This window comes from Manis pentadactyla, chromosome 9, assembly GCF_030020395.1.
Source record: "Manis pentadactyla isolate mManPen7 chromosome 9, mManPen7.hap1, whole genome shotgun sequence".
In the NCBI taxonomy this organism is placed as follows: domain Eukaryota; kingdom Metazoa; phylum Chordata; class Mammalia; order Pholidota; family Manidae; genus Manis; species Manis pentadactyla.
This window is the reverse complement of record NC_080027.1, coordinates 88,418,836-88,707,193: the sequence shown is the minus strand read 5'-3', so window position 1 is coordinate 88,707,193 and position 288,358 is coordinate 88,418,836. Positions and strand designations below refer to the sequence as shown.

The 288,358-nt window shown below is 41.7% G+C and overlaps 2 protein-coding genes and 1 pseudogene across 2 annotated transcripts; all 3 read right to left on the bottom strand.

The window, feature by feature from the left end:
- Positions 1–2,217: 2,217 nt before the first annotated feature.
- Positions 2,218–3,151, bottom strand: LOC118927994 (olfactory receptor 4X2-like; annotated as a pseudogene).
- A 12,474-nt stretch (positions 3,152–15,625) lies between these two features.
- On the bottom strand, positions 15,626–16,558 carry LOC118927992 (olfactory receptor 4B1-like). The gene has a single exon (XM_036916743.2). The coding sequence runs from the start codon at positions 16,553–16,555 to the stop codon at positions 15,626–15,628; it is 930 nt and encodes a 309-aa protein (XP_036772638.2). The 5' UTR covers positions 16,556–16,558.
- A 31,533-nt stretch (positions 16,559–48,091) lies between these two features.
- On the bottom strand, positions 48,092–271,300 carry PTPRJ (protein tyrosine phosphatase receptor type J). Its single transcript, XM_036923938.2, has 25 exons — positions 270,869–271,300; positions 129,834–129,852; positions 127,891–128,115; positions 114,092–114,343; positions 112,754–112,972; positions 111,240–111,503; positions 107,697–107,948; positions 97,136–97,393; positions 96,186–96,464; positions 87,557–87,850; positions 84,192–84,323; positions 82,554–82,764; positions 82,315–82,439; positions 81,010–81,097; positions 77,937–77,978; positions 77,207–77,294; positions 75,368–75,458; positions 73,665–73,738; positions 73,426–73,560; positions 70,973–71,092; positions 67,963–68,123; positions 66,302–66,437; positions 49,793–58,235; positions 49,450–49,524; positions 48,092–49,314 (listed from the first exon to the last, which is right to left on the bottom strand). The coding sequence occupies exons 1-23, from the start codon at positions 271,118–271,120 to the stop codon at positions 58,077–58,079; spliced, it is 3,876 nt and encodes a 1,291-aa protein (XP_036779833.2). The 5' UTR covers positions 271,121–271,300; the 3' UTR covers positions 48,092–49,314; positions 49,450–49,524; positions 49,793–58,076.
- Positions 271,301–288,358: the final 17,058 nt, after the last annotated feature.

Below are 288,358 nucleotides of genomic sequence, written 5' to 3'. Positions count from 1 at the left end.
GTTCTACCAAAAATGGTACGTAGATGTTAACTAACCTTATCATGTTAATTATTTTGCAATATATTCTTGTATCATATCATCATGTTATACACCTGAGAGTGACATAATGTTATATGTCAATTATATCTCAATAAAGCTGGAAGATAAAATAAATTTTTAAAGATACATTTTAAATTTAAAACTCTACTGAAGAACATAAAAGAGTATGTCAGCAAAAGGAAAGACATACCAGGGTTTTGGATGAGAAGATTTACATCATTATGATGTTGATTCTTATAAACACATTTGTATGACATTAATCAAAATAATAGGTTATTTGGGGGCTATATGGAGCAGGAAGAGAAAACTAAATCTAAAGCTCATATGGAAAAACAATACCCTGAAGAATTTTGAAAAAGAAGAGCAATATGAAGAGACTAGCTAGCAAGATATTAAAATATTACTTAAAGCTTTCAAAATGAGAAACAGTGTGGCCCCAGGTATTCTAAAAGCATAAAGGAAAATAATTATAATTAACTATATAAAAACAAAGTCCTTGGTTTTTCTTAATTTCCATTTCCTGCCATTTATGACACCATGAATAGACTTTGAGGACATTATACTAAATGAAATAGTCAAACAAAGAAAGACAAATACTATATGATCTCACTTACATGTGAAATCTAAAAAACAAAAACAAAATTGAAACTCCTAGAAAAAAGATATCAGATTTGTGTTACCAGACTGTGGTAATAGGATTAAGTTGGTTAAAATGTACAAACTTACATTTATAAGAAAAGAAGTACTAAGATGTCATGTACAACATGATGACATAGTTAACACTGCTCTATTATATAGCTGAAAGTTGTGAAGAGGGTAAATATTAAGTTCTCATACAAGGAAAAATCATTTGTTTTTCTATTTTCCATTTTTTATATCTTTATGAGGTGATGAATACTAACTTTTGGCAATTACTTCAAAATATGCAAGTAAAATGATAATGCTGTCCACCTTATACAGTGATGAATGTTGATTGTATCTCAATAAAAGTATAGAAAAAATGTAAAGCTTTTGAACTTTGAAGACTTTGTAGACTGAAAGCTAACTGAACATTAAACCAGCCCTCCTTGCAAAAATAATTAATTAAAAATAAGATGTCTTATTTGTAAAATATTTTAACTTTAAATTTTAAAATAATTTGACTTCCAAAAACATAGCAGTAATAAAAGAATTCTTGTACACCCTTAATTCCCTAATATAATATTTTGACATTTTCTTTAGCATTTATTCTATCAATAGATGAGTGTATAAGCAGAACTTTTCTGAAATATTGAATTTTGCCTATATGATGCCCCTTTAACTCTAGATACAAAAGCAATTCCTAAATACAAGGACATTCTCTGACAGCAAAATTATCAAATATAAGAATTAACTTTGATAAAATTTTATTATCTCATCTACAAAGACTTTGTCCCACTAATAATCTTCATCTTACATAGGATTCAAACAAGGATTACAGGTTGAATTTAGTTGTCATCTACCTATAATCTGGAAAAGATAATCATTCTTTATCTTTTAAAGAATTCAGCAGTATGTTCTTCACTTGTGTTTTGCCTGATGTTTTGTGATGATTAGACTCAGGTTATACGTTTTTGGTAGGAATACAATAGTAATGATATTGTGTACCTCTACAGTCTCCATATTGATAACTCTGAGTAATTATTTAAGGGAGTGTCTTCCAATTTCTCAATTATACAGTTATAATTTTCCATATGTGTTAATAAATTTGCTGTGGAGAGATAATCTGAGACTATATAAAAATCTTACTTTCCATCAAGAAAAATTTTAATGACAGTGTTTGATTCTATGAAGAGCAAATACACAAGGAAAATAAATTGTTACAACCTTTTTGACTTAACCAATCAATTAACAAATGTATTAAAACTTTTAACACAGTAAATTTACTATGGCAGGTAGGTCTAACAGAAAATTATAAGTATAAACATTTTTATCAAGAATACCTTCCACAGTTTTTTGTAACATTAGAAATGATGAAGTAGTTAACATTAGAAATGATGAAAACATCTAACAGAAAATGGGATATATTTTACAAGGGATTAAAATGAAGGTTTTGAAGATGAAAATCAGAATAACTATTGAACTAACAAATCCTATGAACTTTCCTTTATCCCATTCTGCCCCTTCAGTTTGAACTCAGCATCATTCTAAAGCCAAGCATCAGTACCAAGACCCCAGCCTCCATTTCTCATCTAGCTTCATTGTCCTGACCCACAGCCTCTTCATGGCCTTCTTCACTTTGGCATTTCTCAGGTAGCAGATGGTAGGGTTGAGAAGTGGAGTGATTGCTGCATAGAACATGGCCACCGTCTTGTCCACAGACACGGTAGTAGAAGGCCTCAGGCAGATGAAGGTGCAGGGCCCAAAGAACAAGGTAACCACGGCGACATGGGACCCATGGGAAGAGTGGGCCTTTCTCCATCCATCAGAGCTTCGCGTCCTCAGATGGAGCAGGATGACCACATAGAAGGCCAGGAGGACAACGAAGCTGATCACAGACATGGTTCCTCCATTAGCAACAATCAGCAACCAGCGAGGAAGGTATCAGAGCAGGAAAAGAAGGTCCCAGAAGCAGTGGTCCATCACACTGGGGCCACAGAAAGGCGAGTGGAGGATTGAAAGGATCTGGCCAGAAGGATGCACAAAGCCCCCACCCATGCCATTCCACCGTGAGAGCACACACGTACTGGTTCATGAAGCTCGTGCAGTGCAGGGGCTCGCAGATGGCCACGCAGTGGTCATAGGCCATCTCTGTGAGCAGGAACATCTCAGTGCCACCAAAGAAGTGGATAAGAAAAGCTATGTTATGCAGCCCCACAGAGAAATGGCTTTCCTTTCAGCCAGCAAATCTGAGATGAGTTTGGAGGTTGTAGTAGAGGAGTAACAAGATCTCCACAAAGGGCAGGCAGCTGAGGAAGAAGTACATGGAGGAACCAAGGCTTCTACTGGTCGTGACAGTGGGCACAGTGAGGAAATTCCCCAGCACTATTGCTGTGTACAAGAGCAGAAATAGCACAAAGCATGCTTTCTGCACCTCCTGATTGAGAGATAGTCCCAGAAAAGTGAATTCAGTCACATTATATATGTTAGCCATGCCACAGGAGGCACCAATTTGGGCAAGTGGTCTGAAATGATACAAAACAAAAGACTCCCCTATTGAGTGGGTGTATTACACAATCATCCCTTGCACATCTGAGAAGCTTGTGAGTTGGATATTGAAGGATTAGTAGGATAATGTTATATACAGAAGGGAGAGCATTCTAAGAAAGCAGAAGAGCAACGCAAAACTACGAATATTCATCCATGCGTGGTTGGAAAATTGGGGAGAACAAAGGTAAACCTGGAGTAGAGTCTAGTACCAGTCCATGAAGAACTGTTGTGAACTTGGGGGTTTATCTTGCAGACAATGGGGGATCATCAGGAATATTAGGCAACTGAAAAGTCAAATGGCTTTGCATGTAGAGGCTGGACTTGTATGAACAGACCAGAGGAGGCGAGACCTATTAGAGACAAATGCCTCTTTGGTGGATGGTGGCAGCAAGGACAGTGTTGCTGTTAAATGTCCCTCTGTTGCCTTTGAATGCTTTCAATTGTCATTTGCCTGCAGCTTTTCTTCATCCTACTTCCTTTATCTCCCTTTCCTTCCCTGACTTACAAAGCAGGACTCTCATCTCTCCACATCCCCTTCAGACTCTTCAGAAGAGATGTCCCTTGACACTCAGCACTCCCTCATATTTCTGCTTTCTCCTAATTTTCTCCTTCTACACTTGGTTGCTTAGTGACCTTGTCCCTTTCCAAGGGTCCATCCAGCTCAATCCATGTACAATTCTTCTCTTCACTGATACCTCCAATTTTCTCCAATCATATGTCCCCCACAATGGCTACAGATACCTTTCCACTCAGAGTACCCTCTCATACTAAGACATACATTGTACAGTCCAGCCTCCTAACACCAGTGTGTCTGCAAGAAGTGCACTGACTGGTGTGCAGACAGTCCTCATCCATGCTGGGCCTTCTTCAGGGCAGCTGAGGTCCAAGGACAGAGGTCACACCTTCTCCATCCTTGAATCCCAGTACCTCCCATTTTGCTTGCCTCAGACAAAGACCAGACCTATGTGAGAGCACCTATAAAATGCCATGTGCTTCATAGCAACATTCCCTTTGCTTTCAAAGTAGAATTGTAATCATCACACAAAAGAAGCACATGCTAGCAAAACATACTCAGCCCCGTGTTTCTGTGGCTTTGTCCTTCTCACCAGTTGCTTTTTCAGTTCTACTACAGAGATGCAAACAGTGCGCTGAGAACAGCCCTCAGCTCATGCAGTTGTCCCAGCCAGCCAGGTGGAAAGCGGTAAGGCCAACCTACCAACCAGAGCTCATGCCTCACAGGAGTCACCAGAGGAGGATCAGCGCCCCCTGCAGCCTCAGGCTGGGAAATGATGAGACTAAGCCCCTGGGTCTCAGTTCCCACTGATTTAAAACAAGAGCAAAGTAGACCTGCCTCCCAGGTGTTCCACAGAGAATAAGAATTCTGGCAGCTCAGCCTTGGGTTTACACTGCTTGAGATACACCGGGGAAAGTCGTCATGATCAAGTGAGAAAAGACTGGTCTCCAAAGAGCTATACTTTCCCTGTCCTAATCAGGCAGACTACCTCATGGGAAGCAGGACCCAGATACTGAGATCTCAAACTTCCTGGTAGGTAACATAACTTCAGAAGTCAACATGAAGTGTGAAAATTTAAAAATTCACACAATATTCACAGGCCCCTATCTCTATTTGGGCTGTATGCTTTCCGAGTCCAGTTAGATATAGCTTCCGCTTATCATGAATTCAATCATGTGGCTTTATATGAAATGCCACCACTCAAAAGGGCAGGCCCAAGAAGTGGGGGCCACAAGTGTCAGCAAATTCAAGTAGCACATCTCCTTTCCTTTTGTCTGGATGGGGGTAGAGATTAGTGGTTCTCAACTGGGGGCAAATTTGTCCCCAACAGGTCATTTTCACAACCTGGATGGGAAAGAGGTACTACCTGAGTCTAGTGGGTAGAGGCCTGGGATGTTACACAGCACCCTACAACACACAGGACAGCCCCTCACAGTGATGAAATATGTGATCCAAAGTGTTAATAGTGCTACGTGGAGATACTCTGGTAAGATGAGCAAAATTTGTCCTTAATTGATTTTTTTCAAAGTTGAGTGTTGGATACATGTGATTTCATTACTGTGATTTGATAACTCCTACATATGTATTAAATTTTCTATATAAAAGGTTCTTAAATGCCATAAGACCACTTGGTAAAATGAAATGTACTTTATTCCAATGCTACTGACAAATAGCATTAATTCAGCTTTCCTTAAAATTAGAATTGAAACAAGATGTCACAAGTTTCAATTAATGATGAATAAGAAATTTTTATGAAACATTTTAACATTGAGATTTTATGTAATTGCTTTTGAGACAACAAACACTGAATTAACTAGTATCCATTATATAGAAATACAATAAAGATTAGCAAATAATTACATGAAATCACCAAATATTTAAGTATTTTCTGTAACGTCATCATGAAACTTTTCTTTGAAAGTCTGTCAGCCTAATTATATTCTATATTGAAATATTCAGTTTGCTAAATCTAAGGGAAATAATTGTTTAAATGTGAATTTCTGAATTCATGAATTCATAGTCTGTTATAATATTTATGGTATAAAACTGTGTTTGTTCACCTAACATTATAAAATGTTTGTCATTAGAGGTTGATTTTATTTGCTAACCACTCCTTGATTAAGCCTCACTTCCCCAGTTTTAGTCAAACCTCACCATTGTGAATGATGTACAGATTCTTTTAGAATCAGGAGTGTATCTCTACACATTCCTCCTTGTGAAAAGGTATTTTACAAGAAAAATAAATAAAGTTATCTCTACCCCCATCCAGACAAAAGGAAAGGAGATGTGCTACTTGAATTTGCTGACACTTGTGGCCCCCACTTCTTGGGCCTGCCCTTTTGAGTGGTGGCATTTCATATAAAGCCACATGATTGAATTCATGATAAGTGGAAGCTATATCTAACTGGACTCGGAAAGCATACAGCCCCAACAGAGATAGGGGCCTGTGAACATTGTGTGAACTTTTAAATTTTCACACTTCGTGTTGACTTCTGAAGTTATGTTACCTACCAGGAAGTTTGAGATCTCAGTATCTGGGTCCTGCTTCCCATGAGGTAGTCTTGCCTGATTTATACTTTTAAAAACAAAATGGGGATTAAAGATGGTGGCGTGAGAGGAGAGACAGAGGCTTCCTCCTAAAACTGGATACAATTAGAAGATTTAATTGGCGCAACTAATCCTGAGAGAGCAACAGGAAAAAGGACGGCATCAGACTGCACACACCTGGAGAAAAGAGCAGACCTCACCTAAAGGGGTAATGTACCAGAGCTGTGGCTCTGTGGGACCCGAGCCCCTCCCCCACCCCAGCACACTGGCGGGAGGAAGAGGGACGGAGCAGGGAGGGAGTGGAAAGCTTGGGACTGCTGAATACCTAGCTCCGCTGGAAGCACAAACCTACATTTCATGGTGCTTTCATGAGACTCACATGACTACTGGGTTGGAAAGTTAATACAGGCAGAGTTCCTGGGGAGACTGGGATTCCGGCTGCTTGTGGAAAGCAGGGATCCATATCTGGCTGCTCTGGGACAGAAACTTACACCTGTGCGACCGGCCCACTGGCTCAGGTGGTGGAGACAGGCACAGGAGCCAGGAGGCAGGGAACAGCTCTTTCCTACCCCCAGGCACCAGTACCACTCCCCTGCGACCCCCGACATTGCTTCAGGGGCTCAGCAGCTCCAGAATAGAGCTTCTGGACACTAGAGGGCGCCATATACAAACATGAAACGCCAAAGGAACCTCGTCCAGAGTGAAATTGTTAATACAACTCCCTAGAAAGATTTAAATGATATGGACCTCGTGACTCTTCCTGAAAGGGAGTTCAAAATAAAAATCATCAACATCCTAATGGAGGTATGGAAATACATCCAAGAACTCAGGAATGAATTCAGGTCAGGGATACAATCATTAAAGAACACGATGGAGGGTATTAAAAGCAGGTTGGATATGGTGGAGGAGACAATAAATGAAATAGAAACTAGAGAAGAGGAATACAAAGAAGCTGAGGCACAGAGAGAAAAAAGGATCTCTAAAAATGAAAGAATATTGAGAGAACTGTGTGACTAATCCAAGCAGAACAATATTCTCATTATAGGGATACCAGAAGAAGAAGAGAGAGAGAAAGGGATAGAAAGTGTCTTTGAGGAGGGAGTTGCTGAAAACTTCCCCAATCTGGGGAAGAACATAGTCTGTCAGGCCATGGAGATCCACATAACCCCCAACACAAGGGACCCAAGGAAGACAACACCAAGACACATAGTAATTAAAATGGGAAAGATCAAGGATAAGGACAGACTGTTAAAAGCAGCCAGAGGCAGAAATAAGATCATATACAAAGGAAAGCCCATCAGACTAACATCAGACTTCTCAGCAGAAACCTTACAGAAGGGAATGGCATGATGTATTAAATGCCATGAAGCAGAAGGGCCTGGAACCAAGATTACTTTATCCAGCAAGATTATCATTTAAATTTGAAGGAGGGATTAAACAATTTTCAGATAAGCAAAAGCTGAGAGAGTTTACCTCCCACAAGCCATCTCTGCAGTCTATTTTGGAGGGACTGCTATAGAAGGAAGTGTTCCTAGGGTTGGATAGCTGTCACCAGAGGTAGTAAAATCACGGTAGGGAGGGTGGAGCAGCTGATTGCGAGGCAAATGCAAAATTAAATTGACTATCCCCAAAGTCAATCAAGGGACAGAGAAAAAGTACACAATTTGATACCTAATATATAAAGAATGAAGGAGGAAGAAAAAGGAGGAGAAATAGAAAAGAACCTTTAGATTGTGTTTGTAACAGCATACTAGGTGAGTTAAATTAGACTCTTAGATAGTAAGGAAAGTAATCTGGAACCTTTGGTAACCACAAATCTAAAGCCTGAAATGGCAATAAGTACATACTTACCGATAATCACCCTAAATGTAAATGGGCTGAATGCACCTATCAAAAGACATAGAGTCACTGAATGGATTAAAAAAAAAACAAGACCAATCTATATGCAGCTTACAAGAGGCTCACCTCAAACCTAAAGACATGCACAGACTAAAAGTCACGGGATGGAAAAACATATTTCATGCAAACAATAGGGAGAAAAAAGCAGGTGTTGCAATACTAGTATCAGACAAAATAGACTTCAAAACAAAGAAAGTAACAAGAGATAAAGATGGACATTACATAAAGATAAAGGGCTCAGTCCAACAAGAGAATATAACCATTATAAATATATATGCACCCAACAGAGGAGCACCAGCATATGTGAAACAAATACTAACAGAATTAAAGGAGGAAATAGACTGCAATTCATTCATTTTAGGAGACTTCAACACACCACTCACTCCAAAGGACAGATCCACCAGAAAGAAAATAAGTAAGGACACAGAGGCACTGAACAACACAATAGAACAGATGGACCTAAAAGACACCTATAGAACTCTACACCCAAAAGCAACAGGATACTCATTCATCTCAAGTACACATGGAACATTCTCCAGAATAGAGCACATACTATGCCACAAAAAGAGCCTCAGTAAATTAAAAAAGATTGAAATCCTACCAACCAACTTTTCAGACCACAAAGGTATAAAACTAGAAATAAATTGTACCAAGAAAGCAAGAAGGCACACAAACACATGGAGGCTTAACAACATACTTCTAAATAGTCAATGGATCAACGACCATATTAAAATGGAGATCCAGCAATATATAAAAATAAATGACAACAACAACACAAAGCCCCAACTTCTGTGGGACGCAGCGAAAGCAGTCTTAAGAAGAAAGTATATAGCAATCCAGGCATATTTAAAGAAGGAAGAACAAACCCAAATGAAAAATCTAATATCACAATTATGAAAATTGGATAAAGAAGAACAAATGAGGCCTAGTCAGCAGAAGGAGGGACATAATAAAGATCAGAGAAGAAATACATAAAATTGAGAAGAATAAAACAAGAGAAAAAAATCAATGAAACCAAGAGCTGGTTCTTTGAGAAAATAAACAAAATAGATAAGCCCTCTAGCCAAATTTATTAAGAGAAAAAGAGAATCAACACACATCAACAGAAGCAGAAATGAGAAAGGAAACATCACGACAGACCCAACAGAAATACAAAGAATTATTAGAGACTACTATGAAAACCTATATGCTAAGAAGCTGGAAAACCTAGAAGAAATGGACAACTTCCTAGAAAAATACAACGTTCCAAAACTAACCAAGGAAGAAGCACAAAATCTAAACAAACCAATTACCAGCAAAGAAACTGAAGCGGTAATCAAAAACTATCCAAGAAAAAAACACCCAGGCCAGATGGATTTACCTCGGAATTTTATCAGACATACAGAGAAGACATAATACCCATTCTCCTTAAAGTTTTGCAAAAAATAGAAGAGGAGGGAATACTCCCAAACTCATTCTATGAAGCCAACATCACCCTAATACCAAAACCAGGCAAAGACCCCACTAAAAGAGAAAATTATAGACCAATATCCCTGATGAACATAGATGCAAAAATACTCAATAAAATATTAGCAAACCAAATTCAAAAATATATCAAAAAGATTGTACACCACGACCAAGTGGGATTTATCCCACAGATGTAAGGATGTTACAACATTCAAAAATCCATCAACATCATCCACCACATAAACAAAAAGAAAGACAAAAACCACATGATCAACTCCATAGATGCTGAAAAAGCATTTGACAAAATTCAACATCCGTTCATGATAAAAACTCTCAGCAAAATGGTTATAGAGGGCAAGTACCTCAACATAATAAAGGCCATATATGATAAACCCACAGCCAACATCATACTGAACAGCAAGAAGCTGAAAGCTTTTCCTCTGAGATTGGGAACAAGACAGGGATGCCCACTCTCCCCAATGTTATTTAACATAGTACTGGAGGTCCTAGCCATGGCAATTAGACAAAACGAAGAAATACAAGGAATCCAGATTGGTAAAGAAGAAGTTAAACTGTCACTATTTGCAGATGACATGATATTGTACATAAAAAAAGCCTAAAGACTCCACTCCAAAACTACTAGAACTGATATTGGAATACAGCAAAGTTGCAGGATACAAAATTAACACACAGAAATCTGTGGCTTTCCTATACACTAACAATAAACTAATAGAAAGAGAAATCAGGAAGGCAATTCCATTCACAATAGCATCAAAAAGAATAAAATACCTAGGAATAAACCTAACCAAAGAAGTGAAAGACCTATTCCCTGAAAACTATAAGACACTCTTAAGAGAAATTAAAGAGGTCACTAACAAATGGAAACTCATCGATGCTCTTGGCTAGGAAGAATTAATATTGTCAAAATGGCCATCCTGCCCAAAGCAATATACAGATTTGATGCAATCCCTATCAAATTACCAACAACATTCTTCAACGAACTGTAACAAACAGTTCAAAAATTCATATGGAAACACCAAAGACCCCGAATAGCCAAAGCAATCTGGAGAAAGAAGAATAAAGTGGAGGGGATCTCACTCCCCAACTTCAAGCTCTACTACAAAGCCACAGTAATCAAGAAAATTTGGTACTGGCACAAGAACAGAGCCCCAGACCAGTGGAACATATTAGAGACTCCAGACATTAACCCAAACATATATGGTCAATTAATATTTGATAAAGGAGCCATGGACATACAATGGGGAAATGACAGTCTCTTCAACAGATGGTGCTGGCAAAACTGGACAGCTACATGTAAGAGAATGTAACTGGATCACTGTCTAACCCCATACACAAAAGTAAATTCGAAATGGATCTGACCTGAATGTAAGTCATGAAACCATAAAACTCTTAGAAAAAAACATAGGCAAAAATCTCTTGGACATCAACATGAGCAACTTCTTCATGAACATATCTTCCTGGGCAAGGGAAACAAAAGCAAAAATAAACAAGTGGGACTACATCAAGCTGAAAAACTTCTGTACAGCAAAGGACACCATCAATAGAACAAAAAGGTACCCTACAGTATGGGAGAATATATTTATAAATGACAGATCCAATAAAGGGTTGACATCCAAAATATATAAAGAGCTCATGTACCTCAACAAACAAAAAGCAAATAATCCAACTAAAAAATGGGCAGAGGAGCTGAACAGACAGTTCTCCAAAGAAGAAATTCAGATGGCCAACAGACACATGAAAAGATGCTCCACATCGCTAGTTATCAGAGAAATGCAAATTAAAACCACAATGAGAGATCACCTCACACCAGTAAGGATCACCACCATCCAAAAGACAAACAACAACAAATGTTGGCGAGGTTGTGGTGTAAGGGGAACCCTCCTACACTGCTGGTTGGAATGTGAATTAGTTCAACCATTGTGGAAAGCAATATGGAGGTTCCTCAAAATGCTCAAAATAGACTTACCATTTGACCCAGGAATTCCACTTCTAGGAATTTACCCTAAGGATGCAGCACTCCAGTTTGAAAAAGACAGATGCACCCCTATGTTTTTGCAGCCCTATTTACAATAGCCAAGAAATGGAAGCAACCTAAGTGTCCATCAGTAGATGAATGAATAAAGAAGATGTGGTATATATACACAATGGAATATTATTCAGCCATAAGAAGAAAACAAATCCTACCATTTGCAACAACATGGATGGAGCTAGAGGGTATTATGCTCAGTGAAATAAGCCAAGCAGAGAAAGACAAATACCAAATGATTTTACTCATCTATGGAGTATAAGAACAAAGGAAAAACTGAAGGAACAAAACAGCAGCAGAATCACAGAACCCAAGAATGGACTAACAGTTACCAAAGGGAAAGAGACTGGGGAGAATGGGAGGGTAGGGAGGGATAAGGGTGGGGAAGAAGAAAGGGGGTATTATGATTAGCATGTATAATATGGGGGTGGGGGAAAGGGGAGGGCTTTGCAACACAGAAAAGACAAGTAGTGATTCTACATCTTACTATGCTGATGGACAGTGACTGTAATGGAGTTTGTGGGGGGGACTTGGGGTAGGGGAGAGCCTAGTAAACATAATGTTCTTAATGTAATTGTAGATTAATCATAACAAAATTTTTAAAAAATTAAAAAAAAACATTATGTTAAGTGAAGGAATCCAGACACAATAGAACACATGCTTTATGTTCCCATGTTATGAGTTTAAGAAGATGCTGAGCTTCCACAATGATAGAAATCAGATCACTTGTTGCCTGTGAGGGGGGATTGCCTAGAAGGTGTCCTTAAAGGAGCTTATGGAGAGACAGAAATATTTTACATCTTGGTTGGGATGTCAGTTACACAGTCACATAAATTTGTCAAAATTCATTGGATTTTACACTAAAGTCTGTGCATTTCATTGGATATAATTTAGACCTCAATTTTCTCTAAAAAAAAAAATTCCTAGCTGAGACGGGAGACCACAATGGAGGAACATCTGGTCTTAGTGTCATAATAACCAAATTTGTTCTCATGCTTTATGTTATGTATTCAGGAGTAGAGATTGCTCGTGTCCCTAACACTTCTAGGATACTAGGAATTCTAAATTTTTATCTGAGCACACACTATGTGGAATAAAAATTACATTATCCAGCCTCCCTTGCAACTTTAGGAGAGAAGACATGAACTTATTTTGTCCCTTCCTCTTTGCTGATGGAAGGAACGTTGTCACTATGCCTGTATTTTCAGCACCTTCTTGGGCCATGAGGCGACCTTGGGAATGGAAGCTATAAAGGACAGAGATACAAGACAGACAAAGACCATTTGCACCCTGAACTATCTATTTCTTGATTTCTATCTTGCTTTAAGTTCTGTTCCATGCAGATAAAACCTAAACTAAATGATGTTTCAATTGCCAAAAATATGCACTGGGAATGAATAATTTATATTTCATTGGCCTCACAGGATCGCTATAAGACTCCAATGAAATAATAATTTCACAAAGGCTTTGAAATATGTTACGCAAATATGAAATATCAATTGCTCTACTAATAACCCCAAATGTAGCTTTTGGGCATTTCCACACATTTGAGAAGTTGATATATTTTCATTGCAGCATAATATATTAACATCACTTCTATATTGCAACTAAAAGTAACTCAAAAGAAAGATCTTCTCTGGCTCCAAATTATCTCACATCTAGTTCAAGCCTTTCCCAAATGAAAGAAATAAATAATGTTGACACCACTTTGATATCTTTTATTAATTCACATTGTGTGCCTACCCTGACACATCACACTAGGTAGTAAAACAGTAGTTCACCTGAAATATTTCACTAACTGTAAGTTAGCCAGATAACTGAACTGTCAACAGTTAACTCAGATAATAAACCGATTTGACAATTTAGCTACTAGGCAAATGACAAATTCACTAAATTATTAATTCATTAAAGACATGCTTCCACCTCCAATTCTACTCTACTGCTTTCACTCTTAATTAGGAATCTTGGAAAATATGAATTATAAAACACATGGAAAAAACAATATTGAATGAATCCAAATCAACAAATCCATGAAACATAAAAGAAAATTTGAGTTATGCAAATCTGGCAGAAATTTGTGGACATTGTTTCCAGATAGCTCAAATCAAAGTAAAACCTTCAAGGCAACAGAAAGGACACATCAATGTTCATGCTAAGCAAAATCATTATAAATAATGTGAGATAAGCATACCAAGGCAAATACATAGTAACCATTCTTAACCCAGTCCGTTGACTTTTCTGTTTTCTTGTGATATGCATATCTGCCATTCAACTCTAGTGAGTCTGTGCTGAAAACAAATGACCACAAATGCCCAGTAGCTTGTCACAATAAGCATGTGTTCTCACATTCCTGGGTCTGCTGAATGGGGCAGCTTGGCCTGAGGCTGCAGTCAGTAGAGCAGGTAGAGCAGCTCCCTCCTTAGGAGTCAATCTGTAGCCCACGCTGTGCACAGCTGCTCTCCATCACCTCATGATGGCCACAGGGACACCAGAGGCACATGACTATGCAATACATGAGACCTCTTTTTTTTTTTATGAGACCTCTTAACTTCCAGGCTTTAAACAATACATGGTCATTTCCATACACATTACATTAGCCAAAGAAAGTCATATTGCTGAGGCTGAAGTCAAGGAATCAAAAAGTATTTTCCATGTTTTGTGGGGAGAACTATAAAATTACATGGAAAGGGTCACAGACACAGGAAGAAGTAAAGAATTGGGGACAATAATTCAACCTGAAATGGAAAAGCTTGGTCAATCATGTGAAAACGTGCCCAAACACAGCTCATTTGTGCCTTGTGCCTACATCCCTTTATCAAGAAAGTAAACCCAAGAAAGGATTAGGAAAGTCAGTTAACTAGATTGAAAACTCATTGTAAGAAAGAAACCATCATATATAAAATCCTTGCTACTTATTATTTCCAAGAAAACTGAAATTAAAACACACAAAAATTCCTCCCCAGATAAATTATCCTTCACAGGCCTCCACAAAACATAATTGAAATTAATTTTATAAAGTCTTAATAGAAATGTGTTTTGGATTAATCAGAAATTTGATATTAGCAAATTCCTGCTTTGTGACTTAACTTGCAGGGAATTGGCTCAGAACTCTGGGTAGGGATATGTATGCATAAAAAACCCACACCCTTTCTCCAAGAACTCAGGATGGTTTGGTTCCTATTCACAACTCCCAGGTGCTCTGATCCCAGGGCCTCCCCCCTTTATACTCTAGAGAGAAATTAAAGCAGGTGCATTCTCAGGAAAAGAGTGACACAAAGAAAATAGTTCTTATGCTTAGCCCAAACTTCCATGCCAAGGAAACTGTATCACAGAGTTTCAGTTGCTTGCCTGATGTTGCACAGTCACTAAGTAGTTGATCTGGGCTTCAGTCAGTTACTCTGACACCAGCTCAAATCCCTTTACAACTTCACTATGATACAGTGCACCACCCAACTTTCACCAAAACTTTCACCAAACTCTCTGTGGCAGATACTCCTTCCTTAATGACAGGTCCCTGACTTTGTTCAAACACCAATGTGCCAGTGCAAGTGAAACACAGTGCCTGGTCTAAACTGATAATATAATCCCATTCCCTTCTGCTGCTATTCCCTATCCCAGTCTCCTTTGTATCTAGGCATAGTCATGACACCTAGTTCTGGTCAATAGAACAAAATAAGAATTGTTCTGGAGGTCTCTGAGAAATATTTCTCAAATAAAATGACAGCCCCTCTGTCCCCTCATATGAACATAAAATACCTGGATATGCTGAGCCACTGTGCACGCTTGGTGGGGAGCCAAGATACAGAAAGCTGTTAAAGGGCTATGACTGATACTATGGAGTATGAGGCTTGTCTGAATATATAAAAAATATGAATGGGTTAGCTATTCCTCTATTCCTCATAGTTGGCTAAAATCAGAGCATATTTGGTCACCCCATACATGCTGCTTTTTTCATGTTTTCATTTTTATTCCATCCTGGAATTCACTTTCTTGCCCCACAGCTTCCTCATGGCATTTTTCACCTCTGCATTTCTGAGTGTGTAAATGATGGGGTTCAGCATGGGGGTGACAACCGTGTAGAACACGGCCACCAGCTTGTCCTCAGTGAAGGTGGAGGGTGGCCTCATATAGAGGAAGATGGCAGGTCCGAAGAACAAGAGGACCACCGTGATGTGAGAGGCACAGGTGGAGAGGGCTTTGCGCCTCCCCTCTGCAGAATGCTTCCTCAAGCTGACCAGGATGATGATATAGGAGGACACCAATAGGAGGAAAGAAAAGATAGAAAATAATCCACTGTTGCCAAACACCATAACCCCCTCCACAGAGGCGTCAGCGCAGGAAAGCTTGAATAAGGGGTGGAGGTCACAGAAGTAGTGATCTATCACATTGGGACCACAGAAAAACAACTGGAGAGTGACAATGATCTGGACCATAGAGTGAAAAAAGCCCCCAAGCCAGGAACCAGCAACCAGATGGTGACACACAGGCCGACTCATGATGGTTGTGTAGTGAAGGGGTTTGCAGATGGCCACATAGCAGTCGTAGGCCATTACCGTGAGCAGGAAGATCTCAGTAACCCCAAAAAAGTGGAAGAAGAATATCTGAGCCACACAGCCTTCCAGGGAGATGGTTTTAGTCTTGGCAAGTAAGTCTGTGATGAATTTAGGGACAACAGTAGAGGAGTAGGTGATCTCCACCAGGGACAGGTGGCTAAGGAAGAAGTACATGGGGGAGCTCAGACTCTCACTGACGCTGACTGTCAGAACAATGAGGCCGTTGCCCAGCACTGTGGCCAGGTACACAGGGAGAAACACCACAAAGCACACTCTCTGCACCTCTGGGTCCTGGAAAAGACCCATGATAATTAACTCAGTCACATTATTCATCCAGGCCATGGGATCCAGCCAGCTGTTCTGGATGCGGGCTACTGAGAGGCCTGCCACAAAACAATACTGATTGTAACCAGTTTGCTGATTTATACCATGTTAGACTGTGTAATGTGTAATTGACTTTACAACACAAACTTAACATGCACCCATTCATTTAATCCATATGTATTCACTCAGCTTTAAATATTAATCTAACAATGTACATAGTAGAAAACTAAGGCTCAGGGAAATGGTTATTTATCCAGGATCATGCAGAAAGTGGTGAATTAAGGGACTCAGAATCAGGCTTTCTGACATCAGTCCAAGATTCTTTCTAATTTGCCACCAGACATTCTCAGCTGGGAGCCATTCAAATTCATAGCCTACACCTTTATTTTCTTCATTGCATTCTGATAGCTCTCTACTACTGTGGGGGCATTCCCATGACACACCTCTGCTCCTGAATTCCTTGTTTCCTTCATCTCTCTTCAAGGAGCCATCTCTTCCCACCAATCCTTCCCTTTCCAAAGTCCGCTGGGCTGTTGACTTCACTCAGAGACACCAGCCATCCACTACTCAGGTCGGATTATTTCACCAGCCTTGAAACTTCAATAACTATGTTGATTTGACAAATGCTCAAACTCTATGAGGAGAATTCAACTTGTGAGTTTGTCCCCATCATTTCACTATTACTCTCACACCACTTGCCGCACTCACTGCTCAAACTACTGACAGGTTCTGAACTCAAGAAGGCCTGTCCTCTGAGAACATTGTTCTGGCTGGGCAGCCTGCTTGTTCTGATCCCAGGTTGGTGGTCAGCAGAAAAGTGCATGATAAACAAGGCAACAATTTCTCTATGAGTTATTCCCCTGAACAGATATTTACTGAGCACCTGTTAAACATCTATACACCCTCCAGACTATACAGAAGAACTGTGTATGACAATATACCCTCAGGCTAATAATGTCATGTGGTTCATGACAACATTCTTGAGATTAAGGTGCCTTATTGGGACTTTTTCTCCCATATATAACACACAAAAGGTAAGGAATAAATAACATGAATACTTTGATTCTCTGCCATAAACTTTATTGCTTTTCCTTTTATTTCTGATTTCATACTGAAATTTTCAAGAAATATTCTTTTGAAAAAGTAAAAATGCACATAAACACCAAGGACCAGAATAGAGAGAGAAAACAAAATTAAGTGAGGCAGACAGATGGAAACAAGAGAGTGTGTGTCAGAATTTGTCAGGTAAGAACACCTGCTAAAGTTTGAAATTTTCTAAGAGAGTTCTCACCAAAAAATAATAATAAAAGGGAACTACAGGAGGAGATGAATATGATAGCCTAACTATACTAATCATTTCTTTGTGTATTTGTATATCACAACATCAAGTTGTAAACATTAAATATATGCCATTTTTCCTAGCCAAAAAATTTTAAGACTAAATAAAGCAATGAATCCTGAAAAAATTGAGAACTAATATTCTGGAGCCAGAAAAATAGTACAGAAAAAGACCATGTCATCTCAGAGATGCAGAGAATATCTTTAATCCTTGACTTCACAATCCCTAATTCAATCTCTTGTGTTCTTGAGTACCAGACAATGCCAGTTATTCCTCAAATTCTCCTTTTGATGGGTGTCTGTTTCTTGGAAGCGAAACCCATTAAGCTATTAATGTAGGGAAAAACTAAATATAACTGAAAACCGTAGCAATAAGAAAGTTCAAAATACAATAGTTAGAAAACACAACTAAAAATATTCCCTTTATAACAGGCAAAAAATGTTTTCTAGAAAGCATTCAAAAATTGATATATTTACACAGAGAAAAACCATAAAACTACTAAGGGAACACAAGAAAATACATACATACAAGGGAAAACATACTTATGTCAACTAAAAAAATATTTTTATAAAATCATGTTTGAGTAACAAAACTCAACATTATGAAGATTTCAACTCTCCCTAAATTTATCTACAAATTTATGCAACCTCAATCAAATCCAATGGAATTTTTCTTTGAAATTTATATAATTACTGTAAAGTTCATCTGCAGAATGAAAGAAAAAGGGATGGCCATCCATGGGAAGAAAAAGAAACTGCCCACCAAACAGAGAACGTTTCAGGGAACATAGGTCAAGCAGATATTCACATTGATATCCATGCCAAAGAAAAGCAATATTGCTAAATTCATCAGTGTGGTGCCCTTTCCAATAGAAGTGCTGTGGAGACCAGGTGTCCAGAATTACTAGGAACATCTGGCACCATATCAGCACCTTGGAAAATCAAGTAGCTGAATGGTTAGAAGCTGACTCTGAAGCTTCTCAAGAATTGCCATTACCACATCATCATTCATGAGCCCAAGGAAAGCCTTTGGACAGAGACTTACAGCTGATGAGACTAAGCCAGGGAGTAACAGGAGACCTACAGGCAAGTGTGACCAGAAGATACTTTGATAAACCATCCCTCTCCAAGATGACCAGGCTTGTAGCTTCAAAGTCAACATACCTCCCTTTCATCCCTATGTCCGGTCAGTCACCATGCCAATAATTTTATCTTTAAACCATCTTTCCTGTGTGCACTATCTCCCCATTCTTCCTGCCACCACCCTCTCACCCACTGTCAGCTGATGCTCAGATTACCAAAGCCTGTTAGTCTCCGGATGCCCCCACACATCCGTCCTGCACACTGCAGCCAGAAACTTGTTCCCAACACCCTTCTTTCCTCAGATCATCCACTGCATGGGAATGACCAGGGAAACCCGAACTCCTTGGGGTCACTTTTAAAGACATTCACAAACTGAGCCACCTCACAAACCACCCTCTTACCCACCTCAACTTACAAACCTCTTACTCACAAACCTCAACTCACCTCTGTTCAACTCAGGGTCCTCTGCCCCTCCCCCAAGCCCATCCTGCTCATTCCACCACACAGCCTCCCTTCTCCAAAAATGCCTCTCTTTGTCCCTCCCAACCCTACCCACCTCCCAAGGCCAACTCCAGCCCTGTGTGTTCCATGGTTGCTTCTAATACTGTAGCCCATACATATCTTCTCCTCTATGAGCTTCAGAAGTACTTTGATTTTCCTTCTATGTAAATCCGGTCGTGTTACTTCCCTGCCTTACAGCCCCTCCCCAGCACCCACAGCATAAACCCAACCAATATTCTCAGCATGGGTTCCAGGGGCTTCCTGAACTGGCCATTGTTAATTTTTGCATCTTTATGCATTCATAAATGTACATTATACAGCTTTTACCTAACCCAAGGTGTCCTTTCTCCATTCCCTATGTTTAGTATTGCTTTTTCAGCACTGCATGAACCTCATGACAATAGGATCCATGCATGCCTTCCTTTGTGCTCTTACAGTAATTTATCTTCTTTTATGGCAATTTATAATTGTGGCTCTGTGTCTGCATGTTCTACTAAGCAATCTACTATCCAAATATTCACAATTTTCTGTTTAATATTTTTCTTGAATCTTTATTATCAATTGTATTTTGGTTGATAATAATAGCTGGCATTTCAATGAGCCATATGCCACATAATTTGTAAGTGCTCCATATTCATTAATTCATTCAATTCTAAAAACGAAATGGTGACATGGGTATTATTGTCACCTCATTTTTTACTTATGAGGAAACAGAAGCACAGAGAAGTGAATTACTGGTCTAAAGTTACACAGCAGTAGAGCCAGAAATTCAATCTAAGCAGCATAACCACAGATCCTGTACTCTTTCACCACTGCCCTATACAATTTCTAGGTACATAACATATAAGTGATGAGTTAAAATTAAATATGCCCTTTTGTTAGAAGTCCAAAGTATATGTATTTGCTGAAAAACATTTCTTTTAATTGAACATTAGTTGACATACAATATTATGTTTCCAGTGACATATTGATTAAACATTTATATTTATGAAGTCATCACCATAATAAGGCTAACTATCATCTGTCACCATACAAAGTTGTTACATATTACTAACTATATTCTCTATACATTATGTCTTATTTATTTTCTAACTGGGAGTTCATGCCTTTTAACCCCCTTCCCCTACTTCACCTATCCCCACACTCACCCTCTTCTGGCAACCACCAGATTAATCTCTATATCCATGAATCTGGGACACATTTGTATTTCTTACATGAGCATGAACTCAAACTTTTCTTCATCCAGTAAAGAAATTAGGAGTATATCCCAGGAGCAATCTGAGAGCTCACTCAGAGATGAGGGAAGAATCTTGTGGGGTCCAGTTTTTCCAAGCTTCATCCCCAAGTGAAGGAATATTGGAACTTTGGCAACTCCCTTTTCCTCCTCTGTCATCTCTGCCTTTTCTGCATTTATTCCTCTCAGCCAACCTGCCTTCATCCATTCTCACCATCTCTCCCTTCTTAAATGCTAACAAATACCTCCTCTTTTCTCACAATGCTACCTCACATAGAAGTATGGAAAGAAAATGTGACCTGCATGTAAAAGCCTAGGTCGGCACTTGAGCCTGACATCAGGTAACCTGCTGTGCTCAGGACCAGAGCATAATGATAGGATGCAGACAATGGCCAGAGGCTTCATGTGAAGAAGAGCCACATAAGAGATGTCTTCATGCGCCAGTATGGCTGGTCTCAGGTAACCTAGAGGAACCTCCATCCCTATCATGTGCTCCCACTTGGTAATTCCCAGGCCACACTGTACAGAATCACAAAATTGTAAAGGATTTTAAAAACTAAGTTTTATGTTTTGTATAATTTTACCACAGTAATAATAAATAAATAAATGGAGTTCATTAGCCATCCCAAAAAATCTTCAAAAACGTTTAGTCCATTTTACGAATGTACACTTGAGGCTCAAAGAGAGGAACTGATCAGTCCATATCCTAGGGCTGCTTAGAGACTTAGCACCTCACTCCAGCCATGTCACCTACCTTTAGGTCAGAAAATCTGTTGTGCTTTCATTCTGCCTTGGAGCAGGACTAGATCTGATGGATCTCAAATGCACCCAAGTGCCTCCAACTTAGCATGAAGTTAGCCACCCTGCTGGAATAGGTTATTATTCAAGGAGATGATCTGGTTGGGAAAACTTGGATGGGAGAGAGCATTGGATTCCTCTCTGGGAATCCTGGTCCCTGGACAAGCAAGGTGCCTTGGCTAATCTCACCCACCAGGCTGGTTTTTCACTTAGGCCCCCAATGAGCAATGTCCAGGTAACACTCAGCTAAGTTATTCTGAAAGTAAAGCTAAAAAGAGTTAGAGACATTTTATTCTAACCCCCTCTGTTACAAATGAGGAGACCGAGGCTAGGAGAGGACAACTGGCTTCCCAAAACCACACACTAGATATTTGCCAGGATACTGACTCAGAAACTAGTGCTCCTTCAACAACCCGAGGCTGTCTTCTGACTGTAGGGGGTGGTAGTTGCTCCTGCAATTCAAGGGTCAGGTCTTATCACCAGAACAAAACACCATGTACTGGAAGATTTTAGAACACAAAATGATGATATCTAAAATGAATTACAAAAGAGTATACAGAGGATATTTGGATTTATAATATCTAAGAATTAGAAAGTTATAGAAAGCAGCAGATTCAGAGAATTTAAGATCCTGATTTTGATGTAGAAAACCTACACACCCACTAGTGATACAAAGGTTCTGAATAAAAGCTTAGATCCTTTCATTATTTAAACTAAATTAAGCTGCACACTATAATCAAGGGAACAACTTCCCCATGGAATTTCTTTTCTCACAGGTTAAACTTTGTCAATTAAGCAGTGACTTAGGAAATTTCAAAATCTGTTTCAATTAGCTTAGTGAAATTTTTTAAAAGTTTTTGCACCAAATTATGAGATAGTAAGAGAAAAACTTGAAGGAAAGACATAAAGAGAATGTTTTCTGAGCCTTGTTTGAGAGAAAAAACAGTTAATAGAGAAGCAAATGAGGATTGGACAAGGATCCAGGACATGTGGCACTCGTTCTGGTCAGTGATGGGTTAATAATATACCTGTAGCCCCATCATCCACCTCTGCACTTCTCAATCTCCTCTGTCCCCACGTCTACATAGAATGACAGAGCCGAGCTGGATTCTTTCCACTGTACCTTCCTATCTAACATTTGGGGATTCATGTATAACATCACTTAGCATCGTGGGCCTCAGCCTCCATCAGTATCTGGCACATAGTACATGTTCATTAAGTTTTGTTTAATAAATTATTGAGTAAAACTAAAAGACCTGAAATAGGTGAATGATAATGTAAATTATGTTGCAATTGGACTCTGTGACATTGCCAAGTGAACACAAATTGAGTTTAGGAAAAAAAATTTTTTAAGCAAGCTGACTTTTTAAATTGGGATATAATTGACAAATAAGATTGTATTAGCTTCAGGTGTACCACATAATGATTTGATACTTGTATATACCGTGAAATGATCACCACAATAAGTCTACTTAACATCCATGGCCATTACAGTCACAAATTTTTTTTCTTGTAATGAGAAATTTTAAGATGTACAACCCTAGCAATGTTAAATACACAATACAGTATCATTACCTATAGTCACAATGCTGCACATTACATCCCCTGACTTACTATTTTATAATTGGAAGTATGTACCTTTTGGTCCCCTTAACCCACTTTGCCCTCCCCTATCCACTACCTCTGGCAACCAACAATCTATAAGTTCAGTTTTTGTTTCTTTGTTTTTAGATTCCATGTATAATGAGATCATACAGTATTTGTCTTTTCTGTCTGACTGTTAGCATAATGCCTTTGAGGTCCATCCACATTGTCACAAATGGCAAGATTTCCTTCTATTTATAGATGATTGGTAGTATATCTGCATGTGTGTGTATGTCTGTGTGTGTATTACTCCTTTACATATACATATATAATATCTGTATTATATATGTTATATCTGTATTATATAAATTATATATATCTGCATTCAACTCTTCTTCAGCCATTGATCCACTGACAGACACTCAGTTTGCTCCCATGCCTTCGCTGTTGTAAATAAGGCTGCAATAAACCAGCAGGTGCATGTATCTTTTCAAGGTAGCATTTTTATCTTTTGTATCATTAATGTACAATTACATGAGCAACATTATGGTTACTAGACTCCCCCCATTACCAAGTCCCCACCACATGGGTATGTGGACCATTACAGTCATGGTCCATCACCATAGTAAGATGCTATAGACTCACTACTTGTCTTCTCTGTGTTATACAGCCTTCACCATGCCCCACCCCATATTAGGTGTGCTAATCGTAATGCCCCTTTATCCCCCTTATCCCTCCCTTCCCACCCATCCTCCCCAGTCCCTTACCCTTTGGAAACTGTTCATTCTTGGGTTCTGCGAGTCCACTGCTGTTTTGTTCCTTCAGTTTTTTTCTTTGTTCTTATACTCCACAGATGAGTGAAATCATTTGACACTTGTCTTTCTCCACCTGGCTTATTTCACTGAGCAAAATACCGTCTAGCTCATCCATGTTGTTGCAAATGGTAGGATTTGTTTTCTTCTTATGGCTGAATAATATTCCATTGTGTATATGTACCACATTTTCTTTATCCATTCATCTACTGATGGACACTTAGGTTGCTTCCATTTCCTGGCTATTGTAAATAGTGCTGTGATAAACATAGGGGTGTATGTGTCTTTTTGAAACTGGGCTCCTACATTCTTAGGGGAAATTCCTAGGAGTGAAATTCCTGGGTCAAATAGTATTTCTATTTTTAGTTTTTTGAGGAACCTCCATATTGCTTTCCACAATGGTTGAACGAGTTTACATTCCCACCAGCAATGTATGAGGGTTCTCCTTTCTCTGCATCCTCGCCAGCATTTGTTGTTGTTTGCCTTTTGGATGTTGGCCATCCTAACTGGTGTATGGTGATACCTCATTGTGGTTTTAATTTGCATTTCTCTGATGATTAGCAGTGTGGAGCATCTTTTCATGTGCCTGTTGGCCATCTGAATTTCTTCTTTGGAGAAGTGTCTGTTCAGATCTTCTGCCCATTTTTTTCCAAAGTAGTTTTTTTTGGTATCATTAACCTACAATTACATGAAGAACATTATGTTTACTAAGCTCCCCCCTTCACCAAGTCCCCCCCACAAACCCCATTACAGTCACTGTCCATCAGCGTAGTAAGATGCTATAGAATCACTACTTGTCTTCTCTGTGTTGCACAGCCCCCCTCTGCCCATTTTTTAATTGGATTATTTGCTTTTTGTTTGTTGAGATGCGTGAGCTCTTTATGTATTTTGGATGTCAACCCCTTATCAGATATGTCATTTATAAATATATTCTCCCATACTGTATGATGTCTTTTTGTTCTATTGATGGTGTCCTTTGCTGTACAGAAGCTTTTTAGTTTGATACAGTTCCAACCTGTTCATTTTTGCTTTTTTTCCCCTTGAACAGAGAGATATGTTCATGAAGAAGTTGCTTATGTTTATGTCCAAGAAATTTTTGCCTATGATTTTTTTCTAAGAATTTTATGTTTTCATGACTTACATTCAAGTCTTTGATCCATTTTGAGTTTACTTTTGTGTATGGGGTTAGACAATAATCCAGTTTCATTCTCTTACATGTAGCTGTCCAGTTTGCCAACACCAGCTGTTGAAAAGGCTGTCATTTCCCCATTGTATATCCATGGCTCCTTTAGCATATATTTATCGACCATATATGCTTGGGTTAATATCTGGACTCTCTATTCTGTTCCTCTGGTCTATCGGTCTGTTCTTGTGCCAGTACCAAACTGTCTTGATTACTGTGGCTTTGTAGTAGAGCTTGAAGTTGGGAAGTGAGATTGCCCCAGCTTTATTATTCCTTCTCATGGTTGCTTTGGCTATTGGGGGTCTTTTATGGTTCCATATGCATTTTACAACAAGGTAGCATTTTTGTTTCCTTTGGATGGAAATGGAATTGCTGGAACACATGGTAGTTCTATTTATAATTTTCTAAAGAACCTCCATATTATTTTCCATACTGGCTTTATCAGTTTACATTCGCACCAACAAAACACAAGGTTCCTTTTTCTCCACATTCTCACCAACACATGCTATTTGTCTTCTTCATAATAGTCATTCCAACAGGTGTAGAGTGATAACTCACTGTGGTTTTGCTTTGCATCTTTATGATGATTAGTGATGTTGATCACTTTTTCATGTATCTGTTGACCATCTGTATATCATTTTTTGGAAAATTTCCTATTTAAATCCCATACCCATTTCTTAATTGGATTGTTTTTTATTTGCTACTGAGTTATATAAGTGAATTGTTTATATTTTTTAGATATTAACCCCTTATCAGATACATGATTTGTAAATATTTTCTTCCAGTTCATGTGTTGCCTTTTCATCTTGTTGATGGTTTCCTTGCTATGCAAAGGCTTTTTAGTTTGATATATGCCCACTCATTTATGTTTGCATTTGTTTCTTTGCTTTCAGTGTTAAATCCAAAAAATCATCACCAAAACTGATGTCAAGGATACTGTCCTCTATATTTTCTTCTAGGAGTTTTATAGTTTCAAGCCTTTAATCCATTTTGAGTTAATTTTTGTGTATGGTGTAAGACAGTGGTCCAATTTTATTATTTGGCCTGTAGCTGCCCAGTTTCCAAACCATTTATTGAAGAGGTAGTCCTTCCCCCATTGTGTATTTTTGTTGCCTTTGTTGTAAATTAATAGGCCATATATGCACATGTTTATTTCTGAGCTCTCTTTACTGTTCTATTGATCTGTATGTCTGCTTTTATGTCAATATTATACTGTTCTGATCACTATGTTACATCAGGGAGTGTGCTGCCTCCAGGTTTGTTCCTGTTTCTCAAAATTTCTTTGCTATTTCAGGCCTTTTGTGCTTTCATACAAATTTTTTTAAATTAAGGTATCATAGATATACACTCTTATGAAAGTCTCACATAAGCAATATTGTGGTTTCAACATTCACTGATATTTACAATTCCCACCCCCACCCCATTGCAATCACTGTCCATCAGCATAGTAAGATGCTATAGTCATTACTTGTCTTGTCTATGCTGTACTACCTTCTCCATGACCTGCCAATATTGTGATTGAAAATTATAGTGTCCCTTAATCCCCTTCTCTCTCCCTTCCACCCACTCTACCCAACCACCTCCCTTTGGTAACCACTAGTCCCTTCTTGGAGTCTGTGAGTCTGCTGCTGTTTTGTTCCTTCAGTTTTGTTTTGTTGTTATACTCCACAAATGAGTAAAATCAATTTGTACTTGTCCTTCTCTGCATGGTTTATTTCACTGAGCATAATACCCTCTAGCTCTATCCATGCTGTTGCAAATGGTAGGATTTGTTCTCTTCTTAGGGCTGAAAAACATTTTATTGTGTATATGTACCATCTTCTCTATCCATTCATCTATTGATGAACTTAGGTTGCTTCCACATCTTGGCTATTGTAAATAGTGTTGCAATAAACATAGAGGTATACATATCTTTTTGAATCAGGGATCTGCTTTTCTGGGGTTAAATTTCTAGGAGTGGAATTACTGAGTCAAATAGTATTTCAATGTTAATTTTTGAGGAACCTCCATATTGCCTTCCACAGTGGTTGAACTAATTTACATTCCCACCAGCAGTGTAGGAGTTTTCACTTTTCTCCAAATCTTTGCCAGCATTTGTTGTTTCTTTTTTTTATTATGGTACATATAAAATCACATGAGCAACATTGTGGGTACTAGATACCCCCATTATCAAGTCCCCACCACATACATCATTACAGTCACTGTCCATCAGCATAGTAAGATGCTATAGAGTCACTACGTTTCTTCTTTGTGTTATACTGCCTTCCCTGTGCCCCCCACTACATTATGTGTGCTAATCATAATGTCCCTTAATCCCCTTACTCCTCCCTTCCCCCCCACCCTCCCCAGTCCCTTTCCCTCTGGTAATTGTTAGTCCATTCTTGGGTTCTGTGAGTCTGTTGCTGTTTTGTTCCTTCAGTTTTTGCTTTGTTGTTATATCCCACAGATGAGTGAAATCATTTGATATTTGTCTTTCTCTGCCTGGCTTATTTCACTGAGCATAATACCCTCTAGCTCCATCCATGTTGTTGCAAATGGTAGTATTTGTTTTCTTCTTATGGCTGAATATTCCATTGTGTATATGTACCACATCTTCTTTATCCATTCATCTACTGATAGACATTTAGGTTACTTCCATTTCTTGGCTACTGTAAATAGTGCTGTGATAAACATAGGGGTGCATATGTCTTTTTGAATCTGGGATTCAGCATTCTTAGGGTAAATTCCTAGGAGTGAAATTCCTGGGTCAAATGGTATTTCTATTTTTAGTTTTTTGAGGAACCTCCATATTGCTTTCCACAATGGTTGAACTAGTTTACATTCCCACCAGCAGTGTACGAGGGTTCCCCTTTCTCTGCATTCTCGCCAGCATTTGTTGTTGTTTGCCTTTTGGATGTTGGCCATCCTAACTGGTGTGAGGTGTTATCTCATTGTGGTTTTAATTTGCATTTCTCTGATGATTAGTGATATGGAGCATCTTTTCATGTGCCTACTGACCATCTGAATTTCTTCTTTGGAGAAGTGTCTGTTCAGATCCTCCACCCAATTTTTAATCAGTTTATTTGCTATATGGGTGTTGAGGCATGTGAGTTATTTATATATTTTGGATGTTAACCCCTTATTGGATATATCATTTATGAATATATTCTCCCATACTGTAGGATGTTTTTTGTTCTACTGATGGTGTCCTTTGCTGTACAGAAACTTTTTAGTCTAATATAGTTCCATTTGTTCATCTTTGCTTTTGTTTCCCTTGCCCGAGGAGATGTGTTCAGGAAAAAGTTACTCAAGTTTATATTCAAAAGATGTTTGCCTATGTTTTCTTCTATGAGTTTTATGGTTTCATGACATACATTCAGGTCTTTGATCTTCTTTGAGTTTAATTTGTGTATGGGGTTAGACAATAATCCAGTTTGATTCTCTTGCATATAGCTGTCCAGTCTTGCCAACACCAGTTGTTGAAGAGGCTGTCATTTCTGCATTGTATATTCATGGCTCCTTTATTGTATATGAAGTGACCAAATATGTATGGGTTTATAACTGGGCTCTCTATTCTGTTCCATTGATCTGTTGGTCTGTTCTTGTACCAATATTTAATTGTTTTGATTATTGTGGCTTTGTATAGAGCTTGAAGTTGGGGAACATAATCTTGCCAGTTATGTTCTTTCTTTTCAGGACTTCTTTAGCTATTCGGGGTCTGTTGTGGTTCCATATGAATTTTAGAACTACTTGCTCTAGTTCATTGAAGAATCCTGTTGGTATTTTGATAGGGATTGCAATGAATATGTAGATTGCTTTAGGCAGAATGGCCATTTTGACATTATTAATTCTTCTTATCCAAGAGCATGGGATGTGTTTCCATTTATTGGTATCTTCTTGAATTTCTCTCATGAGTGTCTTATAGTTTTCAGGGTACTGGTCTTTCAATTCCTTCTTTAGGTTTATTCCTAGGTATTTTATTCCTTTTGATTCAATTGTGAATGGTATTGTTTTCCTGATTTCTCTCTCTGTTAGTTCATCGTTAGTGTATAGGATTGCAACAGACTTCTGGGTATTAATTTTGTATCCTGCAACTTTGCTGAATTCACATATTAGATCTAGTAGTTTTGGAGTGGATTCTGTTGGGATTTTTATGTACAATATCATGTCATCTGCAAACAGGGACAGTTTAACTTCTTTCTTACCAATCTGGATGCCTTTTAGTTCTTTTGTTGTCTGATTGCTGTGGCTAGGACATCCAGAACTATGTTGAATGAAAGTGGGGAGAGTGGGCAGCCTTGTCTTGTTCCCTATCTTGAGGGAAAAGCTTTCATCTTTTTGCTATTAAGTGTGATGTTGGCTGTGGGTTTGTTGTGTATAGCCTTTATTATGTTGAGGTATTTGCCCTCTATACCCATTTTATTCAGAGTTTTTATCATGAATGTATGTTGAATTTTGTCAAGTGCTTTTTCAACATCTATTGAGATGATAATGTGATTTTGTCTTTCTTTTTGATGATGTGGTGGATGATGTTGAAGGATTTTCTAATATTGTACCATCCTTGCATCCCTGGAATAAATCCCTTTTCATCATAATGGATGATCTTTTCAATGTATTTTTTAATTTGGTTTGCTAATATTTTGTTGAGTATTTTTGCATCTATGTTCATCAGGGATATCAGTCTGTAATTTTCTTTTCTTTTTTTTTTGGTGTCTTTGCCTGGTTTTCGTAATAGAGTGGTGCTGGCCTCATAGAATGAGTTTGGGAGTATTCCCTCCTTTTCTACTTTTTGATAAACTTTAAGGAGGATGTGTATTAGGTCTTCATTAAAAGTTTGATAAAATTTAACACTGAAGCCATCTGGTCCAGGGATTTTGTTCTTAGGTAGTTTTTTGATTACCAGTTCAATTTCATTGCTGGTAATTGGACTGTTCAGATCTTCTCTTTCTTCCTAGATTAGTATGGAAGGTTGTATTTTTCTAGAAACTTGTCCATTTCTTCTTGGTTATCCAATTTGTTAGCACATAATGTTTCATACTATTCTCTAATAATTCTTTGTATTTCCATGGTGTCCATAGTGATTTTACCTTTCCCATTTCAAATCCTGTTTGTGTGTGTAGACTCTCTTTTTTTCTTGATAAGCTTGGCTAGGGGTTTATCTGTTTTGTGTATTTACCTGAAGAACTAGCTCCTGGTTTCATTGCTTCTTTCTTTTGTTTTATTGTTCTCGATTTTATTTATTTCTGCCTTGATCTTTATTATGTCCTTCCTTCTACTAGCTTTGGGCCTCATTTGTTCTTTTTATAGTTTCATTAATTGTGAGTTTAGACTGTTCATATGGGATTGTTCTTTCTTGAGGTAGGCCTGTATTGTTATATGCTTCCTTCTTAGAACTGCCTTTGCTGCATCCCACAGGTTTTGGGCTGTTGAGTTGTTATTTTCATTTGTATCCATATATTGCTTGATCTCTCTTTTTATTTGGTCATTGCTACATTGGTTATTTAGGAGCACATTGTGAAGACTCCATGTGTTTGCGGCTTTTTCATTTTCTTTGCATAATTTATTTCTAGATTCATACCTTTGTGGTGTGAGAAGCTCGTTGGTACAATTTAAACCTTTTTGAATTTACTGAGGCTCTTTTTGGGGCCAAGTATGTGATGTGTTCTGGAAATGGTTCCACGTACACTTGAGAGAAGAATGTGTATCCTGCTGCTTTTGGGTGGAATGTTCTGTAGATGTCTGTTAGGTCTATCTGTTCTAATGTGTTGTTCAGTGCCTCTGTGTCCTTACTTATTTTCTGTCTGGCTGATCTGTCCTTTGGAGTGAGTGGTGTGTTGAAGTCTCCTAAAATGAATGCATTGCTTTCTATTTCCCCCTTTAATTATGTTGGTATTTGTTTCACATATGTAGGTGCCCCTGTGTTGGGTGCATAGATAGTTATAATGGTTATATCCTCTTGTTGGACTGACCCCTTTATCATTATGCAATGTCCTTCTTTGTCTCTTGTTACTTTCTTTGAATTCTAATTTATCTCATACAAGTACTGCTACTCCTGCTTTTTTCTCCCTATTATTTGCATGAAATATCTTTTTCTATCCCTTCACTTTTAGTCTGTATGTTTTTGAGTTTGAAGTGAGTCTCTTGTAGGCAGCATATTAAATGAGTCTTGTCTTTTTATCCATTCAGTGACCCTGCATCTTTTGATTGGTGCATTCAGTCCATTTACATTTAGGGTGATCATCAATAGATATGTACTTATTGCCATTGAAGGCATTAGATATGGGGTTACCAAAGGTTCAAGAAAGTCTTCTTTACCATTAACTGTCTAATTTAACTTGCTTATTATGCTATTTCAAACACAATCTAAAGGTTTCTTTTCCTCCCTTTTTTCTTCTCTACTCATTATATATTAGGTGTCATATTCTGTATTTTTTGTGTATCCCTTGACTGACTTTGGGGGTAGTTAACATAATTTTGCATTTGCTTAGCAATTAATTGGTCTTCTTCCTTTGCTCTGGCTTGATTTTCTCTGGTGATAGCTATTTAGTGTTAGGAACACTTCCATCTATAGCCGTCCCTCCAAAATACACTGTATAGCCAGTTTTGGGGACGTAAACTCCCTCAACTTTTCCTTATCTGGAAATTGTTTAATCCCTGCTTCAAATTTAAATGATAATCTTTCCAGGGAATATATTCTTAGTTCCAGGTCCTTCTGTTTCAGTGCATTAAATTGATCATACCACTCCCTTCTGGCCTGTAAGGTTTCTGTTGAGAAGTCTGCTTGATAGCCTGATGGGTTTTCCTTTGTATATGATCTTTTTTATCTCTCTGGATGCTTTTAATACTCTCGCCTTGTCCTTGATCTTTGCCATTTCATTTATTATATGTCTTGGTGTTGTCTTCCTAGGGTCCCTTGTTTTGAGAGATCTCTGCACTTCCAAGACCTGAGAGACTATTTCTTTCTCCAGATTGGGGAAGTTTTCAACAATTATTTCCTCAAAGATACTTTCTAACCCTTTTTCTCTCTCTTGTTCTCCTGGTACCCCTATAATGCAAATATAGTTCCATTTGGATTAGTCACACAGATTCTCTTATTATTCATTTATTCCTAGAGATCCTTTTTTCTCTCTGTGCCTCAGCCTCTTTGTATTCCTATTCTCTAATATCTATTTCATTTACTGTCTGCTCTACCTCACCTAATCTACTTTTAAATCCCTGCATTGTATGTTTCATTACATATAGTGTATTTTCCAAAGTTTCTATCTCTTTCTTGAAGTCCTCCCTGAGATCTTTAATATTTTCTGTAGCTCCATGAGTTTTATTTTGAAATAAAATATGATTATTATTTTGAAATCTTTATCAAGAAGATTGGTGGTTTCAGTTTCACTTAGCCCTCTTTCTGGTGTCTAGTGGATTTTTGTTTGTATATAAAATTTTTTGCTCTTTCATATTTCTAATGATTCCTATGGAATAAAAAACAGTGTAGTTCCCACCCTCTAGTTCCCAGAAGCTCTACTCTCTGGAGCTGCCATGCTTCTGGAGCAATGGTGGGGTTCTCAGGCACACTGGCACCAGCACCTGCCAGGAGGAAAGTGCTCTTTCCTGCTTCTCAGCTGCAGTGCATGCCTCTGCTGCCAGGTCCACTGGGACAAATATGCAGGAAGGAGCCTCTACATTATACCCATGTAGCTGCAGTAGGTGGAGTCACCCTCCAGCTGGTCTGGTACAATGGTGGGGGCGGGAGGGGTGCAGACTGGTGCCAGTTGGGAGGAAGGAGTGGCAGGCTGAGAATTACAGTGGGGAGCCTTGTGGCTGCATTACCAGCCAGAGGGATGTAGTGTCTGAAGCTCTGATAGTTACCAACCTGTTGGGATGAGTGTGCTGGTACAATTTTGTCCACCTTTCCTTTCTCCTGAGCAGCAAGCTCTGTATAATCTTTGCCCCTTTAGCACCCCTCCCACTGTTGGGAAGTCTTTCAAATTGCCCTCCTTTCTTTAGTCCCAGAGTGGCCATTTGTGCATACTTTTCTCCACAAACAGCTGGAATCTAGGTCTCTTTGAGTATTCTGCCTTTCTTTGCTATCTAACCCCCTAATCTCCAGATCACCTTGTAATGTGAGTTTATCTCCTGGAGCAGATCTCCAGGGGTGCATGTTTAGCAGTCCTAGGCTTCTACTCCCTCTCTGTTCCATTTCTCTTCCTCCTGCCTGTGGGCTGGGGTTGGAAGAGGGCTTGGATTCCACTGGACCATGGTCTTGCTACTTTTCCCTTTTCTGTGAGGTCTTGTCTTTTCCCCAGATGTAGGCAGTCTCTTCTGCAGTCTTCAGGTTGCTCTTTCAGGATTAGTTGTATTTGCTGTATTTTCATGTTATATGTGATTTTGGAGAGAAGTTTCTGCCTCACTTTTCACACCACCATCTTTTTTTCCTTGGTTTCATACAAATTTAGAATTATTTCTTTGAATAATGTTAATGGAATTTTGATGGAGATTGCATTGAATGTGTGGCTGGCTGTGGGTAGCATGGACATCTTAACAATTCTTCCCACCTATGAGCATGGATAACTTTCCATTTGTTTGTGTCTTTTTCATTTCTTTCATCAGTGTCTTATAGTTGTGAGCATATGGGTCATTCACCTCCCTGGTTAAAATTATTGCCAGGTATTTTGTTCATTTCGAAGCAATTATAAATTGCATCAAATTGTTTTCCTAATTTATCTTTCAGATACTTTTTTATTAGTTAAGGAAACAAAAAATTTTTATGTGTTGATTTTCTATCCTACAACTTCACTGAATTAGTTTATTAGTTCTAACCATTCTTCACTGGAATCTTTAGGGTTGTCTATACAAAATATCATTTGATTAGTGACAGTTTTGCTTCTTCCTCTTTAACATGGATGCTTTTCATTCCTTTTTGTTACCTAATTGTTCTAGCTAGCACTTACAATGCTATGTCAAATTAAAGTGGAAAGATAGGGCATCTTTTTCTAGTTAATTGAGGTGTCTTATTCCTGATTGGAGAAGGAGATTCCAGCCTCTCATCTTTGAGTAAAACATTAGCTGTGGGCTTGTCATATATGGCCTTTATTATTTTGGGGTATATTCTCTACACCTGCTTTGTTGAGAGTTTTCATCATAAATCGATGTTGAATTTTTTTAAATGCTTTTTCTGCATCGATAAAGATGGTGATACAATTTGTATCCTTCACTGTTAAAGTAGGGCATCATATTGATTGATTTGTAGATGTTGAACTCTCTTTGCATCCTTGGGATAAGTCCCACTTGATCCTGATATACAATCCTTTTAACATATTTAATTCAGCTTGCTAACATTTGTTGAGGATTTTTGCATCCAGCTGGCTCAGGGATATTGACCTGTACTTTTCTATTGTGCTGATTTTGGTATCAGGTAATGCTGGCTTGGTAAAATGAGCTTGGAAGAGTTCTCCCCATTCTATTTTTTGGAAGACTTTGAGAAGGACTGGTATTAATGCTTATCTAAATATTCAGTAGAATTCACCACTGAAGTCATGTGGTAATGGGTTTTTCTTTCTTATGAAGTTTTTTATCAATAATTTAATCTCCCTGCTAGTAATTCGTTATTTTCTAGTTCTTCCTGATTCAGTCTTGGTTACATATTTTTAGGAATTTATCCATTTCTTCTAAGTTGCCAATTTGTTGACATATAATTATTTAGTAGTCCTTTATTAATTTGTATTATTTTGTATTTCTGTGGTATCAGTTGTAAAGTTTTCTCTTTTATTTCTCATTTTATTTATTTCAGTGTGCTCTTTTTTTTCTTGATGAGCCTAGCTAAAAGTTTGTCAATTTGTTTCTCTTTTTAAAACAACAGCTCCTAATTTTATTGATTTTTTTTCTATTTCTTTTTAGTCTCCATTTCATTTATTTCCACTATGACATTTGTTATTTCTTCCCTTCTATAAACTTTTAGTTTATTCATTCTTCTTTTATAGTTACTTGAGGTATATAATTAGGTTGCTAATTTGAGATCTTTCTTGTTTCTTGCTATAGGCGTTTAACACCATGAACTTCCCTCTTAGAACTGTATATTTCACATACCATAAGTTTTGAAAAAAATTTAATTACACAGGAAATAATGTATATATGAGACTCCCTGAGACTATATCCAATCTTTACATCCATTCTCCCATTACATTCCTCTTTAGGAACAGAATAGAATCTTGATTTCTAACAAAATAAAATTTCACACAAAACAAAATATTGTAGTTTCCAGCCTCCTTTGCAATTAAGAATGACCATGTGACTAATTTCTATCAAATAAGATGAAGGTAAAAATTTATATGGTACTTTTGAAAAATCTCATAAAAGAAAAACTGAACAATCTACCCTCCCTCTGCCTCCTGGGATATAGACAAAATGTTAGAACTGTGTTCTCCAGTATGGCATCCACTAGCCACAAAAAACTTTCAAATTAAAATTATTAAAATTAAATAAAATGTAAAAGTCAGTTCCTTAGTCTCACTAGCCACATTTGACTGCTCAGTAGATGCTACCATATCAGACAAACACACAGAGAATATCCCCAGCATAGTAGACAGTTCTACTGGACAGCACTAATATGGAGAACTAACAGCCCTTTGAGGTCATGAGGTTGATGCTACATGCTGAAGATGACAGAGTCTAGATTTTGGATAGTATTGCTGGACTGCCACAATAGTGCTAGGCTTTCTAACTCTGTACTTCTATAGTTCTGTTTCATTAAATTGCTTTTTTATCTGTTATACATGGTCATACCCATACCAAAAGGATACAGATAATAAATGGGCAAAGAGAAAACAAGGAGATAAAAGATGGTGGCATAAGAGGTGAAACAGAGGTCTCCTCCAAAAACACATCTAATATGAAATTTTAATTAAGACAACCGATCCTTAAAGAGCAACAGGAAAGAAGGCTGCACCAGACTGCGTACTCTTAGAGAAAAAACAGACGTCATGGAACAGGGTAACATACCAAAGCAGTGACCTGGAAGGACCCAAGCCATTCCCTGACCCCAGCTCACATGCAGGAGGAAGATAAATGGAGTGGGGAAGGGGTGGAGGCCTAGGACTGCTGAACACCCAGCCCTGGAGATCTGCTCTGGGAGCATGAACCTACATTGCATGGTGCTCTGGAGATTAGTGGGGTTGGAAAGCTAGGACACATGGAACACCTGGAGAGACCAAGATTCCAGCTGCTGTGGAAAGCAGGGATCCACATCCAGCTGCTCTGGGATAAAAGAAAGTCAGGCAGTCTGAGAGACTTCCTAACAGCAAGAGGACTGCTAAAGGGGCAAGGACTGCACAGAGCTTACTGCTCAGGAGAAAGTACAGGTGGGAAAAACTGTCCAGGTGCACTCTGCACAACTAGTTGGGAACTTTCAGGAGTTTCAGGTGCTCCATCACCCTGGATGGCTATGCAACTCCAGGGCCCCCCCACTGTGACATGCAGCCTGCTGCACCTTCCTCCAGGCCAGCCTACCTTGGCTCACAAACCGGCACCCTCGGTCTTGGCATTAGGACAGCCAGAGGGAAGCCCCACCTATGGCAGCTACAAACACAAAACATAGAGACTTACACCTGTTTTCTCAGCCTGCTGATTCAGGCAGGGGAGACAGGTACTGAGCCAAAAAGCAGGAAACAGCTCTTTCCTCCCATCAGGCACCAGCGCCACTCCCACATCACTGCCGACATTGCTCCAGGGACTGACAGGTCCAGAGACTACAGCTTCTGGGCACTAGAGAGCACCACATACAAATATGAAACATCAAAGGAACCTGGTTCTAACCAAAATCCCACAAACACCAGAAAAAGGGTCAAATGAAATTGAACTTCATCAATCTTCCTGAAAGAGATTTCAAAATAAAAATCATAAACATGCTCATGGAGGTATAGAAAAATATTCAAGAACTCAGAAACGAATTTCAGATGGAGATTCAATCATTACAGAATAAAATATCAGAGAGGGGCGGAAGATGGCGGCGTGAGTAGAGCAGCAGAAATCTCCTCCCAAAACCACATATATCTATGAAAATATAACAAAGACAACCCTTCCTAGAATAAAGACCAGAGGACACAGAACAATATCCAGACCACATCCGCACCTGAGAGAACCCAGCGCCTCTCAAAGGGGGTAAGATACAAGCCCCGGCCCCGCGGGAGCCGAGCGCCCATCCCCCCAACTCCCGGCGGGAGAAGAATAGGCAGAGCGGGAGGGAGACGGAGCCCAGGACTGCCGAACACGCAGCCCCTGCCATCCGGGCCAGAGCGCAAACACAGTACGTGCCCAGGGGGCCCTGGATGCTAGGGAAACAGGGCATCAAGAACAGTGAGCGGGCACCAGAGGCCGGGTGCCGGAGGACATAAGAAAAGCACGCGACCTTTTTTTTTTTTTTTGCTGTTTTGTTTTGGCGAGCGCTTTTTGGAAGTCTGAAAGGGATAGGGCCCCCAATACTAGGGAAACAGGGCAGCAAGAACAGTGAGCGGGCACCGGAGGCTGGGTGCCGGAGGATACCAGAAAAGCGCGCGAACATTTTTTTTTTTTTTTTTTTGCTGTTTTGTTCTGGCGAGCGCTTTTTGGAAGTCTTAAAGGGATAGGACCCCAAATACTAGGGAAACAGTGCAGCAAGACCGGTGAGCAGATGTCTGAGGCTGGCGCCGGAGAATAAAGAAAAACGAGCGGCATTTTTTTTTTTTTTGTGGTCGTTGTTTTGTTTTGGCGGGTGCATTTTGGAAGTCTTAAAGGGGCAGGGTGGGACACTTAATCCAGAGGTAGGGAATCCGGGGATCTCTGGGCACCCTAACCCCTGGGCTGCAGGGAGCAGGGGAGGCCCCTTACGGAGATAAATAGCCTCCAGGCCGCTCCCCCTCCAATGCGACTCCACCACTTTGGGGCAGAGGCCTAAACCAGGCCACACCCACAGCAACAGCAGAGATAAACTACATAGCAGCCCGGTACGAAGCAGAAACCCTGTCTGCGCGCAGCTGCCCAGCACAAGCCACTAGAGGTCGCTGTTCTCCCAGGAGAGGAGGGCCACAAACCAACAAGAAGGGAAGTTCTTCTAGCTGTCACTCGTCCCAGCTCTGCAAACTATTACTATCACCATGAAAAGGCAAAGCTACAGGCAGACAAAGATCACAGAGACAAAACCAGAGAAGGAGACAGACCTAACCAGTCTTCCTGAAAAAGAATTCAAAATAAGAATCATAAACATGCTGACAGAGATGCAGAGAAATACGCAAGAGAAATGGGATGAAGTCCGGAGGGAGATCACAGATGCCAGAAAGGAGATGGCAGAAATGAAACAAACTCTGGAAGGGTTTATAAGCAGAATGGATAGGATGCAAGAGGACATTGATGGAACTGAAACCAGAGAACAGGAATGCATAGAAGCTGACATAGAGAGAGATAAAAGGATCTCCAGGAATGAAACAATGTTAAGAGAACTGTGTGACCAATCCAAAAGGAACAATATCCGTATTATAGGGGTTCCAGAAGAAGAAGAGAGAGGAAAAGAGATGGAAAGTATCTTAGAAGAAATAATTGCTGAAAACTTCCCCAAACTGGGGGAGGAAATAATCGAAAAGACCACGGAAATACACAGAACCTCCAACAGAAAGGGTCCAAGGAGGACAACACCAAGACACATAATAATTAAAATGGCAAAGATCAAGGACAAGGACAGAGATTTAAAGTCAGCTAGAGAGAAAAAGGTCACCTATAAAGGAAAACCCATCAGGCTAACATCAGACTTCTCGACAGAAACCCTACAGGCCAGAAGAGAATGGCATGATGTATTTAACACAATGAAACAGAAGGGCTTTGAACCAAGGATACTGTATCCAGCAGGACAATCATTCAAATATGATGGTGGGATTAAACAATTCCCAAACAAACCAAAGCTGAGGGAATTTGCTTCCCACAAACCACCTCTACAGAACATCTTATAGGGACTGCTCTAGATGGGAGCACAGCACAAAACACCCAACATATGAAGAATCGAGGAGGAGGAGGAATAAAAAGGGAGAAAAGAAAAGAATCTCCAGACAGTGTATATAACAGCTCAATAAGCGAGCTAAGTTAGGCAGTAAGATACAAAAGAGGCTATACCCTGAACCTTTGGTAACCACAAATTTAAAGCATGCAATGGCAATAAGTACATATCTTTCAATAGTCACCCTAAATGTTAATGGGCTGAAAGCACCAATCAAAAGACATAGAGTAATAGAAGGGATAAAAAAGCAAGATCCATCTATATGCTGCTTACAAGAAACTCACCTCAAACCCAAAGAAATGCACAGACTAAAAGTCAAGGGATGGAAAAACATATTTCAAGCAAACAACAGCGAGAAGAAAGCAGGGGTTGCAGTAGTAATATCAGACAAAATAGACTTCAAAACAAAGAAAGTAACAAGAGATAAAGAAGGACACTACATAATGATAAAGGGATCAGTCCAACAAGAGGATATAACCATTCTAAATATATATACACCCAACACAGGAGCACCAGCATATGTGAAACAAATACTAACAGAACTAAAGGGGGAAATAGACTGCAATGCATTCAACATAGGAGACTTCAACACACCACTCACCTCAAAGGATAGATCCACTGGGCAGAAAATAAGTAAGGACAGGGAAGCACTGAACAACACAGTAGAGCAGATGGACCTAACCGACATCTATAGAACTCTACATCCAAAAGCAACAGGATACACATTCTTCTCAAGGGCACATGGAACATTCTCCAGAATAGACCACATACTAGGCCACAAAAAGAGCCTCAAAAAATTCAAAAAGATTGAAATCCTACCAACCAACTTTTCAGACCACAAAGGCATAAAACTAGAAATAAACTGTACAAAGAAAGCAAAGAGGCTCACAAACACATAGAGGCTTAACAACACGCTCCTAAATAATCAATGGATCAATGACCAAATCAAAATGGAGATGCAGCAATATATGGAAACAAATGACAACAACAACACTAAGCCCCAAATTCTGTGGGACGCAGCAAAAGCAGTCTTAAGAGGAAAGTATATAGCAATCCAAGCATATTTTAAAAAGGAAGAACAATCCCAAATGAATGATTTAATGTCACAATTATCGAAATTGGAAAAAGAAGAACAAATGAGGCCTAAGGTCAGCAGAAGGAGGGACATAATAAAGATCAGAGAAGAAACAAATAAAATTGAGAAGAATAAAACAATAGCAAAAAATCAATGAAACCAGGAGCTGGTTCTTCGAGAAAATAAACAAAATAGATAAGCCTCTAGCCAGAGTTATTAAGAAGAAAAGAGAGTCAACACAAATCAACAGTATCAGAAACGAGAAAGGAAAAATAAGACGGACCCCACAGAAATACAAAGAATTATTAGAGAGTACTATGAAAATCTATATGCTAACAAGCTGGGAAACCTAGGAGAAATGGACAACTTCCTAGAAAAATACAACCTTCCACGATTGACCCAGAAAGAAACAGAAAATCTAAACAGACCAATTACCAGCAACGAAATTGAAGCGGTAATCAAAAAACTACCAAAGAACAAAACCCCCAGGCCAGATGGATTTACCTCGGAATTTTATCAGACATACAGGGAAGACATAATACCCATTCTCCTTAGAATTTTCCAAGAAATAGAGGAGGAGGGGATAATCCTAAACTCATTCTATGAAGCTAACATCACCCTAATACCAAAACCAGGCAAAGACCCCACCAAAAAAGAAAACTACAGACCAATATCCCTGATGAACGTAGATGCAAAAATACTCAACAAAATATTAGCAAACCGAATTCAAAAATACATCAAAAGGATCATACACCATGACCAAGTGGGATTCATCCCAGGGATGCAAGGATGGTACAACATTCCAAAATCCTTCAACATCATCCACCACATCAACAAAAAGAAAGACAAAAACCACATGATCATCTCCATAGATGCTGAAAAAGCATTTGACAAAGTTCAACATCAATTCATAATAAAAACTCTCAGCAAAATGGTTATAGAGGGCAAGTACCTCAACAAAATAAAGGCCATCTATGATAAACCCACAGCCAACATTATATTGAACAGCGAGAAGCTGAAAGCATTTCCTCTGAGATCGGGAACTAGACAGGGATGCCCACTCTCTCCACTGTTATTTAACATAGTACTGGAGGTCCTAACCACGGCAATCAGACAAAACAAAGAAATACAAGGAATCCAGATTGGTAAAGAAGAAGTTAAACTGTCACTATTTGCAGATGACATGATACTGTACATAAAAAACCCTAAAGACTCCACCCCAAAACTACTAGAACTGATATCGGAATACAGCAAAGTTGCAGGATACAAAATCAACACACAGAAATCTGTGGCTTTCCTATACACTAACAATGAACCAACAGAAAGAGAAATCAGGAAAACAACTCCATTCACAATTGCATCAAAAAAAAAAATACCTAGGAATAAACCTAACCAAGGAAGTGAAAGACTTATACTCTGAAAACTACAAGTCACTCTTAAGAGAAATTAAAGGGGACACTAACAGATGGAAACTCATCCTATGCTCGTGGCTAGGAAGAATTAGTATCATCAAAATGGCCATCCTGCCCAAAGCAATATACAGATTTGATGCAATCCCTATGAAACTACCAGCAACATTCTTCAATGAACTGGAACAAATAATTCAAAAATTCATATGGAAGCACCAAAGACCCCGAATAGCCAAAGCAATCCTGAGAAAGAAGAATAAAGTAGGGGGGATCTCACTCCCCAACTTCAAGCTCTACTATAAAGCCATAGTAATCAAGACAATTTGGTACTGGCACAAGAGCAGAGCCACAGACCAATGGAACAGACTAGAGAATCCAGACATTAACCCAGACATATATGGTCAATTAATATTTGATAAAGGAGCCATGGACATACAATGGCGAAATGACAGTCTCTTCAAAATATGGTGCTGGCAAAACTGGACAGCTACATGTAGGAGAGTGAAACTGGACCATTGTCTAACCCCATATACAAAAGTAAACTCAAAATGGATCAAAGACCTGAATGTAAGTCATGAAACCATTAAACTCTTGGAAGAAAACATAGGCAAAAACCTCTTAGACATAAACATGAGTGACCTCTTCTTGAACATATCTCCCCGGGCAAGGAAAACAACAGCAAAAATGAATAAGTGGGACTATATTAAGCTGAAAAGCTTCTGTACAGCAAAAGACACCATCAATAGAACAAAAAGGAACCCTACAGTATGGGAGAATATATTTGAAAATGACACATCCGATAAAGGCTTGACGTCCAGAATATATAAAGAGCTCACGCGCCTCAACAAACAAAAAACAAATAACCCAATTAAAAAATGGGCAGAGGAACTGAACAGACAGTTCTCCAAAAAAGAAATACAGACGGCCAACAGACACATGAAAAGATGCTCCACATTGCTAATTATGAGAGAAATGCAAATTAAAACTACAATGAGGTATCACCTCACACCAGTAAGGATGGTTGCCATCCAAAAGACAGAGAACAACAAATGTTGGTGAGGCTGTGGAGAAAGGGGAACCCTCCTACACTGCTGGTGGGAATGTAAGTTAGTTCAACCATTGTGGAAAGCAGTATGGAGGTACATCAAAATGCTCAAAACAGACCTACCATTTGACCCAGGAATTGCACTCCTAGGAATTTACCCTAAGAATGCAGCAATCAAGTATGAGAAAGATCAGTGCACCCCTATGTTTATCGCAGCACTATTTACAATAGCCAAGAATTGGAAGCTACCTAAATGTCCATCGATAGATGAATGGATAAAGAAGATGTGGTACATATACACAATGGAATACTACACAGCCATATGAAAAGGGCAAATCCAACCATTTGCAGCAACATGGATGGAGCTGGAGGGTATTATGCTCAGTGAAACATGCCAAGCGGAGAAAGAGAAATACCAAATGATTTCACTTATCTGTGGAATATAAGAACAAAGGAAAAACTGAAGGAACAAAACAACAGCAGAATCACAGAACTCAAGAATGGACTAACAGGTACCAAAGGGAAAGGGACTGGGGAGGATGGGTGGGTAGGGAGGGATAAGGCGGGGGAGAAGTAGGGGGGTATTAAGATTAGCATGCATGGGGGGGTAGGAGAAAAGGGAGGGCTGTACAACACAGAGAAGGCAAGTAGGGATTCTATAACATTTTGCTATGCTGATGGACAGTGACTGTAAAGGGGTTTATACAGGGGACCTGGTATAGGGGAGAGACTAGTAAACATAATATTCGTCATGTAAGTGTAGATTAGTGATACCAAAAAAAAAAAAAGGGCACTTCCTGTGTGGTAACCTCCAATGAGTTCTACACAAGAGTATAAAGGGCATATAAAAGTGTAGGCAAAGGATCTGTTTATGTTTATACAGAGGATCAAAGCCTAATTGGGCTACCCCGAAAATGAACTAAGATACGATATGAAAAAGAACTTCCAACATCGGCACTCTCTGGAAGACTCATGCCAGAAGACGATCATCAAAAAACCCCAACAAAGATCCACGCACTGCTACAGCTGTAGATGCACTCATCCCACCAGTTCCTGGACTTGCCATGGGAATGAGGAAGGAGATATCTAAGCTGGCCTGTGCATACAGTAAAACAACAAATTTGACTGGATCTATACTGTTGGAACTCAACCAAGAATTAGGAGAAGTGCAAATTGTAGCACTCCAAAGTCTTACAACTACAGACTATTTACTGTTAAAAGAACATATGGCATGTGAACAGTCCCCAGGAATGGGTTGTTTTCATTTGTCTGATTTCTCTCAGACTGTTCAAGTTCAGTTGGACAATATCCACCATATCATAGATAAGTTTTCACAAATGCCTAAGGTGCCTAACTGGTTTTCTTCGTTTCACTGGAGATGGCTGGTAATTACAGATATGCTTTGGTTATGTAACTATACTCCTATTATGTTAATGTGTGTGCACAATTTAAGTAGTAGCTTAAAACCTATACATGCTGAAGTTACTCTACAAGAAGATATGTCAAAGAAATAATCAATCTTCCCAGGTTTTCTGCCGCCTGCTACTTCTATAGCTTTTCTTCTTCCTTCCTAATTACAACCCTTAAATGGAATTCGTGCCTCATATCAAATTTACCGAGTATCATAATTCTTCCAAGTGGTAAAGATACCTCAAGAGAAATGCTGGGCATAGAAGCTACAGGGCATAAATATGCAAAGAAATAAAAAGCTAACCATTTCAAACAATAAGGCTTCTCTCTCACTTACCAACTTTACATTTCCCTGTATGGCCCCGGAAGATCACTGGTTAGCCAGAGACGGGTAAGATTCCTCAAGGGAGGAACAACCTAAGACAGGCACAGTCGCAGGGGGGTCATCAGGTGAGAAATTGGGGATCAACAGAGGTGAGGCTTAGAACCTCACCCCCCTGTTCTGAGAGAAATCTTCTGCATACGTGGATGTTTTATTGCCCTTGTCTAGCTTGGATTAACACATAGTCTACAGGCACACACTTGATCATCTACATTTGCTCTCTTACAACACTAAACTATGTTTTCTACCTTTATCTTGTATCTACCTACCACTTCAGCATTTTATTAAAAATAATAATAATAAAGAGAGAAATGTGGTATCCACATATAAATCAAGTATAAAAATCAAGTGAGTATTCATATTTGAACTGACTGTTTATAGTTCATAATGCATGAGCAAAACCGAAGGTTTCTGTGATGACTGCCCTTGTACTGTTCACCATGTAAGAACTTATTCACTATGTAAGAATTTGTTCTCCTTGTAAGAACTTGTTTGTTATGCCTCAGAAGATTGGAGACTGACGAAAATTAGGCTTGGGGTGGATTAATGATTGTGCATTGAGCATTGACTCCCCTATACAGAATTTTATTGTTGTTAACAACCATTTGATCAATAAATATGAGAGATGCCCTCACAAAAAAAAAAAAAAAAAAGTACAGACTTCCAATGGTAAAATAAATAAGTAACCGGGATGTAATGTATAGCATAAGGAATATAGTCAAGATATTGTAACAGCTTGGTAGGGTGATAGCTGGAACCTAGAATTGTCATGTATATAAATGTTTTATCACTGTGTTGTACACCTGAAACTAATGTAATGTAATACTGTGCGTCAACTACCCTTCAATAAAAAATAATTATCTACAAAAATAAAAAAATAAAAAATAAAAAATAAAACTTAGTGTATGCAGCAAAAGCAGTTCTAAGAGGGAAATTCCGAGCAATAAATGCTTACATTAAGAAATAAGAAATATCTCAAATAAACAAGTTAACTTTACACCTCAAGGAACTAGAAAATAAAAACAAATGAAATCCAAAATTAGTAGAAGGAAGGAAATAACATGTAGTTTAACTCTGTTTCTTTATTGATTTTCTGTCTGATATTCTATTCACTGATCAGGGAAGAAATAAATGAAATAGAGACTAAAAAAATAGAACAGATCAATGAGGGGGATGAGGGGCTAGATGAAATAAGCAACGGGGATAAAGAGTCCCATCCAATTATAAATAAATTGAAGGATGAAAGTACAGCATAGGGAATATGGTCAATAATATTGTAAAGTCTGTATATATTGACAGACAACAACTATACTTACCATGGTGAACATTTAATAATGTATATAATTGCTGAATCACTATATTGTACACCTGAAACCAACATAACATTATATATAAATTATATTTTAATTTAAAAAATCAATGAAACTAAGAGGTGGTTTTTCAAAAAAATTAAAAAAGTAGACAAATCTTTAGCTAGACTTACCAAGAAAAAAAGAGAGAGGACTCAAATAAATAAAATTAGAAATGAAAAGTAAGACATTATAACTGATACTACACAAATCCAAAAGATAATACCAGATTACTATAAACAATTACACACCAACACATTGGACAATCTAAAAGAAATGTATAAATTCCTAGAAATATATAACCTACCAAGGCTGAATTAAGAAGAAATAGAAAATCTGAACAGACCAATGGCTGAATGGGTAAAAGAAGCTGTGGTATATATATATTACTGCATGGTATCACTTATATATGGAATCCTGAAAAAAAAAAAGGTAAACTCATAGGAATAGAGAGTAGAAAGGTAGTTGTCAGGGGCTAGCAAGTGAGAGAATTAGGAAAAGGTTGGTAAAGGGTACAAACTTTCAACTATAAGATGAACAAGATCTGAGGCTTTAATGTAAAACATGGTGACTATAGTTGATAACACTGTGTTGTATAATTGAAATTTGCCAAGAGATTAGGACTTAAATATTTTCATACACACATTAAAAAAAATGTGAAGTTTGTGGTAATAGATGTGTCATTTAACCAGATTGGGGAATCCTTCCACAATGTATATATATATTAAATCATCACCATTTGTACTTAAAATATCTTACAATTTCATTTGTCAATTATACCCCAATAAAGCTAAAATTAAATAAAGGAATAAAAAAAGAATGGTGCTATAGACTAAATTGTATCCCCCAAAATTCACTTATTGAAGCCCCAAATATGATGTAATGGTATTTGGAGGTGGGGTCTCTGGGAGATAATTAGAAGAGGTCATGGGAGTGGGGGCCTCATGATAGGATTCAAAGCTTTATAAGAATAGGGAGAGAGAACACTATCCTCCCTTCAAACCCCGGACTTCCCATCATGTGAGCACAGCTAGCAGGCAGCTTCTGCAAGTCAGGAAGAGAGCCCCCACCAGGGAGCCAAATCCACCAGCACCTTGATCTTGGACTTCTAGACCTTAGAACTATGAGAAATAAAGTCCTGTTGTCTAAGCCACCCCATCTAAGGTGTTTTGTTATGGCAGCCTGAGCTCGCTGACACAAATGGGCTCATCCACATATACATCTGGTAATGAAAGACCTCCACAGTATACTGTTAGGTTTTTTTTAAAGGCAACTTGAAATACAGTATGCATGATGTAAATATAATAACTTGTTGATCACATCCATGTATTCTCATTTGTTTCCACTAACCCTCCACAGCTCAGACATTGACCTCTTCTCATTTAGTACAAAAAGTTCTCTGCTACCATCATCATCACGGGAAGAAAAGGAGTCAATCAAGTCTCTGTTCTGTGAGTTGATGACCAGTTCGTCTTCTGGTTCTGTGGCTCACACCCAGGCTTTGTGGCATGATGACAGCATTTGGCAACTAATTATACTCTAAGGAGCTGAGACAAAGAGGCAGGAAAAGTTTGCAAAGGAGCAAATTAGTGTCATCCCTTTGGGATTCTTCAGAGCTAACTGATAATTTCTTTTATCTCCTTGAGATTCCCAAGAGCTTCAGGTAAGTAATTGAAGGCATGATTGGAAGCTGGGAGAATATACCCCCCAGTCAGTATGCAAGTCACTGCTGAGCCAGAACTTGCAGTTCCAGACTCCTCCTGTGACCACAGCATAAATGAAAACCAGTAAATAACGTTTCCAGTACCCCATCAGGTCCACAAAACAAAACGTTAAGATGCAGCTGGGTAGCCTTGCCCACGCAAGAACACAGAGGATATTTCTTCCCCATCTACTCCTTCCCCACACAGATGGCTCTGGAAGAGAGGTGGACCCCAACATTTATGCAGTCCCTACTAGGTGCAGGCACTGTGCTGAGCACTTTATCCATTGGCCTGATCAATGTGTCACAGGATGCAAATGATCATCAATATCCACAGTTCTCCCCCTTCTTCATGGGTACACAGCTAAATGTTATTTCCCTATCAGTGCAATGTGGATGAAAGCAATATATGTCATTTCCAAACCTAGCCCATAGAAACCTCCCACACAGTCTTCCACTTTCTCTTCCTCTTTTGCCAGCTGAATGGTGTCTCTCTGGATAACCTTGAGAGACTTGGGTTAGAAGTAATGGAAGTTGTACCAGCCTGGGTCCTTGAACGGTACCAGCCACATTAAACTGTGACATAGGTATATGTCTGGGGGTTGTTTGTTATACAGCAGTTAGTTTACCCAATTCATACAATCTTTGTCACATCTGGAAAATACAAATTAAATTACATCTGTTATTTATCCATCTAATGGTTCAAGGCCACACCTTCTTTGTTAGCAAGAGTTCATTACCTCTCACATAATGCTGGACCCCATCCGTGTCCCAGATAGTCCAAGAACTTTTCTGAGGAACTTTCAGTCCAAAGGACTCCTGCTTCCACAGGCCATGTGGGAAGAGAGGAATTAAAAATCTGACCAGGCTTTGTCTGTGTTCACACCATGTAACTGGTCCTGCATAATCTGATGGATGTGGGTCCACTGCCCATGGCTGTGATGGTGCTGGACCCCTCTATGCCATACTTAGACTCCATATCTGAGCTCTAGGGTCATAACTCTCTTTTTTCATTCTCATGGGCTCAGCTATTGCTCCCCAAAGCATGAGAGTCCAGGATGGCTAGATCCAGAGGTACTTCCAGTCCCGGCCACATGCTGCGCCAAATCAAGCCTCCCCCACAAACTCAAGCGCTGAACCTCTATCACCCACTCTGGTCCCTCTTAACCTCCTGGATTCCCTCTTGGGGCTTTTAATCTTCTTTTATGCTGGTGGATCATAGTCAATGTTACTGTGAACCACCAAAATAGGTTTCCATAATTGGAAATCTCAGAAACCAAAAGTTAGGGGTCTCAGCCCTTTCCCTCCCAGAAAGCCCCTTGCTGTGTACAAAAATTGTACATACCAAGAAAAAAGGCCCTTCTTGCTCTGCCTCAGGAAATTCATAATAAATAGGTACCTACACACACTACTTCTGCATTATTAAGCAGGGCACTCAATTAACTTCACATAACAAAGACATTTACTCCAAGGAAACTTTCTGCCTCTGCCTCCACAAAGCAGCAGCCAGCAGTTCATCTTTAATTTTGCACGCATTATCTCATTTAAGGCTGTAAGTAAATGCTTTTATCCTCACGTTACAGGCAAAGAACTAGAGGCTCAAAGAGGTGGAGTGGCTTGTCTCACACTATCACAACTGGTGGTCAGTTAGGATATAAATCAGGGCCATCTGACTCCAAAGCCTAGAGCAGTTTCTGAGGATCAGGAACCTGGTAGCAGCTTAGCTGGATAGTTCTGGCTCAGGGTCTCCCAGGGAGTTTCAGTCAGGCTGTTGGCTGGGCCACAGTCATCTGAAGGCCTAACTGGAGCTGGAGAAAATGCTTCCAGGATTACAGGTGGCAGGAGGTTCAGCTCCTCACCAGGTGGGCCTCGCACAGGGCTGCTCCTGAGGAAGAAGGATCAGATCGGAAGCTGCAGAGCCTTTCACAGCCTCACCCAGCAACAGCATGCCATCGCTGCCGCTGCCGCTGCTGCCACCGGCCACACAGCCCTGCGCCGGCAAGATGTGCAGGGGATGGACCTGAAGGCAAGGGTCCTGGGGCCGTCCTGGTTGAGAACGTGGGATAGTTTTCCTTGTTTTTCTTATCTAAATTTCCTAAAATTGGTTTACCAAGAACATATTATGTAATAAATTATAAGGGAAAAAGCTACCGACTGCTGGCAAAGGTACCTCCTCAGCCCTGTTGTTGGCTTTTAAGCATCAATCTCCTAGTTCCTTTTCTAATCTCATTTTTCGCCATTGCCTTCTCACAGCCTAACCGAAGATTGCTTCCTCAACCCAGTCATCTGGCGCCACCTAGTGGCCGCATTAAGAACTGCTGCCCCAGCCTACGCGGTTCAGTTCTTGGGTCCCAAGGCCTTACCTGCCTGCAGCAAAGTGACCTTGATAGGAGGTAAAAGCTCTGGTCTCATGTTTTTCTTCAGCAGTGCCAGGGATCTCTCCTGTCCAGCGCTGGAGGTAACTGCGAAATACAAGAAGGGATGGGAGGGCTGTCAGAACTTGTGGGAACCTCTATACTCCCTGCCTTCTTCTGCTCCCCAGATGCCAACTCACCCTCGACCCTGGCAGACCCCCACCCACCCAGGGACAATAAAGGGGCCCTTGTCTCCTCCAGCTTTACAGCTCAGAATCTAATGTCCAAAAACTTAAAGTTCTTTTTTAACAAACTGCTAGCAAGAAGAGGTACTTCCAAGCCTTGTGTTCACACTCATTCTAAAGAACTTTTTAAAATCTGACATATTTAAAAATACATTGTAGCTTTTTTAATCAGAGAGAAAAAATACTGTTTTAATTATTCTTAACAAGCATGCCATATTCATTGAGAGAAACTGGAAAATGAGGCAAGTGAAAATAAAAATAAAAGCCACTCATAATCCCACCATTACATTATTCTGGAGTTGTCTTTGTCTTTTATGCATTTACCTAATTTGCTAATGTGATTATTCCCTACTGGAAGTTTTATAAATAGCTTTTTCACTTAAGCTTTACATATGATAAAAGCACAAGATCATCAAATATTTATTCCCAGTGCTGTACACCCAAGTTGGCTCTACTAATTTTTATCAAACTAAGTTCTGGAAGCAGAAGACATTTGAATGCTAGGCCATTCTGTAATTTAGCCTATTTTTTTCAAAAAGCACACAGCTAACAATAGGTCGGCAATAGAATTTAAAGAATTTGATTTATTGCATCCTCCTGCCCTCCCCAAACCAATAGTGGATGCAGAAGAGTTTTGTGACAACTTTGGCCTGAATCAAAGCATGAAGACTATGGATGCATTCCCCTACCAAGTGTCATCTCTGAGCAGGAAGCCCAGAGAGCAGATCGTATCATAATCTTTAGTGAAGGCCTTTAGCAGAGGCGTGTAAGCAAATCCTGACTTTTTTCTCTTATGTGATAGATAACCCCAGATTCTATTCATAATTGCCATGTTAAGAAATTGACTATCTTAAACAAAATCATCTACTGTTGAAAGAAATGACAAAAAACCAAGTTTTAGAGTTGGTTCAGATCCCAGTTCCAATTACTAGCTATGAGGCTGTTTTGGTTAGTTATTGCCACAAAGAAAAAAAGCTACTTTAATAAATGACCCCAAAGTCACAGATTCTCATGGAGTCAGTTATTCACATAGATGTGTAGGTCAGGTAGAGGCCAGCTAACCTAGGCAGGGCTGGGCCAGGTGTCCATGGTGGAGCCCAGCCAGGGCAGCTCTGCTCCACATATATGCATTCTAGGGCCCAGGCTCACAGAACAGCAGCTGCCCAGGGGAGATTTTCTGTTCACAGCAATGGTTGAAGTACAAGAGTGAACCAAGTCTCTTACAGTCTGGGTTCAGAACTAGTGCTATCACTTCCACCCACAACTGTGTGGGCCAAAGCAAATCACCTGGCCTTGTCTTTAGCCAGAGACAAGGGAGGGGAGTGCTGTGGCTCATAGCAATCATGTGTCTCAGATCCTCCCAACTCACTCCTTCTTCACGGCCATTATCCTCCCCAAATTACTATTATCTTTTCCAAAAGTATTAACAGGTTTCCCTGCTTCCAGTCTCCCCTTCAACAACCCATTCTCTGTACAGTGACAAGCACAATCATGACACCTGCTACTGGAAACTCTGATGGCCTCCCACTGCTTGTAGACTCACATCCCATCTCCTTCCCACAGCTCATAAAGCCCAGCACGATTGCCTGCCTACATCTCCAGCTTCATATCATGCTCTTCACTCCCTCACTAGCTATGGTCCAGAGATCCAGTCTTCTAACTGTTCTTCAAAGTGCAAAATTCACTGGGGTCTGGTGCACTCTGCCCTTCTTGTCCCTCCCTCCAGGATGGCTGCCTCATTTGAGCTGCAGTGTCAGCAGATGTGTGTTTGATTCTAATTTCCTGTCTCTCTGATGGGCCCTTACATTCCACAAGGCCAGTGATCATGCCTGTTTTGTTCACAAACATACATACCCAGGGCCCACTGCCAGCCCATAGATGACCAATAAAAATTTAAGTAGATAAATGAATATTGGATTTTAATATCCCAGGCAATAGGCTGTGTGTCTCAGCATGTTACAGCATCAAAATTATAACCATATGCCTATATGCAAAAAATGTTAACTGTCACCTTTTTCTTACTCAACTTAATCTCAAGCCCCCACTCTGCTCAGTGGCAGGGCCTGAGACATTAGGGTAAGCCCCTGGAAACTTCCCAGTTGATGGTGTGATGGCTAGATGACACTGGGGCTCACAATACCCATGGGAGGATGCCCTTGTAGGAGCCTAAGTCTCTAAACTTCCTCAGCCTGAATAAGATGTTAACCTACGTCGACCTCTGCTCAGGGGCACAGGGCTATGTATTCAGTAAGCCACAGACACGGCACTCCCAACACTCCAGAAAAGCTTCAGCTTTCTGCTACCTATCTATCAAAAGTAGAAAAGTCCTGTGATTTCCACTCAATCAATTTGGGTAAGAGAAGAACTACAGCTCAAGCCTCCAGACCCAGGCCACCCTTCATACCACCATACATCCAGGAGCATCTTTTTAAAAGCAAAACACCTTCTATCCTCAACCAGTGGAGCAATTGTGTCTGGAGTAATTAAACTGTGATATGCTCCACATCTGTACTTTTTACCTAATCAGAAAAGTAAACAGCAATGGGCCTGGGGCAAAGCTGGGCCCACTGAGGGACACCATTCCTGGAACACCAACCTTTGTCCACACAGCACTCCACAGTACACAACCCAGGAATGTGCTAGATTGTTACTAGTTATTTTGCACTTGGAAAGCCAGGCAGCATCGAGCCATGTCTCCAGATGGTTGTGAAGGGCAAGGACAGTGAGAGAGAGAGAGAGAGAGAGGGAAGGCAGGGACAGAGAGAATGCCGCTGGCAACGTCCTGGAAAGCCCTGAGAGGCCCCTTACTGATCTGTCCAATGTCTGTGACGGCTAAGAACCTAGCAAGGACCTGACAGCCAGGGACATGGCTCCCACAGAAAGTGCTCTGCTGTCCCCTGTTCCGTGTGGTAAATTACGCTTTTTACTCACATTAACAGGACATAATTGGCATTAGCCAGTCAAGGGTCTGGTGTCCTTTCCTCTGTCCTGTGATGGACACCATGTGACCAACATGCAGCTTCCACCCAAAGACAACAGTGAAGGCAGAACTGTGTATGTGTGTGTTTACTCATATATATGTGTGTACACACACATGCATGTGCACCTGGTGCAGTTTTAAAGGTGAGACTGTCTCAACCACACACAATTCTAAGGCTCATGCCTTTCAAGGTCACAGCCACCACCTCACCCCTTCCTGCATCTCATGCACCAGCTTCCCTGAAAAGCTCTCATTCTCCAAGAAAGGCATCCACTTCCACAGCCACAGCCTTACCCCCTTTATTCTTATGCTGAAATTCTGTTTAAGACAGCTCAAATACCATGTACTCTTAAGTCTTCTGGAATCCATTAACCTATTCCTTTCAACCCCTGGTATTTCTCGGGTTTCAGTTTGCATTTGCATCACACATACCACTGCCCCTCCCTGCGGACTGTCTGCTTCTCATGGGCAGGACTTCTACATTCATCTTTGCCTCCCTGCCAGGCCAAAGAAGTGTGTTCTGCTGCTGCCCAGTCTCTCCCCCAAAGCAGGGGTCGTGTGGAGAGCATGTGGGGGGTGTTGCAGAGCTTTCTCCCTGATGCAGTGTGACCACAAGGCCTCTCACGTGGGGATGATGAACTGCTGCAGCAACCTTATCAGAACAGACGCTACATGAGGGCACAAATTTTTGTCCGCTTTGTTCACTGCTGAGCCCTCAGCCACTGAGGTGTAGTGGCAGGTGCATAGTAGGCACTCAATTCATAGCTGTTGAATGGATTTGTCTCAGGAAAGATAAACAAAAGAGAGCTCAAAACAAAATCATCTTAGTCTGCTTAGAGTTTGCATCAATGGATAAGGGGGGAGACAGGAAATAAAAACCACACAAAATGCCACAGAATACCAATTAATTCTGCGATTCTCTGAATCCATTAACAAAAAGCCCTCTAAAAATCCTGCATGCCTGAGGCATGTATGCCACCACCAAGTGGGTGTCTGTGCACCTGCTGACCCATGGGCCTGGCCCTCTGAGAGCAAGTGCAGCTGCATCAGAGACACACATGCAGTTCGGCCAAGGCTCCTCTTCACCTCATCACGCTGCATGTGTGTTTGGGGCTGAATTATGTCTCTTCAAAATTCATGTTAAAGTCCTAAACCCGGTACCTCAAAAGGTATGTGGAGACAGGGTCTTTAAAGAGGTAATTAAGATTAACTTAGGTGGTTAGGGTGGGCCCTACTCCACCATGCCTAGTGTCCTGAGAGAACATGGTGATTAGGCCACAGACACACCCAGGAGGAAGACCACGTGTCCACAGGGAGACAGCCACCTACAGGCCAAGGAGAGCAGCCTCAGAAGAAGCCGACTCTACGGTCACCTTGATCTCAGACTTCAAGCTGCAAGACTGTGAGAAAATTCATTTGCTCAAACCCCTCAGTCTGTGGCACTCTGTTACAGCGGCCCCAGCAAGCTAATACCAGGAAGAAAATCCCAAGGGAAACACGTTTTTGCTAAGGATACTCCAAGTGAATGCAGGCCAGTAAACTACATGGTAATACAGTGGTATGGACATAAAGTAAGGATGCGGGAAAATAAACAAACAAAGGGATAATGTGTTGACATTTTTTATATTTGCTATTTGTAAGTCTTAAAAAATTTTTTTTTCAGGCCATTTTTTCCTTAGAAAAAAAAAAAGAAGCAACCAACAGCAATACTCTGTTACAAGTATAACAAACATTGGAAATATGCATTGGAAATTAGAGATTCCAAAATAGTTAGAAGGAAATTACAGTTTTAGAGTCCACATCAACACATCCTATTCATACGCGCCCCCAAGGGAGAAAAACTATGGTATGTTCAACACTTGACTGCTACACATAGACGAGAAACTCAGAGCTTGGGCTTTGGAGGCAAAGCAACATCAGTGACCTAGTCTTGCTTATTAGCTTCATAACGAAATCAAACGTTTAAGGGGAAAACCAGGACTCTTCATCTCAGACGAAAAGCAAACACAAATCCCCTACAGAGTTGGCCCCCACCCCCCAGGGGCCTCTGACCTGATGAAGCCCAACCCAGTGGAGCCACATATGTCAGGGCCTAGCTGAGGTTACCAGGTAGCCACAGGACATGGGCACCACCGTTTCCTGCTGGCACCATTCACCACTAGATGTAACTCTGGAGGCAAAATATCCTGGCTCTTGGAAGAAAATGTCTATGGCCCAAATTCTCCATACCAACTGACCATCAACCTTTAGTGCTTTCAACTACTCCCACCCCGGCTGCTTCTGTGTGTGCAAATGGCTAGTACTACAGCCAGGGGAGCCACACATGCCCACCATGCCATGGGACCCCTCAAATCTTAGCTCACTGCTCCTGGGAGGGTTTGGGGCAGCTCAAAAGCACCTTCTCTTCTCTCTGGCCAACCCCCGGCCCACATGTCCTTTATATTTACACGTTTATCCTCCCTTTTCAGTCACTGTGCTATTAATGACCCATGGGTCCCATCTGCAAACCTCTTCAGGATGCAGAGATGCACCATGACCTTGGTGTGAGCTGCCATGTGGAACCCATGCCTCTCCACCATGAGCCTTCTTCCCTGGTCAGGAACAGTATTGGAGCGGCTTGCTGGGGCTGCTGCCACGTCCCAAGCCCACACCAGGCAGAAGGCAGGAGGGTTTCTGTTTTTTTGCATTTTTATACAATATGTTTATAATTATTGTTGCTTTAACTTTTTAAAGGAATTAAAGCCAAGTCCCCTCCAAATTCTCCATGGCAGTGACATGGGCAGGAAAGGGTGGGGCATCTACATGGGACTTGACAGACATCCATCACAATGGTTTCCTGACAAACGGGAGTGAGGAAAGGTGTGTCCCTAACCCACTGGCTCCACAGGGACCTTTGGAGGAAGCTGCAGAACTCTCCAGGGCCGCATGCATTAAGGGGAAGACCAGAGCAAAGGAAGCCATCCGCCCAGTTTCTCTCAATACCCTGGGATGATGTGGCTTCCCTAATCCAACCCACAGGGCCAAAGCCCCTCTGAAGCTGAGTCAAGTGGTCACGCCCTGGCCTGGTCAACCCATTTCTTTAAGGGCCTGAGACTGAATGGACTGCCTACTACCCAAGAGAGCAAAGAATTCTGCAAGAAGTGCAATTTCCCTTTGGGAAGGAAGGTTCTACCAAAGCACACCACCACCACCTCTCCTTTTAATCCTTTCAGTACCTCAGAGGGAGAGGGGACAAAAGACAGGCAGTGCTGAACCTCTGGACCAGATCAAGGCTCTCAGCACGCTGTGGTTCAGCCTTCATAACTCACTAACGTGTCGAGTCAGTCATCAAAGTGTCAGCGAGTCAAGGAGCACGGCAGGGTCAGGAGATGGGCTCCCACAGGGCAGCAGTGACCAGGGCACGCAGAGAAGACCCTGCTCCCATTTTCAAAATGACACATTGTCCTAAGTTTACAGCAGGATTTATTACTATGGAGAACTGCCACAAGACTCCAGGGACTTGGGAATTCCTTCATAAGACCTCATATACTTCATTGCCTATTGGAGAAGAAACTCAAAACTTCTTCAAAATACAACCTGAGCCACAATGTAAAATAAAAAGAAACAAATCCTTTCATGTTAATGCCTTTAGAAGTTTACAGATTATGTACCAATAAAATAAATCCACATAAATTCTGAGATTCCTGGTGAATACACACCTGAAGCAAAAAAAAAACAAAAATAAAATATTAATCTACATTAAAAATAATCAAAGTAATTATAGCAGCAGTATAGTGAAAAGCAGTTTTAAAAATAATAATTACATCTTTGATACAAACTCAAACTTTACACCTCAATTCAAAGAAATGACTGTTTTAGGAGTTTAGTATATATATATATATATATATATATATATATAATATACACACACACACACACACACACACAGTAGATACCAATATGTGTCACTGCAGAGAGACTAAAGCCAGTGGACTTTGAGGGAGGAGGGATTAATTGGACAGTTTTCAGACTGAAGTGTTCACAGATTGCCACACTTTTAAAAACACACACACAGGACACACAGACACACATCAAATGCCAACCTGAGTAAAACGTTACTAAAAACCTAGAGCATCATGAATCACTAAGTCACATATTGCACCTATAAATAATCCTTCTTACCAAATACTGAAATGAGAAAAAGGATAAAACAGGGATAAGAAAAGATTACATCACTGAGGGGCTCCTCCACTTCCTCCCCACCAGAAATTCTCAAGGTGACAGTTTCCACTCTCACTCAACCAATGGGCTGAAATGTGGCCAACAAAAGTGTCTTTGGGGAAAACTGTAGGGCAAAAGGAAGAAAAAAGAGAGCATAAAATGGGGGTGTGGGGAGTAGGCTTGGGGGAGGCCTCCTCTAATCAAATGAGAACAGAAATCTTACTGAGAAGGCTGAACCTCTGATACTAAACTACAGTTTAAATATTCTGCATATTCCAATTATGAGATTCAATACAAAAATATAGATATCTACTGAGTTTTGCCTGTGGAAGCATAATTCAGAAAAGGCACATGTTCAAATAGAAAACCCAGGGGGAAGAGGCACCACATACCCATCCCTAAGTGATAATCATCCACAATTATGTATTTTCCATCAGCTAGATTCCAAGATACAGTAGGTAAAAATAGACCTCTGATACTTAAAATATATTCAACCCAACACAATCCTGGCTTTAGCATGTGAATCATATAAAATTTTCTCTTTTAAAAAGAATCTGTTTTGAAAAAGAAAAAAAAAATCATAGCTCACTTTTCCTGCTGTTCCATAATTTTCAAGAAAAAAAAGTGAGCTCATCCCACTGGTAATCGGAATGGAGTTGATTTGCTCACCACCCACCCACAGCTCCTGATGGCCCCAACTTCTCATTGTCATGTTTTACACATGCAGCTTCACACCCTCAAATAAGTTCTAACAAAACAGAACAAAGAATTAAGGTATTAGACACATAAAAACATGTCAACATTGGGGCATTTTCCTTTGCTGTGGGTGTGACAGTCTAATTGACTCCAGAAAGGTTTTCCTTTGGAATTAAGCGATGTAACCATTTGTCTTTCCAAATGCAGTCACTGGTGTAAGATTTTCATAAATTGTCATTGCAGTTGTGTTCTGGTAGATGAGATTGACTTTTGAGTCCTTCTGGGATCTGATGATATCCAGAACACACTGATTGAGAAAAACATACTGGTCCTGTTAGAAAAGGAAAGAAAGAAATCAAATGAGCACAGATCCCAGATTTTTGTCCCCAAAGTGATCTTCAAACAGATTACTACCACCCCCATCCAAGCCCACCCATCCCACAGCAAACACATCAAGTTAACATGTGTCAACAGGTAATAACATTCTGGTGAAATCTGAAACTACAGAAAACAAGATTCTCATCATCAATGATTCTTAACCAGAGGGACAGACTCCCCATACCCACCACCCCCAGGAGAAATACCAGACTCTCTAGAAGGACAAAGAAATAAAGTAGAGGAAAAAATGCACAGTGCATTCGAATGATGAAAAGTACAGTAAGATTTTCTTGACTAGAGAGGATGTGCAGTATAAAGATTAAATTGTGAATCTCAGTGCCCAGGACATTAAACATTTGCAGAAGGGGTAGGTAAAAGGGCAAATGGTTGGGGCAGAGTTGAGTGAAGACTCTTCATGCAAGCGTATCAGAACCTTCAGGTAGACATTCAGAAGACAAGTAAGAAATATATGCTGATAAAAACCCAAAAGGAGAGGAGACTGGATTAAAGATGGCGGCATAAGAGATGAGACAGAGAACTCTTCCTAAAACCACACATAATACGAAAATAATTAATACAACTAATCCTGAAAGAGCAACAGGAAAGAAGGATGCACCAGACTGCATACACCTGGAGAAAAGAACAGACCTCATGGAACAGGGTAACATACTAAAGCCCTGACCTGGCAGGACCCAAGCCCTTCCCCCAGCCCAGCTCACTGGCTAGAGGAAGAGAAATGGAGTGGGTAGGGAGTAGAGGCCTGGGACTGCTGAACACCTAGCTGTAGAGATCTGCTCTGGGAGCACAAACCTACATTGCATGCTGCTCTGGTGATTAGGGGGGTTGGAAAGCTAAGACAGGCAGAATACATGGAGAGACTAAGATTCCAGCCACTTGTGGAAAACAGTGATCCATATCCGGCTTCTCTGAGTGGGAAGTCTGAGAGACTTCCTAACAGAGGGCTGCTAAAGAGGTAAGGATTGCACAGAGCTTAATGCTCAGGAGAAAGGACAGGTAGACAAAATTGTCTGAGTGCACTCTGCCTAGCAGGCTGGGAACTTTCAGTATCTTCAGGTGCTCCAGCCCCCTGGCTGGCTACACAGCTCCAAGGCTCCCCACTGTGATATGCAGTTTCCTGCACCTTCCTGCCAGCCATCCCGAAACCTGGATTACAAACAGACTAAACCCCTGCCCTGGCATCAGGAGAGCCAGAGGGAAGACACACCTACAGCAGCTACAAATGCAAAGCATAGAGGCTTACACCTATGTGTTTGGCCCACTGATTCAGGCAGTGGAGATAGGCATAGCAGCCAGGAAGCAGGAAACAGCTCTTTCCTCCCCCCAGGCACCAGCACCACTTCCCTGGGACCGGAACATTGCTCCAGGGGCTGAGCAGCTCCAGAGAGTAGAGCATCTGGGCACTAGAGGGTGCCATATATGAATATGAAATGTCAAAGGGACCTGGTTCAAACAAAAATACCACAAACACCAGAAAAAGAGTCAAATGAAACCAATTTCATCAATCTTCCTGAAAGAGATTTAAAAATAAAAATAAACATGCTCCTGGAGGTACATAAAAATACTGAAGAACTGAGGAATGAATTCTGGTTGGAAATCCAATCATCATGAAATAAAATGGAAGGTTTTAAAAGCAGATTAGATATGGTGGAAGAGATGATAAATGTAATAGAAATTAGAGAAGAGGAACACAAAGAAGCTGCGGCACAGAGAGAAAAAGGATCTCTAAGAATGAAAGAATATTGAGAGAACTGTGAGGCCAATCCAATGGAACAATATTCGCATTATAGGGGCACCAGGAGAACAAGAGAGAGAAAAGGGACAGAAACTGTCTTTGAGGAGGTAAATGCTGAAAATGTCCCCAATCTGGGGAAAAAGACAGTCTCTCAGGCCATGGAGGTGCACAAATAGCCTAACACAAGGGACTCAAGGAAGACAACACCAAGACATAATAATTAAAATGGCAAAGATCAGAAGTAATGACAGACTATTAAAAGCAGCCAGAGAGAGAAAGAAGATCACATACAAAGGAAACCCATTAGGTTATCATCAGACTTCTCAGCAGAAACCTTACAGGCCAGAAGGGAGTGGCATGATATATTTAATGCAATGAAGCAGAAGGAGCTCAAACCAAGAATACTCTACCTGGAAAGATTATAATTTAAATTTGAATGAAGGATTAAACAATTTCCAGATAAGCAAAAGCTGACAGACTTTACCTCCCAATAACTGTCTCTACATTGTATTTTCGAGGGACTGTTACAAATGGAAGTGTTCCTAAGGCTAAATAGCTGTCACCAGAGGTAGTAAAACCACAGTAAAGAAAGTAGAACAGTTAATTACTAAGCAAATGCAAAATTAAATCAACTAACCTGAAAGTCAGTCAAGGGATAGAGAAAGAGTACAGAATATGATAACAAATATATAAAGAATGGAGAAAGAAGAAAAAGGAGGAAAAAATAAAAGAATCTTTTCGATTGTGTTTCTAATAGCATACAAGTGAGTTAAGTTAGACTCTTAGTTAGTAAGGAAGTGACCCTTGAACCTTTGGTAACCAGGAATCTAAAGCCTGCAATGGCAATAAGTACATATCTATCAATAATCACCCCATATGTAATTGGTCTAAATGCAACAATCAAAACACATAGATTCACTGAATGGATAAAAAAATAAGACCTAACTATATGCTGCTTACAAGAGACTCACTTCAAACCCACAGACATAGACAAAAAGTGAAGGGATGGAAAAAGATATTTCATGCAACTAAAATGGAGAAAAAAGCAGGTGTTGCAGTACTTGTATCAGACAAAATAGACTTCAAAACAAAGAAAGTCACGAGAGACAAGGACATTACATAATGACAAAGAGGTCAATCCAACAAGAGGATATAACCACTATGCACCCAACACAGGATCACCTACATGTGTGAAACAAATTCTAACAGAATTAAAAGGTGAAATAGAATGCAATGGATTCATTTTAGGAGACTTCAACACACCACTCACTCTGAAGGACAGATCAACCAGACAGAAAATAGTTAAGGAGACAGAAGCACTGAACAACACATTAGAACAGATGGACCTAACAGACTTCTACAGAACTCTACACCCAAAAGTAGCAGGACACACATTCTTCTCAAGTGCACATGGAACATTTTCAAGAATAGATCATATACAAGGACACAAAAAGAACCTCAGTAAATTCAAAAAGATTGAAATTGTACCAACCAGCTTCTCAGACCACAAAGGTATGAAACTAGAAATAAATTACACAAAGAAAACGAAAAAGCCCAACACATGGAGGCTTAACAACATGCTCCTAAATAACCAATGGATCAATGACTAAATGAAAACTGAGATCAAGCAATAAATGGAGACACATAACAACAATATTTCAACACTGCAAAATCTGTGGGATGCTGCAAAGGCCGTGCTAAGAGGGAAGTATACTGCCATACAGGCCTACCCCAAGAAAGAAGAACAATCCCATATGAACAGTCTAATTAACAAAACTAGAAAAAGAAGAACAAATGAGGTCCAAAGTCAGTAGAAGGAGGGACATAATAAAGATCAGAGCAGAAATAAATAAAATCGAGAAGAATAAAACAATAGAAAGAATCAATGAAAGTAGGAGCTAGTTCTTCAAGAAAAAAAACAAAATAGATAAACCTTTAGCCAGACTTATCAAGAAAAAAGAGAGTCTACACACATAAACAGAATCAGAAATGAGAAAGAAAAATCACTACAGACACCACAGAAATACAAAGAATTATTAGAGAATACTATGAAAAATTATATGCTAACAAACTGGATAACCTAGAAGAAATGGACAACTTTCTAGAAAAATACAGCATTCCAAGGATGACCCAGAAAGAAATAGAAAATCTGAACAGACCAATCACTAGCAATGAAATTGAACTGGTAATCAAAAAACTACCTAAGGACAAAACCACTGGACCAGACGGCTTCACCACTGAATTTTACCAAACATTTAGTGAATATCTAATGCCCATCCTCCTTAAAGTTTTCCAAAAAGTAGAAGAGGAGGGAATACTTCCAAACTCATTCTATGAGGCCAGCATCATTCTAATACTATAACCAGACAAAGACACCACAAAAAAAGAAAATTCCTGACCAATATCCCTGATGAACATAGATGCAAAAATACTCAACAAAATATTAGCAAATTAAGTTAAAAAATACATCAAAAAGATTATCCATCATCATCAAGTAGGATTTATTCCAGAGATGCAAGGATGGTACAGTATTAGAAAATCCATCAACATCATCCACCACATCAACAAAAGAAGGATAAAAACCACATGATCACCTCCATAGATGCCATAAAAGCATTCGACAAAATTCAATATCATTCATGACAAAAACTCTCAACAAAATGGGTATAGAGGGCAAGTACCTCAACATAATAAAGGCCATATATGACAAACACACAGCCAACATCATACTTAACAGTGAAAAGCTGAAAGCTTTTCCTCTAAGATTGGGAACAAGACAAGGATTCCCACTCTCTCCACTTCTATTCAACATAGTTCTGGAGGTGCTTGCCACGGCAATCAGACAACACAAAGAAATAAAAGGCATCCAGATTGGTAAAGAAGAAGTTAAACTGTCAGTTTGCAGATGACATGATATTGTACACAAAAAGCCATAAAGAACCCACTCCAAAACTACTAGATCTAATATCTGAATTCAGCAAAGCTGCAAAATACAAAATTAATACACAGAAATCTGTGGCATTCCTATACACTAATGTTGAACTATCATATAGAGAAATCAGGAAAACAACTCCATTCACAATTGCATCAAAAAGAATAAAACACTTGGGAATAAACCTAACCAAGGAAGTGAAAGATCTATACCCTGAAAACTACAGGATACTCTTAAGATAAATTAAAGAAGACACGAATAAATGGAAATTCATCCCATACTCTTGGGTAGGAAGAATTGTCAAAATGGCCATCCTGCCTAAAGCAATCTATAGATTCAGTGCAATCCCTATCAAAGTACCAACAGCATTCTTCAACGAACTAGTGAAAATAGTTCTAAAATTCATATGGAACCACAAAAGACCCCAAATAGCCAAAGCAATCCTGAGAAAGAAGAATAAAGCTGGGGGGATTATGCTCCCCAACTTCAGGCTCTACTACAAAGCCACAGTAATCAAGACAATTTGGTCCTGGCACAAGAACAGGCCCATAGACCAATGGAACATTCTAGAGAGTCCAGATATTAACCCAAGCATATATGGTCAATTAATATATGATAAAGGAGCCATGGATATACAATGGGGAAATGACAGCCTCTTCAACAGTTGATGTTGGCAAAACTGGACAGTTACATGCAAGAGAAGGAAACTGGACTATTGTCTATCCCCATACACAAAAGGAAACTCGAAATGTATCAAAGACTTGAATGTAAGTCATGAAACAATAAAACTCTTAGAAGAAAACAGGCAAAAATCTACTGAATACAAACATTAGCAACTTTTTCCTGAACACATCTTCTTGGGAAAGGGAAACAAAAGCAAAAATGAACACATGGGACTACATCAAACTAAAAAGTTTCTGTACAGCAAAGTAAACCATCAACAGAACAAAAAGGCATCCCACAGTATGGGAGAATATATTTGTAAATGACGTATCTGACAAGGGGTTAACATCCAAAATATCTAAAGTACTCACATGCCTCAACAAACAAAAAGCAAATAACCCAAATAAAAAATGGGCAGAGGATATGAATAGACACTTCTCCAAAGAAGAAATTCAGATGGCCAACAGGCACATGAAAAGATGCTCCACATCACTAATTATCAGGGAAATGTAAATAAAAACCACAATGAGATACATGTCATACCACTTAGGATGGCCAGTATCAAAAAGACTAAGAACAACAAATGCTGGTGAGGATGCAGAGAAAGGAGAACCCTCCTACACTGCTGGTGGGAATGTAAGCTAGTTCAACCATTGTGGAAAGCAGCATGGAGGTTCCTCAAAAAACTAAAAATAGAAATAGCATTTAACCAGGGAATTCCACTCCTAGGAATTTACCCAAAGAATTTAATTTCTCAGATTCAAAAAGACATATGCACCCCTATGTTTATTGCAGCATTATTTACAACATCCAAGATTTGGGAGCAACCTAAGAGTCCATCAGTAGATGAATGGATAAAGAAGATGTGGTACATATACACAATGGAATACTATTCAGCCATAAGAAAGAAACAAATCGTATCATTTGCAACAAGAAGGATGGAGCTGAAGGATTTTATGCTCAGTGAAATAAGGCAGGTGGAGAAAGCCAAGTACCAACTGATTTCCCTCATTTGTGGAGTATAACAGTGAAGCAAAACTGAAGGAACAAAACAGCAACAGACTCACAGACTCTAAGAAGAAACTACCAGTTACCAAAGGGGAGGGGTGTGGGAGAACGGGTGGAGAGGGAGGGAGAAAGGGATTGAGGGGTATTATGATTGGCAGACACAGTTTGGGGGGTATCATGGGGAAGACAGTGTAGCACAGAGAAAGCAAATAGTGACTCTGTGGCATCTTACTACACTGATGGACAGTTAATGCAATGGGGTGTTGGGGGGACACGATAATATGGGTGAATGCAATAACCACATTTTTTAATGTAGAACATTCATAGAAGTGTATATCAATAATACCTTAATTAAAAAAAAAAGAAATATATGCTGACACAGAAAACTATCAAAGATGCTGTATGAAAAATCTCAGGGCAGCATCATATATTAAATAGGATCCAATTTTTAAAATACTCTGTGTGTGTGTGTGTGCGCGCGCGCACGCATGCAGGTGCATGTGTACATGTGTTTTTCTACAGATGTTCATAAAGAAGCTTATAAAGATATAGGCAAATTATAAACATTCACTACCTCTAGAGAGTGGGATCAGAAAACAAAAAAATATATATTATATCATTAATATAATATACTATATAATTATATTCTGTCATACTGTATTGTTAAATGTTATGAACAAGTTTTATTATTTTCAAAATATAAAAAAGGAACAAGGAAAGAATTTGTAGGCAGGAATAAGATTTCTGTGCTTCTCAAAAGAGGATAGAAGATTGAGAACCAGTACTCTATATAATAATAGCAGAGAAAAGAAAATCTCTTTTCTGACCAATGCAGAAGATGAATTCCACTCTTTCTCCCAAAACTGGCACAGCTCACCCCAAAGCACACAATGTCCCCAGGCTTCTAGCACACTCCCTACTAGACTCAAAAATAGAATATATTCATAGAGTTCTAAACTGGCACAGGCAACAGCCTGATACAAAAATTAATATTCTGCTCTCATCCTGGTCAAGACACATTCACCCTGACAGCTTTGAGGAAGGCTATTTCCTAAAACATTTGTTGAAAATGTACCTCGAAAACATTCCTTAACAGGAACAGTTCAGGGAAAGCCAAATCCAACAGTCTTACACAAATGATACTGTAGATATTAAGTATTCATTTTCCCAGCAGGTCAGCCATCCTCCTGTAGCTATGATAACTGACATTCTTTTCCATTTACAAGGCTAAGTGAGGATACATTGCTCTACTAATGGTTAAAAGCAGCATTGTGCCATTTAATATCATTAATATTTGATTAAGTCCATTTCATTAGCTTATTTTAAGAATGGTCAGACCTTCTTAGAAACAAAGAGTGCAAAAAACTAGTTTATGAATTTAAAACCCAGAATCTAAAGTTGAGAGACTTGCTAAGATTATTTAGTAATTCAGTGGCTGCAGGGTATGGAATCCTGGTACTATTTGGTTTGTAGCTCCATTGCTGATATCAGTACCCTCTGTCACTGTATCGGGTACTTTAATCCCAGGTCAGTTCAGGATCTTAAAGAAACCAAGAGCCAGAAACATCTAGAAAGGTGAAATTATTTTAACAGAAGCATGTGACATGATACAACCTTTTAGAAACAGGAAGGATGGGTTATCAAACACAGATCTTGGCCTCACCTCTGTTTGCACCATTAGAGGCCTGTGCATCCGAAGGTCAAACACAATCCTGTACACATCCACAGTGTTCTCATTCTCTATCTGGTAGATCAGACGGTCAATGGCAATGAAAGTGCCCGTCCTTCCAACCCCAGCACTGAAAGGAAGGGGAAATGAGCGCATCACCAAGGGCTACCTCTACTGTGAAACTCTCAAATGTCCCCATTTGTACACGTATCTGCTCTCCTCCACTATCAATGCCCAGGATCATTGAACATTCGCTCAAGTGACACCTCAGCAAGTCAGACTACACTAGCTTGGGCAGGGGCCCCCATCCTCAAGTTCCTTTTAGTCAAATGCCACAAATAAAACACCTCGCCAGAGCTTCCTGCATCTCAGACCCTTTCAAATCGCCACTACAACCTCAGATGACGAGTTCTATCAATTCATTCCACATATGACAACAAAGCCCTCCCCTTCCTTCTGTCCAAGATTAATTCCTTTTGCTTTAAAGCCGATGTCTTATTGTTCTTTTTCTACAAAGTTTGTGGTGTTGGTTTCACAGTGTTTATTTATCCCCAAACACATCAAGTTGTACACATTAATTTACATATAGTTTTTATATGTCAAAAGAATATTTTTAAGTAAATAAATAAAAATGAACTGAAACTGTTTTAACATTGTTAAGTAACAAACCAAAATGCTGAGTGAAGAAAGCAGGGCACAGAATGATGTATACATTACAAAATCTGGTGAGGCTTAAAGCTATATAACACCACAGAGCTACATACATATGCAGCAAACTATAAATGTGTGGAAGGGAATGATGCAGAACAACTTTAGAACCATATTTACCATGTAAGGAGAATGGGATGGGGCACTGATGGGTAGAAACTTTGTATTTGTTATATATTATTAACAGAAAGAAACATAAATGGCCTCAGATTATGCTTTACTAAATTCTTATTCTCTATTTTCATATGGTTGAAATATTTTAAAGTATTATATATAAGAAATAAATTAAGATATGATTTTTTAAAAAGACACAGACATGCTTTATCAGTTAAGGAAATTTTTTTCTAGTTTTCTAAATGTTTCGATCATAACTGTATGTTGAATTTTATCAAATGCTTTTTCTGCATCTTTTGAGGTGGTTGTATTTTTTCTTTCAATATGTTAATGTGGTGAATTACATTAATTGACTTCTAATGTTAAGCCAACATTCTATCCTGAATTAAATCCATCTTGGACCTGATAAAATTTTTTTTTCATTACTGGGTTTGTTAATATTTTGTTTCAGATTTCTACATGTATGTTCACAGTTCAGTTTGGCTTGTCATTTTCCTTTCTTATACTTGTTTTGTTATGTTTTATATCAGGTCACCATAGCCTTGTGAAATGAATTTGAAAACGGTTCTTTTCCTAGGCTCTAGAAGGTTTATGTAGGATTGAGTTTTTGTTCCTTGAATAACAGAATTTATCTTTAAAAATAAACAAAAACACAGGCAGCCACCAGATCTAGCCCATGTATCGTTTGCCAAACCCTGTTCCAAACTCTCTTTTCCAAACCTTTCTTGAATTTGTAAATGTCTACTGTACTCCCTCAGGCCTTGCTTTTCAAAAGCATCCGCGCTGATAATTACATTGGAAATCTGTGCGCCAGCGGGGCGCGCTATGCTTACCTGCAGTGCACCAGGACCGGCGACTCTGGAGGGCTCTGCCTCATGTAGTCACGCACAAGGTACCGGAAGTTGATGAGCAAGTCAGTGGCGTCAGGAACGCCATGGTCCGGCCAGGAAGTGAAATGAAACTGTCGCAGAGGGTGACTCTCACTTGTCCGGATCTGAACGCGAAGAAAAAAGGTTAGATTCAAAAGAAAGGTTGCCTAACTACACAAAAAAGACACTAAGCAGAGCTGCGCCTGTATGCTGACCTGCGCGGGGCAGCTGAAAGGGGTGGGTACGACTGACAACTAGAATGTAACAGTGGTACGACAGCTGATAAAGTGCTTGCACAGACTTTGACATGCTCATCAAAACCACGACAGCTGATAAAGTGTTTGCACAGACTTTGACATGCTCATCAAATCCTTACAATCTGCCCAAAAAAGGAAGGTTTAATGCCCTCCTTCAAAGGCAAGGCAGCAAAGATTCTGAGAGAGAAGTGAGGCAACTTCCCCATCACACAGCTGAGATGTAGCAGACACCCCTGGTCCTCTGATTCTGAGTTCGCTCTCTTCCCTATCCAACACAGCTGCCTGCCAATAATGTGCTCCGGTTCAATACCTACACCCACTCCATAGCATCGTAAGCCTCATCCCTGAGCCTACCTGGGAATGTCACCAAAAAGATATCAAAAATGAATGACAAAAACACAACTCAGATCATCAGTTCCTTTGGGGCAAGAACTGCCTAATTCATGTCTTCTGGAGAATCTACTAAAGTGATAGGCAACTAGCAAGCACCAAATAAACATTTAGTATTGCAGGGGATGGAGAAAGGATGCCCCACCCCCCACCAAAAAAATACACCTATTTCAACATCAGACATACAACAGAAAGTGGGCCTTGTCATAACAGAGTTAGTTATTACATCTACAGATTTCCTACCACGGACCTTTAACTACCAATAATAATAAGTAATACCTTTAATTATTAGAACTCCACCCAGGCTGGGCCATTCCTGCCCCTGATGCAACTGTACTTTTTATGCCCACACCTGGGCACTGCTCTTACCCATATAGACCCAATCTGGACTGCAAGCATGTCCATCTCCTGTATAACGGCTACCTTCAGAAGCTCACTTATTTTTTTTAATGTATATACATTATAAAAGCAGTGTACTAACATTATTCAAAATATGGAAAAAAAAAAAAAGCAGGTAAGGAGAGGGAACTGTGAAATCTCATCACACACAAAGGTAATATTCACAAATTTGACCAAAAATAGTCATCTGAAGAAAGAAACCAGCCATGTGAAATAAGAGGAGAAAGAGAGTGGGGGGCGGGGGGGTAGTCAGACTTTACAGTATTATCTCTGCAAAGGGGCAAAGGAGCTCAGGTTAGGGGTAGCAATCAAAGGAAACTTTGAGCTCCTTTGTGTTCCTACTTTTTAAAAGGCAAACACATTCCTGCATTTTGTGTGACTCAAAAGTAACATTTACTAAATGCCATATGGTATCCTAGATTGGATCCTGGAACAGGAAAGGGATGAAAATGTGAAATATGAATAAAGTCTGGAGTTTAGTTTTGTAATAATAGTAATGTAATTTTTTAAATGATGTGGACAATTCCACCCATGAGTCCCTTGCACAAGGGTAAACCCCAAACAGTGAAAGCAGCCACAGATAAGTCAGTTTAATGGGTGAAATCAGTAAAAATAACATTTTAAGGGTTTCTCAGCTGTTGTGAATTGCACCAGTGCATGATAACAGCTTTGACAGCATCTCCAGAGAAGGAACTGAAATAATAATTGAGGCTAAAGTCTTTGAGACATAGTCATTAGTAGAGTTAATACTCAATATACTACACTATATCCAGAACTGTGGGAATCTTTATGGGTAATTCTCCTAAACTCGAACCTCACCCACCGATACCAAAACCCCCCAGAGTCACCTCGACTGAATCTACCTCTAAGCTTTTCTTTTAAGCACTATTCATAACATGAATGAGATTTTGCCTCCTAGTATGTTTTACTCAAGTACATTCCAGCATCTCTTCATGGCACTTATGCAGCCTCCAAAGCCATCATTTGAATAGCTGGACAATAAAGACTGACAGCTAGACAGTGGCTGTCCCTTCACAGGGGACATAGCCTCACCTAGCTCCCTTTGGTACCTACAGCAGCCACTCCACCACTGTTCACTGAACCAAACTCAGATTGACCCAATGACTAGATAACCCATAGTTTAGTTATCCATTCTCTGAAAGCTAGATATTTGCACAGTTACCAAATTTTCCTTCCATTATAAATAAATGACAGAGATTCATCTCTATGAAAAGTAATAAACCTTTTCCTATATTTCATATTATTTCTTAAGGACAGATCCTCAAACTTGGAATCCCCTTTGATCTAAGGGGAATGGAGTTTTATGTCACTGATTATTATATAGAGTTATACCAACTTACACACCCATTAAAAGATATTAATGCTGCTTCATGACACTGCCTCTATTTTCGAACACCCTCAAAGAAAGAAAGGATACATTAACTGGCTTCCTAGAATATCTATACCATTACACTGGATTTGTTTTCACAACTTTTAAGGGGAAGGGAAGACCATTTGTGTATGCCCTGGAATCCTATTAATATAACTGTTATCATAAATGGCTCCCAACAGCAAATGGCCACTCCTGATGTCTTATTTGCAAACAAATAATCCAATTGGCCTTGATTTGTAACAAAAACACTCTGCACAGGTCACCTAGAAGTGTAAAGAAAGGAGTTACTTTTGCTGAGCCATGCTCTTAAGATTCATTTCACTCAGAAATAACTTACAAACTTCCCCTTAAGAAAATAAGGCTAAAGGACTTAGAGTGTAAGTAGATATTGGATTGTTTTATTCTGTAAAGAAGAGAGCAAAAACCGTACTCTGATGCATAAAAAAATACTAGTTAGTATCAACCTAAAAAGTATTGCCCAGAATTAATAAATGGTAATTATATATGAGACCTATCCATCCTGCCTCTTACTTACATTTTTCACTGTGAAGTCTCTGATGGTCCATTCCGGAAGAACAATTTCTGATGTCATTGCCACAGTTATGTCCCCATAGTCCTGAGCCTGCTTGGAGGGCCAGTACTCCTCACATTTGGTCTAGAATAAAATTGCATTGTTATACAAAGACTCAAATGGTCACATCTGCCATCACTAAAGCCTCACAAGGGAAACTAGATATTGAAAATTAGCATCAGGGACTGAATCAGCCTTTTAGTTGGGTTCTATCTGACCCTTAAAAAAACTGTAATATATAATTTTGCCAACTCTTTTAAAATGGACAGGTTTCTCATAAAAATTCAGATTTCTGGCTTCTCTCAAAAAACCAGAAGATCCAGCCAGCACACGCCCCATTTCTGCATGAAGACTGACTGACAGCTGGACAGTGGCTGTCCCTTCACAGGGGACACAGCCTCACCTAGTTCCATTTGGTACCTACAGCAGCCACTCCACCACTATTCACTGAACCAAACTCGGATTGACCTATAACCCCAAGCAGCTGGAAGAAATGAGAACTCCCCCCAATACTTTTAGATACACACTAGTTACAATACAAACACAGACACCAACAAAGAGGATCAAATTAAATCATTCTGGGGTCTTTGATTTTTATAAAGCCAGTGGACAGATATAAACAAATAAAAATCAGGAAACTACTGCTCTCCAGGAATATCTGAATCCCCATTTGGCAAATGATATAAAACACACACACACACACACACACACACACACACACACTCATTCTTCTTTCTGAGGCATGCTCTACTGCAGGTGGCTTCCAAACATGATCAATTATCTGACTCACCTGCGAGCCTTGTTTTGCTTTAAAAACAGAGGCCTGGGTCCCCTCTCCAGAGATTAAAAAAATACAGATCCCTGGGCCAGAGTCAAAGACCCCAGTTTTGGGACCACCACTCCAAGAAAGAATACAGAACTTGGATACACTGATACGGACCTGATCCTGGCTCAGCCTCCTCCAGCTGACTTTTCTTGGTACCTTGTGACCAAGTTCTTAAACTCTCTGAGCCTCAGTTTCCACATCTATAAAATAACTATACCTCATGGGGTTGTAATAGGAGGAAAGTAACACATACAGAGTACCAAGTGCAGAAAATACACAGGCTTCCTTGCCCTCCCACACTGACTCAGTGACATCCACTTCTGTCCTGTAAAGATCAACAGGGGCCCACCTAAATTCACCATTATGGTCTCCATTAATTCAACTACATCATTTTCATTGGTCTAACAAATATTTACGAGAATGTTCCACGGGAGAGGCCCTGGGCTCCATGGCACCATCAAGCCCATCTGCATTCCTAAACGATCTTCTTTCATGGGCAGAACGGCCGGCTCTCCTATGTAGGGAGTGTGTGCAGAACCCAACCTTCTGTATCACAGGTGATGTGAAGACGGGAACCACTTCTTACTATTCTTTGTCATACTTTCCTCCTCCATCCCCAGCCCCTAGCACAGGACCTTACACACACTTGGGCAGGATAAACATCTGCTAAATTAAAGCAAAATAAGGAACATTAAAAGAAACACCTGGCGGGTTCCCTGAACCACCAAGGACAGCACCACACACACAGAGCGTGGCCTGGGTTGGCAGAGGTCGCAGCCCTAGGAATCATCAGATACACAGTTCTGGGGTCCCACCACAGACCTGCATTAGTAGCTCCTCAAGGGACAATTCTGATGCATGTTAAAGTTTGAGAATCCCTGGCTTAGAGAATCGACTCCTATCCTACTCTTCAAGAAATGAAGCTACATGAAGAAATTCACAGAGCAACATTAGGTCTTACTCCTCAGATACAAAACTTCTGAATTTAGCACATGTTCAATTCTCCTGAGATGCATTTATAGAAACATGGATTTTAATACTAGAAGAAATCTTTTCTCTGATGGAAGCGGCCAGGGAATTCCAGGCCATCAGAGGGGAGAGGGGCCTCCTGAGATGTACCTGTGGATAAGTCTGAGCTTTTCTGTAAAGAAAGGATTCCAGTGCTAAATACTCAAGTCTGATCACTGTGTTGGTCAAATCCCTCATCTCGGAGAAGGAGAAGCTGGTTGCTTAGCAACTCCATGGGCTGCACCCAAGCACACAGCTGACGAAGGATGGGCGGCCATGGCTTGAAGCCTGGGAGTTTTTCCACTGAGCTTACCCAATGCCTCCACTTACTAACTCCAGCAGCAGCAATTTCAGGAACAGAGAGCATTGATATTTGTCCACAAAGTAAGGGAACGACAAGATAGACTTTTTAAAAGATTTTTTAACTTTTAGAGGAGAAAAAGACAGAAAACAAGTTTCTAAGAATAGAGGTGCTAATGTTTGGGGGAGTATTTCTTTAAACAGACAAATGCTTTTTAAGATACTCTTCCACCACAGTAAAAATGAATTAATTAACTTGATAATTTAAACGGAAGATGCTTACCCTTCCCTGTTCAACACATTTGGTCAACATAACAATGGCATATATATTTTTCTCCCACACCATGCGCCAAAAATCTTTCAAAGTGTTGGGTAAAGGTCCTTGTGTGGCAATAAAATCTTCCTTGGAATGGTAGCCCTAAAAATGGAAAAGCAACATACATTCTATGTCACTGAAACAGAAAGAGGAGCTCTAAAGATTTTATCCCAACAACCAGTGCTATGAAGACATAGCCCACTTACTGGTATGTAGTTGGCATTAACATAGTCGTCGGTTGAATGGGTCTGGACTGAAAGTTTGACACGAGAAATATCATCTGTGGCATTAAAAGAAAAAAGGTCCTCGTTGAAAGCAAATGTTTGAGGAGAGTTACATACAAGAGAGAAAAAGAAGTACAAAATGGCACACAGAGCTTCTGCCACACTCTAAAGGGGCATGACTTGGCATTTCACACATGCGACCTTATTTGATCCTCACAGTCACCCTGTGTGACCAGCACAGAGAAGGTTCATGATCACCCAGGCACAGTGAGGAAGTGACAGAGCCAGGGCTCAAATCAGGGCAGCCTGGCACCAGGGCCCAAGCTCTTAATGATACCAAACCACTTTCTAAGGCAAACAGACCTGTGTGTATGCCATGAGCCAGGGAATGCACTAAGGAAGTTTATCCATTCCTCAAAACCACCCTATGAGCTTTGGTGTTCACTTTACAGATGAGGAAACTGAGGATCAGGAGGCTAGGTGACTTCTCCAAGCACTTGTATCTGGTCAGCAGCAGTTAGAATGCAGACCGAGTGCCCTTCTCACTACAGCAGGGTACATGCCCAGGTTAACCTTTTCACATTTTCTCTTTTCTACTAAAATATTGGTTATACAAAGGCAGTACTCAATTCAAGAATAAACTGAATGTATAAGATTACTGTGAGTGGAAGGATCAAAACAGTTGTCCAGCTCACAAAATGAAATAATAACCTTACATTTCAAATGTCAGGCTGAGCTGTGAGCAGCACCACCTGTTTCCTGGTCACTGACTGTACCCTGTCTCACCTCTCCGGATGAGACTTAGCAATTCCAAACCCAGTTGCTGACCTGAGTTTCAGCCTAAAACCCTCCTAATAAAAATGACACCCAAACTCTGGATCTGAAAATCCCCACAACCTTCACAAGAGCAGGCCAATAATCCTGGGTTAAACCTAGAAGGGCAATAAGCAGCAGCTCCCATGGCCAATTTTAAAGGCATTTTTCTCAGAACATGGGCTAAATTGAAACACAGCTGCAATCTATGGACACTTATTTCTGTGCCCTAATTTCCACCCAAAAGAGAGACCATAAAGAACTTTCTATGGAGAAGGGTTTACACTTCATTGTAATGAATGATACAATAAATCATTCTCACTTAAACTCAATCTGTTGTTATCCCTGTCCATTATGTTGCAGACATTGTTGATTTTCAAGAACAGGAATAAATCCAAATACGATTCATAATTAGCTGTGAAATGCTCTTAGCCAACCAGAGTCAGAGAAAGCATTATACTCTGCCTGTCCCCCTCCTGCTCCCTTTCATTCTACAACTATATTAGCTGAAATAAAGGGGCTCTGACATGGAGGAGAGAAGAGCACAGATTCTGGCCTTCTCCCTGAACCAAATGGATAGACCTGGTCTAAGCGTGGTCCTGCCACAACCATCTGCACAACTTTGGGCAAATCAGCTCGCTACTCTGCACCTCACTGTCTTCATCTGCAAAACGAATACTCAACTATCTATTTTATAAGGTTGTTGTTAGGATTAAATTCAAAGAAATATGCCTACATACAGTGCTTAGCATAGGGAAGGTGACTAATGAATGATTTGGGCTCATTAGCACTTGGTCCCCCTCCCCTTCCTGTTAGAGATGTGATGGCCAATGACAGAAAAAAGGCAAAATGATATGGATAAAACAGCTTACAGGGCAGGACATTATTGTAGCGATTCTTTCCTCTATTCTCAGCCAGTTCAGCTGCATATTTTGGTAGACTAATTCCAACAAGCTTCAGATCCTGAAAACAAAACAAGTAAGTTGTTCATTTATTAAGTGTTCAAAGATTATTCATACAGAGCACAGAGCATGACCCAACCAAGTGGGAACGCAGGGATGCTATGGGTTAAACTGCATCCTCCTGCTATGGGTTAAACTGCATCCTCCAAAAAGGTGAGTTGACTTTCTAAGCCCTGGGACCCAGGAATAAAACTTTATTTGGAACTTTGGTCTTAGCAGGTGTAATGAAGGTCATCCTGGAGTGCAGCAGGCCCTTGGTCCAGTATGACTGATGTCCTTGTAAGAGTAGAAGAGACACGATGACAGTGATATACAAAGGGAGATGGCCATGCTGAGATGGAGGCAGGCAATGGGGGAGGCTGCCACAGGTCGGAGATGCCCAGTGTTTCCAGAAGCTGCATGAAGCAAGGTGGGATCCTCCCCAGAGGCTTTGGAGGGAGCACGGCCCTGCTCAACAACTTGGTTTTGGACTTCTGGCCTCCACAACTATGAGAGAATATTTTCTATTGTTTTAAGCCACCCAGTTTGTGAAATTTTGTCAGAGCAGCCCTCAGAAACTACTGTGGAGGTTGAAATTTAAAAAAACGGATGGTCCTTGCCTTTGAGGACTTACAACCTGGGAGAGACGTGCAGACAGAAGTTACTAACATAAGGCTGAATGCTGAATATCAGTAACAAGCAATATGTCACAGATTAAACAGGCATAAAAACACAGATTTCAAGTCCTCCTAATGTCATCAGAGAAAACATCACAGAGGTGGCAAAAGCTGGGCTGTACTTTGCATGCCCAGTAGGTTGAAGGTGAACAGGACATGTCCGCATCCTAACTCCTGCAACCTATGCGTCTGATCTTATTTGGAAAAAGGGTCTTTGGAGATTGAATTAACTTAAGAATCCTGAGCTGAGATCATCCCACATTGTCTGGGTGAGCCCCAAATCCAACAAGTCCAACAGGAGATGTAGGGAGGAGGAGGAGAAAGCAGGGGCAGAGACTAGAGTGGCACAGCCATAAGCCAAGGTTGCCTGGTGCCACCAAAACCTGCAAGAGTCGAGGAAAGATTCTTCTCCTTGAGGACTTGGGGAGAGCACAGTCCTGTCGACAGCTTGATTTTGGATTTAGTATCGCCTCCAGAACCGGAAGAGAATAAATTTTTGTTGTTTTAAGCCAGCAGTTTGTGGCAATTTTTTACGGCAATTTTTCACAGGAAATCAAAACAAATGGTGAATAGATTTCAGTAAGGGCAGAGCTGCTGTGGCAGGGGGAGCCCCTGAGGGGCAAGTGTACATGGCCATCCCAGCAGGGAGGGGCAGTTCCTGGGCCAGCTAGGAGAACAGGACACACAAGGGCCTGAAAGGCACAAAGTCTTTGCATGGGATGCAACATAAGCCTCAAAAACCAACCTCGGCCACACAGTTATTGAGCCCCATCTGGTGTCCTTCCAGCTCATACAGCCCCAATTTCTCTAACTAATTGCCCTCTGACTTGAATTTCCAGCTTCTGTATCCCTCTGCAAAATCTTGAAGTATCAACAAAATTAAATGTATAATTCACTAGACGCAAAGGGACATTTAAGCACTCACAGCCAACATGGCAACAGTGGGAGCCAGGGCACATGCAAGAGCTGCTCTCTCCTCTCCAAGAGAGACGTTTCTCAACCCAAAGCTTCACCATGAACCAAAACCGGGATATTTTCCAACTCTCAGGAGAAACATAAAGCAATTAAAAACACAGTAGTTACAACCACATACTTCGTATTCTTCTGCAAACCCACAGTTGGAGTCGGCTTGTTGTTTCTTGAAGTAAGCCTCAAAATTCTCCACTTTGACTAACTTGGATCTAAGAAAACAAAACAATTTATTAGGGCTTTTTACATTCAATAAAGTTCATGCCCAAAATAGAAAAACACAAGTCACAAAAATCAAAGAGGTCACTCACTTTTTAGGCCTTCATCACAGAAAGGGAAAGAAAAAAAAACAAGCAATTAGAAAAACTGATTGAACCATGACTAGATAAGATAGTAAACATCTTCTCCAAGAAACAAAACCATAGCATAACTGGGGGTGGGGGGAGAGATGGCAAATATAAGTATAAAGTTATCTACAAAACACTGAAATGTGAATCTGGGCATCTGATTTCTAGACTCTGTTATGTAACTGACTGGCTTTGTGACTTTGAGCAAGTTCTTCGCTCCTCTGAGATACTGATAAGCCTTTTTTGGTTACAAAATACATATTTATTGGTAGAGTATGACAAATATGGTTCTACTCGCCCTCGTGGGACACGACAAGGAAGCCAGCTTCAGGAGACTGATAAACACAGACTCCCTGCAGAATGACAAAGCCAGCAGGAGCTTCTGGCAGATCATAGCCAGCTATGTCAATCAGGAGAAATGACAGCAAATTCCACCAATTCTCTAGTCACTAAACAGATTGGAAGATTAAATGTCTTAAATTGAAGCCCATAACTCTCAAGACTTACTTAATTTGAGAAAAGGATACTTCATTATTCTTTGCATCTTTCCTATTTTGAAAGAAAAGAAAGACCCATTAGACCAAAAGAAGTTAATTCCATGGTTCCCCCTTTAATGTGTCTTCAGAATGCCTTTTCCCTGGTCATTAGTTCATATGACACTAAATCCTGCTCACTAGTACTAAGCCTAATGGTCTAAGCAGCAAATTATGACTATGTATCTGTAAGTAACTCTCATTCATACCACCTCAAAGTATGAAAGAATCTTACTTAAGCAACTTAAAGAAATTTCCTGATGTAAATATAAATCAGCAGCATTAACCTATTGTAAAGTCAGACTCGTTATTTCATACTCGGTTTTTTTTAGAAGACTTTCAAATAAATTAATGGAATAAACCAGAAAATATACCCAGTGTAGACAAGTTGGTAAGATCCTTGGCACTCTCCTGCATTGGCGCTAAATCCCTATTGATGTTTAAAAAACAACTTCCTAGAAGGCAATTTGACAGTACATTATCAAAACTGAAAACATGCATGCCCACTGACCCAGCAACTGCCCACCTTGGAATGTAGCCTAAGGAAATAATGAATGTGCCAAAGATTTAGGCACAAGGGTAAGTGACTGTGGCAAAAAAAAAAAACTGAAAACATCAGGAAATTGGTTGAATAATTCCCAGACAGTTGAATATTCTGTAGCCACTTAAAATAAAGAAGAAATGAAGCAGTTCACAATGTCTTAAGTGAATAAAGCAGGCTAGAAAACAATGAATGTGATTCCATTTGTGTGTATATACATGTGTATTTGTGTGTGATTAAACTGCAATCACACCAGTGTTAACAGTAGTTTTGTGTGGGTGCTATGATTACAGGTTATCTATTTTCTTTGGTCTTCCATGGTTTTTTTTTGCCATAAGAATGTGTAACTTTTTAAAATTTATAAATATTAGACTTTTTTCCACTGTAATTAAAAGTTTTGAATTTTAACAGTAAATGTTCCTTTTTTTAATTTTGTAATTGAAATTAGTTGATATACAATATTATATTGGTTTCAGATGAACAACATAGTGATTTGACAGTTATGTTATGAAATATTCATCACAATAAGTGTAATTACCATCTGTCACCATACAAAGATACTATAATATTAATGGCTATATTCCCTATGCTGTACTTTCATCTCCATGACTAATTTATTTTATAATTTGAAGTTTGTATCTCTTTACCCACTTTTACCTGTTTCATCTGTCCCACCCCACCTTGGTAACCAGCAGTCTATTCTCTATGTTTATGAGTCTATTTCTGTTTTGTTTCTTTCTTTGTTTGGTTTTCAGATCCCACATAAAAGGGAACTGCATGGTATTTACCTTTCTCTTACTTCACTTAGCATAATAACCTCTAGGTCTATTCATGTTGTCATAAATGACAAGATTTTGTTCTTTTTTAGGGCTGAGTAATATTCCTGTGTGTGTGTGTGTGTGTGTGTGTGTGTGTGTGTGTGTGTGCGCGCGCGTGTGTGACATCTTCTTATCCATTCATCCATCAACAGACATGTAGTTATTTCCATGTCTTGGCTATTATAAATAACTTCAAAAAAACAGAGGTGCATGTTCCTTTTCAAATTAGTGATTTTGTTTTCTTTGGGTAGATTCCCAGAAGTGGAATTGCTGGGTCCTATTTCTATTTTTAGTTTTTTGAGACACCTCCATACTGCTTTCCATAGTGGCTCCACCAATTTACATTTGTCCCAACAGTGTTCAAGGGCTCCCTTTTCTCTACATCCTCACCAATACTTTTTATTTGTCTTTTTTTATATTAGCCATTTTTACTAGTGTGGGGTGATAAATTATTGTGGTTTTGATTTGCATTTCCATGATGATTTACTAATGATGTCAAACATCTTTTCACATGGCTGTTAGCCATCTGTATGTCTTCTTTGGAAAATATCTATTCCAGTCCTCTACTCATTTTTTAATTGGATTATTTGGTTTTTTTGTTATTGATATGCATGAGTTCTTCATATATTTTTTGGATAGTAACCCTTCATAAGCTGTATCATTTGTAAACGTATTCTCCATATAGTAGGCTGCCTTTTGATTTGTTGATGGGTTCCTTTGGTATATGGAAACTTTTAAGTTTGATGTGTCCCACTTGTTCATTTTTGCCTTTGTACTGCTGTTATTTTAACAAGAAACAATAAATCTGACTCTTTCCTTACAAAAATAAAAAGGCTGCCTGTCAATTCAGCAGGGCAAAGCAGCAGCAAAAGGGGCTGGCAGAGCCCACTGTAAGAAATGCCCAGGCCAGGAGGAGATTTCCTGGCTGGAAGCAGCTGATAACTGAGACTGAATCTCAGTTGATACACAGGCTTCACACACACACGGTCAGGCAAGAGGGCATGTGATGAAGTGCAAACACCAAGTTCAATCCATCTCCACACCTCCTACATGCAGCTTCCACATCCCTGTGATGGGGCTTATCAGACCTGCCTCAGAGCTCATGAATGAGAAGTCACAGGAAGCACATATCTAGGCATACAGTAAACACTCAAAACAGATTGCTATTTTACTATTTAACTACCTCCAAGGGTAATCATACAGATAAAATAATAGTAATAGCATACATGGTACCAGATACTGTCAAAGCACTTTATGTATTCAATGCTCCTCAGCATCTCAAGTTAGGCACTGTTATCACCCCTATGTCAAGGATTGTAATAGACATTAAGGCTAAGCTCCCTAACAGCTAGTCAGAGATGGAGCAAGTGTTCAAACTGAGCTAACTCTCAACAAAAATCCCTTACCAACTATGAAACTGATTTGTGAACTCAGAACACACCACTTAAAAGTAGCATCCTACATTGCAGTGTTTCCCCCACCACCCCGACCCTCTGCCCTGATGCTTTGAAATCCCCCAGCTTCAGGGTTGAGATGAAGTAAGACTGGCCAGATGGTGAAGGTTTTAGATGATGGGGGCATGGGTCTCATTATACTGCTCCTTCCAACTGCGTGAATGTCTGAAAGCTTCCATAATGAAAAGCACCCTTAAAAAGAAAGGTATTAACAGTAACATAAGCAACAGTCACCTTTTCTTTCTCCAGAAGATGAAGCTTCCCACAGCCACGATAACCAGGGCACCAAAGATGCATCCAAAGACTGCTCCACAAATGACACCTGGGCAAAGTCAAAAGGGAGGCACTTTGAAAGGTGCTCACCAACAACAGGCCCAGAGTCCTCGAACCAGAGTGCGTGTGTGTGTGTGTGTGTGTCTGTGTGTGTGTGTGTGTGTCTCTCTCTCTCTCTGTCTCTCTCTCTCCAGGCATTTGGGACCCAGTGCTCTGTCCCCAGGCTGCCACTGAATGGGATGGTCTTGAGAAAGCCACTGTTTCCCTCTGGGTCTCAGTTTCCTCAACTGCAGACTTAGGCACCTGGGGTATCCGTGATTTTCTGATTGATCTAACCCATGATTTCCTTCTTCAAATGAAATTGCATGCAGCAGCCCAATATATAATACAGAAAACCAGGAGAAACACTGTTGTTGAGCAAGGGGAGCATCTCAGGACTGGGCCCTGCTTAGTGGAGCAACTGCTGTTTGAAAACCACTAGGCAAGATGGTCCATGTGGCTCCTGCCCCCTCTGACTCCTGGAGACTAATCCCACACATGAGTACAAGTACCTAAAGACAATGTTCAGCTATCAAAACCCATCTGTTTATTGGGGAACAAAGTGGGGACTCCCTTTGCCTCTGGGCTTCTTTCCTGAAGCCAACAACTACCAAGCATGAAAACTAAACAAACTAACTAGTCAGTCAACTGTCTTCAGCCTGAAGGTAGGGGATGTACCCCCTTTGGGCCCTTGAAGCTCCTAAGTCACCTGTCCCTGCATGATAAAGGACAGGAGCATTAGACAAGGAGGCTGAGACCAGAATGTCAAGCCTGCCTCTAAGCCCCTGTGTGACCTTGGACAGGTCACTTCCCTCTCTGAGCCTTAACAACCTCATTTCTAAAAGGGGTTTGAACAAGATGATTTCTATGGCCCCTCCTGATCCTAATACTCAAGTGTTCTTCCTAGACACTAAAATTCACACTGTGTGCCTGGTACATGGGCACACAAATCACCACACTGGGAAAAGAGGACTAAAGCCCTCTTTGCAGATTGGGAATGCAACTGGCATTTCAGAGAATGGGGTGAGGGGACAGGGGCTTTGGGGGTCTCAGAAGAGGAAGCTGAGCTGCACCCTGATGGCCAAGTTCCATCTCTACTTCTGACGGGAGACAAGCCACTGCAACTCCTTTGGGAACCTAAAGGCGATGCACAGACACCAGCCTCTCTGCAAACACTGGAAGCAAACACCAACTGAGCTGCCAAAAGCAATGTTGTTCTTCCTTTACCTGGATCCTGGGGCAAGAAAACAGCATCTGAATAGCGACTGAAGGACACATAGCTCTCGGTGCCATCTATGAGTCCATCATTTTGAGGGTTAAAGGTAATATTGGTAAAGCCAGCCACACAAGCCCTACAGGATGACAAGAGGAAAAGAGGCAGCTGAGACGTGTCCAACACCTCAGGCATGAAAAGCTTTGCACTCACAAGGCTCAGACTCCAAAGAGCAAGAACCAGAAGCCATTACCGATAGGAGCCCAGAGGTGCAAGTTTCCCGTTGTAATAGCCATGTGTGGTTGACTGATTCCCAACATCAACTTCATATTTTAGGACTTCAGACAGGCCTTGAGAACTTCTCTTGTCTTCTGTTGTTATGAGGTATGTCACATAAGTATCCGAGGCCCCCTTTTTGAAATCTTCATATGTGTATCTCAAAACATCTACAGATGGGTGAACAGCTAAGAAAGGCACACAGAAGCAAAGTTGTTAAGACACTGCCTGTGGAGAGATTTAAGCCCCCCTGCTTGTAAATAATGACACTGACGCTAGGTAATAATGATGACACTGTCACTCTCAGTGTGCTTTCTATGCCAGGCTTCACTTACGTTTAGTTCTAAGTCCTTTACTTGCATTAACTCATTTACTCCCCACAATGATCCCATTACATAGGTTTACTTTCCCCATTGTACAGATGAGGACACAAAGGCATAGAAAGCTAGAAGGGCCTGGGCACAAGCCACACTGCCTATATGGTGGGCTGTATTCCTAGCCCAAGCCATTGACCTGAAGGGTGTGTTCACATCCATCACAGGCTGCTATCAGTCAATCTGGTCACAAGGAAATATTTCCTCCCTCATTCAGCAAAGGTCTGAGCTTGGGATTTGCTGAAAACCTTCACAGCAGAACGACTAGTGTTTGAAGCAGACACAAACACAAAGACAGCCAGTGAGATCACAACATCACTTTTTGAAACTTTGCCCCAGGTTTATGACACCAGCCAATTCCTTGTCTTCCGGGATCCCCACACTCTTACTGTGTGTTTGATCTCTACTTTCTCAGGGAGATGAAGACAGAATCACTGGTTGAAAGATTGGGCAGGGGCAGTATTGTATTATTCACATTTTGCTTAAAGAATCACCAAAAACAACAAAACTTGGCACTTTAAACCCAGGCCTTATGCAGATCACCCACACGCAGCTAACAAAGGAACCCTCAAGTCATTCCCTTCTTCCTACCAAAGAATTTAATAGAGCCCTTTATGGAAAAGTGGCTTGAATCCACCTCCTCTCTCTGCTATGAGGATGCTTTTTGCAAGTTCCCACTACAAATGCAAACCATTTTGTTTGCTTTCAAGAAAAAATCACCCTTTAAGGATGATTCATGTGTGTATGTGTGTGTGTGTGTGTGTGTGTGTGTGTGTGAGAGAGAGAGAGAGAAAGAGTGAGAGACTGATTTAGAGAGAAAAAGTTGGTTAAGACTAATATTCTGCCACCTAAAAGATCCTGTGGTATAAAAGAGAAGAATAACTTAGACTGGATGTCAGCAAGTGGTCCAGACCCACAGGCCAAATCCAGACTGCCACCCATTTTGGTAAATACCATATATTGAAAGAGCCACACCCATTGTTTACAGATCTCCTATGACTGCTTCCATGCTACAATGGCAGAGTTGAATTAGCTGCAACAGAGACTGTAAAGCCTGAGAACCTTCAAGTATTTGCTATATAGCCCTTGATAGAAAGTTTGGCGACCCGTGACCTAGATCATTAGGCAAACAGCTTATCCCAGTGTAAAGATGGACATGCGTTGGTGTCTTTAACCCCATGCCTCAGTGGGCACAGAAGTGGCACCCAGGCACTGGCTGTCCTGGAATAAGCCCTCCTTACCTTCCCCAGTGGTGAGAATGACAGCGTAGGCTTTGATAGGTCCATGGCTGGCTTCAAACCCACTGAACTTAACCTTTACCGAATTGTGACTGACAGAGGTAATGTTAGGGGATCCATCTGGAACAGGAGGATCTGAAACAGAACAAACAAAACATGATCACCCAACATTTAAAACCAAGAGGGAACACTATTAAGGAGAGAATTTGGTGCAGTGACCTCCTGAAGTTCTGCCCTTGCTCTAGAAGCTGTGTACTGGGCTCTTGCAAAGCAAATCCAGAAGCAAGAGGCAGGGGAGGGAACTGGTGAGAAGCAGAGATGGTAGCTCATAGGGGAGCCTGCCTGGTTCACGATGGGCATGTGAGTGCCCAGCCACATGCCTGGGGGTGTGCTCCCACAGCCTTGCTCAATAAAAATAACCTACCTTCTTGACCTTCTCCAGGTCCCTCCTGAACCAGGAGGGCCAGTTCCTGGCCGTGAGAACTGGAGCATTAGAAGGAGAGTGAGAGGGAGACTGTGTGGCTGGAACGCTAAGGTGGGGCCTTGGGAGCTATATGCAGACACCTGCCACCCACACAGACTCGGCACCAGAACCAGTCAGTGGGCTGGGAAAGATGAGAAGCAGGTACCCAGAGGGAAGCAAAGATGGCATGTAGAGAACGCACTTTCACCTGAGACCTGGCCTCATTCCTGCTCTGTGTCCTTCAACACTTGAGTTCTCATTTTTGCAACAGTTGGCTTAAAATGCCACCAGAGTAACCCAGCCAACCTGCTTCCAAGAAAGCAGAAAAGCCAACACAGGAGAATTCCATGGCTGACCTTCACAATGATGTGCCTCCCCTCCTGAGCTAAGCTGGCAAAGCAGCTCTCTGAATTAACACAAAAGAAAGAAAATACTGAATTAAAGATCATCTCTTTCCATACACTTTCTCTTCCTAAATTTGTCTTCCATGAACAAGTTGTATGTCTTCATTATTATATTCAAGATTCAGGGAGACTGAGAAAATTGATCTCCAAGAAGACCACAGTGCAATTCTCTCAATACAGCAAACTGTCTCTGTATGGCAGCCACAGGCCATACCAGCTGTTGAGCATTTGAAGTGTGACTAGTCCAAATTCAGATGTGCTATACATGTAAAATACAGACTGGATATCATAGACTTAATAAAAAGAAAGAATAGGAAATATCTCATTAATATAATTTATACAGATTACATGTTGAAATGATAACATTTTTAATATACTGAGTTAAACAAAATGTGACTTAATTTTAGCTATTTCTTTTCGTCTTTTTTAATGTGACTCCTAGAATTATACATGAGGCTCACAGAATCTTCTATTGGACAAAGCAGCTCTGAACACACTTCAGCAACCTCTCAACTGTCAGCAGTGACCACGTGGAGGCGCTGTCCCATATCTAATTGTCACCGGCCTCAACAGAGACTTCCAACACAGGCCCTCACCTTTCCCCTCACCAACTGCTCTATGCCTTTTAGCCACCCAGGAGTCCCCAGCTTCCCACCCCAAGACTGGACATCTTCCCTCTCACACTTACCTCAATTCTGCACTCCAACAACCCTGTCTGCCTTACTCACCATAGTGTCCCTTATCCCTGGTGCACAGTAACCAACCAGCAAATGTTGGCTAAAGACTATCACTCCAGTTCTCAGCCATCCCACCAATGCTTCCTATCTTTCTCAGAGAAAACACAACTCCACTTTTATGTTAAATTCTAAAAATGTTAAATTTGTACACTCAAAAAGCATGTTAAATTTCTACTTAAAAATGTGTACATAAGAATTATGCACATAAAAATTTGCACATAAGAATTATGCACATAAATTTGTGCATAAAAATCTGAGGAAAGGGAGCTACAGATCACTGGACTAAATGGTAGGTGGTCATCATCCAACCCTGCCATATATCTTTCAGCCTCAGAGAGCTGCTTCTCTCCACTAGGCACTGTGCTCAACTCTGGAGATACCAAATCAGACACAGTTCCTGCTCCTCAGCAGCTTTTACCCACTGAGACAATGACATAATAAAGAGCTTGCACATTAAAAAAAGCACCCACAGGTTCATTGTTTCTATCATCTTCTAGAGTGCTGTAGAAACCCAAAGGAGTATGACCCAGGTCCACCCTATACAGTTATGTACTACATAACACCAAGGAGCCCCACGCACATCATCGTCCATATGAATGGTGGCCCCTGGAGTTGTACAGTACACAACCTGAGCAGCCACACTACCTCATCTAAATTGTGTAACAGTCCTAAAAGGTGGGTATTATTTCCCCCTTTTAAAACTAAGAAAAACAAGGTTCAGAGAGGTTAAGTAGCTTTTCTGAGATCACACAGCTATTAGAAGAAGTACTAAAAATTAATCCCAGGTCTGCCTGTCTAAATCTAATGCTCTGTCCACAGAATCCTTCAACCACTTTTCAAGTCAGCGTCCCTATAGTAAGAGGCCTTTTTTTTTCTTACTATCACAACCATTACTTCTTTAGAAATTGTCCATTGTGATACCCTAAAGGAAAAATATCCAGAAGTCAAAAAGCACAAAGAAAACCAACTCACCAGGTTGACCTAAGACATAACTTTATCAAATACATGGGAGCAAAAGACAGATAAAAATGAAGCTAAGATACAAGAAGCAATTTCCCCCACCCCACAAAAAAACACATGAGCAAGAAAAAATTAACTAGGGGAATCCCCTGCACAGTATGTGATCCCCTATTTTCCAAAGCAGCTGGGGACCTTGTTAATATGGATTGTAGGAAGATACAAATCTCAACTGAGAATCTAGTAATAGTGAAAAAAAAGTCTTGTTAAATGTTTAAGTGTGATGATAATAGCAAAGTGGTTATGTTTGAAAGAAGGGCAAAGGAGTCCCTTTCTTGGAGCAATACATACTGAAATGTTACAAACAAAATTATCAAATGACCAGGACTGGTCTCCAAGTAATCCAGTATGGGAGGAGGGGGTATAAATGAAATGAGATTGGTCAAAGACTGGAATATGTTCCACAGGGTAATGATGGATAAGTGGGTTTCTTTATGCTTTCCTCTACTTTTGTATGTATTGGAACATTTCTATAAAAATGCTTTTCTTTAATGCAACAAGGGAAGTCATTACTTAAGAGAAAATGTAGCAAATGAATTATTCTGTAAAGCAAAAGAAACTTTTAGAATGTAAAGAATGAGCCCCTTTTACTCTGCTTTTTTAGACTAGATTTTTATAGACCTGAGTTTACACTCTATGCCAACAAAAACAAATATTTTAGTAGAAATTTTTTTTAAAAGAGGTTTCTGGGCCACATTTCAGACCCACCCACAGGGTCAGCCTCTCCGGGGTGACCACAAAGCCCACCTGTGACGCCAGTGTGGCAGATGCTCTGGGCAGGGAGTACTGGGTTGGTGTTACAGGACAAAGCAGTGATACTGACATTGTACGAGGTAAAAAAATTCAAATGTGTGACTTCCATCCTGTACTCAGTGCCATTCTCCAAGGAGCAGCTCTCCAGGTTGGTCTTATTTTCCCAAGCTTCACTGCTCATCTCCAGCATGAAGCCTCTGCTGGTGCCAGGAGGGCAGGCCCACTTGAGGACCAAGGCTGGCTCTTTGGGGACTTCCTCACAGTGGATGGTGGCTACTGGTGCAGCATCTGTAAGGCAAGCACAGCACATCGTGAGGCTCTGGGATGTGCATTTTTGCAAACACTGACTCTTGGGGAGCAGTAGAACCCTGGCCCATCTGTGAGGAGAGGACAGTCATGTGGTATGGCAGAAGAGGCAAAGGCTGACCTTGAATCAGGCATTACTGAACTGTGTGACCTTGGGCCAGTCATTCAACTGCTCAGAGCATCAGCTGCAGGACCGTGAGGATTAAATAAGACAATGGCTGTCAGTCATGAGGCCAGAGGAGGACACAGCTCCATGAGAAGTAGCTACATCATACTGTGGGTGGCAGCAACTTCTTCAACTGCTCATCTCATTTTTATTTTGGGGGGAGGTTTCATTTTATTACACTTATTTTTATTAAGGTATCATTGATATACACTCTTATGGAGGCTTCACAAGAATAATAATGTGGCCATGACATTCACCCCCACCATTGAGTCCCCCTCCATACACCATTGCAGTCACTGTCCATCAGTGTAGTCAGATGCAAAAGAGTCCCTATTTGTCTTCTCTGAGCTACACCGTCCTCCCCGTGACCGCACACACACCATGTGCATCAATCATGATACCCCACAATCCCCTTCCCCTTCCATCCCAGCCCACCCTCCCACAACTCTCCCTTTTGGTAACCACTAGTCCCTTCTTGGAGTCTGTGAGTCTGCTGCTACTTTTTTCATTCACTTTTGCATCATCGTTACACTCCACAAATGACAGAAATCAGTTGGTATTTGCCTTTCTCTGCCTGACTTATTTCACTGAGCATAATTCCCCCTAGCTCCACCCATGTTGCTACAAATGGTAGGATTTTTTTCTTTCTTATGGCAGAATAGTATTCCACTGTGTATATGTACTACCTCTTCTTTATTCATAAATCTTATGAATAGCCTAAGTGTTCAGTGACTCTTGGGGAGCAGTAGAACCCTGGCCCATCTGTGAGGAGAGGACAGTCATGTGGTATGGCAGAAGAGGCAAAGGACACTTAGGCTGTTTCCATATCCTAGCTGTTGTAAATAGTGCTGCAATTAAACACAGGGGTGCATATGTCTTTTTGAATCTAAGAAGTTGGTTTCTTTGGGTAAATTCCTAGGAGTGGAATTCCCGGGTCAAATGGTATTTGTATTTTTACTTTTCTGAGGAACCTCCATATTGCTTTCCACAATGGTTGAACTAGTTTACATTCCCCACAGCAGTGTATAGGAGGGTTCCCCTTTTTCCACATCCTTGCCAGCATTTGTTGTTCCTATTCTTTTCTATGTTGGCCATCCTAACTGATGTGAGGTGATACCTCATTTGGTTTTCATTTGCATTTCCCTGATAATTAGTGATGTGGAGCATCTTTTCATGTGCCTGTTGGCCACCTGAATTTCTTCTTTGGAGAAGTGTCTCTTCATATCCATCCCCCTTTTTCTGTGTTGCTTTTTGTGTGTTGACGCATGTGAGTTCTTTATATATTTTGGATGTTAACCCCTTGTCGGATATGTCATTTAAAAATGCATTCTCCCATACTATAGGATGCCTTTTTGTTCTACCGATGGTGTCCTTTGCTGTACAGAAATTTTTTAGTATAATGTAGTCCCATTTGTTCACTTTTTATTTTGTTTCCCTTGCAGAAGGAGATATGTTCAGGAAAAAGTTGCTCATGTTTATATTTAAGAGATTTTTGCCAATTTTTTTACTAAGAGTTTTGTAGTTTCATAATTACATTCAAGTCTTTCATCCATTTCAAGTTTACTTTTGTGTATTGGGTTAGACAAGAATCCAGTTTCATTCTCTTGCATGGAGCTGTCCAGTTTTGCCAACATCAGTTGTTGAAGAGGTTGTCATTTTCCCATTGTATATCCATGGCTCCTTTATCATATATTAATTGACCATATATGCTTGGGTTTATATCTGTGCCCTCTAGACTGTTCCATTGGTCTATGGGTCTGTTCTTGTGCTGGTACCAAATTATCTTGATTACTGTGGCTTTGTAGTAGAGCATGAAGTCAGGGAGCATAATTCCCCCAGCTTTATTCTTCCTTCTCAGGATTGCTTTGGCTATTCGGGGTCTTTGGTGGTTCCATATGAATTTTAGAACTATTTTCTCTAGTTTGTTGAAGAATGCTGTTGGTATTTTGATAGGGATTGCATTGAATCTGTAGATTGCATTAGGCAGGATGGCCATTTTGACAATATTATTCTTCCTATCCATGAGCACGGGATATGTATCCATTTATTGGTATCTTCTTTAACTTCTCATGAGTGTCTTGTAGTGTTCACAGTATAGGTCTTTCACTTCCTTGGTTAGGTTTATTCCTAGGTATTTTATTCTTTTTGATGCAGTTGTGAATGGAATCGTTTTCCTGATTTCTCTTTCTGCTAGTTCATCGTTAGTGTACAGGAATGCAACAGATTTCTGTGTATTAGTGTTGTATCCTGCAACTTTGCTGAATTCAGATATTAGATCTAGTAGTTTTGGAGTGGATTCTTTAGGGTTTTTTATGTATAATATCATGTCATCTTCAAACAGGGACAGTTTAACTTCTTCTTTACAATCTGGATGCCTTTTATTTCTTTGTGTTGTCTGATTGCCATGGCCAGAACCTCCAGAACTATGATGAATAAAAGTGGGGAGAGTGGGCATCCTTGTCTTGTTCCCAATCTTAGAGGAAAAGCTTTCAGCTTTTCACTGTTAAGTATGATGTTGGCTGTGGGTTTGTCATATATAGCCTTTATTATGTTGAGATATTTGCCCTCTATACCCATTTTGTTGAGAGTTTTTATCAAGAATGGATATTGAATTTTGTTGAATATTTTTCAGCATCTGTGGAGATGATCATGTGGTTTTTGTCCTTTTTGTTGATGTGGTGGATGATGTTGATGAACTTTGAATGTTGTACCATCCTTGCATCCCTGGAAAAAATCCTACTTGATCATGATGGTTGATCTTTATGATGTATTTTTGAATTCGGTTTGCTAATATTTTGTTGAGTATTTTTGCATCTATGTTCATCAGGGATATTGGTCTGTAATTTTCTCTTTTTGTGGTGTCTTTATCTGGTTTGGGTATTAGAGTGATGTTGGCCTCATAGAATGAGTTTGGGAGTATTTCCTCCTCTTCTAGTTTTTGGAAAACTTTAAGGAGTATGGGTGTTAGGTCTTCATTAAACGTTTTATAAAATTCAGCAGTGAAACCATCTAGTCTAGGGATTTTCTTCTTAGGGAGGTTTTTGATTACCAATTCAATTTCATTGCTGGTAATTGGTCTATTCAGATTTTCTGCTTCTTCCTTGGTCAGCCTTGGAAGGTTGTATTTTTCTAGAAAGTTGTCCATTTCTTCTAGGTTATCCAGTTTGTTAGCATATAATTTTTCATAGTATTCTCTCATAATTCTTTGTATTTCTGTGGTGTCCATAGTGATTTTTCCTTTCTCATTTCTGATTCTGTTTATGTGTGCAGACTCTCTTTTTTTCTTGATAAGTCTAGGAGTTTATTTGCTTTGTTTATTTTCTCAAAAAACCAGCTCCTGCTTTCATTGATTCTTTCCATTGTTTTATTCTTCTCGATTTTATTTATTTCTTCTCTAATCTTTATTATGTCCCTCCTTCTACTGATTTTGGGCCTCATTTGTTCTTTCTTTCTAGTTTTGCTAATTGTGAGTTTAGACTGTTCATATGGGATTGTTCTTTCCTAAGATGGACCTGTATTACAATATACTTCCCTCTTAGCACAGCCTTCGCTACATCCCACAGATTTTGTGGTGTTGAGTTATTATTGTCATTTGTCTCCATATATTGCTTGATTTGTTTTTATTTGGTTATTAATCGATACATTATTTAGAGGCATGTTATTAAGCCGTTGTGTGTTTGTGTGCTTTTTTGTTTTCTTTGTGTAATTTATTTCTAGTTTCATACCTTTGTGGTCTGACAATTTGGTTGGTACAATTTCAATCTTTTTGAATTTACAGAGGTTCTTTTTGTGTCCTAGTATATGATCTATTCTTGAAAATGTTCCATGTGCACTTGAGAAGAATGCATATCCTGTTGCTTTTGGATGGAGTGTTCTGTAGATGTCCGTTAGGTCCATCTGTTCTAATGTGCTGTTCAGAGTCTCTGTGTCCTTACTTATTTTCTGTCTGGTTGATCGGTCCTTTGGAGTGAGTGGTGTGTTGAAGTCTCCTAAAATGAATGCACTGCATTCTATTTCCCCCTTTAATTTTGTTAGCATTTGTTTCACATATGTAGGTGATCCTGTTTGGGTGCATAGATATTCATAATAGTTATATGCTCTTGTTGGAATGACCCCTTTATCATTATGTAATGTCCTTCTTTGTCTCTTGTGAGTTTCTTTGTTTTGAAGTCTATTTTGTCTGATACAAGTACTGTAACTCCTGTTTTCTCCCTATTTGTTGCATGAAATATTTTTCCATCTCTTTACTGTCAGTTTGTGTATGTCTTTGGGCTTGAAGTGAGTCTCTTGTAGGCAGCATATAGATGGGTCTTGTTTTTTTTACCTATTCAGTGACTCTACGTCTTTTGATTGGTGCATTCAGACCATTTACATTTAGGCTGATTATCGATAGGTATGTACTTATTGACTTTGCAGGCTTTAGATTTGTGGTTACCAAAGGTTCAAGGGTAATTCCCTTACTATGTAAAAGTCTAATTTAATGCACTTATTATGCTATTACAAACACAACCTAAGGGTTCTTTTTTTTTTCCTCATTTTTCTTCCTCCTCCATTCTTTTTATATTAGGTATCGTATTCTGTACTCTTTGTCTATCCTTTGATTGACTTTGGGGGTAGTTGATTTGATTTTGCATCTGCTTAGTAATTAATTGTTCTGCTTTGCTGTGGTTTTATTTCCCCTGGTGACAGCTATTTAGCCTTAGGAGTACCTCCATCCATAGCAGTCCCTCCAAAATGCACTGTAGAGGCGGTTTGTGGGGGGTAAATTCTCTCAGCTTTTGCTTCTCTGAAAATTGTTTAATCCCTCCTTCAAATTTAAATGATAGCCTTGCCAGGCAGAGTATTGTTTGTTTGAGGCCCTTGTGTTTCATTGCATTAAATATATCATGCCACTCGCTTCTGGCCTGTAAGGTTTCTGTTGAGAAGTCTGATGGTAACCTGATGGATTTCCCTTTGTACTTGATCTTTTTTCTCTATCAGCTTTTAAAAGTCTGTCCTTATCCTTGATCTTTGCCATTTTAATTATTGTATGTCTTGGTGTTGTCTTCCTTGGGTCCCTTGTGTTGGGAGATCTGTGGATCTCCATGGCCTGAGAGACTATTTCCTTCCCCACATTGGGGAAGTTTTCAGCAATTACCTCCTCAAAGACACTGTATCTCTTTTTCTCTCTTCTTCTTCTGGTACCCCTATAATGCAAATATTGTTCCGTTTGGATTGGTCACACAGTTCTCTCAATATTCTTTCATTCTTAGAGATCCTTTTTTCTCTCTGTGCCTCAGCTTATTTGTATTCCTCTTCTTTAATTTCTATTCCACTTAGTGTCTCTTGTACTACATCTAATCTGCTTTTAAATCCCTCCAGTGTATGTTTCATTTCAGATATGGAATTTCTTAATGATTGAATTTCCATCTGAAATTAATCCTTGAGTTCTTGAATATTTTTCTGTATCTCCATGAGCATGTTTGTGATTTTTATTTTGATCTTTCTTTCAAGAATATTGGTGAGTTCAGTTTCATTTGGCCCTGTTTCTGGTGTTTATGAGATTTTGGTTTGAACCAGTTTTCATTCAGGTTTCATATTTGTATGTGGAGCCCTCTAGTGCCCAGAATCTCTAGTCTCTGGAGCTGCTCAGCCCCTGGATTGATGCTGGGGGTCACAGGGGAGCGGTCCTGATGCCTAGGGGGAGAAAAGAGCTGTTTCTTGCTTTTCAGCTACAGTGCCTGTGTCCACTGTCAGAACCAGTGGGCTGTGCAAACAGGTAAGCTTCTGTGCTTTGCATCTGTAGCTGCTGTAGTAGGGGCCTCCCTCTGGCTGGTCTGACACCAGGGCAGGGACTGCTGGTGCCAGCATGCCAGGAGGAAGGCACAGCAGGCTGTGTATCACAGTGGGGGGCTTCGGAGCTAAGTAGCCAGCCCGGGGTATAGAGGGCCTGAAGCTCCTGAAAATTCCCAGCCTGCTAGGCAGCACACACCTAGACAAACTTGTCCACCTATCCCGTCTCCCGTGCAGCACACTCCATGCAAACCCTGCCCCTTCAGCAGCCCTCTTGCTGCTAGGAAGCCTCTCAGCACATCAGCCTTTCCTGTGTCCCAGAGCAGCTGGATGTGGATCCCTATCCTCCACAAACAGCTGGAATTTCAGTCTCTCCAAGTATTCTGCCTGTCTTAGCTTTCCAACCTCACTAATCTCCAGAGCACCATGCACTGTACGTTTGTGCTCCCAAAGCAGTTCTCCAGAGCTGGGTGTTTAGTAGTTGTAGGCTTCCACCCCCTCCCTGCTCCATTTCTCTTCCTCTCGCTGGTGAGCTGGGGTGGAGGGAAGGGCTTGGGTTCCACTGGATCAAGGCTTTGGTACTTTACCCTGTTTCATGAGGTCTGCTCTGTTCTACAGGTGTATGAAGTCTGGCACAGCCTTCTTTCTTGTTTCTCTTTTAGGATTAGTTGTATTAACTATATTTTCATATTATATGTGGCTTTGGGAGGAGTTCTCTCTCTCACATCTCATGCCACCATCTTGAATCCTATTCCCTGCTCATCTCATTTTGAGGCCCCCCTGACAATCCTCTGAAACAGGTACAGTTAATACTGTCCCATTCAGATGAACCATTTGAGGCTTAGAGAGGCTAAGTAAATTGCTAAAGATGAAACAGCTGGTAAGTGGCAAGGCCAAAACTTGATCCCAGGTTTTCTAAATCCAAACCTGGGACACTTTTTATAGATATGACATGCTGAACAGTGAATGGTAAATGGTTTCAGTTTCTTCATCTTTAAAGTGGGGTGTTATCTGAGGGCCAACAGAGTTTTACTGAGGGCCAACATCAAGTTGATGTAAATGGAAAACTCTATAACATTCAAGTACTGGGAGATAGTATTGTCATTACTTTAATGTTGTAGTATTTTAAAGCAGAGAAAACACTTACAAGTCACCTAGTTTAACTCCCACATTCTGTACCTGAGGCCTGGAAAAGTAACCTGTATATCTGTGATCACCGATCCTGCTCCATCCACCCCAAATCATAAGTGTTCATACATTTTTTCTCTTGTTATAGGCTGCAGCAATTATAGCTAAGTATCAGCAATGGAAACTACCCAAATACCAAAGATCAGAGGCTACACCAGTTATCAGAGGTGACTCAAAGCTGCAGGGATTTCTTAAGTCATTCCATGTGAAAGGTCAGAGGTCATCAAGGTTCCAGCACCCACACTACTGTGAGGCTGGTCCAATGAGACCCCACTTCCAATTCATCCTGAACACACCTAAATAGGCTGGTCTAAGAAAGAGAAACGTGGGGGCAAAGAGGGTGGGGAAACAGCACAGAGGTGCCAGGCGACAAAGGCATCACAGCCAAGACCGGGAGAAGCACTCATCACAGCCTGCACAGCATCCCCAGGTTGCCCTCCAAGGGTGCCTTCAGTGGCCGCCTTCTCTTCAGCGCCATCTTTTGCATTGTGAGAGAAGGACCAAGAAAGGTGTGAAGGCTGAGCACCCATTTTAATAACATCCCTTCCACCTTCTTCTGCATGAAAGCCAGACTATGAACAGCACACCTGGGCACCATCTGCACCCTGGCCCATGACCACCTGGGATTCACCTCCTATGCCTCACCCTCCTGCTCCCATGGATCCGCTGCCACCCTGACCTCCTGCTCTTCCTTCAACACAGTAGGCACACTGCAGCCTCAGGCCTCAGCACTGGCTGCTCCTCTGCCTGATATCCACATGGCTGGCTCCCTCACTTCCTTCAGGTCTTTGCTCAGAAGTCACCTTTGCCCACCTTCCCTGGGCTCCCTGGATAAACATCTCATCTCCCCTTCCTTGTTTGTTCTTCCCCTCTCCTCAGCAGTAACCATCATCTAGTAACTTATTTATCTTGTTTATTATGCCTTCCCCTACCAGAATAAAAGTTCCAGGAAGGCAGGGACTTAGATCTGAGTCATTTAACAGGGCCCTGCATAGTAAGTGCACCATAAATATTTGCTGGATGACTAAATGATGATAGTAACAAGACAACACTAATAAGCTCACAGGATGTCTCAGAGAGCTCAGAGCCTATTACTGCATACCACATGGAACCTAATAAACTAAGTCTGGGAGGACCTCCCAGCAAGATCAGTACCACACAAGAAGGAGGCAAACACCTGGAGCTACTCACCTGTGCAAAATGACTGGCAGACAGGCACCAGTGACCTGGTGACATTCTGCATTTGGGTCAGGATCTCTGCTGTGTACAATGAGCCAGGTGTTAACTCTGTGACTGTCGTACTGGTGAGGCCAACACCTGTGACTATTTCTGTTGCCTTGTGAGCCTCTCCATCCTCATAAATAAGAAGGCGGTAAATATACATGGGAGAAGCTTTATCAAAGTTCTGCCAACGTAAGGTTGCTGCTGTGGTGTTGACACTTATTTCAAGGTTGGAGACATTGCTGGGCCCTTAGTTTAAGAAAAAAAAAAGGCTGTAGATTAGCTTGAATTCCATGACTCTTTTATGGAGTGCATTTAAATACAGCCTAGCTCCTCTTGGGAAAGAATGAATAAAGCTATATTTTCTGACTCAAAAGATGGAAGGCTTCCCAAAAAGACACTCAGAAAATAATTAGATTGAATCTCAAAACAATTAGTTTTCAGGCTTCTTTTAATATTTTATCTGAAATATATTTTCAAGATAAAAGTCCCTATTTTTGAAATCAGATAAGGAAGGAGAAAAATTTACTAGAAAGATCATAAGCTGCCATCTCTACCACATATTTAGGCCAAGTAGTAGTACATCACCTCCCTCACTGTTGCTGCACACTCCTCACTTGAGCAGAATCTTCCAATGTCACCATGATGGGGCCACTCTCCTCTATTCCATATGCCCAAGGAATGAATGGAACAGTCATGTTTCCCATGCTTATGGGATCATTTTGACATGGCTCAGCACCAGTGCCCCATGAAAACACTAGAACCTTCTCTTAGGCTGTTGTTTAAAGAGTTTCACTTTCTACCTGGAGCCTGGACACACAATGGTCCTTTACCTCATCATTTAACCAGTGCTAACTTCTCACCCTTCAAATGAAAGTCAGGGCAAATATACCCTTAGGAGGGTATCCTAAGAGACTTACATGTGTACTGTTCAATGGTGCTGGAGTTTCCCCAGACATGGCTCAGTTCTGGAGAGACTGTGATGTTATATAAGGTGCCTGGGATCAGGCCCCTGAGAGTGGCTGCTCTGTGAGAAGTGTTAGTGTTGTTAGTGCCATACTCAGATTGTACGCTTAGATGGTAGATGTATCCAGACACATTGTCTGTATTCTGCCATTCCAACTGCATTTCAGTTGAGGTAATATGGACCACATGGATGTCAAACACTGCACTGGGGTCTGGTCGAAGGAAAGGAAGAAAAAAATGTGTTAATGACCATCAGAACATCCAGCTTTATTTCAAAGTGTATCAAGAGAACCTGCTCTTTTGCCATCAAGCTCTGAAGTGAGTTCACAAAGAACAAACACCAAAACGTAGGTGAGAAACATACACTCTCTTCTTTCAAGAATGTTGGCTCTTCCTTAACACATTAGTTTACCAGTTTATCCTATCAACTTTCTAGTCTTTTGTTTTTGTCATAATAATGACCCCTTTGGGGGTCTTCTGGAGTAGAAACCATGTTCACCTTCTTGATCAGAGCACTAGTGACCAGATGGGTTCAGTTTCTGAAAATTCATCAGACTTAGGATGTATGTGCTTTTCAGTATGTACATTATGTCTCAATATCTACAGCACAGGTTTGAACTGCATGGGTCCACTTAAAAGTAGTTTTTTTTTTCAATAAATATACTGGAAAAATATTTGTGAAAATTTGAAAAAATTTGCTTTTCCCCAGCTTCCTTTATTGTAAGAATACAGTATATAATACATTTGACATAAAAAATATTTTTTAATTGACAGTTTGCTATCAGTAAGGCTTCCAGTCAACTATAGGCTATTAGTAGTTAAGTTTTGGGAGAGTCAAAAGTGATACTCAGATTTTCAATTGTGCAGGGGTGGGGTTGACGGGTCAGTTACCCAACTCCTGCATTGTTCAAGGGTCAACTGTGGTTTGGGTGTTTTTTAATCACTCCCTCAAAAGAAAACATCTTCCTGTAACTTAGGCACACTAAAGAGACAAACAGAAATGGACAGCTAACATTTATGAAGTGGGAGCATTCGAGGCAGGGACTGGCATGAAGAAAACATGGGCGACCTCCACACTCAGAGCTGGGACAGAAGTAAAATCGCCCACATGAGTGTTCTGGGTCCTATACCACTCTGATCATCTCACCTCCACACACTGAACCAGCTGCAGTATGAATACACAAATTAAGGCCCAAAAGTAATGACAGAGGAAGGCCTCTTTTCTGCCCTTGCTTTCAAAACTTTTCTCTTTACCAGGTAAATAAGGTCACCTCTAACAAGAACTGGGTGGCTGGAGGGCAAAAGAAGGAAACACTTCACTGTAAAATTATTTGTTGTTTTAAGTTTGTGTTTTTAATATTGTACCACATGCAAGTTCTATCTACTCCAAAGTTAATTTATTTTTAAAAGTGGGAAGCATCTTTGAGAATCTTCTTTCCCTATTACCAGATTACTGATGTCAAAGGCCCCATAGACAAGACCATTAAAGGCAGCCATTTTCTATAAACATAAAAAAACTAGAAATAACCTAAATAATCTATAAAAAGGAAGGGCTGGATTAAAGATGACAGTGTGAGAGGAGAGACAGAGGCGTCCTCCTAAAACTGGATATAATTAGAAAATGTAATTGGCGCAACGAATCCTGAGAGAGCAACAGGAAAGAGGACGGAGTCAGACTGCACACACCTGGAGAAAAGAGGAGACCTCATCGAACGGGGTAACGTACCAGAGCTGTGGCTCCACAGGACCCGAGCCCTTCCCCCACCCCAGCTCACCGGCGGGAAGAAGAGAAACGGAGCAGGGAGGGAGTGGAAGGCTTGGGACAGCTGAGTACCTAGCTCCAGAGATCTGAGCTGGGAGCACAAACCTACATTTCATGGTGCCTTCATGAGACTCACATGACTACTGGGTTGGAAAGTTAATACAAGCAGAGTTCCTGGGGAGACTGGCATTCCAGCTGCTTGTGGAAAGCAAGGATCCATATCCAGCTGCTCTGGGACAAAAACATACCCGTGTGACCAGCCCACTGGCTCAGGCAGTGGAGACAGGCACAGCAGCCAGGAGGCGGGAACAGCTCTTTCCTACCCCCAGGCACTAGTTCCGCTCCCCTGAGACCCCCGACATTGTTTCAGGGGCTCAGCAGCTCCGGAATTGAGCTTCTGTACACTAGAGGGCGCCATATACAAACATGAAACACCAAAGGAACCTTGTCCAGAGTAAAATTATTAATACAACTCCGGAGAAAGATTTAAATGATATGGACCTCGTGACTCTTCCTGAGAGGGAATTCAAAATAAAAATCATCAACATTCTAATGGAGGTACAGAAAGACATCCAAGAACTCAGGAATGAATTTAGGTCGGAGATCCAATCTTTGAAGAGCACGATGGAGGGTATTAAAAGCAGGTTGGATACAGTGGAGGAGATAATAAATGAAACAGAACCTATAGAAGAGGAATACAAAGAAGCTGAGGCACAGAGAGAAAAAAGGATCTCTAAAAATGAAAGAATATTGAGAGAACTGTGTGACCAATCCAAGCGGAATAATATTCACATTATAGGGAAACCAGAAGAAGAAGAGAGAGAGAAAGGGATAGAAAGTGTCTTTGAGGAGGGAGTTGCTGAAAACTTCCGCAATCTGGGGAAGGACATAGTCTCTCAGGCCATGGAGATCCACATATCCCCCAACACAAGGGACCCAAGGAAGACAACAGCAAGACACATAGTAATTAAAATGGGAAAGATCAAGGATAACAACAGACTGTTAAAAGCAGCCGGAGACAGAAATAAGATCACATACAAAGGAAAGCCCATCAGACTAACATCAAACTTCTTAGCAGAAACCTTACAGGCCAGAAGGGAACGGCATGATGTATTAAATGCCATGAAGCAGAAGGGCCTGGAACCAAGATTACTTTATCCAGCAAGATTACCATTTAAATTTGAAGGAGGGATTAAACAATTTCCAGATAAGCAAAAGCTGAGAGAGTTTACCTCCCACAAACCATCTCTGCAGTCTATTTTGGAGGGACTGCTATAGATGGAAGTGTTCCTAGGGTTGGATAGCTGTCACCAGACATAGTAAAATCACAGTAGGGAGGGTGGAGCAGCTGATTGCGAGGCAAATGCAAAATTAAATTGACTATCCCCAAAGTCAATCAAGGGATAGACAAAAAGTACACAATTTGATACCTAATATATAAAGAATGAAGGAGGAAGAAAAAGGAGGAGAAATAGAAGAGAACCTTTAGACTGTGTTTGTAAAAGCATACTAAGCGAGTTAAGTTAGACTCTTAGATAGTAAAGAAAGTAACCTGGAACCTTTGATAACCACGAATCTAAAGTCTGCAATGGCAATACCTACATACCTATCAATAATCACCCTAAATGTACATGGACTGAATGCACCAATCAAAAGACATAGAATCACTGAATGGATAAAAAAACAAGACCCATCTACATGCTGCTTACAAGAGACTCATGTCAAACCCAAAGATATGCACAGACAAAAATTCAAGGGATGGAAAAAGATATTTCATGCAAACTATAGGGAGAAAAAAGCAGGTGTTGCAGTACTAGTATCAGACAAAATAGACTTCAAAACAAAGAAAGTAACAAGAGATAAAGAAGGACATTACATACTGATAAAGGGCTCAGTCCAACAAGAGGACATAACCATTATAAATATATATGCACCCAACACAGGAGCACCTATGTGAAACATTACTAACAGAACTAAAGGAGGAAATAGACTGCAATGCATTCATTTTAGGAGACTTCAACACACCATTCACTCCAAAGCACAGATCCACCAGACAGAAAATAAGTAAGGATGCAGTGGCACTGAACAACACACTAGAAAAGATGGACCTAATAGACATCTATAGAACTCTACACCCAAAAGAAACAGGATACACATTCTTCTCAAATGCACAAGGAACATTCTCCAGAATAGACCACATACTAGGCCACAAAAAGAGCCTCAGTAAATTCCAAAAGATTGAAGTTCTACCAACGAACTTTTCAGACCACAAAGGTGTAAAACTAGAAATAAATTGTACAAAGAAAGCAAAAAGGCTCACAAACACATGGAGGCTTAACAACACACTTCTAAATAGTCAGTGGATCAATGACCAAATTAAAATGGAGATCCAGCAATATATGAAAATAAATGACAACAACAACACAAAGCCCCAACTTCTGTGGGGTGCAGCGAAAGCAGTCTTAAGAGGAAAGTATGTAGCAATCCAGGCATATTTAAAGAAGGAATAACAAACCCAAATGAATAATCTAACGTCACAATTATCAAAATTGGAAAAAGAAGAACAAATGAGGCCTAAAGTTAGCAGAAGGAGGGACATAATAAATATCAGAGAAGAAATAAACAAAATTGAGAAGAATAAAACAATAGAAAAAATCAATGAAACCTGGTTCTTTGAGAAAATAAACAAAATAGATAAGCCTCTAGCCAGACTTATTAAGAGAAAAAGAGAATCAACACACATCAACAGAATCAGAAAAGAGAAATGAAACATGACAAAGGACCCAACAGAAATACAAAGAATTATTAGAGACTACTATGAAAACCTATATGCTAAGAATCTGGAAAACCTAGAAGAAATGGACAACTTCCTAAAAAAAATACAACCGTCCAAGACTGACCAAGGAAGAAACACAAAATCTAAACAAACCAATTACCAGCAAAGAAATTGAAGCAGTAATCAAAAACTACCCAAGAAAAAAACCCCGGGCCAGATGGATTTACCTCGGAATTTTATCAGACATACGGAGAAGATATAATACCCATTCTCCTTAAAGTTTTCCAAAAAATAGAAGAGGAGGGAATACTCCCAAATTCATTCTGTGAAGCCAACATCACCCTAATACCAAAACCAGGCAAAGACCCCACCAAAAAAGAAAATTACAGACCAATATCCCGGATGAACATAGATGCAAAAATACTCAATAAAATATTAGCAAACCAAATTCAAAAATATATCAAAAGGATCATACACCATGACCAAGTGGGATTCATCCTAGGCATGCAAGGATAGTACAACATTTGAAAATCCATCAACATCATCCACCACATAAACAAAAAGAAGGACAAAAACCACATGATCACCTCCAAAGATGCTGAAAAAGCATTTGACAAAATTCAACATCCATTCATGATAAAAATTCTCAGCAAAATGGTTATAGAGGGCAAGTACCTCAACATAATAAAGGCCATCTATGATAAACCCACAGCCAACATCATACTGAACAGCGAGAAGCTGAAAGCTTTTCCTCTGAGATCGGGAACAAGACAGGGATGCCACTCTCCCCACTGTTATTTAACATAGTACTGGAGGTCCTAGCCATGGCAATTTGACAAAACAAAGAAATACAAGGAATCCAGATTGGTAAAGAAGAAGTTAAACTGTCACTATTTGCAGATGACATGATATTGTACATAAAAAACCCTAAAGACTCTACTCCAAAACTACTAGAACTGATACTGGAATACAGAAAGTTGCAGGATACAAAATTAACACACAGAAATCTGTGGCTTTCCTATACACTAACAATGAACCAATAGAAAGAGAAATCAGAAAAGCAATTCCATTCACAATTACATCAAACGGGATAAAATACCTAGGAATAAACCTAACCAAAGAAGTGAAAGACCTATACCCTGAAAACTATAAGACACTCTTAAGGGAAATTAAAGAGGAAACTAACAAATGGAAACTCATCCCATGCTCTTGGCTAGGAAGATTTAATATAGTCAAAATGGCCATCCTGCCCAAAGCAATATACAGATTTGATGCCATCCCTATCACATTACCAGCATCATTCTCCAATGAACTGGAACAAATAGTTCAAAAATTCATATGGAAACACCAAAGACCCCGAATAGCCAAAGCAATCCTGAGAAAGAAGAATAAAGTAGGGGGGATCTCACTCCCCAACTTCAAGCTCTACTACAAAGCCATAGTAATCAAGACAATTTGGTACTGGCCCAAGAACAGAGTCACAGACTAGTGGAACCGATTAGAGACTCCAGACATTAACCCAAACATATATGGTCAATTAATATTCGATAAAGGAGCCATGGACATACAATGGGGAAATGACAGTCTCTTCAACAGATGGTGCTGGCAAAACTGGACAGCTACGTGTAAGAGAATGAAACTGGATCACTGTCTAACCCCATACACAAAAGTAAATTCAAAATGGATCAAAGACCTGAATGTAAGTCATGAAACCATAAAATTCTTAGCAAAAAACATATGCAAAAATCTCTTGGACATAAACATTAGTGAATTCTTCATGAACATACCTCCCTGGGCAAGGAAAAGAAAAGCAAAAATGAACAAGTGGGACTATATCAAGTTGAAAAGCTTCTGTACAGCAAAAGACACCATCAACAGAACAAAAAGGTACCTTACAGTATGGGAGAATATATTCATAAATGACAGATTCGATAAAGGGTTGACATCCAAAATATATAAAGAGCTCACGCACCTCAACAAACCAAAAGCAACTAATCCAATTTAAAAATGGGCAGAGGAGCTGAACAGACAGTTCTCCAAAGAAGAAATTCAGATGGCCAACAGACACATGAAAAGATGCTCCACATCGCTAGTTATCAGAGAAATGCAAATTAAAACCACAATGACATATCACCTCACACCAGTAAGGATGGCTACCATCCAAAAGACAAACAACAACAAATGTTGGCGAGGTTGTGGAGAAATGGGTACCCTCCTACGCTGCTGGTGGGAATGTAAATTAGTTCAACCATTGTGGAAAGCAATATGGAGGTTCCTCAAAATGCTCAAAATAGACTTACCATTTGACCCAGGAATTCCACTTCTAGGAATTTACCCTAAGAATGCAGAACTCCAGTTTGAAAAAGACAGATGCACCCCTATGTTTATCGCATCACTATTTACAATAGCCAAGAAATGGAAGCAACCTAAGTGTCCATCAGTAGATGAATGGATAAAGAAGATGTGGTACATATACACAATGGAATATTATTCAGCCTAAGAAGAAAACAAATCCTACCATTTGCAACAACATAGATGGAGCTAGAGGGTATTATGCTCAGTGAAATAAGCCAAGCAGAGAAAGAGAAATACCAAATGATTTCACTCATATGTGGAGTATAAGAACAAAGGAAAAACTGAAGGAAAGAAAAAGCAGCAGAATCACAGAACCCAAGAATGGACTAACAGTTACCAAAGGGAAAGAGACTGGTGAGAATGTGAGGGTAGGGAGGGATAAGGGCGGGGAAGAAGAAAGGGGGTGTTATGATTAGCATGTATAATGTGGAGGGTGGGGAAAAGGGGAGGGCTGTGCAACACAGAGAAGACAAGTAGTGATTCTACAACATCTTATTACACTGATGGACAGTGACTGTAATGGGGTTTGTGGGGGGAACTTGGGGTAGGGGTGAGCCTTGTAAACATAATGTTCTCCATGTAATTGTAGGTTAATGATAACAAAATTTTAAAAATTAAATTAAAAAAAAGAGAAGGGCTGTGTCAACTGTGGTCTGGCTACATGGTGAAACAGTCTGCAGCCACTAAAACCATGAAGCCCTACTAACTATGAGAGGGAAGCTACAGCATACAATGAGTAAATAAAAAGTTAAAATACAAAATGATAGTATAGTAATTAGAATGATGTAAACAAAAGGTAGTGATTCTACAACATCTACAAACAAAAGGTATAACTGTGGACACTGTTGACCACAGTGGACACTGTGGACCAGGAAGCTGGTTGACTTAGAAGAATATTTTTGTTTCCCTTCCTTACTATGGTGGTAAAAAATACATAATATACATCCATTTGTTTACCATTTGTAAGTGTATAATTCAGTAGCATTAAATACATTTCCAATGTATTTAATGGTTTTCCACCATTATCTATACCCAAAACATTTCATCATCCCCAACATATACTGTTCCCATTAAAATACTCCCTGTTCCTCCCTCCCTGCATCCCTGATAACCTCTGTTCTACCTTTTATCTCTACAAATTTGCCTGTTCTAGGTCCCTCATATAAGTGGAATCACACAATATTTATCCTACTGTATCTGGTTTGTTTCACTTATAGTGTTTACCAAAGCCCATCCATGTTGTAGCAAATATCAGAATTTCACTCCTTTTTATGGATGAGTAATATTCTATTGTATGTACCACATTTCATCTACCCATGCATCTGTCGATGGACACCTGGTTGCTTCCACCTTGTGGCTATTGAGAGTCATGCGACCATGAACACTGGTATACAGATAACTGTTCAAGTCCCTGCTGTCAATTCTTTTGGAAATACACACACGTAGCAATGGAACTGCTGGGGCCTATTTGTTTTCCTTTTTCAAAACAGCCTTTAATGCTGTTACATGAATTTTCCCCAATAATAAGTAAAGTTCAGTAACAGGATAGTGATCCCCTAAGCATCTAGTGCCTTACTGCAACTCTTCTTGATTTCCATTCAATGGAACCCAGTTATAGGCTGTGGCACAAGAGCTGCCTTCTCCTCCCAAATACTTTGCAGCTGCACCATAACAAAGTGCCAGTTCACACTGTGGTTAAGACCTCAGTCTTCAAAGCCAGAGGCCAGTTGTTTAAACTCTCAGAGTCTCCATTTCCTACTCTAGACAACAGAAATAATAATAGTACCTACCTCATGACATCGTGTTAAGATTTTTTTTAAATGGGCTGAGAGTCCAGCACTTTATAGACACCTAATATATTATAGTACTATTACATTAAGTTCTGGGGATTGACAAGTCACACAGTATCAAGGGTCCCTTACAGTAGTAATCCTCTTACCAGTACCTACATTCTCAAAAAGAAAAAAATGCATGTTGATAATGTAGAAATACATGATAGTTATGTAAATATATTTATACATTCATATAAATATATTATATATTCATATAAATATATTAAATTCATGACAATAAAGCAATACATGTTAGTAATAAGATCCCCTCTCAACAGCCGAATCTAAAATTCATACTTCATAAGGAATTACTACATTTCATCTGATGGATGTATTTTAGCAATTCCCTTATTTTGGAAGCAGATCTAAGTAATTATCAATGGTTAACCCAATTAACAGTTGAAGAAACCTACACAAGAAGAATCTCAAAAGCCCAACTGATTTCATGTGTGGCTCCCGAAATCAGTTTCTTCTCCTTATTCTTCCCTTCTGTATAAGGGACTTTATTGCAATCAAAGATCAAGAAGTATTGTATGTTTTGCAAGCTTTCCAAAGAATTTTATTTCAAATTTGAAAAACAACAGTAGTGAACGCTAAATTGTTTTCATGAAGTACTTTTATCAATATCAATTAGCCTTATAGAATAAATAAAACTAATGCATCAGGATGTTTTTTACAAAAGACTGTAAATAATCTAGCTGTCTAACAATAGGAGAGTATTTAAATAATTCAGGACACATCCAGTCAAAGTGGTTCTTAAGTTTTTGGGCCTTAAGACCCCTTTACCTTCTTAAAAATTATTAAGGCTCTCAGAAAATTTTTGCTCATGTAGGTTATATTTATATTTACTGTATTAAAATAAAAAGTGGGAAATTTTTAAAACATAAGAATGCACAAGCATACATTCTATTTGCCATCAGAGAACAATATCATCCCATGTCATACAGTATCAGAAAGACTCTACTGTACACTCGTCATGAGAGCATTAGAGTGAAAAAGCCAATAACATTTCACTATTCTTATGCTAGTAATAGCTCACAGACCACTTGAAAGAATTAGGAGACTCCCAGAGATCCCTGGATCATACTTTGAGAACCACTGATCTGGCCCAGGGATCAGCAATCTTTTTCTGTGAGAGTCACAAAATAAATACTTTAGGCTTTGTAGGCCATATATTCTCTGTTGCAATTACTCATTTTTAGCACAAAAGAAGCCAAAGGTTGCATATGAACAAATAAGCATGGTTGTGTTCCAATAATACTTTATTTACAAAAACAAGCAGTAGGCTAGATTTGGCCTATGGACTATTATTATCTGCTGACCCCTGATTGAGACAATGGAATGTCAGGCAGGTAGTACTATTATCCTGTAGAAATGTTCATACTGACAGGGAAGAATATTCATAATAAACTGGTAATAAATTAGAAAGAAAGTGGAAACAGAAGATAATAAAGCCACGTTTACAGGATGACTTCAATGTGTCTAAAAGAATGTATGCATGCATGTGTGTGTATATGTATACATATGCATATGTGCATGTGTGAAATTGTAAAACATTTCTACACCATAAGTTATCAGTGATTATCTCTGTTTCATGGTTTACATGTGATTTTCTTTCTTCTCATTTATTTGTATTTTATAAAATGTATATGCATTACTGTCATTATAAATTTTCTTAAAGATTTTTCTTAGATAATTAAAAGAAAAGCAATGTTTGGAAAATCTGACATTTATAAGCTCCACTCATTTTCTTTAAGAAACATCACTGTTTCACAGAAGACACTGTTTACCTGTTCTACCGCCAACTGTCTGGGAAGCCCCTTCAGTCCCATTCGGTCCTTGTGGAACTATTTCAAAAACATAGCTGGTTGCAGGCTGCAGACCATTAATGAGAATACTTAGGTTGGTAGTTGTGTTTACTGGAGTTTCTCCACACGGGGTGATACATATCTTAAAGGAAACTGAGTCACTGCTGCTCCAAGCTAAGCCAATTTCCCTTATGCTGACACTTGTCACTCGAAAGTCAGAAACTGGAGTAGGACCTGTGGGAAGAAAGTAAATGACTAGATTAAGAATCTATTTCTCCAGAAGACAAGGGTTCCTGAACCTCACAAATACTTATACAAATTAAATGCACATTTGGGACACCTGACCTCTTTTTTTACCCTTCTTTGTATTATCACCTACAACACAAGCCTGTCAGAAACTGGCATTTCTGTCCATTGATAGAACACCTGACTACAAGAGTGCAGAAATGCGTGCTTAGGTTGTACCAAGTCACTCACGGAAATGAGAGGAAGCATGAACCCTAAGTGGACAGGGGCTCAAGTTCTGGAGGAAGACCTTGGCAACTGCTGGTTGCTTCATTTTCAATACATCATAAACCTCCCAGAGCCTCTGTTTAGGGAGGTGCAACAGAGGCTACAGTTGACCCCCAAAATCCATTCCCCCTTTTTCCTTAGTCATACACTCCTGTTTTACTCGTGTGCATGGCTGTGGAGTAAAGACTACATTTCCCACCCTCCCCTGCAGCTAGATTAGACATGCAAATAATTTCTGACGATGAGATGTGAGCAGAAGTGCTATGTAGCTTCCAGTAAGAATCCCTAAAGCATGGAACACTACTTCTGCCCTTCCTCCTTTCTGTAGCTGGAGTATGGATATGATGACTGGAGCTCAGGCTGCCTAGCTCTTGAAACAATATTGTGGCTGTGGTGGTAGCTGTGACCGCTGGATCCCACGACTGCAGTGCAGAACATGCATTCCTGGAGCCAACAACAATAGCCAGGGCTTCTGTCGGACCAAGCTGGTGGCGCCCCCGTGGGGAGTTCGACACCCTCAGCTGTTATTAGTTAACTGTATCCCCTCAAAATTCGTATGTTGAAGTTCTAATCCCCAGTGCCTCAGGATGTGACTGTTATTTGCAGACAGGGTCTTTAAAGAGGTAATTAAGGTAAAATGAGGTGATTAAAGTGGGCCCTAATCCCATGTCTGGAGTCCCTATCAGAAGAGGATAAGTTCACAGACATGCACAGACCAAAGGGCAACCATGTGAAGATACAAAGAGGAGACTGCCATCTACAGGCCAAGGAGGGAGGCCTCAGAAGAAACCAACCCTGCATCCCTTCATCTCAGGCTTCTCAACTCCAGAAGTGTGAGAAAATAAATATCCACTAAGCCTACCAGTCTGTGGTACTTGTCATGGCAGCCAGAGCAAACTAACGCACCAGCCCTTCCAAAGATTCTGTGGATCCTCGATTCCCAGGATGAAATGAAAAACCTCATAGCTTCTGTTTGCTACCACAGAGCCCTGGCTGATACTATACCATCCATCCTGCCTAGTGCTGGGCCTCTTTTACAATGACAGAGAAACTCCTGTCTTCTTTAAGCCATTAATACTTGGGGAGTTGTTTGTTACTCACAGATGAACCTAATCCTAACTAATAGATTAAACAGTTAAAAAAGTAATCCTGCCATTTGGGACAACATGGATGGACCTAGAGGGTATTATGCTCAGTAAAATAAGCCACGCAGAGAAAGATAATAAACAACATATGATTTCATTTACACGTGGAATCTAAAAAAAAAAAACAACACCAAAATGAACAAACATCAACAGACTCATAGACACTGAGAAGTGACTGGTGGTTACCATGGGGTGAGGCTGGGATGGGTGGATAACACAGGTGAAGGGGATAAAGAGACACAAAATCACAATCATAATATAAATTTTTCACGGGGATGAAAGGACAGCATAGAGAATATAGTCAATAGTTCTGTAACATCTTTGTTATGTTGACAGAATAGTAACTACACTAGTTGTGGTGAGCATTTAATAATGTAGATAACTGTCAAATCACTATGCGTCCTGTAATGGTCATAATTTATCTATGAAAGGAGGGACAACAGTAGGGACAACTGTCAAATGAAACCAATACTTGAAACCAATATAACACTGTATATCAACTATACTTAAATTTTTTTTTTAAGTTGTATATTCTTTTCTGCATGACACTTGCTTTCAACTTCCTGGAGAGAAAACCCCAGAACATACAGCAAGATCTCCATCTCATTCTCAAGATTTTACATTTTTTGTCAAGATTCAGAGAAAAAAAAATTTTTTTTTTACTTCTAACAATACCATAGATGTAAACAAAACAAATTTTTTTACAGTGTCCTTTGGGGCAATTTTAATAAATCTCTTAGTTAAAATAAACTTGAAAAATGTATAGAAAAAGGGAACAAATGTTGAAAAGGTCCTTAATTGGAGTAGTTATATCATCAACAATTATCTAGGTTTCTGCTGTTGTCCCTCCTTTCATAGATAAATTATGACCCAGTTACAGGATGCATGTCATTTCTTAGTAAGGGCTGTAGCCTCACTCAGCATTTTTATAGCTGTTAAAAAAATTAAAAAGTGACGAAGTGACAGCAGATTCCATTAACCCCGGAAGGCCAGCCCAGGAGACATTTGTAAGGATGCCTATAATATGCTTCGCGGGAAGCAACACCAACTTGAGTAAAGCATTCTTGCGGAATGAGCCCTGGGTTCGCGTCCTGGCTCTGCTGCTCACTAGCTCTGTGGCCTGAGGCAAACTGTTCAGTCATGCTCGGCTGCAGTTTTCTCACCTGTGCCACAGGGATCCTAATACCTACCATGAAGGCAGCTGCAATACTCGTAAAGCTCCCAGTCCAGTGGGGTACCGATGCTGGTCCACTACTACACTGCTGGTACACTGTTCTTGTTTTACCTCCAATTACCAGATAGAAACCTTTTTATTTGCTGCCTATCATTTTATCTTTAAGGGACAACTAAGCAAAGGAAGGATGAGATACAGCTGCGTCCTGCTTCATTATAACATCGGCACCCAAAGGGCAAAGGGAGAGGAGCAGCCAGGTCCTTCTGTCTCTGCATATTAGTTTATTTTAGGCTCTGTCACACTGGAATGGTTGTTATAAGCACATGCTGGAGTTCAGACAGCCCGGATAGCTAAGCTCACCTCTCTCACTTACCAGCTGTGACACCTGCCTAAGGCACACCTCTCTCAGTCCTGGCTTCCCCATCCATAAAGTAAGGCTAATACCCACCATGTCACAGACTTGAGAACATTAAACAGGACAGCACAAAGAACGCAGGTTGCATGAAGCTCAACATGTGGGTAGGGCCGACCAGTGATCCCTGTTATTATATGGCACGTGCTGAAGGGGCCACAGTCCCTGTGGACCCACCACTGAGCTGTGCTTTCCTTGACGGCAGGAACAGGGCTCTGTGTACCTGAGCCTGGCACACAGCAGGAGGAGACAGGGGTCAGCAAAACAATGAGCAAACTCACGGGTGTACACTTGTAGAAACTCCGGCATGCCCCCTGAACCACTGACAAGGAAAGGATACACTGTGATGTTGTATAAGGTACTCGACGTGAGGGAAGAGATGACGGCATGGGTGTCACTGACGTTGAAATCGAGGATAGAGTCCTTGCTGGTGACCTGAATGTTGTAGATATAGACACAGGACTCATTACTGTCCATTTTCCAGGACAGGGCCATGATGGTGGCACTGATGTTCACGACTTTAAGGTCAAAAGTCTGACTGGAATCTGTGACGACACAAGAATGGCCACATCAGAGAGAGAGGAAGCTGTCATCAGGGCACATCATCTGATCCAAGAAACACATTTAGAGATTGTTCCTTCCTGTTGTACACCATTTAACCACAACCACAACATACACCAATGTGGGGGGTGCCCAGCAAAAGTCAGAAATCATCTTCAGTGAAGAAACAGCCTGGCCAGTTGGAACTGCATAGGTACTCTTTGTTCTTGTGTGTTGCCTCTTACAGACAGGATGGACTGCTCAAATAACATGGGCTCCACATGCCTTGCCCTAAGTGCTGTGTGACCCAGAAAAGTTCTCAAGCATAATTCACCCAAGAATAAACACTACACTATATATGATCAATTAAAGATCACAGACTTTAGCATGAGATGGGGCTCGATTCCAGGGTCAGTTCTGCTTTAACAGCCAGGTGGATCTAAGGAAAATCACTTGAGCTCCAATTCCTCATCTATAAAATCAAAATAACAATCCTAACCTCAAGGAAAGATAATACAAGAGTGCCCGTTATTTGCACTTGTCCACCCCACCCTCCCGACCCATCCTCTCTGCCTGCTCTGGGCCCTGGAAGGCTGATCACCGCACACTGCATTGTTAGGGTAGGGGGAGGGCAGGGGTCACTCTGCCAGATGGCCTGGGGTCAGGTTCCACCAACCAGCAATATGGGCAAGCTACTCGGAGGCTGGGGAGAAAGCTATTGGAGTCTTTCTTCACACAGTCTCATTAGCACCAATCCAAAAAGCCTCCAAATACCAGTCAATTTACAGAGTGGGAATGCTAATAAATTTTGGGTAAAAAGCATCAATGTGCATGTCAACAAATTTCAATAGGAAGATGAGTATACACTCCAAGGTCAGGTCAAAAAAGGAAACTCATTTTTTATCTCAAGGGGAAAATACTTAACTAACATCAACAAAATGAATATCTATTTACAGGAGAAAAATATCACACCAGTTTGTCTCACTGGCTAGTATGCAGAGATATGAAAGAAAGACATGAAGTAGCAGTGCCTAGAATCTGCACACAGTAGCTGCTCAGTATGTTTTACTGAGCTGAAAGAGTCCTGGCCCCAGAGTTAGGAAGAAATTCACTGGATCTGCTCCGTCCAAAATCTCTTCCAGAAAATTCTCTCTGACAACAAAACCACTTGTGAAGCAAGAGATAACCAGAATCACAGAAGATGAAACTGTGCTAGAAAATTGTGACTGAAATTATTTTACAAAATTCAACATACTTGTGCTGAAATCTATGCACTGGGGCTGTCCTTCTGTGCCATCTGCTGCTTGAGAATGAACAGGTGCCTTGTTCGGTGCATGAGACGTTAACCCAAAATCCAGGACTTGTGTGTGGAAAGTCAGAGGACTGTCAGAGGGTGGGTCTGTATGATGGAGAGGGTACGCAGGAGCAGTGGGGCTCCCAGGTGGCTGAGTGAAGGTCTCTGTGTTGTTAGCATCTGTTTCAAATATCAAAGGAAAGACATTAACTGCAACAGAAGCATGTCCCCTCTCCTTTCAGCGTCTCTGCCCTCCTCCATAGGATGACAGATACATCAGATGTTACCCACAGTTAGTACTCCACAAATCTCTCTCCCCTTACTCCCCCACAGAGAGACACCGCCTCCTGAAAAGACCCTGACTTGGGGTAGACATTTCACTTTCTTGCTTTTGTCCCAGGTACTCTTCCAAGTTTAGCTATTTGTATCTCTCCCCATTCTTTCCAGAAATCATCTTCTCCCACCCAGCTGCAAACGTGGCTAGGGACAACCACATGATTCAAACTTGGCTCATCAGAGCCCACTCTCAAGGAATCTCTCCCCCCGGACAGGATCCCTGCTGATAGAGAGTGTAACAGGAGAATGGCCCAGTGGCCATTTCTCTTGAAGTTGTGTAAAGGAAGTCAGTTCGAGAACAAAGCTGATAAAAAGAAAAAAGCAGGGAGAAGAGAGGAAAGTCATCTCATCTCTCTTCAAGGTCTTGCTGCCCATAGCAGAGGAATAAACATGAGCTAGTAAGTTGCTCAATTAAGCTATTTCATGTCTAGTTTCTGTCTCTTGTGATCAAGAATCCTAACACCCATTTTATAGTTCTCTTTCCTTATGTGTAAAACGGGGATTGAGAGCTTGTTCTCAATTCACAGGGTCACCCCTGAAAATGTTTTGAAATCTGCAAATGACTAGTCCATTGTCAGTGTGGAAGTCATCTGCCAGATTTGCCTGCTCAGCGTCCCTTTTCTCAATGGTTGTAGTGTGTTCCTCCAGTGGCCCTACTTGGATTAACATCTGTTATTTGTTCAACCAAACTTAGAAGTAGCTAAAGGGGCCAGCTACTTTCTGAGATGCCAGACTGCAAAGAGTTTGAACCCCCACTGCTATTCTGAGCCCCACTGCGCTGACCTGTGAAATTTTTCCTTCCTTCTTCGTTTTTTCTGCAGTTGCGAGGTCACGCTAAAATTGGAGGAGAAGCCCTCTATAAATTCTAAAACTCAAATACAACAACAAATATAATAGCAGTATTTTTTCAATATATTAAGTTACTGAGAATCAAAACCAGCAAAGCATACTTCTGTAACTCACCTAAGCCACTCTCTGTAGCCAGGGGATCTCTGTGTTTCTCATATGATTCTAAAAGATACAGGGTGATGTTATGTTGAATCCCTGGCTTCAGGTCTGAAATGTTAGCTGCTAAGTCTTGAGTCAACTCCTCACAGCTTCTAATGCTTTCAAGAAGTATCTGGCAGATGACAGTGCCATTTTCGCTTTTCCAGATAAGAGCAACTTGTGTCACACCCACAAAGGCAAGACGAGGACCAGAAATTGGATGAGGTTCTATTTTAAAAACACACAATGGGAATTGATGGAGTGAGATATTTGTAGTCACTTTTCATTAAGAATGACCAGGATCATTGATGTTTCAATGTAACCTACTGAAAACAATTCCTTTTTATTAGAGTCCAGTCCAGTGTCATTCTATCATTGCACAGAAGGAAATATATATATACTATTATGCAAAAAAGAGAAGAGAATATACCTTAAAGCCATAGTTTTTTAGGATCTGTACTATTCTCCTGGACAGCTAAGTCCAACAGTGATTTAACACTCTTGTAAACTGTCTCTTTTAAACAGTAGCATTTAATTACATTTGTTTAGACATGAGAAACGGGGTATTATATAAAGCAATTTTTTGCTATGTCTAATGGTCTTGATTCAAGATAATACAAACAATACCATTTCCTAGTACCACATTATTTCAGCTAAAGAACTCATCCCTGTATTCCAAACCCAAGAGGATATTTCAGAAGACTTCCAATCTATACCCTCCCTCATGCCATTCTTTCCATCACTTTATTTGTCTGGTGGCAACATAAATCAAACCATTTCAGCCAAAATGACATCCACTCCCTACATTCTTTAGATAAGAACATGAAACACAGAGAGGCAGGGCGGCATGCTCAAAAGCACAGCTTACTGGTAGCATGAGGAAACTGGAACTCAGGGCTCCAGCTTTAACCACATAAAAGCATAAACAGTGCTGCAGATGGAACCAAAACACTGCCTGCAGTCTGCAGGCAAGTGGCTGAACTGGAAGACACTGCTGAAGGTGTCCATAGGCACTGTCCAGCTCTGAAGCAAGCTAATCCACTCTATGATTCTATTCTCCCATCAAGTTTTCCTAATGCAAAGACTTCTAACTTGGGTCACACATGTCCTTTTTTTTTTAAGAAATGTAACACCTGGGAGGATTATGATTCCCGACGTCAAGCTCTACTACAAAGCCACAGTAATCATGGCAATTTGGTACAGGCACAAGAACAGACCCATAGATCAATGGAACAGAATAGAAAGCCCAGACATAAACCCACACATATATGGCCAATTAATACACAATAAAGAAGCCATGGGAGACAGTTACATATCTTAATAGAAAATAACTAAAGCATTTTTTAACGTACTTAGACTGTCATGCATATGTGCATACTCTACAGCTTTTATTGTCTTGTCTCTTGTCAGTAGACCTTCAGTATACAGTATGGTGGGGTCTGCCAGTCAGGTTAGTCAGCACCAGCATCTGTCCAGCTGTTAGATATAGTACGATTCATTTAAAATCTGTTCTACCCCAACTATAGGCCAAGGTGTTGTATCCGAGGTATGTGCTGTAATTTGATTTATGTACACTAGAGCACACTGTAGAAAAATCTTAGCTTCATTAGTAATATGACACATGTATATAGTGAGATGTCTTTATTGTGTGCTTTGCATATTTTGCAAATATGCACGTCATTATTTTTCTTTTTTGTTTAAGCAGTGTTTGGCCTGGAAGAGTGATATGCTTGCTGCATAATCAAAGGACTAAAGAGTCAAAGATGAAAAAATATATATATTATATATGATAAAGCAGCCATGGACATACAATGGGGAAATGAAAGCCTCTTCAATAGCTGGTGTTGGCAAAACTGGACAGCTACATGTAAGAGAATGAAACTAGACTATTGCCTAACCCCATATACAAAAGTAAACTCAAAATGGATCAAAGGCTTGAATGTAAGTCATGAAACCATAAAACTCATAGAAAAACATAGGCAAAAATCTCTTGAATATAAACATGAGCAACTTTTTCCTGAATGCATCTCCTTGGGCAAGGGAAACAAAAGCAAAAATGAACAAATGGGACTACATCATGCTAAAAAGCTTCTGTACAGCAAATGACAACATCAGTAGAACAAAAAGGCAACCTAAAGCATGGGAGAATATATTTGTAATGACATACCAGACAAGGAGTTAACATCCAAAATATATAAAGAACTCATATGCCTCAACAACCAAAAAACAAATAACACCATTAAAAAATGGGCGGAGATCATCAGAGAAATGCAAATTAAAACCACAATGAGATACACCTCACACCAGTAAGGATCACCACCATCCAAAAGACAAACAACAACAAATGTTGGTGAGGATGTGGAGAAGAAAGGGGAACCCTCCTACACTGCTGGTGGGAATGTAAATTAGTTCAACCATTGTGGAAAGCAGTACGGAGGTTCCCCAAAAAACTCAAAATAGGAATACCATTTGACCCAAGAATTCCACTGCTGGGAATTTACCCTAATGATGCAGGAGCCCAGTTTGAAAAATACAGATGCACCCCTATGTTTATCGCAGCACTATTTACAATAGCCAAGAAATGGAAGCAACCTAAGTGTCCATCAGTAGATGAATGGATAAAGAAGATCTGGTACATATACACAATGGGATATTATTCAGCCATAAGAAGAAAACAAACCTACCATTTGCATCAACATGGATGGAGCTAGAGGGTATTATGCTCAGTGAAATAAGCCAGGTGGAGAAAGACAAATACCAAATGATTTCACACATCTGTGGAGTATAAGAACAAAGAAAAAACTGAAGGAACAAATCAGCAACAGACTCTCAGAACCCAAGAATGGACTAACAGTTACCAAAGGGAAAGGGACTGGGGAAGATGGGTGGGAAGGGAGGGATAAGGGGAAAAAGGGGCATTACGATTAGCAGACATAATGTAGGGGTGGGGGGCATGGGGAGGGCTGTACAACACAAAGAAGACAAGTAGTGATTCTAAAGCATCTTACTATGCTGATGGACAGCGATTGTAATGGGGTATGTTGGGGGGACTTGATGGGGGGAGTCTAGTAAACAATGTTCATGTAATTATAAATTAATGATACCAAAATAAAATAATAAAATAAAATAAACGGGCAGAGGATATGAACAGATAATTCTCTAAAGAAGAAATTCAGATGGCCAACAGGCACATGAAAAGATGCTCCACATCACTAATCATCACGGAAATGCAAATTAAAACAACAATGAAATATCATCTTGAGGGGCGGAAGATGGCAGCGTGAGTAGAGCAGCGGAAATCTCCTCCCAAAACCACATATATCTATGAAAATATAACAAAGACAACCCTTCCTAGAATAAAGACCAGAGGACACAGGGCAATATCCAGACCACATCCGCACCTGAGAGAACCCAGCGCCTCGCCAAGGGGGTAAGTTACAAGCCCTGTCCCGGCGGGAGCCGAGCGCCCATCCCCCCAACTCCCAGCGGGAGAATAGGCAGAGCGGGAGGGAGACGGAGCACACGACTGCCGAACACCCAGCCCCAGCCATCCGGGCCAGAGTGCAGGGCCCTAGATACTGGGAAAACAGGGCAGCAAGAACGGTGAGCAGGCACCGGAGGCCGGGCGCCGGAGGACATAAGAAAAGCGCGCGACCAATTTTTTTTTCTTTTTTTTTTTTTTGCTGTTTTGTTTTGGCGAGCGCTTTTTGGATGTCTTAAAGGGATAGGGACCCCAATACTAGAGAAACAGGGCAGCAAGAACAGTGAACGGGCACCGGTGGCCTGGCGCTGGAGGACACCAGAAAAGCGAGCGCCCATTTTATTTTTTTTCCTGTTTTGTTTTGGCGAGCGCTTTTTGAAAGTCTTAAAGGGATAGGGACCCCAATACTAGGGAAACAGGGCAGCAAGACCGGTGAGCAGATGCCTGAGGCTGGCACCGGAGAATAAAGAAAAACGAGCGGCCACCTTTTTTTTTTTTTTAATTAAAAAAATTTTTTTTATATTTTTTTTCTTTTTGGTGGTCGTTGTTTGGTTTTGGCGGGTGCTTTTTGGAAGTCTTAAAGGGGCAGGGCGGGACACTTAATCCAGAGGTAGGGAATCCAGGGATCCCTGGGCACCCTAGCCCCTGGGCTGCAGGGAGCAAGGAGGCCCCTTACGGAGATAAATAGCCTCCCAGCAGCTCCTGCTCCAACGCGACTCCACCACTTTGGAGTAGCTGCCCGAGCCAGGCCACGCCCACAGCAACAGCTGAGATAAACTCCATAGCAGCCGGGCAGGAAGCAGAAACCCTGTCTGCGCGCAGCTGCGCAGCACAAGCCACTAGAGGCCGCTGTTCTCCCAGGAGAGGAGGGCCACAAACCAACAAGAAGGGAAGTTCTTCCAGCCGTCACTAGTCCCAGCTCTGCAAACTATTCCTATCACCATGAAAAGGCAAAGCTACAGGCAGACAAAGATCACAGAGACAACACCAGAGAAGGAGACAGACCTAACCAGTCTTCCTGACAAAGAATTCAAAATAAGAATCATAAACATGCTGACAGAGATGCAGAGAAATACGCAAGAGAAATGGGATGAAGTCCAGAGGGAGATCACAGATGCCAGAAAGGAGATCACAGAAATGAAAAAAATCTGGAAGGGTTTATAAGCAGAATGGATAGAATGCAAGAGGCCATTGATGGAATTGAAACCAGAGAACAGGAACGCATAGAAGCTGACATAGAGAGAGACAAAAGGATCTCCAGGAATGAAACAATATTAAGAGAACTGTGTGACCAATCCAAAAGGAACAATATCCACATTATAGGGGTTCCAAAAGAAGAAGAGAGAGGAAAAGAGATGGAAAGTATCTTAGAAGAAATAATTGCTGAAAACTTCCCCAAACTAGGGGAGGAAATAATCGAACAGACCACGGAAATACACAGAACCCCCAACAGAAAGGATCCAAGGAGGACAACACCAAGACACATAATAATTAAAATGGCAAAGATCAAGGACAAGGAAAGAGTTTTAAAGGCAGCTAGAGAGAAAAAGGTCACCTATAAAGGAAAACCCATCAGGCTAACATCAGATTTCTCGACAGAAACCCTACAGGCCAGAAGAGAATGGCATGATGTATTTAATACAATGAAACAGAAGGGCCTTGAAACAAGGATACTGTATCCAGCACGAGTATCATTCAAATATGACGGTGGGATTAAGCAATTCCCAGACAAACAAAACCTGAGGGACTTTGCTTTCCACAAACCACCTCTACAGAACATCTTACAGGGACTGCTCTAGATGGGAGCACTCCTACAAAGAGCACACCACAAAACACCCAACATATGAAGAATCGAGGAGGAGGAGTAAGAAGGGGGAGAAGAAAAGAATCTCCAGACAGCTCAATAAGCGAGCTAAGTTAGGCAGTAAGATACTAAAGAGGCTAACCTTGAACCTTTGGTAACCACGAATTTAAAGCCTGCAATGGCAAAAAGTACATATCTTTCAATGGTCACCCTAAATGTTAACGGGCTGAATGCACCAATCAAAAGACACAGAGTAATAGAATGGATAAAAAAGCAAGATCCATCTATATGCTACTTACAAGAAACTCATCTCAAACCCAAAGACATGTACAGACTAAAAGTCAAGGGTTGGAAAAACATATTTCAAGCAAAAAACAGCAAGAAGAAAGCAGGGGTTGCAGTACTAATATCAGACAAAATAGACTTCAAAACGAAGAAAGTAACAAGACATAAAGAAAGACACTACATAATGATAAAGGGCTCAGTCCAACAAGAGGATAACACCATTCTAAATATATATGCACCCAACACAGGAGGACCAGCATATGTGAAACAAATACTAACAGAACTAAAGGGGGAAATAGACTGCAATGCATTCAACATAGGAGACTTCAACACACCACTCACCTCAAAGGATAGATCCACTGGGCAGAAAATAAGTAAGGACACGGAAGCACTGAACAACACAGTAGAGCAGATGGACCTAACCGACATCTATAGAACTCTACATCCAAAAGCAACAGGATACACATTCTTCTCAAGTGCACATGGAACATTCTCCAGAATAGACCACATACTAGGCCACAAAAAGAGCCTCAGAAAATTCCAAAAGATTGAAATCCTACCAACCAACTTTTCAGACCACAAAGGCATAAAACTAGAATAAACTGTACAAAGAAAGCAAAGAGGCTCACAAACACATGGACGCTTAACAACACGCTCCTAAATAATCAATGGATCAATGACCAAATCAAAATGGAGATCTAGCAATATATGGAAACAAATGACAACAACAACATTAAGCCCCAACTTCTGTGGGACACAGCAAAAGCAGTCTTAAGAGGAAAGTATATAGCAATCCAAGCATATTTAAAAAAGGAAGAGCAATCCCAAATGAATGGTCTAATGTCACAATTATCGAAATTGGAAAAAGAACAACAGATGAGGCCTAAGGTCAGCAGAAGGAGGGACATAATAAAGATCAGAGAAGAAATAAATAAAATTGAGAAGAATAAAACAATAGCAAAAATCAATGAAACTAAGAGCTGGTTCTTCGAGAAAATAAACAAAATAGATAAGCCTCTAGCCAGACTTATTAAGAAGAAAAGAGAGTCAACACAAATCAACAGTATCAGAAACAAGAAAGGAAAAATCACGGCGGACCCCACAGAAATACAAAGAATTATTAGAGAATAATATGAAAACCTATATGCTAACAAGCTGGGAAACCTAGGAGAAATGGACAACTTCCTAGAAAAATACAACCTTCCAAGACTGACCCAGAAAGAAACAGAAAATCTAAACAGACCAATTACCAGCAACGAAATTGAAGCGGTAATCAAAAAACTACCAAAGAACAAGACCCCCGGGCCAGATGGATTTACCTCGGAATTTTATCAGACATACAGGGAAGACATAACACCATTCTCCTTAAAGTTTTCCAAAAAATAGAGGAAGAGGGGATACTCCCAAACTCATTCTATGAAGCTAACATCACCCTAATACCAAAACCAGGCAAAGACCCCACTAAAAAAGAAAACTACAGACCAATATCCCTGATGAACGTAGATGCAAAAATACTCAACAAAATATTAGCAAACCGAATTCAAAAATACATCAAAAGGATCATACACCATGACCAAGTGGGATTCATCCCAGGGATGGAAGGATGGTGCAACATTCGAAAGTCCATCAACATCATCCACCACATCAACAAAAAGAAAGACAAAAACCACATGATCATCTCCATAGATGCTGAAAAAGCATTTGACAAAGTTCAACATCCATTCATAATAAAAACTCTCAGCAAAATGGGAATAGAGGGCAAGTACCTCAACATAATAAAGGCCATCTATGATAAACCCACAGCCAACATTATATTGAACAGCGAGAAGCTGAAAGCATTTCCTCTGAGATCGGGAACTAGACAGGGATGCCCACTCTCTCCACTGTTATTTAACATAGTACTGGAGGTCCTAGCCACGGCAATCAGACAAAACAAAGAAATACAAGGAATCCAGATTGGTAAAGAAGAAGTTAAACTGTCACTATTTGCAGATGACATGATACTGTACATAAAAAACCCTAAAGACTCCACCCCAAAACTACTAGAACTGATACAGGAATACAGCAAAGTTGCAGGATACAAAATCAACACACAGAAATCTGTGGCTTTCCTATATACTAACAATAAACCAACAGAAAGAGAAATCAGGAAAACAACTCCACTCACAATTGCATCAAAAAAAATAAAATACCTAGGAAAAAACCTAACCAAAGAAGTGAAAGACTTATACTCTGAAAACTACAAGTCACTCTTAAGAGAAATTAAAGGGGACACTAACAGATGGAAACTCATCCCATGCTCGTGGCTAGGAAGAATTAATATCGTCAAAATGGCCATCCTGCCCAAAGCAATATACAGATTTGATGCAATCCCTATGAAACTACCAGCAACATTCTTCAATGAACTGGAACAAATAATTCAAAAATTCATATGGAAACACCAAAGACCCTGAATAGCCAAAGCAATCCTGAGAAAGAAGAATAAAGTAGGGGGGATCTCACTCCCCAACTTCAAGCTCTACTATAAAGCCATAGTAATCAAGACAATTTGGTACTGGCACAAGAGCAGAGCCACAGACCAATGGAACAGACTAGAGAATCCAGACATTAACCCAGACATATATGGTCAATTAATATTTGATAAAGGAGCCATGGACATACAATGGCGAAATGACAGTCTCTTCAACAGATGGTGCTGGCAAAACTGGACAGCTACATGTAGGAGAATGAAACTGGACCATTGTCTAACCCCATATACAAAAGTAAACTCAAAATGGATCAAAGACCTGAATGTAAGTCATGAAACCATTAAACTCTTGGAAGAAAACATAGGCAAAAACCTCTTAGACATAAACATGAGTGACCTCTTCTTGAACATATCTCCCCGGGCAAGGAAAACAACAGCAAAAATGAGTAAGTGGGACTATATTAAGCTGAAAAGCTTCTGTACAGCAAAAGACACCATCAATAGAACAAAAAGGAACCCTACAGTATGGGAGAATATATTTGAAAATGACACATCCGATAAAGGCTTGACATCCAGAATATATAAAGAGCTCGCACGCTTCAACAAACAAAAAACAAATAACCCAATTAAAAAATGGGCAAAGGAACTGAACAGACAGTTCTCCAAAAAAGAAATACAGACGGCCAACAGACACATGTAAAGATGCTCCACATCGCTAATTATCAGAGAAATGCAAATTAAAACTACAATGAGGTATCACCTCACACCAGTAAGGATGGCTGCCATCCAAAAGACAGAGAACAACAAATGTTGGCGAGGCTGTGGAGAAAGGGGAACCCTCCTCCACTGCTGGTGGGAATGTAAGTTAGTTCAACCATTGTGGAAAGCAGTATGGAGGTACATCAAAATGCTCAAAACAGACTTACCATTTGACCCAGGAATTGCACTCCTAGGAATTTACCCTAAGAATGCAGCAATCAAGTATGAGAAAGATCAGTGCACCCCTATGTTTATTGCAGCACTATTTACAATAGCCAAGAATTGGAAGCAACCTAAATGTCCATCGATAGATGAATGGATAAAGAAGATGTGGTACATGTACACAAGGGAATACTACTCATCCATAAGAAAAGGGCAAATCCAACCATTTGCAGCCACATGGATGGAGCTGGAGGGTATTATGCTCATGAAACAAGCCAAGCAGAGAAAGAGAAATACCAAATGATTTCACTTATCTGTGGAATATAAGAACAAAGGAAAAACTGAAGGAACAAAACAGCAGCAGAATCACAGAACTCAAGAATGGACTAACAGGTACCAAAGGGAAAGGGATGGGGGAGGATGGGTGGGTAGGGAGGGATAAGGGGGGGAGAAGTAGGAGGGTATTAAGATTAGTATGCATGGGGGGGTAGGAGAAAAGGGAGGGCTGTACAACACAGAGAAGGCAAGTAGTGATTCTACAACATTTTGCTATGCTGATGGACAGTGACTGTAAAGGGGTTTATACGGGGGACCTGGTATAGGGGAGAGCCTAGTAAACATAATATTCGTCATGTAAGTGTAGATTAGTGATACAAAAAAAACAAAACAAAACAAAACAAAAAGGGTAGTTCCTGTGTGGTAGCCTCCAATGAGTTCTACACAAGGGTATAACGGGCATATAAAAGTGTAGGCAAAGGATCTGCTTATGTTTATACAGAGGATCAAAGCCTAATTGGGCTACCCCGAAAATGAACTAAGATACGATATGAAAAAGAACTTCCAACATCGGCACTCTCTGGAAGAGTCATGCCAGAAGACAATCATCAGAAAACCCCAACAAAGATCCACACACTGCTACAGCTGTAGATGCACTCATCCCACCAATTCCTGGACTTGCCATGGGAATGAGGAAGGAGATATCTAAGCTGGCCTGTGCATACAGTAAAACAACAAATTTGACTGGATCTATACTGTTGGAACTCAACCAAGAATTAGGAGAAGTGCAAATTGTAGCACTCCAAAATCTTAAAACTACAGACTATTTACTGTTAAAAGAACATAAGGGATGTGAACATTCCCCAGGAATGGGTTGTTTTCATTTGTCTGATTTCTCTCAGACTGTTCAAGTTCAGTTGGACAATATCCACCATATCATAGGTAAGTTTTCACAAATGCCTAAGGTGCCTAACTGGTTTTCTTCGTTTCACTGGAGATGGCTGGTAATTACAGATATGCTTTGGTTATGTAACTATACTCCTATTATGTTAATGTGTGTGCACAATTTAAGTAGTAGCTTAAAACCTATACATGCTGAAGTTACTCTACAAGAAGATATGTCAAAGAAATAATCAATCTTCCCATGTTTTCTTCCGCCTGCTACTTCTATAGCTTTTCTTCTTCCTTCCTAATTACAACCCTTCAATAGAATTCGTGCCTCATATCAAATTTACCGAGTATCATAATTCTTCCAAGTGGTAAAGATACCTCAAGACAAATGCTGGGCATAGAAGCTACAGGGCATAAATATGCAAAGAAGTAAAAAGCTAACCATTTCAAACAATAAGGCTTCTCTCTCACTTACCAACTTTACATTTCCCTGTATGGCCCCAGAAGATGACTGGTTAGCCAGAGATGGGTAAGATTCCTCAAGGGAGGAACAACCTAAGACAGGCACAGTCGCAGGGGGGTCATCAGGTGAGAAATTGGGGATCAACAGAGGTTAGGCTTAGAACCTCACCCCCCCCTGTTCTGAGAGAAATCTTCTGCATACATGGATGTTTTATTGCCCTTGTCTAGCTTGGATTAACACATAGTCTACAGGCACACACCTGATCATCTACATTTGCTCCCTTACAACACTAAACTATGTTTTCTACCTTTATCTTGTATCTATCTACCACTTCAGCATTTTATTAAAAATAATAATAATAAAGAGAGAAATGTGGTATCCACATATAAATCAAGTATAAAAATCAAATGAGTATTCATATTTGAACTGACTGTTTATAGTTCATAATGCATGAGCAAAACCAAAAGTTTCTGTGAGGACTGCCCTTGTACTGTTCACCATGTAACTTATTCACTACGTAAGAATTTGTTCTCCATGTAAGAACTTGTTTGTTATGCCTCAGAAGATTGGAGACTGACGAAAATTAGGCTTGGGGTGGATTAATGATTGTGCATTGAGCATTGACTCCCCTATACAGAATTTTATTGTCGTTAACAACCGTTTGATCAATAAATATGAGAGATGCCCCCACAAAAAAAAAAAAAGTATACACTTCCAATGGTAAAATAAATAAGTAACCAGGATGTAATGTATAGCATAAGGAATATAGTCAAGATATTGTAACAGCTTGGTATGGTGATAGCTGGTACCTAGAATTGTCATGTATATAAATGTTGAATCACTATGTTGTACACCTGAAACTAATGTAATGTAATACTGTGTGTCAACTACCCTTCAATAAAAAAATTAAAAAAAAAAAAAAAGAAATATCATCTCACACCAGTTAGGATGGCCAAATTCAAAAAGAGAAACAGCAACAAATGTTGGTGAGGATGAGGAGAAAGGGGAACCTCCTACACTGCTGGTGGGAATGAAAACTAGTTCAACTATTGTGAAAGCAATAGGGAGGTTCCTCAAAAAACTAAAAATAGAAATACCATTTGACCCAGCAATTCCACTTCAAGGAATTTACCCAAAGAAAACAACTTCCCAGATTGAAAAAGACATATGCACCCCTATGTTTATCGCAACACTATTTACAATAGCCAAGATATGGAAGCAACCTAAATGTCCCTCGGTAGATGAATGGATAAAGAAGATGTGGTACATATACACAATGGAACACTATTCAGCCATAAGAAAGGAACAAAGCCTACCATTTGCAACAACATGGATGGAGCTGGAAGATATTATGCTCAGTGTAATAAGCCAGGCAGAGAAAGACAAGTACCAAATGATTTCCCTCATTTATGGAGTATAACAACAAAGCAAAACTGAAGGAACAAAACAGCAACAGACTCACAGACTCCAAGAAGAGACTAGCAGTTACCAAAGGGGAGGGGTGGGGGAGGGGAGGGGAGGGTGGGTTCGGAGGGAGGGAGGGAGAAGGGGAGTGAGGGGTATTATGATTGGCACACACAGTGTGTGTGGGGTCACGGGAAGACAGTGTAGCACAGAAAAGACAAGTAGTGACTATTGGCATCTTACTACACTGATGGACAGTGACTGCAGAGGGGTATGGGGGTGGGGGACTCAATAATGGGAGGAATGTAATAACCACAATTTTTTTCATGTGAAACCTTCATAAGAGTATATATCAATGATACCTTAATTAAAAAAAAAGAAAGAAAAAAAGGAATGTAACACCAAGGAAGTAGCAGCTCAGTGACTCTGGGTAACTGTTATGAACATCAGTATACTTTAAGTGCTCTGGAATCAGGCTCCCTGGGTTGCCACCCCTCGATGCTCAGTAACTCAGTAACTCAGGGCTCTCAGAAGAAACAGTTCTCAGCATTACTGTTTCTTTCACTGGTGCTCACCAGGTTACTGTGAGGACAAAAGAATGTATTAAGAACAACTCAGCACATAGTATTTGCCCAATAAACAGTAGCTGATGAACACAGCCTCATCCTCAGCGGCTTTAAGGTAGAGTAAGGATAATCAGCTCCTGGGCTGGATGCTTCCTGCCACCTCTCACCCCCTCTTTCCTATGCTCATCAATTCTGTATTGCCTTGTTCCCATCACAGTTTCTAAATTTTGTCTTCTTTTTTCTCCTTAATTTTCTTCTATCTTCTCTCTACCCTCTTTTTCCTCTCTTTCACAATACAATGAACCTTTACTGTGGGGTTTTTCCCTTCCAGAACTGTAGTCTGGGGAGCTCCCAGAGTTTCTGGAAGGTACTGTGACACCCCATTCCTATAGATCCTCTCTTTACAGTTCTTTTTACTTTTTGGGCTTCTAAACAAAAGTCTGTATAAAGAATAGTGTCCTGGCTTGAAAAAAATAGCTGAAAACTAGTTTTATGTTTGCCTACTCCCTATGCAGAAGGCACTATGCCAGGCAGTCACTCAAAGCTCTGAGAGGTTGGGTTCCATGGCCTTCACCAGCCAGTGTGATCATACACCCAGACCAGACTACCAATGGAACACCTCTTTTTAAAAGTTTGGGTCTTCTCAGCTTAAAAGAGCTTCTCATGTCTTGTTTATATTTTTTATTCTTTTCAGCTTAAAAAAAAGTTAAATCTGCAGCTTTAACAGGTGGCTGTTATTGACATCTAAACTAAATAAAAATCCAAGCTTAATCGAATGTTACTGGGCTCTAACTTCATTTAAAACACACACTTCTCTATAAAGTATGTCAACCTTTCATGCCCAACAGAAACTCTTGGGAATACAAATACAACATCAACTTTCCTGGGGAGCTTAAAAGAAGCCTAGTAGTTACTGACACCATCAAACTGATACCACATTTCTAATTTTAGCAGAATAGTATTAACCAATAATGACAAAAGACTTTTAAAACTGGACAGTTGGAAGTAATTAGAACATCCCAAAACATGCAGGACCTTAACACTGAATTATCTGGCCACCTAAACTCCAGGGCTTGAAAAAAGATAAAATATCTTCTTCCCTTCCCCAGTCAATGAAAACCAGTCTCTTTCCAACAGGCAACTTGAACTGACAAGGCTCTAAGATGCAGGATGAGAAGGCATAGTTCGTGAGCATGTCTGGGAACTAGGCATCTTACCTGTGGTGTCTCCTGTGCTGGCAGAGTCTCCCTGAGCCCTGGGAGCTGCTCCTGAAGTGACAGCAAACGTGGATGGAGTCGCTGGACGTAAGCCCATGTTACCTACTGTCTGATTTTCAACAAATCTCATCTGCCCGTTTTCCATCTCTCTCTCTACTTGATGTGTGGACTCAGAAGTAGCTGTGCCCATGTTTTCCCACACTGGGGCCGCACTGATGGAAACAGCTGCAAAGTCAGACACAGGACAGGGCTCTATTTTAATATTTTCCCAAAAAAAGAAAGAAATCATATTTTGAAAAGAAATATAAGAGTAAGGACTGCTCTGTATTTCTACTTTTCAGAAACTAATTTTGCAATCACAGAATTTCATTTCTCTTTGTCTCCTATATTTCCCATTAACAAAATAATTTTAGATAGGCATACATATAGGCATGCATGTTAGTGAAAAAATAGAGACAAAAATGATGGAGGTTGGCCATGCTGGCTGTGACCTGAACATGGATTAAATCTATAGAGAAGCTGATACAAAAGGAGAGCTAAAAGGCAGCATGAGTCTATCTCCTGATTCTCAGAAAACACTGCATGTGGACAGGCATTACATGGTGCAGAAGAAGGTGATCATTTTTTTTGCCAAACCAAGATATCAGGAGGAAACTCCATATAACAATGGCATGGGAACAAATAGCATAAAGAGAAAATAACTGGTCTTGGAATCTAGACCTGGACATAAAAGAACTGCTCTGCCTCTTTAGTCCCTTAGAACCTCAGTCTCAGGTTCCTCTGTTGACAGCTCTGATGCACTATGTTAAACAGAAAGTATTATTTTTTAAAGTACCATGATATGCTAAACAAGGTCATTGGATTTGACCATTAAAAAATTTTTTAATGCATCACAGTTCCCTCATCTCCCCTTCCCTGGCTTTAAAATACCACCCCACTGAGACATTTTCTTCTTCTGCACCAGCAATCCTAGCCCACACAAGGTGCCCACCAGCTTATGCAGCACACTGATCAACAAGGAAGGAAAAGCAACTGCAGAACTCTTCCCACTGTTTGTACAGGCTTTGCCTAATTACTATCATTAACTGAGATTTGCTTTATTAGAAGGTTTCAGCAAGATCTGCCCCCTTAGTACAGGCACTGCAAGAACACTCTAATTACTTTATCTCTACGGTAAACAGACTTCGGGATTTTACCAGTCAGAAAAAAAAAAAAAAAAAAAAAAGAATAAGTCCCCAAATTTTGAAGACAGACCAAAAGTTACCAATATTTATTTTTTCCCAAAAGGTAAATTAAAAAAATTAATAACAACAATTATCAAGTACCATTATCTTTCTAACTTAAAGAAACAAATTATGATCTAAAAAATTTGTACGGACATAATTCAAGAACAAACAGTGCTTTCAACTGAATACATTTAGCTTTATTAAAAATTTGCTATCACACCTTATTTTTCTCATTTTACTCTAGACCAAGGAAGACTTCAGGACCAACACTAGTTAGCAACTGGGACTCAGCTCTCCACATGGAAGCAAAATATACATTTGGTTTTCCAAAGCATACAAACCCTGTACACCATTTTAAAAAGCATGGATGAGTGTGGCAACCCTAGAAAATACTTATGGGATAACAGCACACAAAATAAATGTAATCACACTGCATTCTGGAAACTTGAGTTTTATTTTTTTTAATCATTCACAGATGTAGGCTGGAGGAAAAATTCACAGAAAATAGAAACCTTTTTGTCAGTAATGCACCGTTGACTGTATTCTTTCTCTCACTTGCTGTTCCCACCCTCTCCCCACTTCTAAGGAGAAACTGGATATTAAGCGAGTTTTAGCACAGAAGCATTTTCTGTGATTGTCCCATTGCCGTTAAGGTCGCTGCGTCCATCAGGGGGCAGTAGCGAAAAACACAAGAGCGGAGAGGGAAGTGGTACTTACAGTCACCTGCGCACACAATCTGTAACAGAAAAAGAAAACGGAAGTCAGCAGATTCATTCAACCCTGGAAAATGCAAATCAGAAATAAGGCGGTTGAGAATGTAATAATGGGGATGGGGTGTTAAGCATGTGCAGCACAGACCAGCTGGCTGGGGCTAGGCTATGGGGACACTGAGTATGGGAATTCAGTACGACCGCAGGTTGGTTACAACAGTGGAGTAACTGGGTTATATGGAGGCCAACTGGCTGCTGCTACCCCGTGTTTTTCCCCACAGACACATCCCAGGCTGGGGCCGCTGCCCAGGCCAGCACTCCCCCCGACACTGCATCGCGAATTGAAGCAGAAGGACACAGAAGCAGAGTCAGCTCCTCCAGGTCAGAGAGAATGGAAGGCGGGCCACGAGGCCCCTGCCCCAGAGCTACTTCGAGGTCGCAACTGCAGAGCGTAAAGCCAGACGGGTGACAAGAATTCCATGGGGTTTGGGGTTCTTGTGCAAAAATTCATCTTTTCCTTCTATCACTAGGTGGCAGTAATCTTTTTTTTTTTTCTTTTAAATCATGGCACCCAGCTTTGGGAAGAATATTGGAAACAGATAGACTATAAAGACTGTTTAGTTGACAGCGACCTGACCTGCCAGGTTCAGATCCCTGGAGAGGCCTCAAAGGTATTCACCATGATCCATAAATACTTCTCCATACTCTAAAAGCTAAAATAAGTCAAGGGTGTGCATTCCCTTGTTCAATAAACACATCTTTTTGGTTAACAGTATTTTTCAAAGTATGGTCCTCCTGAAGAGGAAAATAATCCAAAGGAGCTCTAATAGAAAAATGTCCTCCAAATGCTCATCACTCTCAGAATAAAATTCAAACTCTTAACCACAACCTCTGCAGCCCCTCTGACGCTACTGCCTCATGCCCCTTGCAATGTTCTTGAAGCTGGCTCCTCCTAAGAGCCTTTTATGTATTTATTCCCTTCTCCAGAAACATGCTGCCAGAGACCTTCCTGTGTCATGGCCTGAAATGCCACCTCTTCAGGGCGTCTGTGGTTAAAAGTGTAACATTTCCAGAGTATCTCGCCTGGCTTTAGTTCATTTACATATCCTCAGGGGTGGAAAGCACTTCGTCTCCATGTCAGTGGGTAATACCTGGACAACCAAGGGCGTGTCTGAATCTGAGAGTTTAAGGGGAGGGGCTGGCAGGCTTGCTGGCTTGCTTCCTTCAGGAGCAGGGAAGAGAGATGGACCTGGACTGCAGTTTGTAAGCAATAAATGGGTTTTAAACTTTATTTCTCCCTTTGACTGATTTCGGTTTTTAGAGGTATTTTGCCCCCAGGATTTCCTTTCCCCAGACTTACAGCGTCCTTCTCCAACTAACCAAAAGAAATGAGCGCCTCCCCTCACCCCCCATCACATCACTGGGGTATTTTCTCCTCAGTATTTACTTCAATTCTTGTCAGTCTCCTCCAACTAAAATGTGCACTCCACAAGAACAGAACCACATCTTTGCTCAGACCTAGAGTGGTGCGCAAAGCAGGCACTCCATAAATGCCACTGAAGAAAGGAAGGAGCCTCTTATTTGGGAGCAGAGGCAATCCCCACGGTCCAGAGAGGGAAAGATTTGCTCAAGTTCCCCCAGCAAGGCCAAGGCCAAGGGCGGTCAAGTCCATGAGCCTGATCATCTGGTGGATTTCTTCCACTTAACTCACCCTCTGCACTGACCAAATGGAGAAGACAGGCTAGCAGTCATTCTCATCTTGTTAATTTATATACACGCTGAAATGCCTGTTTCCAGCCCAGCTCCCTGTGGCTCAGGCACCTCAAAGGAATCCCAGTCCTCCTACTCTCCACACAAGCCTGGGCGCCAGTCCTATGGATTCTCCTTTCCACACCCCACTCACCCTCAAGCCCTCACCAACTCAGGCCTAAAACCTTTTTCAGCTCATCTTCCTTGCCCTCACTCTCTGCCATGCATCAGTCCACACAGTCCTTGACAGGCCCTAGGAGGAAAACCCAGAGTCAGCTGCCAGGCAAGCAGCACAGAGCAGCAAAGCTTTTTTTTTTCTCAGTCACTGGAACTATAGTAGCTTAAACTACATAACCTCATGACTCTAGGGTGGCACATCCCAACCCCTTGTAATGTTCTTATCTCTTTGAATATATATCTATGTGATAGATCCTCAACTGGAATCCATGCAGTCATCCATCCACCCAGATGTTGCCTAAAAACATTAAAGATCTGGGTCCTAAGCTCCAAAGTCAGGGAAATATGAGACGTCTGTAAAAAGTAACTCCAGGTAGAAAGCACTGACAACTCGTTGAATAAGCAATTCCCGAGGTCCTACATGTGTTAGGCACTGTGCTAAAGCCCTAAGGCTAATGCAGACAGCCTCTGTGTCCCAGGGGCCTCATGGTTAAGGGAGAAAGGAAGGCAGGTGGACCGAAGCACAGGACAGGTGAAGGACACCCTGGGGTAGGGGCTGTTCACTGGGGGAGGTCAGAGAAGGGTGCGCTTGAATTGAAGGCAAAGAGTATCTGCACATTTCAGTCTGTGCCCTTCACAGTCCTGGACTCAGGAAACCTTGACTGGCTGATGATCATTATGTGGGACAATTTGTCAAAGAGCTCCAAGTTCTAGAGATGAAAGTGCAAGGCAAAAAGGCAAGTTTCCAAAAATTAAAATCACAGCCTTAACTCTATTTTTGACCCAATACACACAGAGTGCTGACTCTACCAGGCACTGCCCCAAGTACTTTCAAATATTAACTCAACCCTCCAAACACTCCCTGAACAGTAGGCAGAGGTCCTCTGTGTGCAGGTGAGCTGCAGTGCCTGGGGGCAAACCCAGGCAGCCTGACTCCAGAGGCCATGTCCTTAGCCACTAGATCACACCACCTCCCAGCATAAACCAACAGGCAAGACATTTACTGAAACTGGGCGGTGGTGGGGAGGACTAACTTCCAAAGTTATCATCAGTGTGCATTCTTCTCTCTACCCTCCAAAAAATCCAGCAAGCAAGGCAAGAGTGTTCCTTGACAAAACTGGATATGATTTCTTCTGGCAACCTTCCCAAACAAGACCCTATGTACAATGCAAACACATGAGCCTGCATCTGTTTGCGGCTCATCATGAAACAAGAGCCAGGATGACTACACAGTGCATCACATGGCTTCACATTCATCCTGGCCTCACTCCCCCTATTTTCCCCTCATCTTGACCTCACTGGGCCTGTCTTCCCAAATACAGCATCGACACTTTTATCCTTGCCACAGGACCCGGGGGACCCGAAGGACCCAGACTAACACATGGAAAAAGGGGACCTCAGAGAAGTCTGCAAAGGGGTTCCTGGGAAAGAAGTTTCCTCACTAATAACAAGGGATTACGTGGAAGGAAATACCATCCTGTTTTGCGAGCCTTCATTGGATCTGCCTACGATGTCTGGAGCTGCTACAGCCATGGTGTGACAGGGAGAAGAGAGATCACCCATCTGCTAAGGATGACTGGTGAGGGGAAAGAGGGAAAAACACCTGGATCCTTGTGTTACTAAATCAACCAATCCTAGACTCTTCCTACTTCCAGATTTGCTTGGAGGAGATGCAACACCCATCAGTTAAATACTTTTGTCTGAGTTTTCTAATATTTACAACCAAAAGAACACTAATTGATACAATAACAACACAGCAAGGTAACTAATTTTCACTTTAACCCCCATTTTACAGATAAAGAAAGCAAAACGCCAGTGATCTGCTGCCCCGGGTGACAGAGCTGGTCAGTGAGAGGTAAAGCCAGCAAATCCACATCTGCCAGGCCCCCAAACCACAGGGAAAAGAGGGCCCTTGCAAACAACATCCTGCAAGACAGCTGGCATGGTATGCACTTCGTAAATGCTTTTTAAAAGAATACAATCAGCAGAACTCTCATCTTTCTAAAATTAGTTCAAAGCCTAATTGTGCCAAGGGGTGAAAAAGGAAGAAACCAGTTTCCACAGATTTATACACTGAGCATCAAAGTTAACTGCAGAAAAAGGAAGCTGGGGACAACTTCCCAGCAGTAACAGCTCAACAGGATGATGAGATTAACCTCAGGACCTTCCCCTTCTAAGAAGACCCAGAAAGACGAGGGTGGTTGTTAAGCAAGGATTCCACAGAAACCATCCTGCACGTGACTGCTCTTCCACAACCGGCCCCTAGCCCAGTGGCTCCAAATCCTGGTAGGGAGAAAGGCAAGCTTCCACTTTATTTGAACTTCACAACAACCCTGTAAAATAGGAATTATAATCCCCATTGTACACACGAGGACACTGGGGCACAGAATACAGGCCTGAGGTCACATATCTGAGGAGTTTGGGCAGTACAAACTTGCCTTGGGCACAAGAGGAGAGAGGAAAAGAGGTGCTTCAGGCTAGAAATAAAACCACCACTTTTCACTCTCTAAAACTCCCTCTGGGTAGAAATTAAACCCAATAAAGTACGCAGAGCCTAGCCCAGTGCCAGAGGCACATCAGGCTCCAAGTCTGTTCCCTTCTCCTCTGAGGGCACCCACCTTCTCCATCCTGGCTTCAGCAAACCAGTCAATAAGAGGGTATGAATGAGCCCACCCTGTGGCTCAGATTCAGAGGACGTCAGAAGTCACAGCTTCTGGACCCAAACTGAATCTGAGGGCAGTACTTCTGTAAAAGACAGGTGTGTCACAACAGCAGTATTCACTATTCACAACAGCCAAAAAGTGGAAACGACATCATTTCCATCTGCTGCTGAATGGATAAGCAAAATGTGAAAATCTGTATGATGGAATACTGTTCAGCCATAAAAACAAATGGAATTTTATACATGCTACAATGCAGATGAACTGCAAAAACATTATAATGCATGAAAGAAGCCAGACATAGAAGCCCATATATTGTATGATTCCATTTATATGAAACATCCAGAACAGGGAAATCCATAGAAACAGAAAGCAGACTGACTGGCAGTTGTACGGGGCTAGGATGAGGACAGGAGAGTGACTGCAAAGGAGTACTGGGTTTCCTTTTGGGTAATGAAAATGGTTGGAAGTAGACAGAGGTGGCAGTTGCACAACACTGCAAATGTACTAAATGCCACTGAACTGTATACACAGTTAACTTTAGGTTGTGTTAATTTCACTTCAATAAAAAAAAAATAGTAGACAGCTGCCTGTGTAAAATCAAGCTCAGCCACTAGAAGGGAGGAGGGAAAGGAAGCTTCCTGAAGGAAGAGACAGCACAGTGAGGAGAAGAGAAAGGCAATAAGTAGGGAGGTTTTGAAAGGTGGATTTAGACAGAGAAGAGGGAAGAACCCACTGCAACTGGAAATCAGAAAATACGGGCCAGGGAAAGAGCCTGACCAAACAACCTCCTTTGTTTTGCTAATGAGCCAAAGCTCTCTCTCCCTCTTTGGGAAACACCACCAGTCTTGAAACTGGTGCGGGGCACAAGGATCCTTCTCCAGGCCCCAGAGAAAACAAAACTGTTAACATTGCCCTTGAAGCCATTCCAATTCAGTCATAGCTGATGTAACAGCTTTGGACCATACATCAGTGGTCCATTCTGAACACTGGGTTGTTCCTAATCAATACCTAGCTGCACTTACCTTAAACTCCTAAATTCTCCCCATCTCCTCTACACATAAACCTTACTCCTACATACATACCAGAACAGACTCACACATCTTCTCTTCCACTCTCTCCACATCCCTCTGTAACTGCCTCACTAAACCTATCCGCTATTCTATACACCTCAGAGAAACCTCCAAGTCCTCCCTCCCCTCCCCTTCCTCCTTCATGAGTACACTCAGGGCTTACGTTCTAAAGATGCTTCCTTGCCCAAAGCACCCTGACTTTTCCACTTCCGTGCTGTGGCCAATGCAAACCAAGTCCTCATAAGCCCTGACCCTAAATAACAGAAACAGCCTCATCCTACGTGGAGAAAGACTCTGATCATTTCCATACTTTTTTTTTTTACTTTCATTTACATTTTTCTTTGAAAGGTGGTTTTTTTTTTTGAGGAACATTATGTTTACTAGACTCCCCCCATCACCAAGTCCCTCCCACATATCCCACTACAGTCACTGTCCATCAGCATAGTATGATGCTGTAGAATCACTACTTCTCTGTGTTGTACAGCCCTCCCCGTGCCCCCACACACATTATACATGCTAATCATAGTGCCCCCTTTCTCCCCCCACCCACCTTATCCCTCCCTTCCCACCCATCCTCCCCAGTCCCTTTCCCTTTGGTAACTGTTAGTCCATTCTGGGTTCTGTGTTTCTGCTGCTGTTTTGCTCCTTCAAATTTTTTTCTTTGTTCTTATACTCCACAGATGAGTGAAATCATTTGATACTTGTCTTTCTCCACCCAGCTTATTTCACTGAGCATAATACCCTCTAGCTCCATCCATGTTGTTGCAAATGGTAGGATTTGTTTTCTTCTTAGGCTGAATAATATTCCATTGTGTATATGTACCACATCTTCTTTATCCATTCATCTACTGATGGACACTTGGGTTGCTTCCATTTCTTTGCTATTGTAAATAGTGTTGCAATAAACATAGGGGTGTATATGTCTTTTTTAAACTGGGCTGCTGCATTCTTAGGGTAAATTCCTAGAAGTGGAATTCCTGGGTCAAATGGTATTTCTATTTTTAGTTTTTTGAGGAACCTCCATACTGCTTTCCACAATGGTTGAACTAATTTACATTCCCAACAGCAGTGTAGGAGGGTTCCCCTTTCTCCACAACCTCACCAACATTTGTTGTTGTTTATCTTTTGGATGGTAGCGATCCTTACTGGTGTGAGGTGATATGTCATCGTGGTTTTAATTTGCATTTCTCTGGTGACTAGCGATGTGGAGCATCTTTTCATGTGTCTGTTGGCCATCTGAATTTCTTTGGAGAACTATCTGTTCAGGACCTCTGCCCATTTTTTAATTGGATTATTTTCTTTTTGTTTGTTGAGGTGCGTGAGCTCTTTATATATTTTGGATGTCAACCCCTCATCAATCTGTCACTTATGAATATATTCTCCCATACAGTAGGATGCCTTTTTGTTCTATTGGTGGTGTCCTTTGCTGTACAGAAGCTTTTCAGCTTGATATAGTCCCACTTGTTCATTTTTGCTTTTGTTTCCCTTGCAAGGGAGTATGTTCATGAAGAAAGTGCTCATGTTTATGTCCAAGAAATTTTTGCCTATATTTTTTTCTAAGAGTTTTATGATTTCATGACTTACATTCAGGTCTTTGATCCATTTCAAATTTACTTTTGTGTATGATGATCCAGTTTCACTCTCTTACATGTAGCTGTCCAGTTTTGATAACACCAGCTGTTGAAGAGGCTGTCATTTCCCCATTGTATTTCTATGGCTCCTTTATCATATATTAATTGACCATATATGTTTGGGTTAATATCTGGACTCTCTGTGCTGTTCTACTGGTCTGTGGGTCTGTTCTTGTGCCCGTACCAAATTGTCTTAATTACTGTAGCTTTGTATTAGAGCTTGAAGTTGGGAAGTGAGATCCCCCCTGCTTTATTCTTCCTTCTCAGGATTGCTTTGGCTTTTCGGGGTCTTTTGTGGTTCCATATGAATTTTAAAACTATTTGTTCCAGTTCATTAAAGAATGCTGTTGGTATTTTGATAGGGGTTGCATTGCATCTGTAGATTGCTTTAGGCAGGATGGCCATTTTCATACTTATTTTTTGAAGCTCTCAGTACACACTCACAAAAAATTAAAAAGTGTCAGGACAGGATTATATCTATTGCAGTACACTTTTGTTTCCATCTTGTCAGAGTATCACTGAAACTCTACTCTGTAATCCCTCCTTGAAATATAAAAGGTCAAACCCTAAACTGAGGCCTTCTGTGAATACCAGAGGTGAGAGCCAGGTCTGATTTTTTCCTGCACAGACCTCATTGCCTCTCTTCGAGCCTCTCCTTCAATGCACAGTGAAAAATAAACAGACCTGCTAGATTACTCTTTCTAAAACATGCCAGTATCCATCAGGACAGAGGACAGATTCAACCAGGTTAACTGAGGAGAATTTCTGAGGGTTTGTTTACAAGGGTGGAAACCCATAAGAGACGGGTAAGAATCCTGAGGTAGCAGCAGTGAGAATGGGAAAGGTAATGGGCTAAGAGGCTGCCTCTCTCCCCCATCTCCATCTGGAGCTTCCTGCTGGGCTGGCCACATGGGAAGCTAGAAGTCAAGGGCACTCACTGGTGTAGGACTATAAAGGTCAGCCTCCTCCCAGTGGGCAGAGATGGGTGGGCTGTGGTCTGTAGGGCACACAGAAGATCCATAGCACCGAGATCGTGTCACATCACCACCAAGAGCCTGTGAATCTGGTAGGCACAGCTCTGCATGGTCATTAAGAGGTTTAGGTTCAACTTCCCCTGACACTTGTGAGCTCTGGGACTTGAGGGTCTCACCAAGCCATCCGTTTCATCAATTACAAAATAGTGGAAAAGTATATGTGATACAGAGCCTGTGTCTGAGTTCTCCCCTGAGGCTAAGACAAAACAAGGTTCCTGTATTCCCTTTTCCTGCCTCACTGAACCTCCAAAGCTGATACCCTTCAGCTGTCTTGACCTTCTGTATCTGCTCCAGCCCCCAGGAGCCCTCCAGCCTCTGAGACCCATTCAGTCTCTGCCAGTCATGCCTTTTGTGCCCACACTGCGCCTGACCCTGGACTAGGTGCCAAAGACACTGCAGGCACTTAAGGTGGTTTCCCCTCTCCAAGAGCGCAGAGGCGGAGAAGCACCAAAGAACAGGACAGTGCGGATGTGCAGAGTCAGCCAGGAGCAGCCCGCAGGACAGACAGGGGTGCCCAGGACATGGGGAGCCTGGCGGACAGGAGGAAGGGGCTCAGGAGGCTTGAAGGAAACACGCCAGGGAAGAATGACCCACTGTGGGAACTTAATGCTAGTTGATTCTACTTGTTAGAATACTAATCATACTGCTGGCCCATCACTGTGCTAACAGATACTCTGATCATTACCTCATTTAAGCCTTACAATGATCCCAGGAGGCCAGAACTGTGTTTATTCCCATTTTACAGATGAAGAAACTAAGCCTTGGAAAAGTTAAGTTCCTGACCTGGCATCTTACAGTTAGTAAGTCTAAGATTCTGACTCAAGTCTACCAGATCCTGAAGCTCTTGACCCCAACCTCTCCCAGGAGCACTAGGCTGGCTTATCTCTGGGACTCAGCTGACACCACGGAACACAAGCAACCCCAGGGCCGTTGGTCACAAACCACTGCCCGCAAACCCCCATCAAGGGCCTTGAGGACAAGCCCTATCACTCCATGTAAACTGACTCCATTAAGAAGGCATCAGCACTGTTCTCAAAAGGAGCACAGTTTGAGGGTAAATTCACAGAGAAACCTGGATTTCAGCAAGTGACAAACCTTCAGGGTTTTTATTATACATGTTTGGTTTTTAGGGATGGGTAATAAGTAACTGAATAATACAATAGACTCTTTATCCTTCTAAAACCATGCCCACACACCATATGACGATAGTTATTTTTACCCACTGATGTAATTAACCAAAATGTGAAATGAATGCTTCAAGCAATTTTTAAAATCAAACTGTATTTTATGGGATTTGTTACAAAGCACACATTTCAATTCTGAAAGGCCATCATTCTTCCTTAGTCTCATTTATCTCCCTTGTGAAAACTACTCAAGAACTCCCTATAAAACTGGCTGCTGAAAGATACATCACTGATCTTAAAAATGGTAGATGGGCTCTCCCTCTGAACCCAGAAGCCAGGAAATAAACACATTTAGGGAAACTCCCAAGAAAACAGGTGTAGCACTGTGGGTAGCCCAAATACCTGGCATCCGTTTCCACTCTAGAGTACAAAAGGCAAGGGCTAGGCAGCCCAACAGGCAGCATGGCAAGCAGTGCCCATGGCTCACACAAAGAGGTGCCCACAGAGGTTTAAGATCAATGGGCAAAGCACAGTAAGAATGCACTGAATTATTCTGCCTCGTTTGCAAATATATTACTCTCTGAACTTGATGCTTTCATGAAAAGGGACTGTGGAAAAGAGACTCTATAATCCATAATTCTGTGCCCCCAGCAAGGTTTTGATGGAAGAGATTAGCACCAACCACCCCACAAAGACCAGCTGGTTCATCTCTCCCCTCTTGGGGCAGCTGGAGATGTGGTGAACTCTTCCAGATGCACAGAGAAAAAAGTGACCAGAAGGGCTATTTTGGTGAGACTATGTGAACTTTGAAACACAGAGCGGAGGATGCTCTTGGAAACCCTAGGCCAGAAGTTTCCATGGGTATTTTTAGCAGCAGAAATAATTTTTCAAAAAGAACTTTATGAAGAACCTCACATATAGAGTTCTACATTTCATATATCTACATACATATAAAGGTGTATGTGTATATGTGTATGCTTGGATGAAAGCATTTATTTTTTGTTATGTATATTTTAAAGTTCAAGTTACCTTGTTCTCATTTTGAATATAATCAGTGTGTAACCAAGTGAAGACTCTAGTGTTCTGCAGTGTATTAAAATTTGGCCTAACACATACTTGGGCAAGTGTTTTCATTACAATTTCAAACACAGCCAAATTGAAAGGGGGTGTGTTTTCAATAAATCTCAAATATGACACTTATGGAACCCCCTGATGGGCCTCAAGGAACACAATTTGAAAACCAGTGATACACCTACCCTTTGACTTTATGAAGGAAGATAGTAAGTCCCAGAATGGTTCAGCAGCTCAGCCCAGATCACCCAGTACTGAGCAAACAGGCAAATCCACGAACTGCTTGGCAGGCCTCATCTCCTCATCCCAAGAGACAGTCAGAGTTGGCAAACCCCAGGTTCCTATCTGAACCCTTGCTCCACGTCATAGAATAAATCAGAGGCTGGGGGTAACAGGGCACAAATTGGAGCTGCACTGTCCTAACTTAGCCCACTGACATTTGCTTGATGCACTGTGTGCATTTTTTTTTAATTTGCCTCCATTAGAACATGGTCCTATTATTCCCCATTGGTTTTTTTCCCCCAACTTTATTGAGATATAATTGACAAATAAAAACTATATATTTAAGGTATAAAATATGATGTTTTGCCACAATGTTTCTTAAAATCTCAAGCACATATTTTAACTTTAGGAGACTTGGCACTTTAAAAATTCTAATCATTAGTTTCTCAAAAAAAATAAAACAAAACCCAAAGGTGATCTGGCTTTCTTATCTGGTCACAGATAAGCAATTAACTGGATCTGAGTGTGAGCTCCCCCTATTCAGTGGGGTAAGGGCTTGGAGTGCCACTCCCTAGAATTATCACCCCAATGCTGAGGACAAATGGCAGTTGCCAAGCAACAAGGTACCCACACTGTTCGTTTTCTCTATCAAATGTGGGCATATGAAAGATCAAGAGGTGATGTGACTTTTCATTATTTGGGCCATTCCATTTATTTATTTATGTTCCCAACTACCCCTGGAAATATTTGAGTTTCTGATCATTGCTAAAGTGCATCTCACAAAATTCAAGGGGTGCAATTATTTTTAAAAAACCATTTACTTTCTAGGTTTCTCTCTTAGGAAGAGATCTCTGACCAAATAAATAAGTCACAGGGATGAAAAGGACAGCATAGGGAATACAGTCAATAATATTGCAGTAACTCTGTAGGGTGACAGATGGAACTACATTTATCATGGTGAGCACTTCATAATATATATAATTGTCAGATCGCTATGGTCTGCACCTGAAACTAATATAATATTGTATGACAACTACACTTCAGTTTAAACAATGTGAATAACATGCACAATGTGAAAATAAAATGGACCATACTGTCTGCCCCTAAATTCTCTGCTCATTCACTGACCTGCCCCTACCGAAGCCCGCACCACCCGAAAGGGAGCAAAAGCAGGGCAGAGAGCTCTGATCCTCCCCTTAAAGACTCTAATACCCTACCCTTGAATCTGAGTAATAAAACACTCCATAAACCCCACCAATTCCCTCCTGCACTGCTCATCCTCCTTAGAGTAAGGATAAAAAATAGCTAATAGCCACCATTTACCAAGCACTTATTATGTTCAAGCCGGTGCCCCATGGAATCCCCCCATTCCCCTCCGCACCCAGCTGTACATATAGGGACAGTCTATGGCTCCCTGACTCCCCAGTCTCCCATGTCCCTCCCCCTTGAACCTCAGGACTCCAGGTTCCAGCTTTAGGACGTCACCTCTGACTCCATCTTTTGACTGACCACAAAAAGCTAAGGGGTCTCTCACGATATTCACTCTGGACAAAAAGCCAATGGTGAATCCTATCTCAGAAGCCACAGGAGCCAGCAGTGACTTCAACAGACCCAGATACTTCTCATGCCCTCTTAGAAACATCCTGAAATAATCCTGTGTTCTTTCAAGATTTTGCAAACAGAAGTTCCCACAAGCCAAACCACCCCCATTGGTTCCCACTGTGCTGTGCGACTGAGAGGACAGGGAACCTCAGGGTGGGGGAGAAAACCAGCAAGACCCAACTACAAGAAGGCACTGTACAAACAGCGGTGAACATCAGTCATCAAGGAAGGAGAGCACAGGAGTTAAGAGAACATGCTTGGGAGTCCAGCCCTTCCAGCTGCATGAAACTGATTGAGCTCCGCATCCTCTTTCAGCAACGATAGCAACAGGACCCACTGAACAAGGGTGGGTGGAGATACGGAGAAGTGCTGGACCTGAACGATCAGTGTGTGAGAGTTCACTTGTGTATAACTGATAATTTTCAAAACTAGAAAGATCAATGGGATAAACATTATTTGCTGTTTATAGGATGTTATGAGAAGTCCTAAATAGTATAATCCATGTGAAGCACTTAACATGCAGTGAGCGCACAATAAATGCTAGCATTATTACAATTATTCTTACTAGCAGGAGCTAGGACAGGAGGGTCTGGGAGGCAAAGCATGGGGAGAGGTGAGCTGTCTTGCAATAAGACTAAGAAAAAGCAGAACAAGAGATATTTCTAACACAGAAGCAAGAACAGCAGAAAAGGGCAAGTCAGCATCTTGGATTATGTTTGCATGATGAGAGGAACTTGAGCTAAAATTCTCAGGCTGGCAGCATTCTCATCTTCCGCCACCACCACCCGCCAAGGCCAGGGGTGCCACCATCCTGCAGCAGCCCATGGAGAAGGGCATTCTCTGCAAATCCACCATCCAGCCCTCTCCCCATATCACCAGTGGAGTCTCCTCAGTTTAGCTGACAGTGCAGGACTCAGGTCCTCCTCCTCCCCCACGTGCCAGAACAGTCTCAAGGTGGCCTAAAAAATCACAGGTGGTGGTGGCAGGTCAGTTCTTGCAGTTTTCTCTGCCTACAATATTCCTTTCTAATTAAAACTGCATCACTGAAATATCCCAGTAACACAGGAAACTTCAATTGTTTTGTTCTCCAATCAGCTTTTCACAACCACCTAACTACAACAGCCACCAAGAAAAGTGTGAAGGTAAAGCCACACCATCATCCTCTATGAAGGACTGACCTTTGACAAAATGGCACCTTGGCAAATTCCCTGGAGCAGGTGCCGTCAAACCAGTGATGCCACAAAGTCAACATTTTTATTTGACATCCCAGCAATGAGAAGAGAACTCTGAGTCATAAAACAGTAGATTATGGGAGAGCTAGCTCAGCAGAGCCTGTCCAAAAATTGTGAAGACAGCAATGGGAGGTGACAGGTTATTCTCAAGGTCTCGTAAAGCCTAATGAAGGCCCTAAGTCAAAGGTCAGCAAACTATTTCTGTACAAGGCCAGACAGTACATACCTTAGGTTCTGCAGGTCACACAGCTCTGCTGTTGAAGTGTGAAATCAGCCAAAATATGTGAACTAATAATAGTGACCAAGTTCCAACAGAACTTTTTTCTAAGCATTAAATTTGTATTTCATATAATTTTTACCTGTCATAAAATATTATTCTACTTTTTTCAACCACTCTTAGCTCACAAGCCACCCAAAAACAAGCAGCAACTGGATTTGGCCTGCAGACTGCAGCTCACCGACCATGGCCTTACACCACATGTTCACTGTGGACAGAGCACAGGCACAGGCCTACAGCAGGACAAGCAAGAGCCTGCAGTCTGGGTCTGGTTCTCTGTTCTGGTTCTGACAATTACTAGCTTGAGTATTAAGTGAAAATTTAATCCTCTCTTCAGAAAACAGGAATTATGATAGTCCCCTCCTCAAACACTTAAGAGAATTACATGAAATAATGTCTGGCACAAGGCTAATGTTCAAGAGAGGATAACTATCATCATCACCATTGTTTCTTTGCTTTTGGCTAGATTTCAATCAACTCAGTTCAAGAATACAGGATCTGTCAATGCTAGTCTGAATTTCCAATTGGAAGTCTCTGGCTGATTATAGACATGGGAAGGAACAAAGGTTTTCTTCATGAATAACTTGGATATGGGTCCACTGGCGACAGAGGACAGAGGATGGTGCCTGGTGGTTGACGCTCTTCAGCCACAGAGCTGCTTCTCAGAGCAGGCCCTCTGGTGCCCTGTATATCTGCAGTCTGACTCTCTCTTTCAGCACACAGCATGAGCCAGTTTGGTTTTCCATATCTACCTTCTCTTTCTCGCTAGAGGATAAACTCCTCCTAAAGTTAGGGCAGCCAGACACTTCACAGGTACCATGCTCACCCAGCACAAGGCCTTCCCTGCCACATGCTCATTCAGCACTGGCTGAGTGGTAGGTTTCAACTGTATCTCTAGGGCCTGGTATGGAGCCAGCTCAATTGTAGCAGGTAAAGCTAAAATAGGAACATGAACTTCAGGGCCTTGAAAGCAAGCAGTTGGGATACATGTGGTCAGTCACAGAGTAGGATAAAACCTTACAGACTATCTGTACCAGTCTGCCTCTATTTCAAGTTGAAGGAACACAGGCCCAGAGAGGTAACATGGTTTGTCCAAAGTACCTGGGTCTGAAACTCATTCATTCACCCCATGTTCACTGACTACATTCTCTAAATCAGGTCCTGTCATCATTCTAGGGACACAGAAATGAAAGTTCCCTTGACTCAAGTTGCTTAAAGACTGGCAAAGAGACAAAGAAATAAACTGTTTTTCTCTTCTGCTCTTAGGTGGAAACATTTAAATTAAGATTTAAAAGAGGGTATCAACTTTTTACATTCTACCGCTTTCTGTCCTCTTCTGAACTTTTCACACACTTATTTTAAACAACAGATGTAATTAATGCCTTCCATAAAGGCAAGTGTGAGTCATAAAAGCAAAACTCACATTTCATGTACATTTTTCCACATATGGACATACCTCAAATTCCCTGAATAATCTGTACCACCCCCTACCTGGCCTCATGCTGGTCCTACTACTTAGAAAGTAAGAGCTGTCACACTCCCTCCTTTGCCCAGCTAATTCCTGCTCATTCTGCTATCAGGACAACTTCACTAATGAGCTCCAAGCTCCAGCACAGCCCAGAGGGCGCATCTCTCTGTGGGTGTGCTCAGCACCTCACCTCACCTCACCTCTTACTGATCATTATTGTGACTGGCTGAAAACTGCTTGAGGGTGGGGACTCTGTAATTCACACCTAGCACAGTCAGCCAGATGGCTAGATGGTAAGCAGTTGGGCAGGCTGAAAGGAAGACAGGATCAAGGTCTAGGCATGAGAACTGGATTTGACTTGGTCAGCAGGAAAGGAGAGCATTCAAGCCAAGAAGAATGTGAGAACACAAATGCAATGGCAAGAAAGCACACAGAGGCAGTTCTCACACTTTAGGTATGAGAACCATGTGGGGAGAACTAGGGTATAAAACACAAAGGCCCACCCATACCCTACTTCAACCAGCCTGGGCCTCCCTGTTCTTATCAGTTCTCTAGGTGACTCAAATACCCTCCAAAGTTTGAAAACCACTGGCTTAAGATATTTTAAAGGGACAGTGAGCTAAGATGATGTAGACCACAGAATCACCTCAGGTCCAAAACAGCTACAACCCCTAAGCTCCCAGGAAAACTCTGAACTCCAGGGGCTGAGATGGAAGCTGGTTTGGTTGGAGAAAAACTTAACCCAGAATAAACTGGAAGATATCCTTAAATGGTTTTTACACAAAGGAGGGGCTTTGTCTTCTGGAACACCATCTGTGTTTGCCCAACAGGTTCTACCTAGGCTAAAACCAGACTATATTTAGTGGAGAAGGTGGGCCAAAGGGACAATTTCCTTTGGACACACTTCAAATTTCTGGCAGCTTCTTCCAGTTCTCCCTTCAACAAATCCAGTAACCCGACAAACCCTAGACAGTAGCCCCATCGGCCTTTGGAAGAATTTGGGCTAAGAATGATTTTCCTCACTGACCAAGACCTTGAAAAGTTTTCACACCAAGGTCAAGAAGACCGACACTCTGCCGCTCAGCACTTATTAAATCCTTTTCCTGCCTGTGGACCAGCATCATGAGCTCACACAGCACGTCACTTGCCACATGGGCAAATCCCTCACCTTTCCTTGTGTCCTTTCAGGAAACAAACTCCAACACTTAAAAGACATGCTAGATGTAAACATGTTCTGTAAACTGCAAAAACCTGTGCTGGGTTCCAGCCAGACCTAAAGTGAATGAGTCAGCAGTTTGCAGAGGAAGGACGGATGTGGATGTCAGGCCTGGGTTAGAATCCCTGCCCCACCACTCCACCTATTAGGTGTGTATGACATTGGGTAAATGACCAATTCTCTTAAAGCTTTAGTTTCCACATATTCATAGGGAAAAACAATGCTGCTTGACCTCCTATAGCTGTGCCAAGCAAGAACTTCTCTATAAGGTCTTATACAAAATAGATGTTCAATAAACGTTAGCGGGCTAAATCTGTAAAGCACACTCATCTTCAAAGGTGGTGATATTTAGCTTTGAACGGAAGATACACAACTCCCTCTCTCTCTCTCTCTTTCTCTCTTTCTCTCTTTCTCTGTCTCTCTGTCTCTCTCTCTCTCTCTCTCTCTCTCTCTCTCTCTCTCACACACACACACACACACACACACACTGGTATTTTACCCAGTTGAAGATAATTATTAACTACTAGCAATAATTACCACATTGTCCAAATAAATAACATTATATAAAGAGTCACTCTCTTCCAAAGTTTGCCTTAACAAAGAAAAAGCTAAAATTCTCCAAGTCTCATAAGTTCAGTCCATCTTTCTTTGCCACTTAATAAAATACTTTTTTATTTCCTTTCATGGGTTTAAACTTCACTAAAAGACAGATTGTCTAAGGGCATGCCTCTGAGACAGCAGGACTCTGTGTGAGCTCAAATAATCCCCTGTTCCAGTTGACTGTTATCTATTTTTTCTGAATAGACACTATACTGAATCAGGAATCAGAAATGGTCCTGTGATCTTCCTAATTGCTTCCACAGACAAGTCCAGAATCTGTAAATTTTTTCAAAGACACAACTGACTCAAACCCCAAATGTTCTCCAAGGAGCTCTCAGCCTTCTCTCCCACAATGGCGTGGACCCTCCTCAGCCAGCCCTCACCTCAGGGCTGTGCAGGAACCCAAATGGCAGAAAGGGTTCCCTCTCCAGACAAGACCCATCTCCAGCCAGTAAAGTCCAGCACTTAGAAGAGGAAGGCCAGGAAATCGAAGACAGCATGTTCTTGGGTATCCATCCTCTTGTTACCCTGAAGTTGACCTCAGGTCTGATCCAGAATATAGCATTTGGGGAGCTGCTGTTCTACTAAGAACTTCTACATCCAAAATCATTCTTAGTGGCCACATACAGACTTCAATACATCCATCCATCACAGAAGGCACAGTGGCCCAGCCCAGCCAATCTCAAAATTTATCTCAACAGAAACTGGGGCCTCAGTCTTCCTGGCATTGTACTGGGATTCTCCAAATTCCTAATATTAGATGTGCAAGGTAACAGCCAGGTCCTGTTAACCAAAAGATAAGGCTGACAAGCCCAAGCAGAGTCTAAAGTCATAAATTCAGTGAAGAGTGAAAGGTCCAAGTTCCCAACAGGTTTACATCAGACAGACAACACTTGATTTCAGACATGGACCTCTGTCAAAGTTATTTCTCCACTCAGTAAACTTATATGCCAGGAATATCTTATTATGGTACTTGGTAAGTTTGGTAAAATGACTTTACTGCCATATTTTAAAACTAAAGATAATGAGAAGCTCCAGGAAGGTCATTTTGACAAGATCTTTTGGTGGCATTCTATTTGGGATCTAAGAGTGAAAATTCTACTTTTACATGTTTTAACAAATTAATAATCAGGAAAACAATTTGACTTGGTCCTCACTGTTCAAAGAAAAATTTCCCTAGTTGCCCTGTGGCTTCTGACATTCTGCTAAGTTTCAGACACTGAAATATGAATGGGATCAAAAAGGATTAAGACACAGTAAATGCTATTAACAGCTCTTCCCTTGCATGTATCTGTCTTACTCAGGAGCCAATGACCAACACCAGGGGAAAGGAAGGACCAAGAGGGAACGGAGCTCGCCCAACACCTGGTCACTTGGGAATGCACGGCCAGCAGCTAATGCTAGGCCCTCTCCAGCTACAGCTGTGTGTCTGTCAAAGGTCTGCACCATTCATCTTGACACATAATCAAAGAACACTTCATCATGAACAGTCAGAGCTATAGGAGCCATTAGCAGTTAGTGGCTTCCATCTTCATTATTTTAGAGCAGCAAAATCCTCTTACCAGATTAAATCTTATGTGAAATATAAATAAAACCAGATAAGATGGTTTAACATTATTAGGAAGACTTGATATTAAAAGTTTAAATTGGTAACATTTACTTATTATGAAGTTTTTTTAAATAGTAACTTGGGCAAACACAAAAATCTGAAGTCACATGTTACATCTCATCCATTTCGGAGTTTCATTTGGTTTCACTTGGCATAAAAATCAATAAAATTCTGATTCACATAGATATGGAGTTGTAAGTGGTAAAAGCTTAACAAAGGTATCATAGAAAAAAAGTTAAGCTAGCAGTACAAAGGAGCACATGGGTAGCCTAAAATGTTAAGTTTTTTTCCCCAGCTTTATTGAGATATAATTGACAGATAATGTTGTGTGCAACGTGGTGATTTGATACATGTATGGATTGCAAAATGATTACCACAATGAAGTTAATTAACACATCCATGACCTGACATAGTTTCCCTTTTTTTACAATGAGAATATTTGAAATCTACTCTTTTGGGAACTTTTAAGAAAACAGTACAGTATTGCATTAAAAGTTTTAAATAATGAAAAATAAATAAAATTAAAAAAAAAGAAATTTGAACCAAACATTTAACAGAACTCCTGAAACACTTCAACAAAATGTTTCCTTAGAAGACTATTAAACTACTAATCTTTACTCTAATTTTACACAAAGCCTATTAAAGGATTAAAAAGAGGGGTGGGAGGGGCCTTCCCTCATTCTATGAAGCCAATATAATCTTGATGCTAAAACAGACAAGGACAAAATGAGAAAAGAAAATTACAGGCCAACTTGAACATGATCACAGATGCAAAAATCCCAAACAAAATATTAGCAAAGAGGAATCCAGCAACGTATAAAAACAATAGAATCATGATCAAGTTGATTTTACCCAGGAATGCAAGACTGGCGTAGAAATAGTAAACGTATGTCACTTACTACAGTATCAGATTAAAGGGAAAAAACCCACAAGCTCATCCCAATGGATGCAGAAAAACATTTGGTAATATTCAATATTTGCACATGAAAAATTCTTGGCAAATTAAGACTAGAAAGGAACTTTCTTAACTGAATAATGGCAATCTACTAAACAGTTATAGTTGGTATCATTCTGAACCCAGGTAAAACTGAGGAGGATTCCCTTTAAAATCAAGACCAGGACATTAATTGTCAGCTATACCTTAATAATGCCTGAGGGTGTTGGGGGGGAGGGGATTAAGACCAAGACAAGAATGCTCACTGTTATTACTTCTGTCTACATAACAGACAAGAAAAGGAAATAAGTAAGAATTAGAAAGGAGGAAATAAAACTCTCCTTACTTACAGAAAATGAGGTAATAGAATTGGCTGTATAGGAAAAATTTTTAATCTACACAGTATTACAAGTTATCAAAGAATTTAATTTAGCACAGCTACTAAATGAAGTGTGTTTTCATATACCAGCCATAAAGAGAAGAGGTAATTTTTTTTAAGTTAGCATTTACAATAACAATAAAAGCCTAAGGAACCCACGACTGCATCTAATAAAAAATATGTAAACTGTATATGGAAGTAATTCTCAAACTTCATTCAGACTTAAAAGAGGAAAGAGACACAATGTTCCTGGACTAGAATACTCAATAGTGAAAGATGTCAAGTCTTACCAAGCTGATTACAGATTCAATGTAACCCCAACCAAAATCCAAATGAGGTTAAATTTTTTTTTTCAGAAAGTTGATCCTAAAACTTAAATAGAAGTGCAAAAAGCCAGCAACTGCCAAGACCTCCTCCTGAAGAACTTGGAAGGATTTCCTCTCCCACCTATAAAGATTATTGTAATGCTAGTAGTAATTAACACAATGTGGTGCTGGTACAGGAACACAAAAACTGAGCAATGAAACAGAATGAAGAACCCAGAAAGAAACCCACCCACATACAGAACCTGCTCTCTGGCTCAGGCAGTTCTGACCATCATAGGTAACCGAAGTAGATAGAATTCATCAAATACTGGTGCAAATGTTGATATCCACATGGAACGGTGAAACAGGATCTCTACCATCATACCATATATCAAAATCACTTCTAAACAAATTAGACATAAATGTGAAAGGCAAAACCCTGAAACTTTTAGAATAAAATAGAGGAGGGTATCTTTATAACATCAGGGTAAGGAACTGTTTCCTAAATAAAACTCAAAAATATAACCATAAAAAGAAGTGACTGATAAATTTGACCCCATAAAAAACTAAGCCTTTCAGTTCCTCAAAAGATACCTTAAAGAAAAAGACAAGCCACAAGCTGAGAGAAGATGCAGTGCCTATAGCCAAGAGGGAATTAATACCCAGAATATAAAAAGAGCTTCAATAAATCTATAAAACAAATAATCCAGTAGAAAAAAAAAGACTGGATGACCCAATGTTACACAGACAAAAATATACATGACCAAGAAAAATACAAACATCTTCTCAGATGGAAAGCACAAAAACATGGCACTTTACACCCAATGCATTTGCAAAAAACTAAGAACTCTGATTATAACCAGTGATGGAGAAGCCATGGATCAACAGGAACTCATACAGTGCTGACAGGAGGGGAAATTGGGCACAACCACTCTGGAAAACAACTCGGCAGTTAAACGTCATCACAGCAATTCCACTCACAGGGATGAACTACTGAGAAACTCTCACATATATGTGAACATGGAGAAATGGACAGGAATGTTCACGGCAACACCAAAATAAAGTGGGAAAATCCAAATATTCATTATTTAGGAAAAGGGATAAACTGCAGAATAACATGCCAATTAACAGTTTACATGCATAAAACTGAATTAACTGCAGCAACACACAGTACGGACAAATGTCAGAGAGACAATGCTGAGCGGAAACAGCAAGTGGTAGAAAGCTGTGTGAGCTACAACCTGAAGCAAACCTAAGCCATATGTTGCTTAGGTATACATACAGATACGTTTTTAAAATATTGTTGATAAGTGATTAATTAATTCAAGATAGTGGTGATCTGATTAGAGGATAGGCAAGTGACAGACTAAAAATGGAATAATTTGGGTGGTGGGTTCACAGGTGTACACTTTATTATTGTACTTACAACTCAAGGGTGTTTTTGATTATCAAATACTACACGATAAAAATGTTTAAATGACTGAGACAATCTACAGTCATCATCTTCACTGCCCTTGACAGCAGCTAATGCTCCCCAGGCAGTGCCCAGAGGCCAGGCACTGCCCCCACCATGAGACGAAGGGCTAGAGGAGGCAGGCGGCTTGCCCAGAGCAGCGCTGCCAGGGAGGCAAGGAGCCAGAAACAAAGCCGGACCTCCTCACTCTTGGCCGGTGCCCTTCCCGCTCTGCTCTCTGCCTTACTACGCCAGCCTACAGGATTTCAGGGTCTGCTTCACTTCCCAGATTATGGTGTAAGTGAAGGGACACACCTTCTCAGCTCTTTGTCTCTTCTGAGCGCCTGGCACATGGGTGCCTGATAAATACCTGCCAGCTGGAGGCTTTGTGAAGTGCACCAGGCCCCACAGTGACATGCTCAGCCAGTTAGTGCAGAGCATGATGAGGCAGCCCATGCATCCACACACACTTTAGAACCCACTGCTTCATCCCTTAGCAGCTAATCATTAGCTTCTAGCAAAGAGGCTCTCAGTTGAGAAGGTGGCAACAGAAGGGTGTGCCGCCATCAGTCATGAGGAGTCTGCCTATAGTTTGTTACTAATGAACTTGCAAATAGTTGACGTCTCTTCTAAGTAGAGCAAAATCAAAGCTCTCCAAACAGCCATCACTTGCAAGATTCAACAGGCCTTATTAACTAGGAGGAAAAGGGGTGAGTTTATGGCCAGGCTGGGGCTACAGGCCTGTGCAGAGGGCAGGGAAGCGGCAACAAGGACCATAATATAGAGAGAGGACAGAGAGGGAGGACATGGGGAACGGAGGCAGCTAAGGAAGGAGGGAGGAAGAATAAGAGCGAAAGGCAGGATTAAGAAGTCAGGAGCAGGGTGGAGGTGGCTGGCTTGCTGGTTGGTTAATTAGATCAGGTGGTTGCCTGATGAGGTCACAGCAGGACAGTGCAGGAGATAGCTGGTAAGAGATCACAGAACAGGCCACCCACTTCAGAATTGATCTACGGGAAAGCAGAGACTCTTTCAGTGAGTCTGGAGACCTGCATCCTGGTCTGGATTAGCTACTGTTCCAAACCTGAGGTTAAGATGCCTCATCCTGTTCAAGCCTCTGTTCTTTTGTCCATTAACATGAGATTTCTCACTCCGGCCTCTAACCACAGAATTCTTCAAAGACCCAGTGAGAAGGTATGGACTAATGCTTTGCAGACTGCTCTCTTCATATATGCTCACAGAATTTTCCTGTCTGGAAAAGTACATATTTAAGACAGCTTTTCAGAAGCAGGTGGCCACCATTCTCAATTTGGCAACTACCTCGCTACCCCACAGCAGGGACTAGAAGCACCTACATTTCTGAAGAGCACCAGGAAGATCCAGAGATAAGGCTGTATGCTGCTGAAACCTACAATTCACAAGCTTCACGGTAGAGACACAACTCCACCTCAGACTAGCAATCCTTCAGGCCCCACTCCAATCCTCAGCAGCCTCTGCCCTCCCAGGACCCCAGAGAACAAGATTTGACCTTTCTTGTGGCTGGGGGAGGGGACACCATTCTCTGAAATAACATCCTGTAGCAAAAGCCAGGAGCTCTTAGAACTGACTTCTGGTGGTTTCACATAGCTTTTTTTTTTTTTGGTATCATTAATATACAATTACATGAGCAATATTATGGTTACTAGACTCCCCCCATCATCAAGTCCCCCCACATACCCCATTATAGTCACTGCCCATCAGCGTAGTAAGATGCTATAGAATAACTACTTGTCTTCTCTGTGTTGTACAGCCCTCCCGGCGCCTCCCCCCTCTGTTATGTCTGCAAATCGTAACGCCCCTTTTTCCCCCTTGTCCCGCCCTTCCCACCCATCCTCCCCAGTCCCTTTTCCTTTGGTAACTGTTAGTACATTCTTGGGTTCTGTTAGTCTGCTGTTGTTTTGTTCCTTCAGTTTTTTTCTTTGTTCTTATACTCCACAGATGAGTGAAATCATTTGATACTTGTCTTTTTCCACCTGGTTTATTTCACTGAGCATAATACCCTCTAGCTCCATCCATGTTGTTGCATATGGTAGGATTTGTTTTCTTCTTATGGCTGAATAATATTCCATTGTGTATATGTACCACATCTACTTTATCCATTCATCTACTGATGGACACTTAGGTTGCTTCCACTTCTTAGCTATTGTAAATAGTGCTGCGATAAACATAGGGGTGCATATGTCTTTCAAACCAGGCTGCTGCATTCTTAGGGTAAATTCCTAGAAGTGGAGTTCCTGGGTCAAATGGCATTTCTATTTTGAGTTTTTTTAGGAACCTCCATACTGCTTTCCACAATGGTTGAACTAGTGGTTTCACTTAGTTTCGTCTTGATACCAAACCTAAGGAAGCAAGAGTCCTTCCGAAATTTTTCAATCACCTGAACGAACAAAAGGTCAAAGCTGGAGGAGAGAGGGAAAAGAAAGTCACATTAACAACTACATGATTTTCACCTAGAAGAGGCCCATGGAGACCTGCATTTAAGAGGAAATCAGAGGCCAGAACAGCATGGTCACGACTTTCCCTCCGTCACCAACACTGCTAAAGAAACATCCCACCCTAAGGTCTATGAAGAGTTTTATTTTATAGCCTAAGCTATTAAATACACACACACACAACTCCTCACAGGAAAGTAATTTTAAAAATGTAAATTCAACAGAGATGGATTCAAGATGGCAGCATAGGAGGTGAGACAGAAAACTCCTCCCAAAACCACATATAGTACAAAAATGTAGTTAATACAACTAACTCTAAAACAGGAACAGGAAAGAGGCTGCACCAGACTGCATACACCTGGAGAACAGAGCAGACTTCATGAAACAGGGTAACATACCAAAGCCTTGATCCAGCGATACACAAACCCTTCCCTCACCCCAGCTCACTGGTGGGAGGAAGAGAAATGGAGCAGGAATGGGGTGGGAGCCTAGAACTGCTGAACACCCAGCCCTGGAGGTCTGCTTTGGAGCATAAAACCTGCACTGTGTGGTGCTCTGGAGGTTGGTGGGGTTGGGGATCTGGGACAGGCAGAGTGCTTGAGAGACTGAGATTCCAGCAGGTTATGGAGTATGGGGATCCACATATAGCAGCTCTGGGAAAAAGGAAAAGCAGGTGGTCTGAGATGCTTCCTAGCAGTGAGAAGGCTGCTGAAGAGGCAGGCTTTGCATGGAGCTTGCTGCGTGGGAGAAGGGATAGATGGACAAGGTTGTCTGGGCATGCTCTGCACAGCAGGTTGGGAACACTGAGGAGCTTCAGGCCCTCAATATCCCTGGCTGGCTACACAGCTTCAAGGCCCCCAACTGTGACATGCAGCGTGCTGTGCCTTCCTCCTGGCCTGCCAGCACCAGCTCACAAACTGGCAGTCAAGGTGCTTGCGTCAGGCCATCCAGAGGGAGGCACTGCCTACAACAGCTAGAGACACAAAGCACAGAGATTTACACCTCTGTGCTCGGTCCACTAACTCTGACATTGGAGACAGGCACTGCAGGCAGGAATCAGGAAACAGCTCTTTCCTCCCCCCAGGCACCACCTCCACTCCCCTGTGACCCTCAACCTCACTCTAGGGGCTAAGCATCTCCAGAGAGTAGAGCTTCTGTACTCTAGAGGGCACCACATAGAAATATGAAACATCACAGGAAACTGGGTCAGACCAAAATCTCATAATTCCCAGGAAAAGGGCCAAATCAAACTGAACTCACCAATCTTCCTGAAAGAGAGTTCAAAATAAAAATCATAAACATGCTCATGGAGATGCAGAAAAATATTCAAGAACTCAGGAATCAATTTAAGATGGAGATTCAATCATTAAGAAATTCCATATCTGAAATGAAACATACAATGGAGGGATTTAAAAGCAGATTAGACATAGTAGAAGAGAAGGTAAATGGAATATAAATTAGAGAAGAGGAATACAAAGAAGCTGAGGCACAGAGAGAAAAAGGATCTCTAAGAATAAACAAATATTGAGAGAACTGTGTGACCAATCCAAATGGAACAATATTCACACTATAGGAGTACCAGAAGAAGAGAGAGAAAAAGGGATAGAAAGTGTCATTGGGGAGGTATTTGCTGAAAAATTCCCCAATCTGGGGAAGGAGATAGTCTCTCAACACATGGAGGTGCACAGATCTCCCAACACAAGGGACCCAAGGAAGACAACACCAAGACATATAATAATTAAACTGGCAAAGATCGAGGGTAAGGACAGACTTTTAAAAGCAGCTAGAGAGAGAAAAAAGATCACATACAAAGGAGAAACCATCAGGCTATCATAAGATTTTTCAACAGAAACTTTACAGGCCAGAAGGGAGTGGCATGATATATTGAATGCAATGAAGCAGAAGGGCCTCAAACCAGCAATACTCTCTACCTGGCAAGGTTATCATTTATATTTTGAAGGAGGGATTAAACAATTTTCAGATAAACAAACCTGTGAGAATTTACCTCCCACAAACCACCTCTACAGTGCATACTGCTAAGGCTAAATAGCTGTTACCAGGGGAAATAAAACCACAGCAAAGTAGAACAATTAATTACTAAGCAAATGCTAAATCAAATCAACTACCCCCAAAGTCAATCAAGGGATAGACAAAGACTACAGAATATGATACCTAATATGTGAAGAATGGAGGAGGAAGAAAAATGAGGAAAAAAAAAAAAGAACCTTTAGGCTGTGTTTGCAATAGAATATGAAGTGAGTTAAATTATGCTGTTAGATAGTAAGAGAATTACTCTTGAACCTTTGGTAACCACGAATCTAAACCCTGCAATGGCAATAAGTACTTACCTATCGATAATCACCCAAAATGTAAATGGTCTGAATACACCAGAAGACATAAAGTCACTGAATGGATAAAAAAAAAAGACCCACATATGCTGCCTACAAGAGACTCACTTCAAACCCAAAGACATACACAAACTGACAATAAAGGGATGTAAGAGATATTTCATGCAACTAATAGGGAGAAAAAAGCAGGAGTTGCAGTAATTGTATCAGACAAAATAGACTTCAAAACAAAGAAAGTATCAAGAGACAAAGAAGGATATTACATAATGACACAAGGGTCAGTCCAATAAGAGGATATAACTATTATAAATATCTATGCACCCAACACAGGATCACCTACATATTTGAAACAAATACTAACAGAATTAAAGGGGGAAATTGACTGCAATGCATTCATTTTAGGAGACTTCAACACACCACTCACTCCAAAGGACAGAATAACCAGAAAGAAAATAAGTAAAGAGACAATGTATTAGAACAGATGGGCCTAACAGACATCTGCAGAACACTCCATCCAAAAGCAACAGGATACACATTCTTCTCAAGTGCACATGGAACATTTTCAAGAATAGATCATATACTAGGACACAAAAAGAGCCTCACTAAATTCAAAAAGATTGAAATTGTACCAACCAGCTTCTCATATCACAAAGGTATGAAACTAGAAATAAATTACACAAAGAAAATGAAAAAGCCCACAAACACATGGAGGCTTAATAACATGCTCCTAAATAATCAATGGATCAGTGACCAAATAAGAATAGAGATCAAGCAATATACAGAGACAAATGACAACAGTCATTCAACACCGCAAAAATTTGTGGGATGCAGTGAAGGCTGTGCTAAGCGGGAAGTGTATTACAATACAGGCTTACCTCAGGAAAGAACAATCCCATATGAACAGTCTAAACTCACAATCAACGAAACTAGAAAAGGAAGAAGAAATGAGGCCTACAGTCAGTAGAAGGAGGGACAAAATAAAGATTAGAGCAGAAATAAATAAAATCGAGAAGAATAAAACAATAGAAAAAAATCAATGAAAGCAGGAGCTGGTTCTTTGAGAAAACAAACAAAATAGATAAACCCATCACTAGACTTATTAAGAAAACAAGAGAGTCTATACACATAAACAGAATCAGAAATGAGAAAGGAAAAACCACTACGGACACCACAGAAATACAAAGAATTATGAGAGAATACTATGAAAAATTATATGCTAACAAACTGGATAACCTAGAAGAAATGGACAACTGTCTAGAAAAATACAATTTTCCAAGCCTAACCCGGGAAGAAACAGAAAATCTGAATAGACCAATTACCAGCAAGGAAACTGAATTGGTAATCAAAAAACTACCTAAGAAGAAAACTCCTGGACCTGATGGTTTCACTGCTGAATTTTATCAAACATTTCATGAAGACCTAATACCCATCCTCCTTAAAGTTTTCCAAAAAGTATAAGGGGAGGGAATACTCCCAAACTCTTTCTGAGGCCAACATCACTCTAATAGCAAAACCAGGCAAAGACACCACAAAAAAAGAAAATTACAGACCAACATCCCTGATGAACATAGATGCAAAAATACTCAACAAAATATTAGCAAACCAAATTCAAAAATACATCAAAAAGATCAAGTGGGATTCATCACAGGGATGGAAGGATGGTACAACATTTGAAAATCCATCAATATCATCCACCACATCAACAAACAGAATGACAAAAGCCATATGATTGTCTCCATAGATGCTGAAAAAGCATTCGACAAATTCAACATCCATTCATGATAAAAACTCTCAACAAAATGGGTACAGAGGGCAAGTACCTCAACATAATAAAGGCCATATATTGACAAACCCACAGCCAACATTATACTTAACAGCAAGAAGCTGAAAGCTTTTCCTTTAAGATCAGGAACAAGACAAGGATGCCCACTCTCTCCACTTTTATTCAACATGGTACTGGAGGTCCTAGCCACGGCTATCAGACAACACAAAGAAGTAAAAAGCATCTAGATTGGCAAGGAAGAAGTCAAACTGTCACTATTTGCAGATGACATGATATTGTACATAAAAAACCCTAAAGAATCCACTCACTCCAAAACTACTAGATCAAATATCTGAATTCAGCAAAGTTGCAGATACAAAATCAATACTCAGGAATCTGTTGCATTCCTATACACTAACAATGAACTAGAAAAAATAGAAATCATGAAAATAACTCCATTCACAATTGCATCAAAAAGAATAAAATACCTAGGAATAACCCTAACCGAGGAAGTGAAAGACCTATACTCTGAAACTACAAGACACACTGAGCCCGCCCCCTGCACAGGAGAGGAAAGGAGGTGGCAGGTCTGCCTCAAGGGCAGCTCCAGGCTGACACTGGGCTGTGCAACAGGCTGTATATTCGTTTCCTTAACCCACTAAGACGAGTGTGAGGGAAGGAGGGGACTGAATACCAGCTCTGTTTAAAATTGTGTTTTTCCACAATTCTCCTGAAAAACAGCCAATATTTATCATGAGCTGGCTTATAAGGCAGTGTTGCTCCAAAGGTCTTATATGTGATATTGGGTGTGCATACTTATAATTAGCCCCATTTTACAGAGAGAGAAACGAAGGTGCTACACTTCAATGGCTGGTACAAAGCCCTAGAACTGGGGTATGACAGCCAGGTCTGGAGACCTGCAAGCCCAATGCCTCCCATAAAAATTCCTTTTGTTCATTGAACATCACTAGGTGCCGGCACTGTGCTAAGCATTTCACATTTGCTATCTCACTTCATCCTCACAACAGCCCTTTGAATTAAGTGCATCACCTCCATGTAAAAATCTATGTATGTACAGTATGACAGCAACTACATTATTTTAATGCATTAAAACAGTACTGAAAAGACACCAAATCACCAACTCCTCGGGTAGTTGGTTATAGGCGATGTTTTTTTCTAATAGGTTTATGTACTTGCCATAATTTCCACACAGGGCATGGCTTCCTTCAAACATGGGGTTTTGTTTAATTCCATTTAACACATATTTGGGAATGAGTAACAACCAAAATTAAAACATTCAAAGTGGTTCTCAAACAGCCAACAGTCCTCCTGGCTGCAAGAGGTGCTGGCCAGGGAAGACAAAGGAACAGCTAAGATAGAGAGATACAACTTGTTACCTGAGTGAATAACAGACATTAAACTCTTCACAGAGTCCATAAAGCAAAGCACGTTGGCTGACTTGGCTGAAGCCAATACAACATAAATTTTCTTGCTATGACACACCAAGACGGAAGCTGCCTTTGCCAAGATTGCCCCAAGCCAGGCACAGCAAGCCTTAGCATAGAAGCCACGTGTGAGTCCTGCCCTTGTGCACAGATGGGCCTATTGCTGGCATCTAATTCATCCATCCCGCAGGACACAGGAGACTTAAGAAGAGGCTCATAACATGTAAAGAGAAGAGCTCAGGACCAGCTAGAGTTGGGAGTCCCAGGGGCAAGGACCACCACCTACAGTGGGCCCCCTGGACACCAGGAACAAAGGTGGGTGTTCTTCACACATCACTCTGCCCAGGTCTCTCAGAAAGACCTGGGGCAGTAAGCCAGAGGCATTTCAGTCCATCTGCCAAGTTATCATGTTTCCTTCATCTGTGACCATATGGAGTCACTAAACTGTCCCTAGGAGAGCATGGTACAGCTCTGCTTAGGCAAGGGCCATCCCATTCCCACATGTCAGTTCTTACAAGGCTTCAAGAGGGAGCATGGGATGTCCTTTGGCCTTTAAAACTGACAATATGTCATGAGGATTCTACATGTGCCTCTGTGGTCTCCCTGTTAAAAGGCTGCCTCTCAGTGCCCCAGATAAGAAAGAAAATGCTTGGGTCCTCAATTATCTTGGACTCTGAGAGGAAGCAGGTCCCCTCAAGAAAAGGAAGTCTACCCAAGCTGTGTGTACAGCACTGGACCCTGGCAAACTCCTTTTATCCCATCCTCCTTGGACCTGTGCCTGGGACTGGGGACACACAGGCTCAAATTAGACCTTTGAAATCATTCAATAGTCAAAGAGAAAGATCACCAAAGGGGACTGAAACTAATATAAGGAACAGCTGATACTACTCAAAATTACAAGCAGTGAATGCAGGGACCTTGTTAAAAATAAAACTTTTCAGACTAATGACAGGCACTGACGTTAAGAAACTATTTATTAAAGAGAGTTGAGAAGGCAAAAAGAGGGTTTCCCTTGCACTTGAGCCCAAATTTCTCCTAAACCGAATCATCTAATTAAATCCTCATGCTAATTCCTTGTCTAGGTGTCCCAATTTCAAAAGAGATAAGAGATCACCTCATAAGAAGCAGAGGCCGAATTTGAATACAGATATGGCTGACTCACAGCATCCTCTCTGGATTTTATCCCTAAATTGCCTCAGATTTGCTGTGTGACCTTGGGCAAGTCGGATGCTTTCTCTGCATCTCAGAGTCCTTATTTATAAAATGAGGGGAGTACACCATGACTGATTCCTAAGGTTCCTTCTAGGTCTGACATATGGTTTCATCTACCTGGCTTCAGATTTCAAAGATCAATGCAGCTTCAAAAATCGCGCACAAAACATTAAGGTTTGGCCCAGAGGTTACAACTCTTTACTTATCACCTACGTTCATTGTTATTTCTCAAAAGGAGATACTTTCCCCCAAAAAATATAGGAAGAGCATATTCTGATGAAAGGATGATCCTTTGAACTGACTTGGTGTCATGAGAATCTCAGTACTTTGTCCTGATTTTTCTCTTTTTAACCTGGACCACTGGAAACATCACAGGCTGTGCACCAGTCGGCAAACCACTGTTTAGGAACCAATGTCACATTCATTTCTAATCACAATTGTCACAGGACATAAAATTCATTGCTTTGCTGGCACTGGAACAATCCAATGCATTTTAGTTCGAGAATGCACTAGTAGTATAATGTGAATTGTACAAATCAATTATCAAGATCACTGAAGAGAAACAGCATTGGTCATAATGATTCTATATCATTTTAATTTTATTGTTGCTGCTGTTGTTGAGACAAGCAAGGTGCTCAGTGCTTTGTATGCATTCGTTCTATTAATTCTCCATTTCCAACTTTTTCCCATTTTCCCCCAAGGTGTGCAGTTCTCTAGCAGCACAGTGATATTGAAATATTTTCAGATTGGGAAAAAAAACAGATTTCAATGTATTTCACAGCTCAACATGGGGAAACGCACACACAACACATTATCTTTTTTTTTTTCTATGGTAACATTAATCTACAATTACATGAAGAACATTATGTTTACTACACTCCCACCTTCACCAAGTGCCTCCCACATACCCCATCACAGTCACTGTCCATCAGCATAGTAAGATGCTGTAGAATCACTACTTGTCTTCTCTGTGTTGTACAGCCCTCACATTACCCCCCCGCCCACATTATACATGCTAATTGTAGTGCACCCTTTCTTTTTCCCTGCCCTTATCCCTCCCTTCCCACCCATCGTCCCCAGTCCCATTCCCTTTGGTAACTGTTAGTCCATTCGTGGGTTCTGTGAGTCTGCTGCTGTTTTGTTCCTTCAGTTTTTCTTTCTTCTTATACTCCACATATGAGTGAAATTATTTGGTACTTGTCTTTCTCCGCCTCGCTTATTTCACTGAGCATAATACCCTATGGAGCTCCATCCATGTTGTTGCAAATGGTAGGATTTGTTTTCTTCTTATGGGTGAATAATATTCCATTGTGTATATGTACCACATCTTCTTTATCCATTCATCTGTTGATGGACACTTAGGTTGCTTCCATTTCGTGGCTATTGTAAATAGTGCAGCGATAAACATAGGGGTGCATCTGTCTTTTTCAAACTGGGCTGCTGCATTCTTAGGGTAAATTCCTAGAAGTGGAATTCCTGGGTCAAATGGTATTTCTATTTTGAGCATTCTGAGGAACCTCCATACTGCTTTCCGCAATGGTTGAACTAATTTGTATTCCCACCAGCAGTGTAGGAGGGTTCCCCTTTCTCCGCAACGTCACCAACATTTGTTGTTGTTTGTCTTTTGGATGGCAGCGAACCTTATTGGTGTGAGGTGATATCTCATTGTGGTTTTAATTTGCATTTCTCTGATGACAAGTGATGTACAGCATCTTTCTGTGTGTCTTTTGGCCATCTGAATTTCTTCCTTAGAGAATTGTCTATTCAACTCCTCTGCCCATTTTTAATTGGATTATTTGCTTTTTGTTTGTTGACGTGCAAGAGCTATTTGTATAGCTTTATACAACCCTTTATACGATCTGTCATTTATAAATATATTCTCCCATACTGTAGGATAGCTTTTTGTCCTATTGATGGTGTCCTTTGCTGTACAGTAGCTTTCCAGCTTGATATAGTCAAACTTGTTCCTTTTTGTTTTTGTTTCCCTTGCCCAGGGAGATATGTTCATGAAGAAGTCACTCATGTTTATGTCTAAGAGATTTTTGCCTATGTTTTTTTCTAAGAGTTTTATAGTTTCATGACTTACATTCAGGTCTTTGATTGAATTTGAATTTCCTTTTGTGTATGAGGTTAGACAGTGATCCAGTTTCATTCTCTTACATATAGCTGTCCAGGTTTGCCAGCACCATCTGCTGAAGAGACTGTCATTTAACCATTGTATGTCCATGGCTCCTTTATCATATATTAATTGACCATATATGTTTGGGTTCATGCTTGGAGTCTCTATTCTGTTCCACTGGTCTGTGACTCTGTTCTTGTGCCTGCACCAAATTGTCTTGATTACTATGGCTTTGTAGTAGAGCTTGAACTTGGGGAGCGAAATCCCCCCCCCCACTTTATTCTACCTTCTCAGGATTGCTTTGGCTATTCAGGGTCTTATGTGTTTCCTTATGAATTTTTGAACTATTTGTTCCCGTTCACTGAAGAATGCTGTTGGTAATTTGATAGGGATTGCATCAAATCTGTATATTGCTTTGAGAAGGATGGCCATTTTGACGATATTAATTCTTCCTAGCCAAGAGTGTGGGATGAGTTTCCAACTGTTACTGTCCTCTTTAATTTCTTGTAAGAGTGTGTTATAGTTTTCAGGGTATAGGTCTTTCACTTCCTTGGTTACGTTTATTCCTAGGTATTTTATTCTTTTGGATGTAATTCTGGATGGAATTCTTTTCCTGATTTCTCTTTCTATTAGCTCATTGTTAGTGTATAGGAAAGCTACAGATTTCTGTGTGTTAATTTTTTATCCTGCAACTTTGCTGAAATACGGTATTAGTTCCAGTAGTTTTGTAGTGGAGTCTTAAGGGTTTTTTTATGTACAATATCATGTCATCTGCAAATAGTGACAGTTTGACTTCGTCTTTACCAATCTGGATTCCTTGTATTTCTTTGTTTTGTCATATTGCCATGGCTAGGACCTCAAGTACTACGCTGAATAACAGTGGGGAGAGTGGGCTTCCCTGTCTTGTTCCCAATCTCAGAGGAAAAGATTTCAGCGTCTCGCTGTTCAGTATGATGTTAGCTGTGGGTTTATCATACGTGGCCTTTATTATGTTGAGGTACTTGCCCTCTATGCCCATTTTGTTGAGAGTTTTTATCATGAATGGATGTTGAATTTTGTCGAATGCATTTTCAGCATCTATGGAAATGATCATGTGGTTTTTGTCCTTTTTGTTGATGTGGTGGATGATGTTGATGGATTTTCAAATGTTGCACCATCCTTCCATCCTTGGGATGAATCCCACTTGGTCATGGTGTATGATCCTTTTGATGTATTTTTGAATTCGGTTTGCTAATATTTTCTTGAGTATTTTTGCATCTACATTCATCAGGGATATTGGTCTGTAGTTTTCTTTTTTGGAGGGGTCTTTGCCTGGTTTTGGTATTAGGGTGATGTTGGCTTCATAGAATGAGTTTGGGAGTATTCCCTTCTCTTATATTTTTGGAAACTTGAAGGAGAATGAGTATTATGTCTTCTTTGTATGTCTGATAAAATTCTGAGGTAAATCCATCTGGCCCAGGGGTTTAGTTCTTGCGTAGTTTTTTGATTACTGCTTCAATTTCGTTGCTGGTAATTGGTCTGTTTAGATTTTCTGTTCCTTTCTGGGTCAGTCTTGGAAGGCTGTATTTTTCTAGATAGTTGTCCATTTCTCCTAGGTTTTCCAGCTTGTTAGCATATAGGTTTTCATGGTATTCTCCAATAATTCTTTGTATTTCTGTGGGGTCCGTTGTAATTTTTCCTTTCTCGTTTCTGATTCTGTTGATGTGTGCTGACTCTCTTTTTCTATTAATAAGTCTGGCTAGAGGCATTTTGTTTATTTTCTTGAAGGACCAGCTGTTGGTTTCATTGATTTTTTCTATTGTTTTATTCTTCTCAATTTTATGTATTTCTTCTCTGATCTTTATTATGTCGCTCCATCTGCTGACCTTAGGCCTCATTTGTTCTGCTTTTTCCAATTTCAATAATTGTGACATTAGACTATTCATTTGGGATTGTTCTTCCTTCTTCAGATATGCCTGGATTGCTATATACTTTCCTCTTAAGACTGCTTTTGCTGCGTCCCACAGAAGTTGGGGCTTTGTGTTGTTGTTGTCATTTGTTTCCATATATTGCTGTATCTCCATTTTAATTTGGTCGTTGATCCATTGATTATTTAGGAGCATGTTGTTAAGCCTCCATGTGTTTGTGAGCCTTCTTGCTTTCTTTCTACAATTTATTTCTAGTTTTACACCATTGTGGTCTGAAAAGTTGGTTGGTACAGTTTCAATCTTTTGGAATTTATGGAGGCTCTTTATGTGGCCTAGTATGTGGTCTATTCTGGAGAATGTTCCATGTGCACTTGAGAAGAATGTGTATCCTGTTGCTTTTGGATGTAGAGTTCTATGGATGTCTATTAGGTCGATCTGTTCTAGTGTGCTGTTCAGTGCCTCTGTATCCTTACTTTTTTCTGTCTGGTGGATCTGTCCTTTGGAGTGAGTGGTGTGTTAAAGTCTCATAAAATGAATGCATTGCATTCTATTTCCTTGTTTAATTCTGTTAGTGTTTTGGTGCATATATGTTTATAATGGTTATATCCTCTTGTTGGACTGACCCCTTTATCATTATGCAATGTCCTTCTTTATCTCTTGTTACTTTCTTTGTTTTGAAGTCTCTTTTGTCTGACACTAGTATTGAAACACCTGCTTTTTTCTCCCTGTTGTTTGCATGAAATATCGTTTCCCATCCCTTGACTTTTAATCTGTGCACGTCTTTGGGTTTGAGGTGAGTCTCTTGTAAGCAGCATATAGATGGGTCTTGCTTTTTTATCCATTCTATTACTCTGTGTCTTTTGATTGGTACATTCAGTCCATTTACATTTAGGGTGATTATTGAAAGATATGTACTTATTGCCATTGTATGCTTTAGATTCGTGGTTACCAAAGGTTCAAGGTTAGCTTCATTTCTACCTTACTGTCTAACTTAACTCGCTTATTGAGCTATTATAAGCACAGTCTGATGATCATTTCTCTCCCTTCTTATTCCTCCTCCTCCATTCTTCATACATTGGGTGTTTTGTTCTGTGCTCTTTTTAGGAGTGCTCCCACCTAGAGCAGTCCCTCTAAAAATACCCTGTAGAGGTGATTTGTGGGAGGCAAATTCCCTCAACTTTTGCTTGTCTGGGAATTGTTTAATCCCTCCTTCATATTTAAATCATAATCATGCTGGATACAGTATCCTTGGTTCAAGGCCCTTCTGTTTCTTTGCATTAAATATATCATGCCATTCTCTTCTGGTCTGTAAGGTTTCTGGTGAGAAGTCGGATGATAGCCTGATGGGTTTTCCTTTGTACATGATCTTTTTTCTCTCTCTGGTTGTCTTTAATACTCTGTCCTTGTCCTTGGTCTTTGCCATTTTAATTATTATGTGTCTTGGTGTTGTCCTCCTCGGGTCCCTTCTGTTGGGAGTTCTGTGTACTTCCATGGTCTGATCGATTATTTCCTCCCCCAGTTTGGGGAAGTTTTCAGTAATTATTTCTTCAAAGACACTTTTTAACCCTTTTTCTCTCTCTTCTTCTTCTGGTACCCCTATAATGCAGATATTGTTCCTTTTGGATTGGTCACACAGTTCTCTTAATATTGTTTCATTCCTGGAGATCCTTTTATCTCTCTCTCTGCATCAGCTTCTATGCGTTCCTGTTCTCTGGTTTCTATTCCATCAATGGCCTCTTGCATCTTATCCATTCTGCTTATAAATACTTCCCGAGATTGTTTCATTTCTGTAATCTCCCTCTGGACGTCATCCCTTAGCTCTTGTATATTTCTCTGCAGCTCTGTCAGCATGTTTATGATTTTTATTTTGAATTATTTTACAGGGAGACTGGTTAGGTCTGTCTCTGCAGATCCTCTCTCAGGAGTTGTCTGAACTATTTTGGACTGGACTAAATTTTTTTGCCTTTTCATGGTGATAGCAGTGGCTGTAGGCAGGTTACAGGTGGGAGCTGGGAGAAGAAAGTCCTTTCCTGCTTGCTGGATGCCTTGCCCTTCTCCGCTGCCTGTGTCGGTTATCCGCACTCCTGGAGCAGCCACCGGGTTAGTCCCCTAAGCTGCTGTGTGCGGGGTCTCTGTCAGAGCAGTGCGGATCCCTGCAGGGAGTGGCAGGCATGCCAGGTGTGCTCCTCTGCAATACTGGTGCCCCTACCGGCAGCTGTGTGCCAGCAGCAACCTTTGGGTCTGGCCCGGGTGGCTGTGTGTTAGGCTGGGATTCCGATCAGCAGCTGGGAGCGCGGCTACTCCCTCTGGCACCGCTGCAGGTGCGCACAGGCATCTCCCGCGCGGATCTCTCCTGGGCTCCTCTGGCACCACTGCCACCGGCGCGCACGGACCACTCCTGGGCTGTTCAGTCGCCGCCACAGTGGGCTCACACAAGCCACTCCCAGTGCCCCCTGTTGCCACCGGCACACACAGGCAGCTCCCGGTTGCCTCCGGCGCCGCCGCCCCCGATGCACGCTGCCACTCTCCCACTACTGGACCAGTGTGTCAGAGTCCGCACCAGTTGGGGGAATGACTGGCAGGCTTCTTAGTGCCATGAGAGGCTTCAGAGCTGCGCTGCTGCCCCGGGGTTTAGGGCGCCTAAAGTTCCCCGGGATTCCCAGCTGCTGCCTAAGTGTGCCTGGACGACTTTGTCCAGCTGTGGGGTCCCTGTCTCTTTAAGACTTGCAAATAGCACTCGCTTTTCTTTTGTCTCAGGGGCCCCGGTTGCGGGGAGCTGCCCACAGGTTTTGCTTTTCCATTTCTGTAATATCCAGCTCCCCATGCACCGTGTGTCTGCGCTCCGGGTGCGGATTTCTAGAGCTGGTTGTTTAGCAGTCCTGGGCTTTCACTCCCTCCCCGTTCTGACTCCTTTCTTCCCGCTGGGTTCTGGGGTGGGGAGGCATTTGGGTCCTGCCAGGCAGCAGCTTGTATCTTACCCCCTTCGTATGATGTTGAGTTATCACAGATGTAGATGTAGCCTGGCTGTTGTACTGTATCCACTGGTGTGTCTTTTAGGAATAGTTGTATTTATTGTATTTTCATAAATATATATGTTTTGGGGGAGGAAATTTCCACTGAACTACTCATGCCGCCATCTTGGCTCCACCTCACACATAGTCTTTTTTTTTTAAAGTACTGTTGCACTGAGAAGAGCAGCAGGAAGTAACAGAAGAGCAATTCAAATAAACACACACGTACACTGTCATCCTGCAGAGTCAGGAAGGACAGGTGGCTCCAGGCCACTGACCTCAGTTGCTCAATAAATCCCAGGAAAGGCACCATGTGAAGTCAGCGCTGTCATCATGGACTATGGAATGAGAAAAAGAAGCTCCAGGCTACAGACTGAGACAGTATGGGACCCAGAATCAATGTAACCAAACCTCCACCAGTGCCTCTAGTCTCAGGTGTCAGAGAACCTCAGTGTGCCTGCCTGCAAGATGCGATAAATCCTTCCCTGCCTCACAGGCAAACATTGTTCAGCTTTAGCTTCCCCTTTTCCCGGAAACCTCTGTTTCAACTCTAACCAATCTCTTCTAGAAGGCTGAATGGAGCTAACATGCAGAGAAAGTTTCAAGAATTAAATATAAAATTATTAGAGTTGGAAGAGACATCATCATATCACCATACCCCCAGCTCCCAGGCCCAATTGTCAACAAATAAGAAAAACAAGGCCCAGAGAGATAGCAACTTGTCCAAATCCACACAGTTGGAAGGCAAACACACCCAGCCAGGCTCCTGCTGACATACAGGATGCTCATCACCTGCCTAGAGGAGAATCCTGTGTGAGCTGTGGGACAGACAAGTCCCTTCCATAGCCCCTGGGGCTCTATCTAAACCAGTGCTTCTCAAACTGTTTGGTCTTGGGACCCCTCCATGCTCTTAAAAATTACCGAGGACCCCAGAGAACTTTTGTTGATAAAAAAACTTATTATCTGTTAACAGAAATAACAGTTCATGGAAAATATTTTCCAATACAAAAAAAAAACCTCCTCAGAGGAGTGGCATTATTTTATATTCTCCAAGTCTCTTTAATGTCTTGCTGAGTAAGAGACAACTGGATTCTGATGTGCTTCCACGTTCAATCTATTACAGGATGGTTTTGAGGGACAAAGTAGATGAAGAAATCCTGGCCTCAATTAGTATTCTATATAATTGTCAAATCACTATGTTGGACACCTGAAATCAATATAATAGTATATATCAACTGTACTTCAGTTTTTTTAAATCTATTCTTCTGTTATTAAAAAACAAAGAAAGGGTTTTCCAGGGCAAGATGGCAGCATGAGTACGGTAGCAAAAATCTCCTCCCGAAACCATACATATTTTTGAAAATACAACAAATACAACTATTCCTAAAAGAGAGACCAGAAGATACAGTACAACAGTCAGGCTACACCAATATCTGCGAGAACTCAGCACCTCACGAAGTGGGTAACATACAAGCTGAGACCAGGCAGGACCCGAGGGCTCCCCCAACCCCAGCCTACCAGGGGAAGGAAAGGAGCTGCAGTGGGGAGGGAGAGGGAGCCGAGGACTACTAAATACCCAGCCCTAGTCATCTGCACTGGGAGTGCAGACACACAGTGCATGGTGTGCTGGATATTAGGGAAATGGAAGAGTAAAACCTGCGAGCAGGTCCCCGCAGCCAACGCCCCTGGGACAAAAGAAAAGCAAGTGCTTTTTGAAAGACTTAAAGGGACAGGGGCTCCACAGCTAGACGGAATCGTCCAGGCACATTCAGCCCAGCAGGCTGGGAATCCCAGGGAACTTCAGACGCCCTAACCCCCTGGGCGGCAGCACTTCTCTGAAGACCCTCATGGTGATAAATAGCCTCCCATCCATTCCCACTCCAGCATGGCCCTGCCACAGCAGGGGAGCAGCATGAGAGCGGCCGTTCCCACAGCAGCTGCCCAAAGCCTCCTCCAGAGCCACCCGGGCCAGACTCACAGGCGCCACCAGCATGCGGCTGCCCGGCAAAGACAGAAGAAGCAGGGAGAAGGTGCGATGGGGCGCCATTCTCACAGGAGAGCACAGCTGCTGCACCTGTCACTGCCTGCACAGCTCTGGGCTGCCCACATGGCTGCCTTGCCCACGGCGGCTCAGGAAATAAAACCGAAGCTGCTCCTTGTGTGAGGGTAACTGGCACAGGTGGTGGAGAAAGGCAAGGCAACTAGCAAGCAGGAGGGGAATTTGTTCTTCCAGCTGACACACGTGCCATCTGTCCACGACTTCCTCTAACACCATAAAAAGGCAGAAGAATTTGATCCAGTCCATAATTACCCAGACAACCCCCGAGAGGGAGCCTGGGGAGATAGATTTAACCAATCTTCCTGAAAAAAAATCAAAATAAAGGACATAACAATGCTGATGGACTGGTAGAGAAATAAGGGTCAAGTAGGGAGGGAGAATACAGAAATAAAACAATTTCTGGAAGGACATAAGAGCAGACTAGATGAGGTGCAAGAGGCTGTTAATGGAATAGAAATCAGAGAACAGGAACACAGAGAAGCTGAGGCAGAGAGAGATAAAAGGATGTCCAGGAATGAAAGAATATTAAGAGAACTGTGTGACCAACCCAAATGGAAAAGTATTCGCATTATAGGGGTACCAGAAGAAGAAGAGAGAGAAAAAGGGATAGAAAGTGTCTTTGAACAAATAATTGCTAAAAACTTCCTGAAACTGTGGAAGGAAATAGTCCCTCAGACCATTGAAGCCCACAGATCTCCCAAAACAAGGGACCCAAGAATGACAACACCAAGACACATAATAATTAAAATGGCAAAGATCAAGGACAAAGACAGAGTATTAAAGGCAGCCAGAGACAGAAAAAAGGTCACCTACAAAGGAAAACACATCAGGCTATCGTCACACTTCTCAACAGAAACCCTACAGGCCAGAAGAGAATGGCATGATGCAGTTAATGCAATGAAACAGAAGGGCCTTGAACCAAGAATACTGTATTCAGCATGATTATAATTTAAATATGAAGGAGGGATTAAACAATTCCCAGACAAGCAAAAGTTGAGGGTATTTACCTCCCACAAACCACCGCTACAGGACATTTTAAAGGGACTGCTCTAGATGGGAGCACTCCTAAGGCTAAATAGATGTCACCAGAGAAAATAAAATCACACCAAAGAAAGCAGAACAACCAAATGCAAATTAAAGGCAAAAAATAAAATCAACTACTTACAAAAGCAGTCAAAGGAAACACAAAAGAGTACAGATTAAAACACCTAACATATAAAGAATGGAGGAGGAGGAATAAGAAGGGAGAGAAATAAAGATTCATCAGACTGTGTTTATAATACCTTAATAAGCAAGTTAAGCTAGATGATTGGATAGTAAAGAAGCTACCCTTGAACTTTGGTAATCAGGAATCCAAAGCCTGCAATAACAATAAGTACATATCTTTCAATAATCACCCTAAATATAAATGGACTGAATGCATCAATCAAAAGACACAGAGTAATAGAATGGATTAAAAAAGTAACACCAATCTATATGCTGCTTACAAGAGACTCACCTCAAACCCAAAGACATGCACAGATTAAAAGTCAAGGGATGGAAAAAGATATTTCATGCAAACAACGGGGAGAAAAAAGCAGGTGTTGCAGTAATAGTATCAGACAAAACAGACTTCAAAACAAAGAAAGTAACAAGAGATAAAGAAGGACATTACATAATGATAAAGGGATCAGTCAACAAGAGGATATAACCATTATAAATATATATGCACCCAATACAGGAGCACCAACATATGTGAAACAAATACTAACAGAACTAAAGGAGGAAATAGAACGCAATGCATTCATTCAAGGAGACTTCAACACACCACTCACTCCAAGGGATAGCTCCAACAAACAGAAAATAAGTAAGCACACAGAGGCACTGAACAACACACTAGAACAGATGGACCTAACAGACATCTACAGAACTCTACATCCAAAAGCAACAGGATACACATTCTTCTCAAGTGCACATGGAACATTCTCCAGAATAGACCACATACTGGGCCACAAAAAGAGCCTCAGTAAATTTAAAAGGATTGAAATTCTATGAAACAACATCTCAGTCCACAAAGGTATAAAACTAGAAATAAATTGTACAAACAAAACAAAAAGGCTCACAAACACTTGGAGGCTTAACAACGTGCTCCTAAATAATCAATGGATCAATGACCAAATTAAAATAGAGATCGAGCAATATATGGAGACAAATGATAACAACAGCTCAAAGGCCCAACTTCTGTGGGACACAGCAAAAGCAGTTCTAAGAGGAAACTATACAGCAATCCAGCCCTATTTGAGGAAGGAAGAACAATCGCAAATGCATAGTCTAAAGCAAAATTATTGAATTGGAAAAAGAAGAACAAATTAGGCCCAAAGTCAGCAGAAGTAGGGACATAATAAAAATCAGAGAAGAAATACATAAAATTGAGAAGAATAGAACAATAGAAAAAAATCAATGAAACCAAGAGCTGGTTCTTTGAGAAAATAAACAAAATAGATAAGCCCCTTGCCAGACTTATTAAGAGAAAAAGAGAATCTACACACATCAACAGAATCAGAAACGAGAAAGGAAAAATCACAATGGACCCCACAGAAATACAAAGAATCATTAGAGAACACTATGAGAATCTATACGCTAACAAGCTGGAAAACCTAGAAGAAATGGACAACTTCCTAGGAAAATACAACCTTCCAAGACTGACCAAGGAAGAAACACAAAATCTAAACAGACCCATTACCTGCAACAAAATTGAATTGGCAATCAAAAACTACCCAAGAGCAAAACCCCCGGCCAGACAGATTTACCTCGGAATTTTATCAGACATATAGAGAAGACATAATACCCATTCTCCTTATAGTTTCCAAAAAATAAAAGAGGAGGGAATACTCCCAAACTCATTCTATGAAGCCAACATCACTCTAATACCAAAACCAGGCAAAGACCCCACCAAAAAAGAATATTACAGACCAATATCCCTGATGAACATAGATGCAAAAAATACTCAACAAAATATTAGCAAACCAAATTCAAAAATACATCAAGAGGATCATACACCATGACCAAGTGGGATTCATCCCAGGGATGCAAGGATGGTACAACATTCGAAAAGCCATTAACAGCATCCACCACATCAACAAAAAGGACAAAAACCACATGATCATCTCCATAGACGCTGAAAAAGCATTCGACAAAATTCAACATCCATTCATGATAAAAAGTCTCAACAAAATGGGTATACAGGGCAAGTACCTGAACATAATAAAGGCCATGTATTGACAAACCCACAGTCAACATCATACTTAACAGCGAGAAGCTGAAAGCTTTTCCTCTAAGATCAGGAACAAGACAGGGATGCCCACTCTCTCCACTGTTATTCGTTATAATACTGGAGGTCCTAGCCATGGCAATCAGACAAAAAAAAAGAAATACAAGGCATCCAGACTGTTAAAGAAGAAGTCAAACTCTCACTATTTGCAGATGACATGATCTTGTACATAAAAAACCCTAAAGACTCCACTACAAAGCTACTAGAATATATGAATTCAGAAAAGTTGCAGGATACAAAATTAATACACAGAAATGTATTGCTTTCCTATACACCAACGATGAACAAGCAGAAACAGAAATCAGGAAAAGAATTCCATTCACAATTGCATCAAAAAGATAAAATACAAAGGAATAAACCTAACCAAGGAAGTGAAAGACCTATACTCTGAACACTACAAGACACTCTTAAGAGAAATTAAAGAGGACACTAACAAATGGAAACTCATCCCATGGTCTTGGCTAGGAAGAATTAATATTGTAAAAATGGCCATCTTACCTAAAGTAATATACAGATTCAATGCAATCTCTATCAAAATACCAACAGCTGGAACAAATCGTTTTAAAATTCATATGGAACCATAAACTGGAACAAATAGTTTTAAAATTCATATGGAACCACAAAAGATCCCAAATAGCCAAAGCAATCCTGAGAAGGAAGAATAAAACAGGGGGAATCTCACTTCCAGACTTCAAGCTCTACTACAAAGCCACAGTAATCAAGACAATTTGGTACTGGCACAAGAACAGAGCCACAGACCAGTGGAACAGAATAGAGAGTCCAGATATTAACCCAAACATATATGGTCAATCAATATACGATAAAGGAGCCATGGACATACAATGGGGAAATGACAGCCTCTTCAACAGCTGGTGTTGGCAAAACTGGACAGCTACATGTAAGAGAATGAAACTGGATCATTCTCTAACCCCATACACAAAAGTAAATTCAAAATGGATCAAAGGCCTGAATGTAAGCCATGAAACCATAAAACTCTTAGAAAAAAACATAGGCAAAAATCCCTTGGACCTAAACATGAGTGAATTCTTCATGAACATATCTCCCCAGGCAAGGAAAACAAAAGCAAAAATTAACAAGCTGGACTAGATCAAATTGAAAAGCTTCTGTACAGCAAATGACACCACCAATAGAACAAAAAGGCATCCTACAATATGGGAGAATATATTCATAAATGACAGATCCAATAAAGGGTTGATATCCAAAATACATAAAGAGCTCATGCACCTCAACAAACAAAAAGCAAATAATCCAATCAAAAATGGTCAGAGGAACTGAACAGACAGTTCTCCAAACAAGAAATTCAGATGGCCAACAGACACACAAAAAGATGCTCCACATCACTAGTCATCAGAAAAATGCAAATTAAAACCACAATGTGATATCACCTCACACCAGTAAAGATCACCACCATCCAAAAGACAAACAACAAATGTTGGCGAGGTTGTGGAGAAAGGGGAACCCTCCTAGTTCAACCATTGTGGAAAGCAGTATGGAGGTTCCTCAAAAAACTCAAAATAGAAGTACCATTTGACCCAGGAATTCCACTCCTAGGAATTTACCCTAAGAATGCAGCAGCCCAGTTTGAAAAAGACAGATGCACCCCTGTGTTTATCGCAGCACTATTTACAATAGCCAAGAAATGGAAGTAACCTAAGTGTCCATCAGTACATGAATGGATAAAGAAGATGTGGTACATATACACAATGGAATATTACTCAGCCATAAGAAGAAAACAAATCCTACTATTTGCAACAACGTGGATGGAGCTAGAGGGTTTTATGCTCAGTGAAATAAGCCAGGTGGAGAAAGACAAGTATCAAATGATTTCACTCATCTGTGGAGTATAAGAACAAAGAAAAAACTGAAGGAGCAAAACAGCAGCCAACTCACAAAAACCAAGAATGTACTAACAGTTACCAAAGGGAAAGGGACTGGGGAAGATGGGTGGGAAGGGAGGGATAAGGGGGGGCAGGGTGAAGAAAGGGGGCATTACGATTAGCATGCGTAATGGTGGGGGGGTGCATGGGGAGGGCTGTACAACACAGAGAAGACAAGTAGTGTTTCTACAGCATCTTACTACGCTGATGGATCGTGACTGCAATGGGATATGTGGGAGAAACTTGGTGATGGGGTGAGTCTAGTAAACATAATGTTCCTCATCTAATTGTATATTTATGATACCAAAATAAAAATAATAATAAAAATAATAAAAGGTCTACGATTAAACCCAAGATCCACCACTAACCAGCTTTGGTAAATCCATCCATATTGGGACTTGGGTTTGTCACTGGCAAAAACAAGAGTCTTAGACCAAGACCTTCTCTAAAATCTCTTCTGGCAACAAAAATTGTTCTAAAAGTGGTAAGAGACATTAATTAGTCCCCAAGATGTGTCCTAGACAGATAGGCATGTTCCCTCTAACTCATGGTGCCTGAGAGGCCCACTCCACACTCCTAAGGCTGGGTAAAAGTCATGCCTTTTCCCTGACTGGGCACATGCCTCAGGATGTTTTGTTTTCCTTTTGGGCCTCCCTTCTCACCCCATGCTTCTTCTTTGTATCTTTCCATACTAAAAGAGCTCTGTGGGTGATACTCCCCCAAAGCAGGCATGAGACAGTAGGGAAGTGGACTTCCCAGCCTCCTTCTCACTCAAGACTAATGGGAGTCATCAGCTGCCTCTCATCCCCAAAGGCAGGGAAAAGAAACATCAGCCATAAACAAAGAGCTCCACAGCCTAGATCACACACAAACACACCCTTGAGAAGCTGCAGCTGGGCAAAGGCCGCCTCCAGTGCACCCCCCTCACCTCCCTTTCTGCCCTCTCTGAGGAAAAAAGTTGCCTCCAAAAGCCCTCAATCAGTCAGGTGTGGGCCTCTGTCTTGTCCTGCATCCTCAGCAGCTGACAAGCTATCCTTGATCTAGGCATGAGGAACTCACCTTGGACCTGGAGCCACCCAACTCATCAGACTTTGCTCTAAAATTAGCCCAGGCCACCCAACATGAAAGCATAATCCTTTTGCTGTTCCACACTCCCCTGCCCTAACGAAGCCCAAATCTAGGTCACCGTTAACACAACCTGGAGTTACAGAAGGAGAAAGCAACTACTTGGAAAAACTCCTATATTACATCTTCCTCTAAAATGTCCCTTCATCCTTCCCATCTCTTCCTTCCCGTTCATACTGTCAGTCACCCTGGTTGGTCTATACCAGGGGTCAGCAAGCTTATTCTGTAAAGGGCCAGATAGTAAATATTTTAATCTTTGCAGGCCACTGGGTCTCTGTTGCAACTACTCAAGGCTGACATGATTGTGTGATAGCAGCCACAGATAAATAGCATAAATAAATAAGTATGGCTGTGTTCCAACAAAACGTGACTTATGAACAGTAGCATTTGAATTTCATATAATCTCCACACGTGACAACATATTTTTTTAGCACTCTGGCTGTACAGGAATAGGTGGTGGACCATAGTTTGATGAACCCTGGTCTACACCCTTGTCACTTCATTCCCAATCTCAGCAACTTTCTCCTACCTGGCCTTCCTGGCACCTCTCACTACCCCTTCAATCCATCCTGCTCACTCTTCCCCAGGCAGATCTTCCTAAAAAATCCATTTTAATCACCTCATTCCCCTCCTAAATGTGGCCAAAGAGCTTGGCTGGCACTTGAGGCCTGTCTCAGTCAGGCTACAAGATATTTCTACACCCTTGTCCTAATTGCCTGGACAGTCTAAGCCCATCCTCATCCACTGTGCAAACAAGCTGTATTCATTATAGATTTGACTCAGTTCTCTTCCTTGATCCCCTAATCTCAACATAATATTATTTCCTACAGCACTTGGTTCATACCATTCACTTAGCCTTCAACAACCTTACAGGCTGCAGGGGACTGCAGTGTAAATATACAGTTAATGAAAAATAAGACATTCTAATGGGTGTTCACTAGGTCATCCTGGAGAACAAAACAATCAGTTGAGGGAAAACTAGGGGAAGTCTCCATAAGGGATTTAACCAGGTGAGTAAGGATTCACTAAACCAGTAAAACGTAAGGGTTTGAGAGCAGGACAAAGCAGCATATCAGATCGGAAATATTTGTGCAAAGGCAAGGGTGGAGACTGAGTAGGCAGCAAAAATCAGATCACAAAGAGCTCCTTGGCTCAGGAGCACACTTAGCAAGGCCTGTGGGGTGTGACATGGCACTGAGACACACAGTAGGCCTCTGGTGAATGCATTCTGGGACTGCCATAGCAACTGGTAGAGTTCCATTTCTCATTTCTGGAACAGTCGATCATTCCAAGCATCAAAACATCAACAAACAGGAACACCAAAGGGCCCATAGCAGGAGAGGAGGGTCTTTGACCTCCCTCTCCCCTCCTCCAGCCCACACCACAGCTCAAAGGGGAGCAGAGTGTGAAGTTTCACCAGGCCCCAGACGTTTTCTGCTTCCTAACCCACAATCCTGCTTAAACACCTTGGAAAATTTTGCGTGTAATTCAAGACTGGATTTCTACCCTAAGTCCTTGTGACTAGGACAAAACAGGAAAATTTTTTTAAGAAAGAAGACTTGTTCTTTCCCACCAATTATAAAATCATTTTTTAAAGGATAACTTCTTGAGGAATTAAACTGGCTTATGTTAGAAATTTTTTAAGCAGCAGATGTTTCAGTAACCCTTTCTGCTTTCCCTTAAAAAGGATTATAAATGGAAATCCCAAAAAACTTAAATGCAACTGACACAAGGCCTTCTATTGACACCAACTCCTATAGGCTTCAGTGGCGAGCAGTTCTCAGCCAAGAGGACTTTGAAGTCAGCTCTTTGAAGTGAGCTTGGCACTTTCTCAGTACTAAAGGAAGTAAAAAATGGAAACCAAAAGATGGGGAGAAGATAAAAATACTAGGATAAAAAAGGGGAGGAAGGGCTTTCTGGATACAAGAGCTCTCCAATTTCATCCCTTAACCAGAATAGCTATAGACCAACTTGATTCTGTAAAAATTGACAGAACACCTACTTACGTAAAAGCACTATGCTAGGCACTATTGGAGAAACAAAGAAAAGACAGTTCTTTTTGTCATCAGATTATAATTAACTATAATGTATCAATACAAGACAAAAACAAAACTCTAATACAATAGCAAATGGAAACACCATTAGGGAAACAGAAGAGGTAAGACACCAACACTTGGAGAGAGCCCAAGGTTGGATCCTGCATGAGGTGCTCCAGCTATACCATCTCATGGAAGCAAGGTGTTCAAAGGCTCTACATGAGCTGACCCACCCGAGATCATCCCTCAGGTAGACACATGGTGGGAATGTGAATCTAGGTCAAGCCACCGCAGACCAAGAACAGAAAAAGTATGCCTGCTCGGGGTGGGCTTTCTGACCATGGGAGGCTTCAGGAACAAGGAACCTTCAAGATGGAGACCAGACAATCAGCACCTTAATAGACACAGCTGTGAAGGGAGGACTTCCCAAGCAGGAATTCCCAACACCTGGCTCTCTGAGGGAAAACAATAAGCAGACTGGCTGGACTTAAAGTTGGCCTATGTCAAGAGGAGTAAGGCTGGAAGAAGACAGATAGTAGAGGGTGTGGAATGCCAAGGTGAAATGTGGCAGAAAGCAGAAGCCACCAAGGTCTTTGGAGCAGGAGAGGGATGTGATCACATGGCAAAATATTCTTCTTGAGTTTCTGGAAAAGGCATAAGAAGAGGCAAGAATATAGCTTCTAGTTGTAAATAAAGACCAGAGAATCTTGAAAATTCAAGTCTCAATCAAGTATTCTTTATGTTCTTCTCCTTTAGCTAATGTTTCACCTGGTAAGATTTCACTAGCTCCCCTGGTCACAAAGAAAACTCAGGTCTGATAGCAATCAGTGGTCCCCTCACTGTGTCTTTACTGTGCTTGCTAAATGTACACAACCTGCATCACAAACACAGAAGGTGAGATTCTTCTGTACTGACAGCACTGACTCCTAGCCCTAATTTGATGAAATACCACAGTTTCATCAACTATTCCAACAAGTGCTTTAGTCTTCTCAAAAATATCTAAAAACGATGACACACTGCACTTTAGAGAACATCAAACGAGAGTGGCAAAAAAATTCTGAAGCACTGACCTAAGGACTAAAGTACAAAGTCTCCGTGACTGTGACATTAACACTGAACTTCGTGGTTTCACCCAAGTTGTACTGTTACAATGATTGTTTTCAACCACCTTTACTAACATCCCTGTGAGTTACAAGGAGTAAGGGTCTAATCATCCCATTTGATATATTAGGAGCTGTGGTTCAGAATACATACTCTGACCAAGTGCAGAGACTCTACCACCATGTAAATGATGCCAGTTTAATAAAGCATTCTTGCCTAAAATCTAAACCCTATATATTAATTTGGGTCCATGCTGGGTAATTACAAATTCAGGCATGACGTACATGATTCTTATTGAGTAAAAGACTCTAAATATACTTATTCACAAATTATTCCAGTGTTCCCACATGCTAATACTAAAGACAGCTTAAATAATTACTACTATTAAAGTAAATTGGGATCACAGAACACGTGAAGTGGAGTTGAGAACTTGGAGTTCTTAAATTTAAATGCTGTAAACACTTCTTTTCTAGTTTTTAAAATTTAGAAAGTTTTTTTCTCTATGGTTTAAAAAGGAGTTTAATATGTTGTAAGTATAATGTTGCCCTATAAAATATATGTAAAAGACTGCAATTTAACTTAATATCTTAAAGACTTACAAAGTGGATGAGTTTTAAAATATGCATGAAAAACTTTTTAGATACTTGCAACCACACTGGTTTATTTGATATTATATGAACATAATTTTTTTTAATAATAATTTTAACTATCATCCAGAAAAAAGAAGAGAGAAACTAAACTTGAAAGTGAAAAGATGTAAAACATCCTTTTTTTTTTTAATTTGAAAGGCAACAGTGATAAAGGGAATTGAGAAGGAATCCTTTCACTATGAGGCCAAAAGTCTTAAGTCTGTAGATTTTCAAGTCACAGTTGCCTCCTTCATATTGAAGAGGCCATAATCAGAGAATATGACCCATGAGCAGCAGAGAAGTGACTTGATAGTAGCAAAAGTCTGTGTAAACACTGTGCTAAGCATTTTACATACATGTAATCACTCCACCTTACAGATGAGAAAACTAACGTGAGTGGTTCTTGAGAAAAACATGAAGAGTGGCAATGAGTGGGAGGTCACAGTGCCCCCAGGATCTGCTGAAGAAGGTTGCCATCGGAAAAGCAGCATTTCCAGATCCCAGGAGGAATCTGGCCTCATGTGGGATGCCCACATTTTAGAACTAAGGAATGATGCGGGCAGGAATGACCAAGGCACACAGGGAATGGCTGAGACAGCAGCTGACATTTAACCCACGAAGAAAATACCAAAGGGAATGAGAAAGATGTGTGCAGGTTCCCTGTGTATGGCTCCAGGGGAACCAAACAGAATTAGTGGGCAAAAGGTGCAGGCAAGGAGACCACCCCCTTGTAAGGAGTTTCTAACAAGCATAACCCCACTAACAGTGGAACAATATCTACGAACAAATGCATCAGTAAATTACTTGTCGTTCCAGTATCACTGTTACCATGTTTGTCATAGTCACAAACCACCCACATCTTTATCAATTTAATATTTTTCTTTAAATTACCTCCATATTTTACTGAGATGAATTTAACTTCATTCTATGTAATACTATCCAAGAAACGATTTGGTTTTGCTCTGTGGTCATTAAAATAGATAACTATGGAGATAAATATTCATCTGTGCAGCATCTAAAAATCATCTCACACATCAGCAGGTATATGACTACCACATGTAAGACCACGGACCAGAAAGAGTCAAGCAAAACACAACATTGGCTTTTCAATTAGACAATCCTAGGGCAAAACTCCTCACTCTGTATATTTCCTCACCTGCAAATGGGTATCAAATAGCACCACCTCTATTGGGGTGGCAGTTAGGATTGTCGACAGACTCTAGAGCTCGACTGAGTGCTGGTCGATGTCATTATGCCCTATTGTATCTATTCAGAATCTTGTAGAAAGTTCCCTGCACTAGAAAGAGGTAAGCTAGACAGTCTCTGACTTGTCTTTCAACTTGTCTGCAGTTCTAATGACAAAATAATTGTGCAATCTCAGGAAAACCAAGTCCCTCTACCCCTCAGAAAATAGGCAATAAATAACCTCCATGGCAATTAGCAGTATCAGGTAACATTCAGACCAGCTAGCATATGACACTGAATTCCAAAATTTCCCTCTATAGTTGAAAATGTCAAAGCCGCTTTTAACTGGAAAATATAAAAAGAGTCTGCTCCTCCAAACAATAAAATGAATGATATTTGCTGCCATTGGTAAATTGCCAGGAGATAAATAATGAAGTATACATTAATAAATTTTCCAGAGAATACATAAAACAAAAACTCTTAGCAATGACATATTCATATTTAAACATCACATCAGTAACAAAAACAAAAGGCCCATGCTGAGGTCTCAGCATATAAGCATATCACTTGAGTGTGTGTGTGTGTGTGTACATATACACCTATACATACACATGCATACCTGCTGAAGAGAGGGTAAAAGTGAAGGGAACATAATTTAAATAGTGCTGACTTCTCCACCCACACTCTGGAATGAGCCTAAATTGAGAGACTCAAAGCCACTGTAGCCTTAGTGCATCCCTAACATTTAAGGATATAGGTTTTCCATTCCAGGTACCCCTAAATATAATATTTCATCTGATGTTCAAACACAGATGGCACCTCTTTCAACCATGGAGGAATAATTACCTGAGGGAGGCTTACTAAGAGATGGTAATGAATACCTGTATTTTGGGATGACTCAAGGAAATCTCTTCATTTGTGATTTTAACTAAACAGCATTTCTGCCAGAGCACTTATTTTCTGATCAAGAACCTATACTCCAACTGAGATGCAATTCTATTTGGCTTCATTGATGATGATCTTGGTCCAAAATCAAAGTATTATGCGTCAAGGTGCATTTCCTACCATCATCAGGCAACACGACATTCCATATAAACAAATGAACTGTCAGAGTACTTTTTATCACAGCCATTTGTAATTACTCTCAACTGGTGTCACCTACTTTGCACCTACTATGGTGACTTGATGGGGTTCAAAGATAATTTCCCCTCCAAAGCTGTCCTGGAATTCCACCCGAGACAGATTCAGAATGTGAAGAATAAAAATAAGAACAGCAGTTATCAGGATATGCCAGGCTATGTACAAAGGCAGTTTCTATGCCTTTTCTCACTTAATCTTCACAGAGTAGAATTTTCAAGGGCTTCATTTCACACAGGAGCAAAGGGAGGATTAGGGAGGAGAGGGGCCCAGCCAGCACTCCTTGATAAGGCAAATGGCAGGGTCAGCTTCCATGCATTGCTCATCCTGGCTTTGTGCTTCCCTGTCTGAACTCAACACTGATCACATGCTTCTCACAGCCACTGAAGTGCAATCCTGGGGACCAGCTCCATGTGTCTTTCATCTACTTATTCCCAGCAACCTGAACACTTGATCTGTACCAGCTGACAGATGTTTATTCAGTGTTCTTGCTGCCTGGAGAGGCCACTTATTCAATCAATAATTAGTCTAGCCATTGCTCACATGCCTATCTCAATCGTGCTGCCTCTCCAAATGAGAAATAAGGAACGAAATGATTTTGTATCACACTGTCTTATTGTCTTAAGCTGACCACTCAAAGTTTACTAATATTACCCTGGTCTTCATCTCATCTTCTGAGGATGTCCAGTCACATTATTAGCAGCCTTACATACTATACTACATTACTATTTTCCAGGCCTGTTGAGATATGGGCCTTCCACACTCTCCTTAGAAACCAAGAACCTAAGGGTCTCCAGGAGCTAGAGAGGTGTTTAAGCACGTGTTCCCCCTTTGTCCAGTTTCTTCTATCTCCGCCCTGGCTATCCTTTCCTATTCTACAGGCTTCTCCTATTCCTTCTAATGTCCTATTTATCTGCTACAGGACAGGAAGCCAGAAGAACAATTATTGGACCAGTCTTTCCAACATAAATAAAAGAACTCTCCTCTGAAAAAACATTAATGCATGCTTCAGGGGACATCTATTTTCACTGCTTGTTCAGATTTCTTTTTCCTGTGGTTTGCCTCTTGCTCAGAGCTGTGGTTTGGATAATTGCTGTTGCCTGACCAGGCAAATCCAAAAAAAGACAGAGGCTTCCCAGGATAAGGTTCCCTTCACTTTCAGATTTCCCAGTGAATTGACAGTCAAAGGGCCCGTTCCTACAGCCTGAAATTTTCTTTCCTGGACAACAGGACGTGAGAGTGAAAGCAAAACCTATAAGCACCAGGGAACCTCCAGGTGGGGATTTTCTAAGTACAAGCCCTAGTCTTGCATTGAGGAAGTCATCCGCACCATTGGCAAGCGCATTGCTTTCCTTTCCTTCCCCCCATTATTCATAGATGGTGTCTCCTACAGGCTGGTGTGGCGGTTCCAGGCGAGGCTAGCAACTGCCCAGGGGAGGGGAAGGGGAAGGAGCTGTTTTATCACAGGAAAGGACTCTCCAGAACTCTTTTCCAGGAGGCCTATTAATAATCCCTTTTCTCTCTGGAAGACAGAAAGAAAGGAGAGGGAAAAATTCTACTTCCTTATTTTCTATATCCCCACTGCAAGTTTCAGATTTTTTAAACCGAAACTGAAGATTTGCATTATTCTGTCTTTGCCTGAAGCCTATTCCCTTTTTAGTCATGACACTGGAGGGTGCCCACAACTAAGTCGAAGACCATCTGTCAACAATACAGCCAAAGGATTTCTAACTAGTTCCACAGAAGGCTGGATACAGGGAGAGGGGAAATCTGGATTCAAGTGCAGACCCATCCTCAGCATAGGCACAGCTGTGTGCCCTGGAGTAGACTTAACACCTGAGCTTCCATCCTACAACCTGCAGGGCAATAACAGGGGCCATTAGTATAATTAGCTATGTTACAATAGCTAACATATCAAATACATAAAGATTCCAAATGGGTAAGTCTGCAAGGATACCCTGTTAGCACTCTGGCTTATCTCAGAAAATTGGAAATGGAGGGGTGGGGACCTCAGTTTCTGCTTTTACACATTAGCATCATTTAAGTTTTCCCTATGGTATTACTTTTGAATATTTTTAAGAGGGATTTTTCATTTTGAGAAATAAAAGTGTTAAGTCCTAACCCTGTTTGCTAAGATGAAGGCCAGGATGATATACTGGTTAAATGCCAGGGCTCCAGAGCTCACCTGCCTGGACTCAAGTCCCAGCCCTCCATTTGGCAAACATGTGGACTTGGGAGTATCATTTAGCTTCTCTCTGCCTGAGCTCTCCCCTCGGTAGAGGGTGATAGAGTTCTCCCTCTAATGCGGGTGACAGTAGCACAAGGGGTGGTATGAAGGAAGTTAACATGAATAAAGTTCTCAGAACAGAGCCTGGCTCATAGTAAGCACTAGGGAAGTGTCTGCCATTGTTATTGTTTGTAAGTAAGATAAGGCATGAAAGCCCTTTGTAATCTATAATGTACTAGACAAACAGGTCACAGCACCACTGAAAGGCACTTGCTTTACACAGTTTTAAACTCTAACAAGAGATATACAATTTCCAAACTGAAAAAAAGACTTGCAGATGTTTCCAGAACTCATAAATGCAAATATGTGCAATGGAGAAAAGCTGGTGGGTACAAAAGGGTGAGAAAACGAAGACAAGAAGAGTGCAGAGCAGGGTGTGGGGTCCTCCTCCCTGGAGGGACACATGTTGAGGGGTGGCAGCGGTGGGAAGGGCTGAACGACCAAGCCTGTTGGGAGAAGCAAGGCTAAACCTAGCCAGGGGTGGGGAGAAACTCTTTCTCCCACTCCTCTGTTAAACTGGCTGACTCATGGGATTTATCCTCCACTCCTTGCTCTGTAACAAAACATTCTGAGGCTCCTGGAGGAGCAGAAAGGGCTCAGGCAACCTCACCACCCAGGCAAAGCCCTGGTAGCAGCCGCCCGGGCCGCAGGGGGCTGAGCCTGCAGCCGTGACTGCCGCTGGCCCCTGCCCAGCCTCTGCTTGGCCGTTCAGTCCCTATAGTATCCTCCCCCAAAGGTCCAACCCTCCCCACTTTCTAAACTAACCCATCCCTGAGGGAAGAGACCTCCAGTTCCTCAGAAGAGGGGCTCTAACAAGGCCATCGCTCAAGGGCTTTCGCTTCCCCGCCCCCACCCAAAAATTTTCACATGAAAGAGAAAAGGTCTCCCTTGTCTCACAGTCCTTAAAAACAAAACTGGGGTGGAGTGGTAGGGACAGGAGCCCATGTATTTCAAGAGACCCCAAACTATATATCAACTAAAAACAGAAAGAAACACCAGCTGGGAGCAGCCTAGGAAACTGGTGTCTGAGTCACCTCTAAAACTGAAAGTGAACTTCAGGCACCCACTTCAGCAGTGGCCTTTCAAGAAGCAGAAAATGAACTTTTAGGCAGCAAAAAAAATCACGAAGAATCAAAACTAAAGCCAAAACATGAACTCTTTTTAAAAAACACACATAAGCCAAGAACTTTCTACAACAAATGCCAGATTTTAGCTTGGGAGAAAAACAGAGCTTTTGGGTAAAATAAACAGAAGGGGAAAAAAGTTCTGTAGCATAAACCAAGGGGAACCTCCTTCCTGCAGATCAAGTTCTGACCTTTATGTGAACTCCAAATAACTAGCTCATGATTTCACAAACCAAAAGGAATGGCAAGCATTTTGAATGATACTAAAAATCTGGGTTTTTCTCTGGCTTTTTGTTAGGCAGCCAAGTGTATCAGTCAGAGCAAAAGTAGCTTAAAAATGTGCAGTTCCATCCATCAGGAAAGACTGGTGAGGCAATCACAAACAGCCACCCTCATGGCAGCTCCAGGACACGGACCTACATAGTGAAATGAGAATTCTCAATGAGAAATGAGCAAGGAAGGCCCATTTCTTCCATCACTCTTTCAACCAATGTACTATGTGCCAATCACTATTTTAGAGCAGTGGGCAAAACAGACAGAAACCTCTCTCCTTGTGGGGTTAACTTTCCCAAAGTTAGATTTTTAAATAAAGGGACCATTTCTCTGGTTTTTACAACTGAAGTGACATCTAAGACATTCTCCTATGCCCTCATTCATGCCTGTATACCTGCTTTTACCTGGCTCCTATTTCTGCCTAGCTAGCAGCCTGGAATTCACACCAATCCATTGCTCTGCATCCAGTCAGGTGTAGACATAGACAACCTGGCCTGGAACAAATCTCAGCCCTAGGCTGGTAAGCAATAGCTCTACGTAGGGATGTGCCTTTTAGCACAGTTGCAAGAGGAGGTGATTAAATGGGACAACATATGAGAAAGGGCTTCAGAAACAAAGCTCTCTGAGGACAAAGCGACCTGCTTGCTTATCCATTTTCTCAATGTGCCTCCAGCACTTTATCCAACCCTTGCAGGTAGTTCTGTCTCCATATTCATTGACTGGGTATACAGTAGGAAATCAATAGTTGCTGGATTCACTGTCAATGTTGTTGATGATGATGATAAAACAGTAACAACAGTGCATGAGTATATACCAGGCACTTTCTAAATAACCTATAAGTTGGAGCCATTATTATCCCCACTTTACAGATGAGAAGACCAAGATAAAGACTGAAGAACATGTCCAATGTCACATAACAGGGAGTGTTTTCCATCAATTTTGTAAAGCACTCCAGTCCTTGGTAACAAGTAAGGAATTTATTTTTTTCAAATAACAAGTACTCCAGAAGCAGGCTGCCCAGGACACTTACAGTGGCTCAAGGCTCCTTCCTGCTCACATGCTTCAGGACAGGACTTAAGCCTTTGTGAGAGGTGGCATAACAGAGAGGGAGCAGATACAAATGCTGGTGCCAGGGTCCCAGCTCTGTCACTTAGTGTGAGGCCCTGGAAGGGTCCACTGTCCTTCATCAGCCTCAGTTTCCCCATCCAACCGATGGAGATCATTATATTACCTACCTTAAATGAGTTAACAAAAGTGGCTCAGAAAAGTTCCTGACACACAGACACACTAAGTATTTATTATTACTATTAGCAGCAGCATTACGGCTGTATCACTGACCAAGCACACTCCAGCAGAGGGGCACAGCCAAAGAGCAAACAAACCAGAGTCAATACCCTGTACCAGGCTCTCCCAGGAGTACTGCCCAGTGATGACAACATGCAACCATTCACCAGGATAAGGTTAGGTGGCCACCCCTGTGTGCAAGTGAGACTCAGGAAGCAAATTGGAAGACTGGGAACTGAGAAGGAAACCAGCAGGTCCCCACCAGGGTGGAGTCAAATGAGCCCAGGCAGCCTGTGGCCACACTTCCATGGAGGGCTCCTGGGGATAGGTCAAGCAGTGAGCAGCCTCTGCCTCTTCAGTGCTCCCTCAGAAGCCACTGGTTACATAGGACTCAAAGGTTTCTTTGCCCTCCATGATTCTGGAAAAGGGGGGATGAGGAAGAGAGGCAGAAGCCTTCCTCTCTGTTAAGGGGCTGGGAGCTCCCAAATGCTCAGGGGATACAGAGCCCAGTGAATCTACAATAATACTTTTTCTAACAAATGTGTTGAGGTGGTAGCTCTATTCAAAACATTAAAAGACTTAAGAGCTTCTTCCAGGCTTACTGAAATTAAGAGGTACCCCTAAAGGAATCTGGCATTACCTCCCTAGCTTCTGACTTTTCCTTCAATCCTACATCTTTCCAAATTGGTGGGTGGGTAAAGCAAATGTTTATTCTTGGAACATACTGGTTTATTTTGCTGTTTGTATGGCAACATGAGTTTGGATCCTTTTTTAAAAAAAAATAGCTTCTATAAATTATGAAAAATCAGTTCACAGGAGCTCAATCTTTGTTTACAGTAAACCATACACATTTCAATGGAAAAGAGAGTTTTCCTGAAGCTTGTTTCCTGGTAACAAACAGGTCTTCTCAAAAATGTTTTTGGTAAGATAAAATTACATTCAAATGTTGTTTCATTAATCTACCTCTTGAATTCTCAGTTACCCTAAGATCTGGTCATTTTAATTTTACTAAACGTAAAAATGTATTTCCCTACCAAAACCAGGGAAAGACACCACAAAAAAAAAAAGATACCAAATGCTCATGATGTCCCAGCATGTATGTCATGCATTTCATTCTCATCAGCACATCCTGGTATGACTATTGTCTGCCCACTTAACAAACAAGAAAACTGAGGCTTTGCAAAGTTAAAGTGACTTGCTCAAAGTCATAGAGGGAGCTAGAATTCAAGCCCAGGATGTCTGACTCCTGAACACATCTTGGAAATACCAGAGTAGCATCGTTTCCTAATTTTGATATGACGAAACTGAGCCTCAGAAACTTTATGCAATTTGTTAATTTATGCAATTTGTCTAAAATGACAAAAGCAGGAAGAGGTCTTTCTTACTTCCAACCCCACTTTCTTTCACTCCCTACTGACTGCTCCCCAGAAGTCTGTTTTCTTCACTATCTCCCCTCACAGGAGGGCTTCTCCATCTCCACACTGCTGGCATCTGGGACTCAATAATTCATTGAATGGGGAGCTGTCCTATGCATTGGGCACTTCTTCCAGTATTCCTGGTCTCTATGCAGTAGATGCCAAGAGCACCCTTAGAATCCTCTGCCCTTCCTTCATGACATCAAAAATATCTCCTGATATTGACAAATGTCCCATGGGGGGCAAAGCAGTCCCCAGTTGTGAATACAGAGGACACTATGGGCAGAACCCAGGACTACATAGCATAAGAGGCACAAGCTGGCAGAGGAGACCAGGTATGAGCCTGCCCTTAAATCCAGCCCCTGGCGTGTGCCTCAGTCTCCTCCCTTGTAAGACAGGAATGATACTGCATCTCTCTCGTGGGGCTGATACGAAGAGTAAATGAAGCTAGCTTTGCCAAGGACTAAGTCAGTGATTGGCTCATGGTCAGTGCTCAATGGCTTCGTTATAATTGACAGAATGAGTCTGGCCATCCGGTTGAGACCCACCTCACAATGAACTGGAAAATGTCTCTGAAAACCAGGAGATCTTTCCACGTTTATAGATAATACAACCATCAGAAACACCATATTCCTTATGTCATGGGATTGGGGGAGGAGAAGATCAGTGGACTTCCTCTAAACCAAAAATAAAAAAGGAAATAAAAAGAAAGAAAATCACAAGCAGCCTAGCCTGGAAGTCAAACGTAAGAACTTCCAGCTCAAGCCTGAATCCCAATAGCCCATCACACATCCTTGATGCTGTGAGTCAGTTTGTGCACACACAGGCACACATGCATGCTCACACACAAATATCTGGAGCAAAGCAACACTACAACGCAGCCCTTTATGATACTAAAACAACCAAATGCTCAATAATGCAATGAAATATGTTACAATGGGTGCTGGAATATTATGCAGTTAACAAATGACACTTTGAAAGAAAAAGTATCAATATGAGATAGTGTAAGACATTAAGTGAGGCAGACAAGACACAAAAAATTATATATATAATATGATCATTTTTGTAATATGTGTATTCTGGGGGATGAAGTCATAAGTAAATACAGTAAAAGGTTAACAATGTTGATCTCTAGGTAACAGATTGAGGGATTTCTATATCTTCTTTAAACTTTCCTTCATTTCCCCAGCTCTGCATCTACAATGACCATCAGAGGCAGGAATGCCAGTCATGTGGGTAAGTGAAGGTTGGAATCCCAGCTCTACCATTCACCTGCTATGTGACCCTGTGCTGGATATTTAACTTCTCCTGGTTAGCAACACTAATAATAATAATAGCAGGGACTCTGGATGGTTGCTAATATTGTTATTACTTTTATCACTGGAGGGGGGAGTTGAGCCCTGGAAATAAAAAGATATTATGTAATAAAAAGACATCATCAGTTAATTAACTGTCACCCCTGAAGGAACTATATTAGTACCCCAAGAAGACAGAAATATGTACCAGGTGCTTTCACCAAACTCCTCTGTCAGAGTTAGCAGGACTGACAAGTAAGCCATTACCTGAAAACTAGCCACTCTTGCGAGTGGTATCAAACATAAGACCACTAGCATGTCTACCCACAAAGGTTGCCTTTAGAAAGGGGCACATTGCACCTCGGCTTAGACATCTGGCTGAAAAAGGGCTTGTAAGGGGATATTGTAAATTGAAGCCTCTTTATAACATAACAAGAGGGAACTCTGTTTCACATAATCCAAGAAATAGGTTTTTAATCTGATTATATCACTTAGGGGAAATTAAAATTTCCCTAATTTTACAGTTCTATTTGAGGTTTTTATAAATTGGATTTTCTCAGTGTAAGTCATCTCAACAAATTACATACTCTAATGGTCAATGAAGTATCCAAATGAATGCTCAGAGGCTTCAGGGGTACAATGTAGGCAGTTAAGCACTCTGAGGGATGTATGTGTGAACAAACAGATCTATAGAATAAGGAAAAGAAACCGCATCTGACTAAACATGACAGGTTTACCAGGCATGTGTGTGAAAACAAACTCACTGGGGCTTCTGTACACACTCCACAAAACATGTTTCTCAAACCATCTGACTGGAGCAGCTATGAAACCTGAAAAGCAGGTTCACCAGGGGCAATGACAGCAGCCCAGGAATGTTCTGCCCTCCGCATATTCTCTACTTGTCAGAGGCTCCAAGGGGGCCCTTCTCATTTTCACCAGGTTCTTTTCAACAAAAAGTGCTTTCAACCACAAAATTTCAATAAATCGAACACTATGATTTTTTTCCCCAGAAGTTTCCAGTCCATAACAACAAGTTCTGTTAAGGGGGCTCTATAATAAGGCACCCAGGAGGCATGCAGTATAGTGTACATTTCATCATGAAAGGTTCTCCCCACATAAAACCCTTTGTCAGTCATCCTTCCAAAGTAGAGGGCAGGAGTTAAAGCAGCTGTTTCAGGTTTCTAAGACAGTCGTGATTTCAAATGTTCTACCTTTCTCCACCTGCACCCTTGGTACATCCTGATTTAGGGAATGAACAGTGGCCATAACTCAGTGGTTCTCAGTTGAGTGCAGTTGTGTCCTCCAGGGGGCACAGCAATGCTTGGACATGTTTTTGGTGGTCACGGCTGGGCGAGGTGAGGTGGGACATGGGATGGGAGAGCTAGGCTACTGGCCGCTAGTGGGCAGAAGTCAAAGATGCTGCTATGCAGCCTAAATACACAGGGCAGCTCCCACAGCAAAGAATTATCTGGCCCCAAATGACACTAGTTCGAGGCTGAGGGGCCCTGCCATGACCAGAAATCTTACAAGGGAAAAGCTGTGGGTGCCTTTAATAAAACTCCTGCTGCAAGACTGTAAATGAAGGTTTATTCCAAAGTAGATCTGTGCTCCCTTGGGGAGGGCTCAGCCCTCCATCATCAGCTGAGTGTGCTTAGACACTGATTTGCCCTATCCAAGACTCTGTTTCTTAAGCTATAAAAACGAGATAATAAAAATGCCTGCCTCCCAAAACTGGTGAAAACAATGTGAGCCTATTAGACACAAACACTTCGGAGGGCTCCAGCACCCGGCACATCTCAAACACAAAATACACAAGACTAATCAGTAAAGCTGAGACATCTCCTGGACCGTTAACACCATCACCACTTTCAGCTGTGGAGCCACGGCCTGAGGAAGCATCAGAAGTGAGTCTTCCAGATGCAAGGCAGAGCACTGGAGAGGCTGAGATCTGGGCAGCTCAGGGCACACTGAGAAGAGACACCAGTGGCTGAGCAGATTTTCTTGGGGTCCTGTACCCCGAAAGGCATCCTGGATAGAGGCAATGATTACCAAGCAAAGGCAGGAAGGAGGGGCGCCCATGTGCCAGAGCACGCCCAGGTCAGCATTTGGTGGGAAAGGGCAAATACTATCAAAGAAGATGGTTAGTTGGGGTTCTCCTGCAGACCCCAAAGGAAAGAGCAGCTGACAGAACTACAACCCCCTGCAATCTGTCCTTTAAAGAATGTGACAACAACTGAGCCTGCAACATTCAGGGGCCTCAAACAGGTCCCCCAAACGCCCACTCACTACAAGGCATTCCCCAAAGAAAGCCATTAACAACCAGACTCAAGCAACATTAATAATAACCAACCAGGAAAGCTCGCAGACCCACAGAAGTACCAGAAGGGGCAAGGACTCCATAAGCAGTGGGACTTCTGTTTTTAAGGAGAACCACAAAGACATCAGTCCTGAGGCCACGTCATCCTCCCCGATCCAATGCCACACTCATGCTCATGTGTGGCAGGAAGGTACTAGTGGCTCAACTAGGTTTTTCCAGACTTCTGCTTTCTAAAAGTTTGAGCAGGGTTTAAAAATTAATATAGTTAAATTCCATTCACAATCCATCAAAAAGAATAAAATACCTAGGAATAAACCTAACCAAGGAAGTGAAAGACCTATACCCTGAAAACTACAAGACATTCTTAAGAGAAATTAAAGAGGACACTAACAAATGGAAACTCATCCCATGGTCTTGGCTAGGAAAAATTGATATTGTCAAAATGGCCATCTTGCCTAAAGCAATCTACAGATTCAATGCAATCCCTGTCAAAATACCAACACCATCCTTCAATGAACTGGAACAAATAGTTTTAAAATTCATATGGGAACCACATATAGCCAAAGCAATGCTGAGAAGGAAGAAAAAAGCAGGGGGAATCTTGCTTCCCGACTTCAAGCTCTACTACAAAGCCACAGTAATCTCAAGACAATTTGGTACTGGCACAAGAACAGAGCCACAGACCAGAGGAACAGAATAGAGAGTTTGGATATTAACCCAAACATATATGGTCAATTAATATTTGATAAAGGAACCATGAACATACAATGGGGAAATGACAGCCTCTTTAACAGCTGGTGTTGGCAAAACTGGACAGCTACATGTAAGAGAATGAAACTGGATCACTGTCTAACCCCATACACAAAAGTAAATTTGAAATGGATCAAAGACCTGAATGTAAGTCATGAAACCATAAAAGTCTTAGAAAAAAACATAGGCAAAAATCTCTTAGACATAAACATGAGCAACTTCTTCATGAACATATCTCCCCGGGCAGGGGAAACAAAAGCAAAAATGAATAAGTGGGACTATATCAAGCTGAAAAGCTTCTGTACAGCAAAGGACACCATCAATAGAACAAAAAGGTACCCTACAGTATGGGAGAATATATTTATAAATGACAGATCCGATAAAGGGTTGACATCCAAAATATATGAAGAGCTCACACACCTCAACAAACAAAAAGAAAATAATCCAATTAAAAAATGGGCATAGGATCTGAACAGACACTTCTCCAAAGAAGAAATTCAGATGGCCAACAGACACAAGAAAAGATGCTCCACATCACTAGAGAAATGCAAATTAAAACCACAATGAGTTATCACCTCACACTGATAAGGATCACCACCATCCAAAAGACAAACAACAAATGTTGGTGAGGTTGTGGAGAAAGGGGAACTCTCTGCTGGTGGGAATGTAAATTAGTTCAATCACTGTGGAAAGCAGTATGGAGGTTCCTCACAAAACTCAAAATAGAAGTACCATTTGACCCAGGAATTCCACTCCTAGGAATTTACCCAAAGAATGTAGGAGCCAAGATGGCGGCATGAGTAGCGCAGCAGAAATCTCCTCCCAAAACCATATATATTTTTGAAAATACAACAAAAACAACTATCCCTAAAAGAGAGACCAGAAGATACAGGACAACAGCCAGGCTACATCTACACCTGCAAGAACCCAGCACCTCGTGAAGGGGATAAGATACAAACCACGGCCCAGCGGGCCCAAGCACCTCTCACCCTAGTTCCTGGCGGGAGAAGAGGAGTCAGAGCAAGGAGGGAGAGGGAGCCCAGGACTGCTAAATAGCCATCCCTACCCATGCGTACCGGAGCGCAGACACACAGTGCGTGGTGTGCTGGATACTAGCGAAACAGGACAGTAAGACCTGTGAGCCGGTCCCCACAGCTGGCACCCCTGGGACAAAGAAAAGCAAGTGCTTTTTGAAACACTTAAAGGGACAGGGACCCCACAGCTGGACAGAAACGTCCCAGGACACGTAGCCCAGAAGCTGGGAATCCAGGGAACTCTGGGCACCCTAACACCTGGGTGGCAGTGCAGCTCGGAGTCCCCTCACAGAGATAAACAGCCTCCCACCCGTTTCCCCTCCACTGTGACTCTGCCATAGTGGAGCAGCAGCCTAAGGCCACAGCAGCCACAGAGCTTAACTCCAGAGCGGCCGGGCAAGAATCAGAGACCCCGTCAGTGCGCAGCTGCCCAGCACAAGCTGCTAGGGGTGGCCGTTCTCCCAGGAAAGGAAGGCCACAAACCAGCAAGAGGGGACATTCTCCCAGCCAACACATGCACCAGCTCCCCGCAACTACCTCTATTGCCATGAAAAGGCAGAAGAATTTGATACAGACCAGACTAATCCAGACATCCTCCCCTGAGAAGGAATCTGGGAGGATAGACCTAACCAATCTCCCTGAAAAAAAATTCAAAATAAAGGTCATAACCATGCTGATGGAGCAGCAGAGAAATGAAAGAGCTAAGGGATGAAGTCCAGAAAGAGATTACAGAATTGAAACAATCTCTGGAAGGATTTATAAGCAGAATGGATAAGATGCAAGAGGCCATTGATGGACTAGAAATCAGAGAACAGGAACGCATAGAAGTTGATGCAGAGAGAGATAAAAGGATCTCCAGGAATGAAACCATATTAAGAGAACTGTGTGACCAATCCAAAAGGAACAATATCCACATTATAGGGGTACCAGAAGAAGAGAGAGAAAAAGGGATAGAAAGTGCATTTGAAGAAATAATTGCTGAAAACTTCCCCAAACTGGGGGAGGAAATAATCGTTCAGACCACGGAAGTACACAGAACTCCCAACAGAAGGGACCCAAGGAGGACAACACCAAGACACATAATAATTAAAATGGCAAATATCAAAGACAAGGACAGAGTTTTGAAGGCAGCTAGAGAGAGGAAAAAGGTCACCTACAAAAGAAAACCCATCAGGCTGTCATCAGACTTCTCAACAGAAACCCTGCAGGCCAGAAGAGAATGGCATGATACATTTAATGCAATGAAACAGAAGGGCCTTGAACCAAGGATCCTGTATCCAGCACAATTATCATTTAAATATGAAGGAGGGATTAAACAATTCCCAGACAAGCAAAAGCTGAGGGAATTTGCCTCCCACAAATCACCTCTACAGGATATTTTAGAGGGACTGCTCTAGATGGGAGCACTCCTAAAGCTAAACAGATGTCACGAGAGAAACTAAAATCACAGCAAAGAAAGCAAACCAAACAAATACTACACTAAAGGCAAAAAACAAAATCAACTACCCACAAAAGGAGTTAAAGGAAACACAAAAGAGCACAGAATAAAACACCGAACACATGAAGAATGGAGGAGGAGGAATAAGTACGGAGAGAAACAAAGAATCACCACACTGTGTCTATAATAGGTCAATAAGCAAGCTAAGTTAGGCACTAAGATACTAAAGAAGCTAACCTTGAACCTTTGGTAACCACAAATCTAAAGCCTGCAATGGCAGTAAGTACATATCTTTCAATAATCACCCTAAATGTAAATGGACTGAGTGCATCAATAAAAAGACACAGAGTAATAGAATGGATAAAAAAGCAAGACCCATCTATATGCTGCTTACAAGAGACCCATCTCAAACCCAAAGACATGCACAGACTAAAAGTCAAGGGATGGAAAAAGATATTCCATGCAAACAACAGGGAGAAAAAAAGCAGGTATTGCAGTACTAGTATTAGACAAAATAGACTTCAAAACAAAGAAAGTAACAAGAGATAAAGAATGACATTACATAATGATAAAGGGCTCAGTCCAACAAGAGGATTTAACCATTATAAACATATATGCACCCAACACAGGAGCAACAGCATATGTGAAACAAATACTTAAAGAACTACAGGAGGAAATAGAATGTAATCCATTCATTTTAGGAGACTTTAACACAAAACTCACTCCAAAGGATAGATCCACCAGACAGAAAATAAGTAAGGAAACAGAGGCACTGAATAACACACTGGAACAGATGAACTTAACAGACATCTATAGAACTCTACATCCAAAAGCAACAGCATACACATTCATCTCAAGTGCACACGAAACATTCTCCAGAATAGACCACATACTAGGTCACAAAAAGAGCCTCAGTAAAATCCAAAAGATTGAAGTTCTACCAACCAACTTTTCAGACCACAAAGGAATAAAACTAAAACTAAATTGTACAAAGAAAGCAAAAAGGCCCACAAACACATGGAGGCTTAACAACACGCTTCTAAATAGTCAATGGATCAATGACCAAATTAAAATGGAGATCCAGCAATATATGGAAACAAATGACAACAACAACACAAAGCCCCAACTTCTGTGGGATGCAGCAAAAGCAGTCTTAAGAGGAAAGTATATAGCAATCCAGGAATATTTAAAGAAGGAAGAACAATCCCAAATGAATGGTCTAATGTCACAATTATCGAAATTGGAAAAAGAAGAACAAATGAGGCCTAAAGTCAGCAGAAGGAGGGACATAATAAAGATCAGAGAAGAAATAAATAAAATGGAGAAGAAGAAAACAATAGAAAAAAAATCAATGAAAACAAGAGCTGGTTCTTCAGGAAAATAAACGAAATAGATAAGCCTCCAGCCAGACTTACTAAGAGAAAAAGAGAGTCAACACACATCAACAGAATCAGAAACAAGAAAGGAAAAATCACGACGGACTCCACAGAAATACAAAGAATTATTAGAGAATACTATGAAACCCTATATGTTAACAAGCTGGAAAACCTAGGAGAAATGGACAACTTCTTAGAAAAATACAACCTTCCAAGACTGAACAAGGAAGAAACACAAAATCTAAACAAACCAATCACCAGCAAAGAAATTGAAGCAGTAATCAAAAAACTACCCAGGAACAAAACCTCCGGGGTAGATGGATTTACTTCGGAATTTTATCAGACATACAGAGAAGACATAATACCCATTCTCCTTAAAGTTTTCCAAAAAGTAGAAGAGGAGGAAATACTTCCAAACTCGTTCTATGAAGCCAACATCACCCTAATACCAAAATGAGGCAAAGACCCCTCCAAGAAAGAAAACTACAGACCAATATCCCTGATGAACGTAGATGCAAAAATACTCAACAAAATATTCACAAACCGAATTCAAAAATACATCAAAAGAATCATACACCTAACCAAGTGGGATTCATCTCAGGGACGCAAGGAGGGTACAACATTCGAAAATCCAACAACATCATCCACCACATCAACAAAAAGAAAGACAAAAACCACATGATCATCTCCATAGATACCGAAAAAGCATTCGACAAAATTCAACATCCATTCATGATAAAAACTCTCAGCAAAATGGGTATAGAGGGCAAGTACCTCAACATAATAAAGGCCATATATGATAAGCCCAAAGCTAACATCATACTGAACAGTGAGAAGCTGAAAGCTTTTCCTGTGAGATCGGGAACAAGACAGGGATGCCCACTATCCCCACTGTTATTCAACATAGTACTGGAGGTCCTAGCCATGGCAATTAGACAAAACAAAGAAATACAAGGAACCCAGATTGGTAAAGAAGAAGTTAAATTGTCACTATTTGCAGATGACATGATTTTGTACATAAAAAACCCTAAAGACTCCACTCCAAAATTACTAGAACTAATATCAGAATTCAGCAAAGTTGCACGATACAAAATTAACACACAGAAATCTGTGGCTTTCCTATACACTAACAATGAACTAAAAAAGAGAGAAATCAGGAAAACAATTCCATTCACAATAGCATCAAAAAGAATAAAATACCTAGGAATAAACCTAACCAAGGAAGTGAAAGACCTATACCCTGAAAACTATAAGACACTCTTAAGAGAAATTACAGAGGTCACTAACAAATGGAAACTCATCCCAAGCTCCTGGCTAGGAAGAATTAATATTGTCAAAATGGCCATCCTGCCCAAAACAATATACAAAATCGACACAATCCCTATCAAATTACCAACAGCATTCTTCATTGAACTGGAACAAATAGTTCAAAAATTCATATGGAAACACCAAAGACCCCGAATAGCCAAAGCAATCCTGAGAAGGAAGAATAAAGTGGGGGGAATCTTGCTCCCCAACTTCAAGCTCTACTACAAAGCCACAGTAATCAAGACAATTTGGCACTAGCACAAGAACAGAGCCACAGACCAGTGGAACAGAATAGAGACTCCAGACATTAACCCAAACAGGTATGGTCAATTAATATACAATAAAGGAGCCATGGACATACAATGGGGAAATGACAGTCTCTTCAACAGATGGTGCTGGCAAAACTGGACAGCTACATGTAAGAGAATGAAACTGGATCACTGTCTGACCCCATACACAAAAGTAAATTCGAAATGGATCAAAGACCTGAATGTAAGTCATGAAACCATAAAACCCTTAGAAAAAAACATAGGCAAAAATCTCTTGGACATCAACATGAGCAACTTCTTCATGAACATATCTTCCCAGGCAAGGGAAACAAAAGCAAAAATAAACAAGTGGGACTACATCAAGCTGAAAAACTTCTGTACAGCAAAGGACACCATCAATAGAACAAAAAGGTACCCTACAGTATGGGAGAATATATTTATAAATGACAGATCCAATAAAGGGTTGACATCCAAAATATATAAAGAGCTCATGCACCTCAACAAACAAAAAGCAAATAATCCAATTAAAAAATGGGCAGAGGAGCTGAACAGACAGTTCTCCAAAGAAGAAATTCAGATGGCCAACAGACACATGAAAAGACGCTCCACATCGCTAGTCATCAGAGAAATGCAAATTAAAACCACAATGAGATATCACCTCACACCAGTAAGGATCACCACCATCCAAAAGACAAACAACAACAAATGTTGGTGACGTTGCGGAGAAAGGGGAACCCTCCTACACTGCTGGTGGGAATGTAAACTAGTCCAACCATTGTGGAAAGCAGTATGGAGGTTCCTCAAAAAACTCAAAATAGAAATACCATTTGACCCAGGAATTCCACTTCTAGGAATTTACCCTAAGAATGCAGCAGCCCAGTTTGAAAAAGACAGATGTACCCCTGTGTTTCTCGCAGCACTATTTACAATAGCCAAGAAATGGAAGCAACCTAAGTGTCCATCAGTACATGAATGGATAAAGAAGATGTGGTATATATACACAATGGAATATTATTCAGCCATAAGAAGAAAACAGATCCTACCATTTGCAACAACGTGGATGGAGCTACAGAGTATTATGCTCAGTGAAATAAGCCAGGTGGAGAAATACAAGTACCAAATGATTTCATTCATATGTGGAGTGTAAGAACAAAGAAAAACTGAAGGAACAAAACAGCAGCAGAATCACAGAACCTAAGAATGGACTAATGGTTACCAAAGAGGAAGGGACTGGGCAGGAGGGGTGGGAAGGGAGGGATAAGGGCAGAGAAAAAGAAAGGGGCCCTTACGATTAGCATGTATAATGTGGGGGGTGCATAGGGAGGGATGTGCAACACAGAGAAGACAAGTAGTGATTCTACAGCATCTTACTACACTGATGGACAGTGACTGTAATGGGGTTTGTTGGGGGGGACTTGGTGAAGGGGGGAGCCTAGCAAACATAATGTTCTTCATGTAATTGTAGATTAATGACAACAAAATAAATTTAAAAAAAAGAATGCAGCAGCCCAGTTTGAAAAAGACATATGCACCCCTATGTTTTTCGCAGCACTATTTACAATAGCCAAGAAATGGAAGCAACCTAAGTGTCCATCAGTAGATGAATGGATAAAGATGTGGTACATATACACAATGGAATATTATTCAGTCATAAGAATAAAACAAATCCTACCATTTGCAACAACATGGATGGAGCTAGAGGGTATCATGCTCAGTGAAATAAGCCAGGTGGAAAAAGACAAGTATCAAATGATTTCACTCATATGTGGAGTATAAGAAGAAAGAAGAAAACTGAAGGAACAAAACAGCAGCATACGCACAGAATCCAAGAGTGGACTAACAGTTACCAAAGGGAAAGGGACTGGGGAGGATGGGTAGGAAGGGAGGGACAAGGGGGGAAAAGGGGCATTACAATTAGCAGACATAATGTAGCTGAGGACACGGGGAGGGCTGTACAACACAGAGAAGAAAAGTAGTGATGCTATAGCATCTTACTACGCTGATGGACAGTGACTGTAATGGGGTATGTGGGGGAGACTTGATGATGGAGGCAGTCTAGTAAACATAATGTTGCTCATGTAATTGTAGATTAATGATAACAAATTTTTAAAAATGAAATTAATTAATTAATTAATTAATATAGGTTAATGTTGGCAACAAATATGAGGGCTTTAAGAGCTTCCTACTCCATTTTTAACTAGAATATGATTGTGAGACTTGGTCAATCCCATGTCTACAGACAGATACTCCCAAGGGTCAGATACCCCATGCTGCTGAGTCCAAATTACAAGATGAGACAGAGGGCTGCACTCTGACTTACTAGCAACTTTGAACATCTCAAATGTGTTTAAGCGTTCACCAAAAGGTTAACAGAATGACTGCGTATTCTTCTGCAAACAGATTCTTATTTTTACAAAAAACCTTAATGTTGTCCACCTAAAAATATAATGTTATACATCAATAATCTCAATTTTAAAACTTGTAGTAAAAAGGAGGGGAAAAAGCCACATTATTCACAGGTAGGCAGGATGAGAAAACAGAACTCAATCCAGAGTCTGTTCAAACTCCTGCTCATCTCCTGTGCAACCTTGAATAAGTTATCCAGCCTCTCTGAGCCTATATTAACATATATGCCAACTGTGTTAATAATCTGTATTGGGGGTGGGGGAGGACAAACAAGGAGAAGGGTGGTACCATGGTGCAATATAAAGCATTTGAGTACAATGGGCTAAAATCCTCTCTCTCCTCCAGCCTCCAATCCCTGCTCCCATGATCCACCTCCCACCCAGAGCAACACAACATATACCTTAATAGGGAGGCCCCCATCCCCACAGTCTCAGCTCTGTGCGAACAGGAACCTTGTCTTATTCCTAACAGTCTCTTCCACCAAGGCCAAGCTTAGAGTGGGGCCCAGTCCATAGCAGCTGCTCATTAACTATCCGTTGAATGAACAGATAAACAGAACTTAACCCAGAGCAAAGTCTCAGTGTCCTTATTTATTAAGGCAGATATTATCCCCTGCATAATTGTGAAGATTAAATGAACTAATGTATGGGAAGTGCCCAGCACAGGGCCTCCACAGAGATACCTGTTAAGTAGCAATCCACCTCTCATTAGCTCAAATGAGATGACAAACAGAACTAGGCTTTGAAACAGTCACAGAGTATATGCATATCATCAGGTGGCATTTTCATTTTCTCCTCTATTCACAGGAACACACAGAACCATACTTGCAAGTACCAGGTGGCCAGCCCCTTGCCCCTGGAGAGAGGCAGGGCAGGGTGTGGCCTGTAGAACTCAGACCACGAGGCCAAGCAACCTGGACCACTACCACCCACACTGACCCAAAAAGTGTCTGAGAAGTGGGCTCCACACTCAAATACTCCACCAGCTTCCCTCCATCTGTCTCTGCCCAGGCGGCCATGGGGAGCGCAAAACACAAAATGGATAGAGACAAGGGAGGTGGAGGGAAGGGGAGAAAAACAAATTCTCAAAAGAAAAATCCTTGGGAGATCTTAATCTTGGGAGAGCTACAAGAGGCTTGAGCGAACAGCCATAAGTTTTAATTTGGACAGAGACACTCCCACCATCTTTCTGCATTGAAGAGTTCTCCTGCTCAGCTCCAAGTGGCAGAAACTAGAGAGACTGAAACCTCAAAAGAAGTCCAAGGTCGCCACTGAGATCTGGGATAGAAGTCGAACCCTGCAGAGAAAGCACTGCAGTGAAGGTGCAGGTTCAAGCTCAGCTCTGCTACTGCTCGCTGGGGCCCCAGGCAGCTCCTGAAACCTCCCTGTGACCCACTCTTCCCAGATGTCAAAATAAGCAGGTCACAAGGACATTCTTTCAGATCAAAATCCAGAACAATCCCAAGTCCCATCACCTGAAGGTGTGGGGAGAACCCAATAGGTTTTCTCAAGGGTACTACTCGAACTCCATCCCACTCCTGGGGTGAGCAGTGTCACTCGGAGAGGAAAGAACAGATCACATAGGGAAGGGAAAATTCCTGGAAGGTGTTAAGCAAGTGAGCAAGATGATTCCCCCATGCTGTAAGAAATTCTTTCATGTTCTCAGCAAACATTCATTGAGAACATATTATGGTCAGGCCCTGTCCAGGGCTAGTGAGACAGCAGTGAACAAGACCAACCCCAATCATGAAGACTGCCTCTGTCTTCGTTCACTGCTGAGTTGGCCCTTCCCTCTCCTGTAGCTTTGCTCACTAAAGATCTGATTTGCTTGGCCTGTGTCCTCACCCTGGCTTCATCCAGTACAGTATTTCCTGTACTCATCCAGACTTGAGAGGGTAGCTGAGTTTCAACTACTTCATGATCTTAAATAAATCTCCATTTTCTCATGTATGAAATGGGGTAGGGAATCACCTGACCTGACTATTTACTGGTATATTCTGAGAACCAAAATCTAGTTGATGCATATGAAAGCATTATGCAAATGAGCTGTTCCTTTGTCCGGCATCACTAGCAAGCCAACCAATTCTGGAGACCCTTGCACAGCCATACTGATAGTCATAGGTAAACATCCCAGCCCTAGCCTGGTCTCTGTTTGACCCAGTTCCTCTCAGGCTCTCACCAGCCATCAGGCCTGACCTCAGAGCAGCTGTGAATCTGCCCAACCATACCATGGACCTCACAAGAGATCGCACCTCCCATCGCCCAAGTGGACCCCTATGGAAGTCAACCTATGTCCAGCTGGGCAAGGAACCAGTCCAACATCACTCAAGCAGGAAGCATATATGCCTCAAAATAAAATACAAGTGAAAAGCACAAGGGTGGACCTCCCCATCCCAGAGAAGCCTATGTGGGACGAGGACAAGGCCTCCCACAGTCTAGCACATCAGATCCCCTCCACTTTTCCCATATGCCCAGTTTACATGTAGGAAGAAATGAGCTCAGTACTGGGGAGCCCTCTGACAAACTGCTCACCTGGTTCTAGAACCTCCCAGAACATCAAAGCAACAGTGAAGCATTAAGCTTCCCTTCAAAGGGAGAAGAGAGGGGATATACAATTGCCCTTCTGACTTCTCTCATCTGCCCATCAGCATGGATTAGAAAAGCATTTACTATCTGGGATACTGGGTACTCACCCTCTCTAAGCCCCCATGGTGCTGGCATGGAGCAGCACTCAGTGAGAGGGAACAATCAGTCAATTATGGCTGAGCCCCTTCAGAGATCCCACGCCCACAGGCACTGAGAGCCATTTCACTGGACTTTGACAATTTGAAAATATCCCTCTTGAAGGGAGGGGAAAGGAAAAAACTCAAGAAAGGAAAAAAAATTATTCTACCATTTCCTTCCCCATTCTGCTTGATCTTCCACAGTGTCATACTTGCTCTACTCCACTGAGCACTGAACTTTTGCTAAAGAAGAACCTACTGCTTTCCTGTACTCATCTACCCTCAGCTCCCAGAGCCCCCAGCCAAAGGGGGTGCTCTCTCTGGAGCTGTGCCCAAGTCCTGCGGGCCTGAGGGGTGTGGTTCCATTCTTCTTGGAAAGAAAAAGACCTCAGACTAGGTTTGAGCCTGTTTATGAATATCAGGGTAGGAAAGAAGTTTCCACCCCAAAAAGAGCTGATTAAAGACTAAGAAAACCACTATCTGCACTTGTACCAAGTTCCAGGTCTCTCTTTGTAAGGGGTTTATTCTTTTTCGTAAGGCTGCCTATCAGTTGCATTTTTACAATTTTGTAAGACTTTCCATGTGAACACATTCAAACATCATAAGAAAATCTTTTACCAGACCTTGAGCCTGATTCAGGGGCTGGAGAACATAATTATCTATGATGTCTCTGGGTCCCATGTTTCAGGAAGCCCTGTTCTTCTATTCTGCACAGCAGCCTCCTTCCAGTCAGTCTTCCTCTCTTTACACCCAACAGACAAAAGACAGTCAGAGCCCATGGTCACAGATTTATTCTTGCAAATGTCTGCAATGTTCTTAACTGCTGTCTTCTGGTTTTGAACACCCTCTCGCTCCAGTCCACAGCAATGTTTTGATTTGAGAGGAAGGAATTCCCATCATTGGCAGAACATACATTTCTAGTAAATATGCTTAAATAAGTCATGTAACTCAAAATATACTTTTCAAACTCAGGGACAGAGGCAAAGAGAAAGGGAGAGAAGAGAAGACATGCTTTCCTTGCCACACAGGAGCACCAGAAAATCTTTACCTGGGTTACCCCAAAGTGAAAAAGCCTACTGGATCAAATGTTAGAAAAATACACCACGTGCTGGCCCCAGTGGAGTAACAATTCAGGACAGTGTGTTCTATTCACGAGGAAAACGTAAGAGAGATGTTTTCTTTGACTGTTCAGAGCCTCAGTGATGTCCGATTGGGCAAATAAAATTCATATGACCAAGAAGACACTGAAAAGACCCCTTATAACATAACTTCCCAGCTCTGCAATCCCCCATGCAGCAGCCCTGTGACCCTCACAAAAGGTGAACTCAGTCTAATAGGGACATTAGATTCTGAATTATTCAAAGAGATAGTATCTTAACTGATTCAATAAACAAGTCCAACTTGGTCTTCACGTAAATGCAAACCATTTGAGAAAGAAAATCCTCTCTCTCCCTCTTTGCACTCAACAGTTGGGCAACTTCTCGGAGCCTAAGCACCAAGAATTATGTTTGAAATTTTGTCACAGTATTTCCCTGAGCCTCACTAATAATGCCTTTCAGCTTTAAATCCAGAAAACACCTTGAAATGCTCAGAAACCACAGTCTATGCCAGAGTAACGACTTCGCAACTAAGAAACAAAAAGAAACCCAGCCCTAGTTACTTTATTTTTGTAATGAACATGGGATCTATGAGGACAGCAATAAGCTAATAAAGCACACAGAATGTACCTAGTGGACGTTTGACAAACGGTAGTGTGTATTGTCATTATTACACAAACCTAGGAATGCTCAAGGAACAAGATCACATTTTCACAGGAAATAAACACACCTGACTATTCCTTCATTTAACAGTTCCTTTATTTATCAGCTCCTATATATAGTGAGCCAGACCCTGAGCTGGGAGGTACACAGATGAAGAAGGCAAGATGTGAACAGTCCAGTTAAGGGAGAGACAGAGAAACGAAATAGAGCACAGTGAGCTGAGTGATGCAGCAGAGGGATGGGCCCCAGATTGATTTGATTGGACATAGATTTCTGGAAGCAGCCAACAGGTATTAGCCAGGTGGAGGTGGAAGGTGACCTGGACAAGGGGTGCAGCCAGCCTGGAAGCCTTAGAAAGGAGAGAGAAGACCACACACATGCAGAAACAACATGGAGCTCAAAATAACTGGAGCAAATAGCAGGTGAGGAGCGTTAAGACAAGAAGCTGGAGAGGTGAGCAGCCAAAGGGCCCTAGAAGGGTTTTAGCAGTGAAATGACATGATGATCAGACCTCCATTTTGGAAACACCTCTTCTGTTGATGGTAGCAGTATGGAAAATACATTGTGGAGGCTGCAAAAAGTAAAGATGAACAAAACATAATGAAATCACTGACAAAGCTGTGTACATACTATCCAAATTTTGGCTCTACGGAAGGAATGTCTTTTCTTCCCCATAAATGTTTACATCTCACGCATACATGCATGCACATGGCATCCTGGGGAGTCTTGTCACAGAGCTCCTGGTGCCATGTTGTTCAGCAAAGCCTGTGCTGTCTGGGAACTTCAGTAAGAAGCAACAGCTACCTGCAATTTTTCTCCAAAGAATATAAATCCGAGACTTGGAAAGGCTCAGGGACCAAATGCATCAGCGATGCCAAGAAAAGGCATAAGGCAGACCAGGAGGGAGACTTAACTTCTAGTATCAAACTTGACACTGGGAGCCCGTGAGCCTCCCTTCAAGCCAGCTTCTCAATGAAGCTTCAGAAGGAGGAATAAGGGAAATGTGGAATTAAGTGAACTTGTAAAACTGGGTAAATTAGCCACACTTAAATCCACAGATACCAAGCACAGGAGACAGGGAAAAAATGGTGTTAAATGTTGTTATTCTCAAATAGAAAGTAGGCCAGGAAGCAGGAAGGTTCCAGGATCAATTCAGCAAACCAGTAAATGCCACACACATGTGGGCACACTGGCATGAGGCAGCACAGTTCTGTGATGTAGTGACTCTGGAATCAGACCTGAATGTGATCCCCAGTACGGCCATTTACTGCAGGACCTTGCTTGAGCCAGTGTTTTAACCTCTCTGGGCCGCAGTTTTTAAACATTGCCTGAACAATAAAACCTAGTAAGAATAAGTGCTCAAAAAAGTGAGACTTTTACCAGTAATCTTAGGATGAAACTTTCATGTAACTGACCAGAAAAGCATCAAAGCAAAGCTGTCCCCCCCACCACACCAGAGATGTTGACTGAAGGAAACGGCAGGTTCTTTGTCTCCTGCAGCGACCTGTTTGAGGTCAGTATAGAAATGAGGAAGGAAACATCGCCACTGTCAGTGCTGTGGTCAGGCCCCCTCCACTGAGTATTAAGTGGCACAGTGAACATCCGCCCCATGAGAGCACTGACTATGCGCAGCCCACGTGACAACCAATACCGGAGCAATGGCGGAAGGCCTGTACTGTCTTCAGGGAGATGAAATATCAAAAAGACATGGACACAAATAATTCATAGGAAATATCAGCAAAGCGTGCATGCGGCAGGTACCGAGAGCAGCTGTAAGGATACAGGAGGCCAACTGAACAGAGAATGTATAAAGATGAAGCAAAGAAAGATGATCTGGACTGAGCCTTGCAAAAGGGGTGGGATTTTTTTAGCCATGTAGAAAGCAGAGGAAGGGCACTTCAGGCAGAGACAATGGGACACAGAGGTCAGAAAGGATAGGAAAGGTAAGGGAGACAGCAGACATCATATGAGGCTTAAAAGCTACAAGTCTAGACTTTAATCCTTAGCTCTGCATCATTCCACATGCTGCTTATTCCACAGGATATCGACAGGCATCCTGTGGGACAAAAACTGGCTTCTACAGAATCAAACAGGCTTTCTGACCACAGTTTGATTCAGAGCTCTCAGGACCTCAGGAAATTTCCTTAGAATGAATGGTGCTTTCCCCCAGCCTGTTTGGCCAAAAAAGCCCTTTTTCCCCCTCATATTTTCTCCTTGTTCTGAGAGAATACAGTGTAAAGAGACTGTTGTGTCAATTGGGGATCTTCTTCAGAAAGTCTATTTTCAGGATCATAAATGTAGGAAATATATCACTCTACTGACTGAAACTGTAACTGGTGTTTCCAAATAGGCCTATGAGGCACTCTTGCAAGAGTTCTGAATTGGGAGGATAAATCACCTTCAACACAGTCAACGAATTACATTTTACTCTTTAAATACAACTGTTTATAAACAATACCATATTCTTAAACATGGTATCTGCGTGTGCTGTGCAAGTAAAGGAGGTGGCCCTGGGGTCCAAGCTGGCTCACCCAGTGTTCTCCAGAGAACAGTTCACCATGCACAAATTTTTTAAAAAAGAAGAGGAAGCAGAAGAAAAAGAAATCCAGCACCCAATCGCCCTGGGCACCCAGGGGAGGCAGTTTGCTCCTGGAGAGATATGTGTGTGTGGTTTCTGTGGAGTTCTGAAGGAGAACTAACAGCAGTAGAAGGAGCACTGGATTTGAAGGCAGGCAGATCTACGTTTATATCCTTTCTCTTAAGTTCATACTCCCAGTAAACTCATTTCTAAGAATCTGTCCTGGGCCAATTGCCAATACAGTGTGACTTATAATAGCAAAAGAGAAGGGAAAAAAAAGATGCAACCTAAACATCTCAAACTGACGCTGTGGTTAGATAGGTAGTGGTACGTATATACATGATAAATTATGAGGTCACCACTAAAAATCACTTTTCAAAGATGTCCTGATATTAATTATATTCAAGGCCCATGTAACATTAAAGGGAGGAAATGTGGCTTTGACTCCAAAACAGTGATTTTAAATTTATAGACAAAAGAAATGAAGAAAGGAATGCAGGAAGTTTACAATCAGGAATGACTCAAAAAGCGCGAAGCTCCGGGATTAAACCAAAGCAGAGAAGTCAATGGCACGAAACCCGAGAGGGCTCAGCCCTCTAACAGATACCCCGTAGGCTGTACAGGGAACACCAAGAAGGGGCAGAGCAGAGATCGGCTCCTCTATCTATTTCACCAGAGTGTCATTCTTCAAAGAGGTAAGTCAGGATCAGAGCTGCCAATAATTCAAAGGCAGAAGAGACAAGAGCTAAATTAAAGAGGCCTCTCTAGAGAGTCCAGCACTCCCCAAAGACTTCAATCTTCATGCTATTTTTTACCCAGCTATTGACCAGGAAGAATGCACAATTAAGTAAAACATTTCTTCCACTCTCCAACTTTCCTAATAATTGGTCCTGTGATTCCCAACACCAAAAAGGATAATAACTCATGCAGAGCAAAATGCCAGTAAGTACAAATTTAGAACATGGGTTAAACAGTGCTCTGGTCAGACCCCCAGCAACAGCCCTGAAGAGGCAAAGGCCGAGAAAGCAAGAGCCCTGCTCTCCCTATGACTTAATTCTAGGCTCTGATTCAGAGCAGTGTAATTAACCCTGAGTTTCACCACTAACACTGAACTTTTTCAGCCTGAAGAGAATATCATTTAGTATCCTGCAATTGCCAATAACAGCAATATGACACAATGGAGCCTATTGAGGCTCTAATCAGGGCACACAGTCATTTACATAGAACATTTTTTGTGACTCTCTGTAATACAACGCCACAAAGGCTTGATTGAGACAGCAGTCTCCTTTCCCATGAACTAAAAAAGAAAAAGAAAGAAACCACAATTTCCTTTACAGGACAGCACAGATGGTCCCCACCCTTCCCAAGAGCTCAGCAGGCCCAGGCACTTCATGAGAAATGGTCCATCCTGATACTGACCAGAAATGCCCGTGCACCACCATTTGTACATCGGCCTGATCTCCTCACACAGGAAAGCGAGATTTGCCGTGCTTTAGGGAAACTCTAGGCCTAATAGAATGGAGCACAGGATGTGGAAGGGCCCAGCTGGATTACCTACTTTCAAATCCAAGCTCTGACTTTGCTGTCTCCCTGGACTGGCCCATGTGGCCTTGGATTCAGGCCTAGAGAAACATGGGCTGCTGTCCCTTCCTGTGGCCCAACCAGTGCTAGGGACACAGAGTGACTCTGAAAGGAGATAACCAGGTGCCATGAACCACCAGGCAAGGAGAGTATTGTGGCCTTATGGAACAGTCACTGTGCTGAGAAAACAGCAGGATTCAGAAACCACACAGACCAGAGTTTGCTTCCTGGCTCCACTCCTTCTCCATTTTCCAGAGGCCTTTGTGTTTGCCTCGGAAACACAGGCTTTGAATACTATGCAGGGATGAGGGGTCTTACTCATGCATCTGAAATTCATGGCACAAAGTGAACAGCACACAAAGAGCACCAATTATTGGTATGGCCATCCTCATTCTCCTCTAGAAGAGAATTGTGGAAAAACTATCAGGCCTTGGAAATAATGTATGAGAACCTGCACCCTGTAGGCAGACTCCCCAAGTTCAATTTCTAGCTCTACTACTTGCTAGGTCTTGGGTGACCTTATTTAACCTCCATGCCAATTGCCTGACCTGCAAAATGGACAAAATAGTACCTACCTAACTCCAAGGGCTACTACGAGGATTAAATGAGTGAGTATGTGCAAAGTATTGCTACTGTGCATGTGTGTGTATGTGAGAGAGAGAGAGAGAGGGATGACAGGCACTACTCTAATGATTTTTATTTTGGTATCATTAATCTACAATTACAATGAAGAACATTATGTTTACTAGGCTCCCCCCTTCACCAAGAAACCCCCACATACCCCTTCACAGTCTCTGTCCATCAGTGTAGTAAGATGCTGTAAAATCACTACTTCTCTGTGTTGCACAGCCCTCCCCGTGCCCCCACCACAGTATACATGCTAATCGTAATGCCCCCTTTTTTTTTCCCCGCCCTTATCCCGCCCTTCCCATCCATCCTCCCCAGTCCCTTTCCCTTTGGTAACTGTTAGTCCATTCTGGGGTTCTGTGATTCTGCTGCTGTTTTGTTCCTTCAGTTTTCCTTTCTTCTTATACTCCACAAATGAGTGAAATCATTTGGTACTTGTCTTGCTCCGCCTGGCTTATTTCACTGAGCATAATACCCTCTAGCTCCATCCATGTTGTTGCAAATGGTAGAATCTGTTTTTTTCTTATGGCTGAGTAATATTCCATTGTTATGTACCACATCTTCTTTATCCATTCATCTACTGATGGACACTTAGGTTGCTTCCATATCTTGGCTATTATAAATAGTACAGCGATAAACATAGGGGTGCACCTGTCTTTTTCAAACTGGACTGCTGCATTCTTAAGGTAAATTCCTAGAAGTGGAATTCCTGGGTCAAATGGTGTTTCTATTTTGAGCGTTTTGAGGAACCTCCATATTGCTTTCCACAATGGTTGAACTAATTTACATTCCGACCAGCAGTGTAGTTCCCCATTCTCCACAACCTCACCAACATTTGTTGCTCTATGTCTTTTCGATGATGGTGATCTTTACTGGTGTGAGGTGATATCTCATTGTGGTTTTAATTTGCATTTCTCTGATGACAAGCGATGTGGAGCATCTTTTCATGTGTCTGTTGGCCATCTGAATTTCTTCTTTAGAGAACTGTCTATTCTTGATATAGCCCCACTTATTCATTTTTGCTTTTGTTTCCCTTGCCCAGGAAGATATGTTCATGAAAAAGTCACTCATGTTTATGTCCATGAGATTTTTGTCTATGTTTTTTCTAAGAGTTTTATGGTTTCATGACTTACATTCAGGTCTTTGATCCATTTCAAATTTGCTTTTGTGTATGGGGTTAGACAGTGATCCAGTTTCATTCTCTTACATGTAACTGTCCAGTTTTGCCAGCACCATCTGTTGAAGAGACTGTCATTTCCCCATTATATGTCCATGGCTCCTTTATCATATATTAATTGGCCATATATGTTTGGGTTAATGTTTGGAATCTCTACTCTGTTCCACTGGTCTGTGGCTCTGTTCTTGTGCCAATACCAAATTATCTTGATTACTGTGGCTTTGTAGTAGAGCTTGCAGTTGGGGAACAAGGACCCCCCCACGTTATTCTTCCTTCTCAGGATTGCTTTGGCTATTCGGGGACTTTGGTGTTTCCACATGAATTTTTGAACTATTTGTTCCAGTTCACTGAAGAATGCTGTTGGTAATTTGATACGGATTACATCAAATCTGTATATTGCTTTGGGAAGGATGGCCGTTTTGCTGATATTAATTCTTCCTAGCCAGGAGCATGGGATGAGTTTCCATTTGTTAGTGTCCTCTTTAATTTCTCTTAAGAGTATCTTGTAGTTTTCAAGGTATAGGTCTTTCACTTCCTTGGTTAGGTTTATTCCTAGGTATATTATTATTTTTGATGCTATTGTGAATGGAATTGTTTTCCTGATTTCTCTTTCTATTGGTTCATTGTTAGTGTACAGGAAAGCCACAGATTTCTGTGTGTTAATTTTGTATCCTGCAACTTTGCTGAATTCCGATATTAGTTCTACTAGTTTTGTAGTGGACTCTTTCAGGTTTTTTATGTACAATATCATGTCATCTGCAAATAGTGACAGTTTGACTTCTTCTTTACCAATCTGGATTCCTTGTATTTCTTTGTTTTGTCTAACTGCTGTGGCTAGGACCTCCAGTACTATGTTGAATAACAGTGGGGAGAGTGGGCATCCCTGTCTTGTTCCCGATCTCAGAGGAAAAGCTTTCAGCCTCTCACTGTTCAGTATGATGTCAGCTGTGGGTTTATCATACACAGCCTATATTATGTTGAGGTACTTGCCCTCTATGCCCATTTTGTTGAGCATCTTTATCATGAATGGATGTTGAATTTTGTCGAATGCTTTTTCAGCATCTATGGAGATGATCATGTGGTTTTGTCCTTTTTGTTGACGTGGTGGATGATGTTGATGGATTTTCGAATGTTGTACCATCCTTGCATTCCTGGGATGAATCCCACTTGGTCATGTGTATGATCCTCTTGATGTATTTTTGAATTCAGTTTGCAAATATTTTGTTGAGTATTTCTGAATTTACATTCATCAGGGATATTGGTCTGTAGTTTTCTTTTTTGGAGGGGTCTTTGCCTGGTTTTGGTATTAGGGTGATGTTGGCTTCATAGAATGAGTTTGGGAGTATTCCCTTCTCTTCTATTTTTTGGAAAACTTTAAGGAGAATGGGTGTTATGTCTTCTCTGTATGTCTGATAAAATTCCAAGGTAAATCCATCTGGCCCAGGGGTTTTGGTCTTGGGTAGTTTTTTGATTACTGCTTCAATTTTGCTGCTGGTAATTGGTCTGTTTAGATTTTCTGTTCCTTTCTGGGTCAGTCTTAGAAGGTTGTATTTTCCTAGACAGTTGTCCATTTCTCCTAGGTTTTCCAGCTTGTTAGCATATAGATTTTCATAGTATTCTCTAATAATTCTTTGTATTTCTGTGGGGTCTGTCGTGATTTTTCCTTTCGCATTTCTGATTCTGTTGATTTGTGTTGACTCTCTTTTTCTACTAAGAAGTCTGGCTAGAGGCATTTTGTTTATTTTCTCAAAGAACCAGCTCTTGGTTTCATTGATTTTTTTCTATTGTTTTATTCTTCTCAATTTTATGTATTTCTTCTCTGATCTTTATTATGTCCCTCCGTCAGCTGACCTTAGGCCTCATTTGTTCTTCTTTTTCCAATTTCGATAATTGTACCTTTAGACTATTCATTTGGGATTGTTCTTCCTTCTTTAAGTATGCCTGGATTGGTATATACTTTCCTCTTAAGACTGCTTTTGCTGCATCCCACAGAAGTTGGGGCTTTGTGTTGCTGTTGTTGTCATTTGTTTCCATATATTGCTGGGTCTCCATTTTAATTTGGTCGTTGATCCATTGATTATTTAGGAGCATGTTGTTAAGCCTCCATGTGTTTGTGGGCCTTTTTGCTTTCTTTGTACAATTTATTTCTAGTTTTACACCGTTGTGGTCTGAAAAGTTGGTTGGTAGGATTTCAATCTTTTGTAATTTACTGAGGGTCTTTTTGTGGCCTAGTATGTGGTCTATTCTGGAGAGTGTTTCATGTGCACTTGAGAAGAATGTGTATCCTGTTGCTTTTGGATGTAGAGTTCTATAGATGTCTATTAGGTCCATCTGTTCTAGTATGTTGTTTAGTGCCTCTGTGTCCTTACTTATTTTCTCTCTGGTGGATCTGTCCTTTGGAGTGAGTGGTGTGTTAAAGTCTCCCAAAATGAATGTACTGCATTCTATTTCCTCCTTCAATTCTGTTAGTATTTGTTTCACATATATTGGTGCTCCTGTATTGGGTGCATATATGTTTATAATGGTTATATCCTCTTGTTGGACTGAGCCCTTTATCATTATGCAATGTCCTTCTTTATCTCTTGTTACTTTCTTTGTTTTGAAGTCTATTTTGTCTGACACCAATATTGCAACACCTACTTTTTTCTCCCTGTTGTTTGCATGAAATATCTTTTTCCATCCCTTGACTTTTAATCTGTGCATGTCTTTTGGTTTGAGGTATCTTGTAAGCAGCATATAAATGGGTCTTGCTTTTTAATCCATTCTATTACTCTGTGTCTTTTGATTGGTGCATTCAGTCCATTTACATTTAGGGTGATTATTGAAAGATATGTACTTATTGCCATTGCAGGCTTTAGATTCGTAGTTACCAAAGGTTCAAGGTTAGCTTCTTTACTACCTTACTGTCTAACTTAACTCGCTTATTGAGCTATTATAAGCACAGTCTGATGATCATTTCTCTCTCTTCTTATTCCTCCTCCTGCATTCTTCATACGTTGGGTGTTTTGTTCTGTGCTCTTTTTAGGAGTGCTCCCACCTAGAGCAGTCCCTCTAAAAATACCCTGTAGAGGTGATTTGTGGGAGGCAAATTCCCTCAACTTTTGCTTGTCTGGGAATTGTTTAATCCCTCCTTCATATTTAAATGATAATCATGCTGGATGTAGTATCCTTGATTCAAGGCCCTTCTGTTTCATTGAATTAAATATATCATGCCATTCTCTTCTGGCCTGTAAGGTTTCTATTAAGTCTGATGACAGCCTGATGGGTTTTCCTTTGTAGGTGACCTTTTTTCTCTCTCTGGCTGCCTTTAATACTCTGTACTTGTCTTTGATCTTTGCCAATTTAATTATTATGTTTCTTGGTGTTGTCCTCTTTGGGTCCTCTCTATTGGGAGTTCTGTGTGCCTCCGCAGTGTGAGCAACTATTTCCTCCCCCAGTTTGGGGAAGTTCTCAGCAATTATTTCTTCAAAGATACTTTCTATCCCTTTTTCTCTCTCTTCTTCTTCTGGTACCCCTACAATGTGGATATTGCTCCTTATGGATTGGTCACACAGTTCTCTTAATATTGTTTCATTCCTGGAAATCCTTTTATCTCTCTCTGCGTCAGCTTCTATGAGTTCCTGTTCTCTGGTTTCTATTCCATCAATGGCCTCTTGCATCTTATCCATTCTGCTTATAAATACTTCCCGAGATTGTTTCATTTCTGTAATCTCCCTCTGGACGTCATCCCTTAGCTCTTGTATATTTCTCTGCAGCTCTGTCAGCATGTTTATGATTTTTATTTTGAATTCTTTTTCAGGGAGACTGGTTAGGTCTGTCTCTGCAGATCCTCTCTCAGGTGTTGTCTGAACTGTCTTGGACTGGACTAAATTTTTTTGCCTTTTCATGGTGATAGCGGTGGCTGTAGGCAGATTGCGGGCATGTCAGCTGGGAGAAGAAAGTCCTTTCCTGCTTGCTGGATGCCTTGCCCTTCTCCGCTGCCTGTGTCGGTTACCCGCACTCCTGGAGCAGCCACCGGCTTAGTTCCCTAAGCTGCTGTGGGCGGGGTCTCCATCAGAGTAGTGCGGAGCCCTGCAGGGAGTGGCAGACATGCCAGGTGCGCTCCTCCATGATAGCGGTGTCTCTGCCGGGGAGCTGTGTGCCAGCAGCGGCCTTTGGGTCTGGCCTGGGCGGCTCTGCATCGGGCTGGGATTCTGGTCAGCTGCTGGGAGCACGGCTGCTCCCTCAGGCACCACTGCAGGTGCATGCGCGCCGCTCCTGGCTGTATAGTCGCTGCCGCAGATGGCTTGCACAAGCTGCCCCCGGTCCCCTCCGGTGCCACTGCCCCTGGCGCATGCTGCCACTCTCCCACTACTGGGCCGGTGTGTTGGGGTCCACGTCAGTTGGGGGAATGACTGGCAGGCTGCTTAGTGCTATGAGGGGCTTCAGAGCTACGCTGCCCCCCAGGGGTTTAGGGCGCCTAATGTTCCCTGGGATTCCCAGCTGCTGGCTAAGTGTGCTGGGACGACTTTGTCCAGCTGTGGGGTCCCTGTCTCTTTAAGACTTGCAAAAAGCACTCGCTTTTGTCTCAGGGGCGCCAGTTGCAGGGACCTGCCCACAGGTTTTCCTTTTTCCTTTTTCTAATATCCAGCACCCCGTGCATCTTGTGTCTGCGCTCCGGGTGCGGATTTCTAGAGCTGGTTGTTTAGCAGTCCTGGGCTTTCACTCCCTCCCTGTTCCGACTCCTTTCTTCCCGCCGGGTTCTGGGATGGGGGAGCGTTTGGGTCTCACCTGGCTGGGGCTTGTATCTTACCCCCTTCGTGTGATGCTGAGTTCTCACAGATGTAGATGTATCCTGGCTGTTGTACTGCATCCACTGGTGTCTCTTTTAGGAATAGTTGTATTTATTGTATTTTCATAAATATATATGTTTTTGAGAGGAGATTTCCACTGAACTACTCACACTGTCATCTTCCATTCTAAACATAGTCTAATGATTTTTTAGGTAAATAAAAGTAAGATAAATAAATGGGGATCTAGGGAACAGGAGCGTGTCCTTTAATGCAATAGCAGCAGTTACTAATATCTACATTATGCTTTCATTATCATATTATGGTTTCCTTATTTAAAGCTTTAATTGAAACCTGAGTAAAACAATCTTATGATGTGAAATTGGGGCCTAAATTCCAAGGAAGGCCTAGGAATCTTCCTTTCTTAAAAGTTAACTTTAAGAAAGAAGAAAAAAAGGCCCTGGTTCATGGGAAGCAGAGTCTGGCCCTGCCCTACCCACATGCTGAGCCACTCAGGCTGCACTCCTCTATGTCTTCCTTGACCTCTGGCACCTTCCACACTACGGGTGCTTCCCACATGCCTGCTGGGTATTCTCAGCCAAGCAGAGTATTAATCATCTGCATCATGCTTTAGAGTCCACCAGAGGCTTCTGTAGGCTCCAGGTCAGCAGCCCTACAAGGTGGTGTTACTCCCCATCTCACTGATGCGGAGGACTCTGAGAGGTAAGAGCTCACCTGAGTCCCAGGGGAGAACAGGAGCTGACCTAGGTCTTCTGACACCAGGTCCCAGGCTCATTCTACAACTCAATACAACTGACCTTCTACCCCTGTGTTAGTTACCTCTCCCCTCACCACTCTACCTTTTCAGGCTCCCTGCATCCTTGTTCTACCATTTATAAAAAGAAAGAGCTGCTAGAAGGCTGTACACCAAGACTCTAACAGACGACTGTCACTGTGCAGAACAATTAGGTTGTTCTCTGGTTAGAGGCAAGCAGAGGAGTAGGAAGGAAGACAATTTACAAATGTTTATAAACTATTAAAATCTTTCAAAACACTGCTTGCTGCCCACATCCATAACATCCAGTCTCCTTTTCCTACTTAGTAAAAGACCCTTAGTCTTAATTTTAAATATTGTACCTGGGATGAAAAGGCTATACTTCCCAGCCTCCCTTGCAGCTAGGTGTGGGCATGTGACTAAGTTACTGCTGATGAGGCATAAGCAGAAAGGTTCCAAAAAACTTCCAGAAATGAGCATAGAGAGCTGATTCAGCAGAGAATGGCCTCCTTTTTGGCTTGTGCCCCTCCTGCTTCTGCTAGCACCCAGCTCAGACATGAGCACTGGAGTTTCAGGAGCCAAGCAAAAAGAAAACACAGACAAAATCCTACCCCATTGTTATTCCCAAACAGCTCCATAAAAAGCAAAACATCTGTCCAGATAAAAATCCAACATGCCTACAAATTAATGTTTCACATTCAACATCCAGAATTTCTTATACTATCATCTTTATCGCCAGGTCCAAAGAACCTACAATCAAGCATCAATATCCTTTGTTAATTAGGAGGAAAGGTCCTCCAGTCTTACTGGGAGGCACTTATCAGAGGTCTTCATGAGGCCAGAGAATGAGAGGTTGTAAAAAGCAACTTTAAGTTCCCACATGGGAGGATGAAGAGCAGAGCAGGACTTCAAGTTGAAAATAGTATTGCTCATGTTTAATATTTTTATTCTTTCTCTTATGCAGCCAAACATGTATATTTATCAGACACAAAACATGCAATAATTACAAAGGGGACTGCCAAAGAAATCCTGAATATACACAAAAGAAAAAAAGTTTTATGAGCTCCCTTTTCTGTGCATAGGTTTATGGGATTTTTACATCACCTCATCTAACCCACACTAAAGAAATAATAACATGAGTTCAGTTTTGCTATTAACTCATAACATAGGAGGAAACTTCTGTTTGGAGAGGTTAGAGGATTTGTCTGAGGTCATACAACTAGTCAGACATTCTTCTTGTTAAAATACATGGGAGGGGAAGAGATGAAAGAGCAGAGTAGTTTTCCCTCTTTTTATCTTTCTGGATAATCTGAATTTTATACAACCATATACACATATTTTTTGGTAATTTTTTTCCTTTCAAAACAATAAAAAAATTGATTCTCATGGCTTTAAAAAAAGAAAAGTAATTTTCTTTTTATTTTCAATATGCATAAGGTCACACAATTTAAGCAATGCATGCAGGTATGTGGACCACCTGGCCCAAGAAGACAAGCCCACATCCACAAGGCATAGGTAGGGATGTGAAAGGAGGCAGACCTTGCCCACTTGTGTTCCCTGCTGCATCCACAGCTCTCAGCCGAGAGCCGGGCCCACACGTGGCAAGCCCACTACCAGTGCTGGGCACAAGGCCCCTGTACAACAGCAGGGACAAGGCTGTGTCATATAGCACAAGAACGTGGTATGAAATCACAAATTAAAATTTTTCTTTCTGCTTTAGATTCACTTCCAAACTACCTTTCATTTGCAGGGGTCTTAACTTGTAGGTGTGACTTCCCTCTCTGCTAGGGGTCCACACAAAGGCTGAGACTGGTGAGCTACAGGCTGAATCAGGCTCATAGATGCATTCACCCACACAAGGTTTTGAAACAAATCTAAGCCAACTTTCACAAGTAATAGGTTTCACATTAAAAGCCAAGACTTAAGTTTTTCACAAAGAACTGACAGGTATGGCAACACCAGGCCCAAATTCTTGGGCTGGCCATCGGGAAGATGGTGGCGTGGGAAGAAGCCCTGGGCCCCACCCAGTACCACCACGTCTGGGGCTGTCACCCATCTTCAAACCTATTTTTCCATCACAAGAGAAACAGTTCCCAGTGTCCATGCGCAAAATGGAAAGCTAAACCAAGAAGATGTTATATTTTGAGAAAGGTGAGAGAGCATGAGACTCAGTAGTAAGGAAGGCCTTTGTTTTCTCGCTAATATGCAAGCCAAGTAAAACTGTGAAGAAATACTGTTCACTTTGGGGTTTTTTTCCTTCACCTGGGGAGCCACTCTCATTCCCACTCACTGCCTGGGTCCTGGATGCATGTCAGCTTAGGATCTAAGACCTCTCTAAAGAAGAGCTTTTGCGGAGAAAAAGTTAACAAACCTGAAAGTACTGCAGCATCCTCTGGAGGGCAGGTAGCCTCTCTACACAGACGTCTGCAGACATTAGATGGGTCACAGGCCACTGCCAAATGTGCATTTGCAAGGCCACAGGAGTGATATATTAAGAGTGATATCTACTCTCAGTTTCTATTATTATTTTGGGAGCCACAAAAAGCCCCCCACACTCAGCTTTAGGGGCCAGTGATCCAGGCAGCCCCCAGCCAAGGGAAGCCAGCTAAGCCAGCCCACAGAGCTCAAAGCCTTGTTCTGGGGAGTGAATGAACCACACATCTGTCACCCCCTCCTCTCTATATACACCTGAAAGAGCAGCCACCAAAATGCTCAGGACAGGAATGTGAATGACAGTGTCTAAGGGTTGGGAAAGACATCTGGACAGCAGGAACCTCCATTTCATAAGCTTATTCAAGGCAATATGCCAGGTGCTTTACACGTGTAGTCCTATTTCATATTCACGGCCTCATGACTTAGGTCGCATCCACCCCACTTTTACAGATGAAGAACAGGTTGAGAAGCTAATAACTTGCCCAAAGTCACTGTCAGTAATTTGGAGATAGGCAGCGGGCTGCAGGCTCTTGGGGATGGAGCTGGAGGATGATCGACGGTGCAGGAAGCCATCAGGGCAAGAGCAGAAAGTGAACCACTGCAGCCATTCAGATTCGAATGGCATGTGTGCCTTTGCTGCCTGGGAGAGCCAAGCTCCACAGCAGATGGACTGTGAGCCTCATCCTCACATGCCATTCAGTGTGTCACCATCCTTCACAGCAGAGCACATGGCCTCCTATGGAAGGCTCGGTCAGTCTGCAAACATACTAGATCTTTTATCCTTCCAGGTAAGACCATAAGGCAGGCACCATGCCCTTCCAGGCCACAACCCTTCTCTGTGGTCACTCTGGAGTCTTTGCCTCTAGCCCCCAACCACACACTAACCATCTCAGTGTCCTGTTGGCCAACTAAGAAACACCACCTTGGACTTGGCCTTTCACCATCCTTAGGGACCCAGTCTGGTAACAGACCCCCTGAAGCCTGTATAGCAGTCCTCACTGGTGGGGAGGAGCTGGGCCATAACAAGCATATTTCAAAACCTAATCACTGAATCTCTAACAGGTCTGAGAAAGATAAAAATGGATGGTGCCCACAACATTTGCTCTCACTGAAACCAATGAACTCAAAACTTCCAGGACAAAGCCCATTAGAAATAATCATCAAGGGAAAGTCTCATTCTTTCAGCAGAAACTCATAGCCAAAGGCACCTATGTTCCAACTCTCAACCACTTGCCCTTTTTGTGGGGGCAGAGGGGGAAGCAGAGGGTTTTAGTTGTTGCACATTCTGAGCAACAACATGGCAATTCTAACCCAATCCGTATAAGGACCATCTTTCCTGGTGACACTTCTTTCCATGGGTGGACTCTGTCCCAGGATCTCTCCCATCCTCAGCCCTTTCTGGTTATGACAACTCAAAGGGATTCCAAGGCTCATCCAAACTGGGCCATTGTCCTGAAATGCTCTTTCTAATTTTGAAAAGGGTCTTTTAAAAAATCCTTTCCTCTAGATCATCCCACTGTAACCCCTGCACTGGATCCCTGTTCATTTGGGGGGGTAAGGAGATGGCAGACAGGGAATGACAAAGCGCTTCACGAACCTACAGTACTGACTACCTGACCCAATAAGACTGAGTCATGGGACGTCAGAGCCCAAAGGACTTAAGCAACTATTTAACCTGGATGAGGAAATAAGGTCGAGGTTAAGAGCCTTGCTCAAAGTCACCCAGTCAGAAGAGGCAGATCTGGCACTAGAATCCACTTCTCCCCACTCCAGAACCAGGGTTCTCCCTACAACATACATCCTCTTCTCACTCTCCTAGAAGGTGGACCTCCACCTGCTCACCACCCCCAGGCTCCTCCCACCATCTTACACCCTCAAGGGACTCTAGAATGGCTGTATGATAAGCAGGAAGCCATCTGGGGAAAAGGATGGACTTGGATCTGTTTTATTCTGTCCCTATCTTCGGCTGCTTGCAAGTGTCAAGGACAGACCTAAAATCATGGTGTTCAAGTCAGGCCCACATGGGGGTCACCACCACATTGCAGCCCACCCAAGTCAGAGGTATGGCATTAGGTCTTGCCTTAGGCTGAAGAGAAGTTAGATCCAGCCTTATGTGCTCCCACGACAGCCTCTGTTCCAGCCAACTGCCCCCTTTTCCATGCTCCTGTAGATCTTAAGCAGCTTCTTCTTCCCCCCCAACTTTTTTTTAAATTATATTATTATTGATATACAATCTTGTGAAGATTTCAAGTGAGCAACATTGTGGTTTCAACATTCACCCATATTATCAAGTCCCCATCCGACCCCACTGCAGTCACTGTCCATCAGTGTAGTTAAGATGCTACAGAGTCATTACTTGTCTTCTCCAGTAAGCAGCTTCCTCTTGCAGATCAGTTCTCTACACCCCAAAAATGAAGAGTCTCATTCAGTAAATCCCTGTTGACTGTTCCCCTGAGCCAAAAGCTGAGGGGACATGTTAATGAGTAAGACTTGAACCCTTCTACAATGACCTTACCATCTACCATGGAAGACAGACCTCTGAACAACCATGATCCAAGGACTATGGTGGAGATGGAGAGAAAGTGCAGTAGAAGTTGAGAGAAAGATGTGATTTATTCCAAATTGGGGGGTAGAAGGGAGCAAGCAATGAACTTATGGGAGAATGTGCCTTTTGAGCAGAGCCCATTGAAGGATGAATGGAGAGTGGGATTCCCTAAACTGGGGGGACAAGCATTCCAGAAAGAGGAAACACCATTAATAAAGGCAGAAGGGAAGAAACCATGGGCATGTCTGAGGCAGCTGAAGCCCCGGAAACTCAGGAGATAGCACTGGAATGGTAAGTTGAGGCCACATATAGAAATAGAGGCACCATTCATAGTACCAGTGTAAACTGCACAGGGAAGGCCTTGAATGCCAGACTGAAAAATTCAGACTTTGTTATGGGGAGCAGTGAGGAGCCCTTGGGGCATAGAGAAGAGAAGGGCACATGAACAGAAAGCTTTCTGGTGAATAAGTAACTTGCCCTTGGTCATCAATAACTCCTTGATATCAATTTTTGGCATCTGCTTCATCCACTCTGCAAGTCATGTCATGTCCATTTCTGAGGCAATCCCAGGATCTGACCATCTGGACGGTGACTATCACCCACCTAATCTAACCCTATGGTATGTGTGTGTCCCCTGGTGGCCCTCTGGCATTTACTAGCCTTGCCTCCCACTCAGAGACCAGCAGGCATGATTTCGTAGTTGAATCGGTTGCCAACATTTAAAAATTAAGAGACATCTCATCAAAAAGTCTGGATTCTTTTAGGACTACACTTCTACATGGCAACAAGGAAACTGACAGGCAGCTGCCCCTTCCATTTCCCATAGTCTCACCTCTTTTTAATATCCAAAACTGAGAATAAATATCCAGAGATCACGGGAAGATGGCGGTGTGAGTAGTTCAGAGGAAATCTCCTACCCAAAACATATATATTTATGAAAATACAATAAATAAACTATTCCTAAAAGAGACACCAGTGGATGCAGTACAACTGAAAGGATACACCTACAACTGCAAGAACTCAACATTACACAAAGGGGGTAAGATACAAGCCACAGCCAGGCAAGACCTGAACACACCCCCACCCCAGAACCCAGTGGGAAGAAAGGAGTTGAAACGGGGAGGGAGTGAAAGCCCAGGACTGCTAAACAACCAGCTCTAGAAATCCGCACCCGGAGCACAGACACAAGGTGCACGGGGTGCTGGATATTAGAGAATGGACAAGCAAAACCTGTGGGCAGGTCCCCGCAACCGGCACCCCTGAGACAAAAGAAAAGCGAGTGCTTTTTGCAGCTCTTAAAGAGACAGGGACACCATAACTGGACGAAGTCATCCCAGCACACTCAGCCAGCAGCTGGGAATCCCGGGGAAGCTTAGGCACCCCAAACCCCGGGGAGGCAGTGCAGCCCTGAAGCCCCTCACGGCACTAAGCAGCCTGCCAGTCGTTCCTCCAACTGGCACAGACCCCGACACACTGACCTAGTAGCGGGAGAGTGGCAGCGCGTGCCAGAGGCAGAGGCACCGGAAGGTACCGGTAGATCACGTGCACCAACGGCACTAGAGGAGACCAGAGAGGCTTGTGAGAGCCCGCAGCGGCGGTGACCGAACAGCCCGGGTGCACCTTGCACACACCAGCAGCAGTGGAGCCAGAGGAGCCCAGTAGTGGCCCGCGCAGGATAGCCCCGCGTGCACCTGCAGCGGAGCCAGAGGGAGCAGGCGCGCTCCCAGCAGCAGACCAGAATCCCAGCCCAACGCACAGCCGCCCGTGCCAGACCCAAAGGCCGCTGCTGGCACACAGATCCCCGGCAGAGACACCGCTATCATGGAGGAGCACACCTGGCATGTCTGCCACTCCCTGCAGGGCTCTGCACTACTCTGACGGAGAGCTCGCCCACAGCAGCTTAGGGAACTAAGCCGGTGGCTGCTCCAGGAGTGCGGGTAACCGACACAGGCAGCGGAGAAGGGCAAGGCATCCAGCAAGCAGGAAAGGACTTTCTTCTCCCAGCTGACACACCTGCAATCTGCCTATAGCCACCGCTATCACCATGAAAAGGCAAAAAAATTTAGTCCAGTCCAAGACAGTTCAGACAACACCTGAGAGAGGATCTGCAGAGACAGACCTAACCAGTCTCCCTGAAAAAGAATTCAAAATAAAAACCATAAACATGCTGACAGACCTGCAGAGAAATATGCAAGAGCTAAGGGATGATGTCCAGAGGGAGATTACAGACATCGGAGGGAGATTACAGAAGTGAAACAAACTCTGGAAGTATTTATAAGCAGAATGGATAAGATGCAAGAGGCCATTGATGGAATAGAAACCAGAGAACAGGAACGCATAGAAGCTGATGCAGAGACAGATAAAAGGATTTCCAGGAATGAAACAATATTAAGAGAAATGTGTGACGAATCCAAAAGGAACAATATCCACATTGTAGGGGTACCAGAAGAAGAAGAGAGAGAAAAAGGGATAGAAAGTGTCTTTAAAGAAATAATTGCTGAGAACTTCCCCAAACTGGGGGAGGAAATAGTTGCCCAGACTACAGAGGCACACAGAACTCCCGAGAGATGGGACCAATAGAGGACAACACCAAGACACATAATAATTAAAATGGCAAAGATCAAAGACAAGGACAGAGTATTAAAGGCAGCCAGAGAGAAAAAAAAGGTCACCTACAAAGGAACCCGTCAGGCTGTCATCAGACTTCTCAACAAAAACCTTACAGGCCAGAAGAAATGGCATGATATATTTAATGCAATGAAACAGAAGGGCCTTGAATCAAGGATACTACATCCAGCATGATTACCATTTAAATATGAAGGAGGGATTATGGATTAAACAATTCCCAGACAAGCAAAAGTTGAGGGAATTTCCCTCCCACAAACCGCCTCTACAGGGTATCTTAGAGGGACCGCTCTAATGGGAGCACTCCTAAAAAGAGCACAGAACAAAACACTAAACATATGCAGAATGAAGGACGAGGAATAAGAAGGGAGAGAAATAATCATCAGACTGTGTTTATAATAGCTCAATAAGTGAGTTAAGTTAGACAGTAAGGTAGTAAAGAAGCTAACCTTGAACCTTTGGTAACCACGAATCTAAAGCCTGCAATGGCAATAAGTACATATCTTTCAATAATCACCCTAAATGTAAATGGACTGAATGCACCAATCAAAAGACACAGAGTAATAGAATGGATAAAAAAGCAAGACCCATTTATATGCTGCTTATAAGAGACTCATCTCAAACCCAAAGACATGCACAGATTAAAAGTCAAGGGATGGAAAAAGATATTTCATGCAAACAACAAAGAGAAACAAGCAGGTGTTGCAATACTAGTATCAGACAAAATAGACTTCAAAATAAAGGAAGTAACAAGAGATAAGGACACATATTACGTAATGATAAAGGGCTCAGTCCAACAAGAGGATATAACCATTATAAACATATATGCACCCAATACAGGAGCACCAATATATGTGAAACAAATACTAACAGAATTAAAGGAGGAAATAGAATGCAATGCATTCACTTTGGGAGACTTTAACACACCACTCACTCCAAAGGACAGAACCACCAGACAGAAAATTAGTAAGGACACAGAGGCACTGAACAACACACTAGAACTGATGGACCTAATAGACATCTATAGAACTCTACATCCAAAAGCAACAGGATACACATTCTTCTCAAGTGCACATGGAACATTCTCCAGAATAGACCACATACGAGACCACAGAATAGACCAAAAGAAGAGCCTCAGTAAATTCCAAAAGATTGAAATCCTACCAACCAACTTTTCAGACCACAAGAGTGTAAAACTAGAAATAAATTGTACAAAGAAAGCAAAAAGGCCCACAAACATATGGAGCCTTAACAACATGCTCCTAAATAATCAATGGATCAACGACCAAATTAAAATGGAGATTCAGCAATATATGGAAACAAACGACAACAACAACAACACAAAGCCCCAACTTCTGTGGGACGCAGCAAAAGCAGTCTTAAGAGGAAAGTATATAGCAATCCAGGCATATCTAAAGAAGGAAGAACAATCCCAAATGAATAGTCTAATGTCACAATTATCAAAATTGGAAAAAGAAGAACAAATGAGGCCTAAGGTAAGCAGATGGAGGGACAGACATAATAAAGATCAGAGAAGAAACACATAAAATTGAGGAGAATAAAACAATAGAAAAAAATCAATGAAACCAAGAGCTGGTCCTTCAAGAAAATAAACAAAATGCCTCTAGTCAGACTTATTAATAGAAAAAGAGACTCAACACACATCAACAGAATCAGAAATGAGAAAGGAAAAATCACGACAGACCCCACAGAAATACAAAGAATTATTAGAGAATACTATGAAAACCTATATGCTAACAAGCTGGAAAACCTAGGAGAAATGGACAACTGTCTAGGAAAATACAACCTTCTAAGACTGACCCAGAAAGGAACAGAAAATCTAAACAGACCAATTACCAGCAGCGAAATTGAAGCAGTAATCAAAAAACTACCCAAGACCAAAACCCCTGGGCCAGATGGATTTACCTCAGAATTTTATCAGACATACAGAGAAGACATAACACCCATTCTCCTTAAAGTTTTCCAAAAAATAGAAGAGAAGGGAATACTCCCAAACTCATTCTATGAAGCCAACATCACCCTAATACCAAAACCAGGCAAAGATCCCACCAAAAAAGAAAACTACAGACCAATATCCCTGATGAACGTAGATGCAAAAATACTCAACAAAATATTACCAAACCAAATTTAAAAATACATCAAGAGGATCATACACCATGACCAAGTGGGATTCATCCCAGGTATGCAAGGATGGTACAACATTCGAAAATCCATCAACATCATCCACCACATCAACAAAAAGTAAGACAAAAACTACATGATCATCTCCATAGATGCTGAAAAAGCATTCGACAAAATTCAACATCCATTCATGATAAAGATGCTCAACAAAATGGGCATAGAGGGCAAATACCTCAACATAACAAAGGCCATATATGATAAACCCACAGCCAACATCATACTGAACAGCGAGAAGCTGAAAGCTTTTCCTCTGAGATTGGGAACAAGACAGGGATGCCCACTCTCACCACTGTTATTCAACGTAGTAATAGGGGTCTTAGCCACGGCAATCAGAGAAAACAAAGAAATACAAGGAATCCAAATTGGTAAAGAAGTCAAAACTTACACTATTTGCAGATGACATGATATTGTACATAAAAAACCCTAAAGACTCCACTGCAGAACTACTAGAACTAATATCGGAATTCAGCAAAGTTGCAGGATACAAAATTAACACAAAGAAATCTGTAGCTTTCCTATACACTAACAATGAACTAATAGAAAGAGAAATCAGGAAAACAATTCCATTCACAATAGCATCAAAAAGAATAAAATACCTAGGAGTAAACCTAACCAAGGAAGTGAAAGACCTATACCCTGAAAACTACAAGACACTCTTAAGAGAAATTAAAGAGGTCACTAACAAATGGAAACTCATCTCAAGCTCCTGGCTAGGAAGAATTAATATCGTCAAAATGGCCATCCTGCCCAAAGCAATATACAGATTTGATGCAATCCCTATCAAATTACCAACAGCATTCTTCAATGAACTGGAACAAATAGTTCAAAAATTCATATCGAACCGCCAAAGACCCCAAATAGCCAAAGCAATCCTGAGAGGGAAGAATAAAGTAGGGGGGATCTCGCTCCCCAACTTCAAGCTCTACTACAAAGCCACAGTAATCAAGACAATTTGGTACTGGCATAAGAACAGAGCCACAGACCAATGGAACAGAATAGAGACTCCAGATATTAACCCAAACATATATGGCCAATTAATATACGATAAAGGAGCCATGGACATACAATGGGGAAATGACAGTCTCTTCAACAGATGGTGCTGGCAAAACTGGACAGCTACATGTAAGAGAAAGAAACTGGATCACTGTCTAACCCTGTACACAAAAGTAAACTCCAAATGGATCAAAGACCTGAATGTAAGTCATGAAACCATAAAACTCTTAAGAGAAAAACATAGGCAAAAATCTCATGGACATAAACATGAGTGACTTCTTCATGTACATATCTCCCCGGGCAAGGGAAACAAAGGCAAAAATGAACAAGTGGGACTATATCAAGCTAAAAAGCTTCTGTACAGCAAAGGACACCATCAATAGAACAAAAAGGTATCCTACAGTATGGGAGAACATATTCATAAATGACAGATCCGATTAAGGATTGACATCCAAAATATAAAAAGAGCTCACATGCCTCAACAAACAAAAAGCACATAATCCAATTAAAAAATGGGCAGAGGAGCTGAATAGACAGTTCTCTAAAGAAATCCAGATGGCCAACAGGCACATGAAAAGATGCTCCACATCGCTAAGCATCAGAGAAATGCAAATTAAAACCACAATGACATATCACCTCACACCAGTAAGGATGGCTACCATCATCGAAAAGGCAAACAACAACAAATGTTGGCAAAGTTGTGGAGGAAGGGGAACCCTCCTACACTGCTGGTGGGAATGTAAATTAGTTCAACCATTGTGGAAAGCAGTATGGAGGTTCCTTAAAATGCTCAAAATAGACTTACCATTTGACCCAGGAATTCCACTTCTAGGAATTTACCCTAAGAATGCAGCACTCCAGTTTGAAAAAGACAGATGCACCCCTATGTTTATCGCTGCACTATTTACAATAGCCAAGACATGGAAGCAACCTAAGTGTCCATCAGTAGATGAATGGATAAAGAAGAGGTGGTACATATACACAATGGAATATTATTCAGCCATAAGAAAAAAAACAGATCCTACCATTCGCAACAACATGGATGGAGCTAGAGGGTATTATGCTCAGTGAAATAAGCCAGGCAGAGCAAGACAAGTACCAAATGATTTCACTCATATGTGGAGTATAAGAACAAAGGAAAACTGAAGGAACCAAACAGCAGCAGAATCACAGAATCCAAGAATGGACTAACAGTTACCAAAGGGAAAGGGACTGGGGAGGATGGGTGGGAAGGGAGGGATAAGGGTGGGGAAAAAGAAAGAGGGCGTTACAATTAGCATGTATAGTGTTGGGGGGACACGGGGAGGGCTGTGCAACACAGAGAAGACAAGTAGTGATTTTACAGCATCTTACTATGCAGATGGACAGTGACTGTGAAGGGGAATGTGGGGGGGACTTGGTGAAGGGGGGAGCCTAGTAAACATAATGTTCTTCATGTAATTGTAGATTAATGATACCAAAATTTAAAATATATATATATATATATATAATTTAAAAAAAGAATAAATATCTACTGCCTACCTACCTTTTACCAAGCCACCTACCACACACCCACAAAGGCCTCTAAATTTGCAACACCCCACCATATTTAGCCTAGATTTCTGAGCCTACAAGATTCCGATCCTTCCAGTCCCAGCTACCAATCCTTCACCAGATCCACAACAGCCCCTGCAAGATCAGCACTCACTATTTCCCATATAAGTCTCCAGCCCTGGCAGATGGCACTGCTGAAACAAATCAGAAGAAATCTCAAGAGAACTGGGCAACAAGCTTAGAAGAAATTTAATATATCTTTAATTTCCTTTCTATTACCAACTCAACTCTTCCCGATTACCCACTGTGTGTCAGGCCTTCTAACCAGAGCTCAAGAAATACAGCTTACTAAGACGGGATTCCTGCCTTCACCAGGTCTGATGGGCCAGGAAAAACTCCAGGTAGCCCTAGCTTACTGCCACTCAGAATGAATGAAATACAACAGAGCTCATGCATGAAACTTGGCAGTCCACATACATTCTACAACCACATGCTCAGCACTCACTAGCTAGTAAACAAGGCAGCAGGCACATGTTTCAGACTAGGCAGATTGGTCTCTAACACTTATTGCCATCAGCATCAGCTGTTTGCAAAACATGCAAGCAAATTTACCCACTGCTTTGATATTACAGATAGAGTAAGAGAGAGGGAGAAAAGGTTGGTCATAGTAGATAAATAGAAATGGAAGTATGGTTCCTGTTTTTGGTGAGTAAACAGTCTAATTGGGGATCAAAACAACAAACCTAGAGATTAATGAAGTCATAAATATAGGTGTGGAAGGAATGTGAATATGGGCTGGGATCCAGGTAAGAGGCCTGCTGGATGAAGTATGCTAGACCTGGGTTTTGAAAGATTTTTTTGAACCAAGAACGTGCTGAAAGCACAAATAATCAAAATTCTTATTTTGACCAATCATCAGGCCCTCCCACTGAAAAAAACTGCATCTAATAACACTACAACTGCAGAAATGATAGGAAATATTAAATCCACTTTAGCTGGAGTGAAGGTCAAAGTCCCAGGGAAATCTCTGGCTCAGTAAATCACAGATTCAGCCTGTGCATGGATTTTCCACTTGGCAAGACAGCTCCTCATCTCCAAGTGACAATACAAAGGAATGAATGGGCATTCATACCAGGGAAATTCCAGTGATTATTAGAATGGAAAGGAAAGAAAAGAGGGAGGAGGAAGCAAGAGAATTAACCACCGGCAGGCACCCTCTGGCTTAAATTCTGGCAAAGGCAACAGCTGTTTCATTCAAGCTGGGATGACCTCCAGCAAGAACTACCAAGCTAAAATAAAACTAATTTTTTACACTTTTAATAGTCATTTTCCTCATTTTCTTGACTTAAATTTCTCCTCGAAACTCTGGTCACCTTAAAACACGCAGCCATTTGTACCCCAATAAATAAGACAGCCCACATACCACTTGTACAAAACTGGTTGCAGCATTTCCCCACAGGTCTATCCTACACCACATTTAGTCCCATCTTGTACCATGTAACTTCAGCCTTCAAATCCCTCTCCCCGGGTCCCTTTAACACTACCTGGCCCATCTTCACCAGCTGCCCTTTAGCTCACCAACTGCCCCCAGGAAGGATACTTGCGTTCAGCCACTTTTATGTGTTTTCTTTGTTTATGTCACACACACACACACACACACACACGGGAGAAAAAAAAAAAAGACCTTTCTTCCCCCTAAACCAAAATCCATACATGAAATGAGCCCACACTGCCTCGGCTAAAGCAAAGTTGGGGCTTTACAGGCCTCGTAATCTCTAGCCCTCGCTACACAGTCCAAAAAAAGCACTATTCAAGTCAAATTTCCTTATTTCACAGGTGTAAAATCAGAACCCCAGACAGGCAAAGAGTTTGACCCAAGCACACACCACCTATTAGAAACAGGCCAGAAGCCGTGTTTCCTGACTCACCAGACCAGTGCTCTTCACTGTCCACACTGCACTGTGATCATTGTACTCGATCAGCACTCGTACAAAACTTAACATGTGCCCAGCATTTCCCTAAACCCTCTACATAGATGAACATATAATCCCCACAACAATCTTTTGATGTAAGTTCTCTTATTCTCCCTATTTTACAGAGTTGGAAACTGAGGCACAGAGAGATAAAGGAACTTGGTGATGGTCACAGGGCTGTTAAGTGGCAAAGCTGGGGTTTGAACCCAGGCAGCCTGGCTCCACACTCACAGTTCTTAAGCAGTTTGCAAGAACAAATCACTTGCTGCCTTTAGGCAGAAAAGAGAATATTATGTTATCAAACATTTGACAAATGAAATATACACAGCATTTGTCTTAAAAAGCAAAGACCCATAAAAATGAAAAATAAAAACAACTGGAGATTACAATGAAAGCCTAAAGGTGCAGGACTAGTGCATTTCTGTCAGCTTTCATTTCATTCTCAGGATGCTGCGTGCCTGGTGGCGGGGTGGCAGTGGGGGAGGAATGACACAGGGCAATCACATGTTAATCTACAACACCAAGCCACATTATTTTTTTTTACCTATTCTCAATGCATTTATCCTTTGCACATACCCATTTTGGGTTTCATTCCCACTCCTGATGCCCCAAACCCTGTGGGGTTTCCACAACAAGGACTAGAAATGGCCCACATACAAAACCTAACCTCCTGTTAATTGTCGGGGGCTCTGGCCAGCCTACCTGTCTACCACAGAAGAGTAAAATGCCCCACCCTTTCTTTTAAAACAACTCTTTAGTGGCAGCCTGCCCTTCTGGGGATCTTTCTCTGTCTCTATCTGGGGGTCTTTCTTCACCAAATCTGGCACATACCCCTCAAAATAAAGTCATACAACCCAGATAAGGTTCAAAATCCCCTGCTTCTTCACTGGTTTATTCACTTGCCCACAGCCTGTTCATAGCTTCCCAGCACATCCACACCAGAGAGGGGCAAGAGAAGAGCAGAGGCATCCAGCCCTGAGACCCAGCTCAGTCAGCACTTTATCCGGAAGCTCCAGGCTCATGGCTGGCAGTGGTGGAGCCAACATGTGGCTGGATTTTTAGAGGGCTTTGAAACCTCTACCCGCTTAGCCGCTGACCCACATCGGGCACCAGGGCTATGAAAGGTGCAGTCACTGAGCATTCTCTCTTCACCCAGACTGCAGCAAGCTCAGCTACAAGACCTCCAACCATGAGTTTAATGACAGATGTGCAAAAGGTTCTCACCACCAAGGGAACTCTAAATGTCCTCAGAAGGAAAGGAGGCCACCCCAAACAAGTGGTTGGGAGAGACAAGAGACTTTCCCACAGAGCAAGGAACAAAGAGTATCCCCACTTTCCACACCAACACCCTCCACCACCAAACACGAGGTTATTTCATGCCATGAGCTGAGGTGACTGACTCAAATCCAGCCACTTTTGTATTTGCATAAAGGCTTCTGACATTTGGCTATCATTTAACAGTCACCAAATAAGACACAGTGTGGAGACCTCCCCACAAAAGCAACAGTTACTGTCTTTGGATCACCACTAACTAAAACCTCCTGAAATTTCACCAAACTCAGTTATGTAAAAAAAATGAAAAAGAATGCCATTATACATCACAATCTAACCAGGATCTCAGCACCTAGCCATACTTTGTATTTTCTAATTTTCGTATAAATATTGGAGCAGTACAGAAACACGGTGACCTCAGAAAGCATGCCATTCTGACACCCACATGACAAAACCTAACTATCTATTTCACTTTATCTACTTCTTATCTCAAATACACAGCTCCTTTTCCCTTAACAAAAATATCCCTCTTTTAAACAATATGTGATGGAAAGCAAATAGAACCGGGCACCAAAACAGATTCTTGCTGCAAAATTTATAGTTCCTCTTCTCTCACCAGGTGAGAACATGACCACCACCCAGGTCTCTTGCTATGTACACAACACAGGCAACAAATTCTAGAGAACTGCATTAATCTCTCATGTGCAGTGTGACAGGGCATGCTTAGATGCTGATTTTTAAAAGCAGATCAACTTTTCTCAAATAATTTATTAAGATAAATAATTCGGAGGAAAAGCTGACAGCATTCAACACCACAGTGGGGAAAAAAAAATTATAAATGTTCCTAGGTCTCAGGGTGATGCCTTGGAAGAGGTGTAACATACTGCCTGGTACCCTGGCAAAATGTCCATCACCACCTACATTTTCCCCTTAACCTAGGTCAGGGTATTTTACTTTCAGTCTTGAACAAATGAGTTCACCCAACAGCCGTTACAGAGTAGGACCCCTTCCTGAAGGCTCCTCAGTCCACTCAACACAACTAACTACTTTCAGGCTCAGAGAAAGGAGGTGGGGCTTTGGGGCTTTTTGGCGAGGGGTGGAGAGGTGAGGTGTGATGGCAGTGAGTGGGGATTCTAGACTAGTGAACCACAAGGTCTCAAGTCAAGACAGGCTTGCCCTGTGCACCTGCCCCATGGAGATAGATGGATGACGGGGAACCAGGAAGGGGGCCTCCCTTCCACAGAGTCCTTCTCTAAAGGCCAAATGCCCACGTCACCCACCACCACGAGCCTCCACATTCCTAAACCCCAGAAAAGAACACAGAGATTGGGACATGGTAATTTACACTCCCAGCAGCCTGGAAGGGGAGAACTGACAGCCTTACCCCCTTCCCTGGCATGTCCACAGGCCCTGCAGAGGGGGCATTTCCACTCCCAAAACACACACACCCCAGAGAAGCTCAGCGAGAGAGGTGACCCAACTCTGGAGAGGCCCCCCCTTCATCCTCCAGGTTATCTTCCCTCCCTCTGCCAGATGTGTTTGCATGAATGAAGAGTAAGGTCAATTTGTACCTGGGAGAGAACAAAGCAGGAAATAAAAGGTCTGTCACTCAAATCTAAAGCTCATCAAGTCTAACTAAAGGGAGCACCCTGCCCCCAGCCCCTTCAGAATGAGGACTTTGCTCACCAGACCCCCTCTCTTCACCCCTTCCCTTCAATGGAACTTATAAAGGGTCTTGTTCTCACTTAACCTGTTTCTCTTATGCCTGTTTCTAGTCTCCAAGGGGATTGTTGTTTTATTGTTTTGTTTTGTTTTTTATTTATTTATTTTTATTTTATTATCATTAATCTACAATTACATGCAGAATATTATGTTTACTAGGCTCCCCCCTTCACCAAGTACCCCCACACACAATCCCCATTACAGTCACTGTCCATCAGCATAGTAAGATGCTGTAGAATCACTACTTGTCTTCTCTGTGTTGTACAGCCCTCGCCATGCCCCCCCCCATTATACATGCTAATCGTAATGCCCCCTTTCTTTTTCCCTGCCCTTATCCCTCCCTTCCGACCTATCCTCCCCAGTCCCTTTCCCTTTGGTAACTGTTAGTCCATTCTTGGGTTCTGTGAGTCTGCTGCTGTTTTGTTCCTTCAGTTTTTCTTTGTTCTTATACTCCACATATGAGTGAAATTATTTGCTACTTGTCTTTCTCCGCCTGGCTTATTTCACTGAACATAATACCCTCTAGCTCCATCCATGTTGTTGCGAATGGTAGGATCTGTTTTCTTCTTATGGCTGAATAATATTCCATTGTGTATATGTACCACCTCTTCTTTATCCATTCATCTACTGATGGACACTTAGGTTGCTTCCATTTCTTGGCTATTGTAAATAGTGCTGCCATAAACATAGGGGTGCATCTGTCTTTTTCAAACTGGAGTGCTGCATTCTTAGGGTAAATTCCTAGAAGTGGAATTCCTGGGTCAAATGGTAAGTCTATTTTGAGCATTTTGAGGAACCTCCATACTGCTTTCCACAATGGTTGAACTAATTTACATTCCCACCAGCAGTGTATAAGGGTTCCCCTTTCTCCTCAACCTCACCAACATTTGTTGTTGTTTGTCTTTTGGATGGTGGCAATCCTTACTGGTGTGAGGTGATATCTCATTGTGGTTTTAATTTGCATTTTTCTGATGACTAACAATGTGGAGCATCTTTGCATGTGTCTGTTGGCCATCTGAATTTCTTCTTTGGTGAACTGTCTGTTCAGCTTATCAGCCCATTTTTTAATTGGCTTATTTGCTTTTTGTTTGTTGAGGTGTGTGAACTCTTTATATAATTTGGATGTCAACCCTTTATCAGATCTGTCATTTATGAATATATTCTCCCATACCATAGGGTACCTTTTTGTTCTATTGATGGTGTCCTTTGCTGTACAGAAGCTTTTCAGCTTGATATAGTCTGTTGTTGTTTTTAATTAGCCGCTTGTTATATAATTTTTTTAAAGTATTCTTATGATTTGCACATGGTAAGAAAAAAGATCTAAACAATGAAGAGGAAAGTATCCCTCTCAGGTCAAAGCCCAGATATACATCACACTCCCTAATCCCAGGGACTCCACTTTCAAGATTTCTCCCAACTCTCCTGAAGGCAGTTTCATGCCACCTATGGCCCTTCTGCCCTCAGCCCCCAACCTCACCAACAACCCTGGATTGTAACTTTCCCCTGGCACTATGATAAAACTGTGAAAAATGGATTCTCACCAAACTGGTTAAAGAAAAGAAGGGTCCAACAGTTTCCAGAAAGTAAAGGGTTAAAAACCCTTTGCTTATACACAAAGTAAAAAACACTGGAAGGATAGACACTATAAATATTAAATGATATAGCCACTTAGTAGGATTAGAGGTGCTTTTTATTTTCAATTTTGTGCATTTCTCTATTTTCCTCTATTTTCCAAGTTTCACATAAGTATTTTTAAAATCAGAAATAAATCATATTCACATATGCATACCTAACCTGGTAGATCCATCATTTTTTGTATATTTATGTTCCATGTCTGTTAGAAACTAACTTGCAGTACTAAAGAGCTTCATAGTTTAGAAAGTACTTTTTTTTTCCCACCAGAACATCACTTTATTGTTAATCTGTCATCAACAATGTAAAACTCTAATAGGTATTCTATCCTGGTTTTTGAAAAGGTAAAACGATTACATTGGATTAGCTGCTTTCTATGAAAGAAACTACAGCAATCACAGAAAAGGGAAAATTTGAGTGACTACCAAAAAATGCACACTATAAGCAAAGGGGAGTATATGTTAAATCATTCTGTTAGATTCATTACTTTTGAATGCACAGTGACAATTCTGGAAACTGTACATGATAGAATCACAGAAATGACTTAAATAACCAGAATTACATTTTGTAGGTGATCATCAGGCCTTTAAATAATCCTTGAATTTTCCATGTTATCAGTGGTTTTGGAGAAACTTCTACTACTTCAAATATAAATTGTTAACAGCATTGAGATGGGAGTATATGAAATATAAGGATGAAAATAAAAGTGAATTTGAAAGATGGCTAAATCTACCAGAGCAGGTGGTGAGGGGCTGAGGAGGAGAGAAAGTACTTTTAAAGCCACAAAATTTTCAGGAGTCAATGATGGTCCTATGACTTTCTGCTTCCTGCAACTCTGCCCAGAGCTCTATGAGAAAACCATGACACACTGAACTGTTCTCACCTTCATCCCTCATCCATTCCCCACCCAGGTACTCTGCAGCTGGCAGGCCCTAGATAGCTCTCTGCAAGGTGCTTCAGCATACAAGAGAGCACAGACATGATGCCTGCAGGTAAGAGTGAGGGTAGCATTCTTTCCACAGATGAGAACTTGTTCAGAGTGGCTAGAATGCAAATGCTGCTCCCCAGCCAGATGACCCAATGCTGCATACTGGGGGTGAGCATGTCACCTCAGCAAGGAAGATCATTTAAAACAGAGACGTGGCCATTTCAACTAATTTACATCTACTCTCCATATTTGCAGAATGGCATCCATGTATCACAGACATTTTATAGCACTGTACAAGCAACACCTATTTCATTTAACCCACTGACACATATTATTATATACCCATCTTACAGGTGAGAAACATGAAGCTCAGAGATAAGCTCAGTCACACAGGGCTCTTATCTTGCTGAATTCCAGGTTCTACGGCCCCCACCCCAGGACCACCAGGCTAAATCCCTGCCCCATGTAGTAATACTACCACACTGATGTGCATACATACCACTATCCAAAAAGGTCCCCAGCTTATGCCCTTTCCTATATAACAGTGGTGTTAAATTCAGCTGTAGGGTCAGGTGCCTAGGTTCAAATCTTGGCTCTACCATTTTTAATAGTGACCTTACACAATTACATAATCTTTTTAAAGCAAATTACTAAATCTTTCCCACCTATAAAAAGAGACATACTAGTCCCTATTCATCTGTTTGTTTTGTGCATTCACTAAGACAATGTCAGAAGACACCAGTCAGAATGGCTAGGATCAAAAAGACAAGAAATAACAAGTGTTCATGAGGATGCAGAAAAAAGGGAATCCTCATATGCTGCTGGTGAAATTGTAATTGGTATGGTCATTATGGAAAACAGTATGGAAGTTCCTCAAAAAATTAAAAATAGAAATACCATACGATTTAGCAATTCCACTTCTGAGTATTTATCCAAGCAAAACAAAACATTAATTTCAAAGAACATGTGGATTCCTATGGTTTGCAGCATTATTTACAATAGCCAAGATATGGAAACATAAGTGTCTGCTGACTGATATGGTACATATACCCCATGGAATATTACTCAGCCATAAAAAAAGAATGAACTCTTGCCATTTGCAACAACATGGATGGACCTAGGGTACTATGCTAAGTGAAATTAAGACAGAGAAAGACAAAGACCACATGATTTCACTTCTGTGTGGAATCTAAAAGACAAACCAATAAACAAAAACAGAAAGACTCATAGATACAGAGAACAATCTGGTGGCTGCCAGAGGGGAGGAGAGTGGGGGATGGGCAAAATAGGTGAAGGGGATTAAAAGGTACAAACTTTCACTTATAAAATAATTAAGTGCACTGGATGTAATGTATAACAGAGAAACATAGTTTAAAATACTGTAACAACTTTGTATGGTGACAGGTGGTGGCTAGATTTATCCCGGTGATAACTCTGTAATGTATAAATATTGAAGCACTAAGTTGTATGCCTGAAATTAATATAATATTGTCTGTCAACTACACTTCAATAAAATAATAATAATAAGGTATGTAAAGTTTACCACAGTAACTGGCACAGAATTAATGTTCCTACAACACTCACTGTCATCACCACCATTGTGTTGTAACCACAGTGGTAGCACAGTGCAGAGCACAGCACACAGGGACAGTGCCTAACACCAGACAGACACTTCCATGCTTGTCCTCTTCATTTTCTCACAATAATCCTGTGAGGCTGGCAGGGCAGGAATCAGGGTACCCATTTTAAGCATGATACCAAGGCTCAGAAAAAGGGTTTACCCATATCCACACAGTTGTGGCCAGGACTCCAATCTCAAAGCTTAAGCTCTTTCCCAATCCTATGCTGCCTTCTACCCAACAGAGGGTGGGTGAGCTCTAACTGGAGCCATGTGCTTTCACGCTGGGGTGCAGGCCTGGGCATCACCCAGCAGGGGAAGTCATTCACCCTCTCCAGACCTCAGTTTTCTCATCAATGCTGCCTGCTCCTCCTCTCCTTCTGCCCCGCAGAGCTGCCATTAGTATTATGAATGGGGAGTAGCTGCAAAGGGCGTAAGTGCTCATCTATGTGTCCCCCATGGAACTTTTTGCACCGCAAGCAGGAAGGAGAAGCTAAGCGGCCCTGACCTTCTGAAGGAATCCATGGCCCAGAGCCTTGCTCAAACCACATGTGTGACATTCAGGTCAGTTCAAGCCTCTCAAGACCTCCAATCCTGCCAGGCCAGCTTCTTTGGAACCCACAAAATGGTGGCTGCAGAAGCAAACAGACCTGTCTCCTGTTGGGTCCTAACCTGGAGAGTAGTGTGGTGGAAAGAGGGTGGAGCCTGCCTCCCCACAGACCAGCTGGGGAATCTTACAGAAGTTGTCTTACCATTATTTTTAAAATTCAGTGACACTCAGTTCCATCCACCAAGTATTTACAGTGGCTTAGAATAATACAAACAACACAAAAGAATAAAATAAACAGTCAAGGAAATCCAGCCAAGAGAAAATAAGTGTAGAGAAATAAAAAAGCCAGGGGTAAGATGAGCACATGGAAATATATACCATCTGGTCTCTTTCTGCAGAAATGTCTAGATGGGCCACAAATCCAGCTCTCAGGTTCTTAGTAACCAAAGCCAAAGGGAAACATGATCAGCCAAGAGATTCTTAGGGCCCAGAACATGAAAACAGTCCAGTTGTCCTAGAGAAGCATGTCTCTCTTTCCTCAGAACCTCAGAGGAGTTTCGCCATCGACCTCCATAAACGGACACAGCAGCACAGCAGCAGGGCCTGTGACATCCCCACCACAGACACTAATGTCTCTTTCAGGTGTTCCTACTTCACCAGCTCCTCCTGCAGTTCAAAGGCATAATCCAAAGGACAATTCAGCCAAAGTGGGCAAGCCACTTTACCTCTTAGAGCCTCAGTTACTAGTCTGTAAAATGCCCATCTATCTAAGCAGGCTGTTGTGTGAAACGCACATGCCTGACACACAGTAGGTGCTCCACGAAGATCATTTCACTGCTTCCGGAGAATGTAAGTTCCTCCAGGATATAATTCTCAGTCTGAATTGACATACCCCAAGCACCTAGAATGCTCACTGACCCATAGTAGGTACTCAATATATACCTGTTGACTGAATAAATAAATTTCCTGCAGCAGGTTCTGCAGGAAAACACTAGTCTCACAAGATAATACTAAAAAGAAATAAAAAGATACAACATCAAACAAAAACCTGGGAAAAATGAGCATTTTATATCCCTCTCCCTTTTTCAGAGTCATCAGTATTCAAGGTTCTTAGAAGTCCTGCAAGAAAGAAAGACATCTGATGTGGTTTAGCCCAGAGATCTCTAAACTTGCTTAACCACAAACCCTCCCTTTTCCCCCCACAGGAAGGGAGACAGACCCACAAGTGTTCCCATGACCCTAAGAGACTCTAACTGATCCTAAGACAGAAAGGGGGCCACCCCAGAGATAAGGGGCGGTCCCATAACAGCCAAGAAACAAGAGGATCCCCACTCTCCAGGCCAGACCCTCCACCACCAACCACCCATTAACTTTGGGATGCACTGCATTTTTTAAAGTCAAATAGATCCTTCAGATCTGAACAGCCCCCTTTGTCTGGGCACATGGACCCTGAACATTCCAGAACCCACTTCCTCAGCTCAACTTCAGCAAGACCGGCTCCCAATCTCTTGGTTCAGGGTCACCTGCATCTAGTAGAAAAATGCCCAAGTCAGAGCAAAGGTCCCAGAAAATGGGGCAGGGGGAGAGTCCTCACCACCCCCAGGGAGGGTGGCACTTTCTTTGAAAAGAACAGGGGAGGAGGGTTCTAGGCCTGTGTCTGCCCCAGCATCCCAGAGTCCCTGAGTGGCTGTCTGCAGGGTGCATCACAGGTTTCTGCATCACTGTGCTGAGAAGACGCCTGGCAACAGGTTCCCCTCACTGGCGCTCTTACTGCCTGCCTCCACAGACTGGTGCCACCCTCTGGCTCTCAGAGAGCCAGGCGGCTGGGAGATCAGGCCACCGAGTGACTAGCACCCCCTCCCCCATGCAAACCTGGGCTCTTCTGGGCACACCACAGGGATGGCTGGGGAGGAAATGATTAACGCGAGTGTTTACTGAGCACTTCCAGGCAGCAGAGGGCTGTTCCCAGCCTCAGTCCCTCCACCCCACAGGTTCTGGTACACATTCACTTATTTGTGAAGCAGCTGCTAAGCACCTACTGAGTACTCAGCACCAGTCCAGGCTTCTAACTAGAACACTGACCTGTACACTGTGGGCTCCAGGTCTGCTGTCCACACCTAATGTGGACCTACACAGTCAACAGATTCCTAGTCTTCTAGCTCTAGGTGCCTATTCTATGTGTAGAAAGAAATTAAAGTGGCCTGTAGGTTAACATGGGCCCAAATGGAGTTTAACATCAATTGTCATTTAACTTCTGCCCCATGGAGTTTGACATCTTGAATGCAATCTTGAAATGCATTCTCAGCAGTCCCTGTCTGCCGGCCAGGGCTAGGAAGCTGGATGAGACCTCCTGGATGTGTCTCTCCCTTCCCACCTTCCCCGGTCCGCCCATGGTTTTCTTGCCACCCAGAACATCCTCCCTAAAGATTGCATCTGCTGTCCTAACAGGCACAGCAATTGCCCCTTCTGTACCCCACTAGATCATGAGGTCCACATGATCGATCATGAGGTAGTGGCATACACTGACATTCTCCTGCAGGCTTACTCCCCTGGTACTTAGCACAGGGCTTGGCAGAGAGCATGTGCTCACAGGAACAGCACTGACAGTCAACATTCTGGTTGGCTAGACCTATGACAAAAGCCTCCTGGATGCCAACCTCAGAAACACCACACTGGGGCTGTGGTTTAATTCAATTAGCACCACTTAGAGAAAGGGTGTGGATCAAAACAAGCTGTTCTGCAAGGTTACCAGCAAAACTTTCACAAAAAAAGAAATGAGAGGGAAACCGGGGAATGGCTAGAGCCACACGCACCCACCAGGAATCCCAGTTTGATGCATCCCCACCCCATACCCACAAGCTGCTTTAGACCTTGACTCATGTGACCCCCCACAAAGACCCACCTAAACACCTGCGAAAAGAAACTGCTCTACCTCTTAGTCCATCTGCAGAGCTCACCCAGGAAGTTCCTCACAGCACTTTCCAGTGCATTCTCCTCAAGCTTGTATTCTTTAAAAAACTGAAAATCAGATGATAACCACCTTCCCATGTGGTAGAAAGAGTATCATGGGCTTTAAAGTCTCTCAGATCCAAGTTCAAATCCTAACTTTGTCACTCCCACCCTGCATGATTTTGGCAAGTCACTAGACCTCTGTGATCCTCACTTTCCACATCTGTAAAATAAGAAACCTCACTGTGGGCTCAGGATGGTTGTGAAAGCTGAAAGAAACAAAGTGAAAGTGCCTGGCACCAGGTACAGCACCAGCCAGGGCTTCTGGATGTTCGTTGCCCCTCCCCTGACAATTCCCCAGAGCCGGGCCAATGCAGCAGGCCCAGTGCACAGAGACCCACTCTGGTGCCCAACTGTCACTCTCAGGTATACCCTCAAATAGGCATGTGACACCTTTAAGCCTCAGTTTCCTCATCTGCAAAAGGGGCACAGAAGGGGACTAACAAAACCCCAACCTCAGAGGGCTCTCCTGAAAATGAAGGTGCTTAGAGGGCTTGGCACAAAGGTCATGCTCGACATACACATCAGCTCTGAGCACTAACACACCTGACGCTTAAATCGCTCTTCACAGGTCACAAACGGTGTTCCCCTACACCATCCCCGTGGGCCCTCCCACGTGCTCCTGGGGACATGCAGGGAGGGTGGTGGCAGCAAGTCACAGGGCGGTCCCTGCCCAGCCTACAGCCGGTCATCTGGCCCCAACAGTGTTCTGTTTGGTCTGTTTCAGTCAATATTTTTTAACAGCAAGAGACTTAACATTGAAAGCTATTTGCATCTCTTCTTGAAAAAGGAGTACCTGACAGCTCCAGGCTCCCTAAGGTTAGAATCCTAGCCTTAACACTAACTAGCTGAGTGGCCTTGGGGTAAATTACTTAACCCCTCTGTGTCTCAGATTCCTCAACTCTCAAATGAAGATAAAAATCAGAGACACCTTATAGGACTGTAGTGAGAACTGAGTGAGTTGATATTAGTATAGCGCAAAAGCAGTACCCAAATAAGAGAGTGGTGATGCGCACACAGCATCAGACATGTAACAGTGTCACCGAATTATATGCTTAATGATTAAAATACTAAATTTTATGTTACAGACATTTTATAATTTTTTTAAAAAACAGTGCCTACCACATTCTAAATTATTGCATTAATTTTTAAAAATTGGCTCAGGAGGCACTCCCCTTCAAACAGGGCATGTTCTCATAGTCTGAAGAGTCCTCATTACACCCTACTGCCTCATTAACACCAATCAGGCACGTGTGGCCTGTCACTCTCTTCCAGCTGCACCCCTGCCATAAGAACTAAATGAGAATACTGTGTGTAAAGCACTTGGACACTCTGGTAAATATTACTTTCCTTCCTTAAGTCACTCTCCTCTAGTCTGCCAACCTAGTAAGTGATAAGGCAAGAAACAGAACTCAGGCTGCCTTCTGCTCCCAGCTCTAAGTCCAGCTCTTGTCTTACTATTAGCACAGTGCCAGCAGCCTCATGTACACATGTTATTGCCTGTGTATCGCTTGGTCTTGATGGGTCTCTCTTATAAAGAAGCACACACAGCCCCAGGCTACAAAAGGTAGCAAAACTGACCAGGCTCCATAGATTAGATGTCTTACATTGTGTGGTGACTCCCGCAAGACAAAGAACACTGAAAGGCAGGTTGCACCTATGTCAACCTCTGCTGGACCCAGAGGGTCTGGTTCCTGAACAGGCAGCAGTGACCACTACTGCCTCTGCCCTAACCACCTTCTAGAACAGTGCTCCCACTCTGCTCACCAAGCCCCACTTTTTATGTAAAGGCTCAATTAAAGTCCCAGCTCTTCAATTCACCACACAAACACTTGCTGAGCACCTACTGGGTACCAGGCCCTGTGACATGGTATCACTGGGAAACCCAGTCTATTTAGGGAGACAATAAAACAAGAGTTACTTCAGCATGTGTAAGGGCCTGGTGGCAAGAAAGGGCCTGGCACACTGGAGGAACTGCAAGAAATGGGGGTGGTGAGCACACACAGGGTGTGTGTCCAGATTCAGAAAACAGGGAGCTTCAGTGGGCTTGAAGCATACCATGCTCTGGTCTGATCACTCAGCCACAGTGCAAAAGCTCAACTGGAGATGTCCTAACCTGGAGGTATGAATCCCTGAAGGCCCAGTCACCTCATTTAATTCTCACAACAACCCAGAGATAATGTACTGTTCCTATTTTAAGGATGAGAAGCCTGAGCTTGCAACGGTCCAGCGACTTGCCCAAGGGCACACAGCAATTATGTGGCTGAGCCCTGTGGCCTTGCCCCAGGTCTAACTTTTAAATACCATACTACAGTGCATTCACACATCTGTATAACACACATTCTGAGTTTGAAGTCTGTTTGTGTTACCCAAGTGGGTTTATACTTTATGTTATTTTATAGCCCACATCTTTAAATGTCTCATATTATGAGCACTTTCCCCCATCACAAAGCATTCTTCCAAAGTATTTGTAATGACTGCACTGTAGTCTATGACTGTAGCAATCTCCCACTGCTTAACATTTAGGTTGTTTCTAACCCATGGCTTTTCTTTTAACAGAGCAGCCCAAGCAAAGTTCATCTCATTGGGTTCTCATGGGGTGGAAACTCCTTAGCCCTGTACCACCCATTGTGTGACTTATCTCGGATGAGGATGAGTAAGACAATGACTTTCAACGTTATATCAGCACGTTTTATTATAGAAAGAACCCTACACTCTTTTCTTCCCCAACCCACCTCCCAAACAGCCTCTCAGTTTTGCAAACCATAAGTTCATTTGGTTAAGGGGTCAGTTTCTCTATCTGATATAAATACAATACATGGGGGTAGCAGGTGGGGACCATCTGGCAGCCAACACCTCCAGGTGAGCCATGCATGCTCACCCTCCCCTCAGATGGCAAAAAAAAAAAAAAGCAGACATGCAAGAATCCAGCAGACACTGGATGAAATGGAACTCTTCCCCAGATGAAATGGATCTCCCCACCCTCCCCGGCAGATCACCAAGCACACATCAGAATTCAACTAAAGAAAACCAGTCCAACATCCATTAGAAACAGGTCAAGAGAGGTAAGTTCCCTGAATCCCGTGTGCTCACTATTGGCATTTTACTGTCTGAAAGAACAGGTTACTGAGTTATGCTATTCTATAGTCCTGGGTGATGAAGTCAGAAAGCTGGGCTCAAAGTGACTGGCTATGCAGTCTTAAGCAAGTTCCTTCCCTTCTTGAGCCTCAGTTTGAACATGTGCAAAGTGAAAGGGTTGGATTAGATGATTCTTAAGGTCCCTTCTTGCTCTAAATGAAACCACTGGGCCTGACCAATTGTACAAATGAACACTAACTGCACTTCATGGTGCAAACTGATAAGTACAGCCCCCAACCAACAGCTGCTGCCTGGAGGGAAGAGAGCAGAAACATGGAGGCCAGACCTCTTACCTAGGTCCCCCTCATGTCCTCACCATTCAGAATAAAAAAGAATACATCAAGTGGTTCTCTGACAGAGCCAGATTCTGACCTTGTCCAGGAAAAAATCATCTAACTTGCATCTCATAAGCCTAGTTTCTCATATTAAGACTAATGTGCTTGTCACACTTAAAAGAAATAAAGTCACTGACTCATAACAACCCAGCAAAATACTGGAGTCAGAACGAGAGCAAGTCATTGCAACTTAAACTCCAGAGGGGTGGTTTCTGTCTTTATTTTCTAACTGGCAATGACAAGCTTTTCACAAAGCCCGGCAAGCTGCAAGTCATTGATAAAGGGGGCAGTCAGTCCTGCCACTTGAACAGAGACAGGCCCAGATAGGAGAGGCCACTCCAGTGACTGCTACAACCCAGGAAAGCCTCATGGTTTTAAGGTGATGCCTAACCAAAAGGAGGGAGGGACATGCTGGGGGACGGGCAGCTACTGATACTGGGGGTAGGTCAACACCAGACTCTTCCCAGAAACAAAGGCTCACATATAAATACTAAGAAAAATCAATGCTCTGGGTTATAACCAGCTTACTAGCCTCTGGGTATGAGCTTTCACAGGATTCTGAACTCCCCAGAATGGGGATGCCCTCCCAGACCAGGGGGCACCTCCCTCTGAACCAGCCTATACCTGCTACACGTCCCCCTACCCCGCCTCCCAAATAATCATCTCCACATGTTCTAGCAAGTGCTGGTCTTCCACTTCCTCCCTCCACTCCAGCTTATTCACATCAGCCTTGAGGGAGGAAGGAGGCAGAGAGAAGAGCCCCAGGTTCCATGTGAGTAAAGTGATGCTCCCAGGAGCCAAATCAGCCCAAGATCACAAAGAACATGCCAAGAATCCCACCCTCTTTCATAATTCCAAGCTAGCGTTGTTTCTACTACCACCACTACTTGGCAGGTCCTGCCAAAGCTGCCTCTGAAACATCTCCCCTCACCCCACTCACACCAGTAAAAACATACACACACGCACACACACAGACCCCTCTGTCCAGCTTCCTGCTGCTCTACAGCACCACTCAGTCTCTCGATACCCACCCAGCAAGGCCACCACAATCACCTGGTCTACTAGGAGCAGGTGGCACACTGGCCTGCTGAGGGCTAGACAGAGCTGGGATCTACTATCTTCTAGCTGTGCAGCTTACCTAACCTCATGGAACCTGTGTATCCTCATCTGTAAAAAGATGATAATAACAGACCCTGCCTCACAGGGTCAATGAAAAGAAATGAAGCAGGTAAAGCTTGCCCGGACTGGCTCGTTACGCAGACACACACACAGGCCTCCTCACAGCCCACCCTGCTCAAAGGCTTCAAACACCACTCCCCAGCCCAGAATCCTCCCATGTTGAAAATCCTCCCATGCCAAAAACCTGTACACAAATGTTCACAGAAGTATTATGCTTAAGAGCCAAAAAATGGAATAACCCCACTGTCCATCAACTCATGAAAGAAGTGAAATATGGTATATCTATTACTTGGCCCTAAAAAGGAATGAGGTGTTGACATGTGTTCCAATAAGGGTGGACCTTGAAAACATAATAGGAGAAATATGCCAAATTATACTTAATACAGAAATACATAGAATAGGCAAATTCTTAGAAACAGAAAGCAAATTGGTGGTTGCCAGGAGCTGGGGGAGGAGGAAGCAATCGGGAGTAACTGCTAATGGGTGTGGAGTTTCTTTCTGAAGTAATAAAAATACTCTGGAATAGATAATGGTGATGGTTGCACACCTCCTAGTAAACTAAAAATAACTGAATTGTACAAGTTAAAAGAGTGAACTTTATGGAATGTGAATTACATCTCAATGAGGCTGTTATTTTTTAAGTTGCCATTAAAAAAATAACAATAAAGTGATTAATATTCAAAATCCAGAAAGAAAATCCTCCATAATGTTTCATTCTCTACAAGACAGAGTCTAAGTCCTGCAGATAACCAAGACTTCCAGGCCAGCCCCAGCCTACTTGACACAGACAATATGACTTCCCGGTGTGAGCCCTCACGGTACCCAGAATGGCCCTTCCCCACCATAGGCCTGGGGCTCTCCCCACTCACCCCCAAACAGCAACCAAGGTTACTTGCTTGGCCTTACTTCTGGGTGTTGCCCTGAGGCCTGCACTGTTCTGTGACTTGAAACTGTCCCCAGCCAGCCCATCTTCTCTCTCCCACTAAACCAGAACGTCCTAAAGGAAGATCTGGACCAGTCCTTTCTCTAACCCAGCTATCCCCACCCTAGGCCATAGTTATGTCAGTACCGACAGCAGGATCCTGATGACTTCCTGCTGCTAAATCCCTGACCTCAGCCCTCTGTATTGGCACTATCAGACTGATTTACAGATGGGGAAACAAAGCCAGGTAATGGGCAGAAGGGACAGGGGAGAAACCTGATCAAGGTCACAATACAAGGGATTAAGCTGGGATTTGAACTCAATGTTCTTGTCCCACTGTGCTAGCACATGCTGCCACTTTTGAGATGTAATCAGGAAGGAGCTCAATAATACTTCATTCTGCAAATGCCATCCAACCATCACGCAATTTCAGTTTAAAGGTAGATACTGGAGAGCAGGCACCCCTACAATTAGCTCTAAAAATGAAATGAATATACCTGATTATCTTTGCAGTCAGGTAATACATAACCCAGCTCAGCTACTTTCTGGCTGCACTTAGAATTTTTCTAGGTACCGCCAGCCAGACAAACACAGATCACAGTGCAAAACACAGACAGTGACTTGACATTTTTCCCTGAGCATAAAACAATTAATGACTCTTTTAAAAAGATCCCACAAAACAAGTTCTGTGTGAGTCACAACATGGTCACAAAGCAGTGTGAGGCAGCCACTCCACAGCCAAGCTGTCATGCCTGCAAGTGCAAATATTAAATTTAAAATCTGTTTTTAAAAAACGCAACATTCAGTGCTGGGCGTAATGAAACAGGCAGTCTCAGTCTAATGGCCATATAAACAATACACCGCTTTTGGGAAGTCATTTGACAAACAGTGTCAAAGTATAAAGATGCCTGGAAATTAATATGGGAGAAATCATTTGTTTCACAGAAAAAGCTGTACGAGTGGAGATATTCAGCCATGTACTTCCTAGTGAAAAACTGGCTGCTATGTAAATCTCTAAATAGGAAAAATGTTAAGTGAATTACAGTACACCACTCCAGGCAGTGTCCTGCAGCTATTAAAAACTGTGATTATCATCCATGTAGCACCATGGAAAAAATGTTTACTTCCCTTGGCCTTTTGGCATTAAAGGATCTGAAACTATCCCTGCTCTGTGATCACAATTACTTTAAATGAGGAGCCACCTGGAATAAATCATAGCTGTAACTACTTTAAAATTATAATAGTTCGGTGGCGAGGGGCAACATCTAGTTTCTAAATTTCTTTTAATGCTGGCATACCACTCATATAATTAGGAAAAAATTAATTTAAAAAAATCATTTTGAAGCTGTTTGGTCTCCTACCAACAGAGATCACACACCTGCCCCACAATGAGGAGGCCACTTGGAATGCGGCTTTGACTGCTCATGCTTCTGTTTATCAAAACAGGGCAAATCCTCCCAGAAATGCCTCAGCAAGGTGACACCTAACACAGGCCCATTCCAGCCACAAGTCTGCATCTCTAATTTGAATGATCACAACCAAGAAAAGTGCTGAGGTGACAAGATATGGTGAGTGGAGGGCTGATGAGTTGGGGTGATTGGACTAAGAATGATTGTTTTCATTTGATTGGCCATAGTCACAATGCCTGGAACAAAGTAGGCACTCACTTGAGGCAGAAATTGTTTTTAATGGGAAAATGCACTCATTCACTGACCTCCCTGAGCACCAGGGCCCAACACACAGTGCACACCCCTCAGGGCCTGCAAGGTATGGTCCCTGACGTCGTGTCAACAGAAGCTGTGTTTGGAAGTGAGCACCTTCAGCAGACAGGAAATTGGTAGGTTTGTTACCAACTTGAGAACAAAACAGTAAGAAAACTGTTTTGAGAGTAAAATTCAAAGGAGAATTAATGTTTATTGAGTGTCTCTACCACCACCTGTTCTGGGGCTATTTGGACATGATTTCACAAACTCCTAACTTCCTGACTATGGTCCCAAGCTGACAAAGCTTGAAACCTGGTCCCTCAACTGATTAGCAGTGTGACCTCAGGCTGGTTGCTTAACCTCTCTCTACAGTGTTTTCTAGAAGAGAACCACCTCATTAGGTGGTCGTGAGGATTCACTCAGTTGAAGCATATAAAGCACTAGCACAGTGCCTGGCACATAGAAGGTTGATCAATGTTGGCTAACCAATAGTAGTGTGATTCCATTTTGCCGATGAGAAAAATAAGGCCTCAGACAGGTTCAGCAGTTTCCCCAAATCACACAGCTAGTTAAGAGGTGGTGCTGGGATTCAAACTCAAATCCAAAGGACTTCAAATTCTGTGCTCTTTTTACTAGAGCAAGGATTTTGCTAGACCAACCCCCAAAGATTACTATGATCCCCTCCAAACACACACACACACATTTAGGGCTGTCATAACAAAAGGTAAAAATATCATGACATAACTGGAAATAATATGGGACTCAGACAGTAAAAGGGTATTCTAGATGTTTGTAACTTGGGCATAATACCAACTCTGTGTCAGGGTTGTTCTTTCAATTTATCCATTCAACACTCATCTTTCTGAGGGAGGCTCTGTGCTAGGCATGAGGGATGGAACAGAAAACAAGATGGGGTCCCTACCTCCTTAAGTCCCTATTCCAGGTGGTGGGGAAACAGAGACAGTAAACTAATAAGATAGTTTCAGGAGGTGTTAAGGACAGAGGAAAGGAAGCAGGATAATAGGATAAAGGGCCTGGGCAAGGGTAATTTGAGGACTGAAAAGGAGAGAGGAAGATCTGGAGGACAACACTTCAGCCAGTGCCCCCTGAGGGACAGCAGGGAGGGTGCCAGTGTGGCTATAAGAGCCAATGCGGCTGAAGTCAATAAAAAGGGGAGGATGGATGGGGTGAGGTCAGAGGGAAGGAAGGGGGCTGGTCATCAGGTCCAAGGTTCAGGGTCCTGCAAGCCACTATCTAGGTTTACATTAAGTGCACTATGAAGCCACAGAGGGTTTTAAGCAGTGGAATAACATGACTGGGTGGGACAAAAAGATCTCAGCATGGAAGTAAAAGAGCCTAGAGTACCATCAGCACTTCGTAAAGGGTTTTAGCCCCTGGTTTTCCTTCTCCTTATGCTATTACCCTACATAACCCCAGACAATCCTGTCCTGTCTGGGCCTCTGTTTGGTCTCAGTGATTCTCAATCCTGGCTACATATCAATATCACTTGTAGAGTTTGGGGAAAACAACAATGCTGGGGATGGTATGTGCCCATCCATCCACCCAGATATTCAAATCTCACTGATCAGGAATGTGGGCCTGCAATCAATATTTTCTAAAGCAGCCACAGTTAAGACAAGCCCACCTAAAAGGGCTTCCAATGCCTTCTCCCCACCAATGGAATAAGTACTAACTGGGAGAGGTGGCCAGAAAGAATGCACTGCCTTCCAACACAGCTCCTCCTTGCTTAAGACAGTCAAGCAAAAACCACTTTTGCAGAGATGAAACTCAAGAATCTGACACCCTTACAAGATGCCTTCCAAAAGAGATTTTTATGGTTTTATGACTTGCTGGGTGACCCTACAGTGAGCAAGTTTTAGGCCTCACTGTCCTCAACTATAATCAAAGAGAGCGAATAAACAGCATGTGCACCACCCCCTGCTTTTCTTGTGACCACCACAGACATCACTAATCGATGCCAGCACTCTCTCCTACAGAGCTAGGCTGTCCCAAGGAATCTGATAACCCTTTAGGCAAGGCCTGAGGAGCCACTGTCAATCACGTGAAGGTAAACCCAAATCCAAACTGGAACCCATTTATCTCTGAGTCTAATATCCCAAAGGCCCTTTCTCACTATGACATCCTTTAAGGTGATGATCCTTTTTATATTCTTACTATAATGATTAACTACCCTGTTCATGGGAATGAGCTCAGCTGGTTTGAAGCCAGGCTGTGAGATCACAAGTTCCATCCCTGAGAGCAGGTTTTGCTTTATTTCCTGAATCTCAGACTCTGCCCTCTCCAGGTGACTGCACCCACCCCAGGCAGCTGCACCCCCAAATATTTAATGAACAGGGCCTGAGATTAACTGTATGATTGGATAAGAGCAAACCAGTCCTCTTCCTGGAAAAGCCCATCAAAGCACTTGCCCTGTGCTATCACTGACAGTTGAAATAATAATAAATGATAAGAGCTGGCATTCATGGGGCACTTTCTTTACATCAGGCACCATGCTGGGACCTCCACACATTTTCTCCTGGAATCTTGATCACAATCCTCTGAAGCTGTTTATTGTCCCTATTTGGCACCCAAGAAATTTCAGGCCTTTGAAAGCTACTAAGCTGAAGCTGATCACAAAAGCTCTAGGCCTCAGATTGTCAGCCATATACCTGGCCTGGAGCAAATCCCTTCTAAAGGCAACTGTAAGAATGAGATGAGAGCCCAGCACACTGTGTGACAGGACAGGGGACACCACAAAATAAATGGCTGAAATCTAGGTTTTAAAAGAAAAAAGGAGTCCCAGACAACAGTATGTCCTGACCAGGTCTGACCAACACTGAGCTGGGGCCCTTTTTTGGCTTCACAAAGTGATGTTTTCCTGAAAAGCTGTATGAACATTGAATGTGCAGAAAGCCAACCCTCCTTGTCCCTGGCTGGCATTTTTATTAAGTTTAAGTGTATTTCCTGGGTTTCTCCACCCACCTAATTCTTGCAGGTCTCCCAGTCTCTGGTTCTGAAGGCATTACCTCTAGTTTTCTGCCAGGGGCCTCTAAACACTCTAAAAGCTGAGAATTGCTTCAGGAGTCAGTGGGAGGCAGAACTCGGCAGTGAATCCCTTTGTAATGGGGACTCCCTTGAACAGGGTGTAGCTCTCCTGTGGAACTTGGCACCTTTGGCCTTTCCCTCAACTTCACAGCCCCAGCAGCAGAGTTGAGCACCACACGCATCGTTATCACCAGAACATGCATGGTGGAAATAGCATCAGTTATTCTGAGAACATGGACAGAAATGTGGCACAGGAACCAACACAGAGATGTAGAGCCCCCCAGCAGAGCACCGACTCCACCACCACATCCCTGAACTGAACAAGCTAAGCTGGAGGTCAGATGGGAACCTCCTTTTGAGAACTCGCAAACTGGGTACTTGTCACATCTGTAAATGCTCATTCATTCCCCGACAGTCTCACTGGGAGGAAGTCACTTACCAGTGATATCCATGGGAATGGAAGGTCAGTCAGTCAGTCTCGCCCCCAACCACCCACCACCACCCCCACCACCCCACCACCACCCACCGCCAACTCTCACTGCCTGAGCACAGATGATCAATAACTACCATTGTTTCAAAGCAGGCATTGCCTCAGGCAATGGTTCTCACCCTCAGGGGACTCTTTGGAAATATCTGGAAACATTTTTCATCCTCACAAGTTGGGGGGCAGGGATGCTTCTGGCATCTAACAGAGGCCAGGAGTGCTGCTGAAAATCCCACAGTGCAGGGGATAGTCCCCGAAAAAATCAATTATCGGCGCCTAAGCATCAATAGTACTGAGGGTGACAAACCCTGTTCTACAGGAAAGGAAGCTGTCTCGTTCACCCAAGCCACACTGTGAGCTGATTCCTTCAAATCCTTACCTCAGGTTTTTTTTTTTGTATCATTAATCTACAATTACATGAGGAATATTCTATTTACTAGATTCTCCCCTTCACCAAGTTCCCCCGACAACTCTCATTACAGTCACTGTCTATCAGCGAAGTAAAATGCTGCAGAATCACTACTTGTCTTCTCTGTGTTGAACAGCCCTCCCCGTACCTCCCCCAACATTTTACATGCTAATCATAATGCCCCGTTTCTTCCTCCCCTCTCACCCTCCCTTCCCACCCATCCTCCCCAGTCCCTTTCCCTTTGGTAAATGTTAGTCCATTCTTGGGTTCTGTGAGTCTGCTGCTGTTTTATTCTTTCAGTTTTTTCTTTGTTCTTATACTCCACAGATGAGTGAAATCATTTGGTACTTGTCTTTCTCCGTCTGGCTTATTTCACTGAGCATAATAAGCTCTAGCTCCATCCATGTTGTTGCAAATGGTAGGATTTGTTTTCTTCTTATGGCTGAATAATATTCCATTGTGTATATGTACCACCTCTTCTTTAACCATTCATCTACTGATGGACACTTAGGTTGCTTCCATGTCCTGGCTATTGTAAACAGTGCAGCGATAAACATAGGGGTGCATCTGTCTTTTTCAAACTGGGCTGCTGCATTCTTAGGGTAAATTCCTAGAAGTGGAATTTCTGGGTCAAATGGTAAGTCTATTTAGAGCATTTTAAGGAACCTCCATACTGCTTCCCACAATGGTTGAACTAATTTACATTCCCACCAGCAGTGTAGGAGGGTTCCCCTTTCTCCACAACCTCGCCAACATTTGTTGTTGTTTATCTCTTGGATGGTGGTGATCCTTACTGCTGTGAGGTGATATCTCACTGTGGTTTTAATTTGCATTTCTCTGATGACTAGTGATGTGGAGCATCTTTGCATGTGTCTGTTGGCCATCTGAATTTCTTCTCTGGAGAACAGTCTGTTCAACTCCTCTGCCCATTTTTTAATTGGACTATTTGCTTTTTGTTTGTTAAGGTGCGTGAGCTCTTTATATATTTTGGATGTCAACCCTTTATCGGATCTGTCATTTACGAATATATTCCCCATACTATAGGATGCCTTTTTGTTCTATTGATGGTGTCCTTTGCTGTACAGAAGCTTTTCAGCTTGATATAGTCCCACTTGTTCATTTTTGCTTTTGTTTCCCTTGCCCAGGGAAATGCTTTCATGAAGAAGTCCCTCATGTTTATGACCAAGAGATTTTTGCCCATGTTTTTTTCTAAGACTTTTATGGTTTCATGACTTACATTCAGGTCTTTGATCCATTTCGAATTTACTTTTGCATATGGTGTTAGACAATGATCCACTTTCATTCTCTTACATATAGCTGTCCAGTTTTGCCAACACCAACTGTTGAAGAGGCTGTCATTTCCCCATTGTACGTCCATGGCTCCTTTATCATATAGTAATTGACCACATATGTTTGGGATAATGTCTGGAGTCTCTATTCTGTTCCACTGGTCTGTGGGTCTGTTCTTGTGCCAGTAACAAATTGTCTTGATTACTGTGGCTTTGTAGTAGAGCTTGAAGTTGGGGAGCAAGATCCCCCCCGCACTTTATTCTTCCTTCTCAGGATTGCTTTGGCTATTCAGGGTCTTTGGTGGTTCCACATGAATTTTTGAACTATTAGTTCCAGTTCATTGAAGAATGCTGGTGGTAATTTGATAGGCATTGCATTGAATCTGTAGATTGCTTTGGGCAGGATGGCCATTTTGACTATATTAATTCTTCCTAGCCAGGAGCAAGGGATGAGTTTCCATTTGTTAGTGTCCTCTTTAATTTCTCTTGAGTGTCTTGTAGTTTTCAGGGAATAGGTCTTTCACTTCCTTGGTTATGTTTATTCCTAGGTATTTTATTCTTTCTGAGGTAATTCTGAATGGAATTGTTTTCCTGATTTCTCTTTCTGTTAGTTCATTGTTAGTGTATAAGAAAGCCACAGATTTCTATGTATTAATTTTGTATCCTGCAACTTTGCTAGATTCCAATTTTAGTTCTAGTGGTTTTGGAGCGGAGTCTTTAGGGTTTTTAATTTACAATATCATGTCATCTGCAAATAGTGACAGTTTGACTTCTTCTTCACCAATCTGGATTCCTTGTATTTCTTTGTTTTGTCTAATTGCCGTGGCTAGGACCTCCAGTACTATGTTGAATAACAGTGGGGAGAGTGGGCATCCCTGTCTTGTTCCCGATCTCAGAGGAAAAGCTTTCAGCTTCTCACTGTTCAGTATGATGTTGGCTGTGGGTTTATCATATATGGCCTTTATTATGCTGAGGTACTTGCCCTCTATACCCATTTTGTTCAGAGCCTTTATCATGAATGAATGTTGAATTCTGTTGAATGCTTTTTCAGTGTCTATGGAGATGATCATGTAATTTTTGTCCTTCTTTTTGTTTATGTGGTGGATGATATTGATGGATTTTTGAGTGTTGTACCATCCTTGCATCCCTGAGATGAATCCCACTTGGTCATGGTGTATGATCCTCTTGATGTATTTTTGAATTCGGTTTGCTAATATTTTGTTGAGTATTTTTGCATCTATGTTCATCAGAGATATTGGTCTCTAATTTTCTTTTTTGGTGGGGTCTTTGCCTGGTTTTGGTATTAGGGTGATGTTGGCTTCATAGAATGAGTTTGGGAGTATTCCCTCCTCTTCCGTTTTTTGGAAAACTTTAAGGAGAATGGGTATTGTCTTGTCTGTATATCTGATAAAATTCCACAGTAAATCCATCTGTCCCAGGGGTTTTGCTCTTGGGTAGTTTTTTGATTACCACTTCAATTTTGTTGCTGGTAATTGGTCTGTTTAGATTTTCTGTTTCTCCCTTGGTCAGTCTTGGAAGCTTGTATTTTCCTAAGAAGTTGTCTGTTTCTTCTAGGTTTTCCAGCTTGTTAGCATATACGTTTTCATAGTATTCTCTAATAATTCTTTTTATTTCTGTGGGGTTCATCATGAATTTTCCTTTCTCGTTTCTGATTCTGTTGATGTGTGTTGATTCTCTTTTGCTCTGAATAAATCTGGCTAGAGGCTTATCTATTTTGTTTATTTTCTCAAAGAACCAGCTCTTGGTTTCATTGATTTTTTCTATTGTTTTATTCTTCTCAATTTTATTTATTTCTTCTTTGATTTTTATTATGTCCCTCCTTCTGCTGACCTTAGGCCTCATTTGTTCTTCTTTTTCCAATTTTGATAATTTTGACTTTAGACTATTCATTTGAGATTGTTCTTCCTTCTTTGAATATGCCTGGATGGCTATATACTTTCCTCTTAAAACTGCTTTCACTGTGTGCCACAGAAGTTGGGGCTTTGTGTTGTTGTTGTTGTCATTTGTTTCCATATATTGCTTGATCTCTATTTTAATTTGGTCAGTGATCCATTGATTATTTAGGAGCATGTTGTTAAGCCTCCATGTGTTTGTGGGCCTTTTTGCTTTCTTTGTACAATTTATTTCTAGTTTTATACCTTTGTGGTCTGAAAAGTTGGTTGGTAGAATTTCAATCTTTTTTAATTTACTGACCCTCTTTTTGTGGCCTAATATGTGGTCTGTTCTGGAGAATGTTCCATGTGCACTTGAGAAGAATGTGTATCCTGCTGCTTTTGGGTGTAGAGTTCTATAGATGTCTATTAGGTACATCTGTTCTAGTGTGTTGTTCGGTGCCTCTGGGTCCTTACTTATTTTCTGTCTGGTGGATCTGTCCTTTGGAGTGAGTGGTATGTTGAAGTCTCCCAAAATGAATGCATTGCATTCTATTTCCTCCTTTAATTCTGTTAGTATTTGTTTCACATATGTTGGTGCTTCTCTATTGGGTGCATATGTATTTATAATGGTTATATCCTCTTGTTGGACTGACCCCTATATCATTATGTAATGTCCTTCTTTATCTCTTGTTACTTTGTTTTGAAGTCTATTTTGTCTGATACTAGTACTGCAACACCTGCTTTTTTCTCCGTTGTTTGAATGAAATATCTTTTTCCATCCCTTGACTTTTAGTCTGTGCATGTCTTTGCATTTGAAGTGTATCTCTTGTAAGATGCATATAGATGGATCTTGCTTTTTTATCCATTCTCTTACTCTATGTCTTTTTATTGGTGCATTCAGTCTATTTACATTTAGGGTGATTATTGAAAGATATGTACTTACTGCCATTGCAGGCTTTGGATTCGTGGTTACCAAAGGTTCAAGGTTAGCTTCTTTAGTACCTTACCATCTAACTTAACTCACTTATTGAGCTATTATAAACACAGTCTGATGATTCCTTATTTCTCTCCCTTCTTATTCCTCCTCCTCTATTCTTTATATGTTAGGTGCTTTATTTTGTGCTCTTTTGTGTTTCCCTTGACTGCTTTTGTGAGTAGTTGATTTTATTTTTTGCCTTTAGTTAGTATTTAGTTGGTCTGCTTTCTTAGGTGTGATTTTATTTTCTCTGTTGACATCTATTTAGCCTTAGGATTGCTTCCATCTAGAGCAGTCCCTCTAAAATACCCTGTAAAGGTGGTTTGTGGGAGGCAAATTCCCTCAACTTTTGCTTGTCTGGGAATTGTTTAATCCCTCCTTCATATTTAAATGATAATTGTGCTGAATACAGTATTCTTGGCTCAAGGCCGTTCAGTTTCATTGCATTAACTATATCATGCGATTCTCTTCTGGCCTGTAAGGTTTCTGTCGAGAAGTCTCATGATAGCCTGATGGGTTTTCCTTTGTAGGTGACCTTTTTTCTCTCTGGCTGCCTTTAATACTCTGTACTTGTCCTTGATCTTTGCCATTTTAATTACTATGTGTCTTGGTGTGGTCCTCCTTGGGTCCCTTGTGTTGGGAATTCTGTGTGCCTCCGTGGTCTGAGTGACTATTTCCTCCCCCAGTTTGGGGAAGTTTTCAGCAATTATTTCTTCAAAAACACTTTCTATCCCTTTTTCTCTCTCTTATTCTCCTGGTACCCCTATAATGCAGGTATTGTTCCATTTGGATTGGTCACACAGTTCTTTTAATATTCATTCATTCCTGGAGATCCTTTTATCTCTCTTGGCATCCGCTTCTCTGCATTCCTGTTCTCTGATTTCTATTCCATTAACAGCCTCTTGTACCTTGTCCATTCTGCTTTTATGTCCTTCCAGAGATTGTTTTATTTCTGTATTCTCCCTCCCAACTTTATGTTACCTCTTGCATATTTCTCTGCAGCTCTGTCAGCATGGTTATGACCTTCATTTTGAATTATTTTTCAGGAAGATTGGTTAAATCTATATCCCAAGGTTCCCTCTCAGGGAATGTCTGTGTGATACTGGTCTGGATCAAATTCTCCTGCGTTTTCATGGCGATAGAAGTAGTCATGGGCAGTTGTCACGTGTGTCTTCTGGGAGAACATAGTACCTTCCCACTTGCTCATCGCCTTCCTCTCCTGCAAGAATGGCGACCCCTAGAGGCTTGTGCTGGGCAGCTGCACGCCCACAGGGTCTCTGAGTCTGGCCCTGGTGGCTGCAGGGGAGGCTCTGCACAGCTACTGTGGGCGTGGCTGGTCTCAGGCTGCTGCTCCACTATGGTGGGGCCACGCCGGAGGTGGAACGGGTAGGAGGCTATTTATCACTGTGAAGGGCCTTAGAGCTGCTCTGCCGCCCAGGGGGTTAGGGTGCCCGGAGTTCCCCAGGATTCCCAGCTGCTAGGCTGAGTGTGCCAGGATGCTTCCATCCAGCTGTGAGGCTCCTGTCCCTTTAAGACTTTCAAAAAGCTCTCACTTTTCTTTTGTCCCAGGAGCACCAGCTATGGGAACCCACTCGCAGGTTTTACTGTTCCGTTTCCCTATTATCCAGCACACCACACACTGTGTGTCTGCGTTCCCAGTGCGGATGCCTAAGGCTGGGCATTTAGCAGTCCTGGGCTCCATCTCCCTCCCCGCTCCGACTCCTTTCCTCCCACCAGGGAGCTGGGGTGGGGGGCGTGCCCAGGTCCCACCAGGCCACAGCTTGTATCTTACCCGCTTCGTGAGGCACTGGGTTCTCACAGGTGTAGATGTAGCCTGGCTGTTGTACTGTATCTTCTGGTCTCTCTTTTAGGAATAGCTATATTTGTTGTATTTTCAAAAATATATATGGTTTTGGGAGAAGATTTCTGCTGCCCTACTCACGCCACCATCTTGGCTCCTCCCCTCAGGGGTTTTTTAACAATTTTTTAGTACCTAAAATCCAGATTCCAGGGGAGCGCAACAGCTAAGCACTGCGTGCATCTTCCCAAAAAAAAATCAAAGGCTGGTCACAAACTCAGTGGTCAGACAGAGGCTGAGGGTCTGAGTCTTTTCCCCAGCCAACACGTCATCTTTTTTCTTTTCTAATATTTATGTGCTGAACAATTCTTTGTGACACATACCTTATTTTGTGTACTTCCTTGAACAGCCCTCTTATCACTACTATTTTATAGTTGAGGAAACCCAGACCCAGAAAGGTCAACCAACACGGTTAAGAAGAAACAAGGAATTCCCACCCAGGCATCTGGCTCCAGAACCTGGGCTTTTCACCACTGCATCATACTGTCTCTCAGCCCCATGAGCGAGCCCAGAGCAAAATCATCACCAAAGCTGACTTCACAGTGCCAGATATCCACTGACAGAGGGAGGGGCTCCCAGCAGATAAATACAGTGAAGGTAAATTGGAGATTATCAATTTTAGAGAAGCCCAGGTCTGAGCTATGAAAACAATTTCAGTATTGGGTCTAAACTATAATAAGAATGCAGGACCAAGAATAAGGGAAAAGGTGGTATCAGGCAGAGTGGTTTGTCAATGAGAGGAGCTTGAAATGGGTTGAGGCATGAAGTCAAAAGATGGGCATTTGATGATAAGGCCAAAATATATGTAGCAGGTGCAGGTGTCACCACTTAGGAGACAAAGAGCCTGGAGAGTGCTCAACCTGAAAGAGATGGTGAGTGGTTGTTAAAAAGACCTCCCTGAGGTAAGGATCTGAGGGGCTGGGATGGCTCAACAAGCAGGGAAAAAAGGCTAGCAAGCCACTATTCTTCTCCAGTATTAGGCTGGCTTTGGCTGGTTATATGTGGTCCCTCACTTGAGAGCTTCATCTCTACCATAATTAACATTACCCTTGTTTAGAGAGTTATGGTTCTAGGTGAGCACAGGAGATCTTCAGACACACTGACGCATCTTAAATAAAAGCTCTCACCCCTCCTTCCCCCACAATTTCTCTCCAACCAGTGGGACTTGGTGACCACTGGAGACAACAAAACTCTGAGGCATCAAGGCCGGCAGAAGTTATCTGAAAACCTTCACAGCAGCTCTCAACCTTGGGTACATGGCAGCTGTAGCCCCAAAGTCAGGATGTGTTATATTCTAACAGAGAGGGGTGAGCTAGGAGTGAACGTTTAAGGGTCTACATCCCAAGTGCCACAAACTGGACTGGGTTGCTTTACACACCTTCCCACCTTTAAGCCTAACAACCCGTGGCTCTGCAATTATTACCTATTTTCCAGATGACAAAACAGGTTCTAAGAAGCTTGAGTACCTGGGCAGAGAGCAGAGCCACAGGATTTGGATCCATGCCTCTGCTGTCACCAAAGCCCATGCTCTTTTCCATGGTCTTCTTACAGAACACCCTGAAGTCATACCGTCCATGCCCAATTTCAAGCTCTATGAAATCCAAATTCAGTCACAACAGGAAGGCCAAGGACCCAACAAGATGCACTATGGCATCCATTTAGTTGCAGCCAAGGCCCCAAAGTTTCAGGCAGCCTTTACCACTTTTGGCTCCACGACCTAAAATCCATGGCAAAGATACTCATTTTCTGTGGCTTTGAGAAGCATGTTGTTCCTGCTGCACCATGGCTCTGAGCAGCAAATGTCCATGTGCCACCATCACACAGGAAGATAGCCTCCCTCCCACCTGTGAATGGCCCTGGAGCCCAGCTGCCCTCCCAGGATTCAGACATGCACTGGCCCGTGTAGGCAGTCCTCATGCCCTCAAGGGAGCCTACAACTAGCTGGGTGATGTTCTGGCACAGCACATGGCCACGGACTGGATTTTAACTCTCTGGGCCTGTTTCTTTCCCTGTACCTCTGTCATAGGATTACAAGAGTTACTATGTACAAAGTGCTGACAACAGTTTGTAACAAATATTCAACCTATCATAGCTGCTATTGTTATTTTTTATTATCTCAACTTATCCTAAGATAATTAGATACATGTTCTGAGATTTAATCACAGTGTCATCTGAATAGTGTCCATCATGGCATAAAATGCTGGATATAAACTAGACGACCAATCACAGGACAAATGAGATAAGTTAAGGTATTTCCATATACTTCAGTGGGATGTAACAGCTAAAAGTTATACAAGAGAAGAATATTTACTGGCAAGGGAAAATGTTTGTAACATACTGTCACTACTTCATAAACTGTCACAAACCTCCCAGGAGAAAAAAGTGAACTGAGGTTCTGAGGAGTTGAGGTTTCTTTGTTGTCTCCTGTATTTGCTGAAAAATTCTGGACACACATTTGGTATAATATAATCTATAATAAGTCCATGTCTGTTTTCAAAATACCTTCCATAGAGTAACAGTGACCCTCCAGGAAGAAGGCTCATGTTTATGCTCTGACTTCCTGGGATACCCTTACTGTGTCAAAAATAAAATAACAAAATGTGTAGGAGGTAATCCTATTTTAGGATACACAAATGGATGGATGAATGGATGGATCGGGTGAGGGGAGACAGAGAGTGAGAGACAGAACAAGCATAAAAAAAGACAAAGATTATCCATCAAAATGGTACTTGGAATTAACTTTAGAGGAGTGAACATTACAGGTAATCTTGCTTTCTTCTCTTATTTACCTATATTTCTAATTCTTAAATCAAAAAATAAAAATCCAGAACACAGATGAAATCAAATCAACCTCTGGATCAGGATCCTCCACCACCTAAGCCAACAGCCTCAAGAGGGCATCAGCATGGGGAGGGTGGGCAACGTGACCTGGAGGTAAAGATTCTGGGCTGAGGCCAAGCAAGGCCCAGTCTGAGTGGCCCAGTACTTGAGATAGGTGGTGAAACCTCAGAGCCTGGGAAGTGGTCCTAAATTCTCAACGTACACAAAACAGTCAGCAGTAAGCGTTCACTCTCTATGGAACCCAGCAACCACAGAACACAGAGGATGGCCAATAGCTTGTTCCACTGGGCATTGTCCTGGAAGTTTCCAGAAGGGTAACTACCTAAGGGAAGTCCTCCTCAGCTTTCAGTTGACCCACTCTCTTCCTAATGAACCTCTCCAGAAGCTGGTCCTTCCTGCACCAGCCACTGCAAGATGGTTTTCAGCTACACATGGGGGCAGTGATGAGGTGTAACTGGGGACTTTACACAGGTTTTCCACTGTTTCTGGGAACAGAACCCACCTCCAGCTCCTACCCACCATTCCACCTCCACCTCCTACCCCATCTTTCACCACTCGGTTCCATATATATGTAACAATGACTTCCAGTTTTTTGGGCAATGACTGAAGCCACAATAAGAAATTCACTATATATGCAACTCAGCGCGCACGCGTGCACACACACACACAAAGTATTTATAACTGAAACAACTTTTATGACACAATACTTACCTTCCTACATATAGCAAACTCTATTTTCTATCATTTTTAATGCTGATCATAACTCACTAAATTGATTTTATGACCCACAGTTTTAAATGCACTCCTTTACAGCATGTAAGTCTATGATTTGGTGTTTGAAACTTCACCCTAAAAAGCACATTTTCTGGAACATAATAGGTGGAACCATATACAAATGCTGATATTCAAAGTACCAGAAACATTAATTTCGTATGGTTCAACTTAATTACATATGAACCAAAGTAGGGGACTCAACTGCCCAATTCCCTCTTGTAAGTTAATTCTAAATTTGAGTTATTTTCAAAACTGGTTACACTATGAATGTACATTATTATTGTGCAGAAGACAGATGTCACCTGAATGGACTCATATATGTTGGGGGGCTTTGAAATCTAAGGTAAAAAACAATTTTTTGATCTAAGTGCTGAATTATGCCAGTGTTCCAGCAAAATAACATGATAGAACAACAGCTAATATCTCTTGAAGGTTTATTTCATGCTAGGAGATTGTTGTGTGGATCCATTTAGTCCTGCACAATTGACTTATGAGGTAGGTATTCTTGTTGCCCCCATTTTCCAGATGAGAATAAGTGAGGCTCCACACAGCTATTAGTGGAGGAGCTGGATCTGTAGGACTCCAAAGCCAGTGCACCAAGTGCTGGGCAGCAATCTCCCTCCACAACCACAACCACCTCCTCACAGGTCTCCATCTCCAGGGTTCAGGAACAGGACTACCAGTGTCATCTGCTCTCGATGGGGAAAGAAGCAGCCCATGACACAAGGACATGAAAACATGGTGACCCCTCAGCCACCAGCAAGAAATGCAGGATCACCTTCCTGCTGCGGAAACAGGTAGCAAAGTCAGCTGACTCCCTCGGCCTCCCATCTCCTGCAATTACAACCAAAGAGTATATCTTTAAGCTTTCAGTTGGTGGCATAAAATAACTGCACCTACAGACAATGTACCAGAGATAGGAGGTAGCCACAGCCAGAGCTGGCCAGGTCACAAGATAAGAAATGCTCAAGCCAATATAAGGAGGACCCTGTTTTTACAAGGGACATTGTCAATATTCCTACACTCCTTTGGGGCTAGAACCACACTGGACACTTTACAACCACATTGAGTAGTCATTTAACCCGTATTAATTCAATTATATTCACTTGTCAAAAAGAAACATAATTTAAATTGTGCTATCAGTGAAGCCTGCACTGTTCCATGTTATACATTTATATATACACCATACATACCATCCATTGTAGATTTAATATCTTAAATCCAATTTAAAAGATTGTGTAGCACAATTTTGATAATTCACATTATGGCCTTTTTGCACTAACTTTAAAACCTAACTCTTGAGTAAATGGATTATTTTGTTAAATATTGTTCTTACATTTCTATATGCATTTACAAGGAATTTAACAGAATGTGATATCAATTTATCCAACTAACCTATGTGAGAGGTCCTATTATTATCATTAGCATTTTAGAAATGTGAACATCAAAGGTCAGAAAGGTTAAGGTACCTGCCCAAGATCTCACAGCTAGTTAGGTGGTAGAGCCAGGATTCCAACCAAGCAGTCTGGTTCCAAGTTCTATATTCTCTTCACCACCCAGGGGTATTATTTACCTCTGAATTCCTAAGGAACAAGGGCTTCATCTAAAACAGTTGGAAAATATATATATTTGCAACACAAATGAGAGCCAAAGGAATGACTTCCTTAGTTTCCAGAGAGCTTATACAAATCGATAACAGAGACTTTTTTTTTAAACAAGCAAGGGGTTAACAACAGAAAAAGTGCAAATGGCCCAAAACTTGGGAAATAATGCTCAACTAACTCAAAATTAAAGATGTAAATAAAAGCAACAGGATACAATTTTTCATCTCTCAGACCAGCACACATTTAAAACCTTAACAATCCTCCATTCAGGTGTTGGTATGGAGAAACAGATACTTTCCAAGCCTGTGAGTACAGGTACAAACTGCGGCAATGTTTCTGGAGGACTACTTAACAACAGCTATCAAATTTCTAGATACATGTACCCTTTAATCCAGCAATCCTAAAATTAGAAATTTACCCCTATGAACATCCTTGTGCAAGTCACAATAAATATACACAAAAGACATTCTCTGAAACATGATTTGTAAAAGGGGGAAAGGGGAGGCTAAAAACAACTAAATGTTCATTGATAGGAGAATAAATTGGGGTAAATTCACACGTCAGAATACCCAGGCAGTCATTTAAAAGAATGAGTTCAAACTATAGGTACAGATATAAAATAATCTCCAAGACAACTAATTTATTAAAAGGCTAACTAGAATATAATGTATATTTATGTTTTCTTTAATGGAACTTTTTTAAAAGATGCAAAAAGATACTTGTGTACATTACACAGAAATTTTGTTTTTCCCACAGTGGTTATCCTTGAAGAAGAGTTATACTTTTCTAACATTATATAGTTTTAAATTGGAGGGTTTTTAACCTGAGATTCATGGGCTCTTTGAAAGAGTCTATGAAACCCCTGAAATCAGATACAAAATTGTAAATATGTACATTCCTCTTGAGGAGAGAATTCTTCCCTTTTGCATACTATAAAGGTCTTATACCTCCCATTCCCAGAAAGACTCAGAACCACTATGTTACATACTCCATATTGGTGCTAAGTTTTAATATTCACTCATTTATTCCGAAGTCATGAAGTAACACTGGGCTGGGACCCTGCACAGGCACCAGAACCCCACCCCATTCCTGCCCTAGAGAAGGAGACAGTTTATGGCATAATAGTGACATTGTCTGCTCGAGCCTCAGAAATGGCAACAGGGTACTGCTTCCCTCTAATAGGAAGAAGGAAAAGTGGAACTGAAAATTATTTGCATGTTTAAAATTAGACCTTCTGTGGGAGCTGACACTACTTCACTTTCAAAATGTCCCCCATCCTCCATCTCAGAACCACTACCCCTCCATCCAAGCATTTACATGCCATGGAAATTCTGAGACAACAGGAAGACCACAGCTATCACTACTAAGGAAGTAATAACGAATTTCCTACAGCTCTTGTCCAGAAAAGCCACTGGAGGCCATATGTGATGGTGACAAACCTGCAGAGTGGACTTCTCTGATCTGAGATACCTGCTGCTCCAGGATCTCCATGTGGGGACTCTGCCTCATCATTACACTCTCTCTCTGAAGGGATGACCACGACCTCTCACGCACCGCCTGTATGCGATCAGTCGGCTATGGGTGGTGGGGGTAATGTCTCTCTTCCAAGGCTTGTGAGAGTCAGGAAGACAGTCTGCCTTTCTTTCTTGCCCGTCACCCTGGCCTCCATTCAGTGTCTGCCCTGCATTCAGTATTTCCCAAACTTAAGCAATTTGTCACCTTTACAAGTTTACCATAACCACATCACCCTTACATAATTATTTACTCAACATTTTTCTTTAGATGAACTTATTAAATTTAAACCAACTTAGTTACCATTCTACTACATTTACCTTCACTCTACCTGTATAATATCAAGGGCTTGATAAGCAACTTAGCGTTTTTACTAATAAGGCCTAAAGTAAATAATTCTTAACATTAAAAAAATGTTTTGTGACTGACCTAAGTTCATTTTGCATTCCTGCAAGTGAAAAATACTGATAAATTTTCATTATATAACTACTTGATAAATATGTTATATAAACTAATGACTTGAAGCCTCACCTCTTCTCCCCAAATAACAGCAGCAACCACAACTGGCAATTGCATCGTGCATTAGATTTCACACAGTACTTCGTCTTCTAACTCACTTGATCCCTTCAACTACCCAGTGAAGCAGGAAGTATTAGTCCCATTTTCCAGACAAGGAAATGAGGAGTCACAGAGGTTAAGGAACTTTATGTAGGAACTTTATGCCCAAGTTTATGTAGCTACTAAGTGGCAGAGCGAGGACCTGAACCCAGGTCTTTCCACTCCAGATCACATTCTGTCTCCACTAAGATAGGCTTGCCTCATAAACTCAGGCTCCCAAAGGAACATGAGCAGGAAGGAGAGAACCTGGGTTGTCCTTGTGACCAAAGAACAGATCCTACTGGGTTTGAGATGCAGAAAACCCCAAATGATTCCCTGACCGATCTGGGTTCAGGTACCACAAGACTGTCCACTACAAAAGTCTGTCACTTCATCTCTGGGCTGCACATTGAAACCCTCTAGAACACAAGACACCTTACACATAGGATAGTAAAATGGGGCAATGGGGGCTTGGTTCTATCACATACCAGTTATGAACCCTTTGAAGTTCTGGCCTGTTTTCTCTCAGAAAAAATAGGAATATGAACAGAACCAAATATTTCTGATATGGTCAAATGAGATAATGCATTAAAACCCTTAGCACAGTACCTGCCATGAAAATGTTTAATTAATAGGTATATTAATTATAATGCTATCATCAGCATTATGTTAGAAGGGAAATAACATAGCAAACTGTCTCTGATCCTACACTCAACATAATTCTTTTGACCAAGTAGCAAAGGGACTAAGAAGTAATTGCTAATGATGTGCTGACAAAACTCAGGCCTACAGTCATTCAGCAACCCTGCCTCAGCCTCAACCCCATGCAAAACTTACTTTTAGGAGCCAAATAACCTCTTAGCTGACCAAAATTACTCATGAGAAGCCAGGATCTCCCTGTTCAGGAAACCTTGCATATTCCATGGTTATCGTTATTGTCGGGCTAAACCTGAAGTCAAGTCAAAATCACAGTCTGACCATAAACAAGTTTGCTCTGTTTTCTTACACTGGATGCAAACAAAACATGACCGTTTGGTTTTTCCATTGTTGTTCTGAAGAGAAACAAGAATATTTAAAGTCACCCTTATGAGAATTTAACAAGCAATTTAAAGAGGAGTCAAAGTATTTTTTGGATCCTGGATGAAGGTAATCAGGCTTAAGGATTAGCTATAATAGATAATAAACACAAATATTTTTCACCAGGAAAAAAAAACAGGGGGAAGCAAATCCAAAACAATTATATGAGCAACAAAGCAGCTACAGATCACTAGCTTTTTTCTTTCCTCATTTTAAAGCAGCCCACTATCGAGCTTAAAGAATCTGTCAAAACTACATTTCTGAAGAGGAGGTGGCAAGGGGGGAAAATTGATTTGTCACATTGCCTAAAACATATACATAAACCAAAATTGGTGTGCAAACATGCTACGAGAATGGGTGAAGTCAGACCAACAAAGTCCTCATGTTGGAATCATCTCCGACCATCCTTCCTTCCTGTCTTGGAGAATGGGAATGGGATGCCAGGTTCAAAAATGGCTTTTCTGGTCTTACTAAGCACTGCATTTTCCAGCATCTCCGGGTTCCAGCTTCCACACCCCTTCCTCATAAGTGCCCAAACAGAGGTTCATCTTTTCCATGACTTGTCCTTTTTTTTAACCTGCTATAGTTGATTCCATTTAGACACACACATTATCCAAACCTCACAAAACCAATCCAGTGTTACAGAAATAGACACCTTCACCCACATTTCCTAAACACACAACTTCAGAAATATCAAATATGACTTCCAGCCTCAAATATCTCAAATACTTAACTTTGAAAAACTCAATTTGCAGTTACAGTTTTGGGAGTACACAGTGAGGGAGGGTTGTGCCTACAGTTAAAAGTAACAGCAAAGTAAAAGAAAGGGGGTGTTATGATTAGCATGTATAGTGTGGGGGGGGGGCACGGGGAGGGCTGTACAACACAGAGAAGACAAGTAGTGATTTTACAGCATCTTACTACGCTGATGAACAGTGACTGTGAAGGGGTATGTGGGGGGGACTTGGTGAAGGGGGGAGCCTAGTAAACATAATGTTCTTCATGTAATTGTATATTAATGATACCAAAATATTAATAAAAAAAAAAAGTAACAGCAAAGTGAAAACACGGCCAAAAAAAAAAGCATCCTGAAAACACTGGGCACAGACAAGAGTGGCAGACCCCAGGCTCCGCTCCTCCATGGTCCTGCCCAGGGGGCCTCAGCTTGATCTCTGTCACGTCTGCACCTCAATATCCTCATCTAAAAAAATGAAAAGTTTGAGCTATTTTGAAAGTCTGGTCCAGCTCAAAAATGCATTGAAAATATCCGATATCAAAATGAACTGTCAAATGTGGATTTCAAAAATACTTTTTCAGAGTCTTTTAGATTTCCTACTTTACAATGTATTCAAAAATGAAAAATAAAAAGAGACATCTTGAGTTTCCTCAGAACAAATGAGAGAGGAAGGAAATATCTGAATAGGGTATGAGGGAAGAGCGGCATTATGCTACTGAAATACAAGGAAGGATTGGGCAAGAAATAAATTTACTGGAGAAATTTTTCACTGATTTGAAGCACAGATAGCAACTACAATGAACAAAGCAAAAATAAATAAATAAAATAATTTTAAATGCCCACATATCTGTATATGTACCAAATTAAATGAACAAATAAATGAAGAAAAATATTTCTTTAGTATAAACTTTGATGTAAGAGATTGTCAATCATAAGGCAAAATTTTTTTTAATCTCTTAGACTGCCCTCCATGCACTTCCCCACAGGGACAGGGAGAGGATAGCCCATACACACTCACCTTAGTGATAATCTCACCCTTTAATGTTTACAAAGCTCTTTCGGACGTTGGTCAGTGGAAGCCCCTCAAACCATTCTGTGGGGCAGGTGGTATCACACCCATCCTACAAATGCTGTCAGCTGAGTGTGCTGGAGACTAAAGACCTTGTCCAACCCAGAAGCCTGGCCCTGGAGCTGGTCTTCTGACACCAAATCGAGCATTCTCTGCAGGAAATCACACAGCCTTCCAAAGCCTGCCGAGGTTTGAGGGGACATTAACACCCACTGCTACCCTTTGGGTGGAAAGAATTACTGCTGAGCCCAAGCCCCAGCTCCCTTCTCATCCTGCCTGCTGGGTTTCATTGCTGCTCCAAGGATAATAATGCTTCTGCTCTTGGACAATCCTGTGTTTGTCCTTTAAAAGTTTTCCCTGAAACCAGGTTCCTCCCAGCCAGTAACTCACTTCCCAGGCTTCAAACACCATCTACTTAGAGCTGCTGTCTGCATAAAACAAGCAAGATTTTCATTAACAAAACGCACAGCAGGGCTAACACCACGCCACCTTCCACTGCAGTGCAAGACCCCAGCTGGCTCCTAGAAGGCTGTGACAACAAACCGCTTGCTCAGCTCCCGCGCAAAGGGCTAGGCGATGATGCTCTTTCACTTCCCTCCCTCAAGTTCCTCATCTGTGAAATGGGAACGCCTCCCCAGGTGCTCTGCCTCATCCCCAATGGGAATACCAAGAGGATGAAACGGCGCTTTCAGAAAGGTCGGTCACCAAAACGCCAAGCACAGCGTTATCTGAAAAGCGAAGCTAGAAAACAGGGCGGTGGGGGGTGGGGAAGCTAGAGCCCGCGCCTACAAAGCACGAATTAAACACCCAGGGAAGCAAGCAGGTTCTCCAGGAAGAGGACCGTCCTCCTTGAGGAAAGCCTGCGAGTCTCAGCTTTCCCCGGGGCTGGGGACTTTCCCCAGAAGCAGTGCCCTCGGTCCAGAGGTCCCGGGCCTCTCCCACCGCCCGGCCGCCCAGCCGCCAGGCACCCGGCCCTGCCCGGTTCCCCGAAGCCACCGCTGCCCTTCGGCCCAGCCCCTCGGGCCCCTGAAGGCCGGGTCGGAGGCCGGCCGTGGCTCGGCCAGGCCGCTCGGTTCCGCGTCGTGGGCCCTTCGCAAACACGCCCCCTCGGGCCTCTTCGGGCGGGAGAGCCGGGCCCGCGCCGTGCAGATGTGACCAGCTCCGGGAAGGGCCGGGCTAGAGGCGTTCTGCAGCCAGCGCGGGGGCTTCCAGTGGGAGGCAACGGGCACCCCGGCTCCCGCCGCCCCCGTCTGCAGCTGGGCAGCCGGGGAAGGGGCTCGGTCGCCGGCCCGCAAGGCCCTTCAAGATGGGAGCTCCAGGACGCCGGCCCTCGCCGGCGCCCGCGGAGCCCGCAGGTGGGGCTCATGAGGCAGGTGCAGGGGACGCCAGCCCCGCCCCGCCGCCCGGGCCCGGGCCCTCCCGCCGGCTCACCTGGCCCAGGCGCAGCAGCAGGAGGAGCGGCGGCAGAGCCCAGCGCAGCCGGGGTAAGCGCGGAGGCGGCTGCGCCTCCCGCACCGCTCTCTTCATCTCCCGCACGTCCTGGTACGTGCCCGGGACCCGGGAGTCCGGCTCCGCTGTACGCCCGAACCCGGGCGCCCCTGTCGCCGCCTCCAGCCGCCACCTCCTCCTCCAACCGGTCCACCTAGTCCCCGCTCCGCCCGCCCCGGGCTTCCCCGGGGACATGGCAGAGGCGGCCACACGGCGGAGCCTGGCGCGGCTGCCGCGGAGGGGACGCGTCCCTGGGCGCGCAGGAGCTTCGCGGGGCGGAGCAAGCGGCGCCCACCCCTCGCGCGCGGCGCCCTGATCTCAGCTTTTGCGGGCCCGGCGGCTCCCGCTGCCTCCTCCGCGCGTCAGGCGGCTGGGGCTGCAGGGAGCCGCAGCGAGCGCTCAGCCTCCTCCCTCCTCCTCCCCCTCTGAATATTCATCGCTTCCTCCCGCCCGGGCCGGCCCGGCGGCTGCAGCGCGCCGGGGGCCCTCACAGCCCTCCTGCTGCAGCCCCCGCCCCCGCCGAGCCGGCCGGGAGGGCGGCGGCGCGCCCCGTGCGCGCCCTGGCGGCTCCCCTCCTGCCGGCAGAGGAAGCGCCAGCGGCATACCCGCCCTCTGCGAGCCGGTACTTCTCTGTACGAGCACCGCAGCCTCCGCGCTGTTCCACGGACCGGGTTTGGGTCTCCATATGTGGACCAAGACTCTGAGAAATAGCCAGGCCTGTGTCTGGACAGCAACCCCGCAAAGGCCCGTTTGGTGATCAGGCGCGGGGTTGACTGAACCCCTAAATTGTAGGAGATGTGCTGTTATGTTCTCCCCGCCCCCATCCCCAGGCCTCGGAGACAGCCGGCATTGGAGCAGGTCCAGTGATTAGGACTCCAGCTCTGGCGTATGGTAAGCCTGGCTCTGCTAGTCACGCAGTACTAGCTGTGTGACCTCCGGAGAGGCTTTCACTTCTCTGGGCACACCTTTCCTTATCTGTAAAATGAAGGCAATGCTAGTACCTGGATAGACTCGACTGACGATCCCATGAGATAATGGGCAGAGAAGTCCTGAACACTAGGGCTGACACACAGTGGGCCTCAGTGAATATTAGCTCTCCTGGCAGCTTGCATCACACTGTCAAAGAAGCCCACACCTGAAAGGGGGTGAAGATCACGACAGATGTTAGAACTATGGCCTGCACAGAGGAGAGGACGGAAGGTCTGGGTACTAGGCCCATTGCCCAGGGAGAAGTAATTAGAGAAAAGGCCAAACTAAGGAGTTCCTGGGGAGGGGAAGAGAATTCCAAGGAGGCGGAGAGGTGACACCTGAGCTGGGCTTTGAAGGATGGGTTGAATTTCACCAGATAGAGGTGGGTAGCACCTCAGGAAGTGGGAGCAACTTGGCAAAAAGCAGTAGACAGATGCTCCAAAATTGGTCTTCTGAGAAACAGGGAATGAGAAGGTGGGGGTGGGGGTGGAGGGGCTCATATTTGTGGGAGACTTTGAATAATGAGTCTGGGCTGGATTCTGTGTGCAGCAAGGTGCAAACAACAGGTGTCCACACCAACAGGCCTCCAGACAGCCCTCGTACCTGTCTGCAAGATGGTAGCACACCTTCATTCAAAGGGTCTAAATAGTTGCTACCTGACCGCACACACACAAGCTCAGAAGGTAAGGGGACCTCTCCTGTTGACTTAAATAGCTTGCCAAGTTTTGTGTAAACATGACATAATTATCACAATTCACAAGGAATTCCTCCCTGCCTCCTCCTTTTCCTGGGGCAGAGATAGGTTTGAAAGGTGTTCGTGTCCATGATGCCCAGAGGGAAGGAAAGCATGACTTAGTGCAAGCTGTCCCAGATAACTCACAGATCCTACAGACCCTAAAGATCCATCCAGGCCTCCACAGCTTTGCGGCTTGGGTCTGTAAACAACTCTGTGGACTCCACTGTGCCCTTTGATTTTCTCCTCGATAAAATATATGCCAGCACATAAGTGTTGGTTGGACCTCCACTTCCTCACCGTAGTGATAAAAGAGAATAAATAGTCTTTTCAGTTAAAGGAGTTAAAACCTGAATAATAAACTCCCTGTTAGTCATAAGCAGATCCCACTGGATTAATAATGTATATGAGAAATGAAATTAATCCTGAGTAGGTGTGGTGTAAACCCCCTGAGGGCAGGAATTGGGCCTTTCTCTCCCTGGTTGCCGTGCAACACCTCACTCAGTGCCTTGCCCAAGGCAGGAACTCAATATTTGTGCAGCTGCACGGTTGTATAAATGTGTCCAGGGTTACCATGATATGAAAGTTCATTTTTCCACAAGGATAAATTAGGGAAGGATCATTCACTCTACAAAAGCATTTGAGACTAGATTCCAATTCATATGTCTCTTCTTCAGATGTCCCAACCCTAGAACTTCCCAGATGTTGAGTGCACTTCCCCCTCCATGCTCTTACGGCTCCCTGTTTTAACCTCATGTAACCAAAGTGTTGTAATTGCCTGTTCATTTGACCATCTTCCTCACTGAACTTTCAGTAAACTCCTTGAAGATGGGGCCTACATCTTGCTTATCATTGTATCCCCAGCACATAACGGTCACTCAAATAATCATTATTTAGTTGAATTGAAAGCATTCCTTGAATAGCAAACTAAGCTAGTAAATATATGCCCATTCATACATACACACAAACACACACACACCAATTCCACTTGCAAACAGCTTTTGAGGCGATTTATCTGCTGTGCAAAGTTCAGGGCACATTCCCTTTAAGAATATGTAATATTTGACCTTTGAATTATGTCCATCTTCAAGCAAAAGCTAAAGCTTTACTGAATAGGGGCCAGGTACACGAAGAAACAAAAGAGCCAAACCCCAAGTTTGGAGTGGAGGGTTCCTGGATGTGCTCCAGAACTGCCTGATAGGAATCGCCTGGTAGCTTGCAATAATATAGACTTTGTACCTTTCCATCAGCTGCAGAGGATGAGGCATGGGGATCCGTATTTTAACCAGTTCCTTGGGTAATTCTTGCTATCAAGCAAGATGGAAAACACTGTTTATCCTATAACTGGCTTGCATTGTGTCTCTAGTAATAATAAAGACCCTTGATCAGGTACCTGCTAGGTGCCACGCACTACTCTAGGTACTCTACATTGATTATTTCTACCTTACAACAACCCTGTAGGTAGATTATCAACATTTCACAGACAGGGACACTAAGTCTCAGAGAGGTTTAGTTACTTACACAAGGTCACACAGCATCAGAATGGCAAACCAGGATCAGACCAAATCTTTCTTGTCACTATGCCATGGTGCTGTCCTCCTTGACATTTATAGGTAAGTTAATATAAAGTGCTCTATGTGTTGGCTGTTATTATTACTTTTATTACTGATCTCCTAGGCCTCAGTTTCCCCAATTTTAAAATGAGAAGGGACAGTGAGTATGAGACTTTCTACTTCATCCCCCAAGAATAGGGTACAGGGGAGGCAACCATGTTTAATGACACATCACTATCCCACCAGGAGGCAAGCCTACTGGGAACCAGCCTGGAACCAGGTCATCAGCCCCACAGGGAGTCCAGCCTGGCAACTCTCAGTTTATTTTAAAAGCCACCATGAGCAAACCATTCTCCAAAGCCCTCCTAAGCAGAATGGAATGTTTCTTGGGAGTCTGATTAGCTAATGTTGCAGGCATGGCCTGCCCTAAGACCTTCCTGCCTCACAGACTTGAACTGAATCAGAATGGAAAGGAAGACTTTTAGAAAGTTTAAAAAAAAAAAAATAGCACTTCATCTTTATAATAGTAACAGGATGTTTCCCGTGGACTAATAACTGGACTGTGGTTAGAACTCCACGTTTGTCAACCAGACCTCAGTTCCTCCCTAAACAGTGCCTTAATCACCTGCCCATGCACCCAGCCAGGAAGTGCCCTCACAATGCCTTTCTGTTTCTGACTTCAAGCACTTGCAACATTAGGCATTTTCTTAATCCTTTTCTACTGTGTGTGTGTGTGTGTTGAGATAGGAAACAAAATTTGACTTACAAAAGAAAGCAGTTGCATGTGACAGATTTTCAGGGCAGGAAAGAAGCCTATTGGAGCCACCTCAGAATCTGGGAGCCTAGAACAAACCCATTTCTCTTTAAGAGTTCCCATCCTTTCCCAAGTTTAGGCCCCCACAAGAATGAGCCCACTGGCTTCTGTGCTCCCAGCAGTTAGGTCCTGAGTCAAGATGCCAGTGAGGCCAGGACCTTCAATGTTCTGGCAGAAACCAGGAACCAGGGTCTTAGGGTGCCTGGAAACAAAGAAAGTGTGTGGCAAGGAAACTCAGGGGGTCTTAGGGCACAAGGAGCCTTTGTCCAGGACTTGAGAGTGACTTCATCACAAAGACCAAAAGTGGCAGGCAGGGGTCAGAAGGCAGTCAAGCCTGCAGCAGAGCCATCATCTCAAACAAACACAGACAAGAAAGGGAGAGGGAGCAGGGGTCGCAGAGTCCAAGGGCTTCTCAGCAGCTGGATCCATCCAGGCTTCTTAAAAACCTTCTTTCAAGGAGCCGTGGATATACAATGGGGATATGATAGCCTCTTCAACAGCTGGTGTTGGCAAAACTGGACAGATACATGCAAGAGAATTAAACTGGATTATTGTTTGACCCCATACACAAAAGTAAACTCGAAATGGATCAAAGACTTCAATGTAAGTCATGAAACAATAAAACTCTTAGAAGACAACATAGGCAAACATCTCCTGAATATAAGCATGAGCAACTTCTTCCTGAATGTATCTCCTTGAGCAAGGGAAACAGAAGCAAAAATGAACTCATGGGACTACATCAAACTAAAAAGTTTCTGTAGAGCAAAGGACACCATCAACAGAACAAAAAGGCATCCTACAGTATGGAACTTTGTAAATGACATATCCAACAAGGGGTTAACATCCAAAATATATAAAGTACTTACATGCCTCAACACCCAAGAAGCAAATAACCCTATTAAAAAATGGGCAGAGGATATGAAGAGACAATTCTCCAAAGAAGAAATTCAGATGGCCAACAGGCACATGAAAAGATGCTCCTCATCACTAATCATCAGGGAAATGCAAATTAAAACCACAATGAGATATCACCTCACACCAGTTAGGATGGCCAGCAGCGAAAAGACTAAGAACAACAAATGCTGGTGAGAATGCGGAGAAAGGGGAACCCTCCTACACTGGTGGTGGGAATGTAAGCTAGTTCAACCATTGTGGAAAGCAATATGGAGGTTCCTCAAAAAATTAAAAATAGAAATGCCATTTGACCCGGGAATCCCTCTCCTTGGAATTTATCCAAAGAATACAAGTTCTAAGATTCAAAAAGACATATGCACCCCTATGTTTATTGCAACACTTTTTACAATAGCCAAGATATGGAAGCAACCTAAGTGTCCATCAGTAGATGAATGGATAAAGAAGAGGTGGCACATATACACAATGAAATATTATTCAGCCTAAGAAGAAAACAAATCCTACCATTTGCAACAACATGGATGGAGCTAGAGGGTATTATGCTCAGTGAAATAAGCCAGTCGGAGAAAGACAAGTATCAAATGATTTCACTCATCTGTGGAGTATAAGAACAAAGAAAAAACTGAAGGAGCAAAACAGCAGCAGATTCACAGAACCCAAGAATGGGCTAACAGTTACCAAAGGGAAAGGGACTGGGGAGGATGGGTGGGAAGGGAGGGATAAGGGGGGGGGAAAGGGGGCATTGCAATTAGCATGCATAATGTATGGGGGGGCACAGGGAGGGCTGTGCAACACAGAGAAGACAAGTAGTGATGCTATAGCATCTTACTACGCTGATGGACAGTGACTGCAATGGGGTATGTGGGGAGAACTTGGTGATGGGGGAGTCTAGAAAACATAATGTTCCTCATGTAATTGTAGATTAATGATACAAAAAATAAGAAAAAGAAAGATGTGGTACATATACACAATGGAATACTATTCAGCCATAAGAAAGAAACAAATCCTACCATTTGCAACAACATGGATGGAGCTGGAGGACATTATGCTCAGTGAAATAAGCCAAGCAGAGAAAGACAAATGCCAAATGATTTCCCTCATTTGTGGAGTATAACAATTAAGCAAAACTGAAGGAACAAAATAGCAGCAGACTCAGAGACTCCAAGAAGGAACTAGTGGTTACCAAAGGAGAGAGGTGTGGGAGGGCAGGTGGGGAGGGAGGGAGAAGGTGATTGAGGAGTATTATGATTAGTACACATGGTGTGGGGAATCATGGGGAGAACAGTGTAGCACAGAGAAGGCACATAGTGGATCTGTGGCATCTTGCTGCACTGATGGACAGTGACTGCAATGGGGTGTTGGTGGGGACTTGATAATATGGGTAAATGTAGTAACCACATTGTTTTTTCACATGAAACCTTCATAAGAATGTATATCAGTCATACCTTAATAAAAATTTTTTTTAAAAAACACCTCAGGTTTGAAAAGAAAAGTTCTTTTTTTCAGGTTGAAAAAGATTATTAAGCATGTTGTGCTGAGTGTATAGAACACCTGGGTCCCTGCAGTTCAGGAAAGAAATCATCTTGGAATGATTGTGTAGTGGGATCTTGCTAGTAGGAAAGAAAATAATGTGCAATCTAAATAAGGAAGTAAAAATTATATATGACCACATAGGTATATTATGTATGTAAATAACATGTAAACAGGTATATGTATATATTTGTGTGTGTGTGTGTGTGTATAACAAAGATAGATGCATGAGATTTGCTCATATTCAATAAAGTATACAGTGGGTATGAGTATAGACTCTGGAGTCAACTGCTGAATTCAAATCCTGGTGCAGCTATTTATTAGCTCTGTGACCCTAGATAAGTTACTTAAGTTCTCTGTGCCTCCAAATCCTTATCTTTAAATGAGGATGTTCTAACTGATAATATCTACCTCATATGATTATTACAAGTATTAAAATAGTTAAAACACTGGTAATAATGCCTGGAATAAAACAAATACCATGTAATTATCTGCCATTATTCAAATATGTTTTTGGCAGATCTGAAGTAGGATGGCATAATGGGACGAATATGTGCTTTGGATCAGATGATCATAGGTTCAAGGAAAAATAAAGAATGAGAATGATGATCTATTGGCCTCACATACTTGTGAAGATGCAAAGAACGAACACATACAGAGTCCATGCTCTTGACTTGGAAGACTTAATATTGTCAAAATGGCCATCCTACCTAAAGCAATCTACAGATTCAATGCAATCCCTATCAAAATACCAACAGCATTCTTCAACAAACTGGAACAAATAGTTCTAAAATTCACATGGAACCACAAAAGACCCTGAATAGCCAAAGCAATCCTGAGAAGAAAGAATAAAGCAGGGGGTATCTCACTTCCAACTTCAAGCTGCACTGCAAAGCCACAGTAATCAAGACAATTTGGTACTGGCACAAGAACAGACCCACAGGCCAGCGGAACAGAATAGAGACTCTAGATATTTACCCAAACATATACAGTCAATTAATATACAATAAAGGAGCCATGGATATGTAATGTACAATGGGGAAATAGCCTCTTCAACAGCTGGTGTTGGCAAAACTGGACAGCTACATGTAAGAGAATGAAACTGGATCACTGTCTAACCCCATACACAAAAGTAAATCCAAAATGGATCAAAGACTTGATGTAAGTTATGAAACCATAAAACTCTTAGAAAAAAACATGGGCAAAAATCTCTTGGTCATAAACATGAGGGACTTCTTCATGAACATATTTCCCCAGGCAAGGGAAACAAAAGCAAAAATGAACGAGTGGGACTATATCAAGCTGAAAAGCTTCTGTACAGCAAAGGACACCATCAGTAGAACAGAAAGGCATCCTACAGTATGGGAGAATATATTCATAAATGACAGATCCGATAAAGGGTTGACATCCAAAATATATAAAGAGCTCATGCACATCAACAAACAAAAAGCAAATAATCCAATTACAAAATGGGCAGAGGATCTGAACAGACACTTCTCCAAATAAGAAATTCAGATGGCCAACAGACACATGAAAAGATGCTCCACATTGCTAATCATCAGAGAAATGCAAATTAAAACCACAATGAGATATCAATTCACACCAGTAAGGATCGCCACCACCCAAAAGACAAACAACAACAGATGTTGATGAGGAAAGGGGAACTCTCCTACACTGCTGGTGGGAATGTAAATTAGTTCAACCATTGTGGAAAGCAGTATGGAGGTTCCTCAAAATACTCAAAATAGAAGTACCATTTGACCCAGGAATTCCACTCCTAGGAATTTACCCTAAGAATGCAGGAGCCCAGTTTGAAAAAGACAGATGCACCCCTATGTTTATCGCAGCACTATTTACAATAGCCAAGAAATAGAAGCAGCCTAAGTGTCCATCAGTAGATGAATGGATAAAGAAGATGTGGTACATATACACAATGGAATGTTACTCAGCCATAAGAAGAAAACAAATCCTACCATTTACAACAACATGGATGGAGCTAGAGGGTATTATGCTCAGTGAAATAAGCCAGGTGGAAAAAGACAAGTATCAAATGATTTCACTCATCTGTGGAGAATAAGAACAAAGAAAAAAACTGAAGGAGCAATACAGCAGCAGACTCACAGAACCCAAGAATGAATTAACAGTTACCAAAGGGAACGGGACTGGGGAAGATGGGTGGGAAGGGAGGGATAAGGGAGAAACTATTGGCATTACTATTAGCAGACATAATGTAGGGGGGGCATGGAGAGGGCTGTATAACACAGAGAAGACAAGTAGTGATTCTATAGCATCTTACTATGCTGATGAACAGTGACTGTAATGGGGTATGTCATGGGAACTTGATGATGGGGGGAGTCTAGTAAACATAATGTTGCTCATGTAATTGTAGATTAATGAAACCATTAATGGAAAGAGAAGAAGACTGAGAGTCAGAGCCCTAAGACTTCATTAACCAGATGTCAGAGCACAGACAAGTCACTCTTCATGGGCTTAGTTTCTTCTTTTGTGAAGAAGGGATTAGATTAGTGTATCAGGATGGGCTAGGTTATGCTGCAGTAACAAATACCTGCCCAAATCTCAGTGACTAAAATCAACAAACATGTATGTCTTCTTCTCACTACATGTACTCACAGGTCAGATGAGGGCTGGCTCCATGTCATCCCGATGCCCGGCACTGTCTGCTGGAGCAGCCACTATCTGACACATTGCCAATTGCTGTGGCTAAGGGAAAAAGAACTTTGTAGAGTCTTGAGCAGGCAATTAAATAACCTTTTCTGGAAGTGACACTAATCTCTTTCATTTACAAATCATTACGCAGAACTAGTCATATGGCACAACCCAGCTACAAGGGGACCAAGAAGTACAGTTCTACCACTTGCCTAGAAAGCAGAGCTAGAAATGTCTGGTGAACAGCACTCATGACCAGCAAAATTCCAGAACCTCTAAAATCTTGCTTTTAAAAGTGTGGTTCACACAAAGGCATAAAACTAGAAATAAACTGTACAAACAAAGCAAAGAGGCTCACAAACACATGGAGGCTTAACAACATGCTCCTAAATAATCAATGGATCAATGACCAAATCAAAATGGAGATCCAGCAATATATGGAAACAAATGACAACAACAACACTAAGCCCCAACTTCTGTGGGACACAGCAAAAGCAGTCTTAAGAGGAAAGTATATAGCAATCCAAGCATATTTAAAAAAGGAAGAACAATCCCAAATGAATGGTCTAATGTCACAATTATCGAAATTGGAAAAAGAAGAACAAATGAGGCCTAAGGTCAGCAGAAGGAGGGACATAATAAAGATCAGAGAAGAAATAAATAAAATTGAGAAGAATAAAACAATAGCAAAAATCAATGAAACCAAGAGCTGGTTCTTCGAGAAAATAAACAAAATAGATAAGCCTCTAGCCAGACTTATTAAGAAGAAGAGAGTCAACACATATCAACAGTATCAGAAACGAGAAAGGAAAAATCACGATGGACCCCACAGAAATACAAAGAATTATTAGAGAATACTATGAAAACCTATATGCTAACAAGCTGAGAAACCTAGGAGAAATGGAAAACTTCCTAGAAAACTACAACCTTCCAAGATTGACCCAGAAAGAAACAGAAAATCTAAACAGACCAATTACCAGCAACGAAATTGAAGCGGTAATCAAAAAACTACCAAAGAACAAAACCCCCGGGCCAGATGGATTTACCTCAGAATTTTATCAGACATACAGGGAAGACATAATACCCATTCTCCTTAAAGTTTTCCAAAAAATAGAGGAGGAGGGGATACTCCCAAACTCATTCTATGAAGCTAACATCACCCTAATACCAAAACCAGGCAAAGACCCCACCAAAAAAGAAAACTACAGACCAATATCCCTGATGAACGTAGATGCAAAAATACTCAACAAAATATTAGCAAACCGAATTCAAAAATACATCAAAAGGATCATACACCATGACCAAGTGGGATTCATCCCAGGGATGCAAGGATGGTACAACATTCGAAAGTCCATCAACATCATCCACCACATCAACAAAAAGAAAGACAAAAACCACATGATCATCTCCATAGATGCTGAAAAAGCATTTGACAAAGTTCAACATCCATTCATGATAAAAACTCTCAGCAAAATGGGAATAGAGGGCAAGTACCTCAACATAATAAAGGCCATCTATGATAAACCCACAGCCAACATTATATTGAACAGCGAGAAGCTGAAAGCATTTCCTCTGAGATCAGGAACTAGACAGGGATGCCCACTCTCTCCACTGTTATTTAACATAGTACTGGAGGTCCTAGCCACGGCAATCAGACAAAACAAAGAAATACAAGGAATCCAGATTGGTAAAGAAGAAGTTAAACTGTCACTATTTGCAGATGACATGATACTGTACATAAAAAATCCTAAAGACTCCACCCCAAAACTACTAGAACTGATATCGGAATACAGCAAAGTTGCAGGATACAAAATCAACACAAAGAAATCTGTGGCTTTCCTATATACTAACAATGAACCAACAGAAAGAGAAATCAGGAAAACAACTCCATTAACAATTGCATCAAAAAAAAATAAAATACCTAGGAATAAACTTAACCAAAGAAGTGAAAGACTTATACTTTGAAAACTACAAGTCACTCAAGAGAAATTAAACGGGACACTAACAGATGGAAACTCATCCCATGCTTGTGGCTAGGAAGAATTAATATCGTCAAAATGGCCATCTTGCCCAAAGCAATATACAGATTTGATGCAATCCCTATGAAACTACCAGCAACATTCTTCAATGAACTGGAACAAATAATTCAAAAATTCATATGGAAACACCAAAGACCCTGAATAGCCAAAGCAATCCTGAGAAAGAAGAATAAAGTAGGGGGGATCTCACTCCCCAACTTCAAGTTCTATTATAAAGTCATAGTAATCAAAACAATTTGGTACTGGCACAAGAGCAGAGCCACAGACCAATGGAACAGACTAGAGAATCCAGACATTAACCCAGACATACATGGTCAATTAATATTTGATAAAGGAGCCATGGACATACAATGGCGAAATGACAGTCTCTTCAACAGGTGGTGCTGGCAAAACTGGACAGCTACATGTAGGAGAATGAAACTGGACCATTATCTAACCCCATATACAAAAGTAAACTCAAAATGGATCAAAGACCTGAATGTAAGTCAGGAAACCATTACACTCTTGGAAGAAAACATAGGCAAAAACCTCTTAGACATAAACATGAGTGACCTCTTCTTGAACATATCTCCCCGGGCAAGGAAAACAACAGCAAAAATGAATAAGTGGGACTATATTAAGCTGAAAAGCTTCTGTACAGCAAAAGACACCATCAATAGAACAAAAAGGAACCCTACAGTATGGGAGAATATATTTGAAAATGACACATCCGATAAAGGCTTGACGTCCAGAATATATAAAGAGCTCGCACGCTTCAACAAACAAAAAACAAATAACCCAATTAAAAAATGGTCAGAGGAACTGAACAGACAGTTCTCCAGAAAAGAAATACAGATGGCCAACAGACACATGAAAAGATGCTCCACATCGCTAATTATCAGAGAAATGCAAATTAAAACTACAATGAGGTATCACCTCACACCAGTAAGGATGGCTGCCATCCAAAAGACAAACAACAACAAATGTTGGCGAGGCTGTGGAGAAAGGGGAACCCTCCTACACTGCTGGTGGGAATGTAAGTTAGTTCAACCATTGTGGAAAGCAGTATGGAGGTACATCAAAATGCTCAAAACACTTACCATTTGACCCAGGAATTGCATTCCTAGGAATTTACCCTAAGAATGCAGCAATCAAGTATGAGAAAGATCAGTGCACCCCTATGTTTATCGCAGCACTATTTACAATAGCCAAGAATTGGAAGCAACCTAAATGTCCATCGATAGATGAATGGATAAAGAAGATGTGGTACATATACACAATGGAATACTACTCAGCCATAAGAAAAGGGCAAATCCAACCATTTGCAGCAACATGGATGGAGCTGGAGGGTATTATGCTCAGTGAAACAAGCCAAGCGGAGAAAGAGAAATACCAAATGATTTCACTTATCTGTGAAATATAAGAACAAAGGAAAAACTGAAGGAACAAAACAGCAGCAGAATCACAGAACTCAAGAATGGACTAACAGGTACCAAAGGGAAAGGGACTGGGGAGGATGGGTGGGTAGGGAGGGATAAGTGGGGGGAGAAGTAAGGGGGTATTAAGATTAGCATACATGGGGGATAGGAGAAAAGGGAGGGCTGTACAACACAGAGAAGGCAAGTAGTGATTCTACAACATTTTGCTATGCTGATGGACAGTGACTGTAAAGGGGTTTATAGGGGGGACCTGGTATAGGGGAGAGCCTAGTAAACATAATATTCGTCATGTAAGTGTAGATTAGTGATACCAAAAAAAAAAAAAAAGGGCAGTTCCTGTGTGGTAACCTCCAATGAGTTCTACACAAGGGTATAAAGGGCATATAAAAGTGTAGGCAAAGGGTCTGTTTGTGTTTATACAGAGGATCAAAGCCTAATTGGGCTACCCCAAAAATGAACTAAGATACCATATGAAAAAGAACTTCCAACATCAGCACTCTCTGGAAGACTCATGCCAGAAGATGATCAACAAAAAACTCCAACAAAGATTCACGCACTGCTACAGCTGTAGATGCACTCATCCCACCAGTTCCTGGATTTGCCATGGGAATGAAGAAGGAGATATCTAAGCTGGCCTGTGCATACAGTAAAACAACAAATTTGACTGGATCTATACTGTTGGAACTCAGTCAAGAATTAGGAGAAGTGCAAATTGTAGCACTCCAAAATCTTACAACTACAGACTATTTACTGTTAAAAGAACATAAGGGATGTGAACATTCCCCAGGAATGGGTTGTTTTCATTTGTCTGATTTCTCTCAGACTGTTCAAGTTCATTTGGACAATATCCACCATATCATAGATAAGTTTTCACAAATGCCTAAGGTGCCTAACTGGTTTTCTTGGTTTCACTGGAGATGGCTGGTATTTACAGATATGCTTTGGTTATGTAACTATACTCCTATTATGTTAATGTGTGTGTGCAATTTAAGTAGTAGCTTAAAACCTATACATGCTGAAGTTACTCTACAAGAAGATATGTCAAAGAAATAATCAATCTTTCCATGTTTTCTTCTGCCTGCTACTTCTATAGCTTTTCTTCTTCCTTCCTAATTACAACCCTTAAATAGAATTCGTGCCTCATATCAAATTTACCGAGTATCATAATTCTTCCAAGAGGTAAAGATACCTCAAGACAAATGCTGGGCATAGAAGCCACAGGGCATAAATATGCAAAGAAATAAAAAGCTAACCATTTCAAACAATAAGGCTTCTCTCTCACTTACCAACTTTACATTTCCCTGTATGGCCCCGGAAGATGACTGGTTAGCCAGAGATGGGTAAGATTCCTCAAGGGAGGAACAACCTAAGACAGGCACAGTCGCAGGGGGGTCATCAGGTGAGAAATTGGGGATCAACAGAGGTGAGGCTTAGAACCTCACCTCCCCTGTTCTGAGAGAAATCTTCTGCATCCGTAGATGTTTTATTGCCCTTGTCTAGCTTGGATTAACACATAGTCTACAGGCACACACCTGATCATCTACATTTGCTCTCTTACAACACTAAACTATGTTTTCTACCTTTATCTTGTATCTACCTACCACTTCAGCATTTTATTAAAAATAATAATAATAAAGAGAGAAATGTGATATCCACATATGAATCAAGTATAAAAATCAAATGAGTATTCATATTTGAACTGACTGTTTATAGTTCATAATGCATGAGCAAAACCGAAAGTTTCTGTGATGACTGCCCTTGTACTGTTCACTATGTAACTTATTCACTATGTACGAATTTGTTCTCCATGTAAGAACTTGTTTGTTATGCCTCAGAAGATTGGAGACTGATGAAAATTAGGCTTGGGGTGGATTAATGATTGTGCATTGAGCATTGACTCCCCTATACAGAATTTTATTGTTGTTAACAACCATTTGATCAATAAATACGAGAGATGCCCTCACAAAAAATAAAAAATAAAAAAAAAGTACACACTTCCAATGGTAAAAAAAATAAGTAACCAGGATGTAATGTATAGCATAAAGAATATAGTCAAGATATTGTAACAGCTTGGTATGGTGATACCTGGTACCTAGAATTGTCATGTATATAAATGTTGAATCACTATGTTGTACACCTGAAACTAATGTAATGTAATACTGTGTGTCAACTACCCTTCAATAAAAAATAATTATCTAAAAAAAAAAAAAAGTGTGGTCCACAGCAGTATGGATGTTCCCTGGGAGCTTCTTAGGAATGAAGAATTTCTGGCCCCATCCCAGGCCTACTGTCATGGTAAATTTTATGTGTCAAATTAAGAAAGCCTCAGGATGCCCAGATGATTTCTGAGTGTATCTGTGAGGGTGCTTCCAGAACAGATTCACATTTGAATTGACGGGCTGAGTAGAGCAGATGGCCGTTCCCCAGTGTGGTGGACCTCATCCAATCTGTTTAGGGACTGAATGGAACAGAAAGGCAGAGGATGCCTGAATTCTCTCTCTGCCTGCCTGTTTGAACTGGGACTTTGACCTTCTCCTGCCTTCAGAGCTCCCAGTTCTCAGGCCTTCAGACTTAGACTGGAATCCACACTGGTAGCTCTCTGGCCTTTAAACTACATCACCAGCTTTCCTGGGTCTCCAGCTGCCAGATGACAGATCCGTGGGACTTCTCAGCCTCTGTGATCACGTGAGCCAAAATTTTATGTTATATATATTTATCTATTTATTTAAATAGATATCCTATTGGTTCTGTTTCTCTGGCAAACTCTAATACACCTATGGAATCAGAATCTGCATTTTAACAAGATTCACAGTAGATTCCTATACACATTAAAGTGTGAGAAGAATCGCCCCATTCTTTTGGGTGACAAGGCAGCATCCTCCTGAGAGCCTGGCTCTCAGCCTCTACTGGTGGATTTGGATAACATGTATATTCCTGGGCCACCCTCAGAGACTCAGAATCAGTTCTATTTCTAATTAGAATCAGAGCTCAAGACAGTGCAGCAAGAAGCACACAGGTGACACAGTTGTAGGCAGTTTCCTCCAATGACACTTTGAGAAAATACTCTCAAGTTTGATCTGAATCTGTGGGATTTTTTTTCTATGAAGGAAAAAGAATTTTAAAAGGCCTAGACCACTACATATAAGCAGAATACCTTGAGAGTTTCCTTTACTTAATTGGAAACTATAACCCAAGACAGAGGGTAAAAACCTAAGTAATTCTATCTACTCCCATTATTGGCAGCTAACTATGAACCAGGCTCTGTGAAAGATACTTGATATACTTTATCTTGTGTAATCCTTACCACAACCGTACTCCAGAGACACTATTATGATCCCCATTTTTTGGTTAAGGAAGCGAAAGCATGTACAGTTTAAATATCTTGCTCAAAGACGCACAGGAGGCAGAACCAGGAGGCAGACACAGATCTGCCTAAAGCCAAAGCCTGTGTTAACCATAATCACTTCCCAGAGCAAGCATCCGTGGCCTAAGGAGGTCCCTCTGCAAAATTCATTCCCCAGCTTTCTGGCCTCCACCTTCACCCTCCTGCCAAGGGTAGCATAACATAGATGCCCTTGAACTCCCTGCATGTACCTAGTAAATGAGTGGTTTCCATACAGTGACGTAGACAAATTCCTCATGTCCCTTGATTCATATTAATCTGTTGCTATCATCTTCCTCTGTTGTTGTCATTCTCATTAGGCATTTTTTCAGAGCCTTGCTTCCACTCTGTTGAAAGATGCTGCTGATGCATTCAGGGTTTATCATTCTGAAATTCAGGGAATTGTAAAATGTAACACCTGACCAAGAACCTTGGAAGCCACCCAGTCCAACCTGCTCATTCTATAGATGAAGAAACTGAGGCTCAGAGAGGCTGTGACTTGTGAATGGAAACACAGCTGGTCTAGCTATTCAGCAGTGCTTTAGCAATAAGGCTTCTGTCCCACCATCTGTCATAACACTGCTCCCTCTCCTCTGTGTGACTGGCTGGGAGGAAAATAAGATCTCCCTCCTTCTATATAAAATAAGAAGCCCTCTAGACTTCTCAAATGACCTCCATTAATTTCTGGACTATAAAGAAATGTCAGTCATGTTTGATTTAGCCAAGACTTGAAGTCTGCAAGCAGTCACCAAAGACATACAGAATGTGAAGTGCTTCTGCCTTGAGCCTCTGGGCCCTGGGAGAGCAAGCTAGGCTGGGTTGATCCTGGGCCTGGCTCTGACTGGGCCATCATCCTAAGCAACGAAATTCAGCAGAGAGGAGTTTGTAGATCAGTTGTGACCCCAGCATAGGTGAGACTGAGGAAGTGTCCTCAAGGTCTGGCTTTTCTGGCAAAGCTAGATTTCCCTTACTCTGACCCCTGCTGACACAGTAACAGCCTGGAGACTCGTTATGCCTGGAGCAAGCCATCCACATAACACAAGCATAAACCTAAACAGGGCAGAGCAGTGAAGGGATCTTGCCCAACTCCCTAACTCACCCTGGCATTTGTTAGCTGGGAGGATCCCTGGCTCCCAGCTCCCTGGCCTTCAGCACCAAACTGAAGCAGGTGTGTTCTCTGCACGTCTGGACCATCCCAGGTGTTAGCCAACCAATTCAACCTTCCATTCCCAGCACTGGAAGTCAGTTTAGAGGTCAAGCATGCAACCCCTGCTTTTACCAATAAAAAAAGGCCAAGGGAAAGACAGTGACCTATCTAACGCCATGGAAAAGTCTACTGGAAAAGCCAAAATGGGGACTGGAATGGGAGATGGGATATATATGTAGATATATACTCACATGCTTGAGTGCACACCA

Coding starts and splice junctions, on each gene's coding strand:
- PTPRJ (XM_036923938.2), bottom strand. CDS start 271,120: ATGTCCCCGGGGAAGCCCGGGGCGGGCGGAGCGGGGACTAGGTGGACC. Junction 87,851..96,185: donor CTGCCAGTCATTTTGCACAG/GTGAGTAGCTCC, acceptor CTTGCCTTACAG/ATGCTGCACCAGTAGCCACC. Junction 66,438..67,962: donor CCGGTCCTGGTGCACTGCAG/GTAAGCATAGCG, acceptor CCTTCCTTTCAG/TGCTGGGGTTGGAAGGACGG.
- LOC118927992 (XM_036916743.2), bottom strand. CDS start 16,555: ATGGCCTGGATGAATAATGTGACTGAGTTAATTATCATGGGTCTTTTC.